This window comes from Sus scrofa, chromosome 11 (assembly GCF_000003025.6).
Source record: "Sus scrofa isolate TJ Tabasco breed Duroc chromosome 11, Sscrofa11.1, whole genome shotgun sequence".
Classification (NCBI taxonomy): domain Eukaryota; kingdom Metazoa; phylum Chordata; class Mammalia; order Artiodactyla; family Suidae; genus Sus; species Sus scrofa.
The window spans coordinates 17,654,245-17,918,811 of record NC_010453.5 but is presented as its reverse complement, the minus strand read 5'-3'; the positions used below and the strand labels follow the sequence as shown (position 1 = coordinate 17,918,811).

The window sequence follows — 264,567 nt, the reverse complement described above, 5'->3', positions numbered from 1 at the left end:
GCAGCCACCCTGTTACTTTGCCAGCAACCAATCAGAAGAAATCACACACCTGCCGTCCTCACCCCAAATTTTGCCTATAAAAACTTTTCCTCCCAAACTATTGGGGAGTTCAGGGCTTTTGAGCAGAAGCCACCCATTCTTTCATGGTTCTGCAATAAACCATTCTCTGCTCCAAAGTCCTACATTTCAGTTGGTTTGGCCTCACTGTGCAAGGGCCACATAAACTTGGAAAGGAAACAACCTGGACTCTTTGGCAGTTACTGTGGAAGCTAGATCCCAGCTCTGCAGGTCAGTACTTTCAGTCTGGAAAAGGTGGAAGAAGAAGTCATAACTGTAGGTATGTAGCAGGAGGTGGACCTGTGTGGGCCATGCGTGACAGCTGAGGCGAAATAAGAAGCAGAAGAGACTGGTGAGGCAAGAGGTGCACCTGACACCCAGGGACAGTGTGAGGTGGAGATCTGACTCCAGGACTAGAGCACCAGAGATAAGTATGCTGCAGATCTCTGAGTGGCCTTATGTGTATTCCTTTTCATGGTCAGATACAGGCCCAATCCTTGTTCTTTTTTAAATCGGTGCTATAGCCACCGGCCTATACCACAGCCACAAAAACACGGGATCTGAGCTGCACTTGCGACCTACACCACAGCTCATGCAAATAACAGCTCCTTTAACCCACTGAGCAAGGCTAGGAATCAAACCCACATCCTCATGGATGCTAGTTGGGTTCATTACCACTGAACCACAATGGGAAGTCCTTTGCCCTCTTGAAACAAGAGGGAAGGGGGTAGAGCACAACCTTTAAAAGAATGGCGTAGCCCTTGAAGATATGACAAAAACTGGTTAGAATCAAATGAGTCCACGATGGCAGTAGATCTGACTTTCAGGGTACCTTGAGCCTCATTTTGCACTTATTGTCATACATTAGCAGCCAAATGACATGTCCACAGGTGCCAGCACAGTTCTGAGGCCAACCATAAAAGGAAAAATCCCCCCCTCCAAAAAATAGTTGGAATAATCCTCCTATTCATTAGCCCAGAAAAACTCACCACCCCATATTTAGGGGCCTGCTCTCTTGCCTTTTGAGATAGACCACATTCTGTATATGGAATGTCTATTGCTCTCATCTTCTGCGATGGCCACACACTGTCCACCTCTCTCAATAAATCTACTTCTTACCTATCACTTTGCCTCTCCCTGAATTCCTTGTGCACAGAGACATAAAGAACCTGAACTTTAGTAAGTCCTGAGACCAGGTGTGATTTTCATTAAAAGACAGTGAGAAATAGCAACAACAACAACAACAACAACAACAAAAGACAAAAAGACAAAAGACAAAAAAAAAAAAAAAAAAGAAAAAAGAAAAAAGAAAAGGAGTTCCCGTCGTGGCGCAGTGGTTAACGAATCCGACTAGGAACCATGAGGTTGTGGGTTCGGTCCCTGCCCTTGCTCAGTGGGTTAACGATCCGGCGTTGCCGTGAGCTGTGGTGTAGGTTGCAGACGCGGCTCGGATCCTGCGTTGCTGTGGCTCTGGTGTAGGCCGGTGGCTACAGCTCCGATTCAACCCCTAGCCTGGGAACCTCCATATGCCGCGGGAGCGGCCCAAGAAATAGCAACAACAACAACAACAACAACAAAAGACAAAAAGACAAAAGACAAAAAAAAAAAAAAAAAAGACAGTGGGTTCAAGTTCCATCTGAGTTGGGTGGTTTCAATCTCATTGTTCAAGTCTTAGATGACAATATCCCCTCTCTTACCTTTCTGGAGAAATTCTACGTAATTCATAAATCCTATTTCAGCAACATTTTTTCTCCTTCTGATTAAGTCACTCCTTCTAAATTATTTTGTGCCTTGTATATATTTCTGTGATTTCATATTTGATATTTATTGGTACATACCTGTATCACACCAGGCTGTGTATTTACTGAGGGCAGGAATCTTGCTGTGTTTTCAGATCCTATAGCCCAGGTCTGCCTAGACAAGGCATTCAGTAAATACCTGTAGAACCAATTGATATACAATTCTTTTTTTTTTTTTCTTTTTCATCTTTCAGGGCCACAACTGCAGCATATGGAGGTTTCCAGGCTATGGGTCTAATTGGAGCTGTAGCCTCTGGCCTACACCACAGCCACAGCAACGCAGGATCTGAGCCGTGTCTGCAACCTACACCACAGCTCACGGCAATGCCAGATCCTTAACCCACTGATCAAGGCCAGGGATCAAAACTTCATCCTCATGGATGCTTGTCAGATTCGTTTCTGCTGAGCCACAGCGGGAACTCCTGACACACAATTTTATACCTGAGCAGGCTTCCTTTTTAATTTTTGAATTTTAGAACCATTTTAGATTTACAGAAATAGTCTAAAGATAATACAAAGAGCTCCCACATGACCCATGCCTAGTGTACCTTATTATTAATAACTAACACTAGTATGGTAACTTTTTCATAATTAATGAACCAATATTGATACATTATTATTAACTGAAGTCCACAGGGCATTCAGATTTTCTTTGTTTTTTACCTAATGTCCTTTTTTTCTGTTCCACGATCCGACATTACAGGTCATTGTCACATCTCTTGGCTGTGACAGTTTCTCAATCTTTTCTTTGTATTGAATGACCTTGACTGCTTTAAGGAGTACTGGTCAGCTGTTTTGCAGGCTGTCCCTCAAGTGTGATTTATCTGATGTTTTTCTTCCGATTAGATAGGAGTTATGGGTTTGGCAGAAGAAGATGGAGAGATAAAGCGCCATTATCATCACACCATATCAAGGGTACAGACTATCAGTGTGATTGATCGCTGCTGATGTTGACCTTGATCACCTGGCTAAGGTGGCACGTGTCAGGTTTCTCGCTCTAGAGTTACTCTCCCTCCCACCCCCTTTCTCACTGACCTCATTGGAAGAAAGTCAGTGTGCACAGCCCCCTTTGGAGGAGTGAGTATCTACACAAATTCTTTGGAATTCTTCTGCATGGGAGATACATGTCTACCCACTCCCACGGATTTACTTCTTCAATTGTTTATTTATATCACCATAGACTCCTGCATATTTATTTTATACTCTGGGTTATAAGCCAGTGCTATTTATTTATTTTGTTGCTCAAATGTTCCACCTTTCGCCACTGAGGGCTCTTTTATTGGACTCCTTTGTCTCTTTCACATACCTTAACTATTACGCTGTTTGTTTTGTTTGTTTCAGCACTTCACTTTCTAGCCCTATAAGATGCTCCAGGCTCATCTTGCATTTCTTGCCCTAATCCTAAATTCAGTCATTTCTCTGAGGACTCCGAGTTCCTTTTATTGAAGGGTGGTACTGTAAACCAAGATCTGGGCTCTCAACTAATATGCTCATTGCTACTGGAGTGTTGCTGCTCCCAGACCCCCTCAGCTGACAGAGCAAGGAAACATACTGGTGTATACTAATTGGGAAGACTCTTTTAATCTTACAAAGCACATAAAAACAAAAAAACAAAACAAAACAAAAAAACCCAGGACTTGCCCTGTGGTGCAGCAGGTTAAGGACCTGGTGTTATAAATGCTGTGGCTCAGGTTTGATCCCTGGGCCAGGAACTTCCTCATGCTATAGGTATAGGTAAAAAGAAAAATTAAATTAAATTAAAAATCAGAATAATTTAGACTTCTCTGGTCATTCCGTCTCAGTCTCTCTCTCTCTCTCTTTTTTAAAAATTTTATGGCTGCTCCTGTGGCATGTGGAAGTTCCTGGGACACAGACTGAATCCAAGTCACAGCTGTGACCTGAGCTGCAGCTGAGGCAGCACCAGATCCTCTAACACACTACGCCAGACTGAACCTGTACCTCTGCAGTGACCTGAGCCACTGCAACTGGATTCTCTCTTTCTCTTTTTCTTTCTCTCTTTCTTTTTTTATGGCAGCACATGGAAGTTCCCAGGCTAGGGGCTGAATTGGAGCTGCAGCTGCAGGCCTACACCACAGCCATGGCAACACCAGATCCAAGCCACATCTGTGACCTATGCCACAGCTTGTGGCAATGCTGGATCCTTAACCCACTGAGAGAGACCAAGGACTGAACCCACATCCTATGTCAGGTTCTTAACTCACTGGGTCACAGCGGGAACTCTTTGCTATCCTTTCCCCTGTCAGGTCCTTGGTTCCAGCCAGACTAGCTTGTCCTGCCTGCCATCCCTGCCTGTCCTTGCTTTACCCCCTGCAGTGAGTTGATCTCTGATGGCTGCATTCGTAGGCTCCACAGCAGCTGGCTTCTGGTTGGGTTCTGCCAGAAGTGGATGGAAGACAGCACCTCCGCGGCAAAGGTACCTCCTCTATGGCTCCAGCTCCTCCTAGACAGGCCCACTGTGACGCTTCAGTCTTCTAGGCCCTCCCGACACCACCTCTGTCCTTCGTCCTGCCTGTCTTACAGGTGTCAGTGGCCGCTGACTATGGTCTCCCTGCTTCCTGGTGCACTTCTCAGCCTCTTTAACACACATACAACCATTTCTCTGAATAAGTTCTTTCCGTTTAAAATATGCAGGGCTTTCTACTTCACTAGTTAGACCCTGAGACAGGTTTGGGTGTAGTTTTTTACAAAGAGGCTGCAAGGAATGGGAGTGGGGCTTGGGAGGGAGAATGAAACCAAAGCTGGACTATCAAGCCAATCACTGCTGTGGGCACCTGGGACTTGATCCCACTGTGGATGCTGATTTGTTGGGGTGAATGGACCTCAGAATTGTCAGGCTGCTTCCAACTGCTCAAAGCTTGCCTAAAGGTGAGTAACTCCCTGCTATCTCAAAGTTTTCACGTACATCCAAATGGCTCAATGGGTCCCTACAGGGTTGCCACTGGTAGTGGCAGAGAAGTCCCTACCTTCACTCCAAAAGAAATCTACAGATTCAATAGGTAGCTGAGGCCTACTGGGATAGCTAAGGCTGGTGGGATATAGATGCCTAACTCTTTGCTGCAGCAAACTAAAGTGTTTTTTTTGTTTTTGTTTTTTTTTTGTTGTTTTTTTTTTTTTTAAAAAGGGTAAGTTGGAGTTCCCATCCTGGTGCAGCAGAAACAAATCCAACTAGGAACCATGAGGTTGCAGGTTCGATTCCTGGCCTCGCTCGGTGGGTTAAGGATCCCGTGTTGCTGTGAGCCGTGGTGTAGGTCACAGGCTCCGCTCGGAGCTGGCATTGTTGTGGCTATGGTGTAGGCTGGCAGCTGTAGCTCCGATTCCACCCCTAGCCTGGGAGCCTCCATATGCCGTGGGTGCAGCCCTAAAAAGACAAAAAGCCAAAAAACAAACAAACAAACAGGGGGAGTCAGGAGGATGTGGTGCAGGCACAGAGGTGTCTGATACTGATATACTCTGTTGTTGTTGTGGGTTTTTTTGTTTTGTTTTTTGGTTTTTGCTGTGCCTACAAGTGGAAATTCCTGGGCCAGGGATTGACCCCCTGCCACAGCTGTAACCAGAGTTACAGCAGTGACAATGCTGGATCCTTAACCTGCTAAGCCATGAGGGAGCTCCCACTGATACACTTTTTTTTTTTTTTTAATTTTCCCACTGTACAGCAAGGGGGTCAGGTTATCCTTACATGTATACATTACAATTACAGTTTTTCCCCCACCCTTTCTTCTGTTGCTCACTGATACACTTTTAACAGGTGCTGTTTCCCATGGCTCTGCTCTAGGTCCTCTTTTACTTTCATTCTTCACTCTTCCTGAGCAATCTCATATGAGTTATCCACACTGATACAGGAGTATCAGAATTTGATTTGTGCTTTAAAAATAATCTATTAGGATTTCCCATTGTGGATCAGTGGGTTAAGAAGGATTCAAGTTGGATCCCTGGCCTCACTCAGTGGGTTAAGGATGCGGCGTTGCTGCACGAGCTGGGGCGTGGGTCACAGATGCGGCTTGGATCTGGCCTAGCTGTGGCTGTGGTGTAGGCCGGCAGCTGCAGCTCCGATTTGATCCATAGCTTGGGAACTTTCATATGCCACAGGTGTGGTCATAAAAAGGAAAAACAATCTATTAGAACTACCGACTTAATTTACTTTTACCACTGCAAAATTCCCTTTGCAGAGAAGAAAGGCTTTCAGATACTTCTCCTAGAGAACTTTCTGTTGAATTTATGCTGGTTGAATTATCTGCAACTAGATCAATAAGAGCTACTCAGCAGGTATTTATGATGAAGCTGGTGAGCAAATTCAACCTTCTAGAAAAACCACAGTGGTGATCATTTTAAGTGAACAAGCATATTCTTTACCACAGGCATTTAAACAAATGCAATTTTCTCTAACAAAAATGCATAGTTTCAAGACTGCAAGTCAAGAGTCCTCGGAGGAGAACTATTAAAATTAAACTCTGACTATGACATGAATGCTTTTTTATGTAACCAGAAACCCAGCTACATCATGGCCAGCTACGGAATGAATACATATTTAACTTAAATACTGTGATAAATAGTACTTGAACATTCACGAAATGTTCTCCCTCATCGTTTTAAACAGGGTGGTCACTTTGCACTCCCTAAACAAGTGTGTTTATTTCTATTTTCCACTCAAAGATTCTCATTAAGGGTCAACGAAACTTGTGGCATAAGATTCAAAGCTGGAGAGAGGATTCTGGGAAGATGGTGAAGTAGGAATCACCAGTAATCTGTTTCCCCACCTAGACAAAAACTGCCCTGGCAGACTCTGTTTGATGTACCTCTTTTGGAACTCTAGAGTCTACTGAAGGTTTGCAACTTCCCAGGGAAGGCATGGAGAGTAAACCGTGGTTCACTGCAGTGGACTTTGGTCAGTTTAAGCTCTTAGCACAGTAGCAGCTACCCATCTCCCCTGATCCAGTACTTTTGCAGGCAGCTGTACACATGTTCCTGAAGCAACTTGCACACAGCTTGTGGGAGCCAAGGTGGGCAAAAAGGACCCCACTCTCCAGATACTGAGGATCTGTGCTCTGACCATGGACTGTTGCATAAAGAGATGGGCTACCAGTGTTATTACCTCTCCCCACTGCTGCCCTAGCTGGTTGAAGTGATTTCTGGGGATTTAAAGACCTGGCACCCTTTCTCACCCCCCCATTCATTTTTCTTTTTTCCCTTTGGGAGACAGACATTAAAGACTGGGACACTCAAAAGCCGCTGCACATAGAGGGAAAATTAGAAAGTGACTGCAGGGAGTTCCCGTCGTGGCACAGTGGTTAACGAATCCGACTAGGAACCATGAGGTTGCGGGTTCGGTCCCTGCCCTTGCTCAGTGGGTTAACGATCCGGCGTTGCCGTGAGCTGTGGTGTAGGTTGCAGACACGGCTCGGATCCCCCGTTGCTGTGGCTCTGGCGTAGGCCGGTGGCTACAGCTCCGATTGGACCCCTAGCCTGGGAACCTCCATATGCCGCGGGAGCGGCCCAAGAAATAGCAACAACAACAACAAAAAAGACAAAAGACAAAAAAAAAAAAAAAAAAAAAAAAAAGAAAGTGACTGCACATGCTCAGGGAAAAGTGCAGGCTCACATTAGACCTAAGAATCCCAAAGTTTACATCTCAGGCTGATATTTGGCACCAAGACACCCTACAACAATACGAAAATAAATAAACAACAGAAAAAACACAAAACAGAAAACCCTAAGAAAAGGTGAGAATATGATTTCCAGAGTTTAAATGTTAGATTCCAATGTCTACTTTAAAACACACACACACACACACACACACACACACACAAAGCATACAAAGAAATAGGAAAGAGTAAGCTTTATCCAGGGCAGGCCTATTGGGTGTAGGAGGGACCTGCATCAGGACAAGAATACAGAGAGGGGAGAGTCTCTGTAGGCACCTGCTGACCTCGCACCTGCGAGGCCCCTCTGAACTTCCCCCTGGGATTCCGTGAGGGTCTCCTACTCCTATAGAAACCATCTCCCTCTTTTTTACTTGAGACAACAAGTATATTTCTATATCACTGCAGTGAATGAACGCGAAGAAGGCAATGAAGAGCAAAAAGGACATAGTATTTCTCCTATTACCTCTCATCAAAAGAAGGGGTCTCTGAAATCTTAGCTTTCCAGAGCCCTTCTTGATAGCCTCTGTCTCTTTCTAGTATGTGGCACTCCTGTCTAGCCCCTACTCACCTATGACGCAAGAGTGACTATCAGGCCCTGGAGATGTGGCCACAGACAAAATAGAAAAAGACCCTGCTCCCGGGGCTTACATTCCAGTGTGGGGAGACAGACAGCAAAGAAAGAGGGAACATACCAGGTGGAGATATGATTTATACAAATAATTAAATGTAGGAGTTCCCGCTGTGGTACCGCAGGTTAAGAATCTGACTGTTGTGGCTCAGGTCGCTGCAGAGGTACAGGTTTGATCCCTGGCCCCGTGAAGTGGGTTAAAGGATCCAGCGTTGCCACAGCTGCAGCGTAAGTCACAGCTGTGGCTAGGATTTAGTTCCTGGCCTGGGCACTTCCATATGCTGTGGGTGCAGCCATAAAAAATAATTAAATATAGTGTGCGTGCGTGTGTGTGGTTTTACAAGGGTGTCAGAGAAGGGCTCTCTGCTAAAGCAACATTTTAACAAATGTTAAAATGAGAATACTGGGGGAAAGAGACCCAGGAGATGTGCCTGGAAGCCAATAAGTGGGCAGTGGGATCAGGATGTGGAACCAGGGGAGATTCTTTTAAGATGGGATTAGAACATGTCCAGTGGCTGAGGAGCATTTCATGATTCAGGCATGCAGGAGAGAGAGGGATGAAATCCAGAGGCTGATGAAAGGCAATAGCCTACAACAGAGCTGGGACCCCTCTCCCATTGTAACAGGAGAGAGGATGGGAGGTGGTACAGCCAGAGGCAGGTTGACGATGTGATGGAAGATGATTTCAAAATAATTCCTTCTGGGATTGTCAGTGGAGTGTGAGGCAGGTGTTCAGAAGATTTCAGGGGAAAGAAAGAAGATGAATGAATTTTTGGTGATCCAGAAAGCAAACCACCAGGGCAGTCTTCTGAACTTTTAATGTGGAAATGAATCACCTGGGGACTTTGTTAAAATTCTCAGATCCTGATTCAGTAGGTCCAGGTGGGGCCTGAGCTTCTGCAAGTGCAAACACTCCCTGGTGATGTCGGTGCTGTTGGTCCAGGACCACCACTTAAGCAGGGAGGGAAATATGTAGGATTTGTGGGCAGGATGTAGGGACCTTCAAGGTCTGTGGCCATGAATTCAAATAAAAACATTCATCCAGCTTGTGTTCTTTTCTTGCTGCTTGGATACAGGAATGGAGTAGGGGATAATTGGGTTTAATCAAGACTGAAGAGAAAGCCAGAGTTAGTGGTATTTATGAGGAAGTGCCTATAATGATGTGCCATTCAACCTAACCTGAGGCAGGAAGGAAATGAAAAACTAAGCTAGGATGGGTAATGAAAAGGCCAATGAATCACGGACCTTGGTGAGGTCTGAGAATTGCAGGGGAGGGGTTTTATTTTTTTTAATTAAATTTTTTTTTTTTTTTGCCGTCTCATGCTCCCACGGCATGTGGAGGTTCCCAGGCTAGGGGTCGAATCGGAGCTACAGCCGCTGGCCTACATCACAGACAAAGCAACACAGGATCCGAGCGGTGTCTGCGACCTACACCACAGCTCACGGTAACGCCACATCCTTAACCCACTGAGTAAGGCCAGAGATCAAACCCGCAACCTCATGGTTCCTAGTCACGACGGGAACTCCAGGGGGAGGGGTTTTAGAACCAACAAGCTAGGAAAGGATGAGGTGATCAGGTTGAGAGGGGCTTTGAGACTTAGAGGTGACAACAAGGTCAAGCATACAACCTCCAGAGTGGAAAGCTACAGATCATGTGAGGTGCCAAAGAGGAGTGACAAGGGGGCTGGGGAGAAGGCAATTAGAGGGTGGCAGGGTTTTAGTCTCATGGCACAAATTTCGAAGGAGCTTTGTGCCAGCACCTGGCTAGGTGAGACAGACACAGTCCCCCTGCCGCTCCCCTCCTCAAGTGCGATGGGAAACCATGAAGGGGTTTAGACAAGCGCTATAGACCAAATGTTTGTTTCCCCACCCCCACCCCACCCCCCACCACATTCACACGTTGCAATCCGAACCCCTAATGTGGCAGTACTGGGGGGCGGGGTCCTCGAGAGGGGATCAGGCTCCACATCATGAATGGGATCAGTGCCCTTAGAGGCTCCAAAGGGCTCTCCTGCCCCTTCCACCACGTGAAGACAAGGGAAATACAACCATCTGTGAGCAAGGGAGTGAGCCCTTACTAGACACAGAATCTGCTGGCACCGTGACCTTGGACTTCCCAGCCTTGGGAACAATGAAAAATAAATTTCTGATGGAGTTCCCATTGTGGCTCATGTTTTATAAGCAACCCAGTCCATGGTATTTTTGTTATAGCGGCCTGAACAGATTAAGACAGCAAGGAAGTGACACGATCCAACTGAGATTTTGCAAAGATCTCTCTGACTGCTGTGCAGAGAGAGAGAACTGGAGGGAGGTTCAGCGGCATCTGGAGGCTATTAGAGTTGATTTTGTTGCCAAAGTGTGGACTCCAGCAGTATCAGCATCACCAGGAACTTGTTAGAAATGCACATTCCAGGGGCCCCCCAGACCTACTGAATCAGAAACTCTGGGATGGCGCCCTGCGATGTGAGTTTTAACAAAAGCTCTCCAAGTGACTAGGTGCAAGTTAAAGTCAGACAAAAGAATATGGTGCTTTGGATTACAGCCGTGGCGAGGGAGAGGATGGAGCTTTATTTCGGCAGCGGAGGAAGGACTAGGACAGAGTATGGGATGTGTGGGTGAGGGAGCAGGTTTCCGGGAGAGGGAAAAGGACAGATGGGAGTACTGGGAACGGGAGAGAAGGACAGAGGAGGAGCCACCTTGCTGGGCAAGATCGAGAGGTCAGTCCGTCCATGGCACAGGGTGAGTGTGTTCTGGAGAAGTTGGCCGGGAAGAAAAGTTGTGGGTAAAACCACATTCCACACTAGTTCCCAGCACGAAATTGGAGGAAAGCTGCTCTGGCCTCTGCAGGGCATGGTGTTGACAGTGTCATCTGTGGCTCTCTAACGGTCTGGCTAAGTGTCAACATTTCACACTCGTTGTTGTGGGTGTGCCAGAAAGAGCACTGAGCTTGGAATCCAGAGGAAGCAGGCCCCGGCTTTAAACCACTTCCAAGCAAGTCGTGTCACTTCTGTGAGCTCCAGCCTCCACCTCTCTTCACTGCACATTCCGACGCCTGTCCTAACTGTCTACAAGGGCACTTCTCAGAGTCTAAGGAGCCAGTGCAAATAAGAATTCATTGATAATTCGGAGTTCCCGTCGTGGCGCAGTGGTTCACGAATCCGACTAGGAACCATGAGGTTGCGGGTTCGGTCCCTGCCCTTGCTCAGTGGGTTAACGATCCGGCATTGCCGTGAGCTGTGGTGTAGGTTGCAGACGCGGCTCGGATCCAGTGTTGCTGTGGCTCTGGCGTAGGCTGGTGGCTGCAGCTCCGATTGGACCCCTAGCCTGGGAGCCTCCATGTGCCGAGGGAGTGGCCCAAGAAATAGCAAAAAGGCAAAAAGGCAAAAAAAAAAAAAAGAATTCACTGATAATTCTAAATCATCTTACAGAGGGAAGGGAGGCAGTATTCCAGATACTCTCATCATTATTGTAAGATTCTAGTGTCAGAACAGAGCTCTGGTGGCTGCCCCCTTGCTGAGAGACGACAGTGGAAAGATGACTATTCCCTCCAAATACATTTTCCTTTCTGGTTATGACCTGCAATCCGCTGTACGAGGGCGTTCCTCCAACTGGACTTTCTGCACTGGCCAGGCACAGGTACCCCAGAGAGGGAAACGCTCTTGACAAAAAAGATTCACTATTTATTTACCGTGTCCCATACATGAGTGTTTTACACCGATCGCATGTGCCCAGTGGGAATTCCGTTCACTGGACATCACTACCCTCATTTTACAGATGAGGATGATGCAACGGAGACCAGGCGACTTACTCAAATTTACAGAACCCATGAGGGGCAGAGCCAGCCCCCGCCTCGTCTCCTGCCTGCCTCTGGATGCTGCGCTCTCCCTGCTCCTGCCCCTTCGGATGGACAGCTGAGGTCACCAGGCACAGGGGGGAAGGGGGCTCAGCTGGGCACAGCGGTGGGGGGGGAGAATAGTGCCGAGGCCTGAAGATGGGATTCGTCGGCTCTACCAAGGCACTGCAATTGTTCTGCAGCCCTTCTCCTGGTGTACTATGACTTTCATTCACAAGCACCTTTCAAGCGTTTTTGTTCTCCATGACACCCAACCACATTTACTTAGCTATTGGTGACTGCGTGTTTGAACAAGGGCTCAGGGAGGCCCCAGAGGGAGGCAGGCCTCCCTGAGTCCATTAACCTATAGAACAAACGCACAGCAGGGGGTGGGGGCAGATTGTCTCGGCCTGGGGTCTTTTTTCCAGGGTTTTCAATACAGTTCACTTTGCACACACAGAGCATTACGCTTGTGAACTTTGGTGTGGTCAGGAGAGATATCAAATTTATTTCGAGGCTGTGGCAGTTGATGACACCAGCCTGTGACATGACAGACCAGTAGAGTCAGAAAGGAGCCTGTGTTCCTTGTTTTGCAAACACAGAATCCAGGAGCCTTGTCCACAGGTTCAAGCGGGGGTTGGTTAGTGCAACAAAGAGGACCGGAATTGCAGCCTTCCAGGCTGTTCTTCTAATCACTCCTTAGTTGCTACAAGACCAAACAACAAAAAGTCTGGAAAGAACTGGCACCTTTTGCACAATGGCCTTCATTAAACTGTGTTTTCTGAAATGACAACAACACAAAAACCAAATAGGACCTAATGAAATTTATATGCTTTTGCATAGCAAAGGAAACCACTAAAAAAAAAAAAACATGAAAAGACAACCTATGGAATGGGAGAAAAGAGTGGCAAATCATGTAACCAACAAGGGCTTAATCTCTAAAATATAAACAACTCATACAACTCAACAACAAAAAAATCAAACAACCCAATCGAAAAGTTGGCAAAAGATCTAAATAGATATTTCTCCAAAGACATGGAGATGGTCAGTAGGCACATGAAAAGATACTCAATAGCACTAATAATTAGAGAAACGTCAATCAAAACTCCAATAAGGTACCACCTCACACTAGTCAGAATGGTCATCATTAATAAATCTACAATTAACAAATGCTGGTGAGGGTGTAGAGAAAAGGGAACCCTCCTACATTGTTGGTAGGAATGTAAATTGGTACAACCACTATGGAAAACAGTATGGAGGTTCCTTAAATAACTTAAAAAAAAAAAGAACTACCAAATGATCCAGCAATCACACTGGACATATATCCAGAGAAAGCTCTAATTTGAAAAGATGCATTCACCCCAATGTTCACTGCAGCTCTATTCACAACAGCCAAGACATGGAAACAACCCAAATGTCCATCGACAGATGAATGGATTAAGAAGATGTGGTACATATATACAATAGAATACTACTCAGCCACAAAAAAGAACAAATAATGTCATTTGCAGCAACATGGACGCAACTAGAGATTAACTTCATACTAAGTGAAGTAAGTCAGGAAGAAAAAGACAAACACCATATGATATCACTTATATGTGGAATCTAAAATATGGCACAAATGAACCTATCTACAAAACAAAAACAGACTCACAGACATAGAGAACAGACCTGTGATTGCTCAGGGGGAGGGGGAAGGAAGAGGGATGGACTGGGAGTTTGGGGTTGGTAGAAGCAAACTATGACATTTAGAATGGAGAAGCAATGAGGTCCTACTATCTAACACAGGGAACAATATCTAATCTCCTGGTATAGCCCAAAAGAATATAAAAAAGAATATAAATATAAACATATCTATCTATATTATCTATCTATCTGCATATATCTGAGTCACTGCTGTACAGCAGGAATTGGAACATTGTAAATCAACTATACTTAAAAAAAAGTTTTTTAAAAAAAGTGTTTTTTTGTTTTTGTTTTCTGGTTTTGTGTGTGTGTGTGTGTGTGTGTGTGTATTTTTAGGGCCATACCAGTGGCATATGGAAGTTCCTAGGCTAGGGGATGAACTGGAGCTGTAGCCACTGGCCTACACCAGAACAACAGCAACACAGGATACGAGCCATGTCTGTGACCTACACCACAGCTCAGGGCAATCCCGGATCCTTAATCCACTGAGCAAGGCCAGGGATTAAACCTGCATCCTCATGGATACTAGTAGGGTTCGTTAACCACTGAGCCACAATGGAAATTTCCAAAAAACAGTGTCTTCTGAATATGCGCTTGGTGCCAGTTCTCCCATAAGCACTGCTCTGCTGGATCACAACTATCCTGTGGGCTGGTACCTAGCAGGGCACACCCTCTCCATGATTTGCACATTGTGGGTCCCCAACTGTTGGCAGGATGGATGGGTGGGGTGGATGGATGATTGCAGGAAGAAGCTGGAGAACATCACCTGGACAAAGAACACCACTTAGACTACAAAGAACTCAGAGTACAAAGAACACCAATTAACATTGCTGACTTTTTCTGTCACTGGAGACTGTGTCTCAGAGGAAGAACTCTGCTATCGCCCAGCAGTGTACAGACACCAGCTGTCAATTAATGTAATTACTACTGTTGTTTTTTTTCATGTGTCCTGACTTCTTCAATGGAAAGGCAAAAAACAATTAAAATACTCGCTCCTAAACTGTCCTAAACACTCCTTTGGAGTGGCTGTGAAAACCAACCATCCTGAGGGATGGAGAAGAGGAGAAAAGAAAAAAAGGAATTACGCCTCAATACCCTCCCTTTCAGAATAGATCAGAACGGTTAAAAAAAAAAAAAAAGAAAAGAAAAGAATCACCAGTGGATGCAGAGAGTGGCAGAGAAGCCCAGGGCTGTGCAAGCAGCAGCAGGTTCCCAGGAGGAAAGAAAAGTATTAATAATGGCTGTTTTGACTCTCTTGTCCCTAGGTTCTTTACTGGGCCCATGACTAGGTTTGCAGGTCACTTGGCCCCCTCTGGAGGGCTGGACACTTCAAGCTGCTTCTGGCCACAAAGGTGTTTTTGCTGCTTTTGGAGTTAGGCAGAGCTGGGTTCTATTCCACAAGCTGTGTGACCTTCAACCAGTTACCTAACCTCTCTGAGCCTTAATTTACTCCTGAGAAAATAACAGTACTGCCCAGAGAAAATCATGTAGCACCCTGGCATCAGGTGCATGCTCAGCGAAGCACTGGAAAGCAGGGGGCTTCTGGCTCCCCAAGTTACTATGGGCAAGTGGGACAGCAAGCAAGAGGCCAGCTGGAGGGGCGCCTTCAGCGGGACCTCAAAGCTGCTCTCAGCATTCCCTCCGCCCAAAGAGCGAGACCAGGCACGAGTTCTGAGGACAGCGCGCCCCCTTGAGGCCGACCTCAGGAGCAAGGGTTGCTACTAGACAGGGCGCCCTAGGCCAAGACACAGGGTGGAAAGGGGCTGCCCAGGCCGGCAAAGGCTTTGACTCCGTTTTCTGGGGTACTGCAGCGGGTACCGTCGGTACCAGGCTGCATGCCCAGGCTGCCAAGCTGACCACAGTTGAGTAAGCTGAAAAAGCTACTTGGGTTGTTCAAGCAGTAAAGACTCAGGCTCAATCAGTATTTACTGAGCATTTACTGTGTTCCAGTCTCTGTGCTGGATGCTCTTCACTTAATGTCATGGATTTCATTTGAACTTCTCAGCAACACTGTGAGGGAGGGGTATCTGAAGGTGACTGAAGCACCCTTAGAGAAGTTATTTGCACACAGTTGAAACATGGCTACGTTGGGGTTTGGGATTTGTATTAATTTGCTGGGGCTGCCGTAACAAAGTACCCAAAATCGGGTGGGCTTAAATGACAGAAATTTAGTGTCTCACAGTTCTGGATGCTAGGAGCCTGAGATAAGTGGCAGAGCTGAAAGGGAGGGATCTTTTCCAGGCCTTTCTCTTTGGCTTGTACACAGCTGCCCTCACTCGCTGTATACATACCTGTCTCCAAATTTCCTTTTTTAAAGACAACAGTCATTGGATTAAGGCCCACCCTAGTGACTTCATTTTAGCTTGATTACTTCTATAAAGACCTTACTGCCATATAAAGTAACATTCTGGGACACTGGGGGTTAGAATTTCAACGTATGAATTTGGGGAGGACACAGTTCAACCCATAAGGAGATTTAACCCAGGATTCCTGTTTCTAAGTCTGGTGCTTGCCTGTGGTGTCAAGCAGTGGTTCTCAAACTTGGGTGAATTTACTTGGAGAAATTTTTTTTAATGTTGATGCCTGAGTTCCACTCCCACAGATTAAGGTTTAATTGTGTGGCTAGATGTTAAGATTTTAAAAAGCTTCCCAGGTCATTCTAGGAGCAGCCAAGCTTTGAACACCTTTCCATTATCATATAGCTATTAATTTAAAGAAAGGGTTAACAATAAATATCAAAAAAGTAAGCCAGACTTAAATAAAACATTAAGATCACAGAAACGGGTCAAAATATATAAATGATTACAATAAATATACATAAACTAAATTAGTCAGTTAAAGAAAAAGATTGACAAATTGGATTTTTAAAAAAATCCAGGTATGAGCTACTAACAAGAGACAATCCTAAAGGATAAGGAAAATACAAAGGCTGTAACTAAATGATGGAAAATTATACATTAGTAAAATACTAATCAAAATAAAGTTGGTTTATCTAGAATAATATTAGATAAAATCAACCTAAAGAAAGACAACAGCAAGAAGATGCATAGCATGTATATATATAATAAACAAAGGGGGGAGTTCTCATCATGGCTCAGCAGAAACGAATCTGACTAGTATCCATGAAGACTAAGGTTCAATCCCCAGCCTCGCTCAGTGGGTTAAGGATCTGGTGTTGCCGTGAGCTGTGGTGTAGGTCACAGATGTGGCTCAGATCCTGCATTACTGCGGCTGTGGGGTAGGCCGGCAACTATAATTTGGATTTGACCCCTAGCCTGGGAACCTCCATATGCCGAGGGAGTAGCCCTAGAAAAGGCAAAAAGACAAAAAGACACACACACAAAAAAAGACAAAAAAATAAAAAATTAAAAAAAAAATAAAGGGATATAAAATTTATGAAACCAAAATGATGGAATGACTGAAATGTAATTTCATTGTAATGGGAGATTTCAACAGTCTTCTCCTGATTATTGATAAATTGAGCAGACATCCCTCCCTTTAGAATATTTTCTAAAATTCACAGTAGAAAATAGAGGTAAACACAGTTCAGACCTTTGGGTAGGGAAAGATATTGAAAAGGAAACACTAAAATGTTGACCATAAAAGACTGATAAATATTTCTCCATAAAATTAAGAACTTTTGTTCATCAAAGTTACTTTGGAGAAAGTGAAAAGTTATATATAAAAGATATTCAAAATACACTAACTGGCAAAAGATTGGTATGAATATACAAAGAACTCCTACACATCAGTAAAAGAAAAAAAAAAAGCATAAGCAGCCCAAAAGGAAAAAAAAGAGAGAACTTTTTTACAGAAGAAGAAATACAAAGCCAATATATATGAAGAGATGTTTAACATAATTATTAATTGGGAAGTATAAACCTAGGCTGCAATGACATACTGTTTTATACTCATCCCATTGGTACAAATTGAAATGGTTTTCCATTACCAAGTTTTTTCTAATTCTGGTGGGAGTTTTTTCTAATTCTTTGGGAAAGGTTGGGCGTTTTCTCCTAATTCGGACATTTATATACTGTTATAGGTCGAATGGCATTCCTCAAAAGTTATGCTGAAGTCCTGACTCCTGAAACCTTATTTGGACTTTGCAGATATAATTTGCTAAGTTAGGATGACATCATACTGGAGTAGGGTGGACCTTAAAACGCAAATGACTGATGTTCTTATAGGAAGAAAAGAGCAATGTAATTTGTCAAGGTCTTAGTTTTTGCTTTAGATGGCGCTTCATGGGTGCTCCTCTATATCTCTATATATCTATATCTGTATCTATATCTGAGTCTATATATATGCCTCTGTCTATATCTATACCAAGATAATCATATCTACTGGAAGAGGCCACCTAAGGACACTGATGAAAGCATGTCTTAGGCAGGATAATGATTAGTCCTAATCCATTCCGGTGTACCTGAAGCTGTCTACTTCCCCAAATAATTTGGCTTGTCCAGATTGGTTCATGATTCTACACACTGGTGCTTCTAACTCACTTCGATTTTCACAGAGGTCTGGAAGTTGGAACAATTCTTCCAATCTCACTCTATGACAAGCAGTGCGGTTAACCAGTCTAGATCAAACATGCAGGTCTGGCTTGTTCAGAAGTTACTGTGCTAATTCGGTTGCAAATTTCCATTGGTTAAAATAAAGGAATCCGGAGACTGAAAGTTCATTGAGTTCAAGTGCAATCAACTTAATAGGTGGGAAAAGGAAAAAAAGAAGGGCATTAAAGATGCTCAGATCTTCTTAAGAGATGTAGAGATAGCAAATAAGTTTGGCAGGAAGTGGCAGCCAAAAAACATGAAACCACAACCCTGGGAAAATAAGTATTAATCAGAGGGTAGAGCAGGTGAAAGAGAACAGGAAAATGGAATCTGCCCTGCCCATGGGTCAGAATGTAATGTTTCAGGTATGTTCTTCTCAGCAAAAATATTCTTAGCATCTGCTCTTGAAATGATGGAGCTGGTTTAAAACAATGTCTGTTGGGCACCTCAAGGACCCCACATTCTGTAGGCAAAAAGGAAGACAGTTAAAAGAGCACAAATCTGTTTTCATTTGACGGAATGAAAGAGTCTACACTCTCCTTTTAAAGGCCTGGCTATTGCATGATTCAGAAGCAGTATGACGCAGAGATCTGGGAAGCTTCAGGGACACCTACCCCCTGAGAGAAGTTTGCGAGGCGAGGAGCACTGAATTGTCGTGGCGTGAATTTGCAAAACCTGATAGCTTCGGAAAAGATATGGCATTGGTCTAGAAATTCAGCACATAGTACTTTTATTTTATGGTAAGGAAAAGGATATGAGAAAAGAGAAAGTAGTGTAAGTATGTTTTTCATATTTTTTCCCTCTTCTGCACTGTCAATAAAAGGGCAAAGATATTATTGAGCAAATGTTCTTTAGAAAAATTTGATATATTCTCATACTTAGAAATTTTGCTATAGGGATAGTCACTGCTGCTGTTTACACGAGACATTCCTACTCTGGAATCTAAAAGCTGAAGTATTTACTATGCTTAGATAAACCACATATTTCTCCTTGTGAGTACAGCCTGTTCAGGTTTACACATACCACTGCGCAATTCCCCAAGCACTGTTCCCAGTTTTACACATGGTGTTGGATGCATTTATGGAAACCAATGTGAAACGCCTTTGCTCTTTGCTAACCAGGCCAGTCAAAAGCATACCTTTGACTCTGAGACTGAATTGAAACTGAATTTGGCTTTGGTTAGTAGAGGCTCCAGGAAAATTGATAAAACAGGAGAAAGAGAAATGAGCTTCTTTTTCTAGAATTTGAATGGAGAGACCCAGGACTGAGGATAGGAAATTTGTCATAATGATGGAAAAATCTTAAAAAAAGAAAAGACATAAATGAATGCAACTGAGGAATCCAAAACCTTGCCTAGCTTCTGGCCCTCTTGAGGCTTTGATTCATGAAATACCCTAACATTTTTCGGTAATCTTCTGCCATACTCTAAAATGTCTACAACATCTAAACAACCCATATTAATATGAAAAAAATATTCAATTGTGAACAGAGCCCAGAGATGGTACAAAACATTTCTTCGCTCTTTTCATCACATCATTGTTCAGTCCTGACCTCCGGCTATGCTCTTTGACAAGACCCAGAGTATGTCTCCCTCTGAAGCACTGAGAACTGCATTCATGAGGGGAGCCCCTGCAAACTCTCTCAAAGGTGAGCTCTGTGATTGCTCTCCTTGGTGAGCCAGGTTTAAAAGGTACCACCATTGATATGGTCTCTCCAATTCTAATGGGGATAATGGATCTCAGAGTGCGGCAGAGGTGGTGGCAGCACTTAATTGCCAATGACAAAGTGAGTACATCTACTGGCCGGGGGTAATCCGAATGCCTTGGCCTACAGAGATCTTTGATGGTGGTTATGTTTTTTTGTTTTTGTTTTTTGTTTTTTTTTCATGGCATGCAGTGCCTTGATGTGAGATCTCACTTCCAGACGAGAGATTGAAACTGGGCTGCAGTGGTGAAGGTGCCGTGTCCTAACCACTAGACCACCCCAGGGAACTCCCTGGTGGTGGTTAGTTTATCATGCTGTTCCTAGGAATAAAACAGGTAGGCAGTCTATTAGAGTCTTCCTTGATCTTTATGAGAAGGGAAAACTCTAGGTCTGGAAGCCAAACACCTGACTTGTGTCACTACTGTGGGCAGTTGTGGCCTCTTACCTGGTTTCCAAATGGAAGGCAATTCACAGACCCAGAGCTTCTGGAATAAAGAGGAGGCAGGTGCTCCTTGGGGAAAATCCCTGCTGACTCCCATATAACTAGAACATATGCGTGGAGAATCAAGGAGTGGAAGTGGGGGTGGCTCCTCTTCCTGTTACACCCAATAACGCACTCACAGGTAATTTTTGCTTCTCATCCTGATAACCCCGAGCTCGGCTGATTGGAAGGTGTCGGTCCCCAAAGAAGAAATCTTTCTACCAGGGGAAATAACACTGGTTCAATGTAATTGGAAGCTGAGACTTCCACCTGGCCATTTTGGGCTCCTCATGCCCTTGAACCAACAGGCAGAAAAAGAGTTACTCTAATGGCCGGAGTGATTAATCTTAATCACCAAGGGGAAACTGAGTTGCTGCTACCAATGGGAACAGGACAGACTATGTCTGGGACGCAGGGGATTTTCTGGGGTGTCTTTAGTATTTTCATGTCCAATGTTAGTGGTTAACGAAAACCACAGAAACAAACAGGAAGACACAAGATAACTGACTACTCGGTTCCTTGGGGAATGCGAGTTTGGGTCATTCCACCCAAAACCCCCAGCAGCTGAGGATCTGACTGAGGGAAATACAGAATGGGCGATGAGAGAAAGAAGCCATAGCTATCAATTATGGCCTCACAGCCAATTAAAAAAGTGAAGACTGTACAGCTTTACGCATTATCTCTTTGCTTGTTATAGGTATCTTTTTATTTGTATATGTCAACTATTTTTCATCTTTCTCCTTCTTCCCAACTTTATTTTATATATAAGTTGTTGGAACTTAACTTTCTAATTTAATCTTTATGATAACAGACTAGTGTATGTGACTGTGACAAATTTGAGGATTAATTAATCAGTGGTGGATATGGTGACTGACATGATGCTAAGTGTTTTCAGTAGCAGGTATTGTAGGGACGCTCGAGTGGGGGAGGAGTCCTGGTTCCTGGTTCCCATGTGTTTCTCTCATCAGGCTCCTGCAGCAAAGGTGGCTTCTCTCAGGCTGGGCTCCCCCAGGTGCAGGGGCCAGAAGCCCCCAGTAGTTAGGGCCACATAGCATGTACGTCCCTGTGAGCAGCTTCCCCTGACCCCACCTTGGGCAGCTTCACAGTAGAAGGATGACTACTGTGCTTCTATCAGGCTGGGCTCTCACAGTGTGGTACCTGCCCGTGGATAGCTTTCCTTAGCCTCTCAGACAGCAGCTTTGGGCAAGTTGGGAGGCATGGCATCCTCCTGTGTGTGGCTTACTGTGGCACCCCAAATGGTCTCTATCCAGGGAGTCCCACTAGCACAACGCCCCAGTAAACTTCTTTGTCAGCCATGCCTGCACCTGCCTCAGCTTTGGAGAATGGGTTTCTTCTCTGGAGTCCTATTTAAGCCCTAGGGTTAGTGACTAGTTCCATATCTGCTACTTCTCTATTCTTTAGAGGTTCTTTTACTTCTTATAAGTCAATCTTCTGTTCCTCCAATCCCTGTTATAGTTAATAATTTTTTATGTTAAACGTACCTTGCTAATGTTACTATGTGGTTTCAGTCCGCTCACTGTACCCTGACTGATACATAGAAAAATGAACCCTGAGCTTGTTACAGGCTGAATTGTGTACCCCCTCCCCACCAAAAAGATATGTTGAAATCCTAACCTCCAGTATGTCAGAATGAGACTTTATTTGGAAATAAGGTCATTGGAGGTGTAATTAGTTCTGATAAGGGCATACTAAAGTGGATGGGGCCCTAATCCAATATGACTGGTGGTGTCCTTATAAGAAGATGGCCTTGTGAAGACACAGACACCATGGGATGATAAAATCAGAGATCAGAGTGACACATCTATAAGCCAAGGAACAAGAATTGTCAGGAAAAACACCGGAAGCTGGAAGAGGTAAGGAAGGATTCTTTTCAGAGGCTTTGGAAAGACAATGGCCCTGCTGACACCTTGATCTTGGACTTCCTGCCTCTAGAATCACGAGACAATAACTTTCTGTTGTTTTAAGCCACCCAGTTTGCCATACCTTGTTATGGAATCCTCAAGAAATAAACATAGACCCTTACCTCAGACCAAAAGTAATCTAAATGGATCACAGGGAGTTTCCTTGTGGCTCAGTGGGTTAAGGATTCAGTGTTGCCAGACATGTTTTTATAATATTTTCTTAGCCTCTTTGCTGAGAACTCCATCTTGTCTTTCCTTACTTTGTCCCATCTTCCTGCTTGAGAAACAGTCACGGTGATGGTAAATGACTTAAGCTTAAGAACAAAGACCTAAAGGCAGGGGTTATTCGCGGGGTCAGCTGAATGAGGATGTAATACATTGGTCTAGGCACACCGATTGGCACGCCATTTGCACAAGCATGATATGTCCTCTAAAGAATAAGAGAAAGAGGAACCTCATGGCCAAGTGGTTTATGAGGGGTCGTTAGCAGAATATGCATTAGCAAAGAGAACCAAGGTGCAAACCTAGGCACACAGGGTTGCCGGCATGCCCTTTGTGGAAGCACAGTGAGGATTCTCTGAAATGCTATGCATAGATAGCTAACTCAAATGCTAATGATTCTTAAATGCCTAAAGTTTAGAGTAAAAGTTTAACCATCTACCAGCTAAGTGACTTTTAAAATAATAAAAGAACTTATAAAATAATAAAAAAAAACCCTATATCTTGCACCTACAACCCCCTTTTCACTTGACATAATCCTCAAGAGCACAGTAAAAGCAGTGTGGTTTCTTGAGGCAGGGCTCTTGGTCCCTGAGATCTTGAGTCCCCTTGTTCCCACCTTTACTTAAGATAAATGTCTCTGTGTCTTGTTTTATGTTAACTTTTTTTCCTTAAATTCCACAGCACCCGTTCTTCAGCCCCATCCTGCTGAGCTGGTCTCGGCAATTCAGCATTGTCACTGCAGGGGCTCAGGTCACTACTGTGTTGCAGGTTCAGTCCCTGGCCCTGGAACTTCCACATGTTACAGCATGGCCAAAAAATAAATTAAATAAAATGGATCACAGCTCTAAATGTAAAACCTAAACTCATGAAACTTCTAGAAGAAAATACAGGAGAAAATCTATGTAACCCTGGAATAGGCAAAGTTTTCTTAAATAGAATATAAAAGAAGCCATTAAAATAAATAGTTGGGAGTTCCCGTCGTGGCGCAGTGGTTAACGAATCCGACTAGGAACCATGAGGTTGCGGGTTCGGTCCCTGCCCTTGCTCAGTGGGTTAACGATCCGGCGTTGCCGTGAGCTGTGGTGTAGGTTGCAGATGTGGCTCGGATCCTGTGTTGCTGTGGCTCTGGTGTAGGCTGGTGGCTACAGCTCCGATTCGACCCCTAGCCTGGGAACCTCCATATGCCGTGGGAGCAGCCCAAGAAATAGCAAAAAGACAAAAAATAAAATAAAATAAAATAAAATAAAATAAATAGTTGATTAATTGTACTTCATCAAAATTTAAAACAGTAAAGAAAAGTCACATGGAAAGTCAAAGTACAGACTGGGAGGAAATATTCACAACATATAGATCAGGCAAAGGACTTATATATGGTATATATAAAGTGCTCTTACAACAACACAATAAGACAGACATTCAATTTAAAAATGCCCAAAATATTTGAACAGAAGCCTTAAAGAACAAAAGAAGCACATGAAAGGCTGCTGAATGTCATTTATCATCGAGGAACTGTACGTTAAAACCACAGTGAAACACCACTGCATACCCATTAGAATGGCTAAAATGAAAAAGACTGACTATAAAAAGTGTTGGTGAGAACAGAAAGCAGCTATAACTCTCAGACACTGCTGGAGTGAATGTTAAATAGTATGTTCACTTTAGAAGACAATTTGGTCGTTTCTTAAACATTTAAATGTACACATCCTCATAAACCAGCCATTTCACTTCTAGTTTTTACCTAGGAGAAAAAGTCTTTGTCCCCACAAAGATTTGTAAGTAAATGATCACAGACACTTTGATTATAACGGCACCAAAATGAAAACAACCCAAATATCTAACAAAGGAACGGATAAACAAATTGTGATATATACATCCATCCAAGCAGTGGCAAAAAAAAAAAAAAAAGAATTAACTACTGATTTACAAAACTATATGGATGAATCTCAAAATAATTATGCTGAAAGAAGCCAGAGAACAAATATATACTGTATTACTCCACTTATATAAGATTTTAGATCAATTTATGTAAAAAGAAAGCAGGTTGTCCAGGGACAGGCTGAAGGGAGGTATGAATGGCAGAGGCGTGAGAAAACTTTATAGAGGGTGAAAGAAATGTTCAGCATCTTGTTTTGGTGATGATTCAAAGCTGTATGTGCATCAAACTTATCAAATGGTACACTTTAAACATATGCAGAGGTTTTCTTTTTTTTTTTTTTTTTTTCCTCTTTTTACTGCTGCATTTCTGCACATGGAAATTCCCAGGCTAGGGGTGAAATCGGAGCTGCAGCTGCCGGCCTCTGCCACAGCCACAGCAATGCCAGATCCAAGCCACATCTGCAACCTATGACCCAGATCACAGCAACACTGGATCCTTAACCCAATGAGCAAGGCCAGGGATCAAACCTGCAATCTCATGGATACTAGTCACATTCTTAACCTGCTGAGCCATGATGGGAACTCCTAAATACAGGCAGTTTATTATAAGAATTATGTCTCAATAAAGTTGTAAAAGTGGGAGAAGGGAAGCAACAAATATTGGCATGGGTCAGAAGCATGTATCATATCAGCCCTTTCATTTTCCAGAAATATGTGGAGTTCCTAGATTCTGCCACATGGGAGGGTCTTCCTTGTTTACCATCCTCCCTGGTCCCCTCTGGGGGACATGCGCTGGGGGAGGGGGGGCATCCTGCACACCTTTTGCCTTAGCAGCTCATGTCCTATCGGTGGTGTGGGTACATGTAATTGCATAATCACAGACTCATTTTTGCCGACACAGCTCTCTTTAAATCCTGCTTGGAGTTCCTGTTGTGGTGCAGTGGCAGCAAATCCGACTAGTAACCATGAAGTTTCAGGTTCGATCCCTGGCCTGCTCAGCGGGTTAAGGATCCGGCATTGCTGTGAGCTGTGGTGTAGGCTGCAGATGCAGCTTGGGTCCCGTGTTGCTGTCGCTGTGGCATAGGCAGGCAGCTGTAGCTCTGATCTGACCCCTAGTCTGGGAGCCTCCATATGTCACGAGTGTGGCCCTATAAAGCAAACAAAATAAAAATTTAAAAATAAAAATAAATAAACCCTGCTTGACTGTCTTTCAGTTTCATTTTGAGGGGGCTTTATTAGCTAACAATACTAGAAATCTTGCCAAGTTATGGGTATGGATCAGGACTCAACTTTTGACTTTTCTCACTCTCTTTGAAGGCCCTAGTTGTATCAGTTTATGTCACTTACTTCAGATGGGATGGTATAGAGGCTGAGGGAGCTAATGCACCAAGACGGGCAATGGTGTCTCAAATGGTGGGGCTTTCATCAGACAGAGGGTTCAGGGCCCAGGGAAAGGACCAGGCTTCCCCCTCCCAGGCTCCTCCCTGGTCAGTGCATGACCTATAGGAGGAAGGGGTAGTGTGACAAAGATTTTTAAATGTTTGTTTAAAATGCTCTGAGAAATATTAAAGCATAATAGCTATTACAAATATGAATGAGAAAAAATGATGATTCAGTCCTGAGTTTTCCTATGTGACAGGATGGCATCTGCTAATTGGCAGGAAGGCACCTTCCCTGCCTGCCGGCAGATTGCTGAGATGTACAAACAGCTCCCTGGTATCCATTAGGTTACCTATATAAAGCATTTAAAAGGTATTCTTATCAGTTTGGAAGTGGACTGGATACAATTTATCTTTACTTTATTGTCATTAATATTGCTCTTTATTCTAATGTGTCCTGTCCGTGTGTTAAAAAAAAGAGGGTCACAGTGGGATGGACTGGGAGTTTGGGATTAGTAGATGCAAACTATTACATTTAGAAAGGATAAACAAGGTCCTACTGTATAGCATAAGGAACTGTATCCTATCTAATGGGATAGACCATCATGGAAAATAATATAAAAAATGTATTTTATATATATATATATATATGACTGGGTCACTTTGCTGTTCAGCAGAATTGGCAAATTCTGTTGATTTACAACACTGTAAATCAACTATACTTTAATTTTTAAAAAAATCACATTGTCACTGATAACCAAGATGCTAAATGGTGATTACAACTGACTAATAACAAGATGATTTTTTTTTTTTTCCCACTGTACAGCAAGGGGGTCAGGTTATCCTTACATGTATACACTACAATTACATTTTCCCCCCAGCCTTTCTTCTGTTGCAAGCACAGGATGATTTTTTAAAAATAAGATTGTCCTTTCACAAAGAGCATGTGCATTTTGGAATTGATATGAGAAATTCATCTGTACTCACTTAAATGATATTGCACAACAAACCTAGATACACACAGATCCTGTTTTTATTTCCTCATGATTTTTACCTATGATAACTACCTTTGTAGATTGGTTTTGGTTACTTCCATACTTTGTTTTGCTCTAATCCACTTTGTAGATGCTGAGAAATGTTATTTTGCCTCACTTAAGACTTAAATCTCTAATAAAAAAAATCAATATTCAGTAAAGTAAATCTTTCAAGTTTCTGTGACTTGGCTAGGAGCCCTTGACACTAAGAGGTTAATGTTAATTTTCCCTGGGGTCTCTCACTAGGGCATTGCAGTATAATGACTATGTCACAAAAATTTCAAGATATATTTTGGGCATTTTGTTGATTGGTCTATGTTTTGCTGCATAGTGTGAAACCTGTATAAAACATGGTTAACCTGTATATAGACAGGTTATGTTGACTAGTTATAGCATATTTAGGATTGCCTTCAATATTTGTTTCTTCTTGATGTGTGTGCCGGTAGGAATATTTACTACAAAAAAAGACAGAGAAACAGGGAAGTAGCTGGAGAGAAACGTATTCTAAGACAAGAGAGGATGGAGTTTTTCTGCTGATAGAAGCAGACACTGTGTGATTCAGCAGTTCTATTCCCAGGTATAAAATCAATGAAAGGATTGCACATGTGCACCAAAAGGCATGCACAAAAATGTCATAGCAGCATTTTTGTAATAGCTCTAACCGGAAACAATCCAAATGTCTGTCAACAATAGAATGATTAAATAAACTATAAGATAGTTTGAAAAAATGGAATATGTACAACATTGAAAATCAATGAACTATAATTATATGCATAACATAGATGAATCTCACAAACATAATTTGGGGCAAAACTGTAGTGGCTTTTGGGCAGGATAGAGGGGTGATAATTGGAAGTAGGCATCAAGGCGGCTTCTGGGTGCTGGTGATGTTCTATTTTTGACCTATGTGGGGTTGTATAAGTGTGTTCACTTTGTGATAATTCATTGAGCTGTTCCCTTTTATTTAAAAATTGAGGTAAAATTCACATAACATTAAATTGACCATTAGCCACATTAAAGTGAAAAATTCAGTGGCATTTAGTATATTTTGCAACCAGCACCTCTATCTAGTTCCAAGATATTTTCATCACCCCAGAAGGGAACCACACCCCTAAGAAGCAGTCACTCCCCTTTCCACAAGGATGTAGAAAACAGTTCGTTTGCTTTTTTTTTTTTTTAAGTGAAACCAGGCAGGTCCATGTGTGACTTTTCTCCAGTCACATCCAGCTGCTTAGAGTCAGGAATAAAAGAGCTACTTCAGGATTGGGATCTGCCATGGAAGGGAAGCCGACCAAGGGAGTAAAGTGCACTCCTGAGGCAGCAACTACAGCAGACAAGGAATCTAGCTGGACAAGGAGCAGAAGGGAGTCACAAGGGAGCTGCTGAATATCTGCCATGGGGCTAGTAGACTGGTGATTTTGCCATCTGAAGAAATATGGTAGTGGACACATGTGAACAAGTGACCTGGAAGGAAGGAGATGGTGGTCAGAGGGTAGGATACCTTAATAAAGATTTCAAAAAGGCATCTGAATTGGAGGAGAAGAGGTAAAATTGTCACTCTATGCAGACTACATGATTCCATATATAGAAAACCCTAAGGACTCCACACAAAAACTACTCAAACTGATCAATGAATTCAGCAAAGTAGCAGGATACAAGATTAATGTTCAGGAGTTCCCGTTGTGGCTCAGTGGTTAACGAATCCGACTAGGAACCATGAGGTTGCGGGTTCGATCCCTGGCCTTTCTCAGTGGGTTAAGGATCTGGCATTGCCGTGAGCTGTGGTGTAGGTTGCAGATGCAGATCGGATCCCGAGTTGCTGTGGCTCTGGCATAGGCTGGCGGCTACAGCTCTGATTAGACCCCTAGCCTGAGAATCTCCATATGCCGCAGAAGTGGCCCTAGAAATGGCAAAAAGACAAAAAAAAAAAAAGTTAAAAAAAAGATTAATGTTCAGAAATTGGTTGCATTTCTATATACTAACAATGAAATATTAGAAAAGGAATATAAAAATATAATACCTTTTAAAATCTCACTCTGCAAAAAAAATTTTTTTTGGAGGATAAGTACTTCTTTTTTTTATTACTCAATGAATTTATTACATTTATAGTTATATAATGATCATCACAATCCAATTTTACAGGATTTTCATCCCACAACCCCAGCATATTCCCCCACCCCCCGAACTGTCTTCTTTGGAAACCATAAGTTTTTCAAAGTCTGTGAGTCAGTAACTGTTCTGCAAAGAAGCTCATTCTGTCCTTTTTTCAGATTCCACGTCAGTGAAAGCATTTGATGTTGGTGTCTCATTGTATGACTGACTTCACTTAGCATGATCATTTCTACCTAACTAAATACCTAGGAATAAACATGACCAAGGAGGTGACTTACATGCTGACAAGTATAAAAACATTAATCAAGGAAATTAAAGAGGGGTCAAAGAAATGGAAAGACATTCCTTGCTCCTGGATTGGAAGAATTAATATCATTAAAATGGCCACACTACCCAAAGCAATCTACAGATTCAATGCAGTCCCTATTAAATTACCCATGACATTTTTCACAGAACTACAACAAACAATCCAAAAGGTACCATAAAAGACCCAGAATTGCCAAAGCAATCCTGAGGAACAAAAAACAAGCAGAAGGCATAACTCTGCCAGACTTTAAGCAATATGAGGAACAAAAAACAAGCAGAAGGCATAACTCTGCCAGACTTTAAGCAATATTACAAAGCCACAGTAAACAAGACAGTGAAGCGCTGGTACAAAAACAGACATACAGACCAATGGAACAGAATAGAGAGCCCAGAAATAAACCCAGACAAATATGGTCAATTAATCTTCTACAAAGGAGGCAAGCATGTAAAATGGGAAAAAGACAGTCTCTTCAGCAAGTGGTGCTGGGAAAACTGGACAGCTGAATGTAAACCAATGAAAGTAGAACACACCCTCACACCATGCACAAAAATAAACTTGGAGTTCCTGTCATGGCTTAACGGAAATGAATCTGACTAGCATCCATGAGGATGCAGATTCGATCCCTGGCCTCACTCAGTGGGTTAAGGATCCGGTGTTGCCATAAGCTGTGGTGTAGGTCATGGACAAAGCTCAGATCTGGCCTGGCTGTGGCTGTGGCTGGGAGCTACAGCTCTGATTTGACCCCTACCCTAAAAAAAAAATAAAAAATAAAAAATAAACTCAAAATGGCTTAAAGACTTAAACATGAGACAAGACACCATAAAACTCCTAGAAGAGAACATTAGCAAAACATTCTCTAACATGAACTATATAAATGGTTTTCTTAGAGCAGTCTCCCAAAGCAAGAGAGATAAAAACAAAAATAAACCAATGGGACCTAATCAAACTTACAAACTTTTGCACAGCAAAGGAAACCATAAAAAAAACTCCAAAGAGACAACCTATGGAATGGGAGAAAATAGTTGCAAACGATGCAACCAACAAGGGCTTAACCTCCAAAATATACAAACAACTCATACAACTCAAAAGCAAAAAAACAAACAACCCAATTAAAAAATGGACAGAGGACCAGAATAGACATTTCTCCAAAGAATACATACAGATGGCCAACAGGCACATGAAAAAATGCTCAGCATTACTAATTATTAGAGAAATGAAAATCAAAATTGCAATGAGGTACCACCACTTCACACCAGTCAGATTGGCAATCATGAGTAAGTCTACAAATAACAAATGGTAGAGAGGGTGTGGAGAAAAGAGAACCCTCCTACACTGTTGGTGAGAATGTAAATTGGTACAACCACTATGGAAAACAGTATGGATGTATCTCAGAAAACTAAATATAGAACTACCATATGATCTAGCAATCCCACTCCTGGGCATATAGCCAGACAAAACTTTCATTGAAAAAGGTACATTCACCCCAATGTTCACTGAAGCACTATTCACAATAGCCAAGACATAGAAACAAATGTCCATCAACAGATGAATGAAGAAGATGTGGTACACATGGAGTTCCTATCGTGGTGCAGCAGAAACAAATCGATTAGGAGCCATGAGGTTGTGGGTTTTATCCCTGGCCTCGCTCAGTGGGTTAAGGATCTGGCGTTGCTATGAGCTGTGGTGTAGGTCTAAGATGCACCTCAGATCTGGCATGGCTGTGGCTGTGGCGTAGGCCAGCAGCTACCGCTCTGATGAGACCCCTAGCCTGGGAACTGTCATATGTAGGTGTGGCCCTAAAAAGAAAAAAAAAAAAAAAAAAGAAGTGGTACATATATACAATGGAATATTACTCAGCCATAAAAAAGAACAAAATAATGCTATTTGCAGCAATGTGGATAGAAGTAGACACTCTCCTACTAAGTGAAGTAAGTCAGAAAGAGAAAGACAAATTCCATATGATACCACATATCTGGAATCTAATACATGGCACAAATGGACCTATATACAGAAAAGAAACAAACTCTCAAAAACATGGAGAACAGACTTGTGGTTGCCAAGGGGGAAGGGGAGGAAATGGGATGGACTGGGAGTCTGGAGTTAATAGATGCAAACTATTGCATTTGGAGTAGATATGAAATGAGATCCTGCTGTATAGCACAGGGAACTACATCTAATCACTTATGATGGAACATGATAGAGGATAATGTGAGAAAAAGAATGTGCATATATATATATATATATATATATATATATATATATATATGTATAATTGGGTCACTTTGCTATATAGTAGAAATTGACAGAACATTGTAAATCAGCTATAATACTAAAAAAAAAAAGATTTCAGAGCTGGTGTCATGTGTGATCTGGGGGACATGACTGTGTGTGTGGCTGGCTGAGGTGAAATGGAAGGAAAGGGCACTGGAGACACGTTAGTTGAGGACCTAAGGGGTCAGAGTGTTGGTGATTCAGCTCCCTGGTGTTAGATGTTTGAACGCATCAATGCTGAAGTCCAAGAATGGGTGAGGATGACGTGACAGAGTTGGGAAGGAGAGGAAGGCAGGAAGCTAAGTGTTAGTGCCTCTCCAAAGTGGAGGGCCAGGGCTGAGAGGTAGCTAACAGTTTCTAAAGGAGGATGTTGAGGGAGCTAGACGACTGGATCTTCAGAAGGGATGGGGCGTTGGGGGAGGGAGGAAACTGCACTGCAAGCAGGAGGACACTGCCTGGGGTGTCACAGTGTCCTTGGGAACAGCCAGGCTTCAGTTAAGATCATAGAGAAGAGGTCCTGAGAACACAGGTGCAGGGGGAAGTGATACTTGTATCAGACTGGAGGACTGCAGCAACATAAAAACGGGTGGGTTGGGGATGACTGGCAGGTCTGTCCTGCTGGTGGTAACTGGAAAAGAGGGTAGGATTCAGCCTGAAGATACTCTCAGGTGAGGGTGGCAACCAGATCTGATGCTGTGTGTCCTGGCAATTTTCCTCCAGGAAACACACATGACAACATGGTGTTTTGGGTGCTTATGGGTTAGGGAACCTTCCTAATATGTGGCGTTAACAGTTTATAAATGTCTGTTTGACTGTTTTTCTCTCTGATAAACCCTTGTCCTTAACGTCTCTGTTAGAATACCTCCCAAGGAGGTGCGTGCATGCTGCTGTGAATGATGCAATAGAGATAATTTAGAAAGATTATCAAATCACTGAGGCCTGTTGTTTTTATTGAGTTTCTCAACTGGTTACAACTAGTGAAATCATAATTGTTGGCATGGCTCTCAAGATTTTTTTTTTGACATTGCAAAGTGTTCTGCAAAGCATGTATCTGATGAAAGACCTGCATCCACAATATATAAAGAACACTCAAAACTAATAATAGGAAAACAACTCAATTAAAACAATGGATAAAAAGTTTGAACAAATACTCTACCAAAGAAGATATATGAACTGCAAACACACACATAGAAAGATCTCAACATCATTAGTCATTAGGGAAATGCAAACTAAAACCACAATGAGACACCACTACACAACTATTAGAATTGCTAAAATTAAAAAAACAAAAACAAAAGCAAAAAACAACTGACCATGACAAATTCTGACAAGAATGCAGAGAGATTGGAACTCTCATACACCGCAGGTGGGAACGTTAAATGGTTGAATGTTAGAAAACAGTCTGGCTGTTTGGTGAAGAGTTAAACATACACCACATGTATGATCCAGCCATTCCACTCTTAGTTATTTACTTCTGAGAAACAAAAGCATACGTCTAAGACTAAGACTAAGCATATGTCTAAGACTTGTACACTGATGTTCACAGGAGCTCTATTTGTAACAGCTCCAAACGGGGAACTATCCAAATACCCATTAACAGGTGAACAGATAAATTGTGATACATCAATAGAATGGTACTTGGCAATTAAAAGAAATGAACACTGAAAGAAAGAAAGAAAGAAAGAAAGAAAGAAAGAAAGAAAGAAAGAAAGAAAGAAAGAAAGAAAGAAAGAAAGAAATGGGAGTTCCCTTCATGGCACAGCAGAAATGAATCTGACCAGGAACCATGAGATTGCAGGTTCAACCCCTGGCCTTGCTCAGTGGGTTAAGGATCTGGCGTTGACATGAGCTGTGGTGTAGGTTGTAGATGCGGCTCAGATCTGGCGTTGCTATGGCTGTGGCTGGCAGCTGTAGCTTCATTTCAGTCCCTAGCCTGAGAACCTCCATATGCCGTGGGTGTGGCCCTAAAAAGCGGGGAAAAAAAAAAAAAGCAAAAGGAAGAAATGAACACAAGGACACAGGTAAATCTCAAAATAATCATGTTAAGCGGAAGAAACCAGACCCCCTCCCCAAAAAAGAGTGCATACAGTATAATTCAATGTATCTAAGATTCTAGAAGATTTGTAGTGAGAGAGCAGATCAGTGGTTCTCTAGGCAAAGGGACAGAAAGAGGTTAAGAAGGGACTAGAGAGGAAGAACATTCAGGGTGAAGGATACCTTGATTAAATTGAGTGTGATGATGGTTTCGTGGGTGTAATGTATATGTCGGAACTGTCAAATTGTCTAAATATATACAGTTTATTGTATGTCAATTATACCCCAATAAAGCCCGAAAGTTGATAAATAAAACGCATTGCTACTATGTATTAGGCATTGCACACACTTTTTTTTTTTTTTTTTTTTGTCTTTTTAGGGCCGCACCCATGGCGTATGGGTTGAATCAGAGCGTCAGCTGCCAGCTTACACCACGGCAACACTGGATCCAAGCCACGTCTGCGACCTACACCACAGGTCAGGGCCGCCAGATCGTTAACCTACCGAGTGAGGCCAGGATCGCACCTGAATCCTCATGGATACTAGTCAGATTCGTGCCCACTGAGCTACGATGAGAACTCCCCTTTACACACCTCATTTAATTTTTATTGTTTGTCTTATACCCTTTGATTCAGGCATTATCAAACCCCCCTTTAGAGATGAGGAAACATTTCCCTGAACTTTTTTTTTTTTTTTTTTAGGACCGCACCTGCAGCATATGGAAGTTCCCAGTTCCCAGGCTAGGAGCCAAATAGGACCTGTAGCTGAGACTTACACACAGCCAAAGCAACGCCAGATCCGAGATGCATCTGCCACCTACGCCACAGCTTGTGGCAACATCAGATCGTTAGCCCACTGAGTGATGCCAGGGATTGAACCCACATCCTCATAGAGACAATGTCAGGTCCTTAACCCTCTGAGCTACAACAGGAACTCCCCTTCCTGAATATTCTCCTCCTTTTTGTTCTAACTGAACCCGAGGAAGCCTGAGGGTGCACCCCCACTTTAACTTCTCATTTTAGCTTCCAGACCATTACTCTTCATCCCTCTGCTCTAAGTCCTAAAACCAGTTTACTCAGGGTCAGTGTTTGAATGCAAGTCCATCAACTGATAACTGGAGCTCTTTCCACCCACGATACGTAGGAAGATGAGCCTTAGGAGATGGATTGTGCTCCGACTTCCCAGCCAAATGGATGTGGGCACCTCCTGGAGTTCTCTAGGCTTCATTTTCCCATCTGGGGAAAAAACGAGGCTTGCACTACAGAACCAGAAACTAATCTGTGGAACATTCTGATCATTAAAGATGTCAACTGTGGGCAGAGAATTTGGTTGCGTTGAAATGAATACCATCACCAGCTCTGTTCGTGTAAAAGGGGAAATGAATGTGAGCGGTTCGACTGCTAAGGAGGGTCAGTGTCTATACTGATTAAGGGCCCAGGCTCCACATCTGGGAAGAGCAGAGCTCCGAGCATGGCTGTGAAAATTCTTAGCTGTGTGACCTCAGTTACTCAACCTCACTGCACTAGATTGGACTTTTGTATTTATTTACAGATCTTTTTCAGTTTTATTTTTTAATTATATAATTAAAATAATCAAAATATTAAATACATTAAAATATAATATATTTTGATAATTATATATAATTGGATATAAGTGTGTTTTTACTTGTTATTATTTTTTCATTTTTATTTTTTGGGTGTATATGTTAGTTCTGAAGTTCTGGGGGTAGGGATAGAACCCAAACCTGCGTGAGAGCAGTGACCTGAGGCATTTCAGTGACAAAGCTGGATACTTAACCCACTGAGTCACACATGAACACCTATAAGTGTGTTTTAAGAAAGGATATATATTAAATCATTAACTTCTGAGGAGAGGAGTGAGGAACAGGGAAGCAGATAATATTTTTACATTTTATTTTATTTTTATTTTATTTTACTTTTAATTTAATTAATTTATATTTGGCTGCGCCCATGGCACATGGAAGTTCCTAGGCTAGGGATCAAACCCGTGTCACAGCAGTGACCCGAGCCACAGCAGGGACAATGATGTATCCTAAACTGCCAGGCCACCAGGGAACTACATATTTTTACCTATTATGGGCTCCTCATTTGCACCGGCCCTTCCAAGTCCTGAGAAGGACTCTTGCAAGAAGCATTTTAGGCAGAACTGATTAATGGCTGTGTCATTTTACCTCTAACCTTTGTGGGACACTTCCCCTGCGCTGAGTATATTGAGTGGCCACAGGTCCCTGGGCTCTGGTCAAGGGGCAGTTGAGCTGGGGAATCCATTTAGTGAGGGTTTCTTGGGAGGCAGCTGTGAGGGTCACAGTCGTTTCCCAATACAGCTAAGTTGCTGGGAGCTGTCCAGACGTAGGTATGGCTCCAGGCTTTCTCCAGCCATCCACTCTGCTGACTTCTCTGATATTGTGACATGAAGAGACAGAGCCAGCGGTCATATTGCTTCATGAATGTGTCCTGCTGTACCTGGCAGTGGGAGTATGTGGGTATTGGCAGAGAACAGGCTTGCGCTACGGAGCCAGAAGCTAAGCTGTGGAACATTCTGATCATCAAAGATGAAAACTGTGGGCAGAGAACTTGGTTCTCTGAATTTGGTTCTTTCCTGTGGGGAATATGCTTGATTATGCCCTGATTATCTTACAGTTCACACAGGAAGACATCTGATATAGATTCTTCCCATTACATAATAATTCTAAATATTTACAAGCCATTTCCAATCACGAGTTGTGAAGCCAAAGAAAACATTCCTAATTCATCAATAATAAAAACAAATTTCAACACGTTATGCTAGAGAATAGGCTAAATAATTATTTCTCTTCTCTCTGTAAAATATTAATATAAAAATTGTCAGTATATTAAACAGGTAAAGAGTATGCAGTCAAAAACAGAGAATATTACAGGGATGATTTAATAACTACTTTAAAATATCATGTTAATTTTCCTGAATTGTATAATGTTTATAGTATTTGCGAAGGTTTAAAATTTTGTTTTTTATTCTTTTTTTTTTTTTTTTTTTTTTTTTGTCTTTTTGCTATCTCTTGGGCCGCTCCCACGGCATATGGAGGTTCCCAGGCTAGGGATCTAATTGGAGCTGTAGTCTCCGGCCTACGCCAGAGCCACAGCAATGCGGGATCCAATCCGCGTTTTCGACCTACACCACAGCTCACGGCAAAGCCGGATCGTTAACCCACTGAGCAAGGGCAGGGACCGAACCCGCAACCTCATGGTTCCTAGTCGGATTCGTTAACCACTGCGCCACGACGGGAACTCCTGTTTTTTATTCTTAATATTCACTTTCACAGCTAATGTTGTAGTTATTTGTAGTTTTGTATGTTTCTTACTGAGGAAGGCCCAGATCAAATAAGCTAGATCTGTCCCTGTTTCACTAAGGGTAACAGAATCAGCGTACAGTCAAGCAGCGCTGTGATCTGATCAGGCCATGGCTGTCGAAGAAAATGCAGAAAGAACTTGTGAGACTGAATAGTCTGGCATGAATATTATTAATAGATATTTACTTATTTTTGGTTGCAAGATGCACCCTTTTCAAAACTGGGCAGTGAAAGTATTTGTGTGCTAGCTAGTAGGCTGAGTGGTAGATCTGGTTCCTTCCAGCTCCAACTTTTGTTTGTTTACTATTGTTACTGCTGTTATTATAGAGGGCTTACTGTGCGCCAAACACTCTGCTAAGAAAATTATACAAAAAATCTCATTAAGTCTTCACAACAATCCAGATAAGTATTAACCTCATTTTATAAAATTAATTCATTCGGGAGTTCCCACCATGGCACAGTGGGTTAAAGAATCTGACTGCAGCTCCTTGGGTCACTGCAGAGGCGTGACTCTGATCACTTGCCCGGCTCAGTAGGTTAAATGATTTGGCATTTCCACAGCTGGGGCACAGGTCAAAGTTGCAGATTGGATTCAATCCCTGCACCAGGAACTTCCATTGCTGCAGATGTGGCCATAAAAATAATAAAATAAATAAATAAAATTAACTAATTCATCCAAACGCATTTATTGAGCACCCATATGTGTAAGGCATGGTGAGAGAAATACACAAAATGGACACGGTCCAGCAATTTTGGAGCTGACATATTAGCAGGATAAGATGATGTGCATAAGTACTAGGTGATGATATGTGCAAGAACAAAGAGATTGAACTGGTCTGAGGAGTTACGGAAGGAGTTGTGCTGAGGGAGTGAGAAGGAGAGACCTTGTCCAAGCAGAAGTCAGCCAGCAAGGAGGGACAAGAGCCATCTAGGCAGAGCAAGCAGCATGAGTGTAGGCCCAGATTTCATAGGTGAGGAGGCCAAGGCTCATTTATTCATTCATTTGTTCAACCAATTTTTTTTTTTTTTTTTTTTTGCTTTTTGCTTTTTAGGGTCATACCTGCGGTATATGGAAGTTCCCAGGTCAGGGGTTGAATGAAACTAGAGCTGCAGTTGCTGGCCTACACCACAGCCACAGCAACACCAGATCTGAGCCATATCTTCAACCTATGCCACAGCTCACCACAATGCTGGATTCTTAACCCACTGAGTGGGGCCAGGGATTGAACCTGTATCCTTGTGAATACCAGTCAGGTTTGTAACCTGCTGAACCACAATGGAAACTGCTGTTCAACCAATATTTACTGAGCACCTGTGATGTTCCAGGGACTGATCTCAGTCCTGGGAATACAGTGGTGAATGAGAAGGTCAAGGTCACGGCCTTCGTGGCACTTACATTTCCAAGGAAAAGAGAAAAACATGAGACAAATCTATGAACAAACACAGTGTCACACATTAATAATAGAGGAATAAGATAAGATGATGTGCTTAGGGGGTCCACGTTGGATTAGTCATCAGAGTCAGCAGCTCCAAGGAATGGAATTGACTAGAGAGCTGTGACCTGAGTGATAAAAAGGAGCTTCCAAATAAGACATTAGGGAAAAGCCACCAAGTAGAGGAAACAGCAAGAGCAAAGGCCCTGAGGTGGGACCAACTGGGCACGTTGGATGAACAGGAAGAGATCTAGGGCTGAACTGGAAAGGGAAGCAGGGTCAGCTCCCGAAGAGCTTCCCACCCAGGCTCTCTGGTGTGCCGGAGACACTGCTCTACCCAACCCCTGGGGCAGCCTTACCCGTTCCCCCAGGATGAGGAGTTGGGAGGTGATTCTGGCACAGTAGCAATCCTGTGGAATGTTTTATGCCAGAAGTGTCACATTCTGACTTTAGAAGGTCACTCTGGCTGCTCTGTAGAGAATAGATGATAGGACAGTGGTGGACTGATCCCATTACCTGCTGCTGAGGGAGAAGCCAGAGAATCCAGTAATAGCGGAGACAGACGCAGGAACAAATTTGGGGTATGTTTTAGGGGTAAAGTGCATGATTAATCAGTCCAGGGCCACACTACCAGAAAGGAGCAGAGCCAGGATTTGTGACATCTGAATTACATTCCAATGGGTTTTCTACCGAGATGATTACTTGAGCAGAGAGAGTATTCATTGCAGATAACAGCTGTGATCTGAACCTGACTCTTCCACTACCCGGCTGTGACCTGGGGCGAGTGCTTAACCGTGATGTGCCTGTTTCTTCATCTCAAAGTTGGATGATGATGGTAATGACTCAGAGGGTTACAGTGGGATCACAAAGTGCTCAGAATATTTCCTGGCACATATACACAGTCAATAAATATCAGCTACTTCTTAGAAAAATAATGTTTTTTTTGTTTTTGTCTTTTTGCCTTTTCTTGAGCCGCTCCTGAGGCATATGGAGGTTCCCAGGCTAGGGGTTGAATCGGAGCTGTAGCCGCCAGCCCATGCCAGAGCCACAGCAATGCGGGATCCGAGCCGCGTCTGCGACCTACACCACAGCCCACGGCAACGCCGGACCCTTAACCCACTGAGCAAGGCCAGGGAACGAACCCGCAACCTCATGGCTCCTAGTCGGATTCGTTAACCACTGCGCCACAATGGGAACTCTGAAAAATAATTTTTATAACATAAAATTTACCATTTATGTGTATAATTCAGTGGTGTTCATACATTCACAACATGTGCAACCACTGCCACTACCTGTTTCCAGAAGATTTTCATGTATCAAACTGAAACTTGGTAACCATTAAATAGTAATTCCTTATCGCTGTCTCGTCCCAGAAATACGGAAAATGGGGAAAAGAGTAACCTTCCAGTGGAGAAACTTGATAATTACTACCTTAGCCCGGTGCCCAAGGTCAACACCAGAAGCAAGAATTGATGTTAATAGTGGTACCTTGGATTCGATGGAGGCTGGATCCATAACGGCATCCTCAGGAGCAGGAGCATGGAGCAGCGGTGACTTGGGGCTCCCAAGCTCTCGCTTCTGGCTCTGGGAAGGACTGCCCCTCTGCACGCACAAGCCCGGGGTTGTCTGGTGAGACGCATGGCCTCAGAGGGGATGGAGTGATCATCTGGAAATATAGGAGTTGGGCTGTTTCATAGTACAGATTCATAAAGGTTATACTACTTTAAACTTATATTTGCATTTATCTTTAATATACGACCCCTTTTTTTTTTTTGGTAACAGCTTTATTGAGATCTAATTGATATACCATACATCTCACTCTATTTAAAGGATAAAGTTCAGGAGTTCCTGTTGTGCTTCAGTGGTAACGAAGTACCACTAGTATCCATGAGGATGCGGGTTCGATCCCTGGCCTCGACCAGTGGGTTAAGGATCCAGTGTTGCTGTGTGGTGTAGGTTGAACACATGGCTTGGATCCCACGTTGACATGGCTATGGTGTAGGCCGGCAGCTACAGCTTTGATTTTTTTTTTTTTTTTTTTTAAAGTTTTATTTATTTATTTATTTATTTTTTTGTCTTTTGTCTTTTTTTTTTTGTTGTTGTTGTTGTTGTTGTTGTTGCTATTTCTTGGGCCGCTCCCGCGGCATATGGAGGTTCCCAGGCTAGGGGTTGAATCGGAGCTGTAGCCACCGGCCTACACCAGAGCCACAGCAACGCGGGATCCAAGCCGCGTCTGCAACCTACACCACAGCTCACGGCAACGCCGGATCGTTAACCCACTGAGCAAGGGCAGGGACCGAACCCGCAACCTCATGGTTCCTAGTCGGATTCGTTAACCACTGCGCCACGACGGGAACTCCTACAGCTTTGATTTGACCCCTGGCCTAGGAACTTCCACATACCGAAGGCCCTAAAAAAAGCAAAAAATAATAAATACATAAATAAATAAAAGGTAAAGTTCAGATGAGAAACAGAAAATAAAAAAGAAACAGGTTCACCGATACAGAGAAAAAACTAGTGGTTACCACTGCGGAGAGGGAAAGGAGGGGCAAGAGAGGGGTACGAGGAAACAATTATGTATAAAATAAGCTACAAGGATATATTGTACAAAACAGGGAATATAGCCAATATTTGACTATAAGGATTATAACTTTTAAAAATTTGAATCTCTTGGAGTTCCCGTTGTGATGCAGTGGAAACAAAATGAATCCAACCAGGAACCACGGGGTTGCAGGTTCGATCCCTGGCCTCGATCAGTGGGTTGGAGATCCTGTGTCGCCATGAGCTGTGGTGTAGGTTGCAGACACGGCTTGGATCTGGCGTTGCTGTGGCTGTGGTGTAGGCCAGCAGCTGCAGCTCCAATTCGACCTCCAGCCTGGGAACCTCCATGTGCCACAGGTGTGGCCATAAAAAGACAAAATACAGGGAGTTCCTGTCGTGGCTAGGTGGTTAACGAATCCAACTAGGAACCATGAAGTTGCGGGTTCGATCCCTGGCCTTGCTCAGTGGGTTAAGGATCTGGCATTGCCGTGAGCTGTGGCATAGGTTGCAGACTCGGCTCAGATCCCGTGTTGCTGTGGCTCTGGTATAGGCCGGTGGCTATGGCTCTGATTAGACCCCTAACCTGGGAACCTCCATATGCCGAGACAGCAGCCCAAGAAAAGGCAAAAAAACACACACACAAAAAAGACAAAAGACAAAAAAAGATACATATATATTTGAATCTCTATATTGTACACTGGTAACTTATGTAACATTGTATTTCAACTATACTTCAATAAATGATTTTTATTTTTCCCATTATAGCTGGTTTACAGTGTTGTCAACTTTCTACTGTACAGCAAAGTGACCCAGTTACATATACATGTATACATTCTTCTTTTGCACATTATCATGCTCCATCATAAGTGACCAGACATAGTTCCCAGTGCTACACAGCAGGTTCTCATTGCTTATTCATTCCAAAGGCAATAGTTTGCATCTATTTTTTTTAAATAAAAAGTATAAAGTTCAATGTCTATTTTAGTCTATTTACAGGTTTGTACAACCAACACCACAATCAAATTTTAGAATATTTTCACCATAAAGAAACCCATATCCTTCAGCAGTTACCCATCCTTTCTGCCCAACCTCCCTAGCCCTAGGCAACCACTAATCTACCATCTGTCTCCATAGATTTGCCTATTCTGGACATTTGACTTGAACAGAATCATCCAATAAGTGGTTCTTTGTGACCGACTCTTTCTCGAGCATAATGTTTTCCAGCATCATCCATCAGGGGCATGCACCAGTACGTCATTTCCTCTTGTGGCCAAATAGTATTCCATTGTATGGATACACCACCTTTTATTTATCCATGCATCAGTTTATGAGATGCTATGGACTGAATGCCTGTGTGGAAGACTAATCCCCAAAGTGATGGCATTAGGAGGTGGGGCCTTTGGGAGGTAATCAGGTCCTAGAAGGTAGGGTCCTCCTGATGGGATTAGTGCCTCTTGATCTCTGTCGCCCCACCCTGTGAGGAAACATCGCAAACCGCAAACCCGGCAGAAGATCCTCACCCAACCCCAAACATGCTGGCACCCTACCTTAGACTTCCCAGACTCCAGAACTACGAGAAACAAATTTCTGTTGTTTAAGCCATCCAGTCTATCGTAATTTGTTATAGCGGCCCAGACTGACTAAGGCATGGGCCTGGGGGTTGTTTCTGCTTTTTGGCTATTATGAATAATGCTGCTATGAACACTGATGTAAAAGGTTTTGTCTGCACACACAGTTTCATTTCTTCTGAGTATATACCTCTGAGTGAAATGGATGGGTCACAGGTTAACTCTATGTTAGCCTTTTGAGGAACTGCCATCCTTTGCCAAAGCGGTGCACTGTCTTACATTCCCGCCGGCAGTGTATGAAGTTTCTACTTTCTCCATTTTTTTTTTTTTTTTTTGCCTTTTCTAGGGCCGCTCTCCGCGGCATATGGAGGTTCCCAGGCTAGGGGTCGAATCGGAGCTGTAGCCGCCGGCCTACACCACAGCCACAGCAATGCGGGATCTGAGCCTCGTCTGCGATCTACACCGCAGCTCATGGCAACGCCGGATCCTTAACCCACTGAGCAAGGCCAGGGATGGAACCCGCAACCTCATGGTTCCTAGTCGGATTTGTTAACCACTGCGCCACGATGGGAACTCCAGAGATCTTTTTTTGATCTTAAATAAGACACAGGAGACCATCATACTCATAGCTTCACGGTTTACCGCCAAACACATAATCTCAGTTTCCTGTTCATCACTTGTCACTTCTCTCTACTCACAAAACCATGTGAAACTTTACCTTGTTGAACTAGCACTACATTCCTAAATAAAATATAGTATCTTTTCCCCTTTCCAGAATTAACACAAATTTTAATGTGACAAATCCTGGTACATCTCTGGAGATTCTGCATCTCCTATTTTCTTGTCCTCAATTTAACTTGTTTGAATATTTGGCAACAGTTTGAATGAATCGAAATCACAGTTTTAGAAAACATCTAGTTCCGTCTCTAACCCAATAGGAACCATGTTCACAAGATCTCTGGGATAGTCATCTAGCCTGTGTATTGAATATATTTTCTTATTTTCTGCGCTCTTAATGTTTTTCTGGGGCCTTCCTAACAGTGGAGGGGCTGCCTCACCCAGGGTTGGCTAATTCTGAGAGACAGCAAATAACTCGCGCCAGGAGGCTGCCTTTCATTTGTGAATCAACCCATCCAGAGCCCCTACCTTCTCTGCTTCCTAAATTCCATGTCAACCGATATTCCCCAGGTCTCACCCCTGTGCCTAGTACCAGACAATTTGGGACAGCCCCTAGACCCCAGAGCCTGCTGAAACAATTCAAACTAGCCAGTCCTGAGATGCTTACCCTGCCTTGCCCAAGCAAACCACAATAAAGGTTCATGCCCTGTGTCTTCTCTGCTCCTTCTGCCTCTTGACCAACCCTGATGCTGACCTGTCATTCTCTGTGTGGCATGGTGTGCCCTCTCCTCTTGGGAAATGTAACAAACTATCTTTTTCAATGCCAGTCATCTGATCACTACATCCAACAGTAACAAAACCTACATTTTAATAACAACTATTATATTGGTTCCAGGGACACAGAAGTTCAATTTTTTGCAAGGCAGCAATTTCAGCAGTGACTAAATAAGAAGGTTCTTTTCCATCTTAAACTGAAATTTACTTCCCTGTACCTTCCAATAATTCTGCCTCCAGGGCAGTAAAGAACAAACCTACCTATTTTCAAGTGATGAAGCTTCAGATATCTGAAACGTATCTATGATTGTCTTTCCTGAAATACATTTGTGAGAATCACACACATGAATCTATATATATTTTCTTTTCGGCTTAATTTCTAGTCTACTTCTTATAATGATTAGCATTTCACAAGTCATTCTGGCTTCAGTAGTCCAGTGGATTGAATATTTTCTTCCAGCATTCTCGGTGTCCTCAAGGATCATCCATTCGTGCATGCATGGATTAACTACACAGCCTCTCACAGCCTGGGGGTCTTTCCTGGTTTATCACTGTCCTTGAGCTCATCTGCTGGAACTGGTCTACTCCACATGTGGCTTCACTAGCACTTACCTCCCTGGGTCTGGGGACCTGGTTTGGAGGGGTACCAGGCATGGCATCAACTAAAATTTCTGAATTCGTTAAAACAAATTGCCATGAAACACATTATATTCTGTACTTAAGTAACTGAGTTGTGATTCTGCTGCAGCCTTTTAGATTTTTAAGTATGAACATAAAATCCACTGTCCTCTAGTGTACAGGGCTTCCTCCAGAGTCCCTTTCTTTCTTCCTATCGTTTAAAATTATTTTTTTCCCAAAACAGTTTGCCTATTGTAAAAAAACTTACCAAATAAAATTGCAATAAAAGAGCTAGCTCCCTGTAATCTTATTCCCAAGATTTTTTTTGGTGTATATCATACTTTTTCCTAAACATAATGCTCTAGTTCTTTTTTTAATGGATACTATACATACAATTGTTTAACATTTTTTTTTCATTTATCAATATATCTTGGGTATTATAGAGCCATACTTATGAATGAATTACAATTGGCAGTTCCTTGGGGGCAGGGACTATTGTGTTTAAGTATTTATGAAACACAACACATAAATGACTCCATTTTTGAATGACTACCTTGTAATGATTCCTATGAATCTACAGATCACACATTTCACCAAATACTGGACCATTTTTCCTTTAGATTTCCATAGAATTCTTGTATAGTGTATGATTCACTTCTATTGCTAACTATATTCAACATTGTTGTGTTTATACTAATTATTTCAGTAATTTGGTCCTAGTTATTTTAAGAGAACAAGTTGAAAGGGAGTCTTATCTTTTTTAGTAAATGGAAGAATGAGAGTTAATTGATTCTATTAATATGTTTCCATTCATTCACGTGAAGAGCTCAGTCAGCTCCTGAAAGTATTTCCAGGCCAGGCTGCTAAACAAGGCAAATTAATGTAATTAGTAGTTGATTATATTCCACTTATAAGTACTATGCTTGGTTATATCTCTGTACAAGGTAATTCTACAGTTGTTTTTGGATTTCTTTGGCTATACCTGGAGCATGGGGATGTTCTCAGGCCAGAGATCAAATTCTTGCCACAACAGCAACTTGAAGCGCATCAGTGACAATACCAGATCCTTAACCCACTGCACCACAACGGAACTCTTGTACAGTTTTTGTTTTTGTTTTTTGTCCTTTTAGGGCTGCACCAGCAGCATATGGAGGTTCCCAGGCTAGGGGTTGAATCGTAGCTGTAGCTGCCAGCCGACACCACAGCCACAATGTCAGATCCGAGCGCGTCTGGGACCTATACCATAGCTCACGGCAATGCCGAATCCTTAACCTACTGAGCGAGGCCAGGGATGGAACCCACAACCTCATGGTTCCTAGTCGGATTCGCTTTCACTGCGCCACAATGGGAACTCCTTGTCAGTTTTGATTACAGATTTTCTTCTTACAATATCTAATGTTTTTACCTTACCTCAAAGAAATGATTGATTTAATGTATTTTGTCAACATTAGTATAACATTTCACTCACATTTCCAGCTATGCTGTTGCTCATCCATATCTAGACTTACATTAAGTAAACATACAAAGAAAAAAAAAAGATGTGAGCAACACTATATGCCTATTTTTGTTAATGATTTTGAAAAGCCTTAAATTATATTTTGTACTGTCTTAAGTTAACTTAGAATAGTTTGTGATCCAAGTTGAAAACACATTCAAATAATCTAAACCAATGAGCCAAAAGCCAAATTCTCTTTCTCTGGTTTTGAATATGTAAACTGATTATTTATGAGATTTTCATTGTTTCACATATTTAACATTGCAAATCCCTTGCAATGTTTAAATCATTAAAATAATAACTGATAATAAATCACTGATTAATTTTCAGTTTAAGTATAAAAATCTACACCAGTGTGAACAAATTGGATTGTTTGCAATAAAGAGATTCAAGACAGTGGACAGTCTCTTTAGCCAGGAACAAATGCAGGATTTTTTTGTGTTAAAAAACAACAGTGTTTTATGTCCCCTCTAGTCTATATTTAGTGATCACTGAATACTTAAAGCTATAGGTATATACCATACTAATATTCTACTGGCTTTAAGAAAGGCTTTATTTTTAAATTTCTCCTAGCTCAATAGTTTTTTTAAAATAGACTTTATTTTTTTTTAGAACAGTTTAGATTTACAGAAAAATTGAGACAACAGTACAGAGTTCCCATATACCCCTCTCCCAGTTTCTCCCATTATTAACATCTTACATTAATTACTATGGTACATTTGTTACAATTAATAAACAAATACTGATACATTACTATTAACTAAAGTCTGTGACTTATTCAGATTTCCTTAGTTTTTACCTAATGTCCTTTTTGTGTTCCTGGTCCGCACTTCTGACTTGTCATGTTCCACTGGGCTTCCCTTGGGTGTGACAGTGTCTCAGACTTTCTCTGTTTTTGATGACCTTGATAGCTCGGAGTACTGCTCAAGTATTTTTTAGGAAGACCCTCTACTGGAATTGTCTGATGTTTTTCTCAAGATTAGACTGAGGTTATAGGTAATTTTCCTAAGAGAAATTAGATATCTGCAGATTAAAAACACATCTAGACTTCATCAAACTGTTGTCATGGACAAAACTCATGTGCCATTTTTAGTACTATGCCTATTCTACATTATTAGAGGTAGCAAAGATAGTCTTAAGAAGAATATGATGATTTAAAAAAAAAAAAGGCTGGCTTTTAAAAAATAACTAAGAGGTAGATCACTTTATAAAGAGAGTGAATAGCTGTTACATTAATTCCCTTTCCCAATAAGCATGTTCTTTATGAACGAAAATTACTAGGACAGAAAGTTAGACAAAAATGCATAAATAATACACAGTTCATATATATCTACAGAGGTAAATTAGGGATTTATGGAAATAGATGTTAAAGCATATTTACGTTTTCAAAACACACTGCCATGTTTTTGTCTAACAAATGAACAATAAATAAAAATATTGTATGGGATCCTCTTGTCTTTGGGTCAAAAATAGCCTGTCTTAAATCTTCAGAAAGCTTACAGAAGGCAATCACTCTCAAAGAATTCCCTCCTGAGCAGTGGTTCTGTCTTTAACATGAATCAGAATCACATGAAGGGCTTGTTCAAACACAGATTCCTGGGTACTATCCCCAGCAGTTTCTGATTCAGTGGGTCCAGGGTGGGGTCTGAATGTCCTTTACTAACAAGTCCCCAGGGGACACTGATGCTGCTGGTCTGAAGACCACACTAGGCAAACCACTAAGCAGAGTCAACAAAGAAGCTACATTCATTGACTGCCTATGATGACAGTGTTTTACATACGTAACCTTATTTAACTAGTTACAGAATCTTAATCAGGCAGGTATGATTATTCCTTTTATAAATGGGGAACCTATGCTCAGAGAAAGTGAGGAACTTGCCTGAAGAGATAACGGCATCAGGTGGCAAAAACTACTCTTCAGATCTCCTTCAATTCTAAAGCCATGCTTTTCTCATGCCTCGGATGTGCTCATCTGGAAAGAAGACTGTACGAAAGATTTATACAGTGTATTTGTTCAACTTAGTAGGGCGTTATCTAAAGCTCAGGGATTCTTCCTGAAAACTCGGCAAAGGCCCAAGGTCATGAAGAAGATTCACTCATTTCTGAACTTCTGAAATAATCGAGGGTGAAGTGAATTTATCGTATAATTCACAAAACAGAAAGAACATGTATTTAATATAGCACTGAATATTCCTTAATTACTACTACTTTATTATTCCTTACAGGCAAATGCACATTTAAATAAAAGTCCTTAAAAGAATAATCTCATTTACATTTAAGTTCAAAGCATCGTACTATTCTAAATGTCTGTCATGTACACTACATCACCCATCAACCACTCCTTACTCAGGTACTGAAGTAACACAGGATGATGATCCTCAACCAAATGCTCTGACAGTTACTACAACATTCATCTCCTTTCACAAAAAAGATCAAAAGCAATGACATACAAACAAAATAAGCAATTTAAAGAAATGTGGTACATTTTACAGTAAATTAAATTGCCGGAAGTGAAGCTGCTAATAATAGAAATTTGTCATTTGTTATGTTCTATATAAAAAAGACACCGAGACACAAAATTACTGAACTGCAGACTTAATTAATGAGGTCCAATCTTCAGAACGACAAAAATACCCCATTCAACTCTACATCTCTATCAAAACAAGTATTTTACATAAGAAAGATTCCCTTTTAAATATTTATATACATATTTCCACTTAATACTGTTAATTAAACCCACAGTTATATTTATTTAAATAAGAATTAAATAAACTTCCCCAAATGCTGATTTCATATCACAAAACGTAAGTATTTTAAATCAGAACTTCAGGATGGTATATTGTATACACTTAGATAACATTAACAAGCATGTTTTTAAGAATATATTTTCATCTATAGGTCAGGTAAAGCTTTATTAAATGGTAAACACTTTTAACAGTGCAGAAATACAAGTTTCAAAAACAAATACATTCAGAAGATCTGCTGTTCAAATAATATCTTTTCAAAACCAGGTGGAGGAGTATGATAAAATTCACTGAACTGGCAATCCAAAATTGCACTGTCATCAACTAGAGATAGAAAAAGAAAGAAAATAAATTAGAAGCAAATAGCTTAATTGGAATAGAACTTATAAAATAAACTGTTTCTATGACGCCATATTATTAAAAGGCAAGAAGAATAAACACATCTGCTGTCCAGGTTATGAAACATGATTCTATGGGGTAAAAATAACCACAATGAAGACTATCAAGGACACTGAAAGGAAATATTGTTAATAATTATGGAATAAATATGGGTAATTTTTCTTATTTACTATCTACTTTCTCAATTTTATATATTAAGATAAATTACTTCTTAAAAATAATTTATTTAAAAAATTATAGATCGAAGTAGCAAAAATAATACAGAAAGTCCTATGTATACCGCATCCAGCTTCTCCCCATGGTAACATCTTATACAACTACAGTACAATATCTAAACTGTAAAACTAACTGTTAATACTGTTAATCAGACTACAGTCCTTATTCAGCTTCTACATGTTTTTACCACGAGAAATGAATGCATATATCTATCTAAAGGCTTGTACATCAATGTTCATATCAGCTTTAATTCTAAGAGCCAAAAACTGGAAACAACCTGAATATCCATTAACAGGTGAAGGGAAAAACCAATTGTGATATATCCACACCATGAACTATACACTTGGTAGTAAAAATGAATGAATTATTGATACATATTACAACATGGATAAATCTTAAAAAAATAATTATGCTGAGTAAAAGAAGCCTGACCAAAAAAGAATACAAACTCCATGATTCTATTTATTTTAATACTCTAAAAATGCAAGACAATCTTAGGTGACAGAAAGCAGAGAGTGGCTGACTGAGGTGGGGTGGGGAGAGGTGAGCAGAAAGGATTATAAGGGAGCAGAAGAGACTTTCAGGGGTGCTGAATATGTTCATTATCCTGATTATAGTGATGACATGGGTGTTCTCTTTAGCTGTTTGTTAAACTGCACATATATATTTAATGCACATTACTAAATTTTTTTTTTTTTTTGTCTTTTGTTGTTGTTGTTGTTGCTATTTCTTGGGCCGCTCCCGCGGCATATGGAGGTTCCCAGGCTAGGGGTCGAATCGGAGCTGTAGCCACCGGCCTACGCCAGAGCCACAGCAACGCGGGATCCGAGCCACGTTTGCAACCTTCACCACAGCTCACGGCAACGCCGGATCGTTAACCCACTGAGCAAGGGCAGGGACCGAACCTGCAACCTCATGGTTCCTAGTCGGATTCGTTAACCACTGCGCCACGACGGGAACTCCCATTACTAAATATTTTATATTTCATAATAAAGACAGGAAAAAGTTAAGCACTGGATTAGACATTTATGAAGTCACTAGTGGTATTAACAAGGGTGCTTTCAGTGACGTGGTGGTAAAGGCAGCCACACCATGCTGAAGAACAGATGAACGTACAACACAGACAGTGACGGAGGCTGATCTATAAGAAATGCGGCCATGCGGAAAAGGGTAGACACAGGACTGGTGAGGGGGATAAATTTAAGGGAGTGTATTTTGGAATAAGAATGATTCAGAATGTTTATAGGCATTGAAGAGAGACACTGATGACATGAGATAGAGATGAAATAACTGACAGTGAAGTCTCAGACTTGAGGAGTTCGAAATCTAGACCACAGACTGAGGTTTTTGAACACAAAGGGCACCACTTCTTGTAAGATGAGATGGAAAAAGGCAAGACTGGAGTAGATCCAGAAAAGCTGGACAGAAGATGGAGAGGGATGCTGGTGCTCGCCACCGATGGCCTGTTTCTCTTAAAGTGGAAGAGAAAGAAGGTCATCTATGGAGAATCAACAGGGAATTCAAGAAGCACAATGAAAGTCTGGAACATGCAGAGATGTAAAAGAATTACCAAAAACACTGAGAACTTAGACTAGGCTGGAAGTCTTAACTCGGTAACAACACTGTTCTTCAGTGTTATACAGTTTTCTCTCCACAGGTTGAGTGTAAGAAATGACAAAACAAAGAACTGGATGGATTTAGGATTAGGGATGGGATAGAGGACAAACAGTAAGTGAATTTGAATTTTATTTTTATCTTTGAGAATATTGGGCTATTAAAATATTTTATTTAATTTAACCGGACTGATTTAACAATTTCAGTTTATGAAATATACTTTAGCACATATAATTTACTACCTTTAACTTTATTACATTAAAAATAATGCCAAATCAAAAAAATTTTAGAAAATCTCGTTTCTATACTCATTTGAATAATTCAGTCATTCTACTGATATTTATTTCATGTCTCAGACTAAATTATTTTGAACATTAAGCTACATTTCCATTTATTTAAGTAAATAAAGACATTTCTTTCAGGCTTACACAGTACTGCGAGGAAACTAACCTATATCAAGTTGAAAAATATACCTTTATGTGAAAAAACACGGAAAAGTAATATTTAGGAGAAAAGAAGATAAATAAAAACCTTAACTAAAAAGTAAAGCACAGGCTTTGATTGTTGTCGAGTTATTAAATATTTATATTTGCTACTGTATATTTTTCTGCTATCCCAAACACTGCTACTCTTCTAGTAAGTTACTACAAAAAAGTTAACAATTAGTTGTTAATATGGCTCCAATCTAAGAATCAAAGTAAGTAAATGAGAAAATGTTTTTAGATCTACTAAAGGCACGGGCAGAAAAATCATACACCCGCTGAATTAAAGTTGCTAACATAGGAGTTCCCATCGTGGTGCAGTGGTTAACAAATCCGACTAGGAACCATGAGGTTGCGGGTTTGATTCTTGCTCTTGCTCAGTGGGTCAGGGATCCGGCGTTGCCGTGAGCTGTGGTGTACGTCGCAGACGCGGCTCGGATCCTGCGTTGCTGTGGCTCTGGCGTGGGCTGGCGGCTACAGCTCCGATTGGACCCCTAGCCTGGGAACCTCCATATGCCACAGGAGAGGCCCTAGAAAAGGCAAAAAAGACCAAAAAAAAAAAAAAAAAAAAAAAAAAAGTTGCTAACATGAAAAATAAGCAGAATAGAGTGATAAAAGCACTGCACTTATGCATGTTTTTTATAGAGAGAGACTTTATTTTTGGAGATACATATAAAATATTTAAGAGTAAATATGGGTGTAATGTCTGGCATTTGCCTCAAAAGAATACAAGGAGGGAAGTGAAGAACAGCAAGACCATTGGGAGGAGATGAAACCTGATGGCTACTAGGTGACAAGTGTTTGAAACTGGGTGATGGGGACATGAGAGATCCTGACTCCATTCTCTTTTCTTCTATACTTGCTTGAAATTTTCTGTAAGAAAATCATAGTAACTAAGTGGTACAGAGTCGTCTCTAAGTTACCCAATTCTTTGAGGGATGCACTTGTACAGGAACTAAAGCACTTAGACCTACGTGGCTATGAAAAGCAAAACAATCTATACACAACCATTCTAGTCATAATTTCTCTCAGAACAGTCTTAACGTTTAGGTAGTTTCATACGGTAACTAATGCTTAATCTACATGGAATTTCTATCCCTGGTTCCAAAATACCCTTTACAATTACATCTCCTGGTCATCTAATCCTCTATAACAAATGGCAGAAATATCTTTTTGTAAATTCTTAAAGCTTCTTGGAAATTTCTAGAATACAAGACTACAGGGAGCTCCTGCTGTGGCTCAGCAGGTTAAGAATCTGACTAGTATCCATGAGGATGTGGGTTCAATCCCTTGCCTTGTTCAGTGGGTTAAGGATTTCGACTTGTTGCAAGCTTCTGCGTAGGTTGCAGATATGGCTCGGATCCTATGTTGCTGTGGTGTAGGTGGGCAGCTGCAGGTCCGATTCAACCTCTAGCCTCGGAGCTTCCATATGCCATGGGTGCGGTCATGAAAAAAAAAATTTTTTTTTTGGTTTTTTGTTTTTTTCTTTTGTCTTTTGTCTTTTTTGAGGGCTGCACCTGTGGTATATGGAGGTTCCCAGGCTAGGGGGTCTAATCAGAGCTGTAGCTGCTGGCCTACACCACAGCCACAGCAACACCGGATCCGAGCCGAGTCAGTGACCTACACCACAACTCACAGCAACACCGGATCCTTAACCCACTGAGGAAGGCCAGGGATCACACCCGCAACCTCATGGTTCCTAGTTGGATTCGTTTCCTCTGCACCATGACGGGAACTCCGAAAAAAATTTTTTAAAGGAGTTCCTGTTATGGCTCAGTGGTAAAGAACTTGACTAGTAACCATGAGGACAAGGATTTGATCCCTGGTCACACTCAGTGGGTTAAGTATCCAGTGTTGCCATGAGCCATGGTATAGGTCACAGATACAGACTGGATCCCAAGTTGCTGTGGCTGCGCTGGTAGGCTGGCAGCTGCGGCTCTGATTTGACCCATAGCCTGGGAACTTCCATATGCCATGGGTATGGCCCTGAAAAAAAAAAAAAGAAAAAATTTTTTAAAACTCAGGGGGGAGGAAGACTGTGATATAAAACGGAATATGGCTACTGAATATTTAAATATAATCACCGTATTTAGCAAAGTTTATTATTTTTTTGCCTTTTTTTTTTTTTAGGGCTGCACCTGCGGCATATGGAAGTTCCCAGGCCAGGGGTCAAATCAGAGCTACAGCTGCCAGCCTATACCAGAGCTCACAGCAACACTGAATCCTTAACCCACTGAGCAGGGCCATTAGTCAGGTACGTTACTACTCAGCCTCAATTGGGAACTCCTAGCAAGTTTATTTTTTAAGTACATGGGGAATAAAACATTCCTTAGATTAGCAGTGAGGTCCTACTACAAAGGAGGAAACTATATCCAATCTCTTGTGATAGAAGATGATGGAAGATAATATGAGGAAAAGAATGTGTATATATGTATGACTGGGTCACTCTGCTGTACAGCAGAAACTGAAACAACATTGTAAATCAACTATACTTTAATAAAAAAATTTAAAAATTAAAAACTTCCTTAGTCCTGCAAAGCAGGACTGTGATAATCTACTGAGTATATTCCATATACAACGGTCCTTATTAACTTATTCAGACTTCTGAATGATAGTTATAAAGTTAATGAAAATGTCAAGTAAAAGTTAACATATATCTAATAATGTTTAGAAATATTTTAGCTTACCATAAACAACTGGATACACTGTCCCTCGTATTCCTGATGCTGGACAATGCATGTTTTTCCCATTCAAATATACATTTAATTCTACATGGTCATATGTAATACCCTAGAAAGCAAAGTAAATATTTAAAAGGGTAAAAAATTCATGTTCCATAAAAAACTGAACAGCCAGAAAGCACTGATTGGCAAGTATGGAAACACAAAAAACTCAGCAAAGGGTCACAACAGCTTTATTAAAGGTTTATAATTTGGTAGAATTCTACTTGAACTGAGCTTAAAAAAATTAGTAGTGAACTCAGCCATAAAAAAGAACAAAATAATGCCTTTTGCAGCAACATGGATGGATCCAGAGACTCATACTAAGTGAAGTAAGTCAGAAAGAGAAAGACAAATAGCACAGATACCGCTTACATCTGGAATCTAATATGTGGCACAAATGAACCTTTCCACAGGAAAGAAACTCATGGACTTGGAGAACAGACTTGTGGTTGTCCTTGGGAAGGGGGAGGGAGTGTGATGGACTGGGAATTTAGGATTAAAAGATGCAAACTATTGCCTTTGCAATGGATAAGCAATGAGATTCTGCTGTATAGCACTGGGAACTGTATCTAGTCACTTGCAGTCGAGCATGATAATGTGAGAAAAAAGAATGTATACATGTATGTGTGACTGGGTCACCTTGCCATACAGTAGAAAATTGACAGAACACCATAAACCAGCTATAACAGAAAAAATAAAAATCATTATAAAATTAAAAAAATTAGTAGTGATATTATGTAGTGAGGAAAAGGTAAAATCCCAAGAGTCCACATTAGATATAAAACTAATGACATCCGTTTAAATCTTAGTATTATAGTCAGATAATCTGGATTTTATATTTTCAATATTAAGATGATATAAGTACTATATACTGTAAACAGAGAGACCTTCTAAACTCATATAGAAACACCGCTCTCTTATGTAGAATGTGACCTCGGGGGAGTTCCCGTCGTGGCGCAGTGGTTAACGAATCCGACTAGGAACCATGAGGTTGCGGGTTCGGTCCCTGCCCTTGCTCAGTGGGTTGACGATCCGGCGTTGCCGTGAGCTGTGGTATAGGTTGCAGACGCGGGTCGGATCCCGAGTTGCTGTGGCTCTGGCGTAGGCCGGTGGCTACAGCTCCGATTGGACCCCTAGCCTGGGAACCTCCATATGCCGAGGGAGCGGCCCAAGAAATAGCAACAACAACAACAACAACAAAAAGACAAAAAAAAAAAAAAAAAAAAAAAAAAAGAATGTGACCTCGGGAGGGAAAAACAATGACGTTTTCACCTTTGGGGATTATTACCTGTCACTGTTTTCAACTGTCATGAACTGTCTTTATACAACTTATTTCCAAAAATAAAGAGCTTTTTTAAAAGACAACAGAATAAAAATATATCACTTTGTACATTATTAATGGTATAAAAATCACAACTAATAATTATTATTAAAGTGCTAGAAAACACTTAAACTGCATTATACATCAAGCACTCTTCTAGGCATTCCATATTTACTCATTTAATCCTTATGAGATAGGTATTATTATTATTTCCATTTTATAGATGAGGTAGCTAAAGGGGAGAGGTTAAATAACTTACCTAGGGTTGCAGAGCTAGGAAACGGCAGAGCTGGGATTTAAACCCACAGAGTATGGCTTCAGAAAACTTTTTTTTGAATTGCCGTTCAATTCAAAACCTCTAAAAACTTTTAAACTTTTAACTGTCTTTAAAACGTTGTAGAACAGTTACTAATTGACAACAAAAAGAGACCTTTCCTTTGAAGAATTAATAATAGACAGCGGAGACTTTTCAATAGAAAAATCATGTTCACAGACCAAGAAGCAACCACTTCAAGGATTTCTGAATACAGATAAATTATATGAACCTAAAATCTTGAGAGGTAGGAAAAAATCTTACAGATGATCTAGTCTTAATTCCCTCATTTTCCAGTTAAGACAGCTAAGGCCCAGCAAAGTCAACATGTTACGTGCTAAAAGATTCCCCTCAAATCTTAGCAAAGCCAGAGTTAGACTAAACACTAAGAAAGATAAATATTGCTTTTGTTTTGTTTCAGTTTATGTATTCAAATATAATAACAAAACCACGTAATGGCTGGGATTTAGCTTTCTTAGTGAAGAAGTCTGTTTTCATTAAAAAAACCAAAAACCTAGGAACATAAAAAGCAAAGATGGTACTCTTTGTAGGACTAAAGGAAATCTAGCAGTTCAGGCCAGCAGCAGGTTGTACTCCTGTCACCCTTCCCCACCTGGTGGCAGCAAAACCTATTGCAAACCAGCAAGTTTTCAATCTCAGCATCCAGCTTAACGGCAAAATCCTAAGAGAGGAAGGATGCAAGAACCGCCACTGTCCATCAGCAGAATTTAAGTTCAAGCATTTTCTAACTTAATCTGTCCTTCTATATGATTTAGATAAACTAAGTCTGGGAGTTCCCATTGTGGCACAACAGAAGCGAATCCGACTAGGAAGCATGAGGTTTCGGGTCTGATCCCTGGCCTCGCTCAGCGGGTTAAGGATACAGCTCGGATCTGACATTGCTGTGGCTCTGGCGTAGGCCAGCAGCTAAGCTCCGATTGGACCCCTAGCCTGGGAACCTCCAAGTGCCATGGGTGTGGCCCTAAAAAGACAAAAAAAAAAAAAAAAAAAAAAAAAGAAAGAAGAAAAACTAAGTTTGATTATGTTATAATGACAACAAAAAAAAAATCTGATGTGTTCTAAAGATTTACCAAAAATTGTTGGCAGATTTGGTGAACAGACTCTGAAATTAGACTGCCTATACTGCAATCCTGGGATCACCCCAAATAAGAAGTTACTTAACTTCTAATTTGTAAATGGTAATAACAGTACTACCTATTTCACAGGGTCATTCTGAAGATTAAAAAATTTAACCTGGAGTTCCCATCGTGGCTCAAGGGTTAACGAACCCAACTAGGAACCATGAGGTTTCTGGGAGTTCCCATCGTGGCTCAGTGGTTAACAAATCCGACTAGTATGCATGAGGTTGTGGGTTCGATCCCTGGCCTCGCTCAGTGGGTTAAGGATCCAGTGTTGCCATGAGCTGTGGTGTAGGTTGCAGACACAGTTCGGATCCTGAGTTGCTGTGGCTCTGGCGTAGGCTGGAAGCTGCAGCTCCGTTTGGACCTCTAGCCTGGGAACCTCCATATACTGTGGGCATGGCCCTAAAAAGACCTAAAAAAAAAAAAAAAAAAAAAAAAAAAGGAACCATGAGGTTTCGAGTTCGATCCCTGGCCTAACCCAGTGGGTTAAGGATCTGGCGTTGCCGTGAGCTGTGGTGTAGGCCAGCAGCTACAGCTCTGATCCGACCCATAGCCTGGGAACCTCCATATGCCATGGGTGCGGTCCTGAAAAGACAAAAAAAAAAAAAAAAAAAAATTAAACCCCTGTCAGGCACTTAAAGCAGTGCCCAGCTCATAACAGATGTTAGTGTTTTCAATTATTATCATTATGATGATGATAATTATCATTACATATAATATTTATAAAACTTATTTGAAATTAAACTGAAAAGTGTAATTTTAAAACGTAATCTTCACTTTTCAAAACTATATATAAAAGGAAAAAAACAAACATAAGCTGTTTCAGGTATGCCTCCCTAGTGCTGCTCCCTGTTTGTACTGTATGATTATTGTATAAATATAATCATTTGTTAGATGTTGAAAGCTTATTTTTCTTGACTTCTCTTCAGAGAATGGTGTATGACTAAAATTCTACACATGAGAATGTTTTTCCTGACTTATAATCCAATCCATTTTTCCTATGCCTCTGTCAGCAATTTGGTGAAATTTGTCCTCAAGTGTTTGAACTAGGAAGATAAAGTTAATGCAGTAGGCTAATGTTTTACTTTTCAGCATCCTATATATATTTCATCTTTTTGAGTCCTCCCTTTATCAGAATGGGCATAAAAACTTAAAGCCTAATTTAATAATGCTGACAGACTAAAAATGACATTCTTAAATCAGTCAATCTGAGGTATCAGTCATCTCAAAGAATAGACAGAAAGGCAAGAATCACACACAGTGGGGAGTTCCCATTGTGGCTCAGCAGGCACGACTCTGACTAGCATCCATGAGGACGCAGGTTCAATCCCTGGTCTTGCTCAGTGGGTTAAGGATCCAGTGTTGCTGTGAGCTGTGGTGTAGGTCACAGACACAGCTAGGATCTGGCATTACTGTGGCGTAGGCCAGAGGCTATAGCTCCAATTTGACCCCTAGCCTGGGAACCTCCATATGCCGCAAGCGCAGCCCAAAAAAGACCAAAAAAAAAAGAAAAGAGAAAGAATAACATACAGTGGCAGTTCAATCTATCTCAACAAAGAAAAACATTTGTTACTGATTATTCTTATGTTTGAATTTCATTTTTGGCGTAAACAGGTTGATGACATAATCACGACTTCAAGATTCTCTTTCAAGGAATTCCCTTTGTGGCTCAGCAAAATAAACCTGACTAGTACTCATGAAGATGCAGGTTCTACTCCTGGCCTCACTCAGTGGGTTAAGGATCCAGCGTTGCTTGAGCTGCAGTGTAGGTTACAGACTTAGCTTGGATTCCGGCTCCCGTGATTATGGCTATGGCTGTGCAGCTGCAGCTCCAATTTGACCCCTAGCCTGGGAACTTCCATGTGCCTTGGGTTTGACCCTTAAAAAAAAAAAAAAAAAAAAAAAAAAAAAAAAAAAAAATTATCTTGCAAGAATAACCATTTGAATAAGGGTGTTGCACATACGGGCATCTGGCAATGATTTACAAACAAAGAACTAACTATTCAAAAGGAAGGACAGAGAAAAGCAGATTTAAAAAATGGTTTATATTTTTAATTCCCTTATTTTCTTTAGTTAATTTAGGAAAAACATACTTTTGATAATTTACCTATTAAAAAACTGTTACATTTTTTAAATTGCAGAAAAGAAATCAGACGCTAATTAAAAATCTTCATTTCCACATCTTTCTTCACTCTCTCCAGAATACTGTAATTTCTTTAATAACCTGGATTTACTTTGTCTGTGTCATCTTATTTTTAGAAACTCTCCCTTGTTATTTACAGACACCTTTCAACTTGGTAGGAGAGCCAGGAATCCAAGGATCTCCGTATAAGGGCACGTAGGCTTAAAAGAGACCCAGGATCTCTGTTCTTAATCAATAGCTAAAGGCCTGAACTCAGTGTATAAGGTTCTTGTATAACACTGTTTGAGAAGAAGTATCTAGAAAAGACAGAAAGGGATCTTTGAATTACATTTTCAATAGTGTGGCTTTGGTAAAGATGAATATATCTAGCTGAAAATAAAAATAGAGAAGTCTTCACATGCTTTCCACAAAAACCTTCCTACAATCAAGCCTTAGAACTTTGAGTCCAGTTCCTTAGAGAGTTCTGAAAGTGAAGGAAGTTTAATAAGGTTATGTTTAATAAGGACCAATACTCCTGATAAAATGCTTTCTGTTATGTCTAGATACTCATGTTGCAACAGAAGAAATGGTGGGGGAAAAACTGTAATTGTAATGTATACATGTAAGGATAACCTGACCCCCTTGCTGTACAGTGGGAAAATAAAATTTAAAAAAAAAAAATGCTTTCTGTTAATTCTTTAACAGAAAGTCATAACAAATTAAGTAATATATGTCCAAATTTTCTCTACGAGATCTCCATCTCCAAAAATACCTAGTATTTTCTCATATAAGGGTCAGCAAACTTTTAAAATTGTGGGTCAAGATTTCTTTTACGTGAGAGAAGCAGGAAATGTTAATCAGCAGGCAACCTATCATAAATTCTCCCAAATGAAAATAAGGGTTCACACTGATTTTCTTCGCCAGTGGCAGCTCCAGAAAGGAGAAGGCATTTAAGATAAGGCAGCAGCATCTATATTAAGCATTCTCTCTGGAAAATGTAATACCTCATTAGAGCCAATTCCAGTGCTTTGGAATTCAAACCACAAAGTCCCAGGCAAAACTATACATACTAGAAACAGTTCAAGTTTAATAATTTACAGCAGAAAACAACTCTACAAGACAACTCACCACCACATCGCCCTCCTGGGGAAGGCTGTTTGCTGGCAGCCTATTTTTCTCCTCGTTGTTGTGGTACAGGGCTCCATCATTTCTCATCACCAAACTGTGCACATCTCGGCCAAGAGGGATCTGATTCAAGTTAACTTTCTGAGTTGCAACGCCAATACCCCAGATTCCTAAAAACATAACAGTTTAAATCCTCCCCAGATCTGAAGAACACAAATATGAAAGGAGTTGTCTTAAAAGAGAGTGCAAATTGTTTTTTTTAAAAAGTGGTATATTATCACTATTTTTTGTTAATCTTAAAAAAAATCTTTTAAAAGTAGCTGCAAACTATACTATGTTCTCTGCAGATGTAGTACATACAGTCTTCGAGATAAGAGAGTGGGCCCTGGAGTTGTGCTGTCTAGGTTTAAACACTGACTTTGCTATGTATCACCTCAGGGAAGTTACTTAACCTCTCTCTGCTTCTTCACCTGTGAACTATGGATTCCAACCGTACTCACTTCTTCGTTATTAGAAGATACAGCAGCATAATCCAAGTAAAGCTCTTGGAACAGTGTAAGTATTTTTTTTTTAATGGATAAGTAAAGCACAGAGGAAGTACTTAAAAAAAAAAAACAGTACCTATTGTCATGATTATTATTATTACTCTCTAAAAATATTTTTTAAAAGCTACACTTTGAATTTAAATGGCCTGGGATTCTATTTCAAGCACCAGCTCTGAGAAGCAGAAAATCACTATCTTTAGTGTTTGCATCTATAATACTATAATATGCGACAAATAATATATCACCTAGTCAATATCATGGGAAGGAAAAAAATAATGATATAGTATAAAATCACTTTCTTATCCAATACCTTAAGTCCATGAGTTTAAACCCTTTGGTCTAAGTTGACTTTATTTTTTTTTTTTTTTTTTTTTTTTTTTTTTTTGGTCTTTTTGCCATTTCTTGGGCCGCTCCCGCGGCATATGGAGGTTCCCAGGCTAGGGGTCCAATCGGAGCTGTAGCCGCCAGCCTACGCCAGAGCCACAGCAACACAGGATCCGAGCCGTGTCTGCAACCTACACCACAGCTCACCGCAACGCCGGATCCTTAACCCACTGAGCAAGGGCAGGGACCGAACCCGCCACCTCATGGTTCCTAGTCGGATTCGTTAACCACTGCGCCACGACGGGAACTCCGACTTTATTTTTTAAATTATTATTATTATTTTGCTTTCCAGGGCCACACCTGTGGCATATGGCAGTTCCCAGGCTAGGGGTGGAAACAGAGCTGCTGCTGCTGGCCTTCGCCAGACCCACAGCAATGCTGGATCAGAGCTGAGACCGTAACCCATACCACAGCTCATGGCAATGCTGGATCCTTAACCCACTGAGCGAGGCCAGGGATTGAACCTGCATCCTCATGGATACTTGTTGGATTCGTTTCCACTGCACCACAATGGGAACTCTGACATTATCATCATCATCATTATTATTATTATTATTATTATTGTTATTATTTTCGGCCATGCCTATGGCATACAGAAATTCTTGGACTAGGGGTAGAACCTGCACCACAGCAGTGACCTGAGCTGCTGCTGTGACGATGCCGGGTCCTTAATATTCTGCTGGGTCACAACGGAACTCCCCTAAGTGGACTTTTAAAACAAGCAGCTCTTTTCTTAATTACTCTAACAGAATACCTAGAGCTCCTGGTTATGTCTCAAACTGTTTCCTTCTCCATTTTTATCAAATCAGTTAGGAGAAATTCTATGAATAAAAGAAGGTTTAAAGACCATGTTGTCAACAAATCCAATTCTTCTGGATTGAGTGAGACCATCAGAAAGCTGCATGTCTGGACCTCACCGTCTTGGCTTCCTAAATAATCTGACTATATAATATATCCTTAACAAGGTGGGACAATTTTAAGAATGATGGCAGGTGATAATACCTATTTCCTGGGACAACAGTTCTAGACAGGGTTATGAAGTTCTCTTTCTGCTAAAGAACTATGTATACTGTAATATACTTTGGCACAATTGTCTCAAGCTTTCATTGAGGCATCAATGCTACGAACTCTAACAATGAATTTATTCTAGAGATAACACTGAGGATAGCATCCTTTACAGAAAATCCTCATAAAAAATTGCATTAGCGTTAAGGCTCAAGGAAATATTCGCTTCTCTTAAGAAAAGTTATGTTGGAGTTCCCGTCGTGGCTCAGTGGTTAACAAATCCGACTAGGAACCATGAGATTGCGGGTTCGATCCCTGGCCTTGCTCAGTGGGTTAAGGATCTGGCATTGCTGTGGCTCTGGTGTAGGCCAGCAGCTACAGCTTCAATTAGACCCATGGCCTGGGAACCTCCATATGCCTCAGGAGCGGCCTAAGAAATGGCCAAAAGACAAAAAAAAAAAAGAAAAGAAAAGGTAAGTTATACTTTGAGAAGATTACAATAACCAGAAACATTCTGCAGCCATGGAGTTAACTTACAAAAGAATGGAATGGAGGACAGATTCATATTTATTTCACACACTTAAGAAAAATCAGTACTTTTAATGAATTTAAAAAACAAGATATAGAGGGATGTTTTATGTATTCAAGTAAGAGGAAGAGCAGAATTAATTTATTCTGCTCTAGTTTTCCTACTCTGTATATTATCCATGCCATATTTCATTAGAAATGTCTTTAAAATAGAGCCTTAAAAAATGCCCCTATGTTAAACACTGGCACAAGTTAGTATCTTTTTTTTTTTTTGTCTTTTTTAGGGCCACAGCCATGGCATATGGAAGTTCCCAGGCTAGGGGTCCAATCAGAGCTACAGCTGTCGGCCTACGCCAAAGTCACAGCAACACTAGATCTGAGACCCATCTGCGACCTACACCACAGCTCACGGCAACACCGGATCCTTAACCCACTGAGCGAGGCCAGGGATCAAACCTGTAACCTCACGGTTCATAGTCAGATTCGTTTCTGCTGCGCCATGATGGGAACTCCAATTAATAACTATCTTAATACTCGTGTAGAATTGCCATACAATGCAAGAAACTTCATAATTTAAAAAAATTGTTATTTTGAAGTATAGTTGATTTTTTAATCAATTTTGTCTATTGTTTTTATTTTCTATTTTATTTATTCTTTTTTTTCCATTTTGAAGTACAGTTGATTTATAGTATTTTGTTAGTTTCAGGTGCACAGATTCATAAATTTTTACAGACTTTAAGCCTTCTATCAGAATTCTAAATCTGCCAGTTGCTTCAGAAGACATTGAATCAGGGAATCTTAACAAGAGTTAAGAGAAAAAATTCAGAATCATAACATTAATTTTATCTAAGATAAAATACCAAGAGTCTATGCCTTATATTCTTGACCAAATGAAACTTCATCTAGCTGTAATTAATAATGATCTATATTAATAACAATGGTTGTGCCTTATATGATCCAGTGTGTTCTGTCCTCAAAACACTAATGTACATATAGCTCATGTGCAGCAGGAAGGGCCACTCCTATAATCCATTTTATAGATGAGAAAAAAGAACCTAATTTAACTAAATTAACTAATTAAACCAGGATCACATAAGAGGTAGAAGAAAAAGGTCTTCTAAGTAACAGTTTAGTGCTTTTTTTAATATCTCATTAATTCTTTGCATATACTGAAAATTACTCCTAATATTTAGAATAATTAGGCCTTTTAATAGTAAAGTAACATCATACCAACCTGTGGACTGGATTTTGAATTCAAAGTAGCTTTTGTTTTGATGTAGGGGTGCACTGGCTAAACAACCTCCTGTTCCACATATTCTTCTTCCATTTTTTACAATGACAACATCTGTTCCTAAACAAAAAATATAGACACTGTGTTAAGTTTTGCATTCTCTTATACAATAACCAAGGTTAATTTCTGCTTCACTTTTAATTCTTGGTCTACAAAAAATAGGGACACTATATATACTTTGATATATGAAAATATTGATAGACTATTTAAAAAACTTCCCTTCCCTTCCCTGAGAGAACATGTATATTTAATATTCATTTGTGGCTAGAAATCTTATTTAATTAGATAGTTTCAAGTAAACAGTAGTAGCTCTGAATTGTACTGAATATTTAAAACTCTTCTAAGGTATAAGGAGACTTTAGTTTTAGCCAATGAATCAATTTTATGATTTCATAAATCTCAATCTAAATAAAAACATAAAATACTTAAAAGAAACTGTGGTGAGTTAGTACAATGTTCAATTCAATCCAATGAAAGTGAAACACTCTAAAAACTGAAAGAATGTCTACAAGGTTCTATGCTAATGCATTGGTCAAGTAAGAACTGAAGATTAATAGAATACGGAAAGGAACATACATCTATGTTCTTGAAACAGCTGATATGAAAAGATGTTGATTTTAGGGTCTTAAAAATATTTACAGGAGTTCCCGTCGCGGCGCAGTGATTAACGAATCCGACTAGGAACCATGAGGTTGCGGGTTTGATCCCTGCCCTTGCTCAGTGGGTTAAGGATCCGGCGTTGCCGTGATATGTGTTGTAGGTCGCAGACGCGGTTCGGATCCTGCGTTGCTGTGGCTCTGGCGTGGGCTGGCGGCTACAGTTCCGATTAGACCCCTAGCCTGGGAATCTCCATAGGCCGCGGGAGCGGCCCAAGAAATGGCAAAAAAAAAAAAAAAAAAAAAAAAAAAATTTACAAGATAGCTGCTGTCAATCATACTGCAAATGTGCTAACAAGATTTTAGTATCATTAAACATATTTTATTCTCATGGAAAATTTGTTTAGTTTCAAATAACATTTAACAGTCTCGGAGTTCCCGTCATGGCACAGTGGTTAACGAATCTGATTAGGAACCATGAGGTTGCGGGTTCGGTCCCTGGCCTTGCTCAGTGGGTTAAGGATCTGGCGTTGCCGTGAGCTGTGGTGTAGGTTGCAGACGTGGCTCGGATCTCGCGTTGCTGTGGCTCTGGTGTACGCCAGTGGCTACAGCTCCGACTGGATCCCTAGCCTGGGAACCTCCATGTGCCGCAGGAGCAGCCCAGGAAATAGCAAAAACAAAAAAACAAAACAAAAAAAATACAAATAACATTTAACAGTCTCTTGAAAATGTGACTCCAATATCAGTTCTCCTCCAAATATTGATTTAGGAAAGCATGTATATCAGAGAACATGAAGAAACCTAATACAATTCTAATACGTAAGAAATATTCCGTAACATCAAGGTATGTGACTCCCAAGATCTGTGACCAGTGTGACTTTGCTGGTGAGAAGTGTACAAGCCAAGTATATCTGGCTATGAGAACTGTAGGGAATGCCTCCAGAGGGGATCGAATAAACCTAAAGCATAGCAACAAAAGGCATTAACAGTGAGGCAGGTCTCTCATTAACTTACTGGTGAATTCATAGTTAAACAAAAAAAAATTATTTGGGAGAAATACATAAGAGAAATACCAAATTTTCAGATTCTATCACAGTTCTAAACTGGTTGTTTTAACAGAGACACTCTCTGAAATAAAACTACTATATGGTTATTAAAAATTCATTAGCACCCTTTTTTTTTTTCTAATTACAAAAGTTAAATCCCAAATTCCGGGAAAGTGTTTTTGTGCATAATTTACATCTGGCTGCCCCATATACCTCCAGCAGTTTCAACTGGAAAGCATCCAGGGCCCAGCTCCTGTTTGATGGCAAAGACCATGGAGTACTTGGCATCCAGCAGACACGCAACAAATAACTGATACAGAAATGAATGAATATGCTCTGCTCAGTACTCTGTAGTGAACATGTAGCATCTGTTCTTCCTTTCCCAACAGATTTCCCTCTGGAGATAAAAACAGTTCCAAGGAAGCTGACTCAGTCTCTGGCTTCAGGGGTACAGCCTAGACTTGTGTTAAGTCAATCACTGCATTCCACATTTCTTGGCCACAGCAACTGAGTGAAAAACAGTTATATGACCTAAGCCACTACCAGCAGAGTCACAGGACTTTTGCAAAGAGAATGAAAGAATGGAGTTTCTCATTCTTGCTGGATCTGAATGACGAAGCCTACAGCCCAGGGAGAGACTGCAAGTTATCACAAACACCAGCCTTCAGGAATAAGCAGCAGAAGGCAGAAGAAAGAGATGAAAAGAAGCCCAGTGCTTGACACACTGAGTCTTTCCTGAAGCTACTGCTGTCTTCATAGGTTTTAAGTTTACATGAACCAGTAACTTTCCCTCATTGTTTCAAAAATCTTGAGTTGAAAGCATCCTATGTGAAAGGCATTTCACAGAATTATGCAGATAAATGGTATTTTCTTCTTACCTAGCAATGCTCTATGGTTCTCATAACGTAACTCTGAGTTGGAACCACAGAATCAACTCTGAATATGGTTTTATTCTCTTCCTACAATAATATTTCTTCTCTCCAAGGCATTCTGCTAAGTACTGAGATGTTTCATATAGAAAGATGGATATATTCAGAAAACATTCTGAATGCTTGTGAAGCATTAAGGAATTATTTTAAGTTTACTTCATTCCTCTTTTTTAAGTACAAAGATAGCCTTTATTTGGATCTAGGATTTTCGTGTAGGTTTATTAATTGTCAGTGTTGCTTAGAAAGTCAAGGCGGGAGTTCCCGTCATGGCGCAGTGGTTAATGAATCCGACTAGGAACCACGAGGTTGCGGGTTTGGTCCCTGCCCTTGCTCAGTCGGTTAACGATCCAGTGTAGCCATGAGCTGTGGTGTAGACTGCAGACGTGGCTCGGGTCCAGCGTTGCTGTGGCTCTGGCATAGGCCGGTGGCTACAGCTCCGATTCAACCCCTAGCCTGGGAACCTCCATATGCCGTGGGAGCGGACCAAGAAATAGCAAAAAAGGAAAAAAAAGAAAGTCAAGGCGAATTTGAGTATAGCCAGGACATACATAAACATAGCCAAAGTGTATTTTTTAAGAAACATTAGACATTCCCAAATTAATGGCATCCCTTTCAAAGCAGCTACCTTGGAAGATATTCATTTCTAAAAAGTCAATTCACAATTAAACATTGAGGTTATGGTGAAAAAGAAGGTATTTACAAAAACTAGTGCCCAGAAAATCTCAAGAGGAATTCCAAATGGTTTTAAGTGATGCAGCATCACCAAAGTAAGTGATAACTTTGAAAGAGACAAGCTATGTTTGGATATGAACTTGGAAAACAGACATTTTCTTTCTTTCTTTCTTTCTTTTTTTTTTTGTCTTTTGTCTCTTGGTTGTTGTTGTTGTTGCTATTTCTTGGGCCGCTCCTGCGGCATATGGAGGTTCCCAGGCTAGGGGTCGAATCGGAGCTGTAGCCACCGGCCTACGCCAGAGCCACAGCAACGCGGGATCCGAGCCGCGTCTGCAACCTACACCACAGCTCACGGCAACGCTGGATCGTTAACCCACCGAGCAAGGGCAGGGACCGAACCCGCAACCTCATGGTTCCTAGTCGGATTCGTTAACCACTGCGCCACGATGGGAACTCCCAGACTATTTTCTTAAATCTAAAGGCAACTACACTCCTTAAGTTATCTAAATAAAGTTTCACATATCCAAGCACATGCATATTCACTAAGTGTGCTCCTCATATATCAACTTAAGATCAATGCATGCTTTAAACTATTCCTAGCTTGATAAGCCTCTCCTATTATTTTCTAAAATCAGGTTGCTTCTGTGATTGAAGAATTTGAATTCACCAGAAGACAGGATAAGAAAAAGTTTCCACGCAGGTAGAAAACTGGGAAATGACATTACTGAAAGACGCTATGCAGCTTTGGAAAAGGAGAACATAGTGGAACAAGCACAAGTGACCAGCTCTTTGTAGAAGAGACCAGAGAAAAGGAATACTTTACAGAGTAGATTGTAGTAATTCAGGATTTTGGCAGTAGAGACAGAAAAGAACTAAAGCTGATCATAAGCTCCAGGAACTATGCGTGTTGCCAGCATCTAAAACAATGCCTGCCATCTGAGAGTCATCCAATAAATATCAGTTGAGCGAATGAATAAATGGAATGGAAACATTTTCTCAGGGAAATTATAGGATTTGAACATCTGTCTATAAACGATGATGAATAAGTAATAATTTAAAGAGATATACACATACATTTACATGTATTTATGTATTACGCTGCTGCATTAAATTTAGGAGACATAAGGATTAAAATTAAACACCCCTGGAGTTTCCATCGTGGGGCAGTGGAAACGAATCTGACTAGGAACCATGAGGTTTCAGGTTTGATCCCTGGCCTTGCTCAGTGGGTTAAGGATCCCACATGGCGGTGAGCTGTGGTATAGGTCACAAATGGGGCTCAGAACCTGCATTGCTGTGGCTGAGGCATAGGCCAGCAGCTACAGCTCTGATTAGACCCCTAGCCTGGGAACCTCCATATGCTTCAGGTGCGGCCCTACAAAAAGACAAAAAAAAAAAAAAAAAATTAAATTAAATACCCCAATAAAAAGCAGTATATAATTACATTTGTGGTTTAGTTCATGCTATAGAAATATAATGGGAAGAGTGTCTCTAGAATTATAAAGAATCTAGGCAGGAGAGGGTTTTGCTATAAATATTAAGAAATCCCTTTCTTACTTTAATGTACTGTCCTTTAGCCAAAGAGAAATGTGGGAAAAACTGAAAGTGCATATATATATATTTAGAAGAGAATAATCCACAAAAAGATAGTACTCTGAAATACTTAGTGGGAATCTCTCCTTCTAGAACCATACTCCAGAAACATGAAACTACATGGGACAGTCTAAGAACAGAAACAATAATAAGGTTGTGAAAGAGGCTACAGAGGGGAGAGGAAGAATGTGAGAGAAGCTATATGTTCATGCGAAATTGGAAGGAAAAACATACATGAGAAGAAGCAAAGTGCTGTTTTATTTTTGCAACAGCCTGAATTGTTGGCAACAGACCAGTCAGATGAAATTACAACACCGCTAAGCGTGACTAAGGAGGAGTCAGACAATGGGAGGTTTTAGTTGAAGTGACACGGTCTGACATGAGCTGTGACTTGAAGCTTCTGCAACTTGCCCTGTTTTGACATTAGTAGGTGAGAGGAAAATAATTTTCAATAAAACAACCGATAAATGATGGGCTAAGAGAAAGCTGCCTGGGCAGAAGGAGCCGAAATCAGCTAAAGCATTCTGAAAATGTATTGGATTTGACTGGAGCTCGCCCGTGGGACACCGTAGGAGGGGCACCACAGTACTATCGCTCCCCACGCCTGGGAACTTGTGCCGAGTCTCAGGATGCGACAGCTCGGAGGAGATTCCGGTGAGAACGGGTAGGTCCACCCACACACCATCTCCACTAGGCGAGGGCAGACAACACTGCGTAGCCTTGAACACAGAACCGGGCCGAAGTGGAGGCGGCCTGTGTCTGGAGGAGATCCGCCAGACCCGGCCGAGGGCAGCGTCGCAGGGCGAGGGCAGGGGGCGGGGCCCGGCGGGGCCCGGCCGCGCGTGGTGCTCGCGACCCCCGACTGACCCCGACCCGCACCGCCCGACTCGGGGTGGGCCGTTGGGTCACGGGAAGGGAGGGCCCTTACCCATGTGTTGCGTGTCCAGCTGCACGGCCGGCATCTCTTTCAGAGGGATGTGGCCCGTCCCGCCATCTCTGCAGCACCGCAGGCAGCAGAACACCGAGGAGGCCATGTCTCAGGGACCGCCGACGACACCGCGACCCACCGCCCCTAGACCGCGGCGACTCCCGCCCCTACCCCTCCGCTCCGCCTCCTGCCCCCGCCCGAGCGCCGGAGGGAGTCTGTGGGGCGCAGAGGCTGGTACAGCGACGCCCCTGGCGGGGAGGGTGCAGCGCAGTCTGAGGCGAAGCCTGCCTGGGCGGAAGATACCGAGGATCGGCCGGCGGGCGGGGCTGGGGGCGGGGCGGGGCAGAGGGCGTGGCGGCCGGGCGGTGAACCGCGTGCGCCTGCGCGGAAAGGTTTTTCCCTTTTGTGCCGCCCCGCTTATGTAGGTATTTCTGTACTGACCCGGGCTCGAGCTGACTTGCGTTCTCATTTAGCTCAGGTGTCCTTGGATGCTGTAGTTTAAAAACTGCCCCCCACTTCGACATTATTTTAGGCATTAGTTGGCAGTGGCAAATTTGCCTGGGGGAGTGGGAGCTGATTTAAAACAGCCCGAAGATGTCCTCCCTCCACGCCCAGGACTGAGAGAACTTCGCCTTCGCGAAGAGCCTCTGGCCCCCTCTCACCGCCCCCCGCCGTGGCTGGTTTCTGGAGAATTTTCTCAAATCATGAACAGACGCACAGGGCCCAGGAGTAATGGCTGTTAGTAATTGCACAGTGGCTATGCATCCAGGGCTCTTGAGTCGACTCCCCTGCTGCATTTTAGGTGCAGAGACGAGTTTCCCGTTGAGGGGCGTACTGGAGGCCACCCCGGGAGGGGACTCCCTGGGGCAGGGCTGGAGGGCGATTCTTGACCTGTCTCTTCCAAATTCAGCGGCATGGATAATGGGTTCTAATGAGTGTAATGGGAACCCCTGAGTCAGCGGTTCAGGGGAAGGACTGAGTTCCTACAGCCTGTTGTTTCCTGTTTCCATGTAGGAGCCTCCCGTTTGGGAGCACCAGTCATCTGGTGCACTACTTAGATCATCCGCATCCTGATCCATTTTCCATCTTCAGATACCACTTGTCGCCTGGAGAAAGTCTGGGACGACCTCTAGAATTAATCTGGCTTAAACCTCTGTTGTCAAATAAGGTTCCATCTGAAGACTTCCCCAGGATTCAAGCCCTGGGAGACCTGACGCAAAATGCCCCCTCAGTATGTAATGGGTTCTTCGACATAACTTCTTAGTGACAAATATCTTTTATGGTGAATTTTTCCCTTCAGAATGGGAGAATTTTTTTTCAAGGTCCTGAGTTTCTTGGATGTTTATACAAACGGTGTTTTCATTACAATACTTATGAAAATCTCAAAGATTTGTACTTTGAGGTTTATTTATCATAGGATTAATACCAGAGGTGATTGCTGAAGCCCTCACTGCCTATAAAGTACTTTCCTGGTGATCATTTTACACATGAAATTTTCTTTTGCTGAAAAACTTGACCATTTGGAGAAGTGTTAGTGTCCTAGTTTTTCCCTTTGGGAAGGAGTGGGGAGTTGAATGTTGCAGAGACAAAAATTTTCTGCATATCTGTGAGGTAGGCACTCTTTCTTACACACACTCACCGAATTCTTGAAAAGTTTGAGAGTAAATATTGTCCCTGTGTAAGTGAAGAGATGGGCTTGAAGGGATTAAATAATTTGTGTAGCCTCAAATGACTAGGAAATAAACAAGGTAGGATTCAAAACCCATGACTCTGACGGAGTCTGTATTTGCTCCACCAGATCATGCTGCTTCTCAAATTCTAAAGTTCTAACTCTTGCAATTAATGCTATAATCCTTTTAAATGTGCTCTTAGTTCAAAATACAGATTTGTACTTAATTTCTGTATGTTTTGTTAATCTCCAAATTAACCATAAACTTCCATAACTCATGTATAAGCAATAAAGTAAAATAAAATTTGTTGTTATAAGGTAAAATATTTTATTCACAAACATTATAAAAGTAATACGTGTGTTAAATATATAATAAATGTAAGTGTATTGGATTTGACTGGAGCTCAGGCCAATCAAGTTAGTCACATGTTCAATGAAAAGCCAGGCTGTTAGATGGCTGTGAACTGGCCTTTACTGTAGAGGCAGAATTGCCTGTAGTCTTGCTTGGTTAGAAAACTATTTGCTGGGGCACTGCCCAGTGCACTTTGCCCACAGTGTAGCAATTCAAGTGTACTCAGCAGTATGAAGCAAGCAAAACCGGTTAGGCCCAGAAACAGACTTCCCTGCCTTGGCAGATGAATGCCATCCGAAAACTCACAGACCTTACTCCTTCTTATAGCTGGGATTCTATTATCCTTTCATTATTGTTTTCAAAGAAATAAGCCTTTCTTTTTGAAAAGCACAATGTTAGAGATGTTTTGACAGTCTTTCACAGCTATCGCTTTAAATAACCATCACAAATAAAGCCTAAAAAAGTTTCCCAATAGTTAGTTAGAAGGTCATTTATCTAAGTCAAAAGCAATAACAGAAAATGACTACTTGAAAAAAAAAAAGTCTGTCTGCTTAAGCAACATATGCCAGGAACTTAAGAACTGATAGGACGATAATGTAAAGCATGTGTTTCCGAGTCAAGTTAAACATCATGCTCAGGATTTTCTTTAATGGTTTTTATGCCAGCCAGACATCTCCTGTTAGTGAACTTCACTCTCTGGACTGGGTCATGCATAATGGTTTCTTTCTTAAAAACTCATTTATCAGTTATTAAGTCAAACTTTTTTTCTTGGAGTAATCCAAGCCACATTTGCGATCTTTTGAAAATCAGAAACATTACAAAAACTGCATACTCCTAAAACTTAAAAATATTTTGGGGGTCTTGATCTATTCATTATTGTAATTTTGAGTAATAATAACTGACATTATGTGGTGCTTACTATTTCTAGGCATTGTTCTAAGTACTTTTTATAAACTAATTTAATCCATGTAACAACCCCATGAGGTCAGACTATCTTCCACTTTACAGATGAGGAAGCTGAGGCAAAGAAAAGATAAGAGCTGTTGGTCACATAGCCAATTAGAAATGAAGTTGGATTCACACCCAGGCACGTCTAGCTCTAGAGTCTGTGTTCTTAGCCACTAGGCAGTCTGCCTTCTTAGGGTGCTACATTTAAGAAAAAATTCCCAATTTGTTTTCTTCTCATCCCTTACCTAAGAAGTTGATATTTAAATTTACTTGGCATTAATTGCATGTATTTAATCTGGATTTGCTGAATTATAAATTATATTACCTACATTCAACAACCAAAAGTAAATAAGAAAAATAACACTGAGAACCTTCTACTTGCAACAGACTGATATTAGTCATCTTGCAGCTCTGCCGTTGGCAGTACCATCAAACATTTCTCAGCAGTGCCCTTCATAGGGTGTCTCTAAATGGCACAGAGAAAAGGATATTTAGTGCTTTTAATTGATAAGACACTTAAGCCAGATTGGAGACTTGGAAAATATAGAGATCATAAGGAAGGAAAAAGAAGATGGGATAGAAGAAAGGAATTTGATAGAGATACAGAAAAATAAGAACCGTAGAGGATAAAGCAGAATAATTTCTGAATGTCGAAAAGACGACGCCAAGAGCAAGTGTTCTATAAATTTGGTTGCAGGGAATAAAAAATGATTTACCAAAAACTTTCAACCTGGAAATGCTATACCTTGACCTCCTTACGTTTCATGGCAGATAAAGCAGGCTGTCTTAACAGAACTCTGAGGGGAGTTCTGTGATCCCTCCCCGACTTGAAGTTCTCTTACTCAAGATGCAAGTGTCCTAGGGTACTTCTAAATAAATTATAAGTAAAACTGCTGCAATGATTAAGGAAAAGAGACATTGGGGAATTTTTGCTTTTGTTTTTGTCTTTTTAGGGCCGCACCTGTGGCATATGGAGGTTCCCAGGCTAGAGGTCCAATTGAAGCTCTAGCCACCGGCCTACACCAGAGCCTCAGCAACGTGAGATTCAAGCTGCGTCTTCAACCTACATCACAGCCCAAGGCAACACCAGATCCTTAACCCACTGAGCGAGGCCAAGGATTGAACCTGCATCCTCCTGGATACTGGTCAGGTCCCTCAACCACTGAGCCATGACAGGAACTCCTGGGAATATTTTTTTTTTAACAGGAGACAAAGCAAAGGGCAGTAGCACAGTAGGCTTTCCATTTTCAGAAGAAATAAAGGAAGATGAGGATAAGTAAAATTAGTTTTTGGCTCTACATTTCTTGTCCAATATTATGGAAAATATTAACCTGTCACTTGTTTTCAAGGTGGTGATAAGAAGTGTTTTGTACAGATTTTCCACAGCCAAAGACAAGGCTATATAACCTGGTGTTATGGAAGGGAATTTGGAAAACAGTCAGCTGGACTAAATATTTCAAATAAAATTTCCCAAAGCATCTCAAATGTTTAAGTGATCCTGTGTCTTTGGGCTGCAGTAGAGTTAGGAAGCAAGAAGTCGCTATCTCAAAATTACGAAATCAAAAGGCACTGGACGTTTGGGGAAGGATCAAGCTGGGAGAAAAAATACTTCTTGATACATAATGTGCAAAAAAACAAAACTCTAAGTATCTCATGGAAATTCTGGGAAAGATACTAAAATGTTTTTAGTAAACAGGAAGGGCAAATGAATTTATTAGCTAAGATGTAGCCAACATTACTAATTTAGGATATGTACAATATCATTTAGTACCTTGCAAATGTTAAAATATAAAATTTTTCATAAGGTTTTACCTATAGTTACAATATCTCCAAATCTATTTTGTTTTTTCTTTTTTTTTTCTTTTTTTTTTTTTTTGCTTTTTAGGGCTGTTCCTGGGGCATATGGAAGTTCCCAGGCAAGGATGCGAATATGAGCTACAACTGCTGGCCCACACCACAGCCACAGCAATGCCAGATCCAAGCCAGGAGTCTGCTACCTACACCACAGCTCACTAAAATGGCAATGCAGAATTCTTAACCCACTAAGAGAGGCCAGGGATCAAACCTGCATCCTCATGGATACTAGTTGGATACTAGTTAGTTTCCGCTGCAACATAACAGGGAACTCCCTATTTTCTTAATAATGGTCCTACACATAAATATTCTAAATGCAGGAGTTGTCAGAACCTTGATTTTTGTGTTGAGAAGGAACTGTCATACTTCCATTTGTTACGACACACGCCAGTTATTATAGATATGGATCTGGGCACTATTGCTAGGCCACTATAGATCTAGATTTGTAGATCCTGTAAGCTAAGTCACAGGGAATGTGAGACATGTAAAATTGTTGGTGAAGGTTTAAAAAACTCTGGAATAGTTGAAAACACTTTTTTTAGGGCCACTCCCACGGCATATGGAGACTCCCAGGCTAGGGGTCAAATCGGAGCTGCAGCTGCCAGCCTACAGCTGCCAGAACGAAGGATCGGAGCCATATCTGTGATCTACAGGACAGCTCATGGCAACACTGGATCCTCAACCCACGGAGTGAGGCCAGGGATCAAACCTGCAACCTCATGGATACGAGTTGCATTTGTTAACTGCTGTGCCATGACAGGAACTCCCTCTTTCAGTTTTAATAAGAGCTGATTCAACTTTGCGCATATGTTGAAAAGCTATGCCATATAATTTTGCAATATTTTAACTTCAGTGTTTAATTTTTCATTGAATCAAAAAATTCTGCAATAGTACCAAAGAACAAAGTCTTGTAAAATAATTTCTTGTGGCAATACTTCTTATTTCTGTGTTTGGAAAAGACATTCATTGCAGTTTGTGAAACTATGAGTTTCATACACTTAATTTTCTTTCTGCTTTTTTAAAAATTGAGGTAAAAAATACCATTATTTGTACCTGTTAGGCAGAATAATGGCCCTCCCAAAGATGCCCATGTCCTAAGAATATCCTATTTATCATGTCAAAAGGGACTCTGCAAATGTGATTAATTTAAGGATCTTGAAATGGGGCGATTTTCCTGGATTATCTAGGTGGGCCAGTGTAGTCAAAAGAAATGCAAATTAAAATTACTTGAAGGAAGGAATTCCCTTTGTGATGTGGTGGAAATGAATCCAACTAGTATCCATGAGAATGCGGGTTTGATCCCTGGCCTTGCTCAGTGGGTTAAGGATCTGGCATTGCCGTGAGCTGTGGTGTAGGTGACAGATGCAGCTCAGATCCCAAGTTGCTGTGGCTTGGCATAGGCTGGCAGTTGTAGCTCTGATTCGACCCCTAGCCTGGGAATTTCCATATGCCCTAGTTGCGGCCTAAAAAGCAAACAAAACAAAACAAAACTTGGAGGAAATACTATGTTTCATATTAACGAAATTTTTAAAATTACTTTTATTTTTTCCATTATACTTGGTTTTCAGTGTTCTGGCAATTTCTACTGCACAGCACAGTGACCCAGTCACACACACATACACATCCTTTTTCTCACAATAGCATTAATGAAATTTTATACTTAAAACATTTTTCCGAATAGCTTACAAAAAAAGAAAGAAACAACATCAATATAACATTTTTTACCTAATGGGTTGTCAAAAGCCCAAAACTTTGATGATACACTCTTTTGTGGAGGCAATTACTCTCACACACTGGTGATATAAATGCAGAATGATATAATCATCATAGAATGGAATTTGGCCAAATCTAGCAAATGTATATATGCATTTACCCTTTAATTCAGCAATCTCGCTTTTGGAAATCTAGCCCAAAGTTATACCAGAAAAAAATGGAAATGATGCATGTGTAAGTTTTTTGTGGCATTATTTGTTGGAGTAAAGAAGTGGAAACAAGCCATATGTCCACGTCTATCAATAAGGGAACTGACGGAATAAATCATAGTATGGTCACACAATGAAATATTATGCAGCCATGAAAAGGAGTGAGGAACATTCCTATATACTGAAGTGGAGCAAATGCCAGGATATATTACTAAGTGAAAAAAAAATCAAGCTGAAGGATAATAAAGTATGCTTCCTTTTTGTGTAAGAAATGGGGGATAAGAATAATAATATATAAATGTTCTGGGGTGGCTTAGAAAGTTAAGGATCTGGTGTTGTCACTTCTGTGGCTCAGGCAACCACTGTGGCACTGGTTCATTCCCTGGCCTGGGAACTTCTACATGCTGTGGGCATGGTTAAAAAAAGAATATATAAATGTATATGATTGCATTTTTAAAAGGAAAAATGAAAGGATAAACAAAAAAACAATTGAAAATAATTACTTCTAGGAGGAGGAAAGAAACAGGGTGGAGAAGGGCAAGAAAGAAAGTGAGGCTTCTGTGAATGTGCCTTAGTACGCCATTTTGATTTGAAAACCATATAAATATTTTACATATTAAAATGAAAGGAGAAAAGTAACCTCTAAACAAAACAATAAAACTTGAAGCAAATGAACCCAAGTGTTTACCAAATCATGTTCCAGACTGGGCTTGGGGCACCTCATCTAGATGGCCCTGCTAATCCTGGCTGGTCCCTGGTACCAGAGAGAGACTTGGAAAAATTGGGAGAAGAGAGAGACATGAGAGTCAGAGTCAGAGAAGGAAATGTAATGGGAGCAGAGGTCAAAGTGAGGTAGGTCAAGGAATGCAGGCGGCCTGTAGGGAAGAGATTCTCCCCTAGAATGTCCAGATGGAACACAGGCCTACAGACTCATTTTAGACTTCTAAGATACTAAATTTATGTTGTTTTCAGCCACTAAATTTGTGGTTGTTACAGCAGCAATAGGAAACTATTACATACAGTGTAATACATACTCATACTCATTAATCTGACCACAGGGACTGGGAGCGAATTCATTTAATTTGTCTCATTTAACATTTAATCAAAACTGCTATCAATAGGACTCCAAGCAGCAAGAGGAGCCCATCTTACAGTCTTTACCTCAGTCATACTCCTCCTTGCCAAGGGTACAACTCAGCCAACTCATCAGCACGTCTTATTTCAGACAATCAGGAGGAGGTCCAAGACCAATTTATAATCCATCATGGTCCACACACGGGGGATTAGACTGAACTGCCGATCTACGGTGTCAGTGCAATAATTACAGAGCTCAATAGCTGGGCCAAAAAGCAACCCCATCCCTAAAAGAGAGAGAGGCTGTGGCCCCACACTTTCCCAAATACCAAAATATAATTTGAGGAGCACATGTCGCTCCACTTTGAGATTTGTTGCTCAGTGTGGTTTGTATTGCCACTACTTTTGTTAAGCCACAAAAACAGTGTCAGTAAGTAGTTATAGTCTTGATCACCATATATGACACAACTAAGGCCCGTTTGTCATCAGGATAAGCATGTGATTTTTTTTTTCTGCTATTGAGAATTATGTTCCAGTGAACATGGTTGTGTAAATATCTCCTTTGAGATGATGCTTTAATTCTTTTGGAATATATACCCAGAAAGGAATTGCTAAATCATACGGCAATACTACAATTAATTTTTCGAGGAACCTTCCTATTGTTTTCTACAGTAGCTGCACAATTTTAGTTTCTCACCAACAGGGCACAAAGGTTCCAGTGTCTCTGCATCCTCACCAACACACCATTTTCTGTTTCTTTGATAGTGGCTAAACTAATGGGAGTTGATATCTCATTATTTTTCTTTGCATTTCCCTGATAATTAGTGGTGTTAATCATCTTTTCATATGCTTGTTGCCACTAGTATATCTTTCTCGGAAAACTGTCTGTTTAAATCCCTTGCTGCCCCCCCCCACACCTCTTTTTTTGGCTGCAGGCATGGCATGTGGAAATTCCTAGCCAGGGATCAAACTTGTGCCCAGCAGCGACCTGAGCCTCTGTAGTGACAACACCGGATCCTTAGCCTGCTGCCCAACAAAGAACTCCATTGCCCATTTTTAAATTGAGTTTGTTGTCGTCGTTAAGTGCAGTTCTTTATATATTCTGGATATTAACCCCTTATTAAATATGTGGTTTGCAAATATTTTCTCAAAATCTGTAGGTTACCTCTTCATGCTGCTGACTTTTATTGTACAGAAGTTTTAAAGTTTGATGTACTCCCATTTGTCTATTCTTGCTCTTGTTGCCTGTGTTTTTGGATTTATAGTCAATAAATCACTTCCAAATCCAACATCATAAAGCTTTCCCTCTGTGTTTTCTTCTAAAACTTTCATAGTTTCATTCCTCATACTACATACAAAAATTAGCTTAAATGGATCACAGACCTAAATATAAAACGCAAAACTATAATACTTCCAGGAAAAAGAAAAGCCTTTGAGACCTTGGATCTGGTGATTAGTTTTTAGATATGTCATCACAAACTCAACCCTGGAGTTTCCGTCATGGCCCAGTGGAAACGAATCTGACTAGCATCCACGAAGACTCAGGTTCGAGCCCTGGCCTTGATCAGTGGGTTAAGGATCTGGCGTTGCTATGGCTGTGGTGTAGGCTACAGCTCTGATTAGACCCCTAGCCTGGGAATCTCCATATGCCACGGTGCGGCCCTAAAAAACAAAACAAAACAAAAACAAACAAACAAAAAAAACCACAACTCATAAAAGCTAGGAAATCGAATTTTATCAAAATTAAAAACTTTTGCTTGGCAAAATAATCAATTAAGAGAATTAAATGACAAGCTATAGGTGGTGAGAAAATGTTTGCAAATTACAAATGCAATAAATATATCCAGAATATGTAAAGAATTGTTACTCAATAATAAAACAAATAACCTGATTTTTAAATGGGCAAGGTTTCTGAAAAGAAACTTCTCCAAGGAAGATATGTGGATGGTAAATAAACATATGGAAGGTACTTAACATCGTTCATCAGTAGGGATATGTAACTTAAAACCACAATGGGACACCATTATATACCCGTTAGATTGGCTAACATAAAAAATAAATAAATGAATAAAGAACTAACTACAAAATGCTGGCCATGATGTGGGGCAAAAGGAACTCTAATTCATAGCCGCCAGAAATGCAAAATGGTTCAGCTAGTTTAGAAAAAAAAATTGGCAGTTTCTTATAAGGTTAAGTATACATCCTATGACTCAGCAGCAATCCCACTCTTAGGTATTCATCCAAGTAAAATGAAAACCTATGTTCACACAAAAACTTATATGTAAATATTTATTTTTAATTGTTCCCAAATAAGCAATCAAGGTGTGAATGAATAAACTGTAGTAATCCATACAATGGAGTACTACTCAGCAATAAAAAGGAACAAACTACTGATTCATGCAACAACACAGGTAGATTTTTAACTCATTTTACTAAGAAGAAGGTAATTGTTGGGGCTGGGTGATTGGAACATAGAGATTCATTATTACTTGCTCTACTTTTGTGTATGATTGAAAATTTCCATAATAAAGGATAATTTAATGACATCACAATGTCTAGGTACGAAAGGTACTAAACAGATGTGACTAAAGTTCCATATTCTAATACCATAAGCTACATCCGAAATGTTACACAGCAAACTGCAAGTTAAATGAAGATCAAATCTGGTAACGTAAATAATTTTTTCCCAAGACATCTAATGAGCTTTTTGAATGGTTTTCAGCACAGTTTTGAGGGGAAATAAGATGTATTGGCTTATTGGTTTTAAGAATTGAATTTGCTGGGTATTAGAAAAAGTGCAGAAAGCTACCCAGAACCGTCTGGATGACAGCAGTGAGACTCAGGCCATCTGAGCTCCAGGACACAGGTCAGGATACTAGCAAGCTCTTTTTTTCTGTGTGTGTGTCATAGAGGGTATGTGAACCCAGAAAGGTTTGCTACAATTTGTATGTTTATATTGGTCTCTTCTTTAACTTGAGACTGTCTGAAGTTTGAGCCCATCAAGTAATCAGTTCTCATAGATCTCATTACTGGAGATCACTTCTGAAGGTGATGCTCAAGGTGTTGGTGCTCCTTTTACTCCCCACATAGGACCACCTCTAAGATTTTCCCAGGTGTTTTAAGCTGTAATCAGACCCCACTGAAGTGTCAACACTTCTATTACCCTCCCCTCACCAAACCATACCAAACAAAAAATACCAGCAACAAAAAAATTCTCTTAAAAATTATGAGAAGTTTTTCAGGGGATAGCAGTGTTCTACATCTTGAGAGGGATTTGTGTACAGATATAGGCATTTGTTAAAACTGGGGAATTAGGAGTTCCCGTTGTGGCTCAGCGGAAACGAATTTGACTAGGAACCGTGAGATTGTGGGTTCGATCCCTGGCCTCACTCAGTGGATTAAGGATCTGGAGTTGCAGTAGCTGTGGTGTAGGCTGGCAGCTGTAGCACCTATTAGACCCCTAGCCTGGGAACCTCCATATGCCAAGAATGTGGCCTAAAAAAAAAAGATAAGAAAACAGAAAAAAAAAAACAAAACCCTGGGGAATTAAAAAAAAAAAAACTGGGGATCTCACACTCATGGTTTTACATTTCATTGCATGTAAATTTCACTTCAAAAATTTTTTAAATCAGCAAATCTTTAGCTCTGTTAACGATATACATGCTGAACTATTTAGGGGGGCATCTAATGATATCTGCAATTTATCTTTTAAAGCATAAAAACTAGATGGATGGATGATTGAATAGAGAAATGAATCGGCACATGATAAACCAAGTACAGTAAAATGTTAATGGTAGAATTCAGTGGTAAATACACAGTATTCACTATAAAATTCCCTCAACTTTGCTGTAAATTTGTAAATTTTCATAATAAAATGTTTGAAAAAATATCTGATATTTAATTCCACCCTAGTTCGGCAGGAAATGCAAAAAAAGTCTTCTGCTGTGAGTAGATGTGTATTCTAATTTCCAGGTGCTGTAGCCTTCTAGACGGAATCTAATTCCCTGGATTCTGATCTCTCTGGGTTTTATTACTTAAAACTAGTTACCTCATTATCCTTCCATTTTGATTTTCTGGTTTATCTATTAATTTACTTATTCATTTTTAAATACTTACCTTCACCTACTGTGAACCAGGCCCTGTTAGGTGCTGGGGATACGGTTCTGTCCCTGTTCCCATGGAGCTTCTGTCCGTGGCTTATTTCCAGTAAACAGTATCTCCAACCTCTTAATTCTATCAGGAATGCTGGTTCCTTCATCTTTGGCTGAGGCCAAAACTGACAGTACCATTTTATACTTTGAATACCACAGACTCCATGCCTAGGGCCTAGGGGGGTGTTTTGGAGTTAGGGGAGGGGGGGTCCTATGGAAAAAAATGTTGGATATTTGAAAAAGATAGTTCCAATTTATAAAAAAAGAAACTGCAAAACCTACATTCCCCAGGCAGCAGAAACAATCCCTAGTCTCCCCTTTTCACAGCTCTGGATTCCAAAAGACTGCCAGCTAGCATTTCTGGTCCTTGTTGCAAATCCAGCCCTAGGGTAGATGCTGTGAGTGGTAAGAAACTCCAACAGTCAGATGGATACCTAAACCATCATAGCGTTATAGCATTGTAACTTTATGCCTTGGACTCACTTGGCCTGATTCCTTGTTCACTGGGCTATCTTCTGATTCCCATGCATTTCTGCAAGAGAATGCAGTATTTCTTGTCCCTGTAACAGTGATTTCTCAGGCACCAGAAAAGTAGTTTATTTATGATTAAGAGATGTTGCAAGAATTCCCGTCGTGGCTCGGCGGTTAGCAAACACAACTAACATCCATGAGGACGAAAGTTGGATCCCTGGCCCTGCTCAGTGGATTAAGGATTCAGCGTTGCTGTGAGCTGTGGTGTAGGTCACAGACATGGCTCAGATCCTGAGTTGCTGTGGCTCTGGCATAGGCTGGGCTACAGTTCTGATTGGACCCCTAGCCTGGGAACCACCATATGCCACGGGTGTGACCCTAAAAAGACAAAAAGACCAAAAACAAACAAACAGATGTTGCAGCACATGTCCAGAATTCAGGGAGAAAATACACCAATCATGCCAACATCATCATTATATATTATTATTACTTTGGTTGCTCAGGGTCATAAATTTCTCTGTGTAAATTAAGTTGGTAATATAGTGACTAAAAGAGGGGAAAGAGGAGTTTTCTGACCCACCTGGTCATCCATAGCCTTAGTTTTGAACTATTCTAGTCAAGTCCTCACAAAGCCTTGTTTTACTGTTTTCTCAACTCCTCTCAACCACTACTGTTCTCCTCCCACTGTTGGCTTTACTTGCCCTCACAAAAGGCTCATTTTATCAGCTGAGAGCTTGGCTTCTGTTTCTCCCCTTTCAGCTGTGTTGTTTCAGGGTCAGGCCCAGTCAACCCAGGCCCCTGGGCCACAAGGATGCTCCCATGGCTTATGCACACTGCACATCCAGAGCTGGGACCTGGGCAGGTTTTTGCACATAAAACTCTATGATTATAAAGATTTCCACCTAGTGCATATCAACAGATAAAGGATATTGGTTTGAAAAGTTTTGTTTTAACCAAAGCAAACAATAGAACATTGACTTCTAAACCAATATTTAATGAAAACTGAGAGTACTTGGGAATGTTTTATTTTTATTGGTTGTTAATTATGCCTGGGTGATTCTCAAAATTATTGTAACATTCTTGTTTTTACAGTTCCCCTAGGAAATCCTTCTCTATTTAAATAAAGTCTGTTTGGAGTTCCCATCATGGCTCAGTGGTTAACGAATCCGACTAGGAACCATGAGGTTGCAGGTTCAATCCCTGCCCTTGCTCAGTGGGTTAAGGATCTGGCATTGCCGTGAGCTGTGGTGCAGGTTGCAGACGCGGCTCGGATCCAGCGTTGCTGTGACTGTGACACAGGCCGGCGGCTACAGCTCCGATTATACCCCTAGCCTTGGAACCTCCATATGCCGCAGGAGCAGCCCAAGAAATGGCAAAAAGACAGACAAAAAAAAAAGAATTATGATAGGATTATTACTGAAATAGTGACTAGACCTTTTTATTATATGAAGGAGAATCTATGTTTACTATAAATATGTAATATTCAGTATTTATCACATAAATATGTTATCTACATAATAAATATTTATATATTACTTATGTAATAGATGAAGTACTATATGTTAACCATTCTTCAAGAATAACTACTGTATGCTGAAGTTATATGAGAAAATGGCTCTCTCAATCTCTTTATAAGATGTGTGAAATTCTTTTTTTTTATTATTTAAAAAATTTTTTTTGTCTTTTTGCCATTTCTTGGGCCGCTCCTGTGGCATATGAGGTTCCCAGGCTAGGGGTCTAATTGGAGCTGTAGTCACCGGCCTACGCCAGAGCCACAGCAATGCGGGATCCGAGCCGCATCTGTGACCTACACCACAGCTCACAGCAACGCCACATCATTAACCCACTGAGCAAGGGCAGGGACCGAACCCACAACCTCATGATTCCTAGTAGGATTCGTTAACCACTGCGCCACAGCAGGAACTCCCAGATGTGTGAATTCTAAAATACCTGTGGAAATTCAACAATTTATCACCAGGCACAAGACATTAGTCTACCACACTCTCCTCTCCATCCTCATCCTCATTCCCATCACCACCTCCCGTGAATTAGGACAGAGGAGAGAAATATAGATATGACATAACTGGGTGAATCTTCCAGCCAGTTTTACGGTGACACACCAGCTGACCCAGATCCTGAGAGTAACATTTGAATATTTCTTTTACACACTTTCACTCAGTTTACAAAGCTTAATTGCTCTGTTCAAAATTGTTCCAGGTACTTTCTTAACATTTCAGGAATGCATAAAAATAGAAGTGTTTGGAGTTCCCGTCGTGGCTCAGTGGTTAATAAATCTGACTAGGAACCATAAGGTTGCAGGTTTGATCCCTGGCCTTGCTCAGTGGGTTAAGGATCCAGCGTTGCCATGAGCTGTGGCGTAGGTCGAAGACACAGCTTGGATCCCAAATTGCTATGGCTGTGGCGTAGGCCAGCAGCTACAGCTCCATTAGACCCCTAGCCTGGAAATCTCCATATGCCAAGGGAATGGCCCTAGAAGAGGCAAAAAGACCAAAAAAAAAAAAAAAAAAAGAAGTTTTGTTTTTATTTTTGCCAATTAAATTAAATAGGGAGGTGGTTGTTTTTGGCAATAGATTTCGCATTTGCTGAGAACTAGGTGAGGATTTTCAGGGGTGGGAAGCCCTTGGCTGAAAACCTTTGGTTTAAAGCACAGTGTCCATGGCTGGCCTTCAGCAGGTCAGTGTGGGGCCCCTGTCTCAGGGACTCAGAGCCTCCTGCCTGGCTCCCCCAACTCCCCAGCACCTCTCCCACCTGTGAGAGGGTGTGAGTTTGTGAGGATGGGGGCAGGGAAGAGGCTTTCCCTTTTGTACTGTCCGCATTTTCACATACTTGTGCGAGTGTGTGAGTGTGAGAACATGGAAATTCTACTTTCTTCACTGGCTTTATTCAAAGACACACATTTCTTACATTGAACTGGGCTTTTGGGGGTTTTTTGGTTTGGGTTTTTTTTTTTTTTTTTTTTGGTCTTTTTAGGGCCACACCTGCGGCATACGGAGGTTCCCAGGCTAGGGGTCTAATCAGAGCTACAGCTGCTGGCCTACGCCACAGCCGCAGCAACGCCAGATCCGAGCCGTGTCTGTGACCTACACCACAGCTCACCAGCTCACAGCAATGCCAGATCCTTAACCCACTGAGCGATTTCAGGGATCATACTCGAAATGTCATGGCTCCTAGTTGGATTCGTTTCCGCTGAGCCGGTATAGAAACTCCCTTACACTGAATTGTTAATGTAAGATGTTCAGCCCGGTGCAGCCCTGCGGGTGGCTGCCCACCCCACATTCACCCCTTCCTCTCTGCCTCCCCACCTCCGCCTCTCTCCCTTCTCACCTTTGCTTCTTCTCTGCTCTCATGAGGTTCCAGTTTTGTCTTTCTTCCTTTGCATAGATTTTTCTGAACTGAACCCTCTGTAGGAACTGTTTTAGAGATTCCTCCAAGGTCCTCATTTGTAATCACATCCACCTTTGGTTGCCATGATGACTGTCCCTTTAGGCTGTGATTCCAAGACACTTGTCCAGAGTGACCACTACATCCGGTGGCATGTTTCTTTTATTTTCTCCCCTTGTGTATTTTGAAGTAATTATGAAAAAACGTGTTCTTCCTCTTCCTTCAAGTCCTTTTTCCTCCTGGCTTGTACAGCAGTTTTTGTTACTAGCACAATGATCTCTGAAATGAAAGGAAATCATCAGGAGAGGAGACAGAGAATTAACTAGCTCAAAGTCACACTGAATTCCTGGGTGTGCACAGAGTCCGATTAGGTTTAAGAAGAGAAAGAGAAAGAATTGTTGTGTCTTAGAAATTGAGAAGTCCTCCTGGCCTAGTTTGAAAAAACACGACCAGATAAAATTCTATTTAAAAAATCCAGAAAAGTCTAGTTGGGAAGATAAGCTAGTATCTTGTTACTAAAAGTGTCAGAGGTCTTGGTTATATGTATTTTAACACATTTATTACTTAATGCACAGATCTCCTCCTGCCCCTGGTCATTACCTCTGCCCTTTCCCTGTTGAATCCTGACCTTTCTGTGCAGGCCCTCCAGCACCCGCCCAGCCAGGAGAGGCGTCTCTCAGGGCTACTCCCAGGTAGCCTGGGGCTCCAGGGGAGTGCAGACTAGCCATGTCGCTCCTGTGCCTGTCGTGGTTTCTGTGCACAGAGAAAATGCTAGGGTGAGTTGTAGTCTTCCTTTCCGAACAAAAGGGCATTTACTGTGCTGTTTGATTCAGGCTCTTGTGTGCCACTTGGGGTTGCAAATGTATGGGACAGGAGGCTGGGCTCCAGGGACACACCTCTCAAGCTGTATTCTAATGAGCTGCTTTGGGTGTGCCCCACCAGACTAGGAGAGCCTTTAAGGCTGCCACCCTTTGACTTATCTGAGACATGGCTAGTCTGTACTCCCCTGGAGCCCCAGGCTACCTGGGAGTAGCCCTGAGAGACGCCTCTCCTGGCTGGGCGGGTGCTGGAGGGGCTGCACAGAAAGGTCAGGATTCAACAGGGAAAGGGCAGAGGTAATGACCAGGGGCAGCCCCAAGTGCACTAGTGCTTAGCTCAGGGCAGAGCTAAACAAGAGCGGCTTGGTGGAACGCTGCAGGAGGAGGGGAAGGGCGCAAGAGCGCTCCTTAGGCGGCCGGCTCACCGGCACAGCGCCGGCAGGGGGCGCGCTTGCATCAGTAGCTAGAACGTGTTATCTCGGCCCCACTTGTTTACCTGAGCGGTTGCCTTTATGGTGAACCCCAAGAAAGGCTTGAGATCCTAGAAATTTAAGCTTAAACCTGCACATACGCATTAGAATATCATCTGTTGTATGAAAGAAAGCCGCCGTATGTTTAATCCAAAATGCACAAGAACAGTCCAAAGTTAGCTTACAGAGTACTAAGTCATGACGTTTCACAAAGTCAGATCTAAAGAGGAAAATTACCTGGTTAGATTTCCACAAAATTTGAATAATTTTGAAGCTGGAGGCTCCTTACACTCACTTGAGGAGCTAGTTCCTCTAATCCAACCACTTCATTTCTCAGATGAGAAGCTGAGGTTTATGAAACCAGTCTTCTAGGCTCCTCAAGAGAATGTAGCTACAGAAAAATTATACAGTCCTTTTCCCAAAACTGGGCTTTAGGCATGTGTTAAAGACATGTGGAAAGGTGGCCATTTGGAAAAATGACACCTACAATCCTGCTTTCTATTTACATATGTAAATACATGTACATGCATAAAAATATGTAACATTTGTACATAAAATACATTGTATAATATGTATTCCACATGTAATCAGTATATATTGAAGATATGTATACATTTTTTTTCAGGCCCTTTAGAGAGGTAGCAATGTCTATGATTCAGCATATGGCTGTAACCAACTCAGATTGGATTTGAATTCTTAGTTCTGTTACTTAGCTTTGTGACCTTAAGCAAGTTACTTAACCTCCTGTAACTTAATTTCCTCATCTGTAATGAGGTTAGTAAAAATATCTGTTGCATTAGATTATTTTAAGGGTTAAATGGGTTAATTTTTGAAAAGCTCTTAGAATAGTACTTGGTACATTAAAAGTAATATAATCATTGTTAAATAAAATTCATAAAATTTTGAAAAACACTATTTTAAGAATGCTATTTTAATAATGAATGTAGATAACATTCCAAAAGCACTTTTTAAAAGGCTGGAATACATCTTTTTTAGGGAAAAATCAGTTGTGTAATAAATGATAAAGGTGTGAAAAAGAATGTGTGGTTAGTGAATCTGCCCACCAGATTGAGAGTCTGAAGCGATACATGATGCCAGGTGAGGCTCTGGTTTCCAGGGTCCCGAAAAAGTTACCTGACATTTTTTTCCCCTTCATTTTGGAAAGCTTAAAAAACAACAACTCCAGGAGTTCCCATCTTGGCTCAGCGGAAAGGAATCTGACCAGTAACCATGAGGATGCAGGTTTGATTCCTAGGCTCGCTTAGTGGGTTAAGGATCCAACTTTGATGTGATGCAGGTCACAGACCCTGTGTTGCTGTGGCTGTGGTGTAAGCCAGCGACCACAGCTCTGATTTGACCCCTGGCCTGGGAACGTCCATGTACTGCGGGTACAGCCCTAAAAGGACAGGAAAAAAAAAAAAAAAAAAAAACCTGCCCAAACTCAAATGCCCAAATCTTCAAAGAATCATGTGCTTTAAGTGTACTTTAAGCATACTTTAAATGTACCTGCAACTTGTATCCTTCTGTTTCAGAGGAACCATGGCTGTTCTCTGAGAGGTTGTTCTTAATCAGCTTCCTCCCCTTTTCCTGAGTGTCTCTCCAGCTGAGCCAGCCATGACTTGTATTCTGCTTGTCTGTTGGGGCTGCAAGGAGCGGCTGGCAGGAAGATGAGTAAGGATAGTCTGTCCAGGCTGCGTGGGATATCTTGACTCCAGAGTCAGCGGGAGTGGGAGGTGTTGGGGTGGGAGGTGGGGGGTCCCTGCGCTGCCCGGCCAGAGGCCACTGGGATCCGGCTAAAGACCGTGTTGGGGCCTTCGAGCTCAGCCCTAAGGGGCTGTGACTGGACAGGTCAAAGCAGCTCCAAGAGTGTGGAAGAGGCCGCTCTTGGATTGGAATTAGATGCCCTACTTGGGGAGAAGCAAACAGAAAAACAGTCCTGGAAGAAATGCCCCAGAGTGGACCCTCCCTGAGGAGAGGGGTGGGGAGAGGTCTCCAGGAAGAGAAAAGGGTCCATAAAAGAGGCTCTGGCTGTGAGGTGACAGGGCAGAGAGGGTGTCTGGGAAGGAGATTGGGTGGGGGGCCCAGATCACCATAACCACGGAGCTATTTGAGGAAGATGCTAGGCAGGAAAGTCCCTGAAAGGCCCAAAGCAGCTCCTAAATTCCCCACAGGCAGCTCTTCACATGCCACCTGGAGGCTGCCACTGGGAGGCTTTGAAAGAAGATACCAGGTTACCCCACACAGCGCTCGCCAAGCCGGGTGACCCATTGAAAGAACCTGCTAATTGTAATACAGGCAAAATGTTATCTTACTATGTTTAAAACACTTTTCCAGGGGGAAATGAGGACAGGCCAGTGCAGCCAGAAAGAGCTGGGTGTTGGCTTTGCAGAAAGCTGAGTTACACTGACAAAGAGGGTTGCCAGGTGTCCTGTATTGAACCAGACAATGTGGTATTTTAGCTTCTGGTGCATTAAAATGCAGCAATTACCTGTTTTTAAAAAGTCGCTCTTATTTCAGATGTGCTTTTTTGTACATTTTGATCGATTTTTAATCAGCAGAGGTTTGTAATTTCAGCTTTTAGTTACTCCTTCTGCTAAGCAGTGAGTAGACAGGCACTACTTAAAAGAGCCTTATAATTCTTTTGAAATGTGAGGAATCCTTTTAGGTATCTGTGTGCAAGTAAACTGTTCCAACACTAATGTTAAGTATTCTGTTAAATAAAGTAAAATCTGTCCCTTAGGAGGGGAGGGTACACTCTACAAAAAGATTGTTTTCCCTCAGTCTCTGTGGGGTGGATATTTCTGTAATCCCTAGGAAATCCAGTTATCTTGAGGGCAATAAGAAGAGCTAACATTTATTGAAGGTTTAACTACCTGACACTGCAAGCATTCGACGGCCCCTGCCTGCCCTCTTTCGCACAACAAATCACAAGAGGGAGGGTGCTCTAATTATCCTCACTTTATAGAAGAGGAAACAGGCTCAGAAAGATTAAGTATTGAGGCCAAAAAACCTAGATGTTATCTTCAATTCCCCCCCCCTTTTTTTTGGACCCCCTCATTATTAACAAGTTCTGTCTGCTGTAACAACAAAGAATATCAAAAAAATTTGAACTTTTTTCAGCCTAGCTCAAGTCCTCATTATCTTTCTTGCTGGGATGTTGCATTAGCCTCCAGCTGCCCTCCCCTCACCCCACCCCATGCCACTCTTACACCTGGTACAATCTTCCCTCCACAGAGTGGTCTTTTAAAACTAAGTCAGACCACATACTCTTCAATGACTTTCCTTCACATTTAAAGTAGAGCAGGGGGAGTTCCCGTTGTGGCTCAGTGGTTAACAAATCCGTCTAGGAACCATGGAGTTGCGGGTTCGATCCCTGGCCTCGCTCAGTGGGTTAAGGATCCGGCATTGCCATGAGCTGTGGTGTAGGTCACAGACGCAGCTCAGATCCTGCGTTGCTGTGGCTGTGGCGTAGGCTGGTGGCTGCAGCTCCGATTAGACCCTAGCCTGGGAACCTCCATATGCCACAGGTGTGGCCCTAGAAAAGACAAAAAGACAAAAATAAAAATAAAATAAAATAAAGTAGGGGACCTACAAGGCCCTATGTGATCTGGCTGCTGGTTGCTGTGTGCAAAGTCTTCATTCAACAAAGAATTATTGAGGGCCTACTATGTTCCAGGCACTATTCTAGATACTGGGCATATTGTTCCTGTCTAGAGCTTACATTCTAGTAGGAGGAGAAAATAATCAAAGAAATATGTGGGATGATGCCTGTTATTTTGTAATAACCTATAATGGAGCATAATCTGTAAAAATACTGAATCACTATGCTATACACCTGAAGCTAGCACAATATTGTAAATCAACTACAACTTCAATTAAGAGAAAAGAAATATCGATGGTGTGAGTGCTATGGAGAAAAGTGAAGTGGAAGAGGAGAATAGGAAGTGTGAATGGCAGTGAGGGGCTGCTGGGGTGACCCAGGGGATGACGAGGAAGGCCTCCTGAGGAGGTGACAAGGGAGCAGATACCTGAAGGACAGGAGGAAGGAATGAGTCAAGTGGATTCTGGGGAAGAACATTCTAGGCATTGGGATGGCAAGTGCAAAGGCCTCAAGGACAAGGTATACTTCACAGGTCTGGGTAACAGCAAGGCGGCCAACATGCCAGAGCTGAGAAAGTCGGGAGTAAGTGAAAGTCAGGAGGCTCTGGGGGAGGCTGGGGAAAGGACGGTCCATGTAGGAACTTACATGTCTCTCCTTGCTCCACCAAAGAGACTTGACTCTGAGTAGGTGGGCAGCCCGGGGCAGGATACGAGCAGGGCAGTGGTATGACCGTGTACAAGGGCAGCGGAGGCTGCAGGGAGACTTTCTGAGTCAGAAACAGGGGCAATAAGGGTGGCGTGGGCCCGGATGGTGGCCATGGAGGAAGTGAGGTGCTCCAGTGTTGGTGAGGGGCCTGGTCATGAGAACTGAGAGTTATCTATTGGATGTACCAAGGTGAAAGATTTAACAAGGGAGTCAGCTTCAGAGGAAAGGTGGCACAAGCTGGGCTGGAGAGGGTTCAGAGGCAATGGGGGAGAGGAGGTGAAGACAGTGAGTGAAAGTGGTTGTGCTGTAGAGAATTCAGAAAATGGGTGGTGGTGTAGAGAATTCTGAAAGTGGGGTCAAGAGAAGCCTTTGTTAAAATGGAAGAAATTGCAGCAGTTTCTTAGGCTGATGGGACCGATGGAGCAAAAGGAAGGAAACTTGCTAGAGCAGAAGAGAAAGGATGAGTTTGAGTGCCTGAAGGAGGCCTTCAGCCTGGGGACAGGAGGGGAGGTGGGGATATGGGCATACGAGTGGGCAGGTGGGTAGGTGTGTGGGTGGGAGCTTTTGGATTTCCTCTATTGTTTGCTTCTATTTTCTCAGCAGATAGGAAGTTCATCAGTGAAGAGTAAGGATTGGGGTGAGGGGAAAGTATTGGAAGTTTGAGGGAAGAGAAAATGGTATGAAGCTAAAAGGAGTTGAGTATTTATGCAGGGGAGTGATTATAATAATGGACTTTGTGTCTAAGCTGGTTGAAGAGGGAAGTGAGGATGTGAGGGCGGAGAGGAACAGTTGAAAGGTAATAAAACATTAGACCATAAGATTGAATGGAGTTGGGATTGGAAGACAGGCAGACAGGAGGTGATGGTGGAAAGCGGGCAGTTCATGGGCCATCATTCTCTTACCTACACTCTGAATCAGCTCACTAGCCTTCTTCTGTTCTTCCAAACCTTAAGGTTTGTTTCTGCCTCAGGGCCTTTGCACTTTCTGTTCCCTCCACATCTTTGCATGGCTTGCTCCCTAACTGTGCTCAGCTCTCTGGTTTGATGTCACATCCTCAGTGAGCTTTTCTCTGCTCACCTAGATAAAAGGCAATCTCTGTCCCTTGACCCTGTTTCACTTTTCTTGGTAGCATTTCTTGCCAGCTGAAGTTATGCTATATTTATTCATTCCGGGGCAGAATATAAGCTCCACGGGGCAGAAATATTGTCTTGTACAGCATTATATCCCTGATACATAAATGGCACTTGATAAATAAATATAAATGAATAGTGACTACATGAACTTCCCAAGGTCACTCAGTTAATAGGTGATGGAGCTAAGTCTCCCATCCAACACTCTGACTCTAAAGCTTTCACTCTTAACCGCTCACTGGGGAAGCTAGAAGGAGAGAGAGTCTGCTGTAGCCCTCCTGGAGCTTTCAGTCTCTGAGATTTTAGGACCTTCCCTATGGATGGAGTTTGAGGGAAGGAAGGAAAACCATAATTCAAAAAGATACACACACTGCAATATTCATAGCAGCACTATTTACAATAGCCAAGGCATGGAAGCAACCTAAATGTCCATCAACAGATGAATGGATAAACATGGGAGACATATAAACAATGGAACACTACTCAGCCATAAAAAAAGAATGAAACAATGCCTATTTGCAACAACATGGATAGACCTAGAAATTATTATTCTATGTGAAGTAAGCCAGACAAATATCACATAATATTGCTTATATGTGGAATCTAAAAAAATGATACATGGAGTTCCTGCAGTGGCTCAGTGGTTAACGAATCCGACTAGGAACCATGAGGTTTTGAGTTCGATCCCTGGCCTCCCTCAGTGGGTTAAGGATCCGGTGTTGCCATGAGCTGTGGTGTAGGTTGCAGATGCAGCGTGGATCCCCCATTGCTGTGGCTGTGGTGTAGGCCAGCGACTACAGCTCTGATTCAACCTCTAGCCTGGGAACCTCCATAGGCCCTGGGTGCAGCCCTAGAAAAAGATAAATAAAATAAAATAAAATAAAATAAAAGATACACATGAATTTATTTACAAAATAGAATTTATTTACAAAATAGTATTTACAAAATAGAATTAATTTACAAAATAAAAGATAAATAAAATAATAAAATAAAAAATGATACACATGAATTTATTTACAAAATAGAAATAGACTCAGACATAGAAAAAAAAAACTTATGGTTGTCAAAGAGGGAAGATGGGGGAGAAATAAATTAGAAGTTTGGGATAAAAATACATATACAGTACTACATATAAAATAAATAACCTGGAGTTCCCATCATGGCTCAGTGGAAATGAATCTGACTAGTATTCATGAGAATGCAGGTTCGATCCCTGGCCTCGTTCAGTGGGTTAAGGATCTGGCATTGCCATGGGCTGTGGTGTAGGCCAGTGGCTATAGCTCCGATTCAAACCCTAGCCTGGGAACCTCCATATGCTGCAGTTGTGGCCCTAAAAAAAGATTTAAAAAAAAAGTAACCAACAAGAACTGACCTCATAGCACAGGGAACTATATCCAATATCTTATAATAACCTATACTGGAAGAGAATGTAAAAAAAGAATATCTATATCTATCTATCTGTATATATATATGTATAACTAAATCACTTTGCTGTACACTGAAACTAATATAACATTGTAAATCAACTACATTTCAATAAAAAATTAAAATTAAAAAGTTACCCATTTTTTAAAAGGGAAAAAAATGAAAACTGCAGACATTCTGGTGATAAAAGCAAAGGTTGCAACTTTAAGTCACCTCTTCTGGCAGAGCAACTGCTTTAGAAGATTAAGCTATGCAGATGTAAAGCAAAGATTTTGAACCATCCATTTTCTGGATTATTCTTCAATCTTTAGTTTCATGAAGGATGTTTGAAGCAGCCACGCTTGTGATGCAAAACTTATTCTCCAGTGTTATTTTCATTTGCAAATTGGCTGGATCCATTTGAGCTAAACTATGTCTTCGTAGACTTGGTTGCTTGTTTTGGAAGCGTTCTTTCAAATTAGGTAACCGAAACAAGAGCTGAATTATACACATGGCTGCAGAAATAGATTTCTACTTTCAAATGTAAGACGAAAAATATGAATATTGAGAGAGTTCCTTTAGCGTTGAAGCAGAGCAACTTTCTTGGTACAGTTCTATTTCTTAACACAGTCTGAAATTGGTGGGTGGGGTGTCCACAAGCCCTGAGGAGGCAGGCAGGCCCCTTTAAGAGCAGAAGTTGGGGTCATGCAGATGGATGTCTGCATCCAGTTCTGCTCCCTGTAGTTGGATGACCCTGGTCAAGTCATTTAACCTTGTCACTTTCTTCATCTGCAAAAATCCATGTCCCAGAGCTCCCTGATGGGGTTGCTGTGAGAAATAATTAATGTGTGTGGTGTCACAGAGAGATTTGTTTGATAAATGGAAGTCATTATGCAAATTGCTGGTGGACTTGCTTTTGTGCATTTGTATTTTTGTTCTCACTCTATTCATAGGGAGTATGAGGATATAATCTCTCATTCACACTGGGACCCTTTTGAGAATGAAAGTGGACACCAAACCAGAGAGGACTGTGGGCTCTTAGAGGGAGGTCAGGACTCTCCTCAGGCAAACCAAGATGTAGGGTCATCCTACCTAAAACTGAGAGGCCTGTAGGAGGAAGGTGGCTGCCGCCATGCTGCCCCCTCCTGCTGGAGGGACAGGAAGAAGGGGATGGGAGAGCAAAATAGGCTTTGTGTGTAGTGGTGTGCTAGTTAGTAACTAACAGTCTGGTCTTTGAAACATATTAAGAACAGAAGAAGCCCTCTTTCCCTCCTCTGCTGCCATTTTGTAATCTGACAACGGACCTCCCTCTGTCAGGCCCAGGTTGAGCTGGGGATTAAGCCGGCCTGGGCAAATACAGCATCAAACCACAGAGGTAGGGGGAGGACCCCAGCATGGTTATGAGTAGGCCTTTTCTCCTGAGCCAGACTACAGGAATTTAGGCTACTGGGTTTGTTTCTCTTTGTTACTTGCCAGCACAGTGATACTCGAACCTTCAGGAACTTAAGGCTAACTGGCATTACCTTAAAACACCCATCCCCATGGGAGTTTCCGTTAGTGGCTCGGCAGGTTACGAACCTGACTCGTATCCATGAGGACTTGGGTTTGATCCCTGGCTTCTCTCAGTGGGTTAAGCATCTGGCATTGCCATGAGCTGTGGTATAGGTCGCAGACATGCCTCGGATCCTGTGTTGCTGTGGCTGTGGTGTAGGCCAGCAGCTGCAGCTCTGATTCCACCCCTAGCCTGGGAACCTCCATATGCCACAGGTGCCGCCCACAATAAACAAACAAACTAGTAAATAAATAAATAAAATACATCCCCAGGCCCCGACCGTAGACCTGAAATCAAATATCTTGAAATTCTTTTTTTTTTTTTTTTTTTTTTTTTTTTTTTTGCTATTTCTTGGGCCGCTCCCACGGCATATGGAGGTTCCCAGGCTAGGGGTCCAATCGGAGCCATAGCCACCAGCCTACGCCAGAGCCACAGCAACGCAGGATCCGAGCCGCGTCTGCGACCTACACCACAGCTCACGGCAACGCCGGATCGTTAACCCACTGAGCAAGGGCAGGGACCGAACCCGCAACCTCATGGTTCCTAGTGGGATTCGTTAACCACTGCACCACGACCGGGAACTCCTTGAAATTCTATATATTTAAATGAGTGCCTGGGGCAGTTTCTGTGACCCAGCAAGGTCAGGAAACCTTGCACTTGCCTTGAGAAAAGTCGTTTAAACTTTCCGGCTTTGACTTGTGCCATGGGATATTAAGAAATGCCTTTCGTCATCTCACATTTGCGCCTAAGATATGAAAAGAAGAAAGGACCCAAGGAGGCTTTGAACATAATCAGGGCGAGAGTCCCAAAATAAAGACATCTCCAGGACAGGGTTTAGGGTTTGGTGGTCTGTCTGCTTCTGGCCCTGCGTTCATTGGTGACTTTTTCAATGTCAGCCTTGGAGGAACTGAGCCTTTATACATATTGTAAAAGCTGTGATTCCATGTCCCTATACTTTGTTTAATTATTGCTCTTTCTCTTGCTTCCCCATCTTGCTTCCAGAAAGAATTGTTCATACCTCTTGTTTCCACATCCTTAATTCTCACTGACTCCCAACTACAGTGGAATGAAGCCCTATGTGACCATGAGCAGGTTAATAAACCCCTCTGGCCTCAGTGTGTCCACTGTGACTTCTTTGGGAGCTAATGCAGGAAAGAGTCTCACGTGGTTCCTGGCAGACGATAAACATGATCTTAATCCCTTCACTTCCCCTACCTACCTCTGCCCCCAGTGCAGAACGTGTTAGAAACCTAATTGTAAGATTCGATGGTTATTTTTCAGGGTTTAATTTACTTCTTTTGGGGGGACCCCACAGCATACATTTGGAATTGCCAGGCCAGGGATCAGGTCCCAGCCTCAGTTGTCACCTATGCCACAGCTTCGGCAACACATGCTCCCTAACCCACTGTGCTGGGTGGGCATCAAACCTGTGTCCTAGCATTCCAGAGATGCTGCCAATCCCACTCGGCCACAGCAGGAATTACTCAATTTACTTTTTTCATCAGTAGTTAAGACCATACTCAGTTCCTGACAATTTTATTTTTTTACATTTATGTCACCGTTTCCAGTTTTTGCCTCCTGGTTCTTTTTCCTTTACCTATAACCCCGAATGAGGCATATCAGTGGAATTATGGAGCCATCAAAAAGCAGCTTAATAAATGCTATGTACAGATGACAAAACAATTACTTGAACATCCTTTTTTTTTTTTGGCTGCTCCTGCAGCATGCAGAAGTTCCCAGGCCAGGAACTGAACCAATGCCACAGTGAACCAAGCCACAGCAGTGACGACGCTGGATCCTTTACTTGCTGCACCACCAGGGAACTTAATGAACATCTTAAGTAGAAATAGTGCAATGTAAAATGCTGCATGTTAAAATTAGGTAAAGTGCTGATGCTCTTAAGAAGGCATTATAGCCACATGACCCAAAGATAACAGAATCTTACTCTAAACTGGCCACACCTACACTCACAGATTCCCCAAGGGACACAAAGGGAACATTGCAAATGAGAATTAAATTATTATTTGCTACAAGTACCCTGGTAAGCTGGGCCTGTACACTGCTCTGGGCTTCAGATCTGAAGACTTCCTCTATCTTCCAGGCATAAACAAGCTCTTACCTCTACAGGAGTACATCAGATAGGTTTGCCTGGTCCTTTGCCTGAAAGGGAGCAGATCCTGATTTCAGCAGAGTATAAAAAGACAGCAAAAAAGAAAAGAAATTCTCTTTTGGGTGTGCTGGAGCAGGCTCATATGACTCAAAAGCTGATTCTAATAACCCTTACACAGTCAAGAGCCAGTGAACTCAAGTGAATAGCTTGAAATCAGCCATTGTGGGCATATTCACAACATGGAGATTGGTAGACACTAACAAAGTATGCCCCCCTCCCCCTGCCCCCTTGCCCAAAGCTGAAGGTTAACTATTCATCAGCACCCCACTGGGAGAGGGCAGGAAACATGCTGGCCTCCCCTCCTCTGAGCTGGTCCTGGCTAGGCCCACCACTCTGTTTCATTACAGAAGAAAAGGCATTGTCTGGATCCATATCTGCAATGATAAAGATGACAGTGATGATGATAAACACTTCTTGAGCACGTCCAGTTACTGCGCTTCATTGAACCAAGTGCTTCCTACACATAGCCCTAATTTCTACGCAAATGACTTTGTGAAACAGGGATTGTCACTTCCTCCACTTTATATGTGAGGACACTGAAGATCAGAGTGAGTTAGTGAGTAATTTGTCATGTTACACTGCTGGTGAATAGAAGATTCTGGATTCCAGTCCAGGCAAGGCCTCTCTAGAGTCTCGGTTCTGACCTCCAGGATAACCCTTTCCTGGGGAAAAGAGAGGTTGGAAAGTTTCATCCCTAACTAGTGGTTGACAGCATGTGTTACTATGATAGAAACATTACATTTAAAAGCATGTGTCCTTAAGATCTTCAAACTTGCAAAATAATACTACTTATTTTTATGGATATTTACCTATGTGGTAAAAGCATACATGGAGATAATGTTGGTATATGGCTAATTTTTAATATTACCACTCTTCATATTTAAATTATTTCATAATAAAAATATAATGCATTTCTCTATAAGGTAACTAGCCTGATATTATAATGAGATTAGATAGTGATCATTCATTTAAAATTTTTTGATGTTGTTGTCCTTTCAATTAGAAAAGTTAAAAAGAAAGTTAAAAAAAAAGTTAAAACTAAAACTTTGCTCGGTGATTTAGGATCCTGTGTTGTTCTGGCTGTGGTGTAGGTCGGCAGCTGCGGCTCTGATTTGACCCCTAGCCTGGGAACTTACATATGCCACAAGCATGGCCCTAAAAAAAAAAAAGGCAAAAAAAGGGATGTCATCATTGAGAGAAATGAGTAATGCAATAGATTATTATTATTTTAAATGAATTAATAAAGGTTATTTTATTTATTGTTCTCGAAAAAGTTTGAGGATCTCTCTTTTTCTTTTTTTTTTAAATATAGGGCCATGAAATTCCCGTCATGGCACAGTGGTTAACGAATCCAACTAGGAACCATGAGGTTGCAGGTTTGGTCCCTGCCCTTGCTCAGTGGGTTAATGATGTGGCGTTGCTGTGAGCTGTGGTGGAGGTTGCAGATGCAGCTCAGATCCCGCGTTGCTGTGGCTCTGGCGTAGGCTGGCAGCTACAGCTCTGATTCGACCCCTAGCCTGGGAACCTCCATATGCCACGGGAGCAGCCCAAAGAAATAGCAAAAAAAAGACAAAAAATAAATAAATATAGGGCCATAACCAGGACATATGGAAGTTCCCAGGTTAGGGGTTGAACTGGAGCTTCAGCTGCCTGCCTATACCACAGCCAGAGCAATGTGGAATCTGAGCCATTCTGTGACCTACACCACAGCTCATAGCAACACAGGATCCTCAACCCAATGAACGAGGCCAGGGATCGAACCTGAAACCTCATGGATATTACTGCTGAGCCACAACAGGAACTTTGAGAATCTTTTTTTTTTTTTTTTTTTTTTTTTTTTGTCTTTTTGCCTTTTCTAGGGCCGCTTCCCATGGCATATGGAGGTTCCCAGGCTAGGGGTCGAAACAGAGCTGTAGCTGCCAGCCTATGCCAGAGCCACAGCAACATGGAATCCGAGCCACGTCTGCAACCTACACCACAGCTCACGGCAGCGCTGGATCCTTATCCCACTGAGCAAGGCCAGGTATCGAACCCGCAACCTCAGGGTTCCTAGTCGGATTTGTTAACCACTGAGCCACGACGGGAACTCCGAGAATCTTTGTTTTAAAGGAATCTTCCTCTAAGCCCCAGGTACTGTTTTTTCCTTTATGTCCCATCCCTCTATCATAGCACTCATCACACTGTAGGTTGTTTATAAAAACACTCTAAACTTTAACAATGCTATTCTTCTTTTCCAGGAAAATTTTATGAGTCATAAACTTTTCCCACATGTAAGAATTGAGATATAATTCATGTACTATAAAATTCACCTTTCAAAAATGTACAATTCAGTGGGTTTTAGTATATTTACAAGGTTGTGCAACCATCACCACTAATTCCAGAATTTTTTCATCACCCCCAAAAGAAACCTTGTACCCACCATCAGTCACTCACCATTTTTCCCTCTCCCCAGTTCTGGAAACCACTGGTTAGCTTCTGTTTATATGATTTTGCCTCTGGGTAAGTCATCTGAATGGACTCACACCTTTTGTCAGGTTCCTTTCACTTAGATGATGTATTCAAGCTTCATCCATGTTGTAGCACGAATCAGTATTTTATTGCTTTATTTTAGGGCTGAATAATATTTCATTGACTACATATACCACATTCTGTTCATCCATCCATCTACTGATAGACATTTGGGTTGTTTCCATTTTGGGGGCTAGTCTGAATAATGCTGTTATGAACATTCGTGTACAAGTTATTGTGTGAATGTATACTTTCTGTTGGGTAGTTCTTTTGAGCATACATCTAGAAGTAGATTTGCTGGATTTTACAGTAACTCTGTTTCATTTTTAGAGGAACTTCTAGACTTTCTTCCAAAGCATGGGCTAGCACCATTTGAAAGGACTAAAAATAAATTACTATAAAAGGGGAGTTCCTGTTGTGGTGCAGTGGGTTACTGACCTAGCTTGTCTCTGTGGAGACTTGGGTTCGATCCCTGGCCCCTTGAAGTGGGTTAAGGATCTGGCATTGCTGCAGCTGTGGTGTAGTTCACAGCTCTGGGTTGGGTTCAATCCCTGACCTGGGAATTTCCATATTCGGCAGGGGTACCCGAAAAACACTGAAAAATTACTATAAAAGTAATATGTTATATAGCCATTATAGACATGTTGAGAAATCCATTAAATAAGGACAAAATAAAAATCATTCTCATTTTTTACTACTTATGGATAACAATTGTTAATCTTTCGATATCCTTTTAATATGTGCATATGCAAGCATACACATACACACAATCAGCATCATGCTACATGTAGTTTTGAAATTTGCTTTTCTTCACATAATAAAAGATCATTTTGGAGTTCCCGTCGTGGCACAGTGGTTAACGAATCTGACTGGGAACCGAGAGGTTGCAGGTTCGATCCCTGGCCTTGCTCAGTGGGTTGAGGATCTGGCGTTGCCGTGAGCTGTGGTGTAGGTTGCGGATGCGGCTCAGATCCCACGTTGCTGTGGCTCTGGCGTAGGCTGGCAGCTACAGCTCTGATTTGACCCCTAGCTTGGGAACCTCCATATGCCGAGGGAGCAGCCCTAGAAAAGGCAAAAAGACAAAAAAAAAAAAAAAAAAAAAAAAAAAAAAAAAAAAGATCATTTTTCAAGTTGCTAAATAGCTTTCTAAAACAATTTTAAAGTGACTACATATTATATTTTGCATGAATGTATCGATTCATTTAACTCATATCCTTTTGACACATAATTAGGATATTCTAATTTTCCCTTGAAAGTTCCATAACAAATATACTTGGTATATAAATTGTGGTGTTTTCTATCCTAGGATAAATTCCTGGAAGTTGAATTAGGAACACGTATTTTGGAAATTGCTGTTGTAGTGCAACAGGATTGGTGGCATCTTGGGAGTGCTAGGATGCTGGTTCAATCCCCAGCCCAGCACAATGGTTAAGGACAGGTGTTGCCTAAGCTTGGGCCTAGGTGATCCCTGGCCGGGAAGCTCCAGATACTGAAAGGTAGTCAAAAAAAAAAAAGAAAAGAAAAAAGAAAAAAGAAAGAACAAAAGAGAATATGTATTTTGAGTTTGTTTTTTTTTGTTTTGTTTTGTTTTTGTTTTTGTTTTGTTTTTTGTATTTTTGCTATTTTCTTGGGCCGCTCCCACGGCATATGGAGGTTCCCAGGCTAGGGGTTGAATCGGAGCTGTAGCTGCCAGCCTACACCAGAGCCACAGCAATGCGGGATCCGAGCCGCGTCTGCAACCTACACCACAGGTCACGGCAACGCCGGATCCTTAACCCATTGAGCAAGGCCAGGGATCGAACCCGCCACCTCATGGTTCCTAGTCGGATTCGTTAACCACTGCGCCACGATGGGAATCCTATTGTATTTTTTTAAACATAAAACATTTTACATTTTTATTTAGTCATATCGTTGTCTTTTTTTATGGCAAAGATCTTAATCTTTATGCTTAGAAAGAATGTTCCCAAGCTGGAATTAGAAAAAATTATAGGATTTGTCTTATAGACTTTCAGGAAATTATCCTCATTTTAAGAGACAAGTATACTGTGAAAGAATAAAGACTAGTGACACATTTTTATAAACTACAGGAAGAGTAGAAAAACCTTTGCTTGGCAAACAAAAGGGGAAAATATTGTCTTAATGAAATAAAATATATTAAAGTACCTATTTTAAAAGAGTAAAATTCAAGGTATAGTACCATTTAAGCTGGTCTCGACAGCTACTTTGAAATATTTCAAAGAGTGGTACTACTCTTTGAAAGAGAGAATTCTTACTTCCCTAAAACATTCCTGAAAGAAGATAATCACTGGGTTAAATGCTGGGACTGCAACGATGGGTAAACACAGGTACACAAGCACAGACAAGCTCTGTTCTTATGGATTTTACAGTCAAGTGGGGAGACAAATATTATTATTAAATTATTACACAAATAAATATACAACAACAAACATCAGCATGTACAATAGATGAAGAGCAGAGATGGTATGAGATGACTAAGAGGACCTGACCTTGGCCTGGAACATTTTGGAAAGCTAACCTGGGATGTGTCACTTGTGCTGTGCTTAGGGGACAAGGATAAAGAGGAGGAATTTGATAGCTAGTGAGGAGGTTGCATTAGGGAGAGAGGGAACCATAGGTACTGCAATGCAGAGTTGGAAGGAACGGGAGCCTGAGCAACACAAGGGCTAACTCAAAGGCCTGGAGAGAGGAAGGACTGTGGAGGAAGAAGCGTGCCTCACTAAAGTACTTAAATTTAAAAATAGTGCAACTGGGAGTTCCTGTCGTGGCGCAGTGGTTAACGAATCCAACTAGGAACCATGAGGTTGCGGGTTCGGTCCCTGCCCCTTGCTCAGTGGGTTAACGATCCGGCGTTGCCGTGAGCTGTGGTGTAGGTTGCAGACGCGGCTCGGATCCCGAGTTGCTGTGGCTCTGGCGTAGGCTGGTGGCTACAGCTCCGATTTGACCCCTAGCCTGGGAACCTCCACATGCCGCGGGAGCGGCCCAAGAAATAGCAACAACAACAACAACAAAAATAGTGTAACTACAGGCTATGGGTTTATGATCCCTGCTTTATAGGGAATGTGAGAGTCATGAAATAATAGTTGAGTTCCCGCCGTGGCTCAGTTGAAACAAATCTGACTAGCATCCATGACGACACAGGTTTGAGCCTTGGCCTTGCTCAGTGGGTTAACGATCCCGCGTTGCCGTGAGCTGTGGTGTAGGTCGAAGATGTGGCTCAGATCTGGTGTGGCTACTGCTCCGGAGGTGGCCAGCAGCTGTTGCTTGGATTCGACCCCTCACTTGGGAACCTCCATATGCTGTGGGTTCTGCACTAAAAAGGCCAAAAAAGAGTTGAAGTTCTAATCGTGTCCTAAACCTAAGTGTGAAAGGATTCTAGAACTTAAATGCTGGATACATGAGGATGACCCAACAAGAGTCCCTGAGTTGGAGAAAGAAATGCCAGGTGTGAGCATGATATTACTAAAGGCCACGGCAAGACGCCTTTTGAGGGGGAGGCAGTGATTACTGCTAAGAGATCAAAAAAAAAAAATGAGAACTGAAAAAAATGTCTGTTGAATTTCACAATGAGGAGGTCAATGACCTTTACAAAATGCCTAACCTGTGCTTCTACCGTATAATGAGTCTAACACATCTTCTGGATTGTCTTTGTCCTTTGCCTGACTGGGAGGAGTGTAGGCAGCTTTAGATTCAGCACAAGTTTCCAGAGATCCAGCCATATTCTAGCAGCAAACAGCATAGTGTTATAAACAGCAAGACAATTAGAAGATAAATACTTTTTTTTTTTTTTTTTTACTGCACCTGTGGCGTATCAAAGTTCCCAGGCCAGGGATGGAACCCGAGTTACAGCAGTGATCTGAGTCACAGCAGTGAAAACACTGGATCCTCAACCCGCTGCGCCATAAGGGAACTCCAAGATAAATACATTTTTGACAGGACATTTAGTACCACATGCTTTAATATCAGACAGACTCGACCGGGTTCATGTTAAAAAACAGAAGCATGGAAAAAAGTTTTAAAACGAGTTCCCATTGTGGCTCAGCAGTTAAGGAACCCAACTAGTGTTGCGAGACATGTTTCTACAATATTTTCTTAGCCTCTTTGCTGAAAACTCCATCTTGTCCTGCTTTACTTTACCCCATCTTCCTGCTTGGAAAACAGTCGCAGTGCTGGTAAATGACTTAAGCTTAAGCACAAAGACCTAAGGGCATAAGTTAGTCATAGGGTCAGCTGAATGAGGGCTTAATGCATTGGTCTAGGCACACCGGACATGTGCAGATTGGCACACCGTTTGCACAGCATGATACGTCCTCTTAAGAATAAAAGAGGAGGAGTTCCCGATGTGGCGCAGTGGTTAACGAATCCGACTAGGAACCATGAGGTTGCGGGTTCAGTCCCTGCCCTTGCTCAGTGGTTGACGATCTGGCGTCACACATGACCTGTGGTGTAGGTTGCAGACGCGGCTCAGATCTGCTATTGCTGTGGCTCTGGCGGCTCAGATCTGCTATTGCTGTGGCTCTGGCGTAGGCCAGTGGCTACAGCTCCAATTTGACCCCTAGCCTGGGAACCTCCATATGCCGCGGGAGCGGCCCAAGAAATAGCAAAAAAAAAAAAAAAAAAAAAAAAAAAAGAATAAAAGAGCAACCTCATAGCCCCAAGGGGTTTATGAGGGGTCGTTTGCAGGATATGCCTTAGCAAGGAGAACCGAGGTGCAAACCCAGGCATGCTGGGTTGCTGCAGATAGGCACGCAGACTGCAGAAGCACAATGGTGATCCTCTAGATGCTATGCATAGATAGCTGATGCCAAGCTTCCTCAAATGCTAATTATTGTTAAATGCCTAAAGGTCAGAATAAAAGCTTAATCAGCAACCGGCTAAGTGACTTTTAAAATAACTTTTAAAAATCTGTATCCTGTACCTACAACCCCTTGACATAATCCTAAAAGACACAATAAAAGCAGTTTGGTTTCTTGAGGCAGTGCTCTTGGTCCCTGAGACCTTGAGTCCCCCAGTTCCCACCTTTACTTAAGATAAATGTCTCTGTGTCTTGTTTTATGTTAAATTTTTCCTTAAGTTTCACAGCACCCATTCTTCAGCCCCACCCTGCTGAGCTGGCCTCTGCAAACTAGTATCCATGGGGACATGGGTTCGATCCCTGGCCCTGCTCAGCGGGCTAAGGATCCAGTGTTGCCCTGAGCTGTGGTGTAGATTGCAAATGTGGCTTGGATCATGAGTTGCTGTGGCTGTGGCACAGGCCAAGGGCTACAGCTCTGATTTGACCCCTAACCTGGGAACTTCCATATGCTGCAGGTATGGCCCTAAAAAAACAAAATCAAAACAAAACAAAACAGAACAACAACAACAACAAAACCCAGAAGCATTTATTTCTTGTGCAGTGCTGTAGGTAGGTATTTAATAAATTTATATCTTTATAACCGAAGTTCTATGGGATGTACTACTGCTTTTACTTAAAGAATGTTGAAAGTACAGGAATCTACTAGCCATTGAAAACTATAACAGAAAACTACTGTACCCTTATTTGTAGAAGAAGTGTTCTAAAAATCCCTCATAAACAAGGTGAGAGTAGTTTTCTAAAGTGAAATCATAAAATTTATTATCATAATGGACATTTTCAATGTAAAACTAGAACACTTAATGATTAAAGAACTCTACACAAAGACTCCAAAATAAATTTTACAAATCAAGTTCTCTTAAACAACTGCAAATATTTATACACCAGTAGTCTTTACCTGAATGAGTCATTTCTTAAGGACTTCAAAAAGTAACTCCTCATCAAGAATAAAATCATACGTGGGTAGGAATTAAATTTAGAAAGATATTTTATTAACATAATTGAATGTAATTATTGTTAAAATATCCAAACAGGAGTTCCCACCTTGGTGCAATGGAAAGAATCTGACTAGGAACTATGAGGTTGTGGGTTGGATCCCCAGCCTTGCTCAGTGGGTTAAGGATCTGGCGTTGCTGTGAGCTGTGGAGTAGGTCGCAGATGGGGCTCGGATCCTGTGTGGCTGTGGTATAGGCTGGCGGCTACAGCTCTGATTCAGCCCCTAGCCTGGGAATTTCCGTATGCCACAGGTGCAGCCCTAAAAAAGAAAAAAGCAAAATACCCACACACACATAATTTCTTTTCAGAGCACTTTAGGAGAATATTTGTCATGGTTAATTCTTTCTACACTACGTTTTAGTTATAAATTGAGAATTTTAATAAACAATACATTTGATATTAAATGGTTCAATGGAACTTAATCTAGGCACTTGTACTGTTACGTGTATTTTTGAAAATCTATAATTTTAAATAATCTTAAAAGTAGTAAAATAAAGAAAATTTCTTCTCCTTTGTACCCTGTTATTAGATTAGACTTCTTAAGTTCTGCTTTCATCTTTTTTTTTTTTTTTTTTTTGTCTTTTTTTTGCTATTTCTTGGGCCGCTCCCGCGGCATATGGAGGTTCCCAGGCTAGGGGTCAAATCGGAGCTGTAGCCACTGGCCTACACCAGAGCCACAGCAACTCAGAGCCACAGCAATGCTGGATCCGAGCCACGTCTGCAACCTACACCACAGCTCACAGCAATGCCGGATCGTTAACCCACTGAGCAAGGGCAGGGACCGAACCCGCAACCTCATGGTTCCTAGTCGGATTCGTTAACCACTGCGCCATGACGGGAACTCCTGCTTTCATCTTCTTAGTGTCACATACACAATTATTCAGTTGCTTCCCATTTCCTACAGAATGAAGTTCAAACTCTTCTGACATTCAAGTCATTCCACAATTTGGCTTCAAGTTTATTTCCAAAGTAGGCCATGTTCTTCACTGCCTTGGCATCAGTAAAGCTTTTTCCCACCCTGATCTTGTGTTCCTCACCTCCAGTGTTTTTTCTTTCTCATCTTTAAATCCTACGGTCTTTAAAGGTTCTCTTTGACTTCTGCCTCCCCTGTGAAATCTTCTCAGATGCTTTCATGCCTTCCTCTGAGCTTGTCTTCACCACTCATGTTGGCTCTTAAACAGCCACTATTATGCACTATTTCTGAATTAGTTTATGCTTTTAAAAAAGACTTTCTGTTCAACAAAATGGGAAATTCCTCAATTAGTGCCTAGTACAATCCTAAGTATATAAATATAAGCATATGCTAATATCATCTTAATTTCCTGACATTTTACTTTATTCTTGTAATTTTTCTTTCCATCTACAGAAACAGCACAACCAACTGTTGCTTAAGTGTTTTTCATTCTCTCCCAAAGCTAAGATCTTGCTGTTTTACTCCATTTAATGTGTGAACTGAACTGTATCAAACAGAATTTTGTTCAAACCACAGACCAATATCTTTTAGGTAAATTTGTCTTTTGTGCTAAATGTATTTTTACAGGTAGATTTTTTTTCTTTTAATGGAATATTTTGGATGTTCAATCAACTTCTCAATTTCAATTGTAGAGTTTCAAAAAATACGGCAAGGTCTTCCTTTCCTTGTGTGAGATTTTCTTCCTTTTCCTCTCTTTTTGCTACGCACAAGGAAGAAGGTAGAGCAGAGGAAAGACATGGACTTTTTAAAAAGCCACCTCAGACTAGGGGTAGAAAAGGAGAAATTATGATGCTACTTCCTCTACTGCATAGGCAGTTTAGCTCTGCTTGAGCCTCATATTTACAAATCCAAAGCAACTGCTATTCAAAACAAGCATTTTTTTTTTTTCTTCCATATAGCAGTAGCAACCATTTATTAAGTACCTCCTATATGTCAGATACCAGGTTGGTAGCTTTTTTCTCCTTTTTCAGCTGCATCCATGGCATATAATGGAAGTTTGCAGGCCCAGAGATCAAATCCGAGCTGGAGCTGCAACCTACACCACAGCTGCAGCAATGCTGGATCCTTAACCACTGTGCCAGGCTGGGGATGGAAAAGGTGCCTCCACAGAGACAAGCTAGATCATTAACCCGCTATGCCACATCAGGAACTCCTGGTTGCTTTTTATGTTACCTAATTTTCATAATCAAGTGAAACATGATCCTCATTTTACAGAGGAGAAAATTGACGCTTAAAGATGCTGTCATTTGAACAACTAGTAAATGGCAAAGCTAGAATTTGGATGCAGAACTGATTCCAAAAATCTGTTCTTTTTGCTACACCTTGCAACATCAGTGCCTTGTATTGCCAGGAATTCTTGTTGGGGAATGCTGGGGCTTGCATTCATGACATTAGCAGCTATCAGGAAGGGAAGGACAGCATAATAATGAAATATTCCAGTGTATCTGAAGAGGCTCACCAGTACCCTCTCCTGCACACTGTTATTCCAGTCTTAATTATTAGATGTTCCCTATTCTGACAATTTGCATTTCAGTGCACATCAAGTTTGGTCCTGTCTCTTTTGTTGTAGAACATCTGATCACATGCCTTGGTAGGTGAAAGGAAAGCTGGTAGAAGACTCAGAACCAAGCCAATGGTATGAAAGAGCCCACGACAGAAAGAATATATGTATAACAAATGTATAACATTAGAAATTCTACCCATAAAAATATATTTATCACAAAAGGCAAACTTAATAAGACTCCATCTTAGACTTATTGCTGTGCTGACATATGAAATGCAATCTGAAGCTTAGTTTACATATTTGAAAAAGTCAATAGAAGGAAATTCCAGTGTAACAAGAATTTTGACAAGCCCTCAGTGTTAACTCTAATGGGATCTCATTACATTGTGCCCTTCCAGGAAGGATATAGCTACATATGTAGGTTTTAATCCAGCATTTATTTTCTTTTTCTAGTCACACTATATGTGGTGATTCTTTCATTAGCTGTTTTATTAGAACCATGGGAGGAGAAAGAGGTTACTCTTCCCTATTTTTCTACACTTAAGAGAGTTCAATACAAAATGTTCTCCTAGTAGTTTTTAAAAACCGTCTAGGAGTTCCCGTAGTGGCGCAGTGGTTAACAATCCGACTAGGAACCATGAGGTTACGGGCTCGGTCCCTGCCCTTGCTCAGTGGGTTAATGATCCGGCATTGCCGTGAGCTGTGGTGTAGGTTGCAGACGCGGCTCGGATCCCGCGTTGCTGTGGCTCTGGCGTAGGCTGGTGACTACAGCTCCAATTTGACCCCTAGCCTGGGAATCTCCATACGCCGCGGGAGCAGCCCAAGAAATAGCAAAAAGACAAAAAAAAAAAGGTAGGTGTAAAGATTTCTATGCAGAGTTAACCAGTGTTTTACATTAAGTTGGGCAGAAATTTATTAACTGTTATCTAATACCAACCAGATACATATAAATATGTATTATATAATTAAAAAGAATAATCTGTGATTTATAAGTTAATAACCTTTCACTCTTGTATCATTTTAATATTAGGTATTCAAAATGTTTCTACAATTTAGTTTTGCTTCTTATTTTTATTTTTATTTTATTTTATTATTATTATTTTTTTTAGGGCCACACCCATGGCATATGGAGGTTCCCAGACTAGGGGTTGAATCAGAGCTGTAGCCACTGGCCTTCACCACAGCCACAGCCACGCCACATCCAAGCCAAATGTACGACCTATGCCACAGCTCACAGCAACTCGGGATCCTCAACCTACTAAGCAAGGCCAGGGATTGAACCTTAGTCCCCATGGTTACTAGTCAGATTGGTTTCTGTGGAGCCAGGATGGGCACTTCTTGTTTTGATTTTTAAAATAACACTTATTCAGCAGAAAATTGGGATTTTCATTACAGTTACAGTGTTACAGAAAGAACCTGTACCTGGAATCTGATTTCAGAGTCTGAACTCTGTCTCTTGTTTTTCACCTTGGATAAGTTACTTCATCCATTTCCTCATCTATAGGATGAAGATAATAATTTCCATTACACAGTGTTCTTATGAAGACGAAATGACATAAATTGGGTTTAAGGGGGACACACACAAATATCTGGGCATCTCAGAAGGGAGTGGGGAGGGGCTTTTTATGGGGTTTGAACCAAGCATTTTTAGTCACTGGGTCCAAGAACTATTTGGGGGGTAGGCCTGGAATGCCTTTTACGCCAAATTTTACTTCCAGAACCCAGACTTCCCCAAGTGGGGGGGTGAACTCAACCCCAGGGCATATTCTGTGATTTTTTTTTCCTTTGCTTCACTTCCTTCAAGAATGCACATTCTGGGGGTGCCATTCTTCCCTCTTTGTAATCTTTTTGGAACCACTCATTGGTAAGTGCTTAATGCACTTGATGTTAGACAAGGTCCCTATAAAGGAGGCTGGACGTTCGAATAGCGTCAGGTTAGCGGCAAAGAGTTTAGAGCCACATTTAAATTCTTCCTTCTCTCCAAAGGAAAGAGCAGTGGTGTTTTCCCTAAACAGAAATCTTGAATTGGTTTACTAGTGTTCAGCTTAAAGCCTGCAAAGGAATAGGTGCAAGGATGAGGCGGGGTATAATAGTTATCTATTGTGCTTGGACTCTGGCCGCAGCCTTTGGCTAGAGTCGTTGCGTTACTCACAATACGAGTGCCCGTCCCACCCACCCCTGGCTGTGGGGTGCTAAGCACTCATGCTTCTCCGTCCCGCCAAGCCGCTGAGGCCGGGCTTCTGATCCTGAGAGATGCAGATGAAGCGGTGTGAAGGGTTGGGCTTTTTTTTTTGTTCCTAAAAATGCAACGAACAAAAAAAAAAGTACAACAATCCAAACCCAACCATCTTGTTGCGCACCGGCATTCCTCCCAGACAGCTCCTTCGGGAAAAAGCGCTTCGCGTCGCCTGCGCTCTGTCCAGGCCAAGCCCACAGGTCTGCGCGATCCACGTCCGCTTCCCGGCGTCCCGGGCACGGCGCTGCGCGGGCGCGCGCAGCCCTTCTGCAAGGAAGAGGAGCGAGCAGTGCGGGACCCTCCCCTTTTGTAGGCTCACCGCGGGCGGTGGCAGTTGGAGATACCGGAAGGACTCCCGCCTCCCCTCACCCACTCCCTCCACCCGCGGAAAAGCGAGACCCTGGAGAAGAACAAAGACAAAGCCCGCTGGGAGGCGGACCGAGGTGCCAGCGCCGGGGGAGGAGGGCGTTGGGGCGGGGCCCGGTCGGCGCCGCGAGTCCATTTTGCGGCCGTTCTCGGCGCGTAACGCGCGGTGCCCGCGGCTGGAGGTCAGGCAGCTGCGTGGCTCCGAGCAGGTCCCTTTCAGCGGCCCTGGAGGTCCGAGATAAGTACCCGCTGCCCGTCTTTTACCAGGGAAGGGGGTTGGGGGGACTTGCCCTGGCTGGGAAGGCACCTGCGTGGGTGGGGAGCTGGCGGAGCGCTCAGTTCGCGCTCCAGTCCCAGCATCGCAGCCGAAAGCAGCCGGGCACTCGACCACGGGGTGGGGAGGAGCGGTGTGCGGCGGCCCGGGCAGCACGTCTCGTCTCGTCTCCAGAAAACCTGCTGCGCTACCAAACACGCCCGGTTTCTCTGCTAGCGCCTAGGTATAGCCTACAAAAGAAAGGGCGACCGTGAACCGGAGTCAGAGCACGCGACGACCCTCTGACACTGAACCTGGGAGGCTACTTGGCGCCCGGGGGAGGGCGCCCTAGCCGAGAAGCTCCTTAGCACAAAGATCCCTAGTCTCTCCCATGCTCCTGGCTTTTTCACCAGGTCCTAATAGGCTGGATCTCCTTGTGGGGGGTGACTGAAAATACTGAGAATCAGTAAATACTAAGGATTCTGTGCAAATAAATGATTAATACCCCCTTTCTTTGTTCTTTCTTTGCAGTAGCCTTGTCTGATTACCAGTAACGACAAGAAGAAAAAAGAAAGAACAAAACCCGATTGCTTTGCCCTGGGAAGTAGTAATCCTGACCAATACACCTGCTTGCAAGAGACAGAGGTAAATCACAAAACTTTAATCTGCATTTTTTTAAAAAGAAAGTGCCCAATTTCTTTAGGCGCAAAACCTTTCAAAATTGAATTCTGTGTAAAATGTATGTTTCTACCCTCCTGGTCTTTGTTCTCTTCATATTTTGTTAAAACTCAGAAAAATAGATTACATACTTGGAAAATTCTTTGTGACAACTGTTTGAAATATATTGTAATCCAAAGATTTATATTGCAAAGGAAAAGAGGCTACAGCAGCATTTTTTAAAATAATTTTTTTTTCCCCCTCCTGTGCCATGCTGCTAGGGCTTCTACAACAGGGATTGAGTTTTCTGACTCAGGAGACCTTTATATAATAGGTATTTTAAAAGCAGAATTTCATTCACATAGCCACTCCCTGTGGTAGACTTGATGGAGCTGCTGATCAACTGGTTATACTTGATGCATTTCTTCATGCTGTCCTGTCTTTCCCTAAAAATACCATCTTTTTGTACCAGCTGATGTACTAAGCCTTCTGGCAAGTCCTTCCATAGCACCAGGTTATTTTCATTCTCTACATTGATTGGTTGCCTGGCCCTATTTCTGCCATAGCTATTGTTCATATATGCCTGTTTCCATGAACATGCTTTGTATCTGCTATGCTATGTAATACTTTGCCTTCTTTTGAAATTACAGTTCCAGAGAGTCCACCTCTCTTTTAGGATCTTTCTTGGATAATGCACGCATGCTCTAACTTAATATCGTAAATGTGTATTTATAGTTTTCATAGTATCTGCACACATGTAATTAGGTCATTTTACATTTATGTTGTTCAGCAGTTTACAAAATTGTCACACATTACTTAACCTTTCCAAGAACATTATGAAATAGGTACTGTGAAAATCCTCATTCCATAAAGGAGAAAACTAGTGCTTCAAGCTAGATATTCAGACACAGGTTCAGTGCTCTTCATCCTTCACTGGGGAGCCTGTTACAACCTACTTTGTAAAAATTGGAGAATTTTAGAAAGGATTTAGAGAGCTCATGATTAAACTTCCCCATTTGATGAATAAGAATACTGAATTCTTGACCCACTTTCCAGATAGTGCTGAAGTCTAAGAATTGGGAAATTCAGGTCCAATGCTTTACTTGCTGTGTACAGGGTTTTTTTTGGGGGGGGGGGCTCATTTTTTTCACCTTTAAAGTTAGGTGTTTAAAAGATCTCTAAGATGTTTTTAAGCCCAGTACTTCTGTTTTATTCCTACACCATAACTTTTAGCACCATATATTTTCTATATATTGGTAATACACAGTGTGTACTGATATTGCCTTAAAACTCTTTATATTTTAAATTTAGTAGGCACAGTAAAAATGTATGTTTTTTTCTTTTTTTGTTTTTTTTTTAAGTTCTATAAAAGTGTGGTTCTGTTGTAAGGTCAGGAAGTGCATGGGTAGGTGAGGTCAGAAGGTGGTATATACCCTTTCTAGAGGGAAACTTGGCCGTCTTTTGAAGAGCCTGAAGAAGGTTCCTACTCTTTGACCCACCTACCAGTACATTTAAAGGAATCATATAAGGAAATAATTAGGGCATTAGACTTTTCTGTAGGGTGTTCATTAAAATGTTATAATACCCTTAAAACAATCACATAAGGAATAGCTTTTATGTTTTAGAATTTTAACTGTTGCATTTTAGAAGAATTGATAACAATAGGGGAATGCCTATGATAAAACAAATGAAAAAAGTGGATACAAAGTTATGCTACCAGTTTTCTTTCTTTTGTTTTTTTGTCTTTTGTCTCTTTAGGGCTGCACCTGAGGCATATGGAGGTTCCCAGGCTCCGGGTCTAATCAGAGCTGTAGCTGCCAGCCTACACCACAGCCACAACAATGCGGGATCCAAGCCATATCTGCGACCTACACCACAGCTCATGGCAATGCAGGATCCTTAACCCACTGAGCGGGGCCAGGGATTGAACCCAAAACCTTACGGTTCCTAGTTGGATTTGTTTCTGCTGCACCATGATGGGAACTCATATATATTCTTAAAATATATGTGTGCACAAACGTACACAGGATTGGAAGAAATATGCCAAAATAATATTTGCAATAATATACCAAAATAGGGTGGTTAGTCTTTGCTGATGTGATCATGGGTAATTTTTTCCTGTATTTTCTATGATCACAAATTACTTTTATCATTTTAGAAAAAAAAAATCCAATTGCATGGACTAGGGAGTGGGGGAAGGAAGGATTGGGAATTTGGGATTAGCAGAGGCAAAGTATTAAACACAGAATGAATAAACGACAAGGTCCTACTGTATAGCAAAGGGAACTATATTCAATATCCTGTGATAAACCATAATGGAAAACCATAATGGAAAAGAATATAAAAAAGGATGTATACTGAGTTACTTTGCTGTACAGCACAAATTAACACAACATTGTAAATCAACTGTACTTCAATGAAATTTTTTTTAAAAACCTAAGCCAAACAAAAAAATCCAATTGCATGGATAACTTATCCAACTTCAGTTGCTGTCAGCCTTCCATGTCCTTTTGTAAGGCATTTATTACACCTTTTAGAGTGATCATATCTTTGTAAATATGCTGTATTTCTGAATTTAGGGCAGGAATTGGCTTTTGGCTTATATTTCCTCTTTTTATATATCACTAGATCATTGGATTTTTTGTTATTCATGAAAGACACTGCCATTGTCATTACTTTGCCTTGGGACTCTAGATAACTAGAATGGTACTAGAGGAATAGTATTCATAACAGTTAACCAAAAATAGGTGTCCTCGGACATACAGAATAGTTACATTTCAGTTAAGCCTTCTCTAAGTGGCTTTTTTTTTTTTTTTTTTCCTTTTGTCTTTTCTAGGGCCACACCCATGGCATATGGAGGTTCCCAGGCTAAGTGCTGAATTGGAGCTGTAGCCGCTGGCCTATGCCACAGTACACCACAGCTCACGGCAATGCTGGATCCTTAACCCACTATGTGAGGCCAGGGATCGAACCTGCAACCTCATGATTCCTAGCCGGATTCGTTAACCACTGAGCCATGACGGGAATTCCTAAGCCTTCTCTAAAGCAAATTCCTGTAATGTAAACTTATTCATTTCCATTATAGGTGTAGGTCCATTTCTACAGAAAAATTGAACTGAAAAGTTTTGCCAGTAGGTTAAACTATTGTCTTTCCTATAGCATAAGTTCTGCAAGTACATCCTACTTGGCAATAGCCTGGTTTCCCACTTAAAACTCCCAGAGGATGTCTTCCTTTCTTCCCTTGCACGTGTGTAGTATTGGATATGAGCGAGGAGTTCCACCACCGGTATGTAGAGTATAGCCAACCTAAAAATTGCTTAGCTTTCTACTTGAAATATTTTCAAGGTTTACTTAGAATAAAATGGGTATGTAACTCTGCACTGAGCAAAGGGAAGTTTGTTCATACATTTCCATCTCAGAAGTTCTAATTAGTTGCTAAGTAGTGCTTGTCAGTTATCCACTAAATACCTGTTTTCACGGGGCACAGTATTACATACTATGTAAATAATATCACTAATTTAGATAGATCTAGCTTGCTATGTAGAAATGCTTGACTTTGACAGTATTTTCTGAAAGCTGGAATTAACCTCAAATGCAAAGCTAGTTAATGAAAAATTTTTAGTAGATACCTCTGTTGGGGGTAATTATTTAGATTAATGATTGCCAAGTTTATTGTTGTGTAAGAAGACAGTTTGGTCTGTGGGTAAAATTTTGCCACCTTCATTTAAACCTGTTTATTTTTTTCTTTTTCTTTCTTTTTTTTTTTTTTGCTTTTTAGGGCTGCACCTGCAGCACATGGAGGGTCCCAGGCTAGGGGTCCAATCAGCGCTACAGCTGCCAGCCTACACCACAGCCACAGCAATGCCAGATCTGAGCCATGTCTTCCACCTACACCACAGCTCACAGCAACACTGGATGCTTAACCCACTGAGCGAGGCCAGGGATGGAACCTGCATCCTCATGGTTTCCAGTTGGATTCATTTCTGCTGTGCCACAGCGGGAACTCCAAACCTGTTTACATTTATTTTGGAGAAAAGAAACCAGACATTTCTGGTTTATAATAGCTCTGCAGAAGTCAGTAGTCCCAATTTAAGTTAATTTTAACTCTTAACAGGTAAAGATCAATGATCTGGGTCTGGTTGATACTAGAGTAGGAGAATAATTTAGGCTCAAATTCATATACTCATTTTATTCAAATTGATTTCATCTGGGTGGGAGAGATTGGCATTCACCACCACTTGGTGTCCTCATAGATTTCTCAGTAGTTGTACATAAATGGGATGGGGATATCTGATCTAGCTGGCGTCCTGAAACTGTTGATTTATATGATTACAGAATAATATCTTGGGTGATTATTAGGTGACACAGGGAAAAGAGAAAAGGAAAAGATAAGTAAGGTAAGGAGGAGGGTAGGAGATAAGGAGAGAATAAAAGGAAATCAAAGGTTTATTTCTTGAAATAGTGTGGGGAAGATGAATTTTAAAAAGAATAAACAGGCGTTCCCGTCGTGGGTCAGTGGTTATTGAACCTGGCTGGTTTCCTGGCCTTGCTCAGTGAATAGGGATCCGGTGTTGTCGTGAGCTGTGGTGTAGGTTGCAGACATGGCTCAGGTCTGGCATTGCTGTGGTGTAGGCTGACGGCTACAGCTCTCATTCAACCCCTAGCCTGGGAACTTCCATATGCCTTGAGTGCAGCCCTAAAAAGATAAAAGACAAATAAATAAATAAACAGGAGTTCCTGTTGTGGTTCAGTAGATTAAGAACCCAATATAGTGTCTGTGAGGATTCGAGTTTGATCCCTGGTTTTGTTCAGTGGGTTAAGGATCCAGCATTGCTGGTAAGTGTGGCATAGCTTGCAGTTGCAGCTGAGATCTAGTGTTGCTGTGGCTGTGGTGTAGGCTGGCAGCTGCAGCTCTGATTTGACCCCTAGCCTGGGAACTTCCATATGCTGCAGGTGGGGCCATAAAAAGAAAAAAAAAAAAAAAAAAGAATAAACAAAGCAGAGAGTCAGGGCAAAAATAGTGACACAGAGAATAGAATGAAGTAAAGGAAAAAAAATTTTTTTCTGAGTTTGGACTATGAAGGTAATAATGACCTAGTTTTTATATTCTTGGGAATGTAACCTTGGTCCCAAAACTTGTGAACTTTCTGAGTAGGTGGGCTTTCCAAGCTGCTGGACCTTCTGTGCTAGATTTATTTTGCCCTACTTAGCAGGAATCCTACTTAATTTTATGGCTGTACCTTTGGCATATGGAAGTTCCAGAGCCAGGGAATGAATCTGAGCTGCAGCCGTGACCCTATCCCCACTGTGCCAGGCGGAGGATCAAAATGCACCTCTGCAGCAACCCAAGGCACTGCAGTCGGATTCCTAACCCATTGCCCCAAGGTGGGAACTTCTGGCTTTTTCATTTTTAATATTCTGGTTGTTGTGTTACTGTTTGCATTTGTAGAGATTGTTGTTGCTATCTACCCTCTCAAGGTAGGATAGATAAAACAGTTTTTGTAGTCTTCCTTGAGTGTGGATATCTTGAAAATTTGCTTGAAAATAAATCTATGCTAGTGCTATACAACTGTGCATTTGTCAAAACTCATAGAACTGTGTACCAAAAAGTGAATTTTATTCTACATAAATTAAAAAATATATTTTAATGTACAAATATGGTAAGAAAATTAAGTTGAAAACCAGAGAGGTGGTAGACAACTAGGTATATATTTGGTTACTTTGTTGGTATAAAACTTGGGAAATTTTTAATTGGTGGGAAGATAGATTTTTATGCTTCAAAATTTAGACTTTAGAAACACATTTGAAGGAAGAAATGAATCTTGGAAAACTTGTTTGCCTTTGTACTTAATTTAACATTGGTTAAGTTGAAAGTTTATGACCAGCAAACAATAATTTCATTCCCATTAAGTTTCTTGATGTCTTATTGGGAAAAAAAATGTCCCCCAAAAGAGGGGATATTACATACATAGTTTCTTCAAAGGAGTAAGCTTAATTGATTTAGATTTTTATCTGTTGGCCATACTTTAAGAAAAGGATCTAGAAGTTCCTTTACTGTGAAGCACAGCCTTCACTTAGACTGAAAATCTTATTATGTATTTTCCTTTAAAACCTTTAAGGCAACAAATCTGCCATGGTTTCTTGGATTCTTGGCTAATATGTCTCATTTTTCAAAGTCAGCTGTGGTCACATAGTTTTGTCATAAAGGTTTGAGTATAAAGCTAAGAAAAGAAAATAGAGTTAGTTTTAGTATGAATGAAAATGAGAATCTTTATAAACCAAAATTTCTAAGTCGTATCACTAAAAACAGAAAAATAGGATCTACTCTGATTTTTCATGCAGTTGTTGTTTTTTTTTTTAAGGGTCTTTCTAAATAGTAATTTTTTTCCTCTGGTCCATTTTAAGAGCTATAAGTTGATTATGGCTTTGGGATAGCTGTTTATTATTTCTGAATTTTCCTGTGTGTGACATTTTCCTTTTGATCATATTTGATTCCCTTAAAATTCTTCTTGGCCCCAACTGCAGTATTCTTCTCAGTTTTCTTCAAAGTTTCTCTTTGTCTTGGGTGTCCTTTTTCTCCTCATTGCCAAAACACTTGGTATCTTTTGCGTTTCTTATTTAATATGCTTGGATAGGATTCTCTGGAAATACTAACCTTGCAAGGATGAGTAAATCAGGTTTACTTTATTGAATGCTGCCACTACTGCTTTCCTATTTCTCCTGTTTACTCTAAAATCTAGCCTTAGCGAAGAATTTTTAGGTGAAAGATGATAGCAGTGGAGTTGATAAAGTGTAGAACCAGGACTAGGGATGGAGGATCATCAAAAGTTTTCCTCCTTTGTTCTGAAGGGTCAGAATGTTTTACAGCTGCTTGATAATTTCTCTTAGCACGCTAACCTCATTCTCTATAGGTATTCTATTCCCAATGCTTTTCAAAGTTTGTATGATTTCTCATGTCACAAAATATTTTTTGGAAAAATAAGCTCACCATACATCTTTGCCATAAGACACTAAACTTGATAGAATACTCTTTCAGTTAATTCTATATCTATGTGTATTATTTATTATACATGTATTACACTTAATATAAAACCATAAGCTAATTAGTCCTGCAATCTGAACTTGTCCTTTTTTTTTTTTTTTTTTTTGCCATGCCTGGAATGTGGAAGTTTCTGGAACAGGGATGGAACCTGCACTACTGCTATAACTGGAGCCACTGCAGTGACAACGCCGGGTCCTTAACCCACTGAACCTTCAGGGAACACCTGAGCTTATTTTTTAAATACTATTTATCTTCTAGATTGTAGCTCCAATTGTGATTCTTAAAATTACTGTCAAAAGTTACTTACTTTTGGTTATAAGATGGCACACAGATTGTTAGACCTTATTTTATTTATTAACTTGGTGAAAATGTAATACATATATCCCTCAGTAAACTGAAGAAGGACATATTTATCACTATTTTTGGTTTTAAAACTTTAGGGAAGAAGTTCCCATTGTGGCTCAGCAGTAACGAACCTGACTAGTATCCTTGAGGATGTAGGTTCGAACCCTGGCCCCACTCAGTAGGTTAAGGATCCAGCATTGCTGTGCGCTACAGTGTAAACTGCATTTGTGGCTCAGATCTAGCATTGCTGTGGCTGTGGTGTAGGCTGGCAGCTCCGACTTGACCTCTAGCCTGGGAACTTCCATATGCCGCGGGTGCGGCCCTAAAAGAAAAAAAAAAAAGAATAAATTTGTAGGAGTTCCCACTGTGGCACAGTGGGTTAAGAACCCTATTGCAGGTACAGATTGCCATGAAGTGTGGGTTTAATGCCCAGCCCATTGCAATAGATTAAAGGACCATGCATTGCCGCAGCTGTGGCTTGGAACTTCAAAATGCTTTGGATGTAAACATTCCAAAAAAAAGAATAAACTTACTTTGAGAAATGGTATACTGTAGCTCAGAAATCTCAAATATTCTGGTCATAGGACCCTATTTCACTCCTAAAAATTGAGGCTCCCAAGAGCTTTTGTTTATACGTGTATTATGTATAAATATTTACTCTATTAGAAATTAAAACTGAGAAAAAAATATAACTCATTTAAAATAACAATGATAAACCTGTTATATGTTATAAACTGAAAAATAACTTTTTCAAAACAGTTGTGAGAAGGGTGGCATTGTTTTACATACTTATAGAGGTCTTTAATGAATTGCTATTTAATAGAAAACTGGAGTCTTTTATCTGCTTCTGCATTGCACTCATTGCAGTAAGTCATTTTGGTTGAAGTACCCAAAAAACAAAATCTGGTTTGGCCTTGCGCAGATAGGAAGTTGGTGAAGGGAAGAATATTTTAATGGCCTTTTCGGATAACTGTGGATCTTCTTTGATACTATACCAAAACACAAGTGGTAGTTCCTTAAAAGTTAGTTACAGTATGGAATCTGAAATCATGTTTTTGAACATAATGGCTTTATGATCTTTCACCCATGCGTGATGTGTAATATGCATTGGTGACTTGAACAAATTAGTTCACTGTGTAATGTAGATCTCCAAATATTAACATATTTCATTTACACAATGATCTCTCCCCTAAAAAACCTAAAACCCACATTTGTCAATATCAACACATTTGATTTGAAAAGTCTTTAAGCTCTTAGGTAGCAAGTATATTTTCAAAAACCCAATTTTCACTCCAAAAATTGATCTTTATCCTTGGCAAGAAATACTATCATTTGTTTTCCTTGAGGTAATGGGCTCATTTTGTTCATTTTCAAGAACATGTCTGCCAGGGGTTCCTGCTGTGGTGCAGTGGGTTAAGGATCAGGCTTGTCTCTGTGGAGGCGCCAGGTAGATCCCCAGCCCAGCACAGTGGGTTAAGGATCTGGTGTTGCTGCAGCTGTGGTGTAGGTTGCAGCTCTGGCCTGGATTCGATCCCTGGCCTGGGAACTTCCCGAAAAAAAAAGAAAGGAAAGAAAGTCTGCACAGCCATAATTTGTCATTTGTTGTTGCAAGTAAAAATGCTGTTCCATGAACGCAACAGCTGGTTGAGCTTGCAACTCAATCACCTAATTGCTTTTCCTCCAAACAGTATCTGCTGGTATGCAACATAAGTGCTTGGCGTTTACTTCATATTTTGTTACACAAGATATTAAAGAGACATGTACACAAGGATCAAGATTTAATAAAATGAATGATTTTTACTGCTTCATCCAGAACATTCTAAATTAACACTGGCTGCCCCCACCCATGCCCCATTGTGGGTGTGTGGTGGTGAAAAATACAGTGACCAAGAGTCCAGTTTGGTGCTACCTCTTGCCTTGTTTGATTCTTTCTAGGGCTCCAGCAGTATCTACTCACTATTGCTTTTACAGTACATTGTCAACATTGTGCCAAAAGTAAATAACATCTTAGTATTACTATGAAAATAGAATTGTCCTCACAGATGCCCTGGAATGGTCTTAGGGACCCTTCTGCCTACCAGGTCCTGAGAACTTAACTGCTCTAGACAGCATAAGTGGCTTTGATTACTATTACAGTGGTTTTAAATATTCATTTAGTTCTCTAGGGAAGAATGAATTGCAACTCTCATTTTCTGTTTTTACCTCCGATTTTAATAATTGTAATCTTACTTTTGAAATAGAAAAATATGCCAATTTTTAATAAAAGTCTACATGAGGCTACATGCTTAGATTTATATTCGGTGCTTTTTTCTTTAAATAGCATACCATTTTATAATTGTGGGCCCAGACTAAAGAACTCATTCTTTTCAGACACTGAGTGGCTTTGTTTCTGACAGCTAGTAGTCAGCTCTGTTTTAAAACAAGCAGTTGGGTTCTGCTGGCTCAACTTGCAGTTGTCCTAGTCCTAACCCTGTCTCAGCCAAAGACTGTTGTTGGAAAGCCCACACAAAGGCCTTGTGTACAGGGAGTCCTACTAATAAGGAGCATGTTTGAGTCCCAGCAGATTAAATCTGCTTTGGTGTGCATTCCCTTCCTAAATTTCTTTTATTTCCTTTGTTTGACTGGTTATTTCAGTGAAAGATCATTTGTGATGACTGTAAAGATAGTTTCTTCTAATTATTCCATAGTCTGGAGGGGATCACTGGATGTAAAATGAAATGTTTCTTTCTCTCTGGTAGGAGATGTGATGGAGCTGCTGGAAGAAGATCTCACGTGCCCAATCTGTTGCAGTCTGTTTGATGATCCTCGAGTTTTGCCTTGTTCACACAACTTCTGCAAAAAATGCTTAGAAGGGCTCTTAGAGGGGAATGTGCGGAATTCACTGTGGAGATCGTCTCCATTCAAGTGCCCCACATGCCGTAAGGAAACTTCAGCTACCGGAGTCAATAGCCTACAGGTTAATTACTCCCTCAAAGGTATCGTGGAAAAGTATAACAAGATCAAGATCTCTCCCAAAATGCCAGTGTGCAAAGGACACTTGGGGCAGCCTCTCAACATTTTCTGCCTGACTGACATGCAGCTCATTTGTGGGATCTGTGCTACTCGTGGTGACCACACCAAGCATGTCTTCTGTTCTATTGAAGATGCCTATGCTCAGGAAAGGAATGCCTTTGAGTCCCTCTTCCAGAGCTTTGAGACCTGGCGTCGGGGAGATGCTCTTTCTCGCTTGGATACCTTGGAGACTAGCAAAAGGAAATCTCTACAGTTACTGACTAAAGATTCAGATAAAGTGAAGGAGTTTTTTGAGAAGTTACAACACACATTAGATCAAAAGAAGAATGAAATCCTGTCTGACTTTGAGACCATGAAACTTGCAGTTATGCAAGCCTATGACCCAGAGATCAACAAACTCAACACCATCTTGCAGGAACAGCGAATGGCATTTAACATTGCTGAGGCTTTCAAAGATGTATCAGAACCCATCGTATTTCTGCAACAGATGCAGGAGTTCCGGGAGAAAATAAAAGTAATCAAGGAAACTCCTTTGCCTCCCTCTAATTTGCCCACAAGCCCTTTAATGAAGAACTTTGATACCAGTCAATGGGAAGACATAAAACTAGTAGATGTGGATAAACTTTCTTTGCCTCAAGATACTGGCACATTCATTAGCAAGATTCCTTGGGGCTTTTATCAGTTATTTGTGGTAGTCATTCTTCTTGGCCTTCTCATTTTCTTTAGTCCTACCATATTCCTCGAATGGTCTTTATTTGATGAAATCACAACTTGGAAAGACAGTCTTTCAAACTTTAGTTCTTATCTGACTAAATCAGCTGATTTTGTAGAACAATCAGTTTTTTACTGGGAACAGTTGACAGATGGGTTTTTCATTTTCAGTGAAAGACTGAAGAATTTTACTTTGGTGGTGCTGAACAATGTGGCAGAATTTGTGTGCAAATATAAACTATTATAAAATCTGTTTCAAGGACATAGTTCTGTGTCTTTTGTTAGAAATTTGATAGAATACAGAGTGGTAGAGTTCAGATGTGGTCAAGATTCTAGGGAGATATCTTCCTCCAAAAGTATACCTTTCAAAAATAATGTCTTATACATGTCTTTGAAATTAGGTAGCATAAAGATAAAAGTGAAATTTAATAGTGTAGGCCCAAACCTTCCTTCCTTTTTAGAGTGCTTTTGAAATAAGCATCCTGTCCCCAATATTGGTTGTGTTTTTGTTATGAAAAAAGGGGAGGTGAGAGCACACGATTTAGTATTGTACTGATGAGGTAGTATAATAATGATTGTTCTTAAGCATGTAATAAAGACTACTCTTGTAAAGCCACTTTTTTTGGAGAGTGTACATTCTTTAAAAAAGGATTCAGATGTGATGGATTCCCAACTTTTTCTGCAGAGGGTTGATTTTCTTTTTTCTGATATAGTGTAAATCTCATGTAACCAAAAACTGGCATTTTCTTTACTAAGTTTACATTTTTAGGAGGGTAGAGTTTTATTTCAACTTGCCTTTTATCTGCTTAGGTTTTGTAAATTTATCATGAAAGGAATTTGGTGGTAAACTACAAAAGTGTTAGGCAGTTGTACAAGCAAAGGCACAGGTTACAAAAAAAAGGACATGGCAAGAGCAGGAAATGGGAAAGACTTTTTTATTGGCAGCTAGGTATTGTTCCAAAGTATCAATGGCAACTGTCCAGCCAGTTGATTCACTTGTTTAAGACTTTTTTTCTCTTTTTGGCCATATCAGCCGCATGTGGAAGTTCCCAGGGCCAGGGATCAAACCCACGCCACAGCAGCAACCCAAGCCCTAGCAGTGACAACACTGGATCCTTAATCTCCTGTGTCACCAGAGAACAACCAAAGAATTTTTTTAAGAGTAGTAAGCCTAATTTGACAGTCAGATAGCAAAGTACATAGCAATCAGCTAAACACTAATGCTGTCCTATCTGCTCACGGGAGATTAAGATGCCCTATCTCTCACAGGACAAAACACTTAATTTTTTCACCGAGTTTAGAATTCACATGAAAACAAGAAGTGACTTATCTTAGAACTGCTTTCAGTCAATCTTATTTCTGTCATGGGACAAGACATTCCTTTGACAGCCCAGAGTATCTTTACCCGAATCCATTAGTTTGGGTGAGAGAAAGTAACACAAGCAGGGACTGGAGAGAAAGGTGGCAACTAAATTTAAAGTACGGAAGAATCATTCTAGCTATGAGAAGAGTCAAAGCTGCTAGTTGAGCTAATGGTTCCCTTGTCCCCAACTGATAGCCCATGATTTAGTCACTAAATTGCTAAAGAAATAAGACAATATTTCTCTGTAAATCCTACCTCTCCCATATGGACTCACAGCAGATAAGAGATCTGGGAAGGGGAATACTTTTCTGCTCCTGATATTTTTTTTTTGGCCATGCCCACCACATGTAGAAGTTCCCAGGTCAGGGACTGAACCTGCACCATGGCAGCAACCTGAGCCACTGAACACTGGATCCTTAATCCACTGTGCCACAAGGGAACTCCCTGTATATATATTGAACAGTAGATTTAGATGAGGTTTTCATGAAGGATTTTTTTTTTTAAATGGGATACAGTAAAGGAATCAATGTGACACCTGTCCTCAGATATATTGGCCATTTCCCTTAACTATCCAGTTCCTCATCTTGCTTTTTCATTTTGTATACTGCAAGTTCCCAAGCAACTCTCAGATTGTAAACATGGCTATGGATACACTATTTGCTTTACAATAGTTACCTGGAAATCTAGGTCTCTGTTTGTATTTTCCCCTCCCCCACATTTCTTAATCATACTTAACAGCATTTGTGGTTATAGGTGATTTATAAATTCCTAAGTGTGTCATGGTTTGTAGCCTCCAGTTTGAAGCAAAAGAATGAGTACTCAGGAACTGGTCACTTTGAATGTGGGAGGAAAGATATTCACCACAAGGTCTTCAACCATAAAGCAGTTTCCTGCCTCTCGCCTGACACGAATGTTGGATGGCAGAGACCAAGAATTCAAGATGGTTGGTGGCCAGATTTTTGTGGACAGAGATGGTGTTTTATTTAGTTTCATCTTAGATTTTTTGAGAACTCACCAGCTTTTATTACCCACTGACTTTTCAGACTATCTTAGGCTTCAGAGGGAGGTTCTATTCTATGAACTTGATCCTCTGGTGGATCTCTTAAACCAAGAACACCTGCTACAGCCGAAACCTGCTCTTGTGGAGGTGCATTTCCTAAGCAGAAACACTCAAGCTTTTTTCAGGGTGTTTAGCTCTTGCGGCAAAACAATTGAGATGCTAACTGGGAGGATTACAGTGTTTGTAGAGCAAACTTTGGTGGCACCGACCTGGAGTAGTAACTCCTTCCCTCCTCAGATGACCTTACTTCCACTGCCTCCACAGAGACCTTCTTACCATGACCTGGTATTCCACTGTGGCTCTGACAGCTCTACAGACAACCAATCGGGAATCAGGTATTTTGTACTTTGCAGCCTCTTTTCTATGCCAGTTGCTGATTTTTTCCCCTCAAAAATTAAAGTTTCTCATACTTGAAACTTTTCTTGGAAAAAATGACTACTCAAAATAATTTTGGGGGGTAACCAGTAGAGTTGGGTGGAATGACCAGGTAATAATTGTCCAACTGGGATACTTTTTAGAATGAAAGAAAGAACTGTTATGTGGGACAATGGGAATAAATCAAGATTGTCAAGGGAAAACTGGGACGATGGTCAATCAAGTTGTAGGAGGAAATGATTTTATGGATCATGTTCTATTGCTACGGAATGAGATGTCTTTTTCTCCCTAAGAGATTCTTTTAGTGGCTGGCAAATAGTAAAGGCTCAACAGTTTGTCTTGATTTTCTTATACTCTGTGTATTTTTGTTCTTCTGGTCCTTCTGATTTGATGACAGATTTTTTTCTCCATTCCACTTTATTTTTAAGCACCCTTAAGGATGATATATCCAATGGCAAATTTGATATACTGTTACATCTCTGGCACTCAGACAACTGAGAATATTGGGATAGGCTGTCAGTATATTAAGGAGAGTTGCTTCTGAGTCAGTTTATTCACGTTCTCCCCCTGTTTTTCTTGGCTGGACCCTAGGGCTGATTTCTGCTCTACTGTCATGGACACTTTTTTTCCCTCCTTACAAGTGTCTTAATGCTGTCTCAATATTATTTTACTAATTGTGAAAGCTAGATTTAATTTTCAGAAGGAAAAAAAAAAGTCTGCATATGTTCTTTACTGATAGCATTAAAAATAAATTATATTTTATATTTTTTTGGGGTAAAGATAGATTGACATATTTTGGGATGTTTTCTTAACTTCTGCCATAGCCATTGGGAACAATCAATGTTTGCCCCTCCTACAACATACAACGTGGCCCTGCTTATGAATTTAAGAACCCTGGGCAGTATGACAGTTCTTATGTTTTTACACTTTATATTTCCTGCCCTTCCAAAGAGGTTGAAATGTCATTTTGGGGAATGAGATCCAGTTAAATTAACAAGCTGATTGTGAAGAAAACCTAAGACCCAATCTTTACTTCAAACTGTCTTAAGATACCTCTATACACAACTGGTGGGGCACTAACAAAAATAGAAGGGAAATTACTATATATTTTTTTTAATTGTGTGATTAAGATCTTTTTGGGGATCTCTTCCTAAAAAGTTAAAAACCTAAGGAAAAATAGTATCATTGATTTCAAGAAGAAACATACACGGTAAAAAGATATCCTGGGGGAATTCCCGTTGTGGCGTAGTAGTTAACGAATCCGACTAGGAACCATGAGGTTGTGGGTTCGATCCCACCTTGCTCAGTGGGTTAAGGATCCTGCGTTGCTGTGAGCTGTGACGTAGATTGCAGACACGGCTAGGATCCGGTGTTGCTGTGGCTCTGGCGAAGGCCAGTGGCTATGGCTCCAATTAGACCCCTAGTCTGGGAATCTCCATGTGCCGTGGAAGCGGCCCTAGAAAAGGCAAAAAGACAAAAAAAAAAAAAAAAAAAAAAAAAAGTTATCCTGGAAATACTAAATGCTATTTTAAAACTGCATTTGGAAAAAATGATTATAACCTTGAAAAACATTAGAAACTCAATTTGGGATATTCTTTGTGTGTACATATGACAGTAGTTTCCCCTTTGTTGTTAAGTGTTTGTGTTTTACAAATAGTACAAGAATTTTTTTCATCTTAATAAGAGAATGGCATTATATCTAAATTCCAAAATCCGAATTTAAAATTGATTTTTTTCGCATGTCACCAAATAGTATTCTTTTCAGTTGTTTGAAATTTAGAATTTTTCCCAGCCTTTAAGTAAGTGTTTGTGATTTTTCTTTTTCTATAGTGCCAATTTCAAAGGGAAGTAGATAACCTGAATAAGATGACATTATTGGGAGTTCAGGTGATCGGATGAAAACTCCTGGTTCTAAAAGGTCCACCTTGAGTACATAACTACCTAGCTAGCAATCATTTTTATTTCTTGATCACTCCTTGGTCTGAATCTGTCCATTCTGATGTTTTCTGAAGGTGGAAAGTGGAGGAGTAAGCCTGAATGTCTCCTCAGAGTCTGGCTTATCATCCAGCTGTTCAGTATGTTCTACTAGTATGATTTATCACTCTAAGGTCTTGTTAACCTAGCAGTTTGCTCAGTTATTCTCTCTCAAGTTCACAGTACTAGAATACTTGGAGAAGGCCATTCATATGATCACATTATCAAGCTCAAGTTATGGTCACAGGATTCTAGAGTCTTTTCGAATAGCCATATTCTAGCTGACCTTTCTGTTTTAAACCAGCTCAAATGGAAAAGTGTAGTTTCCTTTTAAGTTTTTAAAATGTTTTGATTTTCTATTCCCCATTAGTTTCTTTTATCCTTTCCTTGTGCCTTGAAAGCTTTCATTTCTTAAGTTGCCCTCTTAAAGAATCAAGTGTTTTGGCCCAGTGATTTCTTGTAAGTATATTCCACTTTGTTGTCACCTACTATATACTATTTGCATCTTAATTTTGTGAGATGTTCTATAACGTTTTTTCTCTTTGATAAATATTTCTAGGCTATACAACTAAGATCTGGGGCTTGGGGGTATATAAAATGACTTACTAATGCTAGAAATGTGCTGTATTAAACATAATAAATTTTTTTGATATGTACTTTGTAGTTTTAGAATTCTTACATTTTCTTAATTTTTAAATTTTTATTAAAATATAGTTGATATACAATGTTGCACCAATTCTGCTGTATAGCAAAGTGACCCAGTCATACGTTATATATATGTGATGTTATCTTCCATCATGGTCTTTCTTATATTACCTTCCATCATGGTCTATCCCAAGAGATTTTTTTTTTTTTTTTTTTGTCTTTTGTCTTTTTTTGTCTTTTGTTGTTGTTGCTGTTGTTGCTATTTCTTGGGCCGCTCCCGCGGCATATGGAGGTTCCCAGGCTAAGGGTCTAATCAGAGCTGTAGCCACCGGCCTACGCCAGAGGCACAGCAACGCGGGATCCGAGCCACGTCTGCAACCTACACCACAGCTCACGGCAACGCCGGATTGTTAACCCACTGAGCAAGGGCAGGGACCGAACCCGCAACCTCATGGTTCCTAGTCGGATTCGTTAACCACTGCGCCATGACGGGAACTCCCATGTTGCTATTTCATTTTATTATTAATTCTTTTCTTTGCCTAGAATAAGTTTCTAAACATGAGATATAATAACTACTCTAATTAATTACAATTAAAAGTAAGCTAGGGATGTCCCCAAGGCTCTTTTTATTTTATGAAACCAGAGATAGTTTAGATTGCTGCCTAGAACTAATTTAAGTTAGCCTTTTCTTCACATCTCATACACAAATGTGGGAAGACACAAAGACATAAAAATATCTTGGATGGCAGATAAAGAAGGGACAATGTAGCTATATCTTTGTGGACAAGTTATGCTGACATTGTTAAAGCAACATCTGAAAAGCTCAGGTATATTTTTCTTGAATTATGTGTATTGGTTCTATTGAGTTTTCTAGGAAATAGAAAGTTTTGTCATTTTGACTCCTGAGGGCTTTCGACCCCCTGATTTGCTCTTCAACAGTGGACACTTTTTGAGAAAAACAATAAAATCTTTTTGACATTTAATATCTGCAAAATTTCACCTGAAAAAGTGCATTTGATAGGAGTAAGTCACAAAAGAAAATCTGTAATGTTGGTGCTGATAATAGGTAAAATTAGATCCAGGGGGAAAGTTGGAAATGTATCAAATGTCTACTAAAGTCATTGAATCAATTAATTAAATTGGTTAAAACAATGTTTAGTAAATTGAAAACAAAATTAGAAATAGATAAATTACATTACATCAAGATTAAGCTAATTTAATTGTCTGCTCCAGAAAATAATTTCTCAATGAATATTCATCAATGTTAGTTAGCTACTTTCTATTATTTATTTATTTATATATTTATTGCTTTTTTTCTTTAGGGCTGCAACTTCCATAGGGCATATGGAAGTTCCCAGGCAAGGGGTCTAATCGGAGCTGCTGCTGCTGCCAGCCTACACCATAGCTCATGGCAATGCTGGATCCTTAACCCACTGAGCAAGGCCAGGGATAGAATCTGCATCTTCATGGATACTAGTTGGGTTCCTTACTGCTGAGCTGCAATGGGAAATCCCCAATGTTAGCTATATTCTAAATGTGGAATTAAAATAACTGGAGATCACAGCAAGGTCTCTATTTTCAGTAGCCTGGAATTACTGATTTGGATTTATAAACGAGGCCTTTAAATCAAATCTGATCAAAAATGGTATGATGCCTTTGAGGTTATAAGTCCAATTTATGTGTTTAGTTTTGCTAGTTATTAAAGGGACGCTTTATAATTGAACATTTTTGTATGTCCTAGGTATGTTTCTATAAAACCTGATAACCGAAAACTGGCCAATGGAACAAATGTACTCGGCTTACTGATTGACACTTTATTAATGGAAGACTTCCATCTGGTCAGCACCAGAACAGCATCCTCTGAAGACAAAACTGAATGCTATAGCTTTGAAAGGATAAAAAGGTCTGAAGCTCTCACCATGAACAAAACACTGAAACCAGGGACTATCCTCATGCCACAGCAATCTGAGAAAAAGAAATGAAGTTTTCATTCTCTTTTAGAGCAAAGATAAATTGTCATTTTTTTGGTTTTGAAATTTCACATTTAGGGATATATGTTAATCAAATAGGTACTCAGCCTAACTTTTTGGCCTTGTCCTCTACTGTGCCACCTTGGAGCAACCACACCTTACCAATACTTAAGCCACATTAAGCGCTTGCTGCTCTCTAAACACCATGTACTTGGTACTTTGATGCATGTTCCTTCTACCTTCAATGCCTCTTTCCCTTTCTCTTCTTCATGAACACTTATACAGCATTCAAGAATGGGCTATGTAATCAGACTGCTTGATTTCTAATCCCAACTCAATCACTTAGTAGCTATACAACTTGGGCAAGTCATTATTTAATCTCTCTATGCTTCAATTTCCTCATCTATCAAATGAGGATAATAAATATCTCCCTTATGTGACAAATGAGGCTCGAAAAAGATAATGTAAAATACTCAGTGCATTGCCTGGCACATGGTAGGCACTCAGCAACTGTCAGTAATGATGATGATGATTCTGAAGATAGGTGGCCACTTTCAATTGCACCTCTTCTGTGAGGTCTTATTTTCCTCCTTTCCCAGGGATATTAATTAGCTCTTTTCACTACATAGACTTTTGTGCCATCATAAAAACAAATTTTTCTTTTTCTTTCTTTCTTTCTTTTTTTTTTTTAGGGCTGCACTTGTGGCATATAGACGTTCTCAGGCTAGGGGTTCAGTTGGAGCTATAGCCACCAGCCCACACCACAGCCAGAGCAACACAGGATCCAAGCCTCGTCTGCGACCTACACCACAGCTCATGCAACTCCAGATCCTTAACCACTGAGCAAGGCCAGGGGTCAAACCTGTAACCTCACAGTTCCTAGTTGGATTCATCTCCACTGAGCCACAACGGGAACTACTAAAAACAAATTCTTCTCACTTGAATGTGAGCTCAATCTACTCAACAATTTTTTTTTTTGGTCTTTTTTTTTTTTTTTTCTAGGGCTGTACCCGCGGCACATGGAGGTTCCCAGGCTAGGGGTCTAATCCGAGCTCTAGCCACTGGCTTATGCCACAGCCACAGCAACACGGGATCCAAGCTGCGTCTGCGACCTACTCCCCAGGTCACAGCAATGCCGGATCCTTAACACACTGAGCAAGGCCAGGGATCGAACCCACAACCTCATAGTTCCTAGTCGGATTCGTTAACCACTGAGCCACGATGGGAACTCCTCCTATTCAACAATTTTAACACCAGTATGTGTAAAGCACTGTGCTAAACATTTTGTGAGAAAAATAATACCTTTTTTACTAAGTAGTACCTACTTTGGTGAAAAGCTATAACTTCTACTAACAGTTAAAATACAAATATTGGAGTTCCCATTGTGGCTCAGTGAGTTAAGAATTCAACTAGTATCCATGAGGATGTGGGTTTGATCTCTGGCTTTGCTCAGTGGGTTAAGGATTTGGTGATGCTGCAAGCTGCGGCATAGATTGCAGATGTGGCTTAGAACTGGCATTGCTGTGGCTAAGGTGTAGGCCAGCAGCTGCAGCTCCAATTCAACCCCTAGCCTGGGAACTTCCATATGCCATAGGTGCAGCTGTAAAATACATTCCTCTGACTTAGTGAGTCCTCTTGTAGGAATTCCTTTTATATATGTGTCATTTAAAATATTGGGACAGGAGTTCCTGCCATGGCACAGTGGGTTAAGAATCTGACTGCAGTGGCTAGGGTCGCTACAGAGGTGCACATTCAATCCCTGGCCCGGCACAGTGGTTTAAAGCATCTGGAGTTGCTGCAGCTGCAGTGTAGGTCACAGCTGTGGCTCAGATTCACTCCCTGGTCCAGGAACTTCCATATGCTGTGGGTGTGGCCATTAAAAATATATATATTAGGATAAACATCTAGAAAGGGAATCATTAAATCAAAAAGCACCAAGCACTTTGCACACAGGTTAAAAACATCCAGTGCAGGCAGGAAGTCAAGCACCATTTTAAAAAGTACAATTCATTCATTCAAAAATATCTTAAACATTTGTTGGAGACTATACTAACTTTTCAGAATTAAAATATGAGTAAGACAAAAATATTTATTCTGGAGTTCCCTTGTGGTGCAGCGGGTTAAGGATGTGGCATTGTCACTGCAGTGGCTCAGGTTGCTACTGTGGCACAGGTTTGATCCCTGGCCTGGGAACTTACACATGCTGCAGGCACCACTAAAAAAATTCTAATTCTCAAGGAACTCACAAATGAGAAAGTATATCATCATAAGAGCAAAATTAGAAATAAACTCAAAGTTCATCAATAGGGAATGGGTAAATTATAGTTCAAACAATGAAATACTGTGCAGCCTTTAAAAAGAATGCAGCAGCAGCTTATGAACTCACAAGGAAGAATTGTCAAATATTTATAAGTTGAAAAAAGTGAAGTGTAAGACAATGTATAAATTAGGAAAATATATATCCACTTTATATACAGTATATAGTTTTCATTTGTGGAAAAATATATAATACTCATATTAGATATTGGTCACCTCTGGAGAGGGAACTGAGTGAGATTTAGGTGGGGGAGGAAGACTTACTTTTCACCAGACTAGGTAGGTTTATTTCTTTAAAAAGGAAGAAAAAGCCATACCTGAAAGATTGTGTGTGTGTGTGTGTGGGTTAGAGGGACTGTTATTACATAGTATGGGCTATTATCTCATACAGACACAAATTTTATTCTGTGACCCTTCCTGTAAAACCCCTACCTTTAGTAAAGAAATTTAAAAAAATTTTTTAAATTTATTATTATTATTATTGCTGTAGCATGCATGTAGGAGCTTGACATGAGATCTCAGTTTCCAGACCAGGAGTAGAACCCAGGCCACAGCAGTGCTAGTGCTGAATCCTAACCACTAGACCACCAGGGAACTGCCTAGTAAAGAAATTTTTAGTAATTACCTACAGATTTGTATAAGTTATAGGGAATAAGTTTTTTAAAAATTTCCTAATAGTACCTCAAAAAGTTATATATCACGGAAAAGTGCAAGATACTTCACGATTGGTAATGTTAAGGTCAGCAACTGAAAACAAAGACCCAAATAAGAAAAAAAAAGCCTTTTGACTGTTTTGTTTTTAGTGGCATTTACCCCTTTTTTACAGCAGAAGAGCCAACTTAGTTGTTTTAGTCTCTCATCTTAGTTTTGGGGATGATGTATCTGGTCTTGTTCCCTTGCTAGCATCATATTCTAAGGTACAATATTTCTACATTGCTAAGTTTTTTGCATGTATGTGATTTAACTAACTGGGTATAGTTGGCATGGTTTTATGTGTATGTATATTTATGTGTAATTCTGTATAGTGCTCTGCTGATAAGATTATTAAAAACTGATAACTGGTTAAAAGAATACTTAAGCAAAAAATATGGATCGGCAAGGAATAAGACAGGAAATGTTTAAATTGCTATTAATGTATTCTTAGTCATTCACACTTGTAGAAACTAGTTTGAAATGAGAAATAAAATGTTCTTTTTACTGAGCTAATAGAAACATTACCTATGGAAACATGTAATATACATAAACTTCATTCATTCATTCAATAAATATTTATTGACGTCTACTGTGTGTCAAATACTATTCTAGACATTGGAGATACTGCAAGGAATACAACAAGGCCTTCCCTTCCAGAGCTAACTACAAACACAATTCATAACATTGACAATGGGTTTAAATTAAAATAACTTAAGTCTCTAATTAAATAGTTTTTTAAAAATCATGGGTTCACAATACAGAGGATTTAGAAGGAGACAGATTACCAAAATTAAAAAAATATGTATGATTCATTAGGAAAAGTGTACTTTTGGAGTGGATTGAGTTTCTTTTTTCTTTTTTTGTCTTTTTAGGACTGCACCGGTGGCATATGGAGGTTCCCAGGCTAGTAGTCTGATCGGAGCTGTACCTGCCAGCCTACACCAGAGCCACAGCAATGTGGAATCGGAGCCAAGTCTGCGACCAATACCACAGCTCCGGGCAATGCAGGATCCTTAACCCACTGAGCAAGGCCAGGGATTGAACCTGTAACCTCATGGTTCCTAGTCAGATTAGTTTCTGCTGTGCCACGACAGGAACTCTGAGTTTATTTTAGTAAATATTTTAGAAATTATATCATCTGGAACACACCTATCAAGATCATCTCAGTAAGCCTCTTGTGTTCACTCCAAAATAGAGTGGGACACTGTAACTGGGAAGTCAAGATGTGAAAAAAAATTGTTTTTTTACAAAGGGAGGCAGGTGTATAGTTGGAAGAAAACAGGGACACGTTAGATGTACCAGAGGCAAATTAAAACTCTTGCCTGCTTTAGAAAAATGACTTTAACATTTACATGGGCATCGTTTAGCTTCTTGACTGAATTATCAGAAAATTATAAGAAATTATAAGATAATAACGGCAGAAGCTTGTCTTGGTCAACCAACCTGAAGACTTTGGTCTATCAAATCATATACTCCTATCAATCCATCTCATCATATACACAGGTATGTATCATCACAAAGCATGTTAAGGTTTGCCACTCTTGATACCATCAACAGTTGGGTCTCCCCTATTCTCCCACTTAGGTTTGTTTCAGCCTCGTTCCATTATCTACAGTTTCATATCTGATAAGGCACTAAAGATTTTAGCTTATTCTAGAACCTCAATAATTTAACCTTATAAGTGATTGGAAATCCCCCCTACACAGATTTTCTGAAAAGGAGCTCTGGTTTTGAATTTTACTCTTGAATTTAATATATGTCATAATTACAAAGAATTCTTAGGCTATATTAAAGTTGAAATTAATTTGGGCTGCTTTCAATATATATCTGAAATCAGGAGCCTGAAGCAAGGGAAAGCAGCTTGAGAAATATATGATTTAGGAAATCGTACATTTTTTCTAATTTATCTTATGTAAAATTTACATCTGACAATCTTCATTTTATAAGTCTTTGTACTGGTTCTCTACCATAAATAATAGAAATGGCCACATTACTAGACACCTTGCTGGAATAATAAAAGACCTGTTAAGACTTCTAAATATCCAATAATTCTACTGTTATTTTTCCTCTGTGCTGGGGAAGTTGACCCTATAACAAGCACATTTAACAATGTAGAAGCCACCAAGAGGATATTTTAAAAAAGAAATTTGGGAAATTTTATTGCCTTCCTGGAGCCAATGAACCCATGGAAAAACACCAATGTGACATCAAACTTAGTGTTTTAAATGTAAGTTCAAGAAATAAAGAGATGAAAATACATTACTAAAAATACATGTATTTCTAGAATATAACATCATAAAAACCATAACTACTCACCAGCTTTGTCCCAGAATTACACTTCATGAGTTATTAGGCCTTCTATTGGATTTGTTAGAGATGAAAAGTTATGTATAATTTCACCAAAAGACTCAGAATCTCATCATTGGTTAGCTTAGAAAATGCTTTAATATTTATCTAAGCTATGAGATAGATCCAACCCCTGAAATATTTTAATAGATAAAAAGCTAATGGAATTCCTGCTATGGTGCAATGCGATCAGCAGTATCTCTGGTACACTAGGATGCAGGTTAGAGCCCTGGCACAGTGGGTTAAGGATTTGGCAATGCTGTAACTGTGGTGTAGGCTGCAACTGTGGCTCAGATTTGATCCCTGGCCCAGGAACTCCATATGCAGCAGGGTGGCAAACAAAACAAAACAAAATAAAACTAACACCTTATATAATGTATGGGAAATGAGTATTAAGTATGGCACAGAATAAAAAAGTAACATGTGCCTAAGACTTATTTAACCACGTAGAGTTTTCTATACCTTCAGATTTCATGCCAACATCTCAAATCCAGAGATCATTGTTTTAAAGTAGTTTTTCACTCTATCAGTTCAGTAAAACATACAACTACCAAATGTCTCTATTTCATGTTACTTTCCTCATTTCACACCCTGGTAAGAATTTGAATTTCTTTGGGTTCTCAAGCTTGAAGCCAAGTAAGAGAGGTTTATCTTTCACCCTTTTTGTAATCAGAGACCTCAAGATAGTCTGGCTGCCTGTGTGAAGTTCCATGAGTTCTCTTAAAACAAGGCCTGGGATTGGGTTTTTTTGGGGTTTTTTGTTTGTTTGTTTGTTTGTTTTGTCTTTTCAGGGCCGCACCTGCAGCATATGGAGGTTCCCAGGCTAGGGATCGAATTGGAGCTGCAGCTGCTGTTCCACACCGAAGCCACAGCAATGTCAGATCCGAGCCACGACTTTGACCTACACCACAGCTCATGGCAATGCCAGGTCTTTAACCCACTGAGCGAGGCCAGGGATTGAACCTGTGTCCTCATGGATGCTAGTCAGATTCAGTTCCCCTGAGCCATGATGGGACCTCTTTTTTTTTTTTTTTAGTCTTTTCAGGGATGGGATTGTGTTTTGTACTGATCTTTATATCCCCTACAGTCCTGGACATTTTACAGTTGTAACTGAACTTAACTGAAAATTTTGGAACTCTATAGTCTCAGAAAACAGGCACTTGGAAAAACAAAAATTACAGTAAATTCAAAGATAGATGAGGATCCTTTATATAAAGAGTCTGAAAGCGTTGATTCAAATTAAAGACTATGGGGAAAAAACGTGGTATTTTTTTTTCTATTAGAAGTTTATGTGGATAATTGCACACAAAATGAGATTAAAGTATAGATCTATATAGGAACTAACTAGTTGAAAGTTATGCAAAATTACACATTTAATCAGAGTAAAATAGCTCAGCCAAAACAGGAATATACTGTACTTTGAAAATAAAAATGCAATGCTACATGAGTGCTTAGTAATTAAAGAAATGTTAACGGTATACAAGTTCAGAACGAATGTTACATGACAATAACCATTATGAAATCTTGACTTACCTCCATAACTTAGGAGTCATGAAAAGATAGTGGACGTCATCACACCAGGTACATAAGTCAGATGCAACTAGGATGGAAATATAGAAACAAATGTCCCCATTTCTGGATAATCTGACTTGAAGATACAGGTTCACTGAATTTGGATAACCAGATGGTTCAAGGATTCAGGTAAAATGGCCTAAAAGATCCTGATATACTCAGAAAACATATTACTGAGTTTTTCTAAAGGTTATTTTGGAAGCACTGAATGACATTTTAGGCTTCCTTACATATCATTAAAGTAGAATATATTAGAAATTAAAAATATAAAATAATACGATATTTCTGTCTCATGATGGACATGTAATAACTAGGTAAACAGATCAAGATACTTTGACTTTCTAAATAGGAACCCTATAGAACAAGGTTTGGCTCCTAGAAAACCAAAGTGTTTGCTTTCAATCAATTAATTAATTTTTTTTTTTTTTTTTTGCTTTGGTCACTTTTTAAACTTCTGGCTACAGTTTAAGCAGTACTGAATTCCTATTTGATTTTTTTTGGCTAACACTTTTCTTCAGAAGCAAACTCAGTTTAGGGTGAGAAGAAGAAAGTGTTTTAGACCTCTTGGATAGAAGCTTCATTTCCTCTTAACTGTGTTTCTCCATCAAAAACAAGTATTCAAATAAGGGATCTCAATTATCTAAACCTATTTTTGGCCATCTTCCAGAATTTCTTGTTATATCTCTTTTGAAATGTCACAGTTGCACTCTTGGAAAACTCGTCTTCCTGGTTTTCAAATTTCTGTTTATTATTACAGCTCTTCAGCCAGAATGCCAGGTCTTTGTGCTGTACTGTTTCTTGAAACTGGAGACCAGCACATTTCCCACAATTCAATTACTTGCTTTTCCATTTGAGAAATTAAAGCCACGTCAATTTTACAAAGTTTTAACTGACTGAATTATTTGGACTTTAGGGTCTCAATTTCACTCCCTCTATGTAATACTAGGAAAGATCTTTGTTTATTGAATAGAAGCAAAGTTAGGGTTCAAGATATTAACACATTTTAGTCATTGACCTTCATAACTGATATAAGTGCAGGGATTTTTTTTTTTTTACAGGCACAGCTTGAGATATGACACTCTAAGAAAGAGAAGAGTTTTAATTCCATTTTGGAATTTTTTTTTTTTTTTTTTTTTTTTGTCTTTTCAGGGCTGCACCGGCATCATACGGAGGTTCCCAGGCTAGGGGTTGAATTGGAGCTGTAGCCTCTGGCCTACGCCACAGCCACAGCAAGGCGGGATCCGAGCCGTGTCTGAGACCTACGCCACAGCTCATGGCAGTGCCGGATCCTTAACCCAGTGAGTGAGGCCAGGGATTGAACCTGCGTCCTCATGGATGCTAGCCGGGTTCGTTAACCACTGAGCCACAACGGGAACTCCTGGAAATGTTTATTTAAAACTACATACCAATCAATTTTTTTACATAAATATATGTACTTATGTATTTCTTTTTAAAAGCAATATAAAAGGGATATAGTGTCTTTAAAGAACATCAGTTAGCTTGTTTACCCTTATCGCTTTGAGTGGATAACGGAAAAAATTTACCTCTCCAGCCTTTTACACAGAATTCCAGTTACGCAAGTTCAATGACTTTTTCTTTTTTTTTTGCTTTTCAGGGCTGCACCTGCAGCATGTGGAAGTTCCCAGGGTAGGGGTGGAATTGGAGCTGAAGATGCTGGCCTATGCCACAGCCACAGCAATGTGGGAACTGAACCGGCAATACCAGCTCATGGCAATGCCAAATCCTTTAACTAAGAGGCCAGGGATCAAACCTGCATCCTCATGGATATTATTTGGGTTCGTAAGCCGATGAGCCACTAGGGAACTCCCTGGATATCTTAAATTCATTATTACAAGGATGGGACTCAACATTTTTTCTTCTTAAACTAGCTTCTCTTAACTGTCCCCTTTCAGTGATACTATCATTGTTTACTAGCATAGAAAATGTGTAATTTTTGACACTTCCCTTTTATCCAACTCATCATGATGCTCCACAATTTTTTCCTTTGAAATATCTTAAATTTATTCTCTCATTTCCATTCTCATTGTCACCATCCTGTTCAGGTTTTCATCATTCCAAGATTATAATAATCACATGCCCAGTTTCCTTGTCAACAGATTTTCTTAGAATCCTTCTATACATAGTATAGCCACATTTAATTTTCAAAAATTCCATTATTTTGTAAATTTTCATTACTTTGTTTCAAGAGGCTATAATCCCTCTCTATTCCTTGCTATATCAAGATTAAAGTCCTCTAACTGGTTTTCTAGGCAAAGGCCCAATATCTTAGTTCTAACCTAGTTATCTAAATTCATGTAACTTTTGCCTCAGGTCTTAAGGCAAAGATCCAAAGTTACTTTCGGGGGAATACTGCATTCTATTTTGGCTTAAATTCTCACCCACAACCAGAAAAGTCTACTATTTTGACAACTCAGTGTATCTTAATTTACAAGCATAAAGACCACAAATTACAAAATGAAGACATTTTTTTGAGTCAGCAGAGACAACTGTCTAAGCCCAGCCCCCCCGCAATTCCCCAAAGTTACTTACAGTTTCGAACTGAAGAGATGATCTCATGTGGCATTTATTGCCCTATACTAGAGTGAGCTGCTGTCCAGAACTTTGCTTTTACAGACAATGTGTTTTCTGCTTCCAGTCTCAGTCCTTTCTCCACATGGTCCAGATACTCGTGATAGTCAGTTCCTTTTTTTTTTTTTTTTTTTTTTTTTTTTTGGTGGGGGCAGTGGTGATGTCAAAATAAGTGCCTAGAAAACAGGTCATAAAGCAAATCAACATAGAAGGGAAACTGCTTCGCCATGGGACCCATTATTTAACTGCTGGTTGAATTCCTGACTTCTGGCTAAATGTTAAGTATAACAAATATGTCAACCTCCCTCAAACCCAATGGCAACAATAGACTTTTTAAAAAAATGTAGTTTATATACAGGTTCTGGAAATCAGACATAAATGTCCTATATACATTATGTAAAAGCTCTGAAGGGTACATCAAATAAATCCTTATCCCATTATAAATATGACTTAAATGTCCTGGCAGAAAACAAATGCTACATATTTGATTCACCATTTTCTTTGCCTTCTGAGATTTCTGAAAGCTTTTTTCATGTGATTTGGATAATCTCTTATAAAATTGTCCAAGAAAACTTATTTAAAAAACCCATTTCAGGAGTTCCGTCGTGGCGCAGCGGAAACAAATCCGACTAGGAACCATGAGGTTGCAGGTTCGATCCCTGGCCTCACTCAGTGGATTAAGGATCCAGTGTTGCCGTGAGCTGTGGTGTAAGTCGCAGACGCAGCTCAGATCCCTGTGGCTCTGGCATAGGCTGGTGGCTACAGCTCTGATTAGATCCCTAGCCTGGGAACCTCCATATATCATGGGTATGTCCCTAAAAAGACACAAACACCAAAAAAAAAAAAAAAAAAAAAAAACCATTTGATAAGGTAGCTCTAGGAAGCAGAGGGATTCGGAAGCATACCATTAACTTTAGAGAGTCACTTTAAAAAACTGCACAAGATGGGGTTTCCATTGTGGCTCAGTGTTAACAAACCAGACTAGTAACTATGAGGACGTGGGATCCAGTGTTGCTGTGAGCTGTGGGGTAGGTTGTAGAAGCAGTTTGGATCCTGTGTTGCTGTGGCTGTTGTGCAGGCTGGCAGCAGCAGCTCTGATTTGATCTCTAGCCTGGGAACTTCCATATGCTGGAGGTGTGGCCCTAAAAAAGAAAAAAAAAAATTGCACGAGATTGCTTGGTACATTTATTTTTAATTTTTAAATTTATTTTTAGTACATTTATTTTATGATTTTAATAATGGTATTTCTTGAAAGTATTTATTTTTATTTTTTATAAGTTTTTTTTTTGGGTTTTTTTTTTTGTCTTTTTGCCATTTCTTGGGCTGCTCCCACGGCATATGGAGGTTCCCAAGCTAGGGGTCTAATTGGAGCTGTAGCTACTGGCCTACACCAGTTACAGTAACGCGCCAGATCGTTAACCCACTGAGCAAGGGCAGGGATTGAACCCGCAACCTCATGGTTCCTAGTTGGATTCGTTAACCACTGTGCCACGATGGGAACTCCAGTTTTTTTTTTAATAAGTCTTTTTTTTTTAGGGCTACACATGTGGCATATGGAGGTTCCCAGGCTAGGGGTCTGTCCAATCAGAGCTGTAGCTGCTGGTCTATGCCACAGCCACAGCAAAGCAGGATCTGAGCTGAGTCTGTGACCTATACCACAGCTCACAGCAATGCTGGCTCCTTAACCCACTGAGTGAGGCCAGGGATTGAACCCGAGTCCTCACGGATGCTAGTTGGGTTTGCTAACTGCTGAGCCACGACAGGAACTCCAAAAGTATTTTTTAATGTAAGGACTTTTCATTCACCATCTCCCAACTCCTCAGAGAGACAACAAGTAAAGGCCAATAGAAAACAGTTATACTTTGTTGGAGAGCTTTAGATGATTTATTAGATCTTAAGAGCCCTCAAAATTTCACAGGCTTTCCAACTATTTATACTCCTACCCACAGGTTTCTGGCTTTTGTTAAAATTTTTTTTTTTTTTTTTTTTTTTGTTGTTGCTATTTCTTGGGCCGCTCCCACGGCATATGGAGGTTCCCAGGCTAGGGGTCCAATCGGAGCTGTAGCCACCGGCCTACGCCAGAGCCACAGCAACGTGGGATCCGAGCCGCGTCTGCAACCTACACCACAGCTCACGGCAACGCCGGATTGTTAACCCACTGAGCAAGGGCAGGGACCGAACCCGCAACCTCATGGTTCCTAGTCGGATTCGTTAACCACTGCGCCACGACGGGAACTCCTGTTAAAAATTTTTAATTTTTATTTTATTTTTTTTAAACTTTTTAAAAAAGTCATTTTAAGGTAGGTAAAAATGTTAATAAGTCACATAGAAGAAGAGGAGCCCGGATCAGTTAAATAGTAAAAGGTGGAGAACCGCTGAATTACCAGGAAAGAGCCTGGGCATTTCCACAATTATCTAGCTGGTAATCGACCTTTCCAGAACATATTAATTTATCATCAAGGTGCTGTAGCTGATTTTCAGCAATCAGTTTCCACTTATCAAGCTCCTACTATGTTAGGCTTACAGGGTATACAATAAAAAGTAAGATAGCCTCTGTCCATAAAGCAGGATGCACTAATTATTCTAAGTCAGGTAGAGAAACGGTGTTTCTGGCTGAGGAGGAAAAGCGAATTGGGAAATTTTTGCAAGGGGTAGATAGCCTAAGAATATTTTGACAGCTGAAGGTGAGGGAAAGGACATTCTAGCAGTAAATAACTTGCTCTAAGTGTTAGATGCAAATTAGGAAGCGGTTTGGAAAAGGAGTACAGTATTTCTATTTGGCTTAATAACAGTAATTTGGTATTAATTCACAATCATTCCCACAGTGGTAAGGTCAATCTCACATGGGCAAAAAATATCCCTTACAGTAGACTTTTGGCTATGCAACCCCTTCTTTCAAGATTTCTCACTTGATTTGCTGAGTTAAAGGCCATAAACCCCACCCCCGAAAAACACACACCCACACAAAATGTTTAGGGTAAACTCATCTAATTTAAGCCTAGATTTCCTTCCAATATTTCTTACAAATCGTGTTTTTTTTCCCTTCAAATCATCACACCTTTACTTTCGAAGGGCTGCCAGCAACCCAAACGTATTATCATTTCCCCTAATTTAGAAGAAATTAGGGTGCTTTATGCAGAGAAAGGAAAGCAATCTCAAACATGGTTATACTCATTTCCCTACTACTGCCCAATACCAATCTGTTTTCAACCTAGTAATTCTACTTTACTCCTTCTTACTTGATCATGCCTTGGTTCATGTTTTCTGCACTTGTAAGTCTCCAATTTCTTCATTTCATCGAATTAATCCTATCCACTCTCTAAGCCCAGCTCATTTTCCACTTCCTCAAAGTGTTCTCTGTTGAGTCTAAATCCACATTTCCTTTGAGCTTCTACAGCACTTCAGGTCAGCAACATTTCACACTCCAATCGTCTCTGTAGGTTAGCATAATATTACCATCCAGGCTAAAAGTTCTTTGCTGACAGTGACCATCTTTAGACTATAGTGAAGTACTAGGCATAGAATAGGCACTTGGTAATAAAGACTATTTCACTTGAAAAATGCAAACTGCAAACTTTTAAGGCATTTTAGGTACTATTTTAATTAAAAAAATTTTTTTAATGGCCACACCCATGCCATATGGAAGTTCCCAGTCCAAGTATTGCATGCAAGCTGCAGCTGCAACCTACGCCTTAGTGGTTGAACCCATTGACTGGAGCCACTGCAGTCGGATTTTTAAAACTACTGTGCCACAGCAGGAACCTCTAATAATTATTTTTGATGAAATTAAATTATATTCACTCTTAGTCACAGAATTTGAAACCTCAAATTATCACCACCTCAGATTTTCACACTATTTAAAAATAAGATTTGCACATGAATAAAACTGCCCTACTGTACTGTGGTGGAGAAACTAACATACATTTACACATATAACATACATTTATGTATATGACATAATCATGATCAAAAACAGTAGCCATTCTTGATTCTCTACTCACTTTTTGTGTGTGTGTCTTTTTGCTATTTCTTTGGGCCGCTCCAGCGGCATATGGAGGTTCCCAGGCTAGGGGTCAAATCAGAGCTGCAGCCGCCGGGCTACGCCAGAGCCACAGCAACGCGGGATCCGACCCGCGTCTGCAACCTACACCACAGCTCACGGCAACGCCGGATCATTAACCCACTGAGCAAGGGCAGGGACCGAACCCGAAACCTCATGGTTCCTAGTCGGATTCGTTAACCACTGCGCCACGACGGGAACTCCTCTAGTCACTTCTGATCCAATTTTGGCAGTAGGAGAGATTTGGCTTTGCTTACAACCAACGGATTATAACTGAAGGATTTGTAATTCAAATCCTTCAGAGTATACACCTTTAAAGTGTGTTGTCAAATCGTGAATACAATATAATTTTGTTCAGTTTGAAATAAAGTGAAATTTGATGAGAGAAAACTGGAATTCTTCAAATTGAATCCTTAGTTAACCTGAATTTGTCTTGCGCTCTAAGAAAAAAGTCAATTTTAAGAAAAATTACAATCAAACACTCTCTGGATTTTATGGCTTAAAACACATTGAACATAACTCTTAAAATTTCTATACCTATTATTACATAATATATGACGATATAACTCAGTTTCTATACCTATTATTACATGACTTGATAATAAATGCTCACATAAAATTTAATGATATTCAGCATACTGTTTAATATACTGAAAATTATAATTTTTATTAATATTTTAGAAAATATTCAAACGAGGTTTAAGATCATTGTAAACTTCAGTTAACTAAATTATCTAGTACTCCATATTGTCCCATTAATTCAATTAAATGCTTTATCTGATAAACATTTTAAAGTTTCTTATTTTTCATTTACAGTGAGTGCCTCTCCTCCAACTTTCTGTGGGGGTTGTTTTCCTTTTTGTTGACTGTGTCTCATACAGTCAAGCTGACAGTTTGACAAAAGAGTAGGAATTTTTTCTAAATCTAAAATTTTTTTCTAAAATGGAAAGTTAAATACGTAACATCCCAAATTCTAAGGTGATAAATGAGGTTTCCATATAAATTTGTAAGTTCAACTTTTCACCTTTGCTTTAATCAAAATAATTAGTACACAGAATTATTCACAAAATGAATACATTGGAGGCTGACTCCGTTCTAGGATTATAAAAACTGGGGACAATACAGATCCAAATTCAATCTCTTACAGTTTAAAACTAATACTTGGAAAGAGTAACTTGCTTAAGTTGACACAACTTTTAGCAAAGCCAGTTTTTAAGTATTTGAATATGACCACATCTAACTTCTCTAGAATAGAAACAATTTTGAGCATTTGTTTATACTGTTATTCCTCTGGCAAAGTAGCCAAGCTACCTAAACAATTCTTTAGGGTAATATTTGCAAACATGAATTTTATTATACTGAATTATAACTTTTTGTTATGCTTCATTTCATGGTCTTCTAAGCCAGTGGGAAAGCTTAAACTTCTCTTACATGCTCAATTGTTATCTAAATAAAATGCATTTTGATGACATTGAAGAGACTGGTATCAGGGGCAAATGCCTCTGAACAAAGTGACTTCTTGTATGAATAAATGGCTGTACACGCATTACTGAATGAGATTCAAGTGATGGACGTTTCATTGTCTGATACTTTAAAAGTGAGGTCAAAATGATAGAACAAAATTTACAGATTCTCATGTTTAGAATCATCAAATTAATCTAATGACCATCTTCAGTTTTATTTTATATTATTTGATCTTCTACATTATTCTTAATTTTTTTTTTTTGTCTTTTTGCCATTTCTTGGGCCGCTCCCGCAGCATATGGAGGTTCCCAGGCTAGGGGTCCAATCGGAGCTGTAGCCACTGGCCTACGCCAGAGCCACAGCAACGCGGGATCCGACCCGCGTCTACACCACAGCTCACGGCAACGCTGGATCGTCAACCCACTGAGCAAGGGCAGGGACCGAACCCACAACCTCATGGTTCCTAGTCGGATTCGTTAACCACTGTGCCATGACGGGAGCTCCTATTCTTAATTCTTATATGCTTTTTTTTTTGGTCTTTTTAGGGCTGCACCCGTGGCATATGGAAGTTCCCAGGCTTAGGGGTCTAATTGGAGCTGCAGCCGCAGGCCTATGCCACAGCCACAGCAATGGGGGATCCAAGCCATGTCTTCAAATTACACCACAGCTCACGGCCACACTGGATCCTTAATCCATTGAGAGGCCGGGGATCAAACCCCAAACCTCATGGTTACTAGTCAGATTTGTTCCTACTGCACCACAACGGGAACTCTGAGAAATTTCATCTTTTCAACTATGAGAAAGTATATATAAAATATTGAATATTAAAAGTAAACACTTTGAAAACACAGAAAAGGTTGTAAACTTAAGTCTTCTGATAAAAGAATTCTAAAAATTCTGACTTACTACCATGTTAAGTAAATCAGATTTGTTAATTCAGTATCAACTTAAATGTTTATTGGATATCTACTATGTGTCAGGAAAGTATTCAATTTAATTTTAATGTCCTTACTAAAATTGTGTTACTTGAACTACATTAAATGTCACAAATTATAAATTTACACAACCCATACATGAATAAATAAAAATTATGAAAATTTAAACAGCACAATTTCATTTAAAAATTGTCGTACTAAGACAGGAAGTGAAACAAGATGAAAAGTAAGCTTAGCCAAAAAAAAAAAAAAAAGTAATTTCTAATAACTTTAGACCTCTCCATCATGAGTAATTATGTGGGCAGCCCTAGATTGAAGATGAGGTTATAAGACGATTTCATCATTCTCATGCTTTCTTTTGCAGGTCTCTGGATAAATTCTATCAAGCAGTTACCTATTTAAAGCTAAGTGTTGATACTGTCCTATGTGTTGTATTTAGAATCCTGATGTCAAAATCCTACACTAATGCAATGATATATTTCAGGCTTTTTCCTTGTTTAAAAAAGAGGGTGATCAGTATTACGGGCAGTAGCAGTTAATTTTAGAAAACATTTTGAAAATAAAAATCTTTGAGTAGCAAATATCAGGTATACGACCAAGGAACACATTTTTAAATTATAGAACTCCCAACTGTTTTATTAACAGGTAGGTCATGCCTAGTTTGGGAGGCATTAACTATGAAGAGCATTAAGAGGCCACCAGGTGAAATTGATCAGAAAGCCAGCAGAGTACTGAGTTAATTTGGGAACTTCAAGCTGGAATTCAGAAGCCAGATGATTTCCCAATGCAGGACAACGCATCTGAATGTCTTGGATTTAGGCAGGTAGGATTCAGAGGCTGCGTACTATGAGTTCAGGCAGACAGGTAAACTTCAGAGTCTGGGAGATTGGCAAGAAAAGAACACAAATGCAGTGCTATAAAAAAAGGTCATGCCCTAATGTTCACAGTGGGAAAGATGCAAGTGAAATTCTTTCTTGATGAAGTAAAAACAAAGGCAATCTGGTTGGATTGTTACATACAACCTAATATGAATTCATCAGCCTAAGCAAGGTTAGCTTGGATTTTAAAGCTGTTTCAAGCAGTCAACTGTCGGGTCAGTCAGATGAATGGTTAAGAGGGAAAAACAGCCATTAAATAATTTTAATGCTTTTAAAAGCACTTTATACTTTAAAAAACCCTGAATCTTGAGATTGTAGCAAAGCTAACTGGATTTACTGACTTCCATAGTGCTTTCTTCTAACACCTCAGAAAAGAACATCTGGGAAACCATTTCAATCTGCTAGAGACAGTTTTCTAAGACTTAATATCAGTTACATCGTCAAGTTTCTATTGTCCGTGTTACCTTGGAGATAAAATGTACTCTCTGAAATTGTTTATTCCTTAACTAATACACCATTTTAGTTGAGATAAAGAGCCTTTACAAAGACTTAATTCACATATAAAACGTGCCATTACCTGGCAAGAACTATTTCATGTTTTTCATTTCTCTTTCCATCTGATCCTTCAATGAAAATGTGATATTGGTAATCTGGAAATAGATTTGACTTAATTGAGACTAGGAGAATTCCACTGAAAAGTAAGGTCTAACTCTGGCTATCTAAAAAGTAAGTTGTTTTGAGTAGTCATACTAATATTGGTATCAATGTATTCCATAGTAAGGAAGGGAACTAACATAATACTGAGTGCTATGTGAAGTCACTGGCTCTATTTACTACATTAGTCACCAAATAAGTTAAGATACCGCCTGGGCTCAAGCCTTTTAGGCTTACAGGCTAATCTTAGAGAAATAAGGAAGAAAATAATCACAATTATGAGGCCACATAAGCAATAATGAAACGACTACAGGGCTGATAAAACAGAAACGGGAGCTATCAATTTTCTGTGTATGTGAAATGGCGGGGGGACGAGGTTGCCTCTCTGAGGTAATACCCAAGAGTATGTCTGAAGGCTGTGTAAGAGCTTGCTATATACTGCCTGGAATTGCTCTGTAAGACAGAAAGAAGTTAATGATTATTAAGCTTTGCCAGAAGTCCAATTCTTTAAATTGACATGAAATACTAAGAAAATGGTATATCTGATAGCTTAGGGATAGGTAATTTGCAAACTAAGTTTACAATTTAAATGTATAGTTTGTTTGTGGTCTTTTAGTTACAAAAGGTCAATTTTCCTTTAGATTTTGATTAGCTTCCAGAGACATGTAAAGTGAGATGACAATGCTGTTTGATGCTGATACCTCAAAAACAGTACAACCAAGTGTGACCTATAGATTGTGTGGCTTTATTCTGGACAGTTTTCTCAGGGGAGGACACTATTAAAGGCCGACTGAATTCATATAGCTACAAGTATATCCATGGACCACACATACACACTGAGGGACAAGAACACATAAACATCCCACATCCTGTGTTACCGAAACACTTGTCAGAGCATGCCTCCTTACAATGGGACAGTAGTACCATCATGGAATATGTGAGAAACTAATTTGTGCTTAGTATGGTACTTTCACATACAAACCTAACTTTAAGACTTTCTTTGGAAGGTATCACTATCATTTTGAACATTTTAGGGCTTAATATTTAATTTTGTCTCCTCTACCTCTTGTTAACTATAGGACAGAGGTTGTAGATGTAATTACTGAGTGTGAGTTCTGCAATCAAATTACCAGAGCTTGAGTCCTGACTCCTCCCCTTACTAGTTATGCGGCATTAGGTATGCTATTTTAACCCTGTGACTCCGTTTCCTTACCTTATAGTATGGGAATAATGATACATCTCCCTCATAAAGTGGTTACAAGAATTGAATGGATTTTATTTTTGGCCACAGGGGTCTAACGTGTGCCACAGCAGTGACAACACTGGGTCCTTAACTGCTAGGCCACTAGGAAACTCCTTGAATGTATTTTCAAATATAAAAGTTTCTGGCAAAGAATAAACAATGTGTTAGCAGTTACTATTTCTGTCACTAATAGCAGCACCTAAAGCTTGGGTGGTTTCCATATGCACTTCATCCATAACCCAAGGGGTAGGTATTTAAATGTTTTGATTTGATTTGGGTCACTTTCACTAAAATAACCCCTCAAAGTAAACAATAAAAATTTACTGGCCTATTTCCCAGAGGGCCAAATAAACATTAACAAATATGCTAAGGCTGATGTTCCTTATTGTATTTACAATTCTCTCCTATCAAGAATCTCACATATAAATTTGGAAGAGAACCAGAGTAGTCTGAAAAGTACTTGAACTGTAAAAACTAAGAAACTTGAGTTAAAAGACGTCATAAAATTATTTTCTGAGCCAAGCCATTACATTGTTTAATAAGGTCTCAACAGTGATTCAGGCTCAAAAGACTGGCAAAGACATCGTAGAATAATTATTTCCTGCACATTTGATGAGAATCTACTAGACAACTGGACCTAGAGCCAATTTCAGAATGAGACTGATCTTCCTACGAACATTCCATTTAATAACTGAGCAACTACCAGGTGTCTGGTAAGGTGACAAAAACTCCAATTGAAGCTGAATTCCCCTGTATTTAATTACAGAAAAAGAATTCCAGAAGTGGAAATTTTAAGCCTAAGCTATGGCCCTACAGCCTAATGAAAATCCAAGTATTTCAGAATATGAACATCAAAGAATGCTCCACTGACACTATGACTCAATTCTATTTAAGTCAAAACTGTATGAATAAGAATTCCTCTTGGAAGTTCCCTCTTGGGGAAGCAGGTTAAAGATCTGGAGTTGCCTCAGCTGTGGTGCAGGCTGTAACTGCTGCGCAGGTTCATTCTTTGGCCCAGGAACTTCCACCTAATGATCCAGCTGTATAACAGATTCATCCAATTGCCTTGATAAAGTGATCCTTTTTGAAAACACATGCAACAAATAAAAATTTTTAGTATTTAAAAATTATGTTCAAACTTACATCTTCATTATCTCACAGTTTTCAGACAAGTGACATACTTCTTGAAACTCTGAGCCTGATTTTTTTTGTCTTTTTAGGGCCAGTCCTGTGGCATATGTAAGTTCCCAGGATAGGGGGAGAATCAGAGTTGTAGCCGCTGGCCTACTCCGTAGCCACAGCAACATGGGACGTGAGCCACGTCTGTGACCTACACCACAGCTCACAGCAGAGCCCGACCCTTAACACACTGAGTGAGGTCAGGGATCAAACCTGCATCCTCATGGATACTAGTCAGGTTTGTTTCCACTGAGCCTAAATGGGAACTCCGAACTAGAACTTTTTAAAGGAGTACCTGCTTTATTTAGATCCTGTCAGTTCTATTAAAATAAGTTTTTAGTAAAAACTGTCCAAAAACAACAAATCCAGAAATTTCTCCATAGTTTCCTTTAGTCAAAAATTGTTAGCACAAATGCCCTTGCCCTTGTTTTAAAAGGCAAGAATTTGTTTAAGCTGATGTATTCATTTTCTTCATTTCAAATGTCTTTAAATCTTATTCCCCCCCACTGTCGCCCCCCATTTCATCACCTTTTTTTTAAGGGCCACAGGTGCAGCATATGGATGTTACCAGGCTAGGGGGCCAATCAGAGCCACATATGCCTGCCTACACCACAGCCATAGCAACGCAAGATCCAAGCTGCATCTGTGATCTACACCACAGCTCATGGCAACGCCTGATCCTTAACCCACTGAGCAAGGCAAGGGATTGAACCTGCATCCTCATGGATACTAGTTGCGCTCGTTACCGCTGAGCCAAAATGGGAACTCCCATTTCATCACTTCTGAGGTCCTCAGTAAAGCAATCCATTTCCATAACACACACACCCAGTGGGCAGAAAGCCCTTGCTTTGTTTACATCCCTGAAATGCAATCGCCCCAGTTTTGTCCTGTATTTGGCAATACAGAAACGAAATCTCAAGACTGTTGTTCCCTTTTTCAAGCAAGCTTCTCAATACTTTCAAACACCCCTTATGACATTTGAACATCTTATATTTTCAATTCTCTGGTGCCCTCTAAAACTGGTTTACATCCATACTCTCCACATGGCCTAACATGAAGCATGCCACACCAAGACTTTCAATCAACAATGGCTTTTGGGAACAAGTGTTTATTAGCATACAGCAATAGTTCAGCCTAAACAAGCGTTTTAATGCTAGTATTGAAACTTGTTGAAACTTTACCTAAATTCCAAATTATCCAAGTTGGCTATTCAAAAAAACCATGACCATCTGGTATATAAAGTAAGGAAGAGAGGAATTCCCTTTATTTTAAAAAAGGAATTTAGTTTCTTAATGGATATAGGAAGAATTGCAAAATCATCACAAATTTTTCTGAATATAACTATATAGAACTTTCTAGAAATAATAAATCAATTTTTAAGGATCCAAATTCCTTGAGTTTTAGAGGTAAATACATCTAAGAGCTATATTCCAAAAATGGTCTGATAGCTTAACTACTATGGACTGAGGCTTTACTTTAGGGTGCTTTACCTATTGCTTTGAAGGATGCAGTGCTCACTAAAATGGTCACAAAAGTAACCCAACAAAGGCTTTAACTTGCTATTTGTACCATAGGCCTATTTTGGTGACAAGTACCCCTCCCTACAGATAGTCAGATTTTCAGACTCCAAAATAATAGTTTCTTTATTCAATTAGTCAAGTTGTTTTCAGATTCTAAACCTGCCTAAATTATTGTTTTAAATTATAAAATATTGAAATGTGAGAAAAGTTTCAGACATACTATTTTTGCTTACTGTTCTAAATGAATCATTGTGACAGACCACATGCGATGAATTCATACATTTGTGTCGTGTTTATATTTTGATAACTATAGCCATGTTTTTGAACTGCAATGTCCATAATCAGTAAATGTTTTTGCAATTATCAACGTGAATTCCACAATTTTAACTTTTTGATAAATTTGATGTGATTATTGGGGTACAGAGGAAACTCATCATTTAGTTATACTAGTCTTAGATTTCCTTTAGCAAATCTTGAGCAATACATATTTTCATTGTTTTTTTACTTTTCTGATTAAAACCCTTCAATAACCTCCCTTGCCTCAGCAAGGCTCTCTAACTGTGGGAAGGTACCCGTGGGGATGACACGCATGCTTGGTAGAGGAAGCCAAAGGGTTAACAAAATGAATCTTCTCATGTGTTCAAATTATTAATATCTTGAGAAAAAAAATTTAAATGTAAGTATTTTAACAGTAAGGTATTATGGAACAAATGATAAAATTAGTATTTTAAAGGTATACAACTGACCCTTGAATAAGGGGGTTAGGGGAACTCACTCAACTTGCAGTTGAAAATCCATGTATAACTTTATACAGTCAGCCTTTCACATCTGCAGTTCTGCATCCTCAGATTCAACCAACTGTAGATGATACAGTACTGTAGTATGTATTTATTGAAAAAAAATAAGTGGACTCACTCAGTTCAAACCCATGTTGTTCAGGGGACAACTGTATTTTATCATTTGCTTTTTAGGGCAGCACCCTCAGCATATTAAGGTTCCCAGTCTTGGGGTCAAATCAGACTTGCAACTGCCAGCCTATGTCAGACACAGTAACTCGGGATCCATGCCACGTCTGCGACCGACATCATAGCTCACGGCAATGCCAGATCCTTTACCCACTGAGCAAGGCCAGAGATCGAGCCTGCGTCCTCGTGGATACTAGTCAGATTGGTTTCCACTAAGCCACGACGGAAACGCCAGGACAACTTTATTTTAAATAAATGGAGGGAAAAAGTGTCTGAGGTAGTAGAATAGCCCATATTTCTTTTCTAGGGGGAGATACTCTTTTTAGTTCTTGGCATAGTTATGAATTAAGAAATTAATTTGGGAGTTTCTGATAGAATTTTTTGCTTTTGCGGTTTCTAGCCTATACATTATTTTTATGCCAGAAAAAAATTAAAATACACTTTAAACAGAAAAATCCTTTTAAGATCTGAAAGTTTCATTGTGCTATTAAATATCTGTAACTATAAAATAAACCGGTTTTCTTTAGTTTATTAATATAGTTTCAAAATTAAGATATATCTATTCCTTTCTTTATACTTACCTTGAGGTTTTGAGGGCTCTAAGACTGGGGAAATGGCAGTAAAACTTCTCAACAAAGAATTCAAGAAGTGATTCTTGAATTCCTTTTCGACACTGCTTTGAGAATACAAAGTAAATTGCTCCTCTGAAGTTGATTTTAAAGTTATCTGATTTTAGAAATTACCTGTTCAGTTCTTCCCATGATAGTTGATTCTTCATTATCACTTCTAAAGTTTGTGAACAAATAGGAATTTAGGGTTTCCACTTAGATTTCTAAAGGAGGTGATTAAGGTGTGACAGGCTGCTTCAAATAATTGTTTTCATTTTTCAAAGATCTCTCCTTCCTTTTCAAAGAATAAACTTTCTCCCATCACAAAAATCATAATGTTTACTATAAACAAGAATAAATAAGATTAGGAGTTCCCGTCGTGGTGCAGGGGAATCGAATCTGACTAGGAATATGAGATTGTGGGTTGGATCCCTGGCCTTGCTCAGTGGGTTAAGGATCTGGTTGTTGCTGTGAGCTGTGGTGTAGGTTGCAGACCTAGCTCGGATCTGACTTTGCTGGGTCTGTGGCATAGGCTGGCAGCTGTAGCTCGCATAACACCCCTAGCCTGGGAACCTCCACGTGCTGAGGGAGTGGCCCCAAAACAAGCAAAAAAATAATAATAATAATAATATTTATCTTATATCCACATGTAAACCAGTAATAATAATAACTGTTTAGCATATACATTGGGTCTGTTCACACTATTTAGTAATCTTCTTTTACTTAATCATGAACAACTTTCTAGCTCATTAAATATTCAGTACATTATTTTAAATAGCTGCACAGTATTTCGCTCAGCACGTTATTTAATCCGTCTTTTATTGTTGGACATTTAAAAAACTCTTCCAACCTTTTAATATTGTAAACAACACTAACGAACACATGGATCACCTCTTAAATGAGTATATTTATTAGTAGTTTTTATAATATTAGAAAATTGAATGAGACTCCATTAATCTTTTATTGTGCTAAAATCCTAGAAATATGACTTCCATATTCTATTTTATGTGAAATATATATATTCATATAACTGAGAAAAAAATCAACTATACATTGCTTCTCTGCATAAAATACTTGAATTTGATATTTAAGCTGGTATTCTGAAGTTCTGGATGTCCTAGTCCACCTGCTTATTGTTTCTTAAATTTTTTTCATATTTTGCATACATTTATAAAGGTTAATATACATGAATAAATAAAGTGAATTAATGATAGAAATGTTATACTCCTCATCTGTGTTAAGTGAGAGAAAAAGGTTAAGAGCTATAGGTTTAAACTGTTCAAATCATGGAAAAGAGGGATGATGCCAGACAGTTAAAGTCAGGAAACAGCACACACAAAAGGTTTGACCTGCTTTTTAAAAAGTAGAGGAATTAGTTGGGGGAAAGTTGGGGTGGTGAAAGGGCATAAATAAAGGAACAGAGATAGAAAAACAGATGGAACAGGACTAGTTTCCTTGAAGGAAAATGGAAAAACTCAAGAAAAGGTTGCAACACGACCATGAAGTACAAGTTAAGAGGTCTGAATTTTATCCTATTGGCAAAAGCAGTGTTTTACTAAGAATAAATTAGTGGGATATATTACAGTGGGTAAAATAATTACAGGCAAAAAACTCCTCAGCTAAAGTGCTAACAGAGTAAGTGAGAAATACGGCGGGAATTCCAAGGATGGAGGAGTCAAAGACAACTGTGGTTCGTTTGGGTAAATGACAAATGTGAACATGTTCATTGTCTCTTGGAGCTTTTACTAGCTAAACCAAGCAAGTGAAAAACAATTTCAGAGCCATCAAAGCACAAGTCATAAACAAACGCCTGATCATCACACATATACCTATTAGCCAATCATTTAAACATTTTATGTTCTAAACGGTCTCAGATGGAGATTCTAATCATGAGTCAGATTCTTAAAAATACTCATTTCTATCTACAAAGGTCATATAGGCTGAGGCACATACAACTGTTCTCTCAAAGTATGGAATAAAGTTTAATCTGTAGATTAAAGTAGAGCTTAAACAGCCATAAGATCTGGTTCCTATAAACTTTGATTCTTAAGCTGTGATTCCCCCTCTTGTATATTTGATCACAGCCATCCAGATCTTCTCGCTGCTCTTTTAGGTAAACACCAAAAACATTTCAGCCTCAAGGGCTTTGTAGTTGGGAGTTCCTCTGCTTGAAAGGCTCTCTTCCCAGATACCCAATGGTTTGCTCCCTTACTTTTAGGTCTTTATTCAGATGTCATCCCGGGGAGGCATTTTCTGACTACACTATATAGAAATATACCTTTAACCCATCCCTCCCACCTCCCTCACTTTTTCTTCATAAACTTACCCCCATTTGACATACCACATAAAGTACCTATTCATTTTTTGTCTATTCTACTATCCATGCTTCGCTCCTAAGATTGCAAGCTCCATGAGGGCTGGAATTGATCTGCTTTGTCCACTGCTGACCCTCAGGGACTATATAATAGAATAAATTGTAATAGAATAAATCTGTACCCCTCTCTCTATACATAAATGCTTCAAATCTATTTTTAACATTCCTTATTAAACATTAGCTGGAAAGGTTTTATGGAAACACAAATTAATATAAAAATCTTCACAGACAACGCTAAGATGTACAAATTCTCTTAAGAAATAATATAATTAAACTTCTTCCACTGTAAATCAACAATAGAAAAATAAAAATCTTAAAAAAATAGTAAAATTTTCAAATGACCCCCCCAAAAAACCCCAATTTTCTCGACGCCCATGGGACAACATTCTACTTCACTGCTTCATACTATAATAGTATTTTTAACTGATCACATGCAAACTTAAAAAAACTTTTTTTTTTTGTCTTTTGTCTTTTTAGGGCCACATCTACGGCATTTGAGGTTCCCAGGCAGTCTAACAGGAGCTATAGCTGCCGGCCTACGCCACAGCCACAGTAATGCCAGAACCGAGCTGCATCTGTGGTCTACACCACAGTTCATGGCAATGCCAGATCCTTAATCCACTGAGCAAGGCCAGGGATCGAACCTGCAACCTCATGGTTCCTAGTCGGATTCGTTCCTGCTGCACCACAGCAGGAACTTCTAAAAAAATCACCTTATAGTTTACTATCATATGCATTAAAGTCTAAAGAGAAAAATTTTTTTAGTGGTACTGTAAGAATTTACATCCCTGAAAACGTTACCTTCATAAATATAAGCATTCCCAAAGATTATAAAATAATGAGATGTGGAAATAAACTCTGGAAAGATTTTAGAAGTTTTACCACTTTCTAAAGATATTCTTTAATAGAATAATCCATGATAAACTTAAATTATAAAATAAAGATATATGGAATAGCTTTAATAACAGGTTAATCATATTGAGGAACATTTAGTGTAAAAGTGGCTTAAAAATTTTTTTCTCAGCAAATTTCTCAAGCAAAATCTAACCCTACAGCATAAGATAAACAATAACAAGATTCTCTAGGAAGTTTACATTTTTTTCAAAACACCAAAGTCCAATCATAAGAAATAACAAATATCAGATTATTCAAAGTCCCACAGAATTAAGGGGGACCTGCATTCATTAATATGCTAATCTAAATGTGTTATTCATGAAGCTTTGCATGAATCCTATGTATTAATAATCAAGAAATAGACCCAAATAGAAATTACAAATGTTGAATTTAATTTCAGTATAATAAAGACAAAAAACAGCAACTAACTTGTCACTCTGCATAGTAATTTTAATATAAAAGGTTTAAACTTATTTATTTTGCCAACATTTCTTACTTGTATATAGCCTAAAAAATAGACATCAGAAATCTGTGGGATATATTTTATAAATAAACAAGGTAAGAACATAAATTTTTAAACTCTGGTGGAGAAATTAATTCTCCATTAAAGGGGTTCAAGCTATTAGTAATAAAACAGAAATTATAAGGAATCCCTTCATGAGATGCAAGAAAATATAGAATTTTAGCTGGAAATGTACTGATGATGGTCTCTCATTTCTTCTCCCAGATATGCAAATAATACATCTCAGTACTTACTAGAGCCAAATCTATCTCAAAAGCATTAATATTTCTCCTTTTTGCTAATACTCAATGAGACACAACACTTAGAATAAAACTTTTTCCATGAATAAGGGATAGTAATATCCACCTGTAAAAGGAAAAAAAATGATTTAGAATATTAACTTCTAAACAAATAAATATATTAACTTAGAGAGATCATAGTTTATTCAAATATAATCTTATTAATCCAGTATGGCTAACCTGGACACATATCAATAATGATACTTGATGGCTAAATGTACCTCTAATTCTGTACAATTAAAAGGATACATGATTGAAGAAAAAAAATCTTTACTGTTAAATATGGTATTTAGTCTACAACCAAAATTTCAAATCTACTTTCACATATAAATATACGTGATCTTAAGAGATCTACATAGTATACAAATTGAATTGTTCAACTATAAAAATATCCCTCTGGCTATGTCCTGAATACTTGCCTGTAGTCCTCTGAGTTAGCGCCAAACTCAATCCATATTCCAAGTAAGAGATTTAAGATGCTCAATACTGGAATTACCTGGCATCAATTTAAACCTGAATGAAAAGATTAGCAATTTTTTCCAAAGAAGGTGGAAAAAATGAAAACTTAATATGTAAAATAAATGGCCATATTAAGATTCACATTAAAGAGGGAGTTCCCTGGTGGCCTAGAGGTTAGGACTTGGTGCTTTCATGGCTGTGGCCTAGGTTCAATCCCTGGACTGGGAAGTGAGATCCTACATCAGGCCGCTCCATGCTGTGGCAAGAAAAAAAAAAAGACTGACATTATTAAACGTGTAAGTTTTATTTTACTGTTTGCTCTCTGTGTTTCAAAATTACACAAAAATGGAAGCATATTAACTCTAACAAAATTTTAAGTCCTGCTGAGTTACCTAGATGTGTGTTTCATTAGGTACTGATAGGTTATTTCCTCTTATTAGAGACTGGAAAGATGCTACATACTATTAGAATAAATTTCAATGCAACTGTTTTCTACATTTTCTTACTCTCTCAATATTTCAATTTTTTTCCAATTCATTCTCAGAGATTAAAACAAGAAAAGTTTTTATTTAGCCTCAAATAATCCTTTTTCACATCTGAAGCAACTAAATATAAAGATTTGCTTAGTAAATACAAAACGGAGGTTTTCTGTCATTTAAAAGACAGATTAGACTAAATATAATTTTCTAAAATATGACTTCAAATACATTAAGGAAAATAAAAAAAATAGAAATCTAATTCTTAGGTTGTTCTGGAAAGTGCTGGACTAACTTTTTAATTCATTTATTTACTTAATACTTCTAAGTATCCATGTATTACTTCCTGAAATATTTTTGGTGGAACCAAATATTATCATATATTTGTTACAGTCTTTCATGAAATAGTTGAGATGAAATAAAAAACAGGTTAAAAGGTTGATGAAAAAGCACCAAGGCAATATTATTTCCATGTAAAAGCTGCCATTTAATTCTAGCCAATATGGTATGTTACTTTGTTATTTTGGGAAAAAAAAATTTGCTGGAAAAAAGATTTGGAGTTCCCGTCATGGCTCAGTGGTTAACAAATCCGACTAGGAACCATGAGGTTGCAGGTTTGATCCCTGGCCTTGCTCAGTGGGTCAAGGATCAGCGTTGCTGTGAGCTGTGGTGTAGGTTGCAGACACGGCTCGGATCCCTTGCTGCTGTGGCTCTGGCATAGGCCAGTGGCTACAGCTCCGATTAGACCCCTAGCCTGGGAACCTCCATATGCCGTGGGAGTGGCTCTAGAAAAGGCAAAAAGACAAAAAAAAAAAAAAAAAAAAAAAAAAAAAAAATTCTTAAAATTGATAACCTTGTCTTTTTTTACCTTGAAATTAGAATTTAAACAGAAGATCAAATACAACTCCTTAAATTACATCTGAAATACTTTTTTAGGTTTCCAAAATAGACAATTATAAGTGAAATAATATTTTAAGAATTGCTTTTACTTTGTGAATTTTCTGCTTGGTGACAAGTGAAAGGGGTGAGATACTCCTTGCAAGAAATAAGACCAGGAGTATGATATACTATACAAACACATTCTTCTTATCCTGAATGTCAATTTTTTGTTTTATTTTTTTTTTAATTATTATTATTTTTTTTGCCACAGGTTGCAGTAGCTTGATGTGGGATCTCAGTTCCCAGACCAGGGATCGAACCTGGGATGCAGTGGTCAAAGTGCCAAATCTTATCCACCAGACAACTCCCCATAAAGTTTTTCTTTATCTTTGGCAGTGGGTGGCATGCAGAAGTTCCCAGGTCAGGAATCAACCCAAGCCACAGTAGTGACAATGCAGAATCCTGAACTGCTAGGCCACCAGGGAACTCCAATTTCTAGTCTTATGACTTAAAAAAAAACACCAGCAAATAAGGAATAGAAGGTAAAGAAAACATTTTCCTTCCAACTTGAATTAACCTAAACATTTTTTACTGTTTTCATCTATAAAATTAACAACTACCACAATAATTTTTTGTCTTAAAGTTGAATATTAGATATAAAAAAAGCAAACAAGGCCTTCATATTTTTGACTTTATTTTCAAACAAAATTCTGTGGCTAAGGATTTAAAAATAACATTTTAAAAAAACAAGAAAAAAATCCCGAACATGATTGTATAAAGTCGGAAGACATAGGGTCAAGATCCTAATCTGCATTTGTGTCAAGTTACTTAATTTGAGCTTCTGTTTCCTGAGTTATTCAATGAATAGACTGGATATTTTGTAAGGTCTTTCCTACCTTTAAAGTTACAGTTAAATCCTTTTTGAGACATAGGATTTCAGGAAGTTAATTCACGTTTTGATATTTCCCCTTCCCTTATAAGAGAATATTTAGAAATATTACTAAAAATTGTCTTCTAAGTTCTGTTCAAAATGTATATTTGGAGTTCCTGTCGTGGCGCAGTGGTTAACGAATCCGACTAGGAACCATGAGGTTGCGGGTTTGGTCCCTGCTCTTGCTCAGTGGGTTAACGATCCGGCGTTGCCGTGAGCTGTGGTGTAGGTTGCAGACGTGGCTCGGATCCCGCGTTGCTGTGGCTCTGGCGTAGGCCGGTGGCTACAGCTCCGATTCAACCCCTAGCCTGGGAACCTCCATATGCCGTGGGAGCGGCCCAAGAAATAGCAACAACAACAAAAAAAGACAAAAAAAAAAAAAAATTAAAAAAAAAATGTATATTTTACAATGTGTATTTAGGAGTTCCCATCGTGGCTCAGCGTAAATGAATCTGACTAGCATCCATGAGGACACAAGTTCGATCCCTGGCCTCTCTCAGTGGGTTAAGGATTCAGTGTGGCCATCAGCTGTGGTGCAGGTCACAGATACGGCTCAGATCTGGTGTTGCTGTGGCTGTGGCCATGGCCAGCAGCTACAGCTCCAATTTGACCCCTAGTCTGGGAACCTCCATAAGTCGTGGGTGCAGCCCTAAAAAGACAAAAACAAAACAAAACAAAAAAAAAAACCATACACACACACACACACACACACACGTATTTATCTATGAGGTGAGCAAATATCTTAAAGTAATATTTTACTAGAGAAACAAAGAGAAAACTAAAATGTCTGTTCTATCTGAAATAAAAATTGAATATACAGACCGATTATCAATGTGCATTAAAATAACTTAACTGGTACCGTATGAGCTCTTTCAATAAAATATTAATGGCATTCAACACAATCGTTAAATTGCAATTATACTACTTTAATAAACACATCTAAAAATACTAACTTATTTTTATAGAATCACTAAAAACAAGATTATTGACAATACTGAGAATTACTTATCAAAACTGAAAAAAAACTGCAATATTAAAATATATTAGAATATGACTGTAGAGTATGGCCAACCTTACTTCAGCAGCACAGTTAATACTGGAGATAATTTTAGAATCTTAACGCCAATATTTACGTGCTGCTAAGGCACTGCTGACATTGCTATCATAAGAGCTATGAATAAAAAGAAATATATTTTCTTCAGAAGATCAGATCCTTGTATTTTTGAGGCAGCACAATATGGCCTGCACCTTTTCAAAATCCACAAACCATTATGTGCTGCTACTTTACTCCAAGGTTTTATTTTTTTAACACACCTTACCACCTAAAGATAAGAAAAAAAATTCTCTTTTAGAAAAAGGATAAATACATTAAAAAACCCATGTTTAAAGATTCTAACATTGTCAAGTATGCATAATTAGTTATTTCTTGGAAGCTTTTGAGTAGCCTAATAAAACTTACTTGTACACTGAAAATTTAAGAATGCTTACTATGTATGAAGCACATTGCTATAGATTAGGAACACAAAGATGTATGAGGAAAATAAATGCATTTTTCGGTGTCTCAAGCCAAAACAGTTAAATATTTTAATCAAACTTTTGAATATATTAAATATATGAAATTATTTTTCCTTTTATAAACAAAAGGTGAAAGAAGAAAATTTGATCATTACCTTGGTAAAAAGCATAATTTACTTTTTCATGAAATGAACAGCATTTCATATCTTGGCAGTACACTGTTCAAAAGACATCTTCATCAAGTAGGTAAGACTTCATGTCAAGGGAAAAATAAAAAATGACATATAAGAGCTAAGTTTCAATAAACTTAAGCTTAGCAAGATGCAAATATACTTTTCAAGGAAAAAATTAGAAGTCACATGAAATGTTTTAATACTAAATCACATAAAAATGTAGTGAAGATCTAAAACAAACCAATTTTTCTTAATTTGTTTAAAAATCCAAATATTATTTTACCCCCAGTATTTACCTATTAGAATAGTTATTCTGTTAGAGTTGAACATTGTTGTATATAAGAAGTAATTCTAAAATATGAATTCTTGGAAAAATGAATCAATTTTGTACCCAGAGATGAGAAGTAAAATAGGAGCCCTGTGGCTCTGAATCTTTCTATCCTCTTCTCATCCCCACTCTTCACCAGGTAATGAAATATACTCCTAAACAGTTTCCACATACTCAAGTGAGGAATGAAATTCTCTGAGACCAAAAAAACTACCACTCTAGCTCAAGCTTTGACAACCTCTTTCGGTCCAGTTTTTTAATCACTAAAATGGCTATGCTAAAGCTATACTACCTCTATTACGGAATAAGTGGATGTGCACTGCAACTTGCCCCTCCCTTCTAATATCTAATTGTTTATACAAAGCATGACTGTCATATATTCCACATTAATTTTTTGTGACTATTTTCCTATTAAAATATATGTAGCTAGTTTTCTATTTGAGCAATGAGTTTCACTTATTACTCTATTACTGTCTCAAGTTTTAGCACAATTTTTAATGTGCAAAATAAGTATTTGCAATGACTTGAGAAATACACATTATTTGTATTTATCAATTACATTAAGGAATTGTCCTTTGTGCTACTCTCATAGTAACCATAGTACGCAGCCTCTGAATTCTACCTGCCTAAATCCAAGACATTCAGATGCGTTGTCCTGCACTGGGAAATCATCTGGCTTCTGAATTCCAGCTTGAAGTTCCCAAATTAACTTAGTACTCTGCTGGCTTTCTGATCAATTTCACCTGGTGGCCTCTTAATGCTCTTCATAGTTAATGCCTCCCAAACTAGGCATGACCTACCTGTTAATAAAACAGTTGGGAGTTCTATAATTTAAAAATGTGTTCCTTGGTCGTATACCTGATATTTGCTACTCAAAGATTTTTATTTTCAAAATGTTTTCTAAAATTAACTGCTACTGCCCGTAATACTGATCACCCTCTTTTTTAGACAAGGAAAAAGCCTAAGATATTATTGCATTAGTGTAGGATTTTGACATCAGAATTCTAAATACAACACATAGCATACATAGTGTCAACATTTAGTTAGCTTTAAATAGATAATTGCTTCAGAGTTTCAGAGACCCGCTGACTCAATTGTGTGTATATACTATATTTTATCTATACACTAATCTATCTATAGATATTTGTTTTATTTGATCTTTTGGTTATTATGATTAACACTGCTATGAATATGGATTATAAATATCTAATTAAATCCTTATTTCTATTGTTTTGGTTATATACCACAGTATATATCACTGGATCATATAGTAATTCTAAGTTTTTAATGACCTGCCATACTGTCTTCCATAGTAGCTGTACCATTTTACACTTTCTTTTTTTTTTTTTTGTCTTTTTTGTTGTTGTTGCTATTTCTTGGGCCGCTCCCACGGCATATGGAGGTTCCCAGGCTAGGGGTTGAATCGGAGCTGTAGCCACCGGCCTACGCCAGAGCCACAGCAACGCGGGATCCGAGCCACGTCTGCAACCTACACCACAGCTTACGGCAACGCCGGATCGTTAACCCACTGAGCAAGGGCAGGGACCGAACCCGCAACCTCATGGTTCCTAGTCGGATTCGTTAACCACTGCGCCACGACGGGAACTCCCATTTTATACTTTCATCAGCAGTGCACAAAAGATCCAATTTTTCCACATCCTTGCTAACATTTTTTTTTTTAATAATGGCCATGTTAATATGAGTGAAGTAGTATTTCATTGTGGTTTTCATTTTCATTTCCCTAATGACTAGTGATCTTGAGCATCTCTTCTTGTATTTATTAGTTATTTTTACATCTTCTCCAGGGAAATGTCTATTCAAGTCTTCTGCTCATTTTTAAACCGAGTTTTCTTTTTTGGTTGTTGTCATAGTTCTTGATCTATTCTGGATCTTAATCCCTTATTAGATACATGACTTGTAAATATTTTCTATTTTGTAGATTGTTTTTTCACTCAGTTGATAGTGTCCTTTGATACAAAAGTTTTAAATTTTGACGAAGTCCAGTTTATTTTTTTGTTGTATCCAACTTTTCTTTTGGATATCCAGTTTACCCAAAACTATTTACTGAGAACACTACTCTTTTCCAAGTTAATAGTCTTGGCATATTTGTTGAAAATCATTTCAACATACATGCAAGGGTTTATTTCTGGGCCTGCAGTTTCTTCCATTTGGTCTGTATGTCTTTATGCCAGTATCATGCTTCTTGATGACCACAGTTTTATATTAAGTTTTAAAATCAAGAGTTGTAATAGGAGTTCCTGCTGTGGCGCAAGAGGACTTGTGGTGTCTCTGGAGCCCTGGGACACAGGTTCGATCCTTTAGGTCGCAATTATGGCTTGGGCTTGATCCCTGGCTTGGGAACCCCATATGCTGTGGGGCAGCCAAAAAAGAAAAATAATTGTGAGATGTTCAACACTGTTCTTTTTCAGCACTGTTTTGGTTATCTGATGTCATTTGGGACTCCATATGAATTTTAAGATATATTTCCTCTTTGTGCAAAGAAAGTCACTGAGATTTTGATAGGGGTTGCACTGGATCTATAGATCATTTTGGGTGGCATTTCCACCTTAACAATATTAAGACTCTCAGCACATGAATATGGGATGTCTTTCCATTTATTTGTGCTTTCTTTCTTTTAGCAATGTTATGTAGTTTGCAGTATGCAAGTCTTTCACCATCATGGCTAATTTTATTGCTAAGTATTTTATTTTTTTGATGCTAATGTAAATGGTAAAAAAATTTTTTTTGGCTGCACCTATAGCAAGTGGAAGTTCTCAGATCAGGGATGGAACCCATGCCACAGCAGCGGCCTGAGCCACAGCAGTGACAACGCCAGATCTTTAACCCATTGAGCCACTAGGAGACTCCTGGAATTATTTCTTAATTTCCTTTCTGGATTATTCATTGTTAGGGTAAGACATGCAACTGATTTTTGAGTGCTTATTTTGTATCCTACAACTATGCTGATTTCGCTTATTTAATTGCAAGAGGCTTTGTGTGTGTGTAAAATCAAGGTTTTTCTACACATAAAATCACATCACCTATGAACAGAAATAATTTTACTTTATAAATCTTTCAGACTTAAAATTGATTTATAGCTGTCTAGCAATCTTGGTCCATTCATTCTTTCATTCTTCTAGAAGTACATCAGAGAAGTGTTTATTCCCGCTCTCCAAACTTGTACTATCTCTCCTTTCATCCTTTTACTGAGAAAACGAAAGCTAACAGAAGAGAATTCCTGCCAATTTCCACCACACATATCCACACATATCTACACACTGTGCCCATATAACTCCTTCTTTGTATGACAGATGAACAATTACTGTTCAGAAGACCGAACTCTTTCCTTGTATATTAGATTTTATCCCCTCTTGCTTACTTAAGGATATTCCTATAGCGTTCTCCCTTGTATCTTTAATATTTTCTTCTTTACTGAATCATTCCTATCAGCAAATATGTTCTAATTTCTCTCACCTTAATTTCATCTCTTAAACACTATCACTTTACCTGATAATATTGCAATTTTATCACTGATATTTTAATAAACACCCTCAGAGAAAGGTTTTTTTCCCTACTTTTGTTTTTTAAAACAATTTTTAAATTATAGTTGATTTACAATGCTGTTTTCTATTTTTAACTCAGATAATTAAAAATCACTGCTTCCTATTTGAAAGCCTGACAAATTTAAAATATTAGAAAACATTTATTTCCACACACCAGAAAAAAATGGAAATGCTTGATTTAATGTATTAACTGAAAGATTCTAAGGGCAGCAATTTCAGCCAGATAGAAAAGGTACATCTCTCTTTATCTATGTTCACCAACAACAATAATCGTTCAGGCTGGTAAGCTTTGATTTTTCCTTTACATTATAATGATCTTCAAAGCCAAACTAGGTTTTATGTTAAGCTTTCAAGAAGTGGTTATTTTATTTACTTTGGCCATGCCTATGACACACAGAAGTCCCCAGGCCAGGGATTTAACCCACACCACAGCAGTGACAACACTGGATCCTTAACCCACTGAGCCACCAGGGAACTCCACAAAGTGGTTATTTCAAAGTCAAAATTTCTTTTCTTTTTTTTTTTTGGTCTTTTTGTCTTTGTTGTTGTTGCTATTTCTTGGGCTGCTCCCGCGGCATATGGAGGTTCCCAGGCTAGGGGTCTAATCCGAGCTGTAGCCGCCGGCCTCCGCCAGAGGCACAGCAACGCGGGATCCGAGCCGCGTCTGCAACCTACACCACAGCTCACGGCAACGCCAGATCGTTAACCCACTGAGCAAGGGCAGGGACCGAACCTGCAACCTCATGGTTCCTAGTCGGATTCGTTAACCACTGCGCCACAACAGGAACTCCCAAAATTTCTTTTAATCTATAGACAGTTTCTATCGTCACATGATAGAAATATCCAGATGCTAATACATGTCACAAAAACATTCCTGCTATTTTGTTGTTTACATATATCCTTATGTGTCACTAAATTACTTTTTAAAAGAATACTTAACTTTTAATCTAGCATTAACACAATTTAAAATAGTAACTACTTTCAAACATACTTCAATTTATGCACACAAATCCCTAAGGAGGTGGATATACACAGCACCTGGGCCAGAGTGACTACTCTTGCTCAGGACAGTGGAGTACTACATAAGTGGTATGATATGCAGCTATTATACCTGGAGAAAATAAAATTCATAGACAACAGATTAAATTTTGATTTTCTTTTACTTCTGCTTTTTGGATACAAATACTTAAAAACAAAGATTTTATTAACTAGATAACGTACATTTAAATAAAAAGGGAATGCATGTGTGTGTATATATGTATATATATCCATACGTACACACACATACTACGCATGATTGGGTCACTGCAATTTCTGGGTATAGCAGAAACTGACATAACACTGTAAATCAACTATAACAAAAACCAAAATTCAATGTTGAGAACAGGCTTGAACTAATATTCAGATATAATCCAAAGGCCTGTTTTATAATCCAAAAAACTGGCTTCTGAGATAATGACTTCTCATTTTTATCATCTAAGAAAAAAAGTCATTTTGAAAGGTGAGGCAAAATAAATAAACAATCTTGTTTAAGAAGTCAATTTGAAAATGAATCTGAGTGAATGGCAATATTTAAACACCTTAAATTAGTTTTCTTTCAATCTTTAGATAACAGATTTAATAAAAATTTCAAAACAGTAAAAGTGTACATTTTACATAAATTAATAACTTTTTCCCCTCATCTCTTTGTAAAAATTCTAATTTGTTTCCTTTGACATTTTTATTTAGGCATATGCTTTCCATTTTACACTGCTCTAATTTCAGTTCATCTAGTTTACATAAGGCATTATTGCATTTAATAAAGACACTAAAAATTTCCTGACAAGTCTCCTAAGCTCTTAAATCATCCTGAGTGCAATACAATTCACTCATCAATTTCTACGTTTCTGACTTTATCAATGTAATGAGCAGCAGAAATAATTTATTGAGGCAGCAATTATGTAAAAGAGTGAATATGATGCCAAAAGACCCAAGATGGAATCCTGACTCCCTTGAGTCTAGATCTTGAGTAAGTTATTTCAGTACACAGAGCAACAGTTTCCTCTTTGTAAAATGGGCCTATTGATGCCTACTTCATGGATCTAGTGTTAAGATTGTACAATCTTAACATTTTGTAAAGACATTTAGTAGTGAATAAGTAGTCAAAAAATATCTGCTGAATCTAAATTTACAGTAGGATTTGAAACACTTCCGAGAAACTTAGGGTTTTAGTAGACTGTGATTCAACATGAACTAACAGTATTGATGACAGAGAATGTTAGTGGAATCAGGATGCATTAATAGAAGTACCTTGTTCATAATAAACATACTGTACGTTGTACCTCAACCACATTGAGTATATTGAGTTGGGTTCTGTATACAATATTTTAAAAGGAATACTGACAAAATACTGCTTAAAATTTGAAATTCCTATTATACTGAAATATCCAGGATGCTAATGATCTAGAATTCATATTTTAAGAATCAGTGGAAGCACTTGGGTATGTTTAGCCTAAAGAAAAGACACAAAAACTACTTTTAGAAGATAAATCTAGGGCCAAAGATGAAGCTATATGCTAAACTGAAACCTGCTCTGTTCTGAGAATTTGTTTCTATGTTATTACTGACATAAATACAATTTATAACACAGGAAGAAGTCTATTATGGTTCCAATTCCACTATTCTGAAGGCTAAAATAAAATGAATACAAATCAATTTAAAAATAGAGATTTGGAAAAATTCAATGTATTTTACCAAGCTATGTTGTTAAGGATATGGAGGACACACTGCCAATTTTAAGTTCTGACTATATGGCACCAAATACTGGAGGTGTAAGAAACAACTTGAAGAGCCAAATTAAGGAAAACGAAGCAAAACAAATTTAATACATTTATTATTGGATATAACAGGAAGAGTGAACTGACAGTCTAGGTAAAACTCAGGTGTGACTGCTGACAAGTGGATATTTGTCAATCTGCATTCAATTATTCCTGTTTTTACAGGGAGATAATTTTGAAGACCCAAATTTCGGCCAAATAGGCAAAGGGCAAGACTGCAGAGAGTAGCCTAGGATGTTACCTATTATATTTATGCTTAAAATTTGAAATTCCTATTATACTGGAATTTATTATATTTATATATTTATTTCTTACTTGGATCAAGGCTTGTGTTATTAAATTCTGTCTTGTTTTCATTTCCTAAGAAAATATCCAAAATAACTTCATAAATAATAAGTTTTCTACTATTCTTCGAATCATCCATTTTGAACTGAAGTTGTCAAGGGTGGGAAAACAATGAATTCATCCTCTTTCTACAGTTTTGGTGTTGAAATTCAAATTTTATGGCTACAATTTTGGTGAGATCAGAAACATAGCATTGCCTTAAGCATTAAAGCTCAGATTTATCTCAATCATTCCGTTAAACATGTATATGTGAAATACATAGAACTTTAAAAGCAGGAACACCTGGCACTTGATTAAGCATTGTTTATGTCTGAAAAATAGCCGTTTTTAAAACAGTGACTGAAAAATGCCTGGTGCATACTGTCAACTTTATGTTCACAAATTATAAAACAATACACAGCACTAAGAGCCTAGATTTGATATGTTTACTAAATTAATACCAATGGATCATATTATTAGGTTTACAAAATCTTCTTTATAACCAAATGCTGACATTACCTAGCACCCTTGTAAATTTTTCTGCTTTGGATTATAACACCCTCTACCATTAATAGAAATGCCAAAAGAGCAACTTTTTCGTCTCTTTTGGCACATATTTTTCTCTCAGAAACATTCACATCATAAAATTATTCAAGATGATTAAAATTTCCTGAGTGGCATAGGTAGACAGCAATTTACCTGTGTCAATTTCCATCACAAATAAATTGAAAATAGGAGAAATTTCAGCCATACCTAGACTCACAAGAAAAGCATTACACTTTCATTGAAAACAATAGATTTTATATCATTTGTCATACCAATTACTTACTACCCTGCCGATTACAACACTCTGATTTTATCTGCAGTACTTTCAGTCCATCCAATGTTTACACTAACTTATAATTCAAGAACTGTCAATATTTTCTAGAATGATACGATTACATGCCATTGCCATTTTATGGCTAAAGTGGTAACATTTCCAAAACTTATCTCCATAATCAGTCCAATGTGAAATAGTTATCATTTTTTAGTAGCCTATCTCTTGGATAGCAGGCAAATTTAATAAGTCTCCTGAATTACAAAGCAATCTGTATCCATCACTTCTGTTTACAAGACTACTAACACTGATAGCACTGAATGGTGAATCTTCTGCTTTATCTTTTGTTTCCTATTTATAAAGTCAGTGTCTGAAAATTTTTGTTATTGTAGATTAAAAAGATAGAAGCGGTGATTTTAACTGCTGTCAATGAACCTAAAGATGTTATTTTATTTAGCCCCAAGTGGTGTATTACTTTAAATACATATAACAGAAATATATAAATATCAAAACAGTTCAAAAGAGAAAAAGTAGGAAAAAGTATGACTATTTCTGAGTGTTTTATGTTAAGCAACAAAAGTTTAAGAACTTACAACTGAAAAACGAACTTGAAAAAATTTCATCTCTACTCAACTTGTAAAAATGAATCCAAAACACTATTTCATTATTTAATTTTGACACTATCAAACATATGGAACACTAATATCCCTCCCTGCAATTTCGGAAACCCATATGCCACAAGTGAACAGTTAAAAAAAAAAAATCCCTATCTTAAAGAAACAATGGCTAAATAAACATAAGAGAAAAAAGGGACTACAAACAAAATCATAAAGAATACTGTCACCATGTTATATATGTTTCTGAGTATTATTTAATTGGAAATATCACTATTTTAGTATCTAAGATAAAGGTAACTCCCAGCATACTACCTAGAAGAGACAAGAGAAAGCATTCCAACTATGAAATACAGAAAACGACCTATGTTTAAAAGATGCTGGAGAGTATCCAAGAAAGGCTGCTTCTTCCTTAGACATTTATAAAGAAATGAGCTTAAGAATGTCATGATATTTGTACTTATAAATCTGTTGGAAATTAAATGATACCTGTATCTTTTTGAAAAGTGAACTGTCTTCCAGTCTACAGAAAGAATGCAACACCAATTGAAAATATTTTGCTTTCTAAGAGTTAAGTTGAAGAAAAAGCTGAGCTGGCTTCCAAGGGACCAATTAAGAAACCCAAGCCTGGATTATATAGGATTCTTTGGGGATTTGCAAATGTTTCCATTCTAGTTTTTCAGAGCAAAAATATAAAGGGAAAAAATTAGAAAAAGAAGTGATCTATGGCATTTGACTACTATTCTTCAAACGGGCTCATTATTACAAATTTTCAATATTTGATTTCCACCTTTAAAAAACTACTTACTGGAGTTCCCGTCATGGCGCAGTGGTTAACGAATCTGACTAGGAACCATGAGGTTGCGGGTTTGATCCCTGGCCTGGCTCAGTGGGTTAAGGATCCGGCGTTGCCCTTAGCTGTGGTGTAGGTTGCAGACGCAGCTCGGATCCCGCGTTGCTGTGGCTCTGGCGAGGTTGGCAGCTACAGCTTCGATTCGACCCCTAGCCTGGGAACCTCCATATGCCACAGGTGTGGCCCCAGAAAAGGCAAAAAACAAAACAAAACTACTTACTGCACTCAGTGGCTAATCTATGATCATAAGGTCACTCCTTGACACACATTATTTTATGCCTCACTAATGAAATGATATGAGGTAGTGTAAAAGAAGCATCTGAAGCCTTAGCTTTCATTCAAAGCAGGCCATTCCTTAGCATTAAGAACAGAAACAGTTGCACTTGATTTTCGTCTATTTAGAGATGGAAATGAATCTTTTTGGTAACTGACTTTAGGGTCTCAAATTCAGGGAAATTTAGGTAAATCTTTTGCATTTTACCTTGACGTTGATTATGAGTTTTTCTAGAGATATAATATTAATCTCAGCTAACCTATTAGTTATTCCCTTAGAATTTATAATTTTCTCAAGTTCAATTATCAGGGTAAAAATGTTTCTTATTCTAAGAGGTGTGCATGTGTATACATAAAAGGAGGAGGTTTTTCCCATCTTAAAGTTTAACAGCTAGAGGGTGTGGGGAAAAGGGAATCCTCCTGCACTGTTGGTGGGAATGTAAATTGGTACAACCACTATGAAAAACAATATGGAGGTACCTTAGAAATCTATACATAGAACTACTATATGACCCATCAATCACACTCTTGGGCATATATCCGGACAAAACTTTCCTTGAAAAAGACACATGCACCCGCATCTTCATTGCAGCACTATTCACAATAGCCAAGGCATGGAAACAACCTAAACATCCACCAACAGATGACTGGATTAAGAAGATGTGGTACATATACACAATGGAATACTACTCAGCCATCAAGAAGAACAAAATAATGCCATTTGCAGCAACATGGATGGAACTACATACTCTCATACTGACTGAAGTAAGTCAGAAAGAGAAAGACAAATACCCTATGATATCACATATCTGGAATCTAATATAAGGCACAAATGAACCTTTCCGCAGAAAAGAAAATCATGGACCTGGAAAATAGACTTGTGGTTGCCAAGGGGGAGGTGGAGGGAGCAGGATGGATTGGGAACTTAGGGATAATAGATGCAGACTATTGCCTTTGGAATGGATGAGCAATGAGATCCTGCTATGTAGCACTGGGAACTATATCTAGTCACTTAGGATGGAGCATGATAATGGGAGAAAAAAGAATCTATACATGTATGTGTAACTGGGTCACCATGCTGTACAGTAGAAAACTGACAGAACACTGTAAACTAGCTATAATGAAAAAAAATTACATATATAAAAAAAAGTTTTAACAGCTAAATTTTAAGTATCTCACAAAGAAGGCTGAAGCATCATCTGGTGGAATGTAAAAACAAATAAATGAAAAAACTATTTCTCAAGTGGAGAAGACACTTCCAATGTATAAAACCATGAAATAATTGTCAATAAACCTGAATAGTGATGATAATAAAAAAGATCACTACTGATTTGTAAATTCCTTTGAAGAAAAAGGGTTTAAAATTCTCAGATTTAGACATGATAGGACCTGGCTGTAAAATACATTCCAAAACACAAAACTTACCTAAGGCAATGGCATTATTATGGCTCTAAAATAGATTATATTAATACCAAACTTCAATGTGTTTGGGATAAAGGGATTGGTCACTCTAGGATGGTAGGAAAAAATTCAGGAAAAAAGCAAAATGTGACACCAAACAGTAACTTTTTATAGCAATGGTAGGGGGACTGTGAGTTAATACTTACTAGATAAGAACCACAGGGCTAAGTAGGGGGCTTGTTTTATTATGATCTTCATTTTATTGCTATTAACCTAGGAAAAAATAAGAGTACAAACTTTAAAAATTTGATCACATAATTTAAGTTAGAAAATTTTTAACCGAGGTGACAACACTGTTTTCTGATCCTTGTATAGCACAAACAATCACAGGTTAGAAATACCCAGCAGCACCATTTATATTTTTCAGTCCAGAGTAGAATTATTAATTTTTTTATTTTTTATTTTATTTTCTGTCTTTTTAGGGCCACATCTGTGCCATATGGAGGTTTTGAGGCTAGGGGTCAAATCAGAGCTGTAGCCACCAGCCTATGCCACAGCCATGCCAGATCTGAGTCGTGTCTGTGACCTATACCACAACCCATGGCAATGCCAGATCCTTAACCCACTGAGCGAGGCAAGGGATCGAACCTGTGTCCTCATGGATACTAGTCAGATTCATTTCCACTGAGCCACGACAGGAACTTCCTATCATTAACTTTTAAAATTCACTTTTCTGTTACCATCACCTTCTTGAAGTTTAGAAGTCAAGTATGTAAGCGTAACTAAAACTCATACTTCACTGTCAAAGCACACTGAGGCTTCTGGAGGATACCATATAATTGTAGCTATTTTAAGATAAATTCATATCATACCTCAAGATTAACCAATCTCTTTCTCTCACACACATACACATGTATACCACTGTGAAATCTAAAAATCCATATATTGCCCAATTCTAAGAATTATACTGTGATACAGTATAAATACAAAGCTTAAGTTGGAGCTGAAAATACATGAAGAAATCTCTGAAAATAATGTGCTATGATCTATGGTTAAAACAAAACAACAGTAGTGAAATTGCCTGAATTAAAAAGTAAATGAAAGAGTAGTGATAAAAAAGGAGAAAGAGAAATTATTTTCATGCTTCTCCTTTACTTACAAGAGTAGAAAGGATTAAAAGCCAGTAAGCAAAGGAAGGAAATGGTACAGCTCATCTTTAAAAATATAAGAATTTAAAAATATCCTAGCAACTTAAATTGGTTAGAATGTTTGATTTCTGTGGGCCATGATTATAAGTTATAGTTTGTATACTAACTAACAGTTAAGCACCTACTATAAGACATGGACTAGAACAGAATAAACCCAATCCATGCTCTTAATAGAGTATTCCAAGTGTACATCTTATTGCAGAATATTTTCACCAAAAAAGGGACAGTACATTCTTAAAACTTATTTGAAAAAATAGAAGTTCTTGATGTGGCTCAGCAGGTTAAGAACGCAAATTTGTCACTGTGAGGACGCAAGTTTGATCCCTGGCTTCACTTGATGCATTAAGGATCTGGGGATGCTGTGGCTGTGGAGTAGGCCCCAGCTGCAGCTCCACTTCAACTCTTGGCCCAGGAACTTCCATATGCCAACCGTGAAGCCATAAAAAGGAAAAATAAACAAACAAAAAATAAACTTATTTGAAAAAATAAGTATTTCAAATCCACAGAAAAATAAAGAGAACAGTGAAATGAATTCCTACATCCAAGCCCTGGCCCTCCAATGCAGCTAATATTGAATTCTAACATTCTGCCATACTTAACTTTGCTTTTACTTATTTACTTTTTAAAGAAAAAAGACTGAATTTTCCTTTTGTACCATACCCTGGACCCCATTCCCATTTGTCCTAAGACATAATCACAATTTTGAATTTGGTGTTTAATTCTTAATGCACCTTCTAAGAATTAATACAAATTCAAGAATTTAAAACAGCAATATAACAGGGAACTCTACCCAATACTCTGTGATAATCTATATGGAAAAGAATCTGAAAAAGAATGGATGTGTATACATGCGTAACTGAATTGACTTATTGTATAGCAGAAATTATCACAACACTGTAAATCAACTATACTTCAATTTTAAAAAGTGAAAAAAACAATATATCATTGCTTTCAAGCTTCATGTAAATGTCATACTGTATCTAATTTTATTTATTTTTTATTTTTATTTTTTGCCTGCATGAGGGTCATGGAGAAGTTCCCTGGCTAGGGATCAAACCCACGCCACAGTAGTGACAGCACAAGATCCTTAATCTGCTGAGCCACCAGGGAACTCCTATATCTGACCTTGTGCAACTAGCTTCTGTTTGCTGAAGTAAAGCGTTCATCTCTGATGATACACACAGATCTCACTTTACAACTGTATAACATTTTTATCACATGACTAAGTCACAATTTTACATTCTCTCACTGCCTAATATTTACATTACTTTTAATTTTTTCCTATTAGAAGTAAAAATAAATAAGACTTTTTCACGAATGTCTGAGTTTATCTAGAACATCTAGGAATAGGATTGCTGGGTTAGAGCCTATGTATATCTTCCACTTTAGGATATTGCCAAATGCTCCTATAAGCAGCATATGAAAAACTCTCCTTTCTGTATTTTCTCCAATATGTATTTGGAAGTATACTTAAGAAAAACAGCTACCATCTAAACGAAAATTTAAAAAATTCTTAAGTGATCAATTCCTTCTGTTTGCTTCAAGTATAGGTTTAATAGTATATTAACTGTTCTAAACAAATAGACTTAAAATTTGGTCCAAGGCACTTTTGCATAAAATAAAGCTCTCATAATATAGATTTTCCTTATATGACTGAAGAACTACCAAGACTTATCCTAGAATTACTGTTAGAAGTGATAAAATTCATAATTAGTTACTGAGATTAGACCCATGATGACCAAAGAGGGAAAAAAAGGCAGAAAATGTAGATGGTTTATTGGTGTGGAGAATCCTTTCCCAATTCATTTTGGGCAGTGTTCTCACATGTGGGGTTTCTAGGAAAAACTCACTTGTTATAAACATAAATACTTAAGTCCATCCCCAGAGATTCTGATTCATCAGGTCTGGAAAAATGCTTTATTCTAGGTTATTCTGGTACAGGTGATCCACAGGTGCTTTACACAGTAATTAGTAGTAAAAATAAGGTGTTTTCAATATAAAGCATTATGTAACTCACTGTTTTGATTAAGAGTAGGTATCAGTAATTAATGGTATCTGTTAAATTATATCAACATATTAAAGATGTTAATACTCTAGTATTAGGAAAAATCCCAAAACAAACCAAAAAACACCCCATTGTTACCTCTGTTTAAAAGAATACTATTGCAAATGTTGAACTCTAAATTGGGGCATTAGGATTACACACTAGAAATGTCATTTGCGGTTTTCCACCAAAAATTCTAAAAATGAAATCACAACTTTAACAGAAATCCAATATTCACTTCCCCCTAACTACAACCTATTGGAATTTAGATACAAAAGAGGAGAAAAATACACAGATATTTAGGTTATGTAAATCTATACAGATTCAAATTCTTAAAAATCAAAACACTCCATGCTATTGTAAATTACAGTCCTATTTCAAAAGATTTAGAATAACCTGAACTTCCCAGATATAAAGTTCAGATAGAAGACATTATTTTAATAGTGAGAAAAAGATTTATGAATTTCCATCTACAGCCTGCTTTGTCTTTAATTATATACAACATCAGGTAGTAATAGATTTTTGTTCTTTTTAGTTACAGTTAAATCAATTAAAAATTTGGCCTTTTAAACTGAGCTATAAAATAAAGATAACACGAATTTAGAATATGATCCCAAAGTGAAAGAAACACGCCTATGTGGCCACAGTCAGCTTTTCTTTCCCTAATGCCATTACCAATGTATTATCTAACTTGTGTTATCAGCACTAATTATTGAATAATTTATTTCAGCCTACCAGCTTAAAAGTAAAAAGCATGAAACATATATATACTTTTGGAAGCAAGATAGTTTTCCATTCAAACATGGAATTAACTATATAAAAATTAAATGAACTAAAAACCACACAGTAAATAGTAAAAAATAATAAGAAACTAAGAATTAAAAGTATCTACTGTTCTCTTTTAGCTGCTTTGGGACGAAAATACCTTTTTGTCAAAGAACGTATTCATTATACTATATATGTATTACACTGACAGTTGGGCCATTTCCACCTGGTCTATAAAAGCTAGTGGGTGCAGGCTGCTTTGGCCACCACTACAGCATATTGATGCTATTTTGAACAACAGCTGACAAGCAGCAGCAATCTCCCAACCCCTGTTCCCAAAAGTAAGAAGCAAGAACAAGGGCTCTGATGATACTTGTTTATTCACTGTTGCTGCTACTGAAGCAGCAAGCTGAGAAAATCACATGCAACTAACACACAAAGGAAAAAAGTGGTTGAGTTCAACCTCCCTACCCAGAAGTTCTGCTTGTATCACTACATGATAAAATTATTTAAGGATTTTTTTCTTTAAAAAGTGAGGTGGAGAGAGAAGAAAAGACAAAATTGGTGTTTTGATTAGAAAGGGAACCTATAATGTATCTAAGTTAAATAATTAATGACACATGTAATGACACACTTCAGCTCCTAGTTTAGATTTAACTGTTCAATTATCAAAATTCTCAGAAGAATTTTAACCAGGTTTAGGGTGAATTCATAAAAAGTATGTTCCCTAGCTATACTGGAAAATATCTAGGTATCTAAACTTTAATCAAGCAACAAAACTATATTATGCTTATAAAAAGCTCCAGTCTCCCAGCTTCAACATATCTAATCACATCACAAGTTTGACATCAGACATTATTAGCAAATAAATACGATTTTAGCCCATAAAGCTTTTACAAAAATTTCAATTATTAAAAAAAATTTCCACAAGTAATTTACCTACTTTGAATGTGTAACACAAAGCTAAAAACTTAGTAAGTACCTAATATCAATTGACCACTAACAGAAATGTAAGTATTTGTTCATCAAATTATCTTTAAACTTAAAGGTAATTTCATCTATGGACTTATAACTTTAAATTTAAAAGATATTCTTAAACACCTTAAGCAATTTTTGATTCTGAAAAATAATTTATAAGTCAGAAAAATTAGGACATCTGTAAATTACTTTTTTAAATGCTAGAACTGGTGGCTAAGTTTAAATAACAGCTAGTCAAGAAGGTTAGGTTTGAAATTAAATAAAAGTATAAAATACAATAATATTAAATAAATAAAATTCAGATATTTTGCTAAAAACCCCCAATCTTTAATTTTTATCAAAATTGAAAAACCGTTTTCTACTCAGCAATAGCTCAATAATGAACCAACAATGTTATAATAAAAATTAAAAAGACAATTCTGAAGAACACAGGATAACAATATTACTAAATATATTTGTTTACTATGAAAGTTATACAATAAAAGAGTAAGAGCAAAATCAAAAAAGGATTTAAAAAAAATTAAGAAACTTAGAAACAGTAACAAACTATTAACCAGAGGATGAGCCTCAGCAACTACATCTGAAACATGCTACATGTTTCTCTTCCAAGTGACTCAAACCATGAAAATAGGAAAGTAAAACTAAGCCAAATCATATATGTTAATGAAATAACAAAAGTGGGGGTTTGTGGTGCTGAGAACTGATATTTTACTTCAAAATGACATTAAATGAAAAATTGAATCTTCACATTAATTAAATATTGCCCTTTGAAAATCCTTATCAGAAAATTTAAGTCTGATGTGTTAGGTCTTATTTGAAGAAACTGAAAAAGATTAATGATCTATTCACTAATCAAAAAAACCCATAAAGTACATGTACAAAACTGCTTCAAACATTTAAAGCTTCTTCATTAAGAAACTGTATCTATCTACTCTTCAATGAATCCTCAGCAACACTATAAAACCTCTAATAAAGAAAACTCTTATAGCTGATAAACTGTTTAAAATATAAGTTGTCTTTATAAACTAGCATTATTCATCAGTGACAATGAATAATTTCAAGTCCCTTCATACGTAGATGTGTTAAATTACCTCTATTCTAGTTTATCCAAATATTCTTTCCCCCTAAGGATAACTATTTCAGTAAAACTAGAACACAGACAGCATAACTGTATTTGGGAAACAACAGAGAATTTTCCTGAAAATGAATGCTATTTAACCCTGAAAATGCATTTAACCAAAAATATAAATATTATACAAATAAGATAAAAATCTAGCACTGAAAAAAATATAACACAGTAAGTGCTTTCCCCCAAATCCTGTCATAATGAACTACATATTAAAACTTAGTTAGACACAGATAAACAGGTTTGTAAATTTAAAACAGCCAAAATCCTTACAAAATGTCCTTTATGGGGTAAGTTAAGGAACAGTCAATCACATAATAGCAGTAAAAGCCCTTATTAACCTGTCTTCTAAAATAACATACACTACTAATTAGGTTAAAGTTTTTCACTCTGTAAGAGCTGACCAATAGAAGAAAACTGTTAATATCGGCATCAATTATTTTAGGTGTTAAATTATTCACTAAAAATTTGGAAGTTTATAAGCTATATAAGGGACAATTTTATGATGCTAAATATTTGTGTCCAAACAACATTTCGACAACTTCAGAGATCACAAATCATAAACTCTCTTAATGAGGAACAACTCTGTGGACTTAAGTCTTTTTCTATAACATAAATTCAAAAGCTGTATCTCTTCCCTCCTTTGACTCATTAAGGCTGTGTCTAAAGATATCTGGACTGAAAGTGACAAAATGAACCTAGATTTTTTTTTTCCAGATACTGAGAAACCATATTTTTTACTTTTCACCTTAATGTTCTTTAACCTGAAAAATATCACTTACAGAGAAAAAATTGTATCTGTTCTCATCCTATTCAAACTAAGCTGCTTTCTGTAACATTCTTAAATCAAAGTTATGAAAACTTTTTATAGCTTGTATCAAACAACTGCCTTACAGTATCATGACACTAATATCTGAACTTCACTTATATAAAACTGATTTCTATTAAATTTTAACATTTTACTTAACTGTTAACAGATTTACATTCCTAGATTATCTAATAGCTAATAACAGAAATATCTGATTTTTAAGTATTTTGATATATATCTCAATGTTCAAACATTCTTAAACACACATCTAAGAATTTGCTGGAAAAAAAATCCTTTAACACTATTTAAAGATAAAAGCAATTCTATGACCAAAGTGATAAATACACTTGACTCTTAAGACTAAATTACACTTTTCTTATGAAAACAAACCTTTGTGATTTCCTATATCTTAAGTATATAAAATAAATGCTAGTAAAAAAATGTAAAGAAAAAATTATAGTATATTTTAGTCAAATTCACTTTATTTAGCAAATAGTTTTAAAAAACACATTTAGTTAATACTTTATCATGTAATTAATACTTTACTATTCAAAAATTAATCAAGTAATACTTAGTAATACTGTTAAATGAGTTTTCATTACACCAGATTACAATTTAGAAAGCAGCTGAAATTTTTATTAGCTAAGTATCTGAAATTTTCAACTAAAATTATAAAATAAACTTTATTTTAAAGTAAATATGCTGGAAAAGTGATTCTGTGATGAAGTATTCTGGAGGTAAAGACAAGTCATTAGAAGTTTTGGAATTCTACAGTTTATTTTTAAAGAGTTTACAACTTTTGATATGAACAATTTAAATATTTTACTCAGAGTACCTATGAGTAAGATACTGGTTTCTGCTTTAGAAAGTGCGTTTTTCAGTTTCAACCAAATTGCTGTTTTGGTTAGGATAGTACTTGGAATATTTCAAGTTCTCTTAAAATATTCTCACTAATCTTATCAAATTTCGTAGGCTCTATCTACCACTATATCTATCAAAGAATGAAGCACCAAATTTCACTTGATTTAAACCATCTATTTTATAACATGAAAAATCTACTACTTAATTATTTAACATATAACACTGTAGTAACAAACTTAAGAAAAAACTCATAACATATATTTATTCTTAGAATAAATAAACTCATTTGGAGCTGGACCCATACAGGATAAGAACATCAACTGCATAAAAAAATCTGAAGCTTTAATAAAGCAAGAAAAGCTCAACCTTGGCCACTTCACTGAATAACTTCTGTTAATCAATAAATCTTTATTGAATTTAGCTCACCTAAAAGTTCTAACTTTACCAAATGTCTAGTTCAATTATATTGCAAAGATATAAAATCGTATGCTTTAAAAATTCATTAGTATACCTTAATCTCCTATCATGTTCCATTGCATTATGTGAATGTTCAATCAAAGAAGTTAGGTTGTTCTCCAGAATTGGCTCTCTCCTAAAGGTCAAAACCTGCAATAAAAATGTCATGTATTATAGCATGAAGACACTCAACAGACTTCCGCCTCCTGCAGTTTCACAGTTGATCCCTGAACGCAGAGGTAAGATCTTCAAAATGACCCCAATCTTGCCTATGTTCAAAGAAACCCTAACTTTTTAAAATAGAAATATTTTGATTAGAAACACCTGTGAAATGCTTTATCATCCGAAGCCTCTTCAAACAAATCAGATTAATATATTTCTGCTTTCATTTCTCTTTAGGGCATTCATTTTGAAAGCAGTGTAGATAAGTGTGTATGTTTATGTAGGCAGTTGTTAGAGGACTGCTAAAGGGGACTTCATAAGGAAAATATCAGAAATATAGTTTGTCTGTGTTTCTAATACTCATAAAATCCATGGTTTAAAAAGTTATTCAACGGATAGAGACAAATTTTTATCTACCTTTCTCCCCAAATTATCATATGTTTTAATGGTGACAGAAATTATCATTACTTTCAACTTGGGTCTTTTGCCAGGCCTGAGTGAATAATACTGATGTTTCCAAATGTTTTAAGACATTACAGTCTAATAGAACAAAACTTAGAATTTACTTTTAAAACAAATTAAAATACTTATAAGTCATAAATGGAGGACTATTGGGAAGATGGCTTTTTTTTTAATGTGTCCAAGTAGAGGTGGTGTAACTAAATGTATGGAAGTGGTGTTTTCATTTATTTCACCTGAATCTTAATAATTTACGGACAACCGACTATATAAAAATACTAAACTGTTAAATGACCAAAGGTTTATAATGGGCTATATGTGAACCATAATTCTTTGGAGTTTTCCACTTTTATTTAAAAACAGCTTAGAAGAAATCATAACCCCAAAACCCTTTTCTCTGCAGCCAAATGACTGTTTAATGGCAAAAGACACACATATATAACTCACAAAACACCAACCCTGAAAACATGACTTTTTAAAAAATTAGAATAATTTCTACATAGTCTTTCTTAAAAGAATAGACATTTTTCTATATGTGAGCACTCTGAAAAGTGAGGTATCTTAATTAAAAAAAAATCATAGGATAACAGAAGAAACCAATGTGTATTCCATGCCAAATATTAAGTTTTTAAATAGCAGGAAAACAAAAAATACTAAATAATAAAGAACAAAAGAGGTTCAGGTATAAGACAAATATTAAACCAAATGAGTATGATAAAAAAAGACAAAAACCACCCCTCTGAAATACCAAAATTCAAATCTCAAATCTATTACAAAATATAGGTTTTTATACTTTGCACCCACAACAAGTCTTCCCACTGCAAAGATTCTTTAGTGAAACAGGACAGGATTAAACAAAAGTGCATTATATTTCTCATAATTTGATATGAAATATTAAGAATAAAATTCATATATATACTTAATATCAATATTTTAAATGGCTTTCTAAAAGAAAAGATCCTTTGAAACATCTTTGACACAGGCAAAGAAAAAAAAAGGCAAAAGAAAATCATTTCCCAACCATAAAGCAGTATTTATAGGAAGGCTCTACAGCCATTTATTTGTTCATGCTTAAAATCAGAAAAAAATATAAACACGTATCAGTAAAATGACATTCTATAATTAATGTTACTCTTATTAAGACAATCACAAATTTAAAGTTCAAATACTGTCACTTGTAAAAATTAAATACAAAATGGTTTAATATCATTTTTGACACTTATTTGAAAGAAAGTGGTAGTTTATCACTGATTTCCTTTGGTCTTAAGAAATTTGGGGCTACCAAATTTCAGCAAGTCATAGTCTGAGTTCTAATTACATGCCAAAATGAGTTGCCTGGCACACAGTGTTTCTAAGTTTACTGAATTAAAACAAAACTACATGCATAATAATACTCTGGTAATTCTTTCTAAGATGTGTTTTCTAGTTATAATCAGACCAATAGTGTATTTCCTCTAAAAAAGGGTTAAAAAGAAATCACTGAAGATTATTAAGCTTCGTTAAACAAAAGAAAAAAAACAAGAGCCAATCTTAGGCCAGTAATATTTTAAAATAAGAGAGACGAATTTTTTATAGAATAAAATTTCAAAATTATGGGTAAATTTACACTCTGATATTTTTAATTAGAGAAAGCTTAGGTATCATGTGAAAAAAATACCTAATACAGTCGCTGGGCATTTATTTTCTTTTTGTAAACCAAATCAACTGACCAGTATTTCTGGATTGAAGTATTCTGTGACATTCTGAGTAGTTACTACATACTAGTAAGTAAACAGAGATTAAAAAAAATATATATATATATCCACAAAACAAAAAAACAAGCAAAAATGCAGTACACAAAGCATGATGAAACAAGGGATCAGAATATGAAAGCTATTTTGAAATTTTCATCCTTAGCTCTAGATAAACATTAAAAGCCCTATTAATCTGATTAGAAAAAAAGCAGTGTTACAAACACCTGAGGCTACATTTTGTAAATGTACAACTAAGACAACCTGAGGGCATTAAAACAAAGCCTAAAACTGCACTTTTATTTGCAATTTTAAAAATAGTATGAAGGGCAAACAAATGAAAATCAATGCTACAGGAAGACTGATACCTTACCTTCTCTAGTTCCCTTTCCCCCACAATATGTAAACATAGCTTTAAAAAGAGCTAAGCTGCTGTAGCAACTCCTTCCCCCACCATTGTTTGCCTGTTGTAATATAAGACTTTGCTAGTCCTTAGGATGGAATAGAAAATAAATTAGAAATATCCATTTCTGCAGAGAAATATGGATAATATACATAACAATACACATCTTCTGGAATTCACATACCTACATGCCCACAAATTTCCCTCTTACCTAGCATCACATAAAAGGGAAAATATTTTGAATGCTGTGGATTTTATTTAGGTGCTAGTGTGTTCTCAAGCTTTAGCACAGTATTTTAAATAAAGGAATCCCTACACTTCTTTTAAAAATAGCTTATTAAACAAAATAATCCTTCAGCTATCACCTCCCAAAACAAACAAAACCCCCCATAAACCAAAACACCAAAAAAGTATGGTTAAATTTAAAAAGCCTAGTGGAATTTAAAGCCTTTCCCCACTCACCCTTAAAACTCTCCAAGTCACATAATAATTTGAATGAAAATTAAAACACAAAAGACAAAATAGGAAAAAAGGCAAAACCCACTGGTTCTGGAATCTTTGGTGAAATTACATTTAAAATAGAAATCAGGTCTCCTACAATTTCATTAAAGCAAATTTTATAGAGAGGATAATTAGCATCTTACATGAAATTTTCATGAGATGATTCAAAATAAACAGCTTTGAAAAAAGGTCATGAACATAGGTTGTGTCATTCCAATTTCTGTTTTAAGGCAATACAAACTAGTACGATTTATAAACTCAAATATTCCACTTATTATATAAATTATAATCATAACCCTACAGAGATTTATAAGCCTTTTTATTTGAATATTTTCCAACAATGCACATTTCACCTAATGTGAGAATAGAAACTTTAAGTTTCAAAATTTCAATTACTATTCATAAAAGGACATAAATTTCTACCAAAAATTTTTTAAAAAACCACATACAGCTATCTTGTTTATCAGTGAAATTTACCGATTTTCTTTGAAAACCACACCCGCCTTTTATCAAGATGCAATTAAACGGAATGACAAGCTTGGTAATAAATAGAAATATATTGACGGCTGCCTCAAGCAACATTAAACAAAAACCAACTGAAAACCAACCAAATAAAACACAACACATCCACACTGTTGTATGCAATATACTTCTTCATAATGAATTTATGAATGAAATCATAACACGCACCTGTGCTACTTACCTGTTGTATTGTCTAAGTTAAACAACATAAATTTCTTGTAAATAAAGTTTTAAGTCACTGAAATGGCTGAATTAGTAACGCTTACATATATTTTTTTAAATAAGATGTGAAAAGTTTTAAAAAAATATTCAATTTTTGTGGAAAATGTGGAAAAATTCATTCTTAACATTAAGAAAATTAAAGTTTCTTTGCATGCAAGTAAAAGAAACAATTCCCCTGCAATCTGCATGCAACAAATATATGTAGTTTAAGATGAAAAATTTCTGTTAAAGGAATAAAAAACCTAAATTCTAAACTCGGTTTTTAACCAACGGAGAACGGGGCAAATATATAAAAGTCTTGTAACTTCAGCTACCAGAATTACAATTTTGTGAAAATTGTCTTCTCTAGGTTTTGCTTTTAATATACATTTCAAAGCCACTCGAAAATCCTTTATGGAAGAAAAAAATATTAAACGTTAGCTTTTTTTTTTTTTTAAACCCCCCGTCATAATGTTTCATAACCATTTCCACCGTTTTCTAAACGTATAATTTTTTGGAAAGTCAAGAATTAAAATCTAGTGCTCAACATTCAAACCCCCCAGTCCCGCTTCCTTCCAGCCAATCAGGGGGTAACAAGTTCGGTGTTTTGGGAGCTCCGTTAGATACAATTTGAAAAACATCACATTGCGCTCTCCTAGTCTCTTCGGGGAAAGAGTGTGAGGGCGGGTCCCTCGATCTTTACAGAAATAAGAAATCAATTAATTGTTACATCAATTTCAGGGGGAAAAACTCATTACGCAGGCAGTCCTAAAAGGTGTGTGACTGGAAGCGTTATTCCTTTTTCGAACAATTGAATAGCTGCTGCAAAAACCATCTCCTGCATATTCTCAAACCAGAGTCGCGCGCCCCAGACGCAAAACATCACACTAGCAAAGGGTTAATCTAGGGTGCCTAAAGCGCAGAAAAGGATTGAAGATCCAGTACGTCTTTCATAAGGAATTTTACAAAGGCCATTATCTATAAAGAAAGTTAAAGGCGTCACCGGCTCAAATTATTCATGAGTAAAATTTGGTAGAAACTACGAGAAAAAAAAAATCACTAAAGGGAAAGACAAATAACAGCCCTCTTCCCTCCGCCTCAAAGTCAAGAGAGCTCCTAGAAAAGGTGGGGATTTCAAAATTACCGTTAAGTTGTCCGCGTAAAGACTTTTCGGGAGGAAAACATCAGTACAGTTTCTCAGATTGCCTTTTTTCCTTGAGACGTGTTTCAAAGACTGGAGAAGGAAAAAGTCTTCTAAGAAAAGTGAGACTCAGAGAAGGAAATCGCAAGGTCGAAGCCCCACCTTTCATCTCACCCCTAAAGACTTCCCCAACGTCCTCCCCCCCGCAAGAAAGGACGATACCACGAGACCAAACGACAAAAATCCCGAGCAAAAAGCGAAAGTTCGGCATCTTTCCTAGGAGCCCGCTAAAACCTTAAAAGCCTGCCCCCGCCCCATCTTGCCCAAATTGGAAAAGCCAGACGCGGTCAGTGCTACCCCTGCTGGGACCCAGGCGCGCAGAACTGGAAGGCGGCGGGGTGAAACTCACATTCCCAGGGCATCTCACGCTTTAGCATCAAAGACGACAACATACACGGCTGGGTCCCGCGGAGGGCACGGCACGGTCGTACGTCGGACCAGAGGCACCCGCTGCTCCGGGTCCTCAATTTTTCGCCGACCTTAAGTTTCTTGTCACTGGAAGACGGCTGTCAGCGGGCCGGGAAAATTGCGATAAAAGAGGGCTCGGTTCGGCAATGGAGGAGGAGGCGCTTGTCCCCCTCCTCCTGTCAAGAAGCCACGGCCCGCCGAGCCCGACCGCGCCCGGTCCGCGGCCCCAGGCGGGGGGTCCTGCTGACAGATCCGCTGGGCGGCGGCCGCTCCGCCGCAGCGCGTCCGCGTCCCGCTCAAACTGCAACTCCCCTCCCCCCACAACCCCGACTCTCCGCGCTCCCGCCACATTCCGCCTGCCGCCGCCCACTCACAGACACCCAATTACCCCCAACCCTGTCTCCTCGTATTTTTCGCGATTAAAATGAAGGCGGACCCAGTGCCCACTCCTCGCACCCCCCACCGGTCCCACCACTGCCACCTCCCGAGTCCGGCTCTCCTACTTCTTCAGGCTCTTACCGGCTGCGCCAACACTGGCCAAGCTCCGCCACCTGCCCTTTGCTCGAAGTAATTTTTGGAGATTTAAGTGATTTTTCGGCGGAGTCCTAGTGGCGCTGTACTCTCGGACAGGTTATCCCGTCTCTCCCGCTAGATTGATGAGATCAGGCATCACTCGAAAATGGCGCCGAAAGCGCTGAGGCTCCTCATTCAAATTCGTTAGAGCCAACCCCGCCGTCCCGGGGCATGCCGGGAACGCGGGCTGCCTCCACAGCTGTCAACACCGCCTCCTAACCCCCCCAACTCTAGCTTTCTCGACACTTCTGCCCATGCGCAAACTCACACAGCCCCCTCCCCCGCCTCCGTCCTCGCGCGCCTTGAACATGCGCAGAATTGTCGCTTGTTCGCCGCTCTCGCTTCGCTTCCTCAGTCGCAACCTCTCTCCTTGCGCGTGCGTGCAGCCCTTAGGCTCAGCCGCCGAGGCGGAGGGACCGTGGGGACTGTGGGCCCAGGGGTCCATAGATGACATGCCATTCGATAGATATTTATTCTGGTGTTCCAGGAAAACAAATAACGGTACAGCTTAAGCGAAAAGAAAAACATCTTACTGTCAGTGTCTAAGCTCCTTTAACAACGGAATGTGTCTGAGACCTTGTGTACGGATACACGTGTACTTAAAACAGCCCCGCCAGTGTGCAGAGCTGTTAAGTCGACGACGGTTTGTGGGAGCTACCGCAGTTAAGCCTCAGAACAACTTTATGAGGTAGGTACTATTATTATTCTCGGTTTGCAGACCAGGAAACCAAGGCTCAGAGACTTTAAGTAATTTCCCTGAAGGCAGCACAGGTAGCAAGCACGTGGACGAGTCCGCATCTGTCAGAATTTGGAGCCCTGGTTGGGTCATTCTCTGCCAGGCTGTGCGACCTGACCAGGGCACACGCAGGAGGCGTGGTTTCTGCTTTACAACTGTGTGTGTGGGTGTGCGCGTTCTAGAGCCTTGCGAAAGCACTTTCATTGAACCGTCTTAAGTGTTCTTAAACATTCTGCTCGGCTTGGGAGGGGTGAATGGGTCATTGGGCAGTGTGGGGAAATCATTTAGGGTAATTTTATAAAAGGGTGGTAAGGGAACTTTAGCAAAGATGGGTTTCTGCTGTGCGACACATTGGTTAAATAATAGTATATAGATAGCATATATTGACTGTTCTCTGGGCTGGGCATGGTGCTAAATAAACGCTTTACGGAATGATCTGTTTATTGCCCGCAACAGCCCTTCACAGTAGCCATTATCTTTATTTTACACAAGAGGATACCCAAGACTCAATTAAAAAATTTACCCCAAAGTCTTGCAACTATTAGGTAGAAGCACATGACCTAGGCAGATCCGTCCAACGTCAAAAACTGGGCACTATGGTAGAACAATAAATGATAAAGTTGTCGATATTTGAACACCACCTTTAAAAACGTCTGTTAATCATTCATTTGCTTGGGAGAATTAGCTTATCTTCCACCAGGCTAATTAAGATGAAAATTAAAAAACAAAACAAAACTGCCATTGATCCTAAATGATTACACTTTAAAATTATTTTTGAATTGTTCATTTTTTTCCTGATCCCAAGTTATAGTGAATGTTCTAAAGAACCCAACAGTTTGAAACCTGGGTCGTTGCTACACTTTTTTTTTAGTTTTTGTTGTAAAATAACTTGTGATGAATCATAACTGTTTGAGTATACAAAGACATACGTAGTTATGAGTGTTAAATGAGACTGCATATGAAAGTGCCTGAAGTACTAAGAAAAAATTGGGAGATAGCTAGCATGGTGTGCATTATTGAGGTACAATAATGGAAAGAGAAATGGATTTTAATAATTTGACATCATCAAGTAATATGGCTGGGTAGTATATGGCTTCCATCTCTCTGCTACTTTTGTGCACTGGTTAACTGAGTGGACTCTGGAACCCAAACTTCTTGGGTTGGAACTCCGCTCTGCTATTTACTAGCTTTGTGCCCCTGTGAGTTACTTTTTCTCATTTGATCTTTTGTAAAACGATTAATGCTAGTTCCTCATCCGGTTATTGTAAGGATGTAACTGAGTTAATATATTAAAGGTATTTGAACAGTGATTGATACATTACTAAATATTAGCTATTGTTGTGGGTCGGTCATTAACACTGATCTTTTAAAATGGTTTCTTTAGAGGTGTTTTAAAAATCCAACTACAGTTAGGGCCATGAGGAATTAGCATTTATGTTCAAGAGCATCTTAAGACGTTATATCAGCCTGCCAAACTTTTTTTGCCAAATAGAGTAATGATTTCTGTCAGAGGATGTTATTTTGTTTTACCTTTTCATAAGAGTAACATAGGAAAATGGAACAGTTTTACCACTTTTTCTTTTTCTTTTTTTTTTTTTTTTTTGGTCTTTTTGCCATTTCTTGGGCCTCTTCCCATGGCATATGGAGGTTCCCAGGCTAGGGGTCGAATCGTAGCTGTAGCTGCCGGCCTACACCAGAGCCACAGCAACGCAAGATCTGAGCCGCGTCTGCGACCTACACCACAGCTCACAGCAACGCCGGATCGTTAACCCACTGAGCAAGGGCAGGGACCGAACCCGCAACCTCATGGTTCCTGGTCGGATTCGTTAACCACTGCGCCACGAGGGAACTCCTACCACTTTTTCTAATTATTAATGTTAAAGGGAAGAAAAACAGGCCACTCTAAAACACAAAATAAAAACCATCCAAATTTCTACTGTTTAGAGATAAACACATATTCTTCATAATTTAAAAATCTACCTGTGGAGAGAATCAGCTAGGTGAAGTCTGGATAAGTGGTATATTTGGGGAAATTACTTGCAAGATTGTACTAGAGCATCATGAATTAGTGAATTCTTTATCTAGTCACCCTTTAAGATTTATTCTGTCAAGAGGATTCTAAAGTGATGATGGTATTTATAAATAATAACATTTATTGAGTACTTATTATGTGTCAGTTAAGCATATATATCCACTTTGTCCTTGAATCCTTTTAATAACTCATGAGGTAAGTACAATTATTATCTTTATTTTGCAGGCTAAAGTTTATATAGAGATCACTCTATATAAGTGTTTAGAAGATTTAAGTCCTGATTTAATATTCTATTTAATAAACCAGCAACTCTTCACTGAAGCTTCTTGATTCATTAAAGTGGGGGAAAACAAAATCAAGTAGCTTAGTTCCTATGCTTGAACTTAAAAAAGCCCAAGTGGAAAAAAAAAAAAAAAAAAAAAAAAAAAAGGGTGTTTTGTTGTAAACGAAGAATTTTATGTTTGACCACAAGGGGGTGCAAATTTCCGAGTTGAATTTTAAAAGAAAAAAAAAGAGCACTTTTACTTCAGATCATCAGATTCAGAGGTAAAGAACTAGTAAGCATACCTTACTTGATTTTTAATACTTCACTCAGTGATACACACATTATGAAAAGAAAGAAAATTATTTAGATTCTCAGTTGGGGCAGAAGTTTTCAGCTTTCTTTTATCTTGAAAACAGGGAAGAGTTAATCACCCTACCCCCACCCCTTTTCACCCACCCATTTTTTGCATACTCTTCTTGACTTGTCATAAGAGTAAAACTGAAGTCATAATTTAAAATTTGAGGTTTTACTTGGAAACTGCAATGCAATCACCAGCAAACGAATGGTAAATATGGGTAGTGTGGAGAGCAGCGGTCTTGTAATTTCAATGCTTTTTTTCCCCTCCTGCTGTTTCTGATGAGTAAGCTACAGCGGATGGAATGTTGGCTTCGACATATTAGCTTATTTAGGTAAAACTATGAAAACTATAGGTATGTTCATCTTTTAAGGAAGAATGAAGACTCTTAAAGAAGAAAACATTTTGAACAGTAAAACTTGAAAACAAGTATACCCTGGTTAATGTTTTAAAAACAATTTGCATATAGATGTGAAAACTACCTACAGTAGCTTTTTTTTTTTTTAATTGCTTTTTAGGGTCTCACCCCAGGGTTTATCAAAGTTCTCAGACTAGGGGTCCAATCCGAGTTACAGCTGCATCCTCACGGATACTAATTCATTACAGATTCTTTACCTCTGATCCACAACAGAACTATTTTATTTTATTTTTTGCTTTTAAGTTTTGCGCCTGTGGCATATAGAAGTTCCCAGGCTAGGGGTTGAATTGGAGTAGCTGTTCAACCAGGGAGGCCAGGAATGGAACCTGTATACTCATGGATACTAGGTGGGTTTGTTTCCACTGTGCCACAGCAGGAATTCCTAGCAGTGATTCTTTCTATTTTCTCTTTTTTTCTTTTTTTTATGGCTGTACTGGTGGCATAGGGAAGTTCCCCGGCTAGGCATTGAATCAGCTGTAGCTGCCAGTCTATAGCAACTCTGGATCCACAGCAACTCTGGATCTGAGCGAAGTCTGTGACCTATACCACAGCTCATGACAATGCTGGATCCTTGACCCACTGAGCGAGGCCAGGGATCAAACCAACATTCTCACGGATACTAGTCAGGTTTGTTACTGTGCCACAAAGGGAACTCCTAAAGTAGCTTTTATTTTCCTACTGGTCTTGTTTTTCTGAGGTGGACTTAATTTTAAAAAACACTTTTACTTGGACATAATTTCAAATTTACAAAAAGTTGCAAAAATAAAAAGTTCAGAGAATACCTGTATCATTTAGTTGCTCTTGTGCAATGTCTCTGTCTCTCTCCATACATATTTCTTTATATGCAATTTTTTTCTTAAACCACTTGAGGTTAAATTAAATACATCCTGGCCCTTCACCCCTAAATACTTCAGTGTGTATTTCCTATCAGCTTCATAATTTTACATTGAAATAACACTTGAATCTACCATCAATATTCCCATTTTGTAGGTTGGTCATTGTTGTAGCATTTCCCCTGCAGTACAGGGGCCATCTGGAGTCAGGCCCTACGTTTAGTGGGTCTTGACTTTAGCTTCTTTTACATTCTTGAAGAATATAGTTTATCCCTCCACCACCTTTTTTTTGGCCATGCCCATGGCATGGAAGTTCCCTCGCCAGGTATGGAACCTGTGCCACAGCAGTGACAATACCATATCCTTAATCCACTGAGCCACCTGCAAACTCCCTCCACCCTACTTTTTGATAGAACATTCCCTATTTTGTTTTTGTCTGATGTGTCCTCATGATTAAATTAAGGTTTTAATTCTTAACTGGACTGCTGGACAGGTGATTTGTGTCCTTCTCAAGATACCACTTCTGGAAGCACGTGATATCTGTATGTCCCTTGTTGATGATGTTAATTTTGATCATCTGGTCCATATATGACCATATTTCCCAACTGGCTTTTTTTCCTTCCTGGCAAATAAGCAATTTGGGAGGAAACATTTGAAGATATATCCTGCTCTTCATCAAAGTTCCTATTTAAATTTGGCATCCATTATTGCTGAGGTAATTTTACCATGATGGTTGCAAAATGATTCAACAAATCTAACACTCCTTTCACATTTACTGGTCAGCCCACAGCATTCTACTGCAAAGAGCCCTTTCTTCTCCTATATTTATCTACTTATTATCTCCATTAACTTACGAATTCCTGTTTCCCCATTTCTATATTTACTTTGTTTTCTTGTGTTCCTTCTATTTATATGTGTATATTATACTTTTTTTCTGAACCATTTGATGGTAGGCTACACACATCATGACTTTTAACCTCTAAATATTTGTCTGTACTTAATTATTTTGGTGTTTGAATTGTCCCCTGGTGGGTCCTATATCTTTGTAGTATGCCTATATTATTCTGAGGGAGTACTTCCTTGCTTTTTGGTATAGTAAGATGTCCCAAGTTTAGCTTGTCCTTACCCTACCCTAGCCCTGGAATTAGCCTTTCTCTAAAGAGCCCTGTTTTCTCTTAGTGGAAAATGGATTGGAGATGAAGGCTAGCAGCTCATTGCTGCTGAGGTGCTTCTGCTTCTTGGACCTTTCAGAAGACAGAGCTAGGAAATAGGTACATATATATGCACATACGAATATGCATATACTGATATATACATATATGTTAATAACGGGTTTCATTTTAAGTTATGGTATTTTTATTATGATTATAATTGAGAAGATGTCATAGTAGTATTTATAAAGTTCTGAATAAAGTCAGTGAAATCACAATCCAATCTAACAACTCAGAGAGTTTTCATGTTCCCTTTTAGTAAATGTCTATACATATAATTTTATAGGCTCATAGTCTGAAATTTTTTCCACTTAACATGTAAGAAGCATCTGAGTTACTATATCATTTTTACAATCTCATTCTAAATTTCTCTGCTACATATCATTTAGCAGATTCTACCATTCTTGTATTGCTGGACACTTAAGTTGTCTCTAATTTTTTGTTATTATAAGTAATTCAGAAGTGAACATTTTTATACTTTCCTAATTGACTTTCTTATTTGTTTATTTATTAGATGATTTCTCAGAAGTAGGAATACTAGTTCCCAAAAAGGTAGGTATGTTTTGGTGGTTTGATATGTACTAGCACACAGATTAATCAAATATTTACTTAAGTCTATACAAGAATTGAATATATAGAGATAAGACATATGTAGTCCCCATTAGCAAGGGGGTGAAAGTCTAATGGAAGAAAGATAAATTCTTTTTTTTTGGCCATGCCCAAGACATGTGGAAATTCTCAGGCCAGGGATAGAATTGCACCAAAGTGGTGATTCAAGCTACAGCAGTGAAAAACTCCAGATCCTTAACCTGCTGAGCCATCAGGGAACTCTGAAAGGTAAATTCTTTAAAAATTATAATTTGAAATGGAAACAAAGAACATTTAACTCAGTTTAGGAATATATAACTAATAGACAAAGAACATTTAACCTAGGTTAGGACTCAGGAAAGCTTTTTTTTCTTTTATTCTTTTATTCTTTTTTGGCTGCCCTGTGGCACATGGAGTTCCCAGGTCCAGGGATCAGATCCGAGCCACAGTTGTGACCTTTGCTGCAGCTGCAGCAGCACAGGATCCTTGGGTCCTTTAACCCACTCTGCCAGGCTGGGGATGGAACCTGTGTCTTGGTGCTGCAGAGACACCACTGATCCCCTTGCGCCATAGTGGGATCTCGAGGAAAGCTTTTTAGGAGGAGATGATAGTTGAGCTGTGTCTTGAAGGATACCTTGGTAAAGACTTAAAAGGAGTTATCTCATTGTGAAAAAGAGATTAGAACTAGGCCATAGAAAACACTTAAAAGCAGAATCACTGGAGTATAAGAAAACAGAGAAGGCAGAAAGAACCTGGCATGGTGGAGAATATTCAGGTAGTTTGTGTTATTTGTTGCCTAGGTGCCTTTAGAGGAATTGGGAAAGGCTAGCCTGATCAGGTGGATAGAAGTTAAACCATGAAAGGCCTTGCATGTCACTTTTATATTGATGCAATTGAAAAATCTTAAACCAATGAGTAATATAATCAGGTTTATATTTTAGAAATTCACTTTAACAAGGGTATTGGAGAACAGATTAGAAAGTATGAGACTGGTGACAGAAATGCCTGCAGAAGCTATTGTAGTATCTAGGCAAGAAATAAAAAGTACTTGAACCAAAGAATTAAAATGATGGTGAAATGAAGTATAAAAAGAGATTGTATTTATTTATTAAGTATTAGTATGTAACTATTACCAGATAAGTATTTAGCCCCTACTGTGTGTCATGTATTGTTCAAGATACTGAGCATATAGGGGTGAACAAAAGAGCCACAGTTCCTACCCTGATGGAGTAGTCTAGTGTGAGAAACACAGACTAAGTGTAATAATCATACAGATGACAACTGTGATAAGTAATATAGCAGAAAAATATAGGATGCTGTGAAAGCATACACTGTAGGGACCTAACACTGAGACTGAAGTAAAGCCTTTGTAAGGAGGGACAGTTAAACCGAGACTTAGGAATTAGCTAGGCCAAAAAGAAAGGGAAGAGCATATGTTAATGTCCTACGCAGAAAGGACCAGAAAATTCAATGCCTATATGGCTAAAGCAGAGTAAGCAAGGATGGAGAAAGTTGGAAAGTAAGATTAAAGAGGTTTAGGAGGCTTTGTATATAGGGAGAAGAGAGAAAAGGGTATGTAGCAGGACTCTTCAGTTTCTAGTGTGGGCAGCTGGGTGGCTGTTGGTATCATTTCCTGAGATAGGAAAAATAGAATAGGTTTGATGGATTTTTATATGTGAAATGTTGGTTTTTGTATGCCTGTGAGCTAAGTACATCCTCCAATCCTCACTGTAGAGATAAGTAGATATTAGGATTGGATTTTTTTTTTTTTTTTTTGTCTTTTGTCCCCTTAGGGCCACACCTGCAGCATATGGAGGTTTCCAGGCTGGGGGTCTAATTGGAGCTACAGCTGTCAGCCTACACCACAGCCACAGCAACGCCAGATCCGAGCTAAGTCTGCGACCTATACCACAGCTCACGGCAACGCTGGATCCTTAACCCTTGAGCATAGGCCAGGGATCAAACCCACAACCTCATGGTTCCTAGTCGGATTCGTTTCCGCTGCACCACAACGGCAACTCCAGGATTGGATTTTTGATTTGGAAGTCTGGAATTTAGGGGAAGGGTCTCATATTGCATGTTGTTTATAGATTTACTAGTTGATTCATTGTAGATGGTAGTTTGTTTTGCTTTTTTTAGGGTTGTACCAGGTCATATGGAAATTCCCAGGCCAGGGGTCAAAACAGAGCTGCAGCTGCCAGTCTATGCCACAGCCACAGCAATGCGGGATCTGAGCTGCATCCGCAACCTGCACCACAGCTCAAGGCAACACCAGATCCTTAACCCACTGAGTGAGGCCAGGGATCGAACCCATGTCCTCATGGATACTAGTCAGGTTTTTTTACCCCTAAGCCACAGCAGGAATTCCTGTAGATGATAGTTGAAACTGTGGGATTGGATGAGATCACTGAGGGACTAGAACTGTTAACAAATATATAATTAACAAAAGCAAATACAGGAGTTCCCGTCGTGGCGCAGTGGTTAACGAATCCGACTAGGAACCATGAGGTTGCGGGTTCGGTCCCTGCCCTTGCTCAGTGGGTTAACGATCCGGCGTTGCCGTGAGCTGTGGTGTAGGTTGCAGACGCGGCTCGGATCCTGCATTGCTGTGCCTCTGGCGTAGGCCGGTGGCTACAGCTCTGATTGGACCCCTAGCCTGGGAACCTCCATATGCCGCGGGAGCGGCCCAAGAAATAGCAACAACAACAACAACAACAACAAAAAAAGACAAAAGACAAAAAAAAAAAAAAAAAAGGCAAATACAGAAAAATTAATGAATCTTTGAATAGATATAATCTCGAAGTGAATGTAAAGAAGAGATATGTAGGTTTTCACTGTCCTATCTTATTGTTATTGAATTACTGTTTAAAATCAACCGTTGAGGACATGCATTATTAAGAGACTATAAAGTGCTATATTTCACAGACTGACTAACCGCACACTTCTTACAAATCTATTTTTTAAAGCATTTGCTTCTTCTGCTCTGTAAAAAATTAATCCTGTTTGTTAAGATTACTTTAGTGTTGTGACTATAGTCACAAAACTTGAGAGAGATGGAGAACCCAACTGAATGACCATAAGATGTCCAAAGATATGCAAAATTAACTAAGTAGTAGTAAAAATTAGTGATAATCTTAGTGGTAGATGGAAAAATTAGGTTATCTGTAATTTGAATCTGGGAGATGCATCTGTAAGATCATTTCTTTTGTGAGGCTCTGATAATTAACTTCAGTGCCTGGGATGGCAACCTTGTCTGAGAAGGCAGAGTTTTTACCAGTGAGTCAAAGTTTTAACTGCATGAAGATATAAAAGCAAATGTAGAATGAATTAGTAACTCAAGCATATGCTCTGATGGCTTAAGAATGATCTAGGTGTTTTTTTTGTTTTTTGGGTTTTTTTTGACAGTTGCCCAATCTTACTGGTAAAGACTATCCACTCTTATTTTTTTTTTAATTGAGGTAGAGTGTTGATTTACAGTATTATATAAGTTACAGGTGCACAACATATTGATTCAGGTTTTTGGGGGCTGTCTCCCCACAGGATGTGTAAGTTCTCTAGCCAGGGATTGATCCCATGCCACAGCAGTGACCAGAGCCATGACAATGACAATGCCAGGTTCTTAACCCACTGAGCCACCAGGAGACTCTGTGATTCACAATTTTTAAAGATTAAACTCCATTTCCAGTTATTATAAAATACTGACTATATTCCCTGTGCTGCATAATATATCCTTGTGATCTTTGTATTTTAAGTTCTTGTGATGTTTAAAAAAATTAGGCCTTTTAGAGTATTTATTAGGTTAATCTTGAAAGGTAGAAGATTTTAAAGTCTGGTTGTATAAAGTATCAGGACATTTAAAAGAATTTAAGATTACCAGTAAGTTTAATTTATTAGATGTAAAAGAGTTTAAATTCTCAGGGAAGTTTTGTTGATTAATCAAACTTAGAGTACTTAAGGAAATAGAAGTTACAAAATTCTAAATGCTAAGTATTTAAGAGACCTTAAAAAGCCTCCTTAAAAGTGATTGCTGTTAACATTTACTAAGAATAACCAGATTTTCAGGTTGAATTTAAAAGTTAAGGGAGAACTCGCAATCCCACTCTTGGGCATCTATCCGGACAAAGCTCTACTTAAAAGAGACACATGCACCCGCATGTTCATTGCAGCACTATTCACAATAGCCAGGACATGGAAACAACCCAAATGTCCATCGACAGATGATTGGATTCGGAAGATCTGGTATATATACACAATGGAATACTACTCAGCCATAAAAAAGAATGACATAATGCCATTTGCAGCAACATGGATGGAACTAGAGAATCTCATACTGAGTGAAATGAGCCAGAAAGACAAAGACAAATACCATATGATATCACTTATAACTGGAATCTAATATCCAGCACAAATGAACATCTCCTCAGAAAAGAAAATCATGGACTTGGAGAAGAGACTTGTGGTTGCCTGACGGGAGGGGGAGGGAGTGGGAGGGATCGGGAGCTTGGGCTTATCAGACACAACCTAGAATAGATTTACAAGGAGATCCTGCTGAATAGTATTGAGAACTATGTCTAGATACTCATGTTGCAACAGAAGAAAGGGTGGGGGAAAAACTGTAATTGTAATGTATACATGTAAGGATAACCTGACCCCCTTGCTGTACAGTGGGAAAAAAAAAAAAAAGTTAAGGGAGAACTAAGTTTTTTAGTTAATAACTGGGATAGGAATTTAAGTGGCCCTTGAATATTCTTTTTATGCACAAAGGGTACCCTCAAAGACATTTTAAAAAACCTCCTCACATTGATGATATGAGTGAGTAAAGGCTGGTGGCAGTGCAAATTTAAAAAGACATTTAGGAAAGTAACTTGGTAATTATAAAAAGGATTAGAGAAATATCCATATCATCCTGCCAGAAATTCCAATTTCAAGAATCTAGTCTAGGTGAAATAAATGGAAAAAGATCTATGCAGGAAGATGCTCATTCCAACATACTAAATGTAATAGCAAAAAAGGGGGTTGGCTTGATATGTCTTAAGAGTAAGATTATTGAGTAAATTGTGCAAAGTCCACTGGATTTACTGTTCACATCATCACAAAATGATGCATACCAGTGTAGAAAAATGTTTACATGTGCAAGATGTAAAGAAGTATAATTAGGATGATTAAAACTAAAAACACTCACAGGAAAAATATAACAAGAAAAAACTTTCAACCCATATCAAGGTCTTCAAAGCTAAAAATATACACATTTAAAAGCCAGTCTAAAATTTGGCATTGTTGACACTGCCAGACTATCCTTCTAAGGAACACTGATATTCTATGAGTTAGTCCGAAGATGCTTAAACATTGAGAATTTGTTGACAGTTACAGACCCTTTCTCTAGAATCAAGTGGTTATGTGAACTGGTTGTGTGTAACTTCAGAGATGGATAATGGTCGATGGAGTTCCTGAAGAAAACTAGAGAAAAACGATTCATCTGCATGGTAGATAGAGTAATGGTTCTCCTAATAATGTCCATGTCCTAATCCCTGGAATCTGTGAATATGTTATGTTACATGGCAAGGGGTGTTCAGGGTGCAGAGAGAATGAAGGGTGCTACTCAGGTGACCTAAAGGTAGATTATCCTGAGTTATCTGAGTAGACCCAGTATAATTCCACAGTTTTCCTAAACGTGGAAGAGGGGAGCAGAATAGTCAGTGTCACAACGGTGAGATGTGAGAAAGACTCAACCAGCTCTTACTGATTTTGAAATGGAAGGGGGCCCATGAGCCAAGGTATGAGGGTAGCCTTTAGAAGCTGGGAAGGCAAGGAAACAGATTCTTTCTTAGAGCCACCAGAAAGGAGTGCAGCTCTGCCTACACCTTGACTTTCGCCCACGGAGGCCCGCTTGGACTTCTAACTTCCAAAACTGTCAGTTACACATTTCTGTTGTTTTAAGCCACCAAATTCATGGTAATTGTTATAGTATGGAAATAGGAAAATAATATAGGTAAAAAGCCATTTTGTATGCATGTTGATGTGTCACCGTTGTAGTGAATATTCATACATACATATATAGATATAATTCCTGGTTTTGAGAGTTTCACAATAGCCTGGACTCTGTCCATCCTTGTTCTGTGTCTTCAGTACATTTATTGGCATTAATAAATATTTAATGGGAATGAATGGGATTCAGCAAAGCGAGACAGGATCATCAGTTGCTCTGTGGCATGCAGAAGTTCTTGGTCCAGGGATTGAACCCGCACCACAGCAGCGACCTGGGTCACAGCAGTGACAATGTCAGATCCTTAACCTGCTGCACCACCAAGGAACTGTATTATGTTCTGTGTATTCTTATAAACTGTGAGTTAAAATTGCAAGAATATAAAATGCTATATTGATTGTGAAGGCTGTTTCTAATTGAAATAAATTGATGTTTACTGAGTATCCATTATGAACAAGTTATTCTGTTTTAAGAATTTTTTTTTTTTTTTTTTTGGTCTTTTTGCCTTTTCTGGGGCCGCTTCCACGGCATATGGAGATTCCCAGGCTAGGAGTCTAATCGGAGCCGTAGCCACCGGTCTACGCCAGAGCCACAGCAACACGGGATCCAAGCTGCCTACACCACAGCTCACGGCAATGCCGGATCCTTAACCCACTGAGCAAGGCCAGGGATTGAACCCGCAACCTCATGGTTCCCAGTTGGATTCGTTAACCACTGTGCCACGACGGGAACTCCTAAGAATGTTTTGTATTTGTTTATTTATCATATAGTTAAAATGTGCTATAAATACCTATGCTTAGGACACCTCTCCTTCAGGAATATAACTAGTAAACTAGAAGAATTAATAATAAAAGCAAAAAGAATAAGGTTTAACAATGGCTGGCTTGAATATGTTCCTAATCTGTGTCATATATCCATAGCTACTTATTATCTACTGTGAATTTTTAATTTTCAAATTTAATATTTACCTGAAAATTTCAAATTAAGCTTCTTATTATGGTAAGTGTGTGTGTGTGTGTATATATATATATATACACTTACCATACACTTACACATACTGGTAAAGATACTGTAGGGAGTTCTCTGATGGTGTAGCAGGTTGAGGCTCCTGCGTTCTCACTGCTGTGGCTTTGGTTGCTACTGTGCAGCATAGGTTCAATCCCTGGCCCAGGAATTCCCACATACTGCCTGTGTGGCAAAAAGGAAAAAAAAATACAGGAAAAAACCCAAGAGAGAGAGAACCTAAAATAAATGTTGCAACTCTGACTTAAAAAAAAAAAAAAAAAATATATATATATATATATATATATATATATATATGTATATATTGGGAAAAATACCAAAAGCTAGCTATTTTTCTGAACTTTTTTGATAATTTCATTCTAAGTACTTTTTATCTTTTTTAGGCCTTAAGATGGACAAGAACGGTTAGATTAGATACAGCATCTGGTGCAATACTGAAATCATAAACCTGTACAACATTTAATGAAATTTGTTGGTAGGAATGTGATGAGTTTTTCCCACATATTCACCATTTATGTTCCCTTTTTAAAATGCAAGTGTGTCATTTATTTCAGATATTAACAATATCTTTGTTCTATGAAGTAACTTTGATAGTTTCTTCTCCCTGTAGCTAATTGATGCATTAAAAAACAATGATAAAATCCTCCTCAAAAGTTACTTAAGGAGTTCCCATGGTGGCGCAGTGGTTAACGAACTCGACTAGGAACCATGAGGTTGCGGGTTCGATCCCTGGCCTTGCTCAGTGGGTTAAGGATCCGGCGTTGCCGTGAGCTGTGGTGTAGGTTGCAGACGCGGCTAGGATCCCGCGTTGCTGTGACTCTGGCATAGGCCAGAGGCTACGACTCTGATTAGACCCCTAGCCTAGGAATCTCCACGTGCCACGGGAGCGGCCCTAGAAGAGGCAAAAAAAAAAAAAAAGTTACTTAAATGGTTCATAACTCTACAATGTAATTAATTAGGTATCAGTTTATAAGTACTTTATTATCTATAAATTTTTTTGGATGACCTTTTAAAGTCTTTAAGATATTTTTAGTTTCTTTCTTTTTTCTTTTTATTTTCTTTTGCCTTTTGGGATTTTTTGAGTATATCCATATTCATTATATGGAAGAAAATTTATAGATGGATCAGGAAATGTACTTCTGTTTGGGGAAATTTACTTTGCATAGTTTAGAGTCCCAGTTTCTGAAAGTGGTTAGAATAGATTCATTCATATTTTCAACTCTGATTCTGTTAAGATTATGGAGATATAAGGCTTTTTCCCCTATACGAAGAATTATTTTGCTTCCATATTCTTGGACACAGATTATGGGACTGAACTAAAATTCATTTATAATTAATAATGGTAATATTTACAGAAGTATGAACTACCACCCTCCCAATCTGTTACCAATACGGATACTTGTAAAGGGATAAACCCATTTGTTTCACTTATCTACTTTCTAAAATATTAGTGTGAAAATGCTGAGCTTAGATGTATTAAATACCTCTTTAAAGGTTTTTGAAACATTTTTTAAAAATAATTTAAATTTCACTAGTAAGGGAAATTTAGTCTTCAGGTTTGGAGTCATAGAATCTTAATAAAACACCCCTATTTGCAACTACCCCCTGGAATGGCTGAGAACAAATTGATTCCCATCTACATGTGATAACTCCTTAAGTGTGACCGCTAGTATTTTCAACCATGGGAGCCACTGAATTGCTATCCACCCAACATCTGTCGTTTCTTTAGCGGCTTTATGATTTTAAACCTTTCACTGTTTAAAGGTTTATTCTCCAGTTTTAACAGAGCCCATCTCAAAAAAGTGACACCCCAAATGGTAAATCAAATACTGTACGTGGTCTAAAATATACCAAGGATTGGTAAACTTTTGTCCTAGCCGATAAAATGTGAGTATTTGGGGAACAATTTAAGTAATAAAAAAGACCTGCAAGTAATAAAAATAGATCTATTCTTGACCCTTTAACAAAAGAAATTTGAAGGTTTTTAATAGACTTTACACTGAGTAAGAAATGTTTAAAATGACAACTGTTGGCTTTCTCAGAGACCTTATTGACTTTGGATGATCCTTGTCCTAGAAGTTAAGGAGAACAGGGATCTATTAACATTCATTTTTTATTCATTTTTAGCAAACAGAAGTAACGTTGAGCCCCTTGGTCTCTAGGAGATATGATTGAGGATATGTGACCAGGTTTCTATGAGAGTTGAGCCTTACACTGAAATTTCTATTCTTAATATGTAAAAAATTATTCCTTGTAGAACAAATCTATAGGGAAATAAAGATAATAAAATACAGCATGTTCTCTTTTGGCAAAGAAATGCTTATGTGTTTAAAACAAATTAACTTTTTAAGGCAGCTCTGAAGAAGTAATTTATTTTAAATAGGTGAACAGTTTACAACTCTTGTGGGAACATGTTTCCTTACTTTTCTTCATCATAGGATTAGGCCCTATGTTTTTAATTTAAGTCCTTTAATTTCTGCCATTAACATTTAATTTACTTGATGACCCCATACTGTTAACTTTTGACCCAAGGAACTTGGGATGGTACCTACAAACTACATACCTCATTTTAAAGAAACTCTTAAAGAAAAATAATGTTTGAAGTAAAACAGAAGATTAAATTCACTTCAGTGTTCCATACAGAGAAGTATCATAATATTTGTTTATTTTTATTTTTTTGTTTTTTTGCCTTTTCCAGGGCCGCTCCCAAGGCATATGGAGGTTCCCAGGCTAGGGGTCGAATCGGAGCTGTAGCCACCGGCCTACACCAGAGCCACAGCAATGCGGGATCCGAGCCGCGTCTGCGACCTACACCACAGCTCAGGGCAACGCTGGATCCTTAACCCACTGAGCAAGGCCAGGGATTGAACCTGCAGCCTCATGGTTCCCATTTGGATTCGTTAACCACTTCACCACAACGGGAACTCCGAGAAGTACCATAATATTCAATCAAAGGCTTTTCCCCCCTTTTAGAGGATATATTTCTATCAACGTAATGTTTTTTACAAGTAGATGTATATGCCATTGGCAAGACAACTCAAAGCTGATGTGACTTAAAACCACAATACTTCTAATAAACTGCAGAACCACTAATAGAGTATAGTAGATAAGAGACCTTTACCTGACAAGAAATTCTCATTCTTATACTCAGTTTCCTTTCCTTGTATATAAAATTGAAATTCCAAAAGTTTGGGAGTTCCTATTGTGGCACAGAAGAAATGAATCCCACTAGGAACCCTGAGGTTGCGGGTTCGATATCTGGCCTCCATCAGTGGGTTAAGAATCTGGCATTGCTGTGATCTGTGGTGTAGGTCACAGAGGAGGCTCAGATCTGGCGTTGCTGTGGCTGTGGCGTAAGACAGCAGCAACAGCTCTGATTAGACCCCTAGCCTGTCCATGTGCTGCGGGTGTGGCCCAAAAGAGACAAAAGACAAAAAAAAAAAAAAAAAAAAAAAAAAAAGGAAAAAGAAATTCTTCAGATGTAAAAAATGTTAGTGTGTATGGTTGTTATTTCTGATAAAGATGAAAGCTTCAAATACTGAATATAACTTTTATTTCTCCTTAAAAACTGAACCTGTGAACTTGTTTTTGAACATTTCCTCCCTAATTATAAAATAATATGTGAATCCTTTTGTTTATTAAACTGTTAAATGTGCAGCTTAATAATTGTTACGGGTATCTTTAAATATGTCACATTTACTTTATTCAAAAATAAACAGGAGTTCCCTAGTGGCACAGCAGGTTAAGAATCCAGCATTTTCACTTCTGTGGCTTGGGTCACTGCTGTGATGCGGGTTCAGTCCTTGGCTTGGGAACTTCTGCATGCTGCACGCGTGCCAGAAACAGAAAAAAAAGAGGACAGATTAAAGGAACAGAGGCCCTGGACACAACCCATCTTTATCAGCAATCCTGCCCTTGAACCATTGCTATGAAACTCCTCACCAAACTCTCCCGGGGTTGGGGGGGGTGGAGACATTAACACAGTTTTTGCAGCTATTAGCCTGCTGGTACCCCTTTGACTAGCAAGGCAATAAAGCTATTCATTTCTCCTTCACATCCCCCCTACAAATGAACAGATGGTTAAGCAATAACTGTTATATGCTAAACACTGTTAGGTATAGGGGTATAACAAGGTTTCTGATCTCTGGAAATAGTGCATTCTATATATATTTCTGTATAAACCTTCATGGTTTGCTAATAAGGTAAAATGATTGTTGTTTCATAATTTAAATACTAGATGGAATGTTGTAAAATGTCCTTTAATTTTATTATTTTTTAAACAAATGGACATGTTTTTTGTGTGGTTTTACAGCCATGGAGGAAGATAATAAGTTTTTGTACTAGGGAAGTAATGGTTGGACTAGAGATGAAGGGAAAAGGCTAGAGTGACTCACTAGTCCCTGACTTGGTTGTGGAGCAAAGTGCTAACCAGAATAGAGACAAGTGGAGTCTAAAGCTGTGGAGCAATTCTTGGTGTGTGGCTCTGTGTATGGATGGCTCAATGGAGCGGTTGTAAGATGGTAGAAGTCAGTGTTTGGGGTCTTTGGATGGGTTGTCTATGGACACTGAAATGGCACACAGTAGAAGAAAATGCAAGGGAGAAGGATACTGGAAGCCAGGTGCTAAAGTCCTCAATCAATAAGGGAGGGAAATGATTGGGAATTGAATAATGAGAATGAAAGAGAGGAATAAGGAATAAAAATTGTCCAAGATTGTTGATCATGCCCTTTTTTTCCCCTCACAAATTAAGAGTCATGAGGGCAAGAACTAGGTCCTAGTGCCGGACATATTTGTCAAATTAATGAATAAACAAATAATAACCTCATCATTTTGAATAAATATTCATGTTGAATAAGTACTTCTGAAAACTTTGTTTTTTTCCTTGCAAAGTTTATATTACATAAAATACAAATGAGCAAGATGTAGAAAAAGATGACTAATCCCACACCCAAAAATAACCACTGTTAACCCTGTTATTAAACCTTTACACCTGTTTTTTGTTCATATCTATTTCTCAGAAATAAATATTCAACTATAATATACTTTAATGACTGAATAAATATTCTCCTCTATAATGTAAGGATGTACCATAAGCAGTTTCTTATTTGGGAGTATTTATATTGACTCCTACCAATTTTTCTCTACTAGTAAAAAGAACAGTGTAATGGTTAAACTTTTGCCTTACTTATTCCCTTAAGATAGCGTATTAGAAGTAGATTTTATGGTAGGTCTTCATAATGAGCTTGTTTATGTTTATTTTGGGCCTATTTTTAGCAGGCTTATGTGCATTCTTTTTCTGTCCTGGATTAGAATCAGGAGGTTCGACAGTGTTGAAGGTACTGATGGATACAGGCACACTGACAGCCATGAAAGTGAGAACTGGTAAGTAAAAGTCCTTCACTAGAATATAATGTTTAAAACCTTGGAGTCAAGTATATTTTTTATGAGTATGATAAGAAATGATTTATGAGCTGAATAACAAGGTATAGTGGTCAGTTCAGAAATACATATTCAAATTAAATAAAAACCTCTATGAATAATCTGCATTTGTTGACAGCATCCAATTTTAGGAGAGGTTTTTTTTTTTTTTTTTTTCCCCCCACTGTACAGCAAGGGGATCAAGTTATCCTTACATGTATACATTACAATTACATTTTTTCCCCCACCCTTTGTTCTGTTGCAACATGAGTATCTAGACAAAGTTCTCAATGCTATTCAGCAGGATCTCCTTGTAAATCTATTCTAAATTGTGTCTGATAAGCCCAAGCTCCCAATCCCTCCCACTCCCTCCCCTTCCCATCAGGCAACCACAAGTCTTTTCTCCAAGTCCATGATTTTCTTTTCTGAGGAGATGTTCATTTGTGCTGGATATTAGATTCCAATTTTAGGAGAGGTTTTAATCATGAATAATCAAAGTCACTCCTTCTCAGACTTTTTCACAAAAATGTGGTTTATAGCAGAGAAGAGTGAATAATTGCCTTTGGAAGCTTGGTACCAAGATAGAATTTTCTTTAGTTTTATGTTTTGTCTTAAATTTAAAATGAATGTGTACTATATGCCATAATAGTCCTATGATTGGTATAAATATAATGATTATAATTTTTTCAAAATCTCTGAGTAAAATTGCTAAGAAGGTAATCCATGTTTATTTCGTGGCTTTCAACATCCTGGAATACCGAAAGTTCCCCTTGCCCCAAGCTCGACTTTTTAGAGGCAAGATACAAGGCTATTTCATGGTTGTAGAGTACTCTCCTTTTCAGTTTCCTCTCAGAGAGTTTAGCCAAGGCTATTTATAGTACTCAATGGCAGAGAGTAGATTAATTGATGCTTACCCACTTTGAATTTGAGAGTGTTACAGAAACTCTGAAAATACACAGAGTGAAAATTCAGTATTATTGCCAAGACTGCACAACAAGAAATCATAAAGAAGTCCTTAAGACAGAAGGGAAATGACACCAGATGGAAATACAGATTTACACAAAGGAAGGATGAGCACTGGAAAAGGTAATTACATAGGTAAATGTGTAAGGTTTTTTAAAAATTTACTTCTAAGACAACCGTTTAAACAAAAATAATAACAATGTATTATATTATGGGGTTTACAACATGCATAAGTAAAATATATGATAACAATAGCATAAAGGCCAGGAGGGAAAAAATAAAAGTATGATATTTGCTCTATGTAAAGTAATGTAATAGCACTTGAAAGTAGACTGTGTGATAAGTTATGTATGTAGACCATAATCCCTAAAGCAACCAGCAGAACAGTTAAACAATATTAGATAATAAGCCAACAAATGAGAAAAAAATGGAACTATAAAAAATTCAATCCAAAAAAAGCAGAAGAAGGAAAAAAGGAGCAATAAACAAATGGAGCACCTGACAAATAGAACAAATATAAAATAGTAAGATGATGGACTTAAATCTAATCCTTTCAATAATCACATTAAATGGAAATGGTCTAAACATCCTCATTAAAAAGCAGAGGTTGTCAGATTGGATAGAAAGCAAGACCCAGCGCACTGTACAAACAAAAACACAAAAACATTAAGAATGAAAGGATGGAAAAATATATACCATGCTCATGCTGACACTAGTCAAAAGAAAATTGGTGTGGCTATCTTATTATAGAAACAAAGTAAGATTTCAGAGCAAAGAATATTACCAGATATAAAGAAGGGGTCAGTTAGTCAGGAGTACATAACAATCCTAAATGTTTATGCCTCAAATAATAATAGGTTCCAAATATGCGAAGCAAAAACTGATTGAGTCACAAGGAGAAACAGAAATCTACAATTATAGTCAGGGATTTCAGTATGTCTCTTTCAATAATTGCTAGAACAAGTTGAAACCTAGCCCAGGTATAGTAAACTTAACACTATCCACCAGTATTACCTAATTGATTTTTCTAGACCACTCCACTTGCAATACTAGAATACACATTCTCTTTAAAGGATACCAGAAACATTTATCCAGAGTGAGCATATTCCAGGTCAGGGGGGTCAACACACTATTGCCCTGGAGCCGAGTCTAGCCTGGTTATGTATTGGCCTATGAACTAAGAATGTTTTTCACATTTTGAAAGGGTTCTGAAAAAAAAATGAAGTTTCTGTTGTGGCTCAGTGATAATGAACCCAACTAGTATCCATGAGGTCACTGGTTTGATCCCTGGCCCTGCTCAGTGGGTTAAGGATCTGGCGTTGCTGTGAGCTGTGGTGTAGGTTGCAGACGAGGCTCAGATCTGGTGGTGCTGTGGCCAACAGCTGCAGCTCTGATTTAAAAAAAAACCAAAAACCACAGAGACTGTATATGGCCCACAAACCTTAAAATATTTACTATCTGACCCTTTACAGAAAGGTTTGCTAAATAGTTTGGATGACTTGTGCTAATGTACCTTTTATATATATATATATATTTTGTCTTTTTAGGGCTGCACCAGCAGCATATGGAGGTTCCCAGGCTAGGGGTTGAATCAGAGCAGTAGCCTCTGGCCTCACCACAGCCACAGCAACGCGGGATCTGAGCCACATCTGTGACCTACACTACAGCTCACAGCAACGCCGGACCCTTAACCCCCTGAGCAAGGCCAAGGATCGAACCTGCATCCTCATGGATGCTAGTCAGATTCCTTTCCGCTGAGCCATGACTGCCTTTCATATTTTTTGAAGCCATGGCATTTATACAAAAATACCACAGTTGAAGAAAAGTTGTCTGTATTTATTTTGTGTGTTTCATCTTAAGGCACATAATTTATGTAAGCTGGCTAGGAGGACATTCAGTTAAAAATTCAGAACATTGGAGTTCCCGTCGTGGCGCAGTGCTTAATGAATCTGACGAGGAACCATGAGGCTGCAGGTTCAGTCCCTGCCCTTGCTCAGTGGGTTAATGATCCGGCGTTGCCGTGAGCTGTGGTGTAGGTCGCAGACGTGGCTCGGATCCTGTGTTGCTGTGGCTCTGGCGTAGGCTGGCCCCTAGCCTGGGAAACTCCATATGCCACGGGAGCGGCCCAAGAAATGGAAAAAAAAAAAAAAAATTCAGAACATTGAGTGAAATAATGCAGAAAAATTAAGTCTTTCAAGTTTATTCATTCACTTTGTTATTCTCACCCACTAAGGGGTCAGCTAAAATGAAGAGATAATGTTTAATAAAGGACAGCTTTGTAACCTGAAGAGTTCCAAAGCTAGATTACCTCCTTTGACATTGCTTTGAAATTAATACCTGATCTGACAATTAAAGCTCATACACAGCCATTTGATGTTGTTTATTACATTCCCACTTTAGCCCATGGGGTTTTAACCTATTTCTATATAATGATGATTTCCACATGTACATCAATAGGCTTAACAGCTTATCAAGAAAACTCGAGTCCTCTGTCTTTTTGTGATATCCCACTTAGATCTGACATTAAGTTCATTTTTTCCCTTCAAGCTATTTCTTCCAAATTCCTTGGCTGTTGCTGGTGACAGCACAAATTTTGGGACCTTCAAATTTACAACCTTGGATTCGTTTCCTTAGTTTTTTCCCTCCCATAGGTAAACAGTTGCTAAACTTGTTACTTCTTAGAATTACTTCTCTACAGTATACTCGATATATCCTTTTTCGTTTTTAAAACTGCCCATTTAATCTAAGCTTTTAAATGTCAAGTTTGCCTTGTAGTCTCCTGTATTGTATTGTATTATTTGGCAGCCACTTGGTATTCTCCCTAGTCCCCATCCTATCTTATCATAACCCTTCCCCACTAGCCTACACAAAACATAAAATGCTTTCTATCAATATTCCGTAAAGAAGGGAGGTCCCTTTGTGGCCAGAAGTTTTGCTGTGTGAATAAGGAAAACTTGATTAGCCAGAAAAAAGGAATTTAAATGGAATCTCCTTTCCTTTCAGTGATTCTGCTTGGAAGGAAAAGAGAGCAGGAATTGACTCACAACTTAAGTACCAAATGAGAGATTGTCGCAGGCAAAAGACTGATAATATGTGATAGTAACCATTGGAAAGATAAAAGCCATAAAATTCAGCTTCTGCTAGCCATGCTTTCCCTTTTTGCTCTCCATACACCTCAGCTGGGAGTCTTTATTTGTGTAGTATTTATGTGGTTTGTGTTATTCTGGTCTTTATAAAGTTATCTAGGAAGCTAAGAGAGCTGACCAACAGAGAAGGGAAAGTAGTCTGTTCCGAATGACAAAAGGAGTTCAAGTCACACCGAACATCTTTCTCCCATTTAGAAGCATCCTACTATTTAAGACCTAGTATTTGGAGTTCCCGTCGTGGCGCAGTGGTTAACGAATCCGACTAGGAACCATGAGGTTGCGGGTTCGGTCCCTGCCCTTGCTCAGTGGGTTGACCATCCGGCGTTGCCGTGAGCTGTGGTGTAGGTCGCAGACGCGGCTCGGATCCCGCGTTGCTGTGCCTCTGGCGTAGGCCGGTGGCTACAGCTCTGATTCAACCCCTAGCCTGGGAACCTCCATATGCCGCGGGAGCGGCCCAAGAAATAGCAGCAACAACAACAACAACAACAAAAAAGACAAAAAAAAAAAAATAAAAAAGACCTAGTATTTCATTTTTCTCTACTTATATTTGTGTTCTTTCTTCCTGTCAAGTCAGGGAGATGACCTGCCTATTCCTACTCTGCAGTAGTTTTGTATATTGTTGCATCTCTCGTGCCTTGAACAGTGCCTAGCACATAGCACATAAGAAGCATTCTATACATATTTGATGAATAAATGCATGGCTGTCTTTTCTCTCTGGCAATCCAAACCCATCACCACTTTCAAAAAATCTACTTAGGATTTTCCAGTTCTACTAGACTTCCATCCATTATCAATCTAGTTTCAAATCACTTCATTTCCCACAGCCTCTTAGCAACTATTTCTAGTTTGTACTTGGCTAATCTACTCTTCTGTTACTTTTTACATATTCTTGTATCTTTTCTATGGATGTTGTATTTTCAACTAAAAGATAATGCCTCAAGTGTTAAATACTGTATGTGCTATTCACCCGGGCCCATGTGCTGCAGAAAAGTAGACCCTCAAGAGAGGGGCAGACTATCTCCTTTTGAAACTTACTCTCTGGATTAGTGTGATTTGCCTAGAGAGGGAGTTTACATACAGAGGTTCTGGTTTTTTTTACTATTTCACTCATATTGTGTGACTTTGAGTAAAGTCATTCCTTTAGTGTTCAGTTTAAGACCTAATTAAGAAACAGTTTCCTAAAAAAAAACATTTCAGCTTTACAGAAGCATCTATATGTTGGTAACATTTATCCAGAAATACTCAATGTAATATAAAAGCCTGGACTGGTCAGTTTTAATCTTTTCTTGGAACTTCCATAGAAATGTCCATGTAGCAGAGATACTGAAATAGTGTTAAATAGAAAATATCAGCTGTAGAAAGAACTGTAGTTTCTTCATAGAGAAGAACAAGAGATAATATCCTAGATTTTTTTTTTTTTTTTTTTTCCTAGGGCCGTTCCCTCAGCATATGGAGGTTCCCAGGCTAGGGGTCTAATCGGAGCTGTAGCTGCCAGCCTACACCAGCGCCACAGCAACATGGGATCCGAGCCGTGTCTGTGACCTACACCACAGCTCATGGCAATGCCAGATCCTTAACCCACTGAGCAAGACCGGGGATGGAACCTGCAACCTCATGGTTCCTAGTCAGATTCGTTAACCACTGCACCACGACTGGAACTCCAATATCCTAGATTTTTGTAGTACTTAAGCTACTCCTTAGTTGTCTCACAATGGAATTGATGTAGAGGAACACTTTCAAGGAATTGCTGAGGTTCAGAATAAGACTGTACAACGCGTAAGAGTGTTTTCTATAATGGATTTCCAAATAGTTAAATTAAGAATCATTTACTCTCAATTTCTCCAGCTTCACTTGTCTTCCGGCAAAAATTAAAGCTGTGCAACCTGTACATAACAGCAGTTTCTAACAATGCCAAATCAACAGCAATTTCTAGATCATTTTCATTCCCTTCTCCATGAAAATGCCCAACAAACTGTTAGGTTACTAAAGAAAACTGATCAGGTAATATTACTCTTTGCTTTCACGTAATCATTCTAAGTACATCTAAAATCAGACATTGACATGAAAATATGAGGGGAAGAAAAACTTCAAGCCAGAGAATTGAGTTTTACTTTTACTGACATTTATATATCACACTTCCTGTTTATGATTTCAGAAGTGCAGCCATGCAGTGCTTCTGTTAAAACTAAGTAATTGGGAACAGTTTTGAGGATTACATGGCAGCTTACTCAAAGGGAAAAAAAAAATTGAGCTGCTTATGGAATTGCTATCTTTGTTGTGTACAAAGTTGAATCTTTGTCAAATGTCATTTACTAATAGTGTAATTAAAAGGGAACTTGATGGCTTTGTGCCTTTAAAACAAACAGCCCGATCATAGTTCTAAATTTGACCAGTTGATGGGATAAGAAAACCAAGCCAACCCCTTTCTACTATATATATAAAGGTAATTCTTGCAAACATTTTTTTTTTCCCTTCATGTAGAGATTTCAGTTAACTTTTGTTGTGCCTTGACAATTCTGCCCAAAGGAGGGAAAGGGTAGACATAAATACAGTTCTTAAAAGGCCTTTTCTTCCACTATTGTTCTTATTTGAAGCACAATTATGAGTTAATTTTTGGTGACCAGAATTTGTGTGTGTTTGTATGTGCACATGCATGTATATGTAGAGAGAGAGAGAGAGAGAGCACCCAAGTGAGCAGTGGCTGCTAGCCAGACATCAAAATCCATATTCTTATTTATTTCTTTTTTGCTTTTTAGGGCTGCACCTGCAGCATACGGAAGTTCCCAGGCTAGGGGTCTAATCCGAGCTGCAGCTGCCAACCTGTGCCACAGCCACAGCAACACCAACACCGAGTCGAGCCACGTTTGTGACCCACACTGCAGCTCATGGCAACACCAGATCCTTAACCCACTGAGTGGGGCCAGGGACCAATCCCACATCCACATGGATACTAGTCAGGTTGGTTTCCACTGAGTACAATGGGAACTCCCCATGTTCTTATTTCTTCTTGGCCAAACAGATAAGCTTATTCCCAGCCTCCTTTGTAGTTAGCTGTGGTCATGTGACTAAATTACAGCCAATGGAATGAGAATAGAAGTTACATGTACTACTTTGAGTTCTCTCCCCTAAAAACTCCGCTTCCTACAGACTGAAATAGAAAAGACCCCCAGGGAGACCTTGGAACTTTGGTACTGAAAGCCTAGGTACAGAAAGACCTTGAAAACTAAGCATTGAAATGCCTGTTTATTTTAGCAAGAAACAGACTTGAGCTGTTATACATTTTGGGGTTGATCTGTTATGGCAATTAGTCTCCCCTAATTAACTCAATATACAAAACTTGTATTCAAAGAGGCTGTATGATGTACAACTCCCATGGGCATCATTTACATTGGAATATATGTGAATGGCATTTCCTGAAGCACAATTAAGAAGCCTCAGTTATGCATGCACATGGAGATATATTAATGTTCCCCCCAGGAGTGGTACGGTATTGTAGCTCTGCCAAACCAACACCAACTTCTCTCTTGCATTTTATTGCACAAGAGCATCAATTTGTGTAAAGTCACTTCCCTTTTGTGTCTGTGGTAATAGATTAAGGTGGAATGGATCATCCAACAATATCTTAAGAGAAAATGTATACTTAGGATCCAAACCAGATCTCTTAGATTTATTCAACTGTATTAGCTTATAATTTGTTACCCTCTGCCATGCATTAGGCCAACAGACAATGTCAGGAGTCTCCTTCCCCTCTGCCCTCCAAGCTTGCTGCTGTGAATGATAAAAACTTTGGCCTTCATTTTCCTTATCTCTAAAATGAGAGCTAGATTATATGACCCCAAAGAGCCCTTCACTAAAATTCTACTATCTGTGACTACAATGTCCATAGCTATTGGTAGAACTAATTATTACTGTGACTCTTCCTTCAGATTCCAAATTGATACTCTACAGGTGCTTAAAAGTAAGTTAAAGTTATAAAGAAAATGTTCAACTTGCACCAATTCACAGAGAGGCACAACAGAGATTTTGCTTTTCTCTTAAATAAAAACTATTAAATTGAAAAGATTTTTTTAACTCATTCAAGATATTTTTAGAGTAATTATAAATCAGTGTGTCACCTCTTTGAATTTTTTACTCAATGGATGAAGTAGCAAAGCCAATGCAGAATGTGACATTTATTGAAATAATATGCCATATTACAAAACGTAAACTAAATAGCAGATTGTGTATTTACTGTTACTGAAGTTAGCAGTTAAAACCTTAAGTTTTACTTCTCCTAATTGTACACTTATGTTCTAATGTTTCAATGAAATAACAATATTAGAACAAGTTCAAGATCATGGCAGAATCACCAATCATAGTTACTTTTGTCATAGTTAACTAAATCATCTGTATCTTTGTATATTATGACAGAACTAAATCACATTTTTGTTATAGCGGACAGAAATGAATCTTTACCTATTTGTCTGCTGGTAGGCATTTAATCTCATGGATTTCAGATTCGGTTAAAGCTAAAAATGTACATTATCCAGACTTGATAAAGGCATGGAATTGGCTTTGATTCGCATTCTTCAGGAGAGCTGCAAAAAATATGGACCTTACTCAGGGGTGACACTTTTTTAGAAAAGAGGAAGAGCAGGCTGTATATATCATTGTCCAAAGTGGAGTCTTTATATTAAGAGAAAGCCATGTATGGGCTGGAGTAGATAAGAAGAAGGAATCCCAGTAAATTTTTTCCCCCCACAAAAGGAACGAGGCAGAGAGAGAGAGCCTGCAGTAGTATTTTGAATACCAGTAGACAAGCATAGATTCTAAATATCCTTAGATAATTGCATAAACAGGGAAATAATTTTTAAAATGAAGGTACAGTTACAAATTTATTGTGGTATATCCATATGTTGGAATGCCATGCAGATATTAAAAATGTTTTCAAAAATATTCAGTAACATGAGAAAATGGTCATTATAAACTGCAGATCCTTTATTTCTGTCCAAAATGAATCAATCTTATTCTTTCTGACCTCTGTATTTTTCCTCATTGCTATGTCCTCCCCACCCCCAGTATAAATAGCAGCATAATGGAAATAATATTTTAAGGAGAGATGCATATACACTGAATTTTTAAGCTTGAAGGCATTTTAGAGATCATTTAGTCAAAATTCATCATTTTGCAAAGGAAACTGACCCTGGAAAATTAAATGTCTCCCTTAAGGCCTTGATCCCAGCATTGCTAACTTGCTAAAACCTGGGTTTCCTTGCTCTCCAAATTTGGCACATTTTACCTTCAGTTATAACTGGCTACATCAGAGGTTGGTTCATACCAGACTAGAGACTGAAGGTTGGGCTAAAGAGAATGAACTTTATCCTAGTCTGTCTTTTTTTGGGGGAGAGGGTGGGTACAAGGCACAAGGGAATGATAATGATCAGAGTTGTAAAATATCTCTAGAGATCGTCTGTTTCTTAATCCTAAATCTTTTAACTTTTTTCTTACTCAGTACCACTTTAAAAATTCTTGGGGGAGAACTCAAATCACTTCTTTGACTCATATAAATAATACTGAGAAATGGAAGTAACTGGATTACAACTTCTAACCATTTTACTTATTTGTTCACTTGCTTTTGTCTTTCTTTTCCACTAGAATGTATTTTCCAGGAGAGATGGCCTATATCTTTTTGTTAACTCCAGCTCCTGCCAAGTGTTTGACACATAAAAGATGTTCAGTGAATGTTGGTGAGTGAATTAATAAATGATAGCTACTGAAAAGCAATAATTAATTTACTTTGATTCAGTTTCTCCTGGAGGTTTTCCCAAGTTTTGTGATCCCATTACCATTCTAAATTTTAGAATGGGGTGAACCTGCCCTATTCTGCATATGCTATACATTTCAGGGTAGCACAACCGAACTGTTTTATAATATTAATTTTGGCACTCTTAGACTCTTGTGCCAAATTTGCTAAATTTGGGAATGACCTTGATCTGTAATTAGATTTTTATCCACAGGTGAATTGTGTATACTTAAACCATGAATTACGTGTGTACCTGTGACATTACATTGATGATGCATCAGGAGGGAACACTGTTATGTGCACATACTTGGAAATAGGAAAAAAGTGATGCTAATACCTTGAAAAATAGAAGCATTAGGCTGAAATACGTATATATTTAAACTTCTATCTCAAATTAAGTGTAAGTTTCAAACCTGACAAAGAGAAGTAAATAATATTTTGAAGAGTGGATTTTCCCTTAAAAGTAAGCTATTAAAATAAAAACAAAGCAGTAAGTTCCCTTGTGGCACAGTGGGTTAAGGACCTGGTGTTGCTGCAGTTGTGGTGCATGTTGCAACTGTGGCATGGGTTCAGTCCCTGACCTGGGAGCTTCCACATGTCATGGGCATGGCCAAAAAATAAATACATAAGACAAAGCAAAACAAAACCACTGAGTTTCTATTCTAAGCCTAAGCTTAAAAATTCATCTCAATTTTAAAAGGTAGGCCACATAAATTTTTCTCCTTAGGTTTATTTTCAGTATAAACATATGTAGAGTATTAAAAGATTTTTTTTTTACAGAAAAATTTTTACCAGATGAAGAAGCTTAAAAATGTTGGCCTTTTAGCCTATTTCTAGGAATTTATCCTAATTTAGAAAATAATCTGAAATGCTAAAACAGATTTATCCATAAAAAAGTTCACAGCAACATTATTTCTAAGAAAGTAAGGAAAACAGCTTAAATGACCACTTAAGGGAACACTACTCCACACAAGGATCATTATGCAGCCATTGAAAATGTCTTTAAAGAGTTTTAAATAAGTTGAAGAAACATTTTTGATAAATTCTCATGAAAAAAGGCAGTGTACTTAAATAGTTTAAACTTCATAAACTTAACTGTACGGAAATATGGTTAACTGCAATAGTCAGTTACTTCTAAATAAAGGAATTACTGGTTATTATTTCTTGCTGGCCTTTAAAAATATTTTTGTTCTTTATTTTAAACGTATTTTTAAAATTTTCTTCACTTAGATGTACTACTTTCATAATCAGAAAAAGAAACCTATTACTTGGCATAGATGTGTGTTTATGTCCCAGTGATGTTTTGAGTGTCATCACATGAGTATAAATATTGTTGACCAAAAGAAAAGTTTTGGTATTATTTAAATCCAAATAATGTAGTTTCCAAAACAAACACTGATACATATCCTATAACTGGTAAAGTCCTAATGGTTTAGTATAAGCTACTAATTATTTGACATAGCAGGCTCTCAGTATGTTCATTGATGATGGGGACGGTTAGAGAAGGGATACCTCAATTAATTTACCAAGTTCCTTGAATCTGTCAATTAACAACTCTCCCACCAAGAGATTAATAATAGTCTTGTGTCAAAAACCTGTCCATAAAAATACCCCTTAGTTTGTGTGGTGCACTTCTGCAAACCCATTATTTTGTTCTTCAAAAAGAACAATCTCTTAAGTGCTAATTTTTAACTAACACAGAGGGAAGAAAAATTTGTCCTTACCTTGTTTATATTGGCAAGCTATGAGCTTCAAATAAGATTCTGTGATCTGACACCACCAAGAAAAAAGTTTTCTGAAGAAGTAAGTGGCAACAGTACTTACCTTGCAGGGTTGTTAAGTTTTAGAAATCATGTATGTCAAGTGCCCAGCATAGTACATGGCACATAGGCATTCAGTAAATGGTGGCTATTATAATAATATATAATATTGCTATGACTTCTTATCTGTTATAGCTAGAATAGGGTGAGTTGAAAAAAATATGGAGTGTAGTCTACTTTAAAATATTACTCTAGACTTTCAGATCAAGACGGAGAGTGAAGGTAGATCAAAAAATCTTCCTCCGCAAATATTTTACAAAATGGTTTATGCAAAACAAAAAACAGTAAAAACACCTTTTAAAACATTAGCAGAAGTAGCCAGAAAAGGAAAATGTCTGCAACCTAATCCAATGAAGGCCAAAATAGTACTATTATTTCAAAATAAATAAATCTGGAACAGCAAGAAACAAAATAAGCATGGCTGGAAACCAAATTCTCACCAAAAGAAAAGACTGGCACATTCCCTAGTCAGCTTATCAGGATGATTATGCCACATCTCCTCTCCCCTAAACCTGCCACATTTCCCCACTCCTCACTTCAGACTCTCATTTTATTGATAAATAGAAGCTGTCACCAGAGAAACTCATCTTTCCCATGCTGTATTTTTCAGCCTGCCTCCATATACTCTCTCCTCCTTTGTCTAGAGTCTGCTATCCCTGCTCTTATCTAAGCCCTTCTCCTTGTGCCCCAGATGCCATATTTCCTTGTATAGTCAAGGACTTCACTCCTGTGATTATCTCCTCCATTTCCTGCATCCTTAGTTTCTCTTTCTTTACTGGATTATTCCAGCCAGTAGACATACTGTAATATTTCCCCTTCTAAACATACTATCATCTTAGACCTCATATCCCCCCCTATTTCCATGGTAAGTAAGAACCCCTTTCTTCTGTTCCCTTTTATAACAGTATTTTATTTGATTTTTTAAAAGATTTTAAAGATTGTCTATGCTGGCAGTTTCCACTTCCTCATCATATATTATCTCTTCAATTCATTCCAGTTAGGATTATTGTCTTCACATCGCCACCTAAAACTGCTCTTGTTTATTAACGTCTTGCCAGATCATCTTCCTCTTCCCAAATGTTTGGGACTCCTAGGCATAGTCCTCATCCTTTTTTTGTTCTTCCTTGTCAATACTCATTTCCCCCTAGGTCATCTGACCCATTTTTTCTGGTATAAATATTGTCTGTGCTCTTAGGACTCCTGAAATTTGTATTCTATCCCTAATACCTCTGTTAAGCTCTGAACTCATATCCAACTGCCTGCCCAGGAACTCCACTTAGGTGTCTAATAAAAACCTCAAAGTTAACTCATTCAGAACAAACATTTATTTTCTTCTCCCCCTCAAATTACTTCTTCCTAAGTTCCCCCATGTCAATAAATGACATTATTTTCATCCAGTTGCTCAAGACAAAAGCCTAAAAAATCACCCTTAATTCCTCTTTGTGCCAGTAGACTGTTATCTTTTCTCAGTAAACCCTTCTATAGTCTGCTTTGTGATGCTGGGACTGGGACTCTGGAAGCTACATTTCTGCTTGCTACAATCAGTCAGTCAACAGAAGAAAAAGTCAAGAAGAGGGAAAAAGAACTTGTTCTTCCTTGTGGGCTTTCTGCACCTGCCAGCATTGCCCAGTTATGGAACTTCTCCCTGGCAGCAGCAGCTAGCCCTAAATTTCAACTATTTTCCACTCTCCTAGAACCAGCCCCCACATAGAAGTACCAAAAGCCACTGGGCAGCACCCCCCCACCCAGGTTAGGGTTCCAGCTCTGCCGAGTTTCCCTTTATAGCTCCTGGCTTCTAGAAACTTCAGGTCTGCCCGAGTTTATTGAGGACTAGGAGTAGTAACTGCTTCCTGAAGTTCCTCTGTTATCTCAGGGCTCTCTTTTTCCTTTTTCGGTTTGACCACACCTGTTTGACTAATTCCTTATACTCATTTGAGTGCTGTTGAAATACTTAGCAGCAGCCAGAGTGACTCCTCTAAAGCCCATACCATCTCTCTGCTCTGTCACAGTTTGAACAAATTTCAGTCTCCTCTCTAGGGTCTCCAGCCCCTTTTGTGACCTGGCCTATCCAATTATCTGGTTTAACCTCTCATCACTTTCTGGTTACTCATTCAACTTGAATCATTCTGTCTTGAACACACCATTCTTCTATTGCAAGTCCTTTGTACTTGTTGTTCTCCTCATATGTATTGCCCAGGTGTTTGCCTAGCTCGCTGCCTCACTTCATTCACATTTCTTCTCAAATATCATCTTAGGGAGGCCTGCTCTCACTGCGTTATCTAAAACGCACAATTCCTGCCCCGACCCCTCCATTTCTTTACCTGGGTTTCTTATTGTTATCACTACCTGACTTTGTTATGTTTATTTCTCCCTCCCCTATCCTCAAGCGAAAGCTTCACAGCTTCATAAAAGCAGGGATGTGATCTTATTTACTGCTAGTGCTGGAACTCAATACATTCCAGTTGACAAATTAATTTAATAAATTGCAGTGAATGCAGAAGAAAAGTGGGGCAGAGTAATTGCAAAGATGATAATATGCAAGTGAGACAAATATATCAGCCTGATTCAACTTCCTGGGTACATAATGTAACAAATGGATCAGAAAAAAGCACTTAAAGATGTAATAGAAGAGAATTTCCACAAAATCTGAAAGAACTGACTCTGAAGAAAAAAATATTCAAAAAAAGTGGACATACAATATTCAACATCAAGGCATCTCCTGGTTGAGCTATTAACCATAAAGACTGATGGAAAAACTTCAGACCTCTAAGCAAAAAACTAAGTAACTTATAAGAGGGAGGAAGTCATGCTGGCCTTAGACTTCCTCTAAGCAATATTCAAGGCCAGAAAACAAAGGAAAAATGTCTACAGTTTTAAGGTGAAGCCAGCATGATCCTAAACCATTATATCTAAGTAAGTGTCATTCAGAAATTGACAAAAAAGGCAAACATAGCATCCATGAATCCATGTAGAAAAAAAAAAAACCTTCGTGAAGAGCCAATAACTAAGTGAGGAATGAAAATTAATGACTAGGAATTGAGAATCGAAGTGTGTTGTGACCAAGAGATTTAAAAATAGAAATCAAGAGCAAATGATCAAAGGAATTAAGGTTACAAAACAGAAACATTAAAACCCTGACTTTTAAAAAATAATGACATGGCAAATGAAAATATATTTTTTTCATAGCAGAGTCTCTTAGCATTTCTAAATTGGGAACATACAGATTAAAAAAAATCTCCAAACTCTTAATTTTTTAAACTTTGGATATTTTAGGAAATAAGATTTCTTGTGGCAAAGAAACATTTTTCTAAAGTTCAGCAGTTCCTTCAGCTTATCTTACTACTACCAAATTCAAATAATTTAAAATTTAATACTTAAAAAAATTTAAAATAGTGTGCATGTTCTCATCTTAAATATGATTATCTTTGTATAGGTACATGGAAATACACTTACCATGATGGTCATTTAATATTGATGGTAAAATCTTGGATCTGAGGAGATTTAAAAACTTTCCTGTAATTTTCTGTATTGTTTAAATTATTTATAAATGAATATATATGTATAAATAACTTTTTTCTTCTTTTTTTTGCATTTCAGTGCACACCCGTGGCATATGGAGGCTCCCAGGCTAGGGGTCCAATCAGAACTGTAGCTGCCAGCTTATACCACAGCAGCCATAGCAACGCCAGATCCCAGCTGTGTCTGCAACTTATGCCACAATTCACAGCAACTCCAGATCTTTAACGCACTGAGTGAGGCCAGGGATTGAACCCGCAACCTCGTGGTTCCTAGGTGGATTCATTTCCACTGCGCCACAATGGGAACTCCTGAACATGTATTGTTTTTATGAAACTAATAGAAACACTATCCTTTGAATACTGTTATGCAAAACAATGTGAATATACTTATATTTTTAAATGGTTAAGATGGTAAATTTTGTTTGTGTTTTACACCACAATTAATAAAAAATACTGTTACAAAAATTATGATATAGAATACATCTAGCTATTATGGCCTTACAGATGGATTTTTGACTATAGCAAATTTTTCTCAAATCAACTTTTCCACCCAAGGTTCCCCTTCAAACTTTACACTTCACTTAATACTCTGTACTTGCCTATATACCTTATCTAATTTTAGAAAATAAGATTATTCACTGGAAGATATTTTTATAAGAATGCAAAATAGATGCCATATAAAAAGTAATATATTCTATTACTCTATTAAATATCTCAGTGTTTTAAGAATATATGTCATTTGATTTACATATGTGGGGAATATTTTAATGATTTTTTTTCTGATAAAATAATATATGCTCATTTTAGAAAATATGAAAAAGGTAAAAATTACCATAATTACATAGCACACTTTGGTATGTTTTTCTACCACCCTTCTTCTATGCATATAAATAAATGAGAAATAGTTTTATAATCTAAAAGCTTTATCTGTACATAAAGTTAAATATTAATATTTCTCTGTGGCATTAAATATTTTTAATGGTTGCAAAAATTCCATTAGATTGATGTACCATGGTTTATTTAATCACTCCTTTACTATTGACCATTCAGATTGTCTTCTTTCTATAGATGTTATAATGGTCATATATAAATCTTTTCATATTTGATTATTTTTTAGGATTGGTTCCTGGAAGTGGAACTACTGTATCAAAGATACATTTGGAAGACTCCAGAAAGGTAGGTAATACAGTAATAGATGAGTTTGCAAATTTCATTGCATTCTTAGCAACACTAGCTATTAGCATTTATTTTCAGTATCTGTCAGTCTTTGGGGAGACTTTCTATAATTTAGTGCGACAAACTTGCAGTTTTGCTCATACACTCATATTAATAACTTTACTATTTCAAGGACTTAAAGTTCTTTGTCTTCTCCATGATGCTTAACAGAGCCTTGCCCAGACATTGAAGAAATGCATATTTTAATTGGCTTTGGCAACATTTCTTTTAAAATAAATTATATTTTGAACACATGGAAAGGTGAAGAAAAGTAACATTAAAAAAGATCCAAATTATTTTACTTAATAAAATAGAAGATTGTACTCAATTCTTAATGTAGTAGTAGAGCATTATGGCTATCAGCCAGCAATGTTATATTTATTGAATTTATTTACTGAAATCATACTGATTTTATTGATTATTGTGTCATTATCACTATAGCACTTTCCAAAATGTTTCAAAATGCTTGGTTTATAAGGTTAAGAAAAACGTTCACTAGATAACTACTTTGAAATAATTTCTTCAGCGCTGCCTTCATTCAAGAGGACTAGAAGCATACTGGCCTGTTTCCAACTTTCTTTCATGTTATCTTTGCTATGAAGTCATTCTATAGATAGGGTAATAAGCATTTTGGCATACAGAAAAATAGCATCTGTAAAACTATATGGCACAGTTTGGCTGGAGTTGTTCCTCCTTGAGAACTGCATTACGTAATTTAAAAGTGTTTTCTTAAGCTCCTTTGGGCTGCCTCCATGGTAGCTATGAAGTCACTGAGAACTAGGAACAGTTTGGGGCTTGATAACAAAGTCTATTAGTTTAAAGTGAACACTGTCAGTATTTTAAAAAATCATTGCTTGATAAGAAATTTTAAAAACAAAGATATACTTAATTCATTTTATTTTTTAAGGAAGCTTGCTACCTCAAAAAATCATCGAGAAATACACACACAAAAAGGGTTCATAAATGTACATTTGTTCATTACTTAGATGCTCTTATTTTAAAACCTGTACTCTATAGCATGAATTCACAGTGTGATTTCAACTCAATGTAACTATAAATAATTATGCAAAATTACCAACATGTATAAAGCACAGCCTTTAGGAGAGTATGAATTATTAAAATGACTTCAGCACTATTTCTGTCTCTAAATCATAAAGGAAGTTTTCTAAGGGAACATCAAAGATGTATAAATTATAATAATATCAGCTCTGGGAGAATTTTAAAAGATACTGGGTTAAAAGAAAAGATTAATCTCGACTACACAAAAAAAGGTAGTATTTTCACTTCCCTAGAGAGAGAACTCTTGAGCCCCTTTACCAACCAAATAACAATGTGTACTAGTTTTAAAGAAAAATAATGCATTGTGCATTGTAAAAGTGGGAGAAGAGTCATTCAGAATTTGTATGGTAATCAAGTGTTATATCACCTCAAAGAAACATGCAAATTCTTATAAATTACCTAAAGTCTCAGCCGTCACTTTAGAATTACTGAGTTTTATGAATAAACAAGCCCAAGTAAAGTCGAGACAAGATCCTGACATCTGAAAAGATATAGACCTTTTTTAGAAATACCATTTTAATTATGTAACATGGATTTATTATGAAATTACTTATTGGAACAATAATCTCCTTAGCATTTTGCTTTTTAACTTTGAGAAGTCATTTTGTGGCATTGCCAATGATCTAGTGAGGTCCAAAATCAGTGACAATTCAAGGAGGGAATGAAAAAAACTTTTAGGACCTGATCATCTGCTTGAAGGTACAGCCACTGTAGGTTTCCCATCTAGCTTGGGAGAGAGAGGTGTCTGTGTATGAGTGGCCTGACCTGGAGGGGAGGGAATGGTCCTGAGGGAGAAGAAGGGAAGATTATGAGACCGCCCACCTAGACTGGCTCATGATTAGCTTTGCTGGAACAGTAAAATGTGTGGGGTTTTATATTCCATTCTAATATCAAAAAGAAGATTTTTTTAGGTTTAAGCATTTTTTCATGTACAACATACTGTTTATAATCTATTTATCTTAAGTTAACATGTGTGGTGATTTTAAACACATTGCAAATTCTGTGACACTCTTTCCATTAAAAGACAGAATCTAACTCCTCTGTCTAGAATCTGTATGGCACTAGTGATATGCCTCTAAAGAACAGAATGTGATGGATAGGCTGTTCCAGACTTCTAAGATTAGGTCCTACGTGATAACAGCTTTACCTGGCTCTCAGGCTTGGGAGTCTTGGGACCCTTGGAACCCAGAGCTCTGTTGTAAGGAAGCCCAGGCTACAAGGAGAGGCATGTGTTCTGGCTGAAAGCCCCAGCTAAAGTCCCAGCCACCCATCAGTACAGATTGTTAGGTAAGTGAACAGGTCTTCAGATGATGCAAGCCTCCAGCCAATGAGCAGCCCTAGTTGACTCCCAGGGGACTAGAAACAAGCTGTCCCTGCAGAGCCCTACCCAGTGCGCATTTTCATGAACCAGTAACACTGTTATTATTTTAAACCACTAAGTTCTTCGGGTGGTTTGTTATGTACATCAGTCCTGGCTTCAATTAAATTTCTAGCTCTGGTTAGCTGTTAACTAGGAACCCTTTCCCTCCACTACTCCTTGTTTCCCTAGCTAGACTGAAATCTTAGCACCTCCTAGTACTAATTGTGGATGATTAAGTGCAGTTTTGAAGTGCCATCGGGAACAAAAAACACCATCATGTGGACCCTTTCTAGCCAAAGTTCTTTTTCTCGAAGGCTTAGTGACTGAGCAGGGGGAAAAGAAAGCCTGATTCTCTCCATCTCTCCTTTTCTTCTTCCTTAGGCATCCCTAGTTTTTAGAAAAGAGAGAAGAAAGCAAGATTTAATCCTCTCCTGCCCTCATCCCCCTTCTGAATTACAGTCTTTGGAAAGGTGCTTTCTTTTTCACTGAAAGATTACATAGTCTCATAAAGAGACCAAACCAGCCACAGGTTTTCATTTCTTTTCGAGGAAGCAAACAGAGTTAGTTCCTCCTCCTGAACTAGAGACTCACTTCTCCTCCCAGTCTACACCCCAGACCAGAATAGGGGTGGATCCCTCGCCTTGGTCCCTCCCCCGCCCCCCCACAGCCGGTCACTTTCCCATTCCACTGACTCTTTTAAATTACCTTTCTTGAATCCATTTTCTTCTATCCCCACTGCTACTAGGTACACAGAAGTGGTCCTAATCAATTCTTAGATAACAGGCTATTTTACATTCCATCTTACAGCCTCCAGGACCCCAACTGGTATAATATTTTCAAAGACCTATAATCTTTTCATACCTGACCATGCATTCCCTTAAAAAAAAAAAACAAAACAACTTTCATAGGTTTCCCTTTCCCATAGGTTTTAATCCTGAGGACCAAAAGTCTCTTTCTCAGAGTAAATGCTTGAAATGGTATGCAAAATTGTAGTAGAGGTCTGTAGGTGCATTTTTTTTTTTTTCTGGAAAAAAGACTAGATTGCTTTCCCTAGGTTCTCAAACGGATATGTGTCCCCCTAAAGGCTAAAACCGTGTAGGTCTCAGGCTAAAATGTAAGCTCCCCAGCATGGACTTCGAAGCCCTATGTGGACTGGCCATCAGTCCAGCCTCCTTTCTCTCCCTTCTCTTCATCCTCCTCACATCCCACTTAAATTTACCTCACAGCAGTTCTTCACTACAGGTTGCTTTGCTTGCTCAGCCCTTTCCTTTTTTCTTAGCTGACCTAACTTTTGCCCATCTAGGAATCTGCCTTCTTTACGAAGCACCTCAGGTCATGGCACCTACAGAAAGCTATTCAGGATAAGCAAACTGGATGTGAACTCTTGCCTCCCTGAAGCCAGTCTAGCATTTGCTTTTTCTCTTAGCATCTACCCCCTGGATTTCCAAACTAGGGTGGGAGTGGGGCGGGGGGCGGGTAGGAAAAAAGAAAATAAATCGTAAAGTAAAACCTGTTAAGCAGTGACTGATAATTGTTTGTACAGCACTTATACACAGAAGAACCCCAGGCTGTGGTACACATTTTTATAGTACTTTCTTGGGAGGTAAACATGTTATTTATAATCGCCAGCAGAATTTTGATGATAAAGACAACACACACCTTCCTGCTACAGAATATCCTATACGAATTTTCAACATCATCCAGTTTTCCTTTATGCCCAGCCACCACATGGTGTTATGTATTTAACAACTCCGGCAATTAATAAACAACATAGTTATGATATTCTGGGATCTACTAGGACTGCTCTGTCATTTACCTGAATTATTTCTCCTTGGTTCTCCACTTAAAAAGACTGTCTACCATCAGGCGTCCTTGAAATTCTCCATCTATCCAGGAAAATGTTTCAATTTTGAGATAAACCGTGTTCTAAGTCTGCCTACAGCACACGCTTTCTTTAAGTCAACCCTTTCCTTTTTCAAAAAGTCACTTAATTGTTGCCTCAAAACCGAGCTCTTTGCCCTCCCTGGGTAGACAGATCACAACGAAGAGTATTTCCCTGCAGCTAACACATCAACTTATAAATAGCGCTTACCGCGCTGAGTCACCAAAACCCGGAGTTTCCCCAAATAGCTTATAACGACTGCTGGGATCGCGTCTTCCAGAATGGTGACAGAATCCTACAGAACCCATGAGGTTAGACTCTAGGCCCATGCCGATAAGCAGGTCCCCAACCACCCAGCACCCAAAGAACGTGGGCAAGGCCGCCTCTTCCCAGCCAGGCGTAGACGTCGGACCTCGGATGGCGTTCTCCGACAGCGGGACTTGGCCTTGACCGCTCCTGGACTGTCCCCGCCCCCTCCGGAGCTGGGAGCCGCAGGGGGCCGGTACCAGCCTCCGCCCAGGGCTGCCCGCTCACACAAAGAGGCGCGTCCAGAGAGGGCGGCCTTGGGTTCTGCTCAGGTTATAGGCTCGGGACTCTGGGCAGCTGGGGAAGCAGTTAGGGGCTAAGGCCTTGAGGAAAACCCCTGTCTCCCCCTCCGCCCACTCCCACACGTTTGAAATGGCAGCAGCCGCCGGTTTGGGGGCTGGGGGAGCAGATATGGGGGAGGGAACGGAAGTGCCACCCCCTGCAGTCAGGGGATGGTGACGTCACCTCTACTGTCGGCCTGTAGCGGGGGCGTCTGCCTGTCACGTGACGCTACCCCCCCTCCCGACTCCCCGCCGAATCCCGCGCGCGCGCTCCCTCCCCCAGTCCCTTCTCTCCAACTTTCGCCCTCCCCGCTCCAGCACGGCTGTCAACAGCGCCAGCTCCGCCCCCTCCCCCGCGCCCAGTGTAACCGCCACGGCGGCGCGGCTGGCGCTCCGGCTTAGGTCCGGGCTCCTGGAAGAGAGCGTGCCTTCGGTCCTCACCTATCCCCAATTCCCAGCGCGCTGGATGCGTGGACGCCGGAGCCAGGGTGCGCGGTGGCGTGCGGCGGCAGCGCTTCTCCGCTGAACCCTCCCATAGCAGGCGCAGGACGAGGCGGAGACGCAAGGTCCAAGCTCAGAGGGGGCGAGTTGCGCTCAGCAGCCTCCTGGTCTTGGCACGTCTCCGCTGGGGGTTGACCCCCCCCCGGCGGGATCCGCAACCGGGAGCCAGCCGTCGACCCCCCTACCCAGCGGCCCGCGCCTCCGCGGCGCTCCCGCCTCCACTATCCCTGCCTCCTGGGCGGCGCACGCAAGTCCTGCTTGGCTTCGTCTCGGGCCGCCGCGCGGCCGCTGGCTGTACGACGAGGGGCCAAGCACAGAATGCCTCCTTGAACCCCCTCGGCCACCCCGCCGTGCACTGCTGGGGTTCCCGATTGGATGGCTGTCACTGCTGCGCCTCGTTCTATTTTCCCCCTCGGTTCCCTGCTAAAAGTAGAGGCTTGGGGGAGGGAAAAGAAAACCCAGTGTTGAAAGGGGCGGTGCAGACTGACCTGTCAACGGCAGAGAAGGAAGACCCCCAGGTCGGGGCGAGCTCTCGAGCCCGCGCAGGGAACGGAGCCCTGGTTCCCGCGGAGCGGCGCGGCGGCAGCGGCTGTGGCTCAGCCAGGTGTCCCCCCTCGGCGGGGCCCGCGCTGCCGCGCCCGCCCCCTCCCCCGGCGCCGCGCTCCCCGCCCCATCATCAGGGACCAGGGAACCCCCCAGCTCGATTTTTTTGTGCAGTTTCAGCAAAGCTCCGAGGAAGTTGGTCCTTTTGTTCCACTATTTATAGATTGCGTCAACATTGCGAAAAGGAGAAGGCGGAGCGGTGGCCCCTCCTCCTCCCCTCCCCCGCCGGCTCCTGGGAGAGAAAAGCCCCAGCACACGACCTAAGTACACAGCGCGCCAGCCGCCCGCCCGCCCCCGGCCTCCAGCTCGCCGCTTCCCCCTCCCAGTCCCGGCCAGAGCGCTGCCAACCCCATCACGTGCCCGCCCGGGAAAACCAGCTCCCCGGGGCTCCGCGCCGCCCGCCAGGCTCCGTGGCGGCGGCGGCGGCGGCGGCGGCTGCCTCACTCGGCTGGGCACCCAGCTCGTGGGCTCCGGTCGTGGCCCAGGCGTCGCGCACAACGTGGGCACCCGCGCCCTAGTCACCCAATGGGGCCCCGGGGTCTGCAGCTCTTGGGTGTGCTTGCAAGCCTTCCGCGCTTCCGCCCTCTACCCTCCTCCCCGCCTCTGGAGCGCCAGCGCCCTGGTGCCGGAGTGTGCGCGCGTCCGGGCCTCTCCTGGGAGCCAGGGGCCCGACTAGTCACTCGAGCGGCCGCTTCCTCAGACGTTGGGATGCCCATCCTTCCCGGCCCCCGCACGATTGGCTGAGGGCGGGGGATCGAGGGACGCGGGGGTGGCTGGCGGCAGCTCGCCGGCTAGCCGGCGGAGCGCGGGAAGTACAGTGCGGCAGTTCCGAGACGCGCGTAGACGCTCTCCCTCCTCCGCAGGTGCAGCCGGGCTTAGTGCGAGCTCACTTACGGCTTCCCGGACATCTGCGGACCAAAGAGTTTGCAGACCTGAACCTCAGTGGGGGTAATACAGTTTTTAGGGAGTTACTGGAAGTTTGATCTGTGACAAAAACATTTGAACTTTCCTTTAAAAATCTGATGACGAAATGCTAGGCCCCGCCATATGTCCCGAAATGAAACTGAGCTCCCTTGCCGGCCTAAACCCTCTTTTCCTGAGCCTGGTGTATACAAGGAAGGAGATAAATAAGAGAAGAAGGCCTTATCAGAAAAAGAAAAAAACCCAGTGCAAGTAACTGGCTTGAGCGTAATTTACCTTCGCAGCTTCCGGTCGTTTCCCTAAGTGATTTATTTAGATCACAGATTAACTTTCCAGAATCGGAATAAAATAATTTAGCTCTTCAGAGCACGGGTGGAGGAAAGCCAGGGCTGAGTTGGGACGAGTGCAGGAAACGCGTCGGACCTTTCCGGGCAGCTGGACAGTATGGTAAACAGTCTGGAAGGGTTATATTATTTTCTAAGGAGTTTGGAGAGACTGTTCCTTCGCACCCAGCTCAAGTGCAGGCCGGGGGAGGGGAGAGGGAACCTGCACCGGCCCTTGCTGGGAACCGCGCTTCCGGACCCGACACAGGGCTAGGGCAAACCGAGGAGCGCTTTCGCCTCTAGCTGAGAAACCTTTCCAGGTTTGGGCCTTTTTCTTTCTCTCTCTCTCTGTCTCTCTCTCTCTCTCCCCCCCTCCCCCTCCTTCCCTCTCTCCCTCTCTCTCTCTCCTCCCCTTCTCTCGTCCCACTCTTTTTAAGGGGGAAACCTTAAGCTTTGGGTTCGTCCATTTAGGATACATGCGTTTCTCTCGCCCTAAAGGGGGAGGCGAGTTGAAGTAAGCGAGCCTGAGCAGTGGTTGCTGGGTTTCTAAAGCGCAGAGCTGAGTGGACCAGCAGCAGATGGGACTGGGCATTAGTCTCCTCACACCTGATGGGGCTCAGAACCTAGTTTGGGAGCCCGATCTTATTCTCCAGCTCTCTTGCCTTTTCTCTCGGTTTCCTTCCAATTTAGTGAAAGGCCCCGGCGCCCATCTTCCCGCCTTTCTTCCCTGCCCTGTCGTCTATGTTGGAAAGACCCAGTCCTCCTAAGAAGGCGAATTCGTTTCCGCGTCAATTTTGTTGCATCAATATCTACAAATCACGTTTCTTTGCACGAGGAAAACAAGCCAGGGCCTCCTGGCCTTTCCGGCCCCTGCAAGGGACAGGGGTGTCCAGGCCTCAGCTTGAGGCTTCCCCTCCCCCCCCCCGCCCCGCTTTGGGCCGAACCGCGGTGTCCCCACCACTTTGTCAGGACACGAGCTTTTCACCCCCACTTTGTTCTTCCGCAGTCTTCCCAGCTGCTAGAGAAGGGAGCGAAAGCAAAACGAAAGCACCCGGGGCACATCAGTCGCGGCGGCTTCCCTGAACGCGGCCGTGGGAGGCCAACGTCTGGGGTCGGTAGGCGAGGGTGGACGCGGGGGTTGCGTGGAAACTGGGTGGCGGGTGATCCCCGCAGGACCCCCGGGAGCTGCTGGGAGCTCCGTCGCTCCTCCTCCCCCTGGGAAAAGCGACTGCGTGTGAGAATGTATCAGCCCCGAAGGGAAAGTTTGGCCTGGGTCTGGAGTTGAAATTCGAGACTGATTGGGACCGTGCGGAGGGGACGCAGAGGCAAAGGAGTGTGGCGCGGGGGCGAGCGTTGGCCCCCGGCTGCTGAGCCGGGGAAGAGGCCGGGGAGAGCCGGAGCGCGGCGAGGGCGCGCAGAGGCCGCTGGGGACTGGAGGCCCACGGAATTGTTGCTCCGCTGAGGTTGCAAACTCAGCCTGCTTCCCCGCAAAAACCAGAGTTCTGCGCGGTAGAAAGACTTCAGGAAACTTTGGTGACATCCTCTGCACCCGCCCTCTTCCCTCGTGGCAGTCACTGCGAGGACAAAGGCGGCCTGCGCTGATTTGGACGAGGAGCGGCCCGTGTGGGCGGCCTTAGAGGCCGCAGACTTTTTCAGTTAGGAGAAGGATGAGTAGCTTTACGAGGTGAAGATTACCGCCACAACCACCCCTCAGGGGTGACAGCCAGTCCAAGTCTGATTTGTTAATAATCATTCTCATTCCCCCACCTTCCCCCCGCAGTGACCCAACACTGGGAGACTGACCTGCGAGATGCTCTCCCTTTCACTCCAGTAGGTTTCTGTGGCCAAACGCTCGAAAAGCCCCACCTTGCCCTACCTAATAAACAACTAACTTTGTTCTATTGAATGTCACCTTTGTTGTAGAAATATCTGTGGGTTTTGGCAAGTGTCAAAAAAAAAAAAAAATCACCTGATCCTAAATGAGTCGAATGTGGAAACAGTTTTTTGTGCGAGTAGTTTGGGTCTGTGCTTTCTCTCACTGGCACCTAATGCATCGCAGCTCCAGGCTGTTACACCTCTAGCTGTGCAGGGGCACTTTCGCACCACGCCCTTCCTCTTTTTAAAGAAGGAGACTTGGAATTGTGCACTTGTGTGCCTTATTTAGATTCTGCATCGCTGGTTATTCATTTCACCAAAAGGACTCAAAAACCTCTATACTTTTAAAAGATGCAAAATGGAGTTATTTTAAGCAGACCTCGGGAAGGGCAGCATTGGTTTCCTGCTAATGATATGCTGGTTAACAGGCAATAGTCAAATGCAGACTAACTGTTCGTTTTCTTTCTTCCCTCTTCACTCTAACTGCAAATATCAGAAAGTTCTAAGTGTGAAAAACATGGCCCACTCCACCCAAAGTTCTTTCTACAATGATGAGAGGAGACCAGCAGGTGAAAGAGCCACGTAGGGTATTACTTTTGGAAAGAGTCTTCTATTTCTTAAAAAAGAAAAAGCAGCAAAAGCTACTTTTGACTCAACAGACTGATTAAAATGCCTGCTTTCACCATGCGCGCCCTTTGGTTTCATATGTGGCCACTGTTCTCACTTTCTTGCAAGTTTTTCCCCTTGTAACTTATTTCTGTGAAACAGAGATTCCATCAGGTTATCTTGCTAAACTGGGCGTCTATAATTATGAAGTTGGTCCTTTCTCCTCCACCCCACTTAAAAAGTACACACACGACTTTGAAAGCCCATAGTTATCTTTATTTCGCATCCTACTTTTTTTTTTTTTTAATTCCGCATTCGCAAATGATGCTTTGCCTGGGCTAGGTTCAGACCGGATTATCGAAAACATTACCCGCTCGGGCAGTCCCTTAAGCCATCGAAAGCCCAACCTTGCGCAGGCTGCTGGAACCCGCACCAGAAACCTCGATTTAGAGTCCAGTTTGGAAACAAATCTGTGCTTTTCGCGGTGAAATGGGAACTTGCCCAAGCGATGCATCTGGCTTTAGATTTTATGGGGAATATGATCTGGAAAAGGGAACGCCTGTTTCAGGCGCGGCAACATGTCCCGCGCGGATCCCCGGGGGCTCCCTCCTGCAAAGAGCGCGCGGGCCTCGACCCGCAGGGCCTCAGCCAACCTCCGGGCGCCCTGGTTTGGGTTAACCTCACACCAGCGCTCTCCCTTCCCGGTCTCGCCTGGGGTCGCTCTCCGCGGCTGACGAAGCTTTTAGACCAGAGGAGAAAGCTGGAGACTGAAGATCAGATGTCCTTAAAGGGGCTGGAGAAAGGGAGAGGATCTTCGCAGTTAGTGCCAAGAAACTCGGATACCCCGCGCCCGCCGCGAGGCGTAGAAAACTGTCCTGGGGGAACACAAGTGTTCCCGAGACTTTGCCAAAGTTTCGAGAGTCCGGAGGTAGCCTGTTCCCCACTCCCGCCCACCTCCGGGTGGTTTCATAATCCCCCTCCAGGCTGCTTTGGGCGAGGACCCGGGCTGGGTGGGGCGGGGTGGGGTGGGGTGAGGTGGGAGGAAGGATCTCCTCTCCCCCCGCCCCAGCAGCGGAAGCGTCTAAGGGGTTAAAATGGCGCTGCCGAATGCGGGTGAGGAGCGGAGCCAGGGTTCGGCCCCGACGGGCGGGAGAAGCGCGGTGGGGGTGTGGGATCCCGGAAAAGGCTGGGAAAGCGGGGACCAAGGGGAGGTGTGAGGAGGCGAGAGTTGTTGCTCTTGGGGGCTAGGTCCAAGGCAGTTGCCGGCAGTAGTGGGGACGGGACCGGCAGCTGGAGAGCCAAGCCGTGGTTCGTGCACGTCTTGCCCCCCTGAGCAGGGTTATGTCAGGAGAGCGCCCTGGCACCGAGCTCTGGCCCGCGGAGAAGATACTCCCCCTCGGGCTCTCTCCGCGAGCGGGGCTGGGCGGGCGCCGAGGGGCGGGCGGTGCGCCGCGCGAGCCCAGGGCGCTGAGGTCGGCAAGTCGCCTTCGGAGCGGGCGGCGGCGCTTCTCCAGTCCACGAGGAAAAACTCATCTGAAAAGGCACCGTCTCGGTCAGCAGCCCTTTAGCCCCTGCCTGGTAGGGAAGATGGAAAGGGACTCAGGGAACAAGGGAAACTCAGTTTAGAACTTCCCAGAGTTTCCAGGGTTGTCCGGCGACTGGAATCTTGAGAGCTCTGGAAGAACTGCACCCATTTCTCCTTCCAGAGCAAAACTAGAGGCGCGTTCCTCCAGAGGAAGGCTGAAGTTCAGGCCCCGCGTAGAACCCGGGCAGCCCCGGCTGGCCGACCTCGGGCTCGCTTCTTACAGGGAGGAGGTGAGCGTCCTTTCCGAACAGCCCTGGGCGGGGAGCGCGCGACTGCGGCGCGCTCGGCGCTGGGCCCCGCTGCGGGCCAGAGCGTTACCGCAGGAAACGCCTCGTCCCGTTTTCGGTCCCCCAGTCAGAACATTTGGCTGAATCTCGAAATAACTTTTCTGATAGTCTGGAAAAGAAACACGACTAATAGACTCACCATCAGCCTTGCGTCAGAGAACCATTCATTTCCCCTGGACTACAGTGAGATTGGTTTTTTCATTAGTTGCAGGAACTGAGTTTTTGATGATTTACCTGGCTGCTCAAGCTCCTGGGTGTATTCTCCTCCCCTCCTTTCCCATTTCATCTGGTTGTCAACTCACCACCCCCCCTTTAGAAAAAAAATAAACCAACTCCGATACTCAATTCCATCGTATCCACTGTAACATGGTCTAATTCAGCCTCTAGCAGTGGTCACTATAAGCCACTGTGTTTGCATAGCCCTCACAAAACGGGTCAGGTTGTCGGTTCCTTTGATCCTCAGAGACGGAAAAGTTTTGCTCTGCATGTTTTTTCTCTTTCTTTTTTCCCCACATCACTTTTAGTGACGGTGCTCTCCCCCCAGTTGGAGATTACCTCTCCTCCCAAATAGTTTGGGATTTCTTTATTTTTACAAGAACCTAAACAGTAAGGAGAAATTCTGTGTGTGCTGAGTCACCTTCACTCCCCCCCCCCACAGGCTTAACACTAAACGATGTAATCAGTTAAACCAAGCTGACTTTAATGTCATTAAACATGGATCTCCCCTTTAGCCTTGGCAATTATGTCACTTCGAAGAAGGAAGTCATAAAAACGAAATTCTTGCGAATAAAATAAAATTATGGAAGCTGTCCATTTGAGGTCTGGATGCAGAAGAAAAAGGATTTAGTCTTTGAAAAAAGAGCCCTTATTGATAAACAATTATTGGTATGAAGTAAAATTTATAAAGCCAACCCTATCAGAGTATCTGCACACAGTAGGTGCTCACTGAGCATTTAGTCTCCCTTTTCTCCTCATCCTTAGAAATTTTGGCAGGAGATACAGATTTCCCAGTGGCTAAGGATGTTATGCTCAAACTTTGCTTTTGGTTCATGTAATCTACACCTACTCCAAAAAAAAAAAAAAAAGCCCACAAAATTTATCCGGGAAACTTTAATAGCTTATTAAAACAATGGAAATAGCTAGACAACATAACAACTATGGCGATTAGATAGATATAAATCCAAAACACATTAAATTATTTTGAACTTTTCAGTGGCTGTAATAGGTTACTATTACCATTTGATTTCGTTTACCGATTTCTACAGTAAAAACGAAAATTGTGGGCTCCTGCTCACTTCTTGCGTTTCTGCTAGAGCAGGCTTCACCCACACACTGATCTATCTCGACCTCAATCTTTTCATAGCGCAAATTTTATCTGGACGCTGCTCGGCCATCCACCTTTAAGACGTGTGCTCTTTTTTTTTTTTAAATTAAAACAAATAAAATGAGAAAATAGAGAAAGAGGTTGTAGCACTCACGGGTGGAGAAAACCCACCTGCCCGCTCCTCCCGCCCGGTTCGGACTCGCCTGAGAAGAGAGTCGCCAGGAGCGGCTTTGCGGATCGCGCCGGGACACCTGGTCCGGTCATATTTTCTTTGGGGCCCATTCGCCGGGAGTAAACAGCCACGTTGTAGTGAGTTTCTTGGCAACTTTGCCCTGCTCTTTAAACAGCAGCGAATTCTCGCAGTTCGCCTCTGCTTACAGGCTCCTGCCTCAAATTGTTAAGTGTTAAAAGAGTGTTCCGATCAGCCCTTTTGCCCTTTCTCCTTCTAAGTGACGAGGCCGGTCACGGCGGGTGACCTCGACGTTTGCGGCGTGTCTAAGTCTCCTGGAGCCAGGCTGCCCCACCCCCTGAACGAGAAAACAGGGGCACCTAGTTAGTCCGTGGCTCCCGCCGAGGTGAGCGCGTGGGCACAGTGTGGGCTGTGCGAACGCTATACTCAAGTTCAACACGCTGCGCGGGCGGAAAACTTGGGGCACCAAATACTCCTCTTTAGACGAGCGCCCTGGGGGATCTGTGGAGAGACTGAGGGGCGCTGTCGTGGTTTGGGGAACATAAGTTTAATCTTTTGAGATTTATTCATCTCGTTCCAGAAAAACACCCCATACATGACCCTCCCCGCCCTTCCCTCCAGGGGTCCGCAAGCCTCGGGTGCGAGCGTGAATCCTGAGTCCCGCACCGGTTCTCGCTCGCTCAGAGCACAAGGCGGGCCGCCGAGGTCACAATAAGTTCAGAGCCGAAGATCCGTGTCAGATTTGAAGAAAATAAATATATTCTAAGTCCGGCCCAGAGCTGCTGTCTGGGGCTCAGCCCGGCTCCCCTTCCAAATCCTTCCCAGAGCGCAGAATTTGGTAATCGCTCTATTTCCGCGCAAACTGGACGCCGCGCCTGAAGGGCCGGCGGAGTCACTACCGGCTTGCCTTCGGTGGGGCCCTGGCATCAGCACGACCAGGTCGTGTCATCATTGTTGCAAACGGAGACGTGAAGGGAGCCCTCAACCCTCCACCTCCCCCGCGGCCCAGAGTGACCCCTGGAAGCTCTGGTTTGGATGTCCAGGGGTCGGGTGGGCCACGGGTTCGGCCCGGCCTCGCACCGAGGGGCGCCGGGCAGCGGGGACCGCGTCTCGCGCTGAGCCGGGGCCGCTGAGCCGGGGCGGCCGAGGGCGGCCCACGCGGGTCCTGGCGCCGCCTCGAAGTCGGAGGCGCTTCTAAGTTCGGCTGGAAGTGAGGGGCGCCCAGGGGGAACCGCTTCGGGAGCTTCGTGGCGCAGGCAAGTCTGGCGGGGTGGCGATGCGGGGCGGGAAGGAACTCTGATCTGGCGCGTCTCGCGGGTCCGCGGAAGCGCTCGGTTCGGGGTGAGGGTCGCCGAAGCCGAGATCTCCGAGCAGCCACGCTGGGCCTGACCTGAGCGACCCTGCGATGCCCCTAGTCCCGGCGCGGCGGCCTCTGCCTTCTGGGTGCCGGCCACAGTCTGGCCACAAGGTCGTCCAGTCGGGACCAGCGTAGCCCTCAGGGTGACGCTTCTGCGGAAGGCCGGACTGCGGGGAAGCCTCAGGCGACGGCCTAGACTCTGCGAATCCACGAGGGTGTTTTCAGGCCCAGCGGTCTCTGGACAGAGGTTAGCTCAGAGTCAAGTTTCTGCTTCCACCAAAAAAGAATTATACAAGTTTCCCAGAGCTGAAGTGAGCTCAAGCTGACTGCTTTCTTGGGATCCTGTAGGTGTTTTTGCCTGTAGAAGTGAGTTTGAGCCAGTCTTCTTTCCCTCATGTGAGCTGGTCACACCGTCAGAAGATGAGTTACCGGCCTGGGGAGGCTTCATTCCCTGTTCAGGTCTGTGCCCTCCTCCATGGCCCTCGGTGTCCCGCACACTTGTGGGCCTGCCCAGGAGGCCTTCCTTGCTGGACTAGTCTGATGTGGGTGAGAGGCCTACCTGGGAGGCGTAAAGGAGGAGGAGACAGGGCCTGAGCTGTGTGTGGAGGGCTGGGGGTGGTGAGGGTAGCTCTCTCCCTAAGAAAAAGGCCTGTGAAGTTTTGCTGCCTGGACTGAGAAGACAGGGTGGATATGCCTAGTCTAAAGGTGGATGGGACAAGGCCCTGGCTGGCTGCTGGAGAGCAAACTAGGATGGCAAATCTTTATCTTCTGGGCTGTTTCTGTATTTCAATCCTTTCCCATTTGTTTTCTGTTTACTCCTTAGTCAAGTGTTCCTGAACATCTTGCCAAAAGGAAGTCATTCAATTAACAGGCATTTATGGAGTGCCTACTGTATGCCAGGCACAGGAACAGGATAAGGAACAAGAGCTTAGAGTCCAGCCTTCTCTGTAGAGAAGAAAAAACCGGCAATTAAAAAATACTGTGTAAAGGGGCACGGGGGCATATCCATGGTGGAGTGAGCATGGCTCTGTATTTACAAGAAATTCAACATTTCTGGAACATAGAGGGGAGAGGACTGGGTGGAGAAGTAGGCAGCCTTGGGTGATTAGCCTGGACCCAAGAGAGGGGTTTTAAAGGGTGAGCTGTATATCGTGGGGCTTTCATGGTGCTGGTGGCACAGGAAATGAAGCTGAGGGGCCATGGTGCCACACTAGATCACATGTCCTCTAGATTTCTCTTCTGGTGTTAAGATTAGAAGGATTCACTTTTATTTTATTAAGGGAGCTGGTATTCTGTGCTAGGATCTATTGAGGCATGTATAGATAAGTAAAACATATCTATGCCTGTTCTACCTACATGGTCCATACTTCAGACCATGAAGAGAAAAGGAAAAAACCCTAAAAACTAATTTTAAGAGGACTCATCTAGCGGAAAATTTTGTGAAAATATTGCAGTTAGAAAGTTGACCTTTGAGAGTAAACCTAAAATAGTGAAAAAGACACTGTCCTGACCTCAGGGAGTTTATAATCCAATGGCAGAGGAATAAGTACAAGTTCTGGCGTCCCTAGAATATAAATGGCAGCAGACAGGGTAGGTTTTACACTCTGAGAAAGCCAGGCCATGGGGGTGGAGCATTTAGCTCAAGGTAGCTCAGGGAAGTCCTATGGGGAAATCTGGAGAACATTCCTAGGAAAGAGAAAACTTTCATGGGTTGACACAGTCCTTATCCTCTCTGGAAATACTGGAGTTCTCACAACATTTGTGAGTCTCAGGCCTGCAATAAGCTAATAACTGCTCTAGCGGGGCAAAAGAAAGGTTTTGCCACTAACTAGACTTAAAATTGTTAGTTTGATGTTACAGCAATTAATTATGAAAATACCCAGATATAGTACCTTTCATTGGAACTACTGTGTCCCTTTGTTGAATTTTGGTAGGGGCAGGAGGGACAACAACCTGAGTGCCTGCTATATTTCATGGGCACTTCACGTATATTGCCTTTTCTTCTTCTTCTTCTTCTTCTTCTTCTTCTTCTTCTTCTTCTTCTTCTTCTTCTTCTTCTTCTTCTTCTTCTTCTCCTTCTTCTTCTTCTTCTTCTTCTTCTTCTTCTTCTTTTTTCAGGTCTTTTTAGGGCCAAACCTGTGGCATATGGAAATTCCCAGGCTAGGGGTCTAATCTGAGCTGCAGGCCTATGCCCCAGCCACAGCAACTCTGAGCCGCATCTGTGATCTACCCCACAGCTCATGGCAGCTAGGGATCCTTAACCCACCAAGTGAGGCCAGGGATCAAACCGGCATTCTCATGGATACTAGTCAGGTTCATTACCGCTGAGGCACAAAGTGACTCCTACATTGCCTTTTCTAACCCTCATAACAACTACATGAAGTGAGTGTTTGTTTCCATTTTATAGATTGGGAAACTGAGGCCTAGTGAGTTTAATTATGCAACGTCACTGGCGAGTAAGTGGCAGAGCTATTTGTCTCCAAGTCTGTGCTCTGTTCACTCTTCTCATGAGATCTCTTCCCAAGCCAGAGGGTGATGATCTTTGAAAAGAAAATCATATTAAGAGAATTCACATTTGAGGATGTTCAATCCCTATTGAAAAAAATAGGGTTGGATGAACTCGTAGCATCCCTATAAATTATATTTCATGGTTGCCAGTATAAAAATTGAGACCACAATAAATAGAAAATTTTTTATACAGATTGAATTCACACACGAGTACTCTTTTTAAAAATTTTTTATTGTAGCTGATTTACAATGTTCTGTCAATTTCTGCTGTACAGCAAAGCAACCCAGTCATACATACATATGCATTCTTTTTCTCACATGATCCTTCATCATGTTCTATTGCAGGTGACTAGATATAGTTCCCTGTGCTCTACAGCAGGATGTATGTGATTTCTCTGTAGCATCCTTTGCTTGCTAGAAAAAATTCAGAGTAAAGTGACACTGATGCTTTAGTTTTGTTTTATTATACAGAGAAACCTGTATGTACAGTCTTACATTTAAATGGAAACTCCCTTTTTATTTCCCCAGTTGTAGTCTCTAGGTCACTCTTGCTGGGTTGTGACTGAATATGGCTTGTCATTAGTATGCAGACAATGTAGGGATTGTGATGGGGGGGGGATTATGGTAATATTCTGATTTTATACATTTCTAACATTTTGTAGGTAAAAGGAAGAGATGTTTATGTTTCTTTTTAACCCTAGGATTACATTAATCAATTAGTCAATTCAATAAATATCTGTTGAGCACATACTACTGCCAGGTGCTGTGTCCTGAGGCTATAATATTGATCAAGACAAAGAGCCCTTGCGGAGTTCCCTTCGTGGCTCAGTGGTTGATGAATCCAACTAGGAACCATGAGGTTGTGGGGTCGATCCCTGGTCTTGCTCAGTGGGTTAAGGATCCGGCATTGCAGTGAGCTGTGGTGTGGGTTTCAGATCCCATGTTGCTGTGGCTCTGGTGTAGGCCGGTGAACTACAGCTCCGATTTGACCCCTTGCCTGGGAACCTCCACATGCCGCAGGAGCGGCCCTCAAAAGACAAAAAGACCGGAAAAAAAACAAAAAAACAAAACAAAACCAAAAGAGTCCTTGCCGTGGAGAGCAGGTAGGAAGGGAAGGAAGGAACATAACGTGTGCTCAGCTGTCTTAGACTCATTTAATCCTTCAGGCAAGCCTGCTGTCTCTCCCTGAGTATAGAGTAAATGCAGAAAAAAGGGAGGCTCAGAAAATGTAAGTAGCTTGTTCAAGATCATACAGCTAGTAAATCACAAGACTCCAGTTCAAACCCAGCAACAAAGAATATGCTTTTTCACTACAACACACTGCATTCTTGACTGTGCAGATACTAAAAATTGTGAGTACTTGCTAATCATTTTATCCCTCCTTGGCCTGTGTCCTCAACCAAAATAGCTGGATAACTATTCTTATTCTGTTTACCTCATGGAGCACTCTTCAAACAGAAAAACACTGTATTAAAGTTCCCATTGTGGCGCAGTGGAAGCAAATCCAACTAGTATCCATGACGGTGTAGTGTCAATTCCTGGCTTCACTCTGTGGGTTAAGGATCTGGTGTTGCCGTGAGCTGTGGTGTAGATCCCAGATGCAGCTCGATCCAGTGTTGCTGTGGCTGTGGTGTAGGCTGGCAGATGTAGCTCCAATTTTACCCCTAGCCTGGGAACTTCCACATACTGTGAGTGCAGCTCTAAAAGCAACAAAACAAAACAAACAAAAAAATGCTGTATGAATTTTTTTAAAGCTGTTCCTAATTGTTTGGCTTAATTTAATCTTACAGGAGAAAAAGCACATGAACTCTAATAATAGGTTTATTATTAATAATCTATTGATGGAAAAAACTTCAGTCCAGTAGGACCAGAATTTGATGAGTTATTGTTGTCCTTTGTTTTATTAATTATTTTAATGCCAAACATTTATTGGACATAGTGGAATTGCACTGAGTCTGTAGATTCAGGGGTTATAGCAAGTTACTTTTCCAAAAGAGGCCTCAAACCTAGTGGGTGAGAGATAATATATAAACAGGTAAATTATGAACATGTGTTATAACAGATGCCCAAGGTCTCTTGAGATCTTGAGCCTCCCTTGCCAAGGGAAGGTTAGAAGCTTTTTCTCCTAAAAGTGTTTGCCAAGCTAGAAGACACCTGTTAAAAACATAGAATCCCTCTTCCTTCTTGTAGAATCAGATTTTCTGGAGACTCAATAGTTTAGGAAGCCTGCCTAGACCAGAATTTGGGGAAAGAGTTAGATCACTTGATTATAGTCATGTGGCCTAAAGAAAAACAGTCCCTCAGCCCCTAATAAGGATGTGGTTATACTCGACCAGCAAAGGTTAAGAATCCAAACTCACTTAGGGAATTCTGTGTGCTAGAGGGTAGGAAAGGTTGATGGGAAATTTTCAAAGCAGATATAGCTAACATAAAATTATAGCACATTATATTGGGGGGGAGCATTTTGGTTAATAATTTTACCCATGAGTTCTTTTAAAATTGTGAGTGGATGCCACTCAACTCCAGAGTGTCTAGTTGATTAAGTAAGAGTAGAGCAGGGAGTTCCATTTTTTTTTTTAAGCCAAAGATTCTTTTATTCCAATGAAATGTTAATGGAAGGCTAACATACAAAGAAGAATTGCTGTGATTGAAGAAAAGAATGGGTGAGAAAGAGGTGGAGGCCCTGAAAACCACCAGTGCTCCTATGAATTCAGCCACCTGTGAGGAACTTGAGCTAAGAATGGGGCTTGTGTTCCAGGCCTGGTAGCATGTAGTCACAAAATAGAGGCACAGTATTTGATGACTTGTATGGACTGAATATTTGTGTCCCCTCTCCACATTCATATGTTGAAACCTAATCCCCAATATAATGGTATTTTGGAGATGTGGTCCTTGGGAAATGATAGATTATGAAGGCGGAGCCCTCTTGAACGGAATTAGTGTGCTTATAAAAGAGACCTAGGAAGTTCCCTCCATGGCACAGCAGTTAACGAACCTGACTAGGATCCATGAGGATGCAAGTTCGATTTCTGGCCTTGATCAGTGGGTTAAGGATCTGGCATTGCCATGAGCTGTGGTGTAGGTCGCAGACACGGCTCAGATCTGGCGTCACTGTGGCTGTGGCATCGGCCAGCAGCTACAGCTCTGATTGGACCTCTAGCCTGGGAGCTTCCTTATGCCGTGCATGTAGCCCTAAAAAGCAAAAAAAAAAAAAAAAAAAAAAAAAAAAGAGAGAGAGAGAGAGACCCAGAGAGATCCCTTGCTCCTTCTCCCAGGTGAGGCCACAGTGAAAAGACTTCTGAGACTTCTGTCTGTGAACCAGGAAGCAGATCCACACAAGACACTGACCCTGCTGGCACCAGAGTCTTGGGCTTCTCAGCCTCCCAAACAGTGAGAAATAAATTTCCATTATTTATAAGTTACCCAGACTATGGCATTCTGTTATATTAGCCCAAATGGACTAAGACAATGACTGAATGAACAAATAAGTAAAATGACATTATTTCTGATTCAAAATGTAATTGATGAATGCAAAGCTTGCATACACACACACACACACACATATGCATATATACAGTAAGACTAAAGCAAATAATCCATTTAGTGGCTCATTTTCATCACCAAATTCTTTGGGCCACTTATGTTCCTACTTGCCTTCTTTGAACATGAATTTATGAAGCATTTGGTTTTTACAGTCTGATTTCCTCTAGGACTCTTTCCACTTGACAGTCAGAAAAGATACCAGGTAAAGTCAGAAAAACTGGTGAAATTCAGACTGTTTTGAAGGGCATAGGTGGTAGAATAGGACAAAAAGGAAGAAAGAAAACCATTTCTTTGTAAGAATGACACACAATTAATTTTAAAAATAAATTTTATTTTTTACCTGATTATGAGGATAATATATTTTCACTATTGAAAGTTTGGAAAATACGGTAAAGCACAAAGAAAGAAATAAAATTTACTTTTCCTGTCATTGCCCAGAGATAATGCTCTTACTGCTATCTTTCAGGCCAGTCATGTCTTTATACAGTGATCTTTTTTTTTCCCCAAATTAAAATCACATCCTAATGTGTTTTAAATTTGATTTTTTCAAGAAGTATTATGCATGAATATTTCCTGTGTCATTAAGTATTATTCTATAACATCATTTAAAAATTTCTACTTCATAATCTGTGGAAGATTATACCATATTTTGTCAAACTAATTTCTTATTGTTGAACATTTGGGTTATTTTCTTTTTTTTTCACTCTTTTGAAGCGTGTGACATTAATCCTTTAATCTGTGTGTGTGTGTGTGTGTCTCAATGTTTACGAAATGCATATTTTTAAGGCTTTTGACCCTCGGGAGAGGTTGGGCTCGTGCAAATGCTAATGCTCCTCACACTGTGATGACAACCTGGCTGTTTATGATCAGTAGGGTTATTTGACCGTGAGCACACCCCTTTCCTAGCTTGGGAAGGAAGGGAGGGCATTAAAGCCCTGGATATAGTGTAGATATTTTCCAGATATTTATGATAAAAAATTTAGCTCAGTATTTTGTTTTTTCTTAAAAAGCAGCATAGTCCGAGGAAGGCTGGTTAGTTGGCTCCGTGGCTGCTGCCTATGCCTGCAGGGCATTCTGAGTGTTTTCTTCTTGACTTCAGAACCTTATCCTTGGGCCTAAATGAGGCATTCCCCAAGAAGAACCTCTGCCACCAAGACCACCACTACTTCTGAACTGAGTCTGTCTTTGGCTGTAAATTTGCTTTAGGGACTTTTCTAGAAGTTAAATTTGTTTGTGTGGAGACTGAAACTAGTCACTTGACCACATGTGTGACATGAGTCACATTAGAATAAGGTCTAGAAGAGTAGTAAATTGTTCTGCAAAAATTGCATCAATAATAGCAGTGGATATTCGCATTTACAGCTTACAACTATATCTTTCCCAGGCCCTCTCAGTTCAATCTGGGTCTGACTTTTTAAAAAATGATCTGGACACAAAGGTGTGTGTGTGTGCATTTTGGAAATTTTGAACAAGATTTCCATGTGTTGTTGTGGTATACTGCTATATCCAAGTGTTAATTCAAAATGCACACGCACGCAGGCACATGCACACACACGCATTACCCGTTTAGGGAAGTACACTGACTTTTTCTTTGCTCAGAAAACTGAAAAATTGGCAGAATCTTTAACTTGTAACTTGGCAGTATTGCAATTTACAAGCGAGAAAGGCAAGCTAAATTGGATGAAAATTGTTTGAAAAACTTTTTTGAGTCTTATACGGTGAAAATCATGTAGCTGAGTGTGCATATTTGGACGTTTTCTGCTTGATTTTTAACCACATCCATTGGCACTGCCAGAGGTAGTTAAAGCTTCCTAGTGAAGGCGTGTGATGTCCAGGGGAAGGTGTGGGGGTTTGTGGCTCTCCTATCCATGCGTTAATGTTCAAATGACTGTCGTTTTACTTGTTTTGAAATGTTGATTGGAGAAACATGAAATGTGGTTTTATCCAAGCTTCATAAATCCACCTTAATCGTGAATTATATAAACATAGACTCGGGGGTTGGGAGGTCAAAATCCAACATGTTTGCAGGCCTGAGCTTTGTCGGTAGGTTGCTGGAACACTCTTGGTGCCCACGACTCAGCAGGAACTTGACAACTCTGAGAACAGGCTTTCTCTTTTGAATGCTAGGGGCTTTGAAATCATCTTCAGAACGAGGGAGAATTCATGAAGTAATGAAAAGCTGTTTCCTTTTTAAAACGTTCAGACAGCAGCACAAACAGCTGGGAATTTATTTAAATACTCTAGTTCCCCGAATTACCCATTTCCTTAACATATACTTTACTTATTTTTCCAAGGGCGATGAATTTCCACTTTGTGTTTTTCCCTGTTCAGCTGTGTTAGGCTCCTCATTTCAGCATTTCATTTGCTTGATATTCAGGGATACAGGGCAGGGCCCCATCATGAGAGCTGTGTTTTGAGGGGCTGGGGGATGGGATGTTGTCAGGTGTGAGGGGCAGTGATTTTTGTGTGGTTAAGTTTCATTACATTATAGTTTCACTTCTTATAAATTATAGAAAGAAATCAATGGCCTCAAAGATCCAGTGTATCTTTTACAAATAATTAAGCAACAATATTTTACTCAATACTTGAATTAAGCAAAACTGCCATTCTCTTTTTCCTTTTCAGAACTTAATTCCTCTTTCCAATTTCAGAAGTCATAAGACTTCTTTCTTTCTCTTTTCTCTCCCTCACCCTGCAGTGTCTCAGTAGTGGAAACGTATGAGTGGTGGAGGGAGGCGGAGAGGGGGGAGGAATGGTCAGAATACTCAGGAAACTGGGATGAGAGAAACCAGTTTGATTTCTGCACTTGGAATATAGTTTATGTCTTTTTAGGGATGTGAGATCTAGACGAATGTAAAAATGGGGACGTATTTAAATATTTCAGTGTGTAATATCAGATGATGAGACAGAGCAGCATTTATAGCTTCCTGGACTGTCAGTGTGGTTTGGTCTCTTTTTCTCTTTTACTTGTCATGTTTGTAGTACATGAAGCCAGTGTGGTTTTAAATGTTCAGGATTGGGCTATTTTTGACTAATCGGACTGTATCACCCTATGTGGCTTGCCAGTGTACAATCAGTTAAAATATGAGAAAAAAAACGAGATCTGTTGATTAGTAGGACTCTGCTAAATAGAATTTAATATTGTTGATTTATTTAGCAGGCGTTTTAGGACCTCACAGTTTCTACTGTGAAATTTAGTGGTTTATAAACAACAGTTGTTTATGTAGCACTGGACATGGAAGTGTGGGGATTGGGCTTAAGAGATACAAATTTTGTGGTATTACCTGGCAGTTGTCTATTTTAATATCCTGCTGCCAGTTGGAATACTGTTCATTTACCCTCATCTCATAAAAGTAGTTTGCCGAACATATTTTTAAAAATTCTAGCTCTGTTAACTGACTAGTTTATTTTTAAAAGGTTAAACAGTAGTTAATTGTGATTTGTGGGTCACTTCTTTTTCCTCATTGGTTTACTCTTCGCTTGCTTAAATAAATTAAGGAATATTCTGGATGTTGCTTTCTCCATCTCAAATTTAGGAGTATTGTGAAATGAGACTAGGACACTTGACTGTGGAAAGGTGTCTATTTGTACTGCATTACCTGGGTTTTTTCTCCTCAGTATCTCTTTCTGGCTCAGATGGAATTATCAATGTTATATTTAGGTGAAGTAAAAATGGAAGGAGAGGGGCCACCCCGGTGCCCATTTTCTGAAACGTCATGTCACCTGATGTGAATGAATACACAGCCACACTCTGGTCGCCTGTGCCTGTCAGTGAGTACATGCACAGATCCCAGCTGGGAGAGGAGTCTGTGTGAGGACAGGATAGGCCAAAGCCCCTGTAAGTATGAGGATGTGTTGCACCAAGTCCTAGCAGTAGTGTATCATTTGACTATTTTTAAAATATAGATTAAAAATGTAATTAATAATAATAAAATAATTTCTTATAAGTAATATAGACATCAGTTGGAAAAAATGCCCAAAATTACTAAAGGTGTTTTTATTCTGATTTTAAAGGCTGATGCCATAGATCAAGCAGAACAAAAATAAAAACAAAAAGTATACACTTGATGAATAATTGACAAATTCTAGCTTATTTGTGTGTATTTGTTTAAACATAATAATGAAAATAAACTTTAAAAACTGAAAAATATTAAATTTAAAAAGTAAAGACAAAATTAATATACAACTTAAATTATACACTGGAAATTAAAGAATTTTTATATAAAATGACAGCAAAATTACTAAATAGCAACACTTGTGTGATAGAATTAAGACAAGAACTACTGTGAATTTTCTAGAGATCAAGTCATACAAGTGGGAAATAAGATATTGAAACTCAGTAATTCAAAGACAAATTTGAAGAAGATAAATTAAAAATATGGTAAACCCAAATAAGGACATATACAGTATAAGATAAATAAAAGGAAAAAATAGGGTTAATAAAGCCAAAGCAGATTCCTTGAGTAGATTAATCCAATAGGAACTCATCATTTAAGAGAAAAAACAATTGCCAACTAAACACGTTTGGCTTTGTGACACACAGAATCAAAGCGAGGTTTTCTTCAGCAAGGGTGAACATGCCTAATCTGTTATATCAAACTTATCTGATTAAGGAGAGGACTGAGAGTTAAGGATGTTTTGTGAGTGTGTGTGTGTGTGTGTGTGTGTGTGTGTGTGTGTTTTGTGTGTAGAGAGTGTTTGGTGAGAGCCAGGCAGTGTGAGAGTAGTTCTGGAAGCCTGACCCCTTTGGGAACAACTCCAAGTTGCTCGTCTGACTCTGGTAATCTTTGAATATTACTTAGCACAGTACCTGGCTCTTAATAAATGGATCTGTTCCCTAGCTGCTATAGAAACTGATCCCTCTGCCATGTGGTCACCTCCTCCCTGTTTCCATATCCCAGCCCCCAAATTTGGCTTTTCTTCCTGAGATTTGGGTCACAACCTTTGTGGAAGAGTGGAAAAAAATCAGGATTGGTGGTTATTCCAGTGATCTGAATTCTTATTAATTAAGGTCTACTTTTATTCTACTTTTTTTGGGGGGGGGAGGGGTGGGAATTGTGCCTGTGGGCATTTTGTGCGAAGGAGGCAATTCTTAATGACCAACTCTACCTCAAACATTTTTTGGACCCAAGGGGGGATATAAAAAATAATTAGCTACAAGAGACACAATGAAAGTATAAGATTAACACTCAAGCCAAGAACTCTATTTGCATATCAAATAAATGACAGAGTCATGCTTGCTGTCTCAGACTCTCCAGCTATCATAATCAGTAGAGAAAGTGAAACCAGATGTTTTCATTTAAGCTTTGAATTGTGTTACTATTAAAATAAAAATCAAGTTTCTTTAAGTATCCTTCTAGGTCCAATCTAATCATTTTTTTACAGATAGAATTCTCAGAAAGGCCAATGGCATTTTGAGACTGGAGTCTGGGGTTTTGCTGGACTTAACAGTGCTCCATGAAGCTCCGTCCAAATTTTGTCCATTTGCCCTTTTGCTGTATATTTCTTAAAGTGCTATTTTTGTTGTGGTTTCAGTGATTCTCATCCAAAACATAGCAGCCTCATGTCATGGAAAAACACTGGACTGGGAGAATCAATTCTCATCTCAGTCCTTGTAGTAAATGAAAAGATTGGAGCTTTTGGAAAACCACTTTAACTCTTCGGACCAGTTTCGCCAGCTGTGTATCCGTCTGCCACATAAGGTCACTTCTTTCAGCTAATATTTTAAATTTTTATTAGAACCAGCACATAACAGTGAGCTAAAAGGATATCCCTCTGTAGAAATTTGACGTCCCATGCTTCAAAATAACACTGCTTAGCATTTGGAGCGAGTGTCAGTGTTGGCAGAGTGTGTAAGTCTTAGCGTTAGAAAAGCAAATACCATTAACTTAGTGAAATGATAGTTTGAAAAAATTTAAAAGTATTAAGAATAACATTTAATTTTTTTCTGTTATGCTAATAATCCATGTTCATTGTATAACTTTATGAAATTCAGCAGAAAGTAAAAAATTGGTCTTAATCTCACTACTCAGAGCTAACCAGTAATGTTTTGATATGTTTTTATTCTTTTCGACTCTTTATATTTCTCGTATGTTCAATGACATACATATGATTTACTTTTACAAAATTTGTAAAAATATTTTTACATTATTTGTGCTATTTCGTTCATTTTTTTTCACTTGAGAAAACACGGCGTGTCGTTTGCCGTGTCCTTATTCTGAAACATGATTTTTGAAAGTGTTTTGTTTTTGTTTTTGAACTATGATACAGATATTTGCCAGATAGAAAGATTTAAGTGGTAACTAGTTTATAAAAGCAGAAAATTAAACTTTCTCTTCACACACTGCCAACTCACTTTGTCTTAGTCACATTCCCTGGAGGTAACTCCATTTAAAGCTCGGGGTATATTCTTATGGTCATTAAAAACATATAAGTATATAAATGTATATGTATGTCTGTGTGTGAGAGAGTGTTTTCCTTAAATAAGGTCATTCCACTCAAGCCATTTTACATTTTGTAGTTTTTTTGGGCAGCATCATGAGTGGATAGTTTCTTTCTTTTTTTTTTTTCTTCTGGTTTTACTGAGATATAATTGACATACAGCACTATGTAAGTTTACGGTGTACAGAATAATGATTTGACTGACATACATTATGAAATGATCATCACAAGTTTAGCGAACATTCATCATCTCATATGGATGCAAAGTTAAAGAAATAGAAACAAAATTTCCTTGTGATGAGAACTCTTAGGATTTACCCCTACCAACTTTCACATGCAACATACAGAAGTACTGATTATTTTTTTGTGTGTTGTACATTATATCCCTAATACTTATCTTTAAAAAAATCAATTAGCAATACTTATAACTGGAAGTTTGCACCTTTTGACCACTTTCATCCAATTCTTCCTCCCCTCACTCCACCTCTGATAACCACAAATCTGATCTCTTTTTTTTCTATGAGTCTGGTTTTGAATTATAATTGATTTCCAACACGATGCTAGTTCCCATACACAACATAGTGTCAGTATTTCTATACATTTGAAAATGATCAACAGGTTGGATACTTTCTAGTGAGTATATGCGATCAAAATCGCCTCAGTATTATGATTTCATCCATGTTTGTACACTTTTTTTTGAGTAAATAAAATGTCTCCTATTGTTGGACATTGTGGTTGATCTGAATTTATTTTATTTTGCTTTAAAAGTGTTGCATAAATATCTTGTATCTAGTTTTTGGAGTCATCTTTGATTATTTCCCCAGGACGAATTCCTAGATATAATTTGACTGGGTCAAATCTTGTGTCTGTGTGACTTTTGATACTTATTGCCAGTTTTCCTGTAGAAAGATCATCTTGGTTTACATTCTCAGAAGCCATGCAGGAGAAGCTCTGGCCTGCCCTTTTCCAGTTCTGAACGTGTGGAAATTTAAAGAGGGAGTGGGATGGACTGGGAGTTTGGGGTTAATAGATGCAACCTGTTACATTTCGAATGGATAGACAATGAGGTCGTGCTGTATAGCACAGAGAACTCTGTCCAATCACTTGTGGTGGAATATGATGAAAGATAATATGAGAGAGAGAGTGTGCATAAATGTACGACTGGGTCACTTTGCTGTACAGCAGAAATTGAAAGAACACTATAAATCAACTATAATATTAAAAGAAAAAAAATTTAAGGAAAACTTTCATCAACACTGTACCAATTTTAACCTCAATTTAGTTTAAGACATTTCTCTCAAAGTATAGGGAAAAAAAAAGTAATTCAAAAATCTCTGATGCCTTGATCATCTTTGATACCTCTCACGAGACTTTTAAAGGACCCTTGGAAATCTGCAGTTTTTTACTCTATGTTATTTCTGGGTTTTTTTTTATGATGAAATCGTAGACTAATAATTTATATATTTCTTCTTTTAAAATTTGAAACTGGCTGGCTTAGATTTTCTCTTTTTTTTTGGTTCTTTTTAGGGCCGCTCCTGAAGCACATGAAAGTTCTCAGGCTAGGCATCAAATCAGAGCTGCAGTTGCCGGCCTACGCCACAGCCACAGCAGCAGTGGATCCGAGATGCATCTGTAACCTACACCACAGCTGTGGCAATGCCGAATCTTTAATCCACTGAGAGAGGCCAGGGGTAGAACTCACATCCTCATGGATACTAGTTGGGTTCTTAACCCACTGAGCCCCAATGGGAACGTCTAGATTTCCTCTTTTATTATGAGTTCCCTTTGTGGCTCAGTGGTACTGAACCCAACTAATATCCATGAGGATTTGGGTTCCATCCCTGGCCTTGCACAGTGGGTCAAGTATCCGGCATTGCCCTGAGCTGTGCTGTAGGTCACAGAGAGGGCTCGGATTCTGTGTTCTGTGGCTGTGGTGTAGGCTGGCAGCTGCAGCTCCAATTGGACACCTAGCCTGGGAACCTCCATATACTGTGGGTATGGCCCTAAAAAGCAAAAAAAAATGAAAAATAAAAAAAGAGAAAAAATAAAAATAAAAAACCCAAAAAACCCCAAAATGAAGTCCATTGGGAATGAGACCTGTTAAAGGCCATTGTCATTTATATTTCAGTAACTAGAATCTAGTTTGATTAAGCTTCTAAACATCTTTGTTAGCTGGTGGGGAAGAGAGCCCAAGATTGGAGGATAGGGTGCCTTTTCCAAGGAGAAGGTTCATTGTTGGAGGAGGGAAAGGGTGCCAATGGAGATTGCCCGTAATGAATGTCAGTTTAGATACATTGCAGCTAAAAATGACCAAGATCCAAAACTTTTTCTTAAGCATATAAAGGGAACTATATTTTTTTGCACTGAAAAACACCCTTTATTTAGCGCTTTGGTTTTAGCAAACTGTGACCATTTAGTAGCAAACCATGCTTTCATTCAGTCTTTGAAGAAACATGTGTTACATTTTAGTTAAATAGTTTCCTGATCTTTAGATTTTGTGACTGGAGATATAATGTAGTTATTGCAATGCTCTTTTCCTAGAAGAGAGAGCTACCAAAATGGGCATTGTTTTGAAATACAGCCAACACTATCCTAATATAGCACTCCACCCCTGGGGGTTCAGTTTATGACAATGGAATGCCACAATAACTAGTCACAAAGGAATTGAGGTCATAGTGCAATGGGGAGCAGGTTCAACCCTAAGCCAGGATGCTTGTTTTTGATTTCTGGCCCTGAATTAATAGCTTCCATTACTCTGGACAGGTAATGAAGGCCATGACAGTATAGGCATCTCATAAATAACAGTGTGACTGAGCAATTCAGTCTAGGTTCCTAATACTTCACGATAGCTTCATTAAGGCAGGTGGTCAAAATACAGCTGGAAAAAAGAACGTCTATCCACTGAGTTCAGTTTAGGCCATACAGACTAGGCTTTTCCTCATTCTTGCCTGAGTTTCTCCAACTACAGCAAAATGTTGGTGCCGGTAAGATATGATCTAGAATCTGTAACTTTTTTCTTCATTCATTTATTCAGCAAATGTTTATTGGCCATGACTGTGTGTCGGTTCCTATGCTACCCATCTAAATTTATAATGGCAGGAGTCAGGGGTGTCGGGCTTGAAGACGCACGTAAAAGGAGCCCACCCTACATCTGGCACCCCTGGGTTCTGCCTCACACTGCAGATGTTCGGGCCTATCAGAACTTCACTGCTGGCTCCCCGCTGGGAGGTAACAGCCCATCTTTGCAGTTATTGCTGCCTGTTCCTTCTTTTGGTATATAGAGGTTGGAGGGGGGGGAAACCAAAATTTTGATATTACAAGTATCTCATTGATCATATTTCCTGAATTTCATTGTGATACTAATATCTTTAGTCATTTATTTTATAGATGTCAGCAATTTATTTTTGATAGGTAGCTCAGTGCCTTTTCAATCAGCAAAAGAAAAACTTGTCCACATTACAGGATGGTAAATTAAAGACACATTCCAAATGCACTTTCCTATACAATTCATAGATGTATGTGGAAGCATGCATACAACTGTTAAGATACCCTGCCTTGTTGATTCTTAAGAATAGAATTTGAGGGAGTTCCCGTCGTGGCGGAGTGATTAACGAATCCGACTAGGAACTATGAGGTTGCGTGTTCAATCCTTGCCCTTGCTCAGTGGATTAACGATCCGGCGTTGCCCTGAGCTGTGGTGTAGGTCGCAGACGCAGCTCAGATCCTGCGTTGCTGTTGCTGTGGCTCTGGCGTAGGCCGGTGGCTACAACTCTGATTCGACCCCTAGCCTGGGAATCTCCAGATGCCATGGAAGCGGCCCTAGAAAAGGCAAAAAGACAAAAAAAAAAAAAAAAAAAAAAAAAAAAGAATAGAATTTGACCTACGATTGAGAAATACAAACCGAACCACATATATTTAGAGAAAAAATATGCTTTAAGAAAAAAAAGTATGCTTTAAAAAAAAATCTGCCTCTCAAAACCATAAGGCAGAAACAGTATTTGAGAAATAAGGACTTGTAAGACATCACACTTTGTTTTTGTCAAAACTGGCATAAAAGAAGCAGCATCTTGCCAAAGTGTATCTAATCAATATTTAACTTTATTGGGGCTGCAAAGTAGGGGAAATTTCATCTTCAGTTTTGCAAAAATAGTTTTTTCTTTTCTTTAAATTTTTTTTTTTTCGTTTTATGGCCACACTTGCAGCATATGGACATTCCAAGGCTAGGGATAGAATCAGAGCCGCAGCTGCTGGACTACGCCAGAGCCATGGCAACATCTGTGACCTATGCCTCAGCTTGTGGCAACGCTGGATCCTTAACCCACTGAGCAAGGTCAGGGATTGAACCTGAATCCTCACAGACACTATGCCAGGTCTTTTTTCTCTCTTTCTTTCTTTTTAAATGATTTTTGTTTATTCCATTATAGTTAGTTTACAGTGTTCTGTTAATTTTCTACTGTACAGCAAAGCTACCCAGTCACACACACACACACACACACACACACACACACACACACACACACACACACACACACATATATATATATACATACACATTTTTTTCTCACATTATTCTCCATCATGCTCCATCATGCATGACTATAGTTTCCAGTGCTATATAGCAGGATCTCATTGCTTATCCATTCCAAAGGCAATGGTTTACATCTATTAACCCCAGATTCCCAGTCCACCCAACTCCCTTCCCTCCCCCTTGGCAATCACAAGTCTGTTCTCAAGTTCATGAATTTCTTTTCTGTGGAAAGGTTTATTTGTGCTGTATATTATATTCCAGATATAAGTTATATCATATGGTATTTGTCTTTCTCTTTCTGACTTACTTCACTTAGTATGAGTCTTTAATTCCGTCCATGTTGCTGCAAATGACATTATTTTGTCCTTTTTCATGGCTGAGTAGTATTCCATTGTGTATATATACCACATCTCCTTAATCCAATCTTCTGTCCAATGGACATTGAGATTGTTTCCATGTCTTGGCTATTATGAATAGTGCTGCAATGAGCATGTGGGTTCATGTGTCTTTTTGTTTTTCTTTCTTTCTTTCTTTCTTTTTTTTTTTTTTTCTTTTTGTCTTTTCTAGGGCTGTACCCACAGCATATGGAGGTTCCCATCTAGGGGTCTAATCGGAGCTGTAGCCACTGGCGTATGCCACCACCACAGCAACATCAGATCCAAGCCATGTCTGTGACCTACACCACAGCTCACAGCAACGCTGGATCCTAAACCCACTGAGTGAGGCCAGGGATTGAACCTGAAACCTTATGGTTCCTAGTTGGATTCGTTAACCACTGAACCACGATGGGAACTCCTGCATGTGTCTTTTTCAAGGAAAGTTTTGTCCGGATATATGCCCAAGAGTGGGATTGCTGGGTCATATGGTAATTCTGTATTTAGTTTTCTGAGGTACCTCCATACTGTTTTCCATAGTGGTTGTACCAATTGACATTCCCATCAATGGTGTAGGAGGGTTCCCTTTTCTTTTTTTTTTTTTTTTTTTTTTTATTATTTTCCCACTGTACAGCAAGGGGGTCAGGTCATCCTTAGATGTATACATTGCAGTTACAGTTTTTTCCCCCACCCTTTCTTCTGTTGCGACATGAGTATCTAGACATAGTTCTCAATGCTATTCAGCAGGATCTCCTTATAAATCTATTCTAGGTTGTGTCTGATAAGCCCAAGCTCCCGATCCCTCCCACTCCCTCCCCCTCCCATCAGGCAACCACAAGTCTCTTCTCCAAGTCCATGATTTTCTTTTCTGAGGAGATGTTCAATTGTGCTGGATATTAGATTCCAGTTATAAGTGATATCATATGGTATTTGTCTTTGTCTTTCTGGCTCATTTCACTCAGTATGAGATTCTCTAGTTCCATAGGTTCCCTTTTCTTTACACCCTCTCCAGCATTTGTTATTTGTGGACTTACTAATCATGGCCATTCTGACTGGTATCTCGTTGTAGTTTTGATTTGCATTTCTGTAATAATCAGTGATGTTGAGCATTTTCTCATGTGCTTGTTGGCCATCTGTATATGTTCTTTGGAAAAATGTCTACTCAGGTCTTTTGCTCATTTTTCAATTGGGTTGTTTGTTTTTTTGCTTTTGAATTTTATGAGTTGTTTGTATATTTTAAAGATTAAGCCCTTGTCAGTTGCATCATTTGAAACTATTTTCTCCCATTCTGTGGGTTGTCTTTTTTTTTTTTTTTTTTAATGTTTTCCTTTGCTGTGCAAAAGCCTGTCAGTTCAATTAGGTCCTATTGATTTATTTTTGCTTTAATTTCTGTTGCCTTGGGAGACTGACTATATCAGGTTTTTAACCTGCTGAGCCACAATGGGAACTCCTCTTTTCTCTTTTAAAGTATCCTGTCAGTCATTATCAAGTGTAAAGTTTAACTTCATAATCTGAATGCATTTATTAGATTCTTATTTAATAAAAACTAAGAAAAAGACTTTGTAAAGAAAACTCTTGGTGTGTTAAGTGTGGCACATTCTTTGAGGCACAGGAATCAGGGTACTCTAAGAAACACTTGGACATTTTCAGGAGTTTCTGCCATCTGGGTTTAGATCAAAACTGTAAAGTCCCTTCTGACCATCTCAGGACAAGGAATGATCATCTTAGGCATTGATCATGCTCCATGCCTTTTTTTTTTTTAACATTTTTAAATTAAAGTATAGATGATATACAGTGTTGTGCCAATTTCTGCGGTACAGCCAAGGGACTGTGTATATATATACATACATACACATACACACACATTCCCTTTCTTTTTTTTTTTTTTAATTTTCCACTGTACAGCAAGGATCCCTTTCTTATATATTATCTTCCATCATGGTTTATCCCAGGAGACTAGATATAGCTCACTGTGCTATACAATAGGACCTCATTGCTTATCCATTCTAAATGTAATAGTTTGCATCCTCTAACCCCAAATTCTTAGTCCATCCCCTGTCCTCCTCCCTCCCCCTTGGCAACCACAAGTCTGTTCTCTATGTCTGTGATGTTTCTGTTTTATAGATAAGTTCATTTGTGCCATGTTTTATTTTTTATTTTATTTTTTGTCTTTCTGTCTTTTCTAGGGCCACACTCATGGCATGTGGAGGTTCCCAGGCTAGGGGTCTAATCTGAGCTGTAGCCAGCAGTCTACACCAGAGCCACAGCAACGCCAGATCCAAGCCACATCTGTGACCTACACCACAGCTCATGGCAACACCAGATCTGAACCCACTGAGTGAGACCAGGGACTGAACCCGCAACCTCATGGTTCCTAGTCAGATTCGTTAACCACTGAGCCATGACAGGAACTCCATCATTTGTGCCATATTTTAGATTCCACATATAAGTGATATCATATGGTATTTGTCTTTCTCTTTCTGATTTACTTCAATTAGTATGAGAATCTCTAGTTGCATCCATGTTGCTGCAAAAGGCATTATTTTGTTCTTTTTTATGTTTGAGTATATTCCTTTGCATATATGTACCACATTTTCTTAATTCATTCATCTATCAATGGGCATTTAGGTTGTTTCCATGTCTTGGCTATTGTGAATAGTGCTGCGATGAACATAGGGGTGCATGTGTCTTTTTAAACAAATGTTTTGTCCATATGTATGCCTAGGAGTGGGACTGCTGGATCATATGGTAGTTCTATATTTAGTTTTCTGAGGAACCGCCATACTGTTCTTCATAGTGGTTGTACCAATTTACATTCCCACCAACAGTGTAGGAGGGTTCCCCTTCCTCCACACCCTTTACAGCATTTGGTATTTGTAGACTTGTTAATGATGGCCATTCTGACAGGTGTGAAGTGGCACCTCACTGTAGTTTTGATTTGCATGTCTCTAATAATTAGTGATGGTGAGCATTTTTCATGTGCCTGCTGGCCATCCGTAGATCATTCTCTGTGTTGATGAAAGGTTGTGATAGAGTTGAACCATGTGTTTCAGTGTGTGACTTTAACATTTGCATTTAGCATTTATTAGCCGATGAATTACTGGAAATTGGCATTCTTTTTGACAGCCTTTTTTTTTTTTTTTTTTTTTTTGAGCCGCAGCGCAGCATATGGAGGTTCCCAGGCTAGGAGTCTAATTGGAGCTGTAGCTGTCGGCGGCCCATGCCAAAGCCACAGCAACGCCAGATCCGAGCCGCATCTACGACCTACACCACAGCTCATGGCAACGCCAGATCCTTAACCCACTGAGCAAGGCCAAGGATCAAACCCGAAACCTCATGGTTCCTAATCAGATTCATTTCTGCTGCGCCACAACGGGAACTCCCACAATTTCTAATTACATTTCTAATTACACTCTAGAATTGTACTGAAGGATGCCGCAGACTGTTTTTCAATTGTTGGGCAAGACTGACATTCACAAAACTTGCAGCTAAATGTAGTGTTATCTAGTGCTAGTCTTAAAAATACAATGACTTCAAGAAATTGTGGAAAATTTAGAATGACTAAGACTTACATTTCCAAGACTGTCTTGGCTTTATGAATGAAATTCCAGCATCTTTCTCCAGTTTTCTTTCTCTCACCCCATCTGACTATCCGTAGACCCTGTTTAAAAATCCTCAGACCCCCTCTCCAGTCCACTTTCATGCCTCAACATCTCAGACTTCACTTTAAGTAGTCTAAGAATTTATTAATTAGAGCAAGAAGAGAATACAAAGGAAAGAAAAAATTGATCAAAAATTTGGAAAAATGGGACTATATGAGCGTTAAAGGAGCCAGGATTATTTAGCTTAGAAGAGAGAATTTGGTGGGTAGCTTAATAAAAGTTTTCAACTGTATGGAGGGTTATTGTATGGAGACTGGTGATCAGCTGGTCTACTTGCTGCTGAGAAGAGAACAGAAGGAAATGGTCTTTAACTTTAGCTGGGGGAAGCTAGGGTGGACATAAGGAAGAATGTCCCCAAAGTGAGGTTTGCTAAGCACTGGAATGGATTCCTGTGGAATCTTTTTTCTGGAGATGTTTGGAAATAAGAACCTGATGTGGGAGGAATGGTTTAGATAGGTGGAGCTTGCCTTAGGCACTGGAGAATCAACTAGATGACCTGCCCTTTGTTGGTCCCTTGTGTCTATACCAAGCCAAGCTGGACCTTAGCCTGACAAGGTATGGATGAATGCCAGGCTCGTTCTTGCCTTCGACTGTTTTAGCAGATGCCGAGCCAGTCAGTGTTCACTCTGCCACAAGCTTGATTTTCTTGCTTTCTAATTATTATTTGGTAGGAAATAGTGATTGGTGCAGGCCTGGAAGGAGGTAAAGAATACTGCCTTGTCACGGGCTAAAATATACATAAGCCCCCTTCAAATTATTCTGAGTAAATAAGGGTAAGAACCATGAAGTGTGAAAGGCCCTTGTAATTTCTTTCTTTTTTTAAGGCCTCAAATACTCCCCCCCCCATCAATATAGCTTCTGTGTGTTCATTAAAACTGCTCCTTCCTTTAAGCTTTTGAGATATACAAGTATATGTAAGTCTCTGAAGAAGTGTTCCATTGAGTTCTTGTTAATAAACGAATTAGAATTGTAGGATCTTAGGCTCAGATAGACTCTTGGTGAGACCACTCCATTTAACACAATGGAAGAGTTTTTCTAACCTTATTAATAATCCCCAAACTGTATTGCCATAGCAGTAGTAAGTACTGTAAGCACTACCGCAGAATTTAAGTAAAATCACATGAACCAAAATAACTCAGTCTGTTATTTTTATTAACTAAGCTGCAAGTATAATACTTTCTACTGAATCAAACTTTCCTATTTTTAAAAGTCTAGTTTATCATTTAGATACAGCTCAAGAGATTTGACAGTATTTACTCAGTTTTAAGTACTGAAATTTTGAATATTGGCTGATAAAATATTATTGGTTGCTTCAAACATGACTACTGCAGCTGAACCTCAGGATGGAATTGAGTCAGGAGCTCCCACTGTGGCTCAGCAGTGAAGAACCTGACCAATATCCATGAGGATGCAGGTTCGATCCCTGGCCTTTGTCAGTGGGTTAAGGATCTGGCGTTGCCATGAGCTGTGGTGTAGGTTGCAGACACAGCTCAGATCTGGTGTTGCTGTGGCTGTGGTGTAAGCTGGCAGCTGTAGCTTCAGCTCTACCCCTAGCCTGGGAACTTCTATATGCTGTGGGTGTGGCGCTAAAAAGACAGAAAACAAAAACGAAAACAAAAAAAAAAAAAAAAAGGGAGGAAAAAGAAGAGATTGAGTCAATACTAACAGGTGATTGTGAGAACACACACACACACACACACACACACACACACTCAAAGGTAAACCCTGTTTTACTGAATGGTTAAGATGAAAGATTATACTACTGAAGGTTTTAGACTTGAGATTTTTCTCTCGCAACTATTTAAAGAAATTTTAAGATTAAAACTGTTTTAAACTTTCTTTACTTCTGACATCATTCTACAAAAATGTCATTAAAGGAAACGAAACTAACATTTTACTGTGCAGCATCAGACTGATGAACATGGTGTATTCTTTCTCTTTTAGTCATTTCCTTTAATGCTCCATTCACAAAGATTCACAAAGAAGCAACTGCAGTGAGGACGTGCTTTGGCAAACAAGGAGGGGACTTGTGCTCAATTTCCCACCCCATTGTCTAGCTTTGAACTATTTTTTTTTTTTTTTTTTTTTTTTTTTTTTGTCTTTTTTTTGTTGTTGCTATTTCTTGGGCCGCTCCCGCGGCATATGGAGGTTCCCAGGCTAGGGGTTGAATCGGAGCTGTAGCCACCGGCCTACGCCAGAGCCACAGCAACGCGGGATCTGAGCCGCGTCTGCAACCTACACCACAGCTCACGGCAACGCCAGATCGTTAACCCACTGAGCAAGGGCAGGGACCGAACCCGCAACCTCATGGTTCCTAGTCGGATTCGTTAACCACTGCGCCACGACGGGAACTCCCTATCTTGCTTTGAACTATTAATATAAAGCCCAGAAACCTGAACTCCTACCTTTCCTTTCCCCAATAGGAGTAACCAGACCTATTCGTATTAGCCTGGTGAACATCCAAAGAATTAATGGGTCAGTGTGATAGGCTTGGGGCTTCCTAAATTTTCTTTGTTCTTGCAAGATTTTCAGGTCTATAAACTTGATTTATTCTTAGAAACACCAGGAGGCTGCTTGAAATTGGATTTTTTCGTTTAAAGTATATAACAAATGGGGAAGTAAGGGCAAGAAGCCAGGGAGAGCTTGATGCTTCCGGCCCAGGTAACACAGTTAGGTCAAGTCTGCAAGTGTTTCAGCCTTGCTAACATAGACAGCCTGAAGCTCGGGTTTGGTCAGTGGTCTGTATGTGCCCTCTCTCTAATCGGAAAGGTCATATATTACAAAATTTTTTTTCAGTTTTTAAAAATATGCTGGCAGGTTATTCAGCTTTTTTGAAACAGTTTTTGAAAGAAGCAAAACTAGAATATCTGATGCATTTTATGGGTCCATGATAGCATTTGACCCATGTGCACACACACTTATCCTTAAGACTTCCATGTGGTCAAGAGAGATTGCTGTTCAGAACTCAAAGCTGGCCTAAGACACCAGACCACAGTACTTTCTTTGTTCTGTTGATTGAAATAAATATCTTTAAGTTTCATTTTCAATTTTTATCATTAAAAACTGTGACAGCTAGGTTTTTGCTTACTGCTGGGATTCGATTCCATCTTAAAGACTTGGAGCAGAAGCTGGTGTTTTATGACGCATATGTAGTACAAGGTATAAAAATATAAAGCAACCCCATAAGATTAAAAAACAACATTAGCAAAACTAAACAAATATATATATATCCAAAGTTGAATACTTAGTCCACCTCTCACAATAGAACCCAGACTTTCAAGTCATTGCAACATGAAATCTGTGAACTTTGGTTGCTAACAGTTGAAAGATCTGATGGGATTGTATGATTCTGTCCTCTTATTCATGTTGACTAGCCATGCATATATTCTGATTCAGTAGATTCATGGGAGAATTTCTACCCGGAGTTCTGGCATAGCATTCTGTGTTATGGTTTCTCTGTCTCTTTTCATGATGTGTATCCTGTTTGTTCTGCTTATTATGCAGAAAGGAATTATTTTGAATTATGATCACAGTATTGATAAGCATTTGATACTTTGTCTTAGATAATACAAAATCAGGTAAAGGTGAGAGTATTTTAGCTTTTTCATTAAGATATGTACTCCCTTGGAGTTCCCGTTGTGGTGCAGTGGAAACGAATCCAACCAGGAACCATGAGGTTTTGGGTTTGATCCCTGGCCTCACTCAGAGGTTTAAGGAGATGGCGTTGCCGTGAGCTGTGGTGTAGGTCGCAGACATGGCTCAGATCTGGCATTGCTGTGGCTGTGGTGTAGGCTGGCAGCTACAGCTCCGATTAGACCCATAGCCTGGGAACCTCCATATGCCACTGGTGCAGCCCTAAAAAGACAAAAAGACCAAAAAAAAAAAAAAAAAGATATGTACTCCCTGCTTGCTTAGCCTAAAAACCGACTTGTAGGATTAACGAGATGGGGAGAGTTCATGGGAAATTGTTTTTAAAGGGAAAAAGAATGATATATAGAGTTAAAAAGCAACATTACAACTGTTAAAGGACCAATGTTTCAACGCAAATAACATCCAAGTTATATAAAAGCCCTGTGTATGATATGTTTATTGTTATTAGTTTTTAGGCTTTATAGTCTTTGAGGACTTTGCTGGCCTGGATTTCTAGTTTAGTAGAGCACATTCAGCTGCACTGTGCATTTGAGTTCCATGGAACCCTTGTGCTTCATCCCTATTTACCTCATCCTCGTGGGCAAGCATCTGCTTTTTCATCTTGATTCTTAGAACTGCAGCTGGATGTCTGGAATTCTGTGGCTGTCTGGTATTTTTTCTGCATATTAATATGATTAAATTGGACCAATGGTTTTCCTTTGACCCTTCAAAATGATTATACTCCTAATATTTTTAGATTCTAAAAATAAGATAGCTTTGTTGGGAAATATGCAAGCAGTATGGAAAAGTATAGAGGTTAGCAATAAAAAAGTCCCTGAGATAACATTGGCAGCATAACGCATTGGTGATCATCCTTACAGATGTCTCTCAATTCACATATAAATACATATTGGTGAGTACACATGCACTTTTACATAAATGAGATAATACTATGCAAACTGTGTTACAGCGGAACTTTTCCCATACTAATAACTATAGATCTACATCATTATTTTAATGGATGCATTATGTATAATGTGTATTGAGCGCTGCGGCATTCAGTAGGCTCTCAACCAATAGTTGCTGAATGAATGAGCAATAATTTATATAACCAATCTCCTATTAATGGACATGATTTATTTCCAGGTTTTCACTATTGTAAGTTACACTGCAATGACGATCCTTTTGCATCTTCTTTGTTCACATGTACAATGATCTCGTTAAGGAAACTTCTTAGAAGTGGAATCGCTGGGTCAAATATTTAACAGTTTGACAATTGCTAAATTTGTGTTCAAGTCATTCCATTTTCTACCATTATCAACGGTACACAAAGGTATCTGTTTCCACACATTCTCTCATGCACTCTGATTGTTGTCAGTCTTTTAGAATTGCTGTACTGGTTTTATTACATTGTTCACATTACAAGCAAAGCCAAGTATCTCTTTGCATATATTGGCCATTATTCATTGTGTATTTGTTCAGTGGTTTTCTCTTGAAACACCAGAGACCTGTTTTATTCTCCTGAAGTAATTTAATTTTATATTCCTAAAATATACCTCAAACATTTAATAAAATACTTTCTGTCACTGGGTGTACTGGTAAGTGAACACGTAGAGCCATAGTCCTCATTTGTCAGAGATAGCAAAGAAGACAATTTGTGGTGGTTTTACCTCTTAGTGGGGTGCCCTTTTGTGTGAGGACCACTACCAAAGCTTTAAGAGATTTATTACAGAGGCAATAGTCATCTGGAGCAAAGATTACATTGTTCAATATCTGGATTCAAAAATGTTGGGAAAAGACTCAGTTTATTATTTATATGTGTTGAAATGACACACTTTCCCCCAACTGCTAAATATAATGTTTCTTTCTTTCTTTTCCTTCCTTCCTTCCTTCCTTCCTTCCTTCCTTCCTTCCTTCCTTTCTTTCTTTCTTTCTTTCTTTTCTTTCTTTCTTTCTTTCTTTCTTTCTCTCTCTCTCTCTCTCTCTCTCTCTCTTTCCTTCCTTCCTTCCTTCCTTCCTTCCTTCCTTCCTTCCTTCCTTCCTTCTTTCCTTCATCATCAGGCTTCCAAAATGTGTGTGTGTGTGTGTGCGCGCGTGTGTGTGTTATTTAATTTAGGAGAAAGTCATTCCTAATTTCCTGGGTTGTGCTGGGACTATCACTTAATTATTGAGGCTCATTTTTTTAAGCCCCAAGTTGCTGCTGAATTCGCAGTACGAATAAATCACAAGGGCTTTAGTACCCTTCTCGAAAGTGATGATAAAATGCTTATTTAAAAAAAAACAGTAGGAAGTTTACATCCAGTGCTTTTAGTTTAAGTTCTTAAGACCAAAATGCAAAAAAATGAGCCTCAGCATCTTGGTAAACAAAGCTAACTGGTTGGCCCTTGTGACATGCCCTTGTACTTCCCCCTGTTCAGCCCCCTTTTCCACTTGGCACCCCTTGCTCAGACCTCTAGCCTTGCTTGGGAAAACCTCCTCATCAGTGAGTACTTGTGGGGTTAGGGTGATAAGGATTCTAAGGGAAAGAGAGCCTTGTTTCAATTCAAATATGTGGATTAGTCACAGGGATACTTAATCCATTACAAATAGTAGGATCCTTCAGCGAGCTTCTTTGTGTTCCTCAGAGAATTTTGTACTTATTTAAAGGGGAAAAAATTAACGAATGAATGCACACTCTGCAGGAACTGTCCAGTTAACAGAATTTTAATTTTTCTTTTCTTCTTTTCTTTTTTTTTTTTTGGTCTTTTTGTCTTTCCTAGGGCCGCACCCACGGCATATGGAGGTTCCCAGGTTAGGGGTCTAATTGGAGCTGCAGCCACTGGCCTACACCACCGCCTCAGCAACATGGGATCTGAGCAAGTCTGCGACCTACACCACAGCTCATGGCAATGCTGGATCCTTAACCCACTGAGTGAGGCCAGGGATTGAACCTGCAACCTCATGGTTCCTAGTCGGATTTGTTAACCACTGAGCCGC

General features: G+C 39.7%; 3 protein-coding genes, 1 long non-coding RNA gene and 2 other non-coding genes across 13 annotated transcripts; 3 read left to right on the top strand and 3 right to left on the bottom strand.

Moving 5' to 3' along the window:
• On the bottom strand, window positions 48,722-69,801 carry SPRYD7 (SPRY domain containing 7). The gene is made up of 5 exons (NM_001243529.1): window positions 69,668-69,801; window positions 63,847-63,963; window positions 60,154-60,320; window positions 54,092-54,194; window positions 48,722-49,017 (listed from the first exon to the last, which is right to left on the bottom strand). Exons 1-5 carry the CDS (start codon window positions 69,771-69,773, stop codon window positions 48,920-48,922), a joined length of 591 nt encoding a protein of 196 aa, NP_001230458.1. The 5' UTR covers window positions 69,774-69,801; the 3' UTR covers window positions 48,722-48,919.
• TRIM13 (tripartite motif containing 13) lies at window positions 68,807-133,781 on the top strand. 7 transcript variants are annotated; one of them, XR_002336667.1, is made up of 4 exons: window positions 68,807-69,403; window positions 111,598-111,711; window positions 121,849-125,591; window positions 129,992-133,781. XR_002336667.1 is itself a non-coding variant. In XM_021065576.1 (3 exons), the coding sequence occupies exon 3, from the start codon at window positions 121,857-121,859 to the stop codon at window positions 123,078-123,080; it is 1,224 nt and encodes a 407-aa protein (XP_020921235.1). In that variant the 5' UTR covers window positions 110,701-110,890; window positions 111,598-111,711; window positions 121,849-121,856; the 3' UTR covers window positions 123,081-123,449. The 7 variants fall into 7 exon arrangements, 5 of the variants coding, with proteins under 5 accessions (XP_020921235.1, XP_020921237.1, XP_020921236.1 ...); XM_021065576.1 differs by lacking the exons at window positions 68,807-69,403; window positions 129,992-133,781 and adding an exon at window positions 110,701-110,890 and having other exon boundaries at window positions 121,849-123,449; XM_021065578.1 differs by lacking the exons at window positions 68,807-69,403; window positions 129,992-133,781 and adding an exon at window positions 110,752-110,890 and having other exon boundaries at window positions 111,601-111,711; window positions 121,849-123,449.
• On the top strand, window positions 121,986-134,569 carry KCNRG (potassium channel regulator). Its single transcript, XM_021065582.1, has 2 exons — window positions 121,986-125,591; window positions 129,992-134,569. Exons 1-2 carry the CDS (start codon window positions 125,008-125,010, stop codon window positions 130,230-130,232), a joined length of 825 nt encoding a protein of 274 aa, XP_020921241.1. The 5' UTR covers window positions 121,986-125,007; the 3' UTR covers window positions 130,233-134,569.
• Window positions 161,128-161,206, bottom strand: MIR16-2 (microRNA 16-2). Its single transcript, NR_035365.1, has one exon. It is a non-coding gene; the product is annotated as a microRNA 16-2 (primary transcript).
• On the bottom strand, window positions 161,271-161,349 carry MIR15A (microRNA 15a). The gene has a single exon (NR_035364.1). It is a non-coding gene; the product is annotated as a microRNA 15a (primary transcript).
• On the top strand, window positions 187,550-225,386 carry LOC106507157. 2 transcript variants are annotated; one of them, XR_002336669.1, is made up of 6 exons: window positions 187,550-187,827; window positions 193,504-193,541; window positions 205,894-205,965; window positions 206,932-207,087; window positions 215,745-215,836; window positions 222,348-225,386. It is a non-coding gene; the product is annotated as an uncharacterized LOC106507157 (long non-coding RNA). The 2 variants fall into 2 exon arrangements; XR_002336670.1 differs by lacking the exon at window positions 187,550-187,827 and adding an exon at window positions 191,379-193,049.

Excerpts from the sequence above, each read along its gene's own strand:
- SPRYD7 (NM_001243529.1), bottom strand. The coding sequence starts at position 69,773 with ATGGCCTCCTCGGTGTTCTGCTGCCTGCGGTGCTGCAGAGATGGCGGG. Across the intron at positions 60,321-63,846 it reads ATTCAAAATCCAGTCCACAG|GAATCTGGGGTATTGGCGTT; the intron begins GTTGGTATGATG and ends TTATGTTTTTAG. Across the intron at positions 54,195-60,153 it reads CCCAGGAGGGCGATGTGGTG|GGTATTACATATGACCATGT; the intron begins GTGAGTTGTCTT and ends TTTGCTTTCTAG.
- TRIM13 (XM_021065576.1), top strand. The coding sequence starts at position 121,857 with ATGGAGCTGCTGGAAGAAGATCTCACGTGCCCAATCTGTTGCAGTCTG.
- KCNRG (XM_021065582.1), top strand. The coding sequence starts at position 125,008 with ATGAGTACTCAGGAACTGGTCACTTTGAATGTGGGAGGAAAGATATTC. Across the intron at positions 125,592-129,991 it reads GACAACCAATCGGGAATCAG|GTATGTTTCTATAAAACCTG; the intron begins GTATTTTGTACT and ends TGTATGTCCTAG.